Below are 288,358 nucleotides of genomic sequence, written 5' to 3' on the forward strand. Positions count from 1 at the left end.
GGCAGCATTCTACAAGGAGGTATGAGGTAGGTGTTAAGACATGTTTATCCCCACCAATTAATATCCAACTCGATTGTCCAATTTCAATCTGTTAAAAAATATGACAATGTTTGTTGCCCAAAGGCAGGATATGTATCTTATTTTCCTCTGTGCAGCATCATAGCACTTGCTTTTATCCCAGAGCACCCTACCCCCTCCTCCTTCTCCCTGCCTCCTGTAAGCATTCCTGCCCCTCCCCCCTTCAGTCCCTCTGGCCGGTATGGATCTGTGAAATGTTGGCAGGGTGTGCTGCTATGGCATAGAGCCTCAGCAGTAGGCATGGGGATGTGAAAGAGAAAGAGGTGAGGAAGATTATCTCAGAAAGTAGACTGGATACAATTAAATCATTGTGTTTGCCCAATCATGACATGCAGGCTGCATACATTCAGCAGCCATGTTCCACCAACCAACATATGTGTAATGTGGCCAGTGACCTAAAGGCCATTGCTCTTCGTCAGTCAAACTCTGACCCACTCGAGCTAATATGAGTTGTAGTGGCAGTGGATGCCAACAAGTTGTTTGTAATTAACAGATGTTCTGGAAATGCTGTTGCTCTGCTTCTCTTGCAAATGCAGTACCAACAAATTATATAACTCTTTCTTGGATTGTGTGGTTTTAAATGAGTTACGATTTACTGATTAATTAGTAAGAAAGTCTGATCATAGCTCAGGGTAATATACAATAAATGGTACTAATAACCCAGTGCCTCAGACACTTGTAACACACTTCATGCTGGGAGAATGCAGGAAAAGAAAGGAAGATCACTGTAGGCTATAACAATCTCTTTTTATTCTCTACTCCAAACAATCAATTGGAAATGCACAGTCCTCACAGGTACCATTATTATAAAAGGCCAAACATTTATGTCATGTCTCTGCATACATAATAGAAAGGATATATGACATTCTAAATCAGATAGTATACTAATAATGAATGATGTTCCAATAAACCACTCTGTAATATTCATTGGGCGCTCACACAAAGACTGATTTATTCCTTCCACTCATTAATATCATATTTACTGCCCAATATTTTTTGCTCTGCTGTCCAGTTTCACTCTCTGTCTGCGCTCACCCTCCAATTCCAAACCAAAGTCTCCTCTCTGCACTTCCATGTCTCTTCCTATTTCTCTCTCTCTGTTCCCATCCTGAAGTGGTTGCATTTCATTTTTGGTTTCTCGAAAGAACACTTCCTTATGCCTGAGTTACCACTATAGACATTGCAGTGGTTACAGCATTCCAGAAAGCCTAGCTGTGTTTGTGATACCTTGATGGCTTTCTCACACCATCGGAGGATTAAACTGAATTCACATTGATTTGAAAGATGGCCACTTTTTCAGACTGCCTGGGTGATCTCAGTGCTGAGGCCCTCTGCCAGGTCACAGACTGCATCGGGAACTTCCTGGATGTTCCCGCTCAGGTTCACCTCCTTTTTCAGTTCAAAGTCACTCTGCTCCTTGATAGGCATCTCCTCCGGCTTTTCATTACCATTAACACATTCCTCTATCTGTGTGGCAGCAGAGTGTGTGCACTCTCCATTCACAGCTGGAAGTACATCTACTTCTGCCACATCCTTTGTACCAGAAGGGCTCTCTATATCTCCATTTTCCATCTTGCTTTCTTCCTCAGGGCAAGGCAGCTCTTTCACAGAGGCCTCAGCCACCTCTTCGGACTCGGACGTAATTTCGGTGGCAGAGACAGACTCTGAGATGACAATCTCTGGGACAGGTTCTGCTGTTTGTGGCTCAGCCGCTGCTTCAGTGCTGGGGGCTTCTGCTGCAACTGATTCCTCTTCTACAGACTGATATTCAGTGGGCACCTTCTCTGCTGCAGTCTCCAAGACCTCAGCTGATTCCACTTCTGCATTCTCAAGTTCAGTAACCTCAGATGTGGCTACAATTGGTTCCGGCATAACTTGTTCTACTTGTTCCTCTGCTGCAGATTCAATTGCATCAGCCACCTGCTCAGGCTCTGGCAGGAGTACTTGTTCTGGTTCTGGTTCTGGCTCTGGTGATTGTTCAAGATCTGGCTGTGGTGCTTGTTCTGGTTCAGGTTCTGGCTCGGACACTTTCACTGATACTTGATGTGGCTCTGAATCAAGAACTGGCTCTGCAGCTGCCTCAGCCACTGGCTCAGGGTCAGGGACAGCAGCAGGGACCGCTGTCTCCTTCAAATTGGCTTCTGGCTCAGTAACAGTCTCTGGGATGGGCTCTGGCTCTTGGTCCTTGGGTGCTTCCTCTATGCTGACAGGAACAACCTCTGGCTCTGAAACCATGTCTACATCTGAAGCAGATTCTTTTACAAGGAGTTCTTCAGGTGCAGCTTCAGATTCAAGCTCAATGGGCACAGGTACCTCCACTGCTGCTGCTGTAGCCTCTGGGAGCTCTACTGGGGCCTGTTTCTCTCCTGCTGAAGCTGACTCCACTGCTGTTGCAGCTGGTTCCTCTGTTGATATAACAGGTTCCTCTACTGCTGCTGAAGCTGGTTCCTCTACTGCTGCAGCTAGTTTTTGTGCTGCTGGAGCTGGTTCTTCTACTGCTGCAGCTAGTTCTTGTGCAGCAGGAGCTGCCTTTATTTCAGCAGGAGATAGGTCTTCTTCTACAGGAGCTGGTTCTTCTGCTGCAAGAGCTGGTTCTTGTGCTACTGGAGCTGCCTTCTCTTCTGCAAGAGCGGGTTCTTCTGCTACAGGAGCTGGTTCTTGTGCTACTGGAGCTGCCTTCTCTTCTGCAAGAGCGGGTTCTTCTGCTGCAGGAGCTGATTCTTTTACTGCGGGAGTTGTTGGTTCTTCTGCTGCAGGAGCTGGTTCTTCTACTACAGGAGCTGGTTCTTTTACTGCAGGAGTTGGTTCTTCTGCTGCAGGAGCTGGTTCTTCTACTACAGGAGCTGGTTCTTTTACTGCAGGAGTTGGTTCTTCTGCTGCAGGAGCTGGTTCTTCTACTACAGGAGCTGTTTCTTTTACTGCAGGAGTTGGTTCTTTTACTGCAGGAGTTGGTTCTTCTGCTGCAGGAGCTGGTTCTTCTACTGCAGGAGCTGGTTCTTCTACTGCAGGAGCTGGATCTTGCGCTACTGGAGCTGCCTTCTCTTCTGCAAGAGTGGGTTCTTCTACTGCAGGAGTGGGTTCTTCTACTGCAGGAGCTGGTTCTTCTGCTACTGGAGCTGTCTCCTCTGGAGCTGCAGGCGCTGTTTCCTCTGGAGGTGCAGATTTGGGCTCTTCTGGAACTTCTACAGCTTCAGTTACTGCTGCCACAGCTGACCCCACAGCTTCCTCTACCACATTGCTTGCCTCAGTTGTCAACTTAGCTTCTGTGGGCGGGGCTCCGTCCTCCACTTTAGCAGACTCCTCTGCACCACCAGCAGTTGCTGTGGTCTCATCCTTTGTCTCTTTGGGATCGCTCACATCATATCCTTTCCTCTTCCTGCTCAGTTTGCCTCCCATGATGTCTCCTAGGAACAAGTAGATGAAGGTGTATTTTAATATGAGAGATCAAACATTGTTTAGGGGGCTGGCTGGGTTCAAGCATGTTGTGAGGTAACAGTGCTAACCAACACTGTGCCACCCAAGCACTGAGATGATCCTACTGTACTGAGATACTTCTTCTAGGTATTTAACATATATACATTACATGTATTAGGAATGTATTTCCGTCATACTTTCTAAAAAGCAGTTGTGTGACAGTGTTTTGTCAGAAAGGAGCATTGAGAGAAGTCTATTGTCTTGTTGTAATGTTCAATTAGGAATCTGCTCTCAGCCAAACAGTTTGGCTAGAAAACCAATGTAAATGCATGGGAACCTTACACAACTCAACAGAGCCTCTACCCTTTCAGGAATGTAAGGCTCAATAGCAAATGAACCCACAACTCTTAGTTGAACATTATGCTGTAGATGTACAACTATTCCTCTTTCCGCATGACAAGCTACAAACTACATAGTTTAGATATGCAACTCAAAGCCTGCGGTTACATTAACACACAAGATCTGAATTACAGAAATGTATTTTCTGTATGAACTTAAGATCAGTGTAAAGAAAACCTAAATCATAATCAAACTAGTATAAACTGTGAATAGAACGCGTACTAGCTAGTTTTATAGTTCTTTGTGTGAATGTGTCAACACGGTGGCTGTATAGAGGAAGAGTTTTAGATTGCAACAGAATGGAGCTTCCTTTCAGTGACAGAATAGAGAACTGGAAGTCCAACTTTATCTTAGTGATAATGCTTCAGCTGACACTGAATAAATCAACCTGTTTAAAAGTAAGAGAGCCCTTAAACAGATATATATTTCAGGTTATATTTATTTTAAATGCCACAGATAATTGAATTCGCCTATTTCGGTTTGAGAGAAGCTAATCAAAAATTGGCGATTATGTCCAAAATGCTACAAGTAGGACTTTTACCAGCGCAGAAGGTAAGAACAACCTGGGAACTGTCCGTAGTGCTGCAATGGAGCAATCAAGACGGGATGCGCCATATACCATAATGGGATGCAAGCTGCACATCCGTTACACCACTTTACAATAAAGATGAACAGGCCGTGTGTGTGCTTTTGCACCAAGGGAAAACGAATGCTGCTGATGGACCTATACTGCTAACTAATCAGGCAGTATCTTTTTATGTGATCGATTTTTCATTTGCCTATTTTTCGCCGAACCGTCTTGGTGCCTTCGGCCTCAAAATCACACAAAGCAGAAATGCCATATTTTAAGGAGAAAGCCCTGACATTTTTAGATCAAATCATTGCGGAATTTTTTTTTTCGAGCCAATTTCAAGAGTAAATGCGTAAATATATAGTGCACAGAACTTAACACGTCGGAAAGAGAAAGACACGCAGAGGAACGGCAGCATGTGCCGGCCGGTAACAAAGGATGGAGATTCCTCACCAGTAGATACTCACTGACCAAAAGTAATGGGATGGGCTTAATTGCCAGCAGAACACTGATGCTAATCTGCGCTATATGATATAGGATATATACGCCTAGGCTTCTATACAGGAGAATTACACTATACATTGGCCATGAACACTTGAGTGATAAAAGCTGTAGAGGGGTCTCCATCCCCCATTTCAACCCGCCCACCGCTGCTTCTCTCAGCTGCTCTGCCCTTTTTGTTCACGAGCATTTGAAAACGTCGTACTCAGACGAACATGCAAAAGAAAACGAAATCCACCACAATACCGCGTGTTCATACATAATAAGCACCACAACTTCCTCACTTTGTTTTGCGCTTTGCTTTATTCCATTTTCTTTTTTTAAATAGCCAAGACTGAAAAAAACAGCTACCTCAGAAGACGCACTAATTCAAATCCGACCACTTAGAACGGGAAAGAGGGGGAAAAAAGCCTGTCTCCATTATGCCAGTCTTAAAATGTCCTATTGTGCAAATGTGCATAAGAGGAGAAAGGCAAAGAGAGAGAGAGGGAGAGAGAGAGAGAGAGAGAACAATGGGTAAGCGGCTGCTCATGGGCATTTGTCTTTCTTACCCACTTCTTTTCTTTCATTTTACCCACAGAACAGATCCATACACTTGAAACTGAAAAAAATAAGCATTAAAAAACGGAAGCAATGCTCTGCATTAGACCGACCTGTATTTCTCGAGAGTGATCACTTCTTCTTTTCCAGGCTCCGGCTGGATGTGATAATGGAGGTAAACCTTTGGTGTGACAGCTACAGATTCCGCCCCTGCCTCCGAGGTGCAGTCTGGGACTGTAGGAACTGAGGAGTGCCTCCTCACAGTTTTCTAGACATCTGTCGCTATCACAATCCAGCCCACCCCTGCCCCGTCTGCAATCTATACCCTCCCAATCTTTAACCCCTCCTCTCCTGCACACACCCACTTCAGACCGTATTTCTCTGTTGTGTAAATACATCTGCGGACTGAGGGTGATTTTGAGCAGGCTTGCAGTAATTTCACATTGTAAAATGTCCATTTATCCTCTGCTCGTGCTTTGCCAAAGAATGATGCCATAGGATTTCAGCCTCCTCCCCACAGGAGTATTATTACAACAGTTATATTATAAATTCTGCATATGGAATTATGCCAGTAAAGTCATATGTGGCGTGCACACACACACACACACATACATACAGTGATTAATCAAAGACAGCAGTGATTCCTTGATGTTTTGTTCCCTCTGCACATTCATGCTCATCTCTACTTGCATCAATAGAAACCTTGAAAAAGAGCTTACCATGTTTTAATGCATTCTTAGTAGTGTCTAAAGCAAACTGATTTTACTTGGTTATGGTGAAATGAATCTACATGATTGCAAAATATGGTTCATTCCTGAGCTGCAGTAACCATATGATATATGGACATCGATGTGGGCTTCTGAATAACTCATCTAAATCATGCCACATGTATTACAGGAGCAGGCTGTGTAAAGTATTTATATGCAATCCCATGCCTGCTTCAAATGAATGCACGGTTCTGGTTGAGGACCAAAGGTTCACTCTAATGTTGTGAAGTATTTTGATGCATTGCACCTCTTTGCTATTTGTCTTCCATGTGTTATAGACAAGTTGGTCCGGGGTGAGACTTAATGAAATTCAACATCTGGCCCTTCCAGGTGAACATGTTGTCTTCTTCAACAGTTTGACCAGCTTGCTATTGACCCACTGCCAGGTTGAGGCATCTGACTATCAGATAGTGGGTGTGTTAATCAAACAATGAAGACATTTCATCTTTCTCCAACAATACAAACGTCTCATATCTCTTCCAACAGCGGTCCATTTGTTTCCACAGTGAAAGGAAAGGCGAGATTAGCTCTCTCCTTTACAGTTCACACCAACACAGTTCCTTCCGGTGAAACTGGAAGAAAGACATTACCAATCACACAACAATGGGACTAACGATCTGATTACATCACTCAAAACTCAACAACCTGGTATTTAATAAGCAAAACACATTGGAGAGCAGCCAGACAGGTTTTCTTTGATTTTGATTGGAGGGTGGGTGTTCTAGTTTTGGCATAGAGTTGAGGGATTCTTGAGGAGATCTTAATACAATTTAAAGAATAGTGTGTACTTTACTCAGGGGGCATTAAAGCAAGTCAGTACATGAAAATAAATCTAAAATATAGATTTATTTTTCATGAAATTGTATCACTCATGTTGTATTCATGCTAAACCGACAATATTATTGAGGAGACAGCACCCTCTCCTGTTACACGAGTCCACAGCAACTATGGAGAAGTCTTGTTGTGCATCAAGATATCAATGACAATAAACCTTTTAGATGTAAACATGACTATGTTATATGCACATATCTAGTCTTATATCTATATTAGTTGTGATATATCCATTAAGATTGTGTATGACACTCTGTCTATGATAAATTAATAACATTCCTGGTTCATTCAGCATGTCACCACAGAAAATGTGGAATGAGTGTCACAGGAATTGTGAAAAAACAAACCAATGTCTGTTTAGTTTATCTTGCTAGACTTGCTATCTACTTTTTCTGCCACTAAGTTCTAGTTTATATCTGTTATAAGATCCACCTTGTTTGTTTTCCCTGCTTGTAGCAGAGCTGAAGAGTGACAACGAGGCAACAGAGGCTGAATTTCACATGATGCAAAAGCTCTGGAATGCATTCCCAGGAGTACAACCACCACTCCAGCAGACCTCGCTGCTCCACATAGACAGAGCACTCACAGACATATCGAAGGCCTTGGAAAATCCCCCAAAGCTTTCATTAAAATGTCAAAAGCACTGTCTACAAGTCCTGGACCCTTTGGCCTAGACTGACCCAAAGACTGAAGAGGTGGATAAATACAGAAACAGGTGTTGACCAGCCAACAGCTTAACGTGTGCAGGAATGTGCAAACATTGCTGGGCTTGTGTTGGTTGAGGCTTTCATATATTTTATTAATATACAAATGAACTGTCAATAACTTAATTTCAGAAATTTGACTTCAGAATTCACAGCCACTTTCCCAAAGTCATTCAATAGAGCGAATACATGCTTTCAACACAACTCTCAAAACATTTATGAAATGGCCTTAAATGATTGATTTTGAGAACAGTTGTTGAAAGTCAGGCTCTTTAGTTGTTAACTGTGCTGTGGTTCACCAACTGAAAATATCTGCAGTGTCAACAAGAGCAAGGTAATTGTAATACGTGCAATGTTAAAGTATTAATCAAAGTTTTACACCTGCACATCAACCCACATCCACTAGTAATGTTGACCTAATGCCGATTTGGTCTTTCATTGATTAAAAAATAGCTGTTGTTTGTGGATATCGGCATTTAATTCTAAATTATTTGATCTGTCATAATTCAAGATAAATAAATGCCATACAACTGAAATACAATGAAGTTATAGATTGTTATCTAAATATGATGCCAGTTCAAATATGTAAGATATTAGCCATTGGAATAAAAGGGAGGTGTTTTAACTGGTTTGGTTATCATTTCTACACATTCAGTTTCTGAGAAAAATAAATACTACCCTCTACTGGAGACATTATCTCACAACAACAGTATTAATAGTATGACATAATTGTAATGAAAATGCATATACCACAGAGCCTTATTTTGGGATGCTAAAGGTGGATTCAGAATGGATTTAATTTAACATTTTCTGCTTTCTGCTGTTCTTCAGCCCCTCCCCCCAAAAATAATTTGGCAATATTAGCTTTAAAAGTTATTTGTTTTTTTTGTGATGTCATTAAATTAAACTATTATTTCTGACATGGACATGTTATTTATAACTCTAACATGCGACATATGTGCGTAGTTACAGAATGTGGCTGTCGGTAGTTGTTTACGAGTGTTACCTGCTTACATTCAGGTTTATTTGAGGCAAATGAAAGGGAAGTTAGAAACTGTCTCCATTGAGCGAGTGTGAACGAGCGAATTCGAAATACAAGAAATAACTATCGACATCTCTCTATTCTTTGCATTAATATAGATTATTATAATATTTGTTCCATTGAATGGTATATTTGACACTGAACTAGTTAATCTTTATCTCAGTGATAGTGTCCAAATTAGCATAAAATATCACTATGACCCTGAAATGCTGTCTCTTGTGTTATCACACTCCTTCTGATTGAACCAATCTATGAACTGTCGGAAACAATGGATCTCAGGGGCCCCAAGAAAAATGTGCACACATTCACGAAAGTGACGCTCCCCTTGGGGCTTAGCCCCCCTTTCTTTGAATCCTACAAACGCCCCTGCATATTGGCATGTGGCCAGAGTGCTTGACGCTATGAACCCACGTTTGAACCACAAAGAATAGTCAAATCCTTTATTCACATTTCCCTATCATATTTATATAAATCGATGTTTCTATACTTATAGTAATCATCGAGGCGATAAATAACGACACTTCACTGCTACTTTAGAAACGTCAGTTTGATGTGGAGAGGCGCGCACCCACCCCGGCGCGGCGGAGCAGTCGTTGAATGCAACGTACCCTTGGCTACTTGGATGAGGGCGGTGCTAGTGGTGGCGCCCAAGCAGCAGCAGGGCCTTGCCTTTGTGGTTATAGAAAGAGAAGATGGCTCCCGTTCTGGAGAAACAGCTCCCGGGCGCAGCCGGGGCAGGCGACAACAACAACGAAGAGGAAGAAGGACACAACCTATGGCAAGTTGTGTTATAGTTGTTAACGACTCCGTGTCTGCCGGGGCCTTCTTAGAGAAACACGCGCGTTGCGGTTCTGCTTTGTCACTGACGGCTGCTCCCAATCAAACACTGGCCCGGCTAGCAGTGACATTAGCACCGACATTAGTCAGTGAGCTGACGGTGCTGCTCCTAGCTGCTCAGCTCCTTCTCATTACGTAGCTACATGGACGAGCCAAGACTGTCACGTTCCCTCGTGTGAGGAATGGTTTTCAGATCCACGGGAGGTTCTCAGGGAGCCTTTCATAGTAGCCGGGACTTTGACACGTTCACGTCCAGACAACACCTCAATACTAGCTTCTTAATGCAGGATGACACAAGCTAACAGGAACCTCAACAAGCTAACGTTATAACGCCACGAACAACGTGATGCACAAACGTAACAACTGTTGTCTTTTAGGGCTCGTAATGTCACTGTCGTGAGGCTCGAGCTGCTCAGGTTTCACGTTTGCACAACGCTCGCTACCGTTTTTATCGGTCAGTGGAAATGACTTATCATTTCCTGATTGTGTTGTGGTGGACACATCCCGGGGCTGTAGCTGACTGAGTAATCATCCTGTAGTTACGTCACGTAGCGTTAGCTGACCAACCGACGTTACCGTTTTGAGACCTCGAGCTGTCATTGTGTCACTTGAATGTCAGTGTAACGGTCATCTCTGTTGTGCTCAATATCTGCCTTGTTGTTTTCTTGTAGGACCTCGATACTGAGTGAAGTTTCAACAACATCGAGTTCAAAGTTGCCATCAGGAAAAAATATCCTGCTATTTGGTAAGTCTAACTTATTGCCTGTGTGAAAGTCTATGCTTTTGCAGTGTTTGCAGTGTATTTTTAGTGGTCAACCCTGAAGGGTGGGGAGGCCTTGCAAATTGCACAACAACACCCATCTAACAAAAGCTAATGATTGCAAATTAAAACAGCCTGCACTTTCAGATATGTTTTTTTCCCCACACTCCTGAAAGGAAGACATTATAAGCACAAAATACAGAGCGGTCTTCTTGTGTGACGGTGTACTTATTTGGGTTTGGCATTGCACAAATGTGAGAAATACTGCTGTTGACCAAAAATATTTGTGGGACTCTTGAGGGTAATGAGAACACGAGGCAGTCCCTTTGCATTCGAGGTGGAACGTTTGTAACTTCAAGATACAGTTGTGTGTAAGCAGGAATACGGAGTGATGATTTCTTAGTACATCGTATACATTATCATTGTCGAATGTCTATAATTATATATTGAACACGACTGTTACTAATTATAATGAATAACTTAATATGTAAGCTGATGAATAAAATATCATACAGGTGAGGATGGATCAGGAAAAACCGCTCTCATGGCTAAACTTCAAGGAGCGGATCAGAACAAGAGAGGCAGAGGACTGGAGTATCTGTACTTAAATGTCCATGATGAAGACCGAGACGGTGAGTTTACCTACTGTAGCTTTACTTCTGGTTGTTTTACAAAATAACAGTAGTATAGAGCAATGATAAGATTGCTTGTATTAAACTAGTATTTTTTTTTCTTCCTTTTTTGAAGACCTTACTCGCTGCAATGTGTGGATCCTGGATGGAGACCTATACCACAAAGGCCTACTTAAATTTGCTGTTTCAGCTCAGTCCCTAGCTGACTGTCTAGCTGTGTTTGTTGCGGATATGTCACGGCCGTGGACCATTATGGAGTCACTGCAGAAGTGGGCCAGTGTGCTACGTGACCACCTGGACAAGCTAAAGATCTCTCCAGAGGACATGAGAGAAATGGAGCAGAAGAGTAAGTAATGTTTGACTTCGTCTACTCGTATGTGACTTGTATCCTGGATGTTCTCAAAACGTAACATCAAAAAGGCTTTTATTAAAAAATGTAGCTTAGATTGTTGCAGAGGGTTTTTCTGCTGGATCTAGGTGGACATTCAAAACCATGTGCCAACTTCTAGAAGTCTGGGTTAAATCCTCCACTTTAGAATATATCAATTCTTATCATGAAGGTATTGTTTCCTGGTGGAGTAGTTGGCCAGTGTAAAAATCCACATGGATTTAATAAGACTGAAGATTGAATTTGATTGAAGTGTTCAAATGTTATGACTGGCTGTGAATCTCTTCCAAACAGGTCTTTCATTTTTTAAACCAGTCAGTTTGTTAAGATTTACATAATTTGATTATTTGTTATGGGGTAGTCATCTTTTGTCTCAACATGCAAAAAAAAAGAAAGTATACATATTGTTGAATTAAATGTCCAGATAGAGGGTTTAAAGGACACTGCACTGCCTGAATCAAAGTCTTAAATAATAAGAGCCACTATCCTTGCTGACTGGCTACAAGGGGAAAAAAGAGACATTGGTAGCTGCGTAGCATGGAAGGCAAGTACTGTATAACATTGCACATTATCATGGATGTTTCTAGGTCATCATCAGAGGGGCCCATGATCCTCAGCTGTGTGTTCCTGGCTGGAGGCGAGTTCTGCAGATCAATGTGTGTGTGTGATGCACTTAATTTTAGAACTGGTTATCTCTCGCTTATGAACAGTTATTTTGTGTTTGTGAAAATGCTTTTGGAGGTTGCAAGTTGGTTCAGCCGGCAGGGTTTTACAAAATTGATTTTATCTGCCACCAAATGTTGCTTGCTGCTGTTGCTCTTACAAGTCTGAAATGACTTATTAACGAATGTCAAACTGTTTAATGATTTCAGATGAGTTTGACAGAACAGGTCAAAACATTGTTTGACAAGTTGTAACAAGTCTGCTGGCAAGCGTGAAAAGGGAAGCTAGTCGCCAAGTGATGACTAAAGCACGTTGTTAATTACAAACTAAAGTGTTATAATGACTTTGATTGGGGCCATATTTTCAACTTGCTTTACTGAGTTGTTTAGGTTAAAGTGGCCTTTTAGTTAGGCATAGTTGACATTGATTATAACATGTAGTTGTAAGGACCTTTATACATTACAACTTGCTCTCTCTGGCCTTTTTGACATGGTCAGATTTCCAGTTCAGCTGAAGCACATCATCAACATAAAGTATATTCCAGCATGTCAGTTGTGATGTCAGCAGCAGTATGGTGAGCCCTAGTCGGATTACATATTTGTAGTTATGAGTGTGGTGTGAGTGAGACAGTCTGACTGACAGACTGGCAGTGTGTGCTCTTGTCCAGGGAGTCTTGCAGGCATCTTGAATCATGGTTCCCTCCCCTCCAACTGCAGCGTCAGAGAAAACTGAGTGGTTCTGAATTCAGTCAGTGGGCCGGACCTTCTGACTCCTGTTATGCTTTAACTGAAGTCGTCTCGAGTTGAATTACAGGTTCAAGCTACTGCTGCCCTTGAAATGAAAAATAATTCTGTGGTAGAGACAAGATGGGGCCTTTTTCTTTCACCCAAAGTAAAGGTGTAAAGGCAAACATTGAGGGTATTTTGTTTTCAGTCTAGGTTTGTTTCACTTTTTTTTAAATAACGAAAACAAGTAAGAATGACAGCTGTAAAAATGTTTTAGTCAATAGCCAACACCGTTAACTAGGAAACAGAGGCTTGTCTTACAGTGAGTTACTTTTAGTTGACACCTTTTTTATTCAACTAAATAGCTTTGAGTTCACTGACATATTTTAAGAAATGGATTTACCTATTGGATCTCAATAATGAATGCTTGTCAGTACTTGAAGAACATTGTTTAACTTAGTGAAGGCTTAGCAATCCTCGATTATGTGTGCCGATGTGTTTTGACCCCACCTTATTTGTGGACAGACTTTGTCCTAAAGACCTATTTGTCTCTTTCACTTTGTTTTGTTCTTTTGCTAGTAGCTTAGTTTCTTTTCTTTTGTCCGTTTTCATTCAATAAATCTCCTGCCATGTCTCTTCATTTGAGAAAGGATTAGATGAAAGTATGACATTTTCAGCCTTCATTTTAATCTTTGTCAAACTATGTTTAGTTGTTCTCTGTATTTACACTTCAACTGGAAAATTACAAACTTTGGTTGGTGTCAAATCGGCATGGTATCGGCATTTGTGCTATGCACTGGATTTGTGTAATCCAGGAGGGTTCCCCTTCAGAGTGCTTGTAACACCAGTCCTCTCCCCATATACTAAATCCCATGTTTGGAAGTAAAGGAGGTGGCTCAAAACAGCAAGTCAATCTGGCTTTGTGTCCCGTCCCCAACTACATTTCTGAAGCTCCTGAGGAAGTAGGCCAAAGCATCACATATATATATATATATATATATATATATATATATATATATATATATATATATAGCCCCCCTCCCCTACAGACCACCTCCATACATACAGCTCTGCAATTGTATGGACAGCTGGGACAGGCTGAGCATAACAATTAACATTATTCTAACAAACCAAGTGTATAGTTCTGCATCAGACTGTTAAAGCAAAGGCTCTGAATGGTATGTCACTTTAGATAGATAAATGTATACTTTATTAATCCCCAAGGGGAAATTTGCCAATGGTCCCACCAAAGATGATGTGCACCTTTTACATGTTGGGGCTACAGAAATACATTGAAACTACAATAACCTTTTCAGATTGTCTGAATTCCTATCGTTTGCTCCCTTTGTCTCTCCACTAGTGGTGAAAGCGTTCCAAGAGTACACCGAACCGGAGGATGCAACCCCATCCTCCCCACAGAGACGTGCCCAAACGGCAGGGGAAGATGAGGCTGTTGTGCTACCACTCGGGGACAACACACTCACACACAACCTGGGCATTCCAGTGCTCATAGTTTGCACAAAGGTAAATGACTCTTACAGCCCAAAATGTCTTATGTGAAGCCGTAAACTCTATCTAGAGACAACTAATGTTTTGGTGTCACAGTTGCACATTCTTATTTTATTATGTTTTAACAAAGTTTTTCAGAGGTACTTATATCAAACGGAGGACATTTGCTGGTTCTCTGGATAATACTACAAACATACATCCTTCAAATCCAAATACTTATGGCAGTTGTCATAAAGCATTACATTGGTGGCCCATGCTGACTACTTGATCACTACTTCCTCCTAAATCACACAGCCTCCTCAATACATTTTTTAGAATGGATACTTATAGTACCATCTATTTTCGCCTAATGAGCCACGGTGTCCAACTTCATAACATTAAGACAAAATCTAAAATGGCTAAATAAAAATTGGTTTAAATAAGGTAACACTATGCGGTGAAGTTCCTCTGATGGGAAATGTAAATGCATACACTTGATATTTGTAAATCTTATTTTTTTCTTTTCTTTCTTATGTAATTTACATTTGTGACCAATTTGAGATCAATTCACTTCATCGTTATCTGGAACCTTTTTTTCGGACCACCTGAAGACATGACATAACTTCTTTAAACTGCCCTTGCACCACCCAGGCTCTGCTTTTCTTGCTTTTGCACTAGGGGTGGTATACTGGTTTCACCATGACCTGAGTCACGTTCCTCCACAACATGGATTTCTGATTATTCTTTATTGCTGAGATCCAGGCAACTCAAAACGGCAGCAACAACAGTTGCTACTAGGCTACTGACTGAATTAATCTATACCTAATTTGCATTCTTATTTGGAGCCAATAAACATATAGGTTTTTAAAAATATTTTTTACTTTCCTTAAGTTCCTTACACTACAAATGAGGTAAACATTTATAGATTCATGTTTTGAGTAGCATATCCTTTTAAAATGTTGTAATGCCAAAAAAATCTACAATATGTTAAAATGTAATCGAGTAAAATGTATTTTTGGTGAGAAGTTTGAATTAAAAAAAAAAATAGATTAAGATATTGGAGAGGGAATTATACCCTGTTTAACTTCTAAGCAGCTTATAATAAACCATCAAAACTACTAATGACAACATTTATTTTATCAATATTAATACAATATTGTATGACCTAATTATTTTAAAGTTGTGTTTTCTTGCAAACATACTGTAGATGTCTAACAAAGTAAAAGGATAACACTTAGAACCTTTTAATGGTTTACACTTCTGAGTGGTTGAAATTATTTTTGGGATGGTGGCAAAACAAATTGTCTGGAGCCTTTTGTATCCCAACTGCCAAAACAAAACAACAAAAACGATCTATATCTGGAAATATGGATTAGTAATGATCAGCAATTGGTATCGGCGGTGGTATTTGCTCTCTTTAAAAAAAATTTAAAAAATCTTGATCTGATCCGAACTCTAAGATGCACCCGTAACAGAAATCCTCCTTTAATGCCATCCTCACTGCTGGTGGGTTCTTTATTTGCCTCCTTAATACAAAGCGGTCATTCTACTTGTTAACCTTCCAGGGAAAGACCAGTGCTGAAAAACACATGCTAACTGTGACAAGAAAATGGTGAATGTGCCTTTTTTATCAGTAGTGCCTCTGTCTAGCCCGTGTACGAGAAAGAAAGTGGCACAAAAGGTTATTGTTCGAGACCTTTTATTTGCTGCTTAAAACTATTCAAACTTCTGTCTTCTTTTGAACATCATCTTCTGTCGTGTCTAATCATGGAAGCTTCACTGGGACAGAAATCACTGTATTTCAGTGCCGTCATCGCCACATCTGTGTCGCTCTCAGCCAGTGTGGTATCACAAAGAGAAGACACCGTCATTATATAATTGGCTGATGTGGAGAGCGGTAACCTTGTTCATGTTTTTAAATGTCATTAAAATATGCATCTTATTCCCTCTCAATCTCCTATCCTTCAGTGTGACGCAGTCAGCGTACTAGAGAAGGAGCACGACTACAGAGAAGAGCACTTTGATTTCATCCAGTCCCACATTCGGCAATTTTGCTTACAGTGTATCCTTTTTATATATAATTGTTTTGTTATTCTCTCACAATGGTCATTATATTTATAACATTGACGGATGTTTTTTTTAGAAACTGACTGTTTGATCAATTATCATGAATGAATTAATTCATCAATCAATCCATCATCTGTGTGATTACCCCAACAATTGTTGCCTTAACTGAATTAAACAGATGGAGCTGGCCTGATCTACACTTCAGTCAAAGAGGAGAAGAACATGGATCTGCTTTACAAATATTTAGTGCATAAGATGTATGAGTTCCAGTTCACCACACCTGCCTTAGTGGTGGAAAAGGATGCGGTGTTCATGTAAGTGAAGATAGCGATGCACTAGTTTTATTTAGTTCATCGCAATTCTGTTTTTGTTTTTTTCCGGTCTGTCATAATTGTAACATTTAGGTAGTTTGTTGCCAACTGCCATTTTTTTTCCTGTATTTGTTGTGAATCATATACCATAAATCGGTTTTCTTCCAAGGAACTACAAAGTCTAATCATTTCATCATTGCTTTTTCTTTCCTTTCAGTCCTTCTGGATGGGATAATGAAAAGAAAATTGGGATTTTGCATGAAAACTTATCAACAGTCAGAGCCGAGGATCCATTTGAAGATTTTATCACGAAGCCTCCAGTACGAAAGGTAATGGCAATGCAATGTACGGAGGAAATGTGAACTTTAGATGGCGACATTACAACCCAAAGAGCCACATGCATAACTGCATGCTTTCTACTTTTGTGCTTCTTCACAGCTGGTTCATGAAAAAGAGATAAACGCAGAGGATGAGCAGGTATTCCTGATGAAACAACAGGTAAACGTCAGATGTTGATTTTGAAGTCAAGATAAAAAGAAATCTTAAACTGGATAACATGATATGGACATTTGTCAATGGTACGAGTGTTAATGGTAGGATGAGAAGATCCAGTTGTATGGAGGATGTTTTATCCGCATCAAAAATATATCTTTTAAATACCAAAGTATTTGCCTGACATTTTGTGAACGGCTAGAACCAGTCCCTTGTAATATTTAAGTGGCATCTTGAACTGGCATTTTCACTAATAAACACATTTCTATACTGTACTTGTGTTCTGGTGAACATCTGAAACTTCCACATGACAAGTAATGATGCCTTCACTTCCTATTTTGTAAACAAATAAACCAGGAAGGCAAATGAAAAGAGAAACAGTCAACTGAGGCTTCAGCTTTGCAAATTCGAGAATTGTTTGTTTTGTTTTTTCCAAATTCCTTATCTGCACTGACTGCCCCTCCTTTTTATATCTATATCTAAATACAAGTCTGTACAGAAGGTGTAGTTTTCTAAAATAAGGTGTGTGTGTGTGTAATATAGGTTCAAGGTTAATTTATTGCCATTGTACAGCAGGGTTGCACAATGTAATGCTGTTGTCACAAGAAAAGCCCAAAACGAAACACAACGCCTTCCAGTTGTGCATTTTTATATTTTGCATCACAAATTTAAACGGATACAACACAAACACTGGTGAATTAGTTTTCCAGAAATGCAAAATCAGTCAATTTTTGTTGGAATCAAAGTGTTTGAATTTAGCCATTTACTGTGTGACTCTTTTGTTTCTCCCCAGTCTTTGTTATCAAAGCAGCCGGCCACACCAACAAGAGGAGCAACAGTAAGTGTCTTAACATTCCTCTATGTGGGTTATTGTTAATGGATGGATTTATTCGATTGTTTTTGCACAGAATACTTTCTTCTCCTGGCTGGACTAGCCAGGCTGTTTGTTTGACCTGGTTTCTGTGTTGCAGGAGTCTCCAGGACGGACAGCCTCAGGTTCTCCCAGGCCTGCGGGTCGCACCGGCCAACCCAACGTGACCAGCGGCTCACCAATGGCTGCTGTCAAAAAGCCTGACCCAAACATGAAAGGTAGGAGCTCCAGACACTCTGTTTTTCAATAGTTCAATAGTTATACACATACAAGTATGTTTGCCCCTCCCCCTGCTCCTTCTCGAAGTGTCCTCCTTCCTCCCCTCATGCACTAAGACCTTGGTGCATGTTTGGCTGCGGCCCTGAGAGGAAAGAGTGAGCGACAGAAAGACAAAATAGCCGACAGAACTTAAACAATAATAAGATAAATTCTGTTATTGTCCCATTTTTGATCAGACTGCTTTCAGAGTTTAGCAATACAGCTACATTTAGAAGAACACTGATTAATTTCCACCTCAATTCCCCCTTTGGTCATTATCATGACCATTTAAAGTATTTACAATTTAGTAACGCATAAATACGTATTACCCAAAATGGTTTACTTAAGCACCTCATCATTCGGTAATGTTTAAAGCATTAGCTGTTTTACCAAGAAGTAAGCCACTCTGTGTTGTAGCAAGCTAGTGAACGTCAACATGGTATTTAACACTCTGGAGATTAATCATCCGACCTCCATCTCTGTGGTACATAATAATCCTCCGGAACCAAGAGTGATCTAATTGATTCTTTTACCAAGTGACAATTAAAGAAGTATTGTATTATTTATTCTTTATTACACATCTAGATAGAAAGCTGTAGTAATGACCATACGTATTATTACACAGAAATCACTTTCGTATTCCTCCCCATCATCTATGGGAGGAAAACAGTCGGGCATTGGATCCAGTGTTGCTGCAGGATATTGGGAAACACTCTGTTATGGACGTTTCTAATCGGCTCTTCATTGTGACGTTGTATTACGGCACTGTGGTGTTTCAGTGTCTTGAGATTCTTTGGACCGTAAAAGTCTGGTGTTGGTCTTCCAAAATCTATATGACGCAACATGCTTACAGAAGGTTTCATCTTTGAACAATTTAATGTAGAACGAGTTGGAAAAATAGATTTAAACAGCAGAACGATGTCTAAAATGTTTTGCATCTTTGGCACACTCCTCAAACACAAACACGGCTCTGGTTGTCGGTTCACGAACCATTTCTTCAGTCTGGTGGTACACAATTATTACTGCACTGAAGATCAGTGTCAGTTAACAACTAATTTGAATACTCTGATATTCATATTAAACATTTTCCAGAGTATTTGATATCTTATAAAGAGATAGAAAATGTTCTAAACCATTTATACTATCTGTATTTAAGTGTTTCTTTTATTTAAATTGACACCTTACATTACATTTGAATGTCCAGTTCAACAAAAGGATTACAACCTGCATTGGACAGTTACCAAAGTATGTAGATTTAATCTCTTTCCATGTTTTATCACCGTGCTATTTTGCTGTCTTTTAGAGTGACTGTACTAAAAACTGTACACAATGTGGATCTATCTTTACAAGAAAACCTACATATACATATTCCCCCTTTTTGCTAAGTTATCTCTGCTGTGAGCTAATTTAGCGTAGCAATGGAAGAGAGCACTTGGCAATTGTCTGGTCCTTCATACATCATTTCTAAACTGCACCAGATGAGGCCCAACTCTTCACTCTGGGGTAGCCAATGTCTGCAATACTTTAACATTATAAGTGAAAGATATTTCTGAAGGCAAACCTAGGATAAGTGTTATGAGCTGAAAAGAGAAACCTAAATAAGCCTCTCTTCTAGCCGCATCTGCAGCATTATCTGTTGAAATGGTATTGAACGCTTCAGTGTGAGAATCACATTTTAAACCTGGACAGTTTTAGGGAGCAGTATGGCTTCTAGCAAGTCGGCCACGAGACGGTGGTGAGTAATGGGCTTGCCAGATGTCAAAAAGCCTCTGTTTTTCCACAGGGCACCACCATCGTGCACTACACCACCAGCGTAGTGAGAATCTGAGCTTAAAAGTGAGTTTACAGGCTTCCCGTAGGACACAAGTTCTGCAGCTTGAGCAGAAAAGTGTGGTGCCAACTTACCGCTGCACAGTGTCGTATAATGAAACTACAGCAAACCCCAACCAACCCTTCTCCCGTGTCTTTTAGCGGGAGTGTGTCTGAGGTCGGGTCTCAGCGTCCAGAAGAAAACCCAATTATGCGGCTCACCCTCGGCTGGAGTAGGAAAAAGGATTAAGGGTTGTACAATTTACAGTAAAGTTAGGCAAATCTAACAAGGTGATACCGCAGCCAGTGCTGCGCTGAAAGGTTAGCAGTTATCTGTGTGTGCAAGATATTTGCAACTGCATGAGGAACCATGAGTCTAAGTTCACCATGAATCATGGAAGAGAAGAATAGTTTGGGATCCACTATCTATCTAAACCCTTCAGTTTCATTCCAATATGTGGGTGTGAGTGGTGTCCGTCTCATTTATAATGTGCGTATCGCATGCACAAGCTTTTCATAATCAGAATTTGACTCGCCCTCTGTGCTGAGATGTGTTTGCATTGGGTGGTCCCTCACTTTGGTCCGCCCCGCCGCCTGCCACTCCTTTTGCCGGGTCCTCCCACCAGTCCTGTTTTTATTCCACGGAGCTTGTGGGCAGTCCCTTCTCCAATGCTTTGCCACATTGGTGGCACACAAAGGTACATCCCAAGTCTCGTAATTGTCGTTTCCTCGCTTGAACTGGAAGTTGTTATGGGCCGACACATTGACAGCCGTCCAAAGCTCTTATTCTGCTCTGAGAAACGCGTTCCACCGGTAGAAATCGATCCCGCACATATAAGCAGAACACAGTATAACTACACATACTGTGTATAAATATTCAAGGCAGTTTGTTTAACAGGTAACAGCCCACAGAGAAATCTTCTCCACTCTCACAGTGATGGTAACTGTTTCTTTATTATTAGAAGTAGTAGTTTAACACCATTAAATCAACTGAAAACATTATACCATCATTTTTAATCAATATTTTAGCGAGTTTTATTAGAATATTTGCTAAAAACTGTCCGGACCAGAATTAGCTGTTAAAGCCGACTAACAGCTGTGATCGGCAGTCGCTGTCATCAAAAAACAGACGTCGTGCTTCACGTGACGCTTACGACGTCTCATTTCTCTTAAAACATATTTCCTCGTTTCTTCTCCTCGCGTGGGTCTCTGGTTCGTGTGTCAAAGTCTCTGCGCCTCAGTTTTCCTCTACCGCCCCCATCATCTCTTTTCTCGCTTTTGTCCTCACGCCTTCTTTCTCTCCATGTTTTGGGTTAACGTGTTTTTCTTCCTCGGACTCCGTGCCACCATACATTGTCAGCTGGGAATCCTCGAGTTAGCGCTGACGAGGATTACTCTTTGCTTGTGCTTTACGCTTGAACAGCTCTTCAGCGTGTTCAACATGTTGCATTATGGTGTCGAGGTCTGCTGTCTTCCATCTTATGCTGCCACTTCAAGGTTAATTTTATTCAGGAAATGTTCTTTTAGATGCACTTCATACTTCCCATTATGTCTCATCAGCCCACTGTGCTGGTCGCAGGCTGTTGTGAGTCTTGCCAGGAAGGCAGTGCGTGTCTCGTCCGGTCCCTGTTGCAATGACGTCATGATACTGGTTGACAGTCAGGTTGAAATCTCAGTCAAACATAGTTGCAATTTTGTGATGGTCAAGTTTGAGTATTTTGCTCATCAGGCGGCGTATCTCTGTCATGCTTGGCCTTAATTCTCCAACAAAAGAGAGAAGGGTTTTTCTCGCCATGGGCAGAAAGCCAGCATGGGAACCTCATGTCCTGCTACCTCCACCATAGGCGTTATCTCAACTTGGTATGTCCTGGCTGGGTCCCAATTCGTGCTTTGCTTTCCATGTGAGGAGACGGTTCTAGAAACTCAATGTATAAGTATGGTGCGTGATGGCTGTTATTATATAAATCAACCTACTAAGAACTGCTCTTTATATTGTTATATTTGACTTGAATGTTTACCGTGAATGGTGGTTTCCTTAATGCAGACTTTATTTTAAACTCCATGTTTCTCCTGCAGCGGGGGCTGCCAATGAAGGAGTGCTGGCTAACTTCTTCAACAGCCTGTTGAGTAAAAAGACTGGAGCCCCGGGGAGCCCGGGGAGCCCAGGAAGCGGAGCAGTAGGAGCTGGAGTCCAAGGGTCTGCCAAGAAAACAGGTACAATCTCTCATTACAGTGCTCTCAGCTGTGATATCAGGGAACAGCCTCACTATGTATAGATCTGTGCTGGCCACCACCTTGGCCGTAGCCATTATTTCATGGTGCCTGTCAATTCTCGTGAACGCAATATTATAATATCAAATTTGGCACAAGCGTCCAGCTGGAGGCTTGAATCTCAAACCATGGCATGACCCTACAAATGTAACGGTTCCTTTTTGTAATTATTGCTATCCACAGTTGGTGTAGCACCTCGTAAGGCTCTGGTCTAACAACATTCCTTTGACATTTCCCCTTGATATTAGTCGAATTTTTATTATTGAATGTATGCGACACCTGATTCAACAGCTACAGAATTTAATTACGGAAGTGCTGTGTGTGTGCGTTAAAAACAATGTCTGCCATTTGTACATTGTGGTCACATGCCACGTTGTGAATTTAATTAAAAGTAAATATATAGGTTGTTATGATTATTGTTATGCTCATCTGGCAGATCATCAAATACAGCGGCATAACAACACAATGAACAGTTGATGCAGCTGGAGACAATTACAAAGCATCTTTGATGCAGCTGTGTCAAATTGATATGACGTCGCTTCAAAATGACGACTGAGGGGCTAAGACCTGGAAAGGTGGAAAGGAACTGAGGATCTACAAACTGCGTGATAAGAAAGGCCTCTGGACTCAAAGGATGAACTGATTAGATAGTGGAGGTCAACGGTCAAGGCCACTGAGACTTTATTGTATTAAATCGGTAATAAAGCATTACTGTTGGCTTTAGCATCCTTAGTATTTAGATCCATCTCAGAGCTTCATGCACACAAGTGGAGAGTTAGAAACGGGGCTACTGTCATCCGAAGAAACTTGTGACAGGCCTGTATGCACCAACACTATACAACTAATGTCTCACTCCATGTCGCATCCCTTTACTCTCTTGCTCAACTAATTCATTTGGCCTGAGTAACCGCAGCTGTTTTGTATGTCAACCGCTCTTATTTTCAGCTACAGCATATGTTTTTTGTTGTTTTTTTAACTTTGTTATATCAGGTAAATATAACAAAGTCAAATACTGTTTGTTTTGTGAAGTGACTGAATGTAACCAGTGAGACATTGAGGGGGAAACATTGCATAACTCACCTTTCCGTCTGGGACCACTTCCTCTCCCAGTGCTGAGCACTGTTAGGATGTATTTGATACCCAGCTGAAAGGATCATGCATGAGTATATGTTCCTTATGTCTCCCGATTAATTTTGCATGAGTGTTAACTGGCAGCGAGCCGCCAAACTCCAACACGGGACCTCCTCCGCATCAATCCCCACCCATCTGCTTGCTGGCCGTAGAACAACAGTTTAAAGAATACACACAGAGGCTACAGGAGATTACTTTTGGACTTTGTCTCCTGTTTTTCCCTAAGGGCAGAAGCCGGGTTTGACTGATGTCCAGGCGGAGTTGGACCGGATGACTCGCAAACAAGACTCCATGGTTTCAACGAACAACACACCAGCGCCGACCGAGAATGAAGCGTGAAGGCAACAAAAACAGCTGCATCGTCCACTGCGTTAATACTCTGGAAATATTCATGTACATGTGAGCATAAAACATTGACCAAATTCCCAATGTCTATATCAGTCAGCGCACACAGTGGTTTCACCAAAATGAGTTTCAGATGTTTTGGTCTTCTGATGAAATGGGAGGAGACAGACGGATAACCGAGATGGAGGCGTTAATGAGATGATATGTGCTGACGGCTTGGCTTTACTTCTGTCCTCTCTTCCGCTGTAAATGTTATTCTGTGAGGGATGTCAGTTTACAAAAATGAGTGCACACAACCGGCAGGAGACGCCCTCTCCTCATGGGCTAAAGAGTGGAAATATGTTGGTCATGTGGCCACTGGTTCAGATTATCTCACTGAAGGAATTTGGTTGTGATTGGAAATGTATTTAACTTTTACATATATTCATTGATAAAAGTAATTGAAATACTTGCAAACATATGTAGTATGTGGGGAAAAAAAGAAATTGTTGGATATGATACTGATGTATTTATACAAAGCTCCTATTTTATTTTGTGCACCATTTATCGGGTTAAGGAAGCGTTCATCTGCATCACATAAAATGCCACTGACGTCATGACACTAATACGACTAGTCCGAATCGCTGATAGCATATCATTTGCCCTATTCATCTCGAATGATTCTGTAAATATAAATACAAAAAAAAAAAAATATTCAGGTTAACTTTGATTTTGTATAAAATGCAATTCTGTCCAAATTCTTAAGTAGCTTGTTTGACTAAATGAGACTGGTTGGGATTTGATGGGCTTAAAGGTTGCAAAGGAACCTTTCGCTACAGGTGTGTATATTTGGGGATGGGGGTTGGGCAGCATCTTTCCTACTATAACTCCTAAGTGCCTCGCACAGTTAGCGGTTTGTGTCATAGTGGAGGTGCTCGTCTACACGAGGAAATGCACTGTAGCACCATCAGCTAAAAGGTTTTTGTCCCATTTCTTGTCATCCAAATAATTTATTTTGTTTTATTTACATTTGTGTTAATGTACAACAAGCCTGTGGTCTGTTCAGATTTCTGTGGCCTAGTTGATAGTATTCAGTAGAGCGATAGATTGAATGCCTCCATACAAACTGTAAAGACTGCTGATTTTAAGAAGAAACCACATGATGGATTTATTTGGATCCCCCCCAGAAGATCCCTTACTTTGGTTTAGAGCTCTGGCTTTCCAGTCAAAGGACACGCGATACTTTTTGCTGTGGTTTGAACAAAATGAGATATTGTTTCCGTCAGTGGTTGACGGCACTGTCCTTCTTTTTTGGGGGGTTTTCACGTGTTTTATTCACACTGTAATTCGCATGTCTGTTAAAACATTCCCAGTTTCTACATGAAGTAGCTGTATAAACACACGTCTGTATCGTGCATTCTCTTTCAGTGCCCAGTTCACATGACAACCTTTGCCTTCAACGTACAGCTAACAGTCACACGGAGCACCCTGCCTTCACAGGAATGCTCCATATTCATGTGTGTGTCCTTAAGGGGTTGCTTAATTGTGTTCTGTAGTTTTTCTCCTTTAAAATGAAACATTATACTGTACCATATCAAATAATCTATTATGTTATGGTTTCATGTCACCATAATCTAACCCAAATGATCCAAGTGTACATTATCAATAGCTCTGTATACAAGGCCCTACTTAATCTTATGGAAAGTCACAGGATGAATGGCAAGTGTGAAGAGGGCAGACATTTGCTATTCAAACAATGGCAAAAAAGGAAAACTGGAGTGAATTGGGACGTGGAACCAAAGATCCTTATTGGTCACTATTTTCTGCTTTGATATTTATCCATAAGATTAACCAGTGGTCATGTTGTGTCCCGCCCTTGCATTTCCAGTTCAGACCTGCCCCTGAACTCTTGTTTTGAGTAACACCCTCTAAAAATGGTAGAAATGCCGTACTCCACTCATATCGGGAAAGGAAAACAAATACCATAACTCTAAACCGGTCTGTCTACAAATGTAATTAGGGTTTCACTTTAAATTGGCTCTGTAAGGGAATAACCACCAGACCATGTCGGTGTACAGTTCACTTGACGCACAATTTGATTTGTGATCAAACTGATGCTACACATCTGCTCTGGATTTACTTGGATTGAAGCTGTTCTTGTTTTTATTTTTCCTTTTTAGTTCACTTTTTATTTTGTGCGTGGGTGAGTGGGTGCGCCTGAGAGTCTGTTGCCCGAGCGGATGAAGCACAATTTAATGACAGCCAGGAGCAGTACCGCCACATGTTGAAATAAGCACTTTTCCTTGGACACTTGTATCAATTCCCTGTTGCTAAAGTTTAAGATACAGAATGCATATTTTTCTTTTTGCCTTGCCTTTTTAAAACATTTAGTAATGAACCTAGAATGACACCTTTTGCTATGAAGACGTCGTTAAATAAACCAAATAAATGTCTCTTCATTTTCAGGTTTTACCTTTTGTGCCCATTTGTGTTTACATCTGAATTAGGCATGTTTTGTTTTGTCAAATAAGGCTTTGCCCATAGACGCTAATTTTGAAATGCCACCCTGCCCTGACTGACCACACTGATATTGCATATCATTATATATCATACTTCATGTGACATGTCCACACTTGTTAAATTGTTACATGAAGTGCTCTCATGCTGCTTGGTTTCAAAGTTGCACTCGCTCTTTGTGACGGTTGGATGTTGCTCCAAATATTGAATAATGAACAGTTGTTGTAACTTTTGTACTCAAACGTCAGTTGAAAGCAACTGCCGCCTCACATCCTAACTGAATTGCCTTCGACCACTATTGACAGTCTACATCTATACGAGACTCTGGGCTTCTGCTTCCAGTCCTTTTTGTATTCCGGATAGCAAGACATTGTAAGCACATGGCTGGCTGCATTTCTGTGTCCTGAATTAATTCAGAAGTTTGATTGTATGACTTTTAACACAATTCTGTAGCCTTTAAGCTGCCATGTGGATTCTCGCTTCTTACGCCGACAAAGATAAGGAACATGTTTATCAGACCCCTGGCTTCAATAAAACCAAGAATCCAAACTTTGGTTGTCTTTCACATTTTTGTGTCTTTCTATACAATGTTCATTGATTTGATTGACTTATTGACTTTTAATTAGTCCACAATTTGTATTGATAATAATTTCGTAGTTTAATAAATGTGCTAAAAGACCGTTTTGATGGAATTGCATTGCTCGACAACAGCTTGGGTTTATGTTTACAACTGTGACATGGTCTCCAGTCAGAAGAGTCCCTTCTGTACGCATCAAATATTATGAAAGATGAAATTACTACAGTCCCAATTGATGCCACCAGAATTGCTTTATTTCACATTCTTTCTGATTGATGTCCTACAAATTCAACTGAACTTTGCATTCTTGTTTAATGACCTTTTATCCATCCTAAGACTCCAAAGTCTCCTGGTTTAAGCCTTAACAATTTACAACACTGCACATGTAGTACTTTATTCTTTGTCGTTGCCCAGCAGGGCCACTTAAAGATCTGGACACTGATGCACCACTTTATATAAGGGTCATTTAATGGTTGTTTGGATGCATCTCTTCAGCCCTCTGCGATCAACGAGGCAACCTAATACCGCTAACTACCACAAGAGGGCAGTGAGGTAGAGGGATTCGCAGTTCATTAAATTTCAAGAAAGTTAGACCTACATCTGAATTCTGAAAGTTTACTTGACCTGACATCTGCTAAAGAAAAGAAATCCAGAATGTGTTATTGTCGCACTGTATCTCTCGAGATATTTTGATATGTAATCTTTAGTTGTTAGAGTGACAGTAGGCTTTTGAAGATGACACAGCTCAACACGTTTAAGATCATTAAATAAAGTCCATACTGAACATAAATAAAGCCACCGGGCCTGGCTGGAGGCTCGGTGGTTCCGGCTGGATTCGTTTCGCAGGCTGTTTGGGAAGACTTAAAACGGTGCACAGCCGAACACAAGAATGTGCCGTTTTCCAGAGGGGCGGAGACAAGCTCGCCCCGCATCCACACAGCGAGCAAAGCGGCGCACGGGCACAAGCCTCGCCGTGGGCTGCCGTCGACAACCAGCCGCAGTTTACAATAGGAAACAATACGGTGCTCTCGGTTCTTCTGGGCCACAATGATTGGGTGTTTTTTCAGATGCGGAGAGGAGTCGCACCGCCGGGCGGGCATTGTTTCCGTGCTGCTGAACTAAGCAGAACCGTGCGCGGCCAAAGTGACGCTGGGATTCGAACAAGTGACCCCGGCTAACAGAGTTGGAAGCGCGGCTGTTTTTTTTTCTTTAGAGAGAGACGCAGGAGGAAACGACGCAGGGTTACATAAAACACGGATCCCAGCCTGCTATTTAAAGAGCACCCCGTCGGGTGGCCATGAAGAGTGGACCGCCTGCTTTTCTTCCCTCCGTCCGCGTCCAGGCTGCACGGGACAACGTGTGCTTTCTGAAGCGTAACCTGCGCCCGTGAGGCGGGTTTGCGCATCGTAACGTTGTCCAGCGTCTCCCGACGACGACGACCATCATCATGAGGACCACCGAGGAGGCAGAGGGCTTTGACGGCGAGGCCTCCAACACCTCCATGATCTCCGGGGCCAGCAGTCCGTACCAGCCCACCACCGAGCCCGTCCTCTCCAGGAACGTGTTGGGGGCGATACGGTGCGACACGGAGTACCTGAAGTCGTACTTTGGGATTTTAAAGATGGTTGAAGTGGTAAGTCTGAGCACATCACTGCAACGTACACAGATGGTAGCTACAGCTAAAGTAAAACTCAACTATGACGCACCGCTGGTGGATCACATCCACCGAGCAGCCGCTAACATATGGACCACAGGACTGCGGGGAAAGTGCTTTTCTTCTCTAAAGCAATATACTTTTCTCAGTTGACTGCTGTCTATCTCTGAAGTAGGAAGTCCCACAATGTTCATTCAGATAGATGTGGCTCCACAGGTCCTGGTTTACTCTGCGCCACATCCCCTGTGGTGGCGAGTCAGGTTCCATAAACGGTGTGCCGGCCACCTCCATGGCACGAAGAGGTACCGGGGGAGGTAGCTGGGACCACAACTGTCAATTTAGAAAAATGCTTGGCTCGGCACTAATTCATTTGTCAGGATGTAGTAGTGGTGGTGGTGGTGGTGGTGGGGGGGGGGGGGGGGGGGGAGATTCACACACTGTCACTGTTATGTCTAATCAATACGTCTTAACCAGATGTCTGAACTGGGACAGAGGAAACCAGCAAAGTGAGATGAGGGCTCCCCAAAAAGCTCTGGCAAGTCACCAGAGGAGGAAATGTCTATCGAGCCAGAGCCTTTCCTTCTCTTCTGGTGCCAAACCACACAGGCCTGCAAGCTCACACTTGTGATGCAGTGTGTCCACAACAGGAAAAACCAGGGAGTTGAGGAAGCTAGCAATTACCTCTAACAATGTTTGTGGACAGCCAAGCAAACTGGGAGCCCAAACTGCAGAGTTCGGCCTTCACTTTTTTTTTTTTAAAAGAAAATTTGAAGAAAAATGCTTGTGACTGACTTGAGTGTCCCACTTTTCTAACAGCAGTGCACACAGTCGTCCTGTGCAGTTGCGCACACACCTGTGATGTTTACCGTGTGTTCATGGGTAGGAAGCCATCTGTCGTCAGTGTGGGAGCAGTTTGGAGCAAGCGGTGACAAAGAAGAATATTCATATTCACAGTCTTCATCAAACACTGTCTTTGACTTGTCTGCTGAATGACGGCAGAGAATTTATTTTTTCTGTATTTCTTCCACATCCCCAAAGCGTTGGCTAAATGCAGTACAATCTCAAATTGGTAACGCAAGTTCATTGAGGTTCTGCCTAAGATTACAAGCTGACTAGACATTTGATGCTTTTTGTTTCACAACCTGATACAAACAGAATGTAAATGCTGCAGCAAAAACAGCACAGGAAGGTAGAGTGCCATGCAAATATTGCAACTCTTCTAATTTTAAAGCAACGATGAACCAACGAGTGCATAGCCGTCTCCCTTTTTGTTTCTGGAGGATCTGACCAATGGTTCATGTAAATGTGCAGTCAAATCTTCCAGCTATAGCACAGCTGAGGTAAATACATTTGTATTTAAGCATTATCTTAGAAAGGTACAAACAGAAGGAACTATCTACTTGACTGGTTTGTTCAGAGCTGATACTGACTTTCCAGTTTCGAGCTAATCAAATCTCCTCCCCGCCAAGGACGGGACCGCTGAAAGTCATCCAAGTCGACATGCTGTACCGAAGAGGAGGCCTTTGAGGCTCGCTGCCAAGCGTTAATGGCTTCACTGGCTCTCCATTTTTATTGCGCTCTCCTCATTGTTTTGCTCCGTCCCGGCTGAGCATGTGCGATGATCTTTTAGAACTGATCGATGGCGATGCAAAGCCGGCTGCATGTGAGGTGCTTGTACGAATGCGGGGCCGCTTCTGCTTAATCTGGAAACCCGGCGAGGGAGATTTGGTGCCTGTTATTCACATCACTGCGTTAACGGAAAGTTGCTCCGTGGCTAAAAGGGCAGTATGTGTTGTTAATAGATAATCTTTGTACGGCAATGAGTTCCGTCGAGTAATGATTAGCATAGATACACAATTGACTGGTACAGTACATGCTGCATTGTGCCGCACACTTCTTAAAAGATCAAAATATGTTTTTGCACACATGGAGTTTTGCTGTATGAAATACAGGTTGAGATGTCCAGTTTTGCTAATCATCACTCGAGAGTTGGTGTGCCCTCAATACCTCACGTTCATACTTTCATAAGACTTTGCCCAGGAAACTTTTACTGACCCATCGATACTGAGAAGTTCTCAACGCACAGACTCAGGTGCTACTCGATTCCTTGGATGAATATACTGATCAGAAACCGCCCCCAGTAGGATGTAACCTGAGCGAGGTGTGTCCATCTTTGTTTCTACTGTGACTGGGTCAACAAAGACCAACTGATATTCAGCTTATGCCCCTCTACACTGACGGGAATCTGATACCCCACAGAACACCAATGAACCCCTCTTTGTTTCCCAACAAGCCGTATGTCTCCATGATGAATAGCAGTTCACTCATGATGGTATGTGAACCCACGCTTTCCTATTCTAACAAGTGGTAATTAAATATTTTGTTAAGGTGTTTTTTTTTTCAGTCTGTGGATGTTTTGTAATGAAGTTACCAGATGCTCCCAAATGTCAGCGAGCACTTCCTGAGAAAAGATGCCATATGCTCTTTCTGGTCGAAACATTACTTACTCGGGTCTTGTTGGGAGACATGAAGACAACAAGGACATTGTGCAACGAGGGAGACGTGCCGTACGCACAGCAACACACATTCACCTTATTCCCTGGGGCAAATGGAACCTGCATTGTGGCTACTTTTTCCATCCCATACATGATTGTGAGCGGCTGCTGAAGCATATTCAACAATTGTGGGTCTTTTTTATTTTTATTTTTGTGCACAAGGGCCCACAGCACTTGGAGTGCGGCATATAACGTTGAGTAGACTTTGCAGCGAGGCCTCTTTTCTCCTTCGTTCATTGTCCGTCCAGAACAGATGGTGTATAAGCACCACTTTTAAAGGCAGCTAATAATGTGCATAATCCCAAAGATAAGGATTTGTGTGTGTGGGGGGGGGGGAAAGAGAGAACGAGTTGATGAACAGGCTGTGTAGGGGTGATGGATGACATAAAATCAGTACTTATGAGATTATCCAGTAGGGCTTTGGATCCCCTCCCTGCCTGCTCGCCTGTGGCCACCTGACACCTGCCACCTGCTGCACAGGGACCGGGGAAAATGCTTTCTTCAAGAGACATGACATCACCCCGAGGCCCATGCAGCCCTTCACTTCCGTTTGGGTGTAACCCTTTTGGTTGCGTTAGTCACAGATGGACTGCTATCCAACGACACGCTCTAATGTGCCTTCAGCAGCTGCACAAAAGGAAACGTTTGCCTTAGTGACCGGCTGGACAGTGGATCGGCCTTCTCTTGTCTTTGTCGTAGTATGTCGCTCGTTCTGTGAAAGCTGGACATGTTCTGTACATCTTTTAGGTGTTTCCTGTGAGGGGATGTCTCGGCAGTAGATTTGGAAGATTCACAAACGGAAGGGTCAGAAAGCCTAGACTCTACTCATTAATCTGGATAAACAGGCTTGACTATTGGGCTGCTGAGAGGAGGGGTCTTCTGCTAATGAGACTGTTTGTTTGCTCAATGTATTTGTCAAGCGATGCAACCAGCTGTGGTGGATTCAACATCGAAAAACAATCTATATTGGGTTTCACAAACATTCCCAATTTTCAATTTTGAAGATTGATGGACATCTTGGAGCTAGATTAGGGCCCTAATAAACAGGTTTCAAAGTTCTATACACAAGCACTTCTGAGAAAAGGCTGTAGAATTGGTTAAATTCAATTACTTCCCAAAGTGTGGTTCCAAAGATAACTTGTGTCTTAAATAGGCGCACCGAAAACTGGAGAAATATAAATGAGTACATAACCATTCCCCTGAAGTCAGTTTTTCAGTTCTCAATAATGAACTTTGAGATTTGTGACCAGACCCGTCTCTATGGCACAAATCATCGCCTATTTCAAAACTATACAAACAGTCGGTGGCGTCTCTCATTTCATCTTCATATCAATAAATGTTCAGGATGGAGCTCTGCTTGGAGACCATATAGGCCAGTTATACATGTGTCCATCTACTATTGTCAAGTCATTTGTTATGGTGGCAAGACATTTTTAAAGATTTAAAAATGAATTTGAGATGAGGCTTATGTTGGAGTCTCCAGAGGCTCCATGTATGTTAGCATTACAAAACGCAGCGTAATGTCATGTATTAATGGGATTTATGGAATGTCTAATAATGTCGATAGCTTTGGCGTTAAACAGTAAATGCATGGCTATGACACATACAGCAGCCATGTGATCATCTCTAATGTTCTTCCTTCTCTACAGCAAACCACAGAGCCAAGCCGTACAATCCACATGCTCATGACTGATGAAATGGATAAAAAGAAATGCAGATCATAGAGGCGGCATCATTACTTTGTAGTCATCAAAGCAACCGTGAGATGAAGCCGCACTTCAGTCAACTCAGCCTTTTAGTGAAGAGAGGGGAAATAAACACAGATAAGACACAGGGCAAGCCTTAGTGGACATACCTGCTCTTTTCGGCACAAGTACAGGATTTATTTGATAAGGAGTAAAAAAAAGAATTCAGCAAAATATTGTGCCAATTAAAAAAGCTTAAACTGTTGCCGTGGACAATCAACCCTCAACTCATACCCTTCATTATACATTATATTGCATCAACATTATTATACAACATGTCAAACATGCCCCTCTCTGGTAGACCAAGCAGATCTGGTCTGAACTGGTTTGAATTTGGCTGCTTCGGGTTGGTAATATGTTGCAGTGGCATTCTCCTGGTTCTGTTATGTCTCTGAGTCAATCGGTAATCTGTGTGTGGTTTTGTCGGAGGCTAGATGGCAAGAGGAACACCTCAATAGCAGAATTCTTCCCATACTGCGGTTTGTTGATGGATGTTGGCTGGAGGGAGGCCTCTTCTCGGGCTGCCAGGAGTGAGACATTAGAAATGGGCTCACGAACTCTGGTCTATTCATAGGACAATCCCTGCATCATCTGGAAAGACACTCACTGAAAGGTGCAGGAATGGCGACGGTACCCCTTCACCTTCTAGAGCAGTATAACCATGAATATTATCTATTGAAGAAAATATAACACAAGAAATGTGTATGACTGGACAGATTCCAGCCATACAAATCCAACGTATGGTGTCATTGTGAGAGGGTTTATGGCTTCGACTGATATTTAACATGCACATAAACAGTCTACTCAACATGCTCTTCTCCTGTTATTCTTCACTTTAGGTCCTATCGCTCATCGGATTCATCTGCATAGAGACGATCATGATGTGTTCTCCCTGTGGAGGAGTGTACTTCTTTGAGTTTGTCAGCTGCAGCGCTGTCGTGGTAACGGGGGTGCTCCTCCTCATCTTCAGCCTCAACCTGCACACCAAGGTGCCCCACGTCAACTGGAGCCTCACGGTAGGCACACGCAGACCCAATGTGTAGGACCAGACTCATAATATATGGCTTACTCAGTTTATTACAAACACTTCTTAATGAAGGATGGGACAAAAGTCTGAGACCGATGGGCCGACGGTAACCACGTTCTGTGTATGCACGGCCTGCGTGAGAGGTTCCCTCCCCAGAATGCATAGAACCGTAATAGGATGGCGGAAGTATGTTCCACATTCCCATGCTAGGTTATATGTTGTTGCAACAGTTTTGAGGTTGATACACCGATTCAATTCTAAATGTAATTATTTATTTTTTATGATGATTTGAGAAACCACTCCTTAATACCACAATAAGACACCAAGACCTTGAGGAACCCCATCGACCAATCCATGCTGTGCTCAGAAACGCCCTTATTGTCCATGTACCCACAGCCATACGTCCTCCGAAGGCCGTAGGTCTGAACTTACTGGTTGAAAAGTTCCATACTGTTAAATAACATGACAGAGATATGTTACTGATTACGTTGCAGATTCACCTTTGACATACAAAATGTAACTGTTAAAATATGATGCGTTATTATTCATTACCCTGTCCAGCATCATGTTAGCAATATTTCTGACGGCTATCCGCTCTTGCTCTTTGGCTCCAGGGAAGTCCAACATGACACTACACAATAGTTGATTGTAACGTTGTCCCGTAAGCGCGCTACAAACACTGTACGCTGTAAACGGCATCCAGTAGCAAGAGGGAACTGCAGTGAATGAGCTGCTCGCTGTGGGCGACATGCTGGCTCAGTTATGGTTACCCCCAACCCTGAGGCTCCGCCTCCGCTGCTGTTTATTCAAAGTTTATTAATATTGTACACCTTGCGTGTCCAAATTGTAACAAAGTAGACAAAACACTCCTTGAGTTACCAGCAATACATCCGTATTATGCCACAAAAAATCCTAAGAAATGTCATAACATCGTACCTTTTTTTTGCATTCTTTCTGTATATATTCCTTTTTCAGTTATTGTGGAGTCTTTACTGTTTATTAGTTTTGTTTGCTTATTTATAATACTTGTTTTGAACCTTTTTACTATGTCTCTTGTCTGCACTATGCTGCTATAATCCTGTAAATGTCCCCGCTGCGGGACTAATAAAGGATTCTTATCTTACCTCTTATCACAAGCTCATTCTACCAGCAAAACTGTAAAACAATGCTGAGTATGGAGCTGGTTGGAAGTGCCTCCAGGGTATGCATTGACGGCTGTAGGTAAATGAGCTGGTGGGTGTTCTCCAGCAGATACTGGTAGCCCGTCAGTATTTGCCTACACACACTCGTTTGTGTGTACAGAGGAGTGGGGGAATAAATGTCTTCAACTGTATAACCAGAGGCCACACAGTGTACATACCGTAGTAAAGGAGGGGGTGCCTTTGGCTCATAATATTGGTGGCATGACAACAAATGAAACCTTTTTACAGTCTCGCAGGGGCAATCCTTATAATCTTGGTTCTTTTTCTTAAAAGTTCTGTTCTGTTTCTCCTGAGGCTCAACGGCATTTTTCAAGTTAATTAATTTTCCCCTCCGGTTATTAATTGTCAAGAAATGTGCAATTTGTCAACATGTATCATTTGTGTGCAGAAGTACGTTTGGTTGTCTGTTGCCATGAGACTAAGTGGAGGTTATTCTTCAAGTTAATTAAACTTCGACTCGTGGGCTGCGGTTTGGCTCATTGTTATTGCTGGAAACATGTGGTTGTGCAAGTCCTTCATATTTCGTAAAATAAGAAGGTATTTCTATAATTGCATATATTTGGACAACAGCTAATTCTGTGTTTCACTTTTTGGTGGGCGAACTGTCGCAAAGACCGACTTCCAGTTTGATTTCCCAGTCTGAGCCCTGACTCCAAACTGTTGTAATTAGCAAGCACATGACGCGAGGCTCCACTCCAGTTGGAGGCGGTACCCCACGCTGTTTGTGTCTATCAAGTTCAAAGCTGCTCCAGTCACATTCGGCCTCTGAGAATTCCACCGTTGGAAAGCTTTTCAGAGTGTGAACCAAATGTTAACCCCTCTGCTGCCTTTCCCCCGTTTCCTAAACCGAGGACCGACGCTGCCATTCCTCCTCTGTGAAGCGAGCTGTTTTATAATGCGGTCGAGGGAGGGGTTTATCGTACAATTGTGTGCAATGTGATCCCATCTCCTCCAATTCGCCCTCTGTGATGACTTTGGCAGCACGGAGGGGGAAAAGCAGGTCCTGACCGCCTCGCCCTCCCCTGCACAAGGACACAAATGCCACTCTGTGACTTTTTAGTTTTTAAGTTTAGTTCTCGTGAATAAAACTAGCTTTGCTCAACCGGCTAGAGACATAAGGGCACACTACTCGCTGCATTGTTTTCCAAATAACTGTCGGCCACGCTGAGGGGTTGTGGGACAGAAATGGGCCGACCCTAAGGACACACAGAGGGAAGAACATTCACAGCCTAAAGGGGAGAGAGGAATACTGTTGATGTTCTCTGATTAAAAGGAGAGCATCGGTTTATAAATAAACAGTATCTCATCACAGTTGATGCATGAATGAATGACTGGACCTGCCACAGCCTTACACACTAGCAGTGTAACACAACGCTGCTGTCTTTATCTCTTTATGTTCCAAAAATATCTTGTTTTGTCTGAAGTTTTTCAATGTCGTCAAGGGCTAATCAGAGATCCCTTTTTTTTATAGGTTATTTCTAAACAGATTTACCGGTGTTTGTTTTCATTATTCAAATGATGTATTTGTATTACATTGACATACCCACGACACACACACATCATTGTCAAAAACATCCCTCTCCGACAGATACTGGTCAATGTTGCAAGCAAAGATACCCGTTTGGTTTCCACATAATAAAGTAACGGTATGTTGTCTGTACGTATGTGTATGTTAATCCTTTCTCGGACGGTCCCGCGCTATTCTGCCAGTAACGCGTCGACATCTCTCTGCTGAATCAGCACACACAGCTGGGGTTTGTGGTTATTATTAGCCATAGTCATGAATCTCTCATCAGTTCAGACCATCGGGCACTTTGCTCATGTTGTATTTACTTTGTGGAATCCAATAAAAGCTTTCTTGGTTTTCACAGCTGAAGTTTGCCACCCAAGCAGACAAAAGGCATGAAATACTTCGCCACTATCTTTATTTGTCTTTCAAAAAGAATCGGGCAGACATGTAAAAGCCGGAGAGACGTTTTGTTTTTGCATGAAGCTTTGTGGGACTGTTGAGAGAATAGATGTCATAATTAGTCTTCTGCTGCATCCTCCAGGGTTTCCATAGTCGCAGTCCAATGACTATTTCTAGCTTCCATCTTGTGTGCGCAACAGAAACCTAGAACCACATGCATTTATATGAAAAATTAATCCCTGAACAAGCACCCCCCTTTTTTCTTCTTTTTGCAAAAACCCGATAGACAAGCGAAAAACAAAAATGATTGCTGCCTTCTGGTGACAGTCCCGATCCTGGTCTCTTCTGTAAGACCACTTGTTGGAGTTTACTCTCAAAAAGACCACATGGTTGATGCAGATTAGTGTTTACAGAGGCACAAATGGAGTCAACATGTAGTTTAGTTTCCTGCTGTGACGGGGATGCTGTCTTGTTACAAAATGAGCAACTGTTGACCCAGATAAAGTCCTGGGGCTTTGTGCTTTGAGACGATGTAGACACAGTTGGTCACAATTGACAGGATTCAACTGGATTGTCCAACTGCTTGCTATAAGTATTAGATCTCCCCCTGTTAGTTAGTTAGTTATATATATATATATATATATATATATATATATATATATATATATATATATATATATATATATATATATATATATATATATATATATATATATATATATATATAAAAAAAATTGTTTTCTTCTTTTAATTAACTGACTGGATCTTGAGTGAAAATGGAATCTGAACAAAGCACAGAAAAGCCTTTCTAGAAAAGGACACCGGAATGTTAAACAGCATTTCCTGTCTAACCAGTTGGGGCGAGATATATGGGAGTGTGTGTTTGTATTGTGAGCAGTGTTTGTAGTGTGTGTGGTGGCCGGGGTTATGATTGAGTTGCACATTGCCTGCCAGTTAACAGGAGGTGTTATAGTTCCATATTAATGCGTGCCTGATTAAATTGCACAATCAGCTGTTCTACTGCCCCGCTGAGTTGTCTGTTGTGCCTGTTTCAGACGTTCAGCGCTGTGTCATACGAGAAACCACGTCGGTCATGATCACTATCATGCATTTGATCACGAGGCCCCCCCCCCTCCTCTAAGGGCCTGTACTGCTGAGAACAAGAGAGTAACACATCAAGGGCTAGAATCTCTTTCATTCCCCTTCTCATGTGTAAAAAAAAGGTGGCATGGAGTGAGTTGTGTGTAATATGAGGTGCTCGGTGGCTTTTAAGTATATGCTGTTGGCTTTTTTTGCCCTGCTGTCGTTTTAAAGTAGAAAGTCTAGCAGGACGTCCTGCCTGGACGTGGCCTCAGCCTTGTTGCTGAGACAAATACAGGCATTTTGTAATTCATTTCAGATTTCTTTCTTTTTTACACTTTCTTTTTGTCTTTTCACCACAAAACACACATACAGAAATTAAAAATAACAGCAAAAGAAAAAAGGGGTCTGGTTTGCTCTGTCCTCAAAGCACGATACATCCTGAGAAACATTCTAGTGTTATCGTTGACGCGTAAACATTGTCCATTTCTCCCACTTCTCACGACATTGCTCCTCTTGAGCTCTTATTCTGTGAGTTAACACTTCCATATCATGTATATCAGTCACAATTTTCAACCATCCATCTTGTGATGGTGGTTCTATTGTGTGCCGTCTCTTCGTAACAGCCTTTTTACTAGCTGCTAGCAGAATTTTCAGCAGTTACCGGTCTTCCCCTAACACGGTCTCTGATGCCATATTACAAAAGTATAGAAACATACAGGACGTAGGTGTGTCATAGCCCAGAATGTTGACATTAACCATATGGACATTTCCCCAAAACTGTACATAGACAAAATATATGTGAATGGTCTACATTTACTCCCACACATGTCTTCCGACATGGTTAAACAATGGACATTTGCTTGTAATTTGGCGAGTATTTAAGAATCCAATTATATTTTTCCAACAATGTTGGCGCAGATATTGGATTGTTAAATCCTCCAAATATTCGACCAATCATCCTCTGTAATATTCACGCCAAGTTCTTGTTCCCATTTCAGTTTCCTAATTTTTCCATCAAATTTTGATATAAAGTTGATATGTTTCTATATTTCTTTGTGTTGTAAGCTCCTATCATTCTAATTATCCCATGTTTTCCCAAGTTAATTGTGTGCTTTATTTCTGTCAAAGTCCCGTAATTGTAGGTATCTGCAGTGGTCCTGGTTCTTTAGTGAATGTTTATCTTTCAGCTCTTGGAAACTCACGACATTACCATGTTTACTAACTGTACATATTGCTGTTACTATTGAATTTCCCTTCCTTCTACATAACGTTCGAGGTTTTTCCATTTTGCTTCATAATCAGTCGATTACTGGTCTAATTTGAGCTGCATGGAAATATGCCCTACAGTTTGGTAATGCTTTATTTTCCCCAATCTGTAGTGTTTCATATTTGACTCTTGGCCTTTGGCCATTCCATATAAACCTTGAAATGATTTTATCCCAGGCTCTGAACAGAGTTCATAAATACTCAAACACTTTCATTCATGTGATTTGGGGTAAAATAAAACAACACAAACTATTCAAATGATTTAAAAACCGGAGGCCACTGTTATAATATTGTTGCGAGTGCTTTAGATACGTTGACTTCGTTTAATAATAATTGTTATGTCAAGCCTACCTTATGAATATATATACTTTACGTCTACTAAAGTTTAATTTGTGAATTTAAATATGTCATACTTTGTGTGGTGCTGGGGTTTGAACCGTAAGACATTTTTGGTTTTGACCAAAAGATTTTCAGCTGTTAAAAAAAAAAAAAGAAGAAATTTAGAAAAAGAAATACTAAAACTAGCATCACATGTTCTCTTTTTTTGATCAGATAGTTCCTTATTTATTCCACAACGTAAGGCATGTACTAGTACTGATAATGTAATCTGGTCTGTGTCTCCCTGTAGGACCTGGTCAACACGGCCGCCAGCACCTTCTTTTTCTTCTTGGCGTCTCTCGTGTTGGCCTGCATCAACCACAACACTGGAGCTGAAATAGCAGCAGTGGTGAGTGCTCAGAACCGTCCTCTTTTGCCGAGATGTACAGAAACAAAACATGGCAGACACCTTTACACACCGTATCATCATGAAGTTTCCTATCGAGACATATAATATGCATTGAAAAGTGTCAGCAAAGATCTCATTTAGGTTCCCGACTCTTTCACTTGTGTGTTTGTGGCCGAGCAGAATTGAGGAACTGTTCCTGGTTCTGTTTTGTTCTGAGCAGATCATTGAATTATCTGCCTGCTGCCGCCCGGTAGCTTACAGTTGCTATCTGATCCGAGTCACATGCTCCCTGCTTACCGAGCAGATGGCATGTGCTGCCAAAGCAAACCTGAATGCGCATTTCTTTAGCACCAGACCATTTGTGTGCTTGAGTGTGTGTGTGGTTTTAGTAAGCATGATTAAAGTAATTTGTCCCTATGTCTATTCATGCAATTTGAAACGCGCAAACTTTTAAGCATAATCGTATCACTCCCTACATATTTCTGTAAATCAAGTTTGCAGAGGATCTGTGTGGCCATGCAAGCATTTAGTCCTTTGTTTTCACAGACATCGTTATTCTACTTCCTGTTTCCACTTGTTTGCAGATCTTTGGCTTCCTGGTGACAGGTGTGTACGGTATAAACACCTTCCTGGCGGTGCGGAGGTGGCGCCGTGGCAACGGGTGTCAGGGGGCGCCGCAGACCAGCGAGTACATGCGAGCGCGCACAGCATCTCGTGGCGAAATGGAGGCGAGACCGGAGCTTGCGTGAGTGCTGGCAGACAATGGGACTAAATGAAAGTATTCCATTCACGTCTCGAGTGGAAGGGCCGTCTCAAGCTCACCACATGCTTGTGACTTCTCCCGATATCACCTCAGCTGTGCTTTCTGCCCGCCCAGCCACTGTCCACGCCACAGTTGATTGAGCTCTGAGGCTTTGTTTATCAGGCACCCTGTCTTCAGTGGCGCATAAAGACTCTGAAGTGAAGAGCTCCAGACCGAATTGAAGGTATTCTCTGTAACACTTTTCATCCACATATCTTTCTAAGTCGGTATGAACTTCCACGAAGAGCCAAAAGAAAAAAAGGCTGACTTCAACTGTGCACTAACTAGGTGTTGACTTCTCGGAAGGTTTTTGTGTTTCACTGTGAAAGAAGTCGCGTTAAAGAAGGTCAGTTTGCTTATTTCACGCCGCTGGCTGGGAAGCCTGTGGTAATAAATGTGACCGTGGGTCCAGGAAACCACTGGACCAGAAACCTACAGTTAACCAGCAGCACAACAGAAGCACCATAACTTTACGGTTCTTTATTAGATACTGACATCAGCCTTTGGTTTGACCTGTGAGCAAAGCTGTAGATATTCTAATCTCAAGATTACACACGCTGATGATGTTTGTTTCTCCTCCGTCTTGACTAACTTTACAAATGCCTTTCCCATGTGACCTTTAGCTGCTCTCCTGCGAGCAGTTATACAGTAACAGTACAAGGTCATTCTAAACTGCAATAAAGACAGACGGCACAACAAAGGTTCAACATTTTTGAAATGAGTGAAAAGGATCGACTTCTTTGCAACACAAATTCATCCACTGGATTTGACACAATTATGAGACAAATTAAAAGTACCTCTTTCTATCTATTTTGTTCCCCTATATGTGTGTTAACTATCCCAAAAATATTCACGCTAGCATTCTTAACATTTTTATTTCAAGGTGTGTGTTTCGGGCAACACTGTGAGCCAGTAATGAGGAAGTCATTGGTAGCTTGTTACTTTTGCACATATCCACAGTTTCAGCTAACAGATATGTTGACGGTGCATCAGTGAGATTAATTTAGAAATCAGTAGGTGACCTGAGACCAATGCCCTTAGCCTAAAAGACTGTTTCTCAGGTATTGACACGCTCCTTTCGTCTTTGAAACTTTAAAAAAAGATTTGAAATGAAATCACAGGGTGCCTCGAACTGAACGCTGTATTTCTTAATGCCTTGCTAATTATTAGACATGATATGACTATCATAGAGAATGAAAATTACTGTAACTGATTCTTTCATTAAGTGAAAATTAATTTAAAAAGGAAGAGTAAATTGAAGGTAGAGATGGTGGGATGAAAATGCGGTACTTTTAGCATTATTGTCACGGCTTTTATTAAAATGTGTGCATATGTATCTACAGTATATTATCACACTTCATGTATTATAAAATTACTATCATTCCACATTGCAGCTGTTATAAAGCTCATACATGCAGAGCGTGAAACAGATTTTAAATGTCTTCCTATTCGGCTAGTGTACCTGACGAACTGGGAAAAATGCTTTATCTATTTTACGAAGAAGGAAGAAATTTAAACAGAATTGTTGTCTGATATCATTTGAATGCATTGAATGTACACTACAGTTACACGTGTGCGTTTTCTTTAAGACTTATATGTAACCAGGCCGGGTTGAGTTTGTGCTGGGTCTAAATCGACTCAATGGCGCCACCTCCTGGCCGCCATCTAAAATGTATTCCTTGTGACTTTAGAGGACTGTTACAGTACAGCCAGATAAGTGCAGTAGTGTGTGTGTGTGTGTGTGTGTGTGTGTACAAGAGTAGGACCAGAATTGTGTTTGACTGTGGATTTAAATGAAAATAAAAACCATATGGCTTCTTAAACGGCCTCAGAAGTTTCCACATTATATAGAAAGTTTAATTAATCCAGCTTTTCTCATGTTTTTAGTTACTTGTCTCATGTACAACTTCCATTTGTCCTGGTATGGTGACCAAACTACTTTTTATGAAGAGAGAATAACATATATTGTGGTTTTTTTCTTGCATGGATGGATTTGTGTCTGAGTGACGTAAAAATATGCACACTTTGCAGGACAATCATGCAAGTGCATTATGCTATTTGATATAAATTGACCATCGTATCAGTCAAAAACTATCAAGCTGTAGTCCTGTGTATATACAAGTGTTTGCTGCAGTGTGTTATGGTCTATTTCTATTAATAGGGAAGAGAATAAATGCTTTCCATTAGTTGGAGACGTTCTTCATTCCGTGTGCTTTGATTACAACGGCACATCTTGAAGAGCATGCAGCCGTACTAAGCTGTATTCTTGCATTCACAACATTTACAAAAGGATTCACCTCAGTGTATAGTGACAATATTAAATAAAGTAATTTGGACATTATTGAAAGTAGCTTTATTTATTTTTCATAAAATGACAAAACAGTAAAGAAAGAAAAAGAACTTCATATTTCACCAACAATAGTTCAGCAAGGGACCTCCTTTATAACATGGTGCTTTGTTCATCTTTTTTTTTGGTATGTGATTTCACGGCAAAAGGGTACGGTAGAGTTTTGTAGCCGTCGGTAAAATCTCAGATAAACTGAAGGATTTTAGTCTGAAGGATTCTGCCTGGACACCATTCAAACAAAAAAAAATCCCCAGAAGTAAAACAAACTCCCATAAAAGGCAAACCTTGAAAGTATTTCCTTAACTATTAATATGCCAATTGCTCTCAACAGTTGAAATTCCACATGGAAGTTAAAGGCCACAGATTCATCCACTTTTAATTCACAGAGCTGTTGGAGCACTCGTGCATCGCATAAACAGTCGCTGTGGCTAGTGCCGGTAATTCTTCAGTAGTGGCTGCAGAAGAACTGAAGACTCAAAGAAAAAAACAAAGAAAGATTCACATATCGGATATCGAGCATTTAACAGTATAATAATGCATTAAGTATCTACAATGCATTGTTATTTTCACACACACACACACACATCGGTTGAGAAGCACATACAGAGAACAAACTGAAACAAAAGAGCAGAGTCACTCAAACTCTGGGTTAGTTGAACAGATTTTAAAATGGCATTTCTGTCACTTGGATTCATGGCGACGCCCAAACATGGGTCACTCGGTCATATTAAAAACTGTAACGATCCAGAAAAAATGTCGTGGGAAAGCAATTAAAGGAATTCTGCTGTACCAAAAGTCAAATGTATAGGAAGGTAGGTTAATATCACCCTCAAGCTATAACACATGCACTCTTGTAGAGTTTAGAGGTTGTAACCAGCCAACCTGTTTGTCTATGTACTGTACATAGTTTTCTTATTGTACTAAAAATGTATAAATGGTGATGATGCCCCACTTACATGCTTCATTATTGTCACACCTAAACATGTATTCAATAATTACATTAATGTAGTGTTGTAGTTTAATTTGTCTGTAAATATGGTCACAGTACGTGCACAAAAGTCAATATTAATCATTATTTCAGGTTTAGACATATGCTCCCATGTATCATACAAGAAAAGAACCCAATGTCATGAGAACAATCAATTTCCCAGCTTTATGATCATTAAAGTATGAGGATGGCAGTTCTTTTTTCTAAGACTTTTTTTTTTTTTGCATCGTTTTATAAACTACTTGTAATGACCAGTAACGTATAAAGACCAACATATTTGACACATCATCTTAGAATTGTCTCGAATGGATGCTCAACAGAAAAATTCAAAGAGGAAAGTAAGAAAATAAAGGTCAGAATTCCCCAACTACCAATAAATGCACATCATTATTAGAACAAACCAACCAGCAATGTGACCTTGTGGTGATTTCTGCACACAGTATCAAAGTAACCTTGAGACACAATGATGCTAACTTAGAACAATTCTCCTGCAAAGTTTCATTTGACATGATCTTGTCAGCTGGTGGATCTCCTAGTGGTGGTGGTCCGCGGTCTCAGTCCGAATCATCAGAGTTTGAAAACTCATCTAAAAAATGAAACGAGTAAAACTGGTTAGTCTACTGCTTTTTGTGCAAAGAAATGACTAAAATGTCACAGTATATAATACGCCAGAAGATGGTTTACAAAGTCAAACTATAGTATGCCTTAAAATGTCCTAGGATGTGTTAAAGTCAAATGTAAAAATATAATATGCCATAAAGAAGGTTGTAGGATAGTATGTCATGAATCTCATAAAACAGTTTAAAATGTCATTGTGCCATTAAAAAGTAATCATTTAAAATATTATATTATGTCATAGTCATTGATAGAGCCATAGTATAGCAGTCATACACATGTCATATATAGTATGCCAAAAGGTAGTGCTTTGTCACAAAGAATATCACAGTATAGTACGTCATAATAATGTCATAAAAAGGTCATAACCTTGGTGTCCTGATGGCTCCTCATTTGACTCTCCTCCTTGTTTTAGGAAAGTGGCTAGCTCATTGAAAATTAGGTAAAAATCTAAAGCAAAAACGATGGTGGCAATGAACCCAAATATCTGCACAAAAAAAAGAAGAAATCAGGAAAGATGAGAAACTACCATTTAAAACAAGAACGATGAGTCCAGGAAGGCCACTTTCTGTTGTGTTCTTAATACACAAATATGATGAGATGAGTGCAAAAGTCGACTTTACCCCGGCAGCCTTAGAGGAACTGTCCACATATTTGGACACTGAAATGATTGAGATGATGAAGAAGATAATGGAGGCAGACACACATCTCATGAAATCCTTTGAGAGAAAAGCAAGAAACACTATGATGAAGAGGAACACTAACTCCATACCACTTTACAATGTTTCTTCCTTCAGCACTGAAAGACAGGTTTACAATCGACTTTAAAGTTTTAAATTGTATCTGAAAATTGCTCTCACCATCAGAGGCCAGAGGAAGCCTTTAAACCTCTCGTTGAATTTGGTGGAGTAAGCGAACAACAAGAAGAGAGCGGCTAGGAACTCCAGCAGAGGGACGGTCACAAAGGCTGCTGCTGTGGACGCCGCGAAGCACACAAAGGACACAAAGGACAGCGCCTAGAGACGGATAGAGAGAAAGACATGGGACATGTACAGTATGGGGAAGAAACAGTAGCACTATACAAGTCCATTTACCATAGTTTAGTATATTGAAAAATGGCATAGTATGTCCAAATAGTCAACAGTATGTAAAACAAATATTTTAAAAGTCCTCTAGTACAGTGTGTCAAAAAAAAGTCAAGAAATTAAATAGTATATAGTATGTCGAAAAAAGGCGCAATAAAGTCAAACTATAAAAGGTAAAAAGGTCATAACAATACGAATTAAAGAAACGTATGAAAGTTATAATATAGCATGTTGATAAAGGTCTTAGATATACCGTAGTATATAGCATGTCAAAGTCATAGTATGGTGTGTAGAAAACAAAAGCCATAGTATGTTGAAAAAAGTCATGGTTTAGATCAATGAAGAGTTGGAGCCTTAAACAAAAGCTTAACTGAAACCTGTTTCTTTTTGAGATCTAAGACAATTAAGAGCTTTTGAAGACGGCACATTTAAGTCCCTCCTGTCTTGAATTTATAATTATCCAAGTGAGCTGTTGGAAGCCAAAGGCACATTTATAAATACAATGAATCTTCTCCCTCTGAGAGGATGTAAAACTGTCCCAAAGCTCACTTCCTGTAAGGAGATACAGCTTTTCAAAGACAATGTTTTTTCGGAGCGACTTGTTCAGTGTGACACTGAATCCCTCTCGTTCCCTCTCACGCAAACATGCGCGTGCAAACAAACTCGTTATAATAAAAGAGTACGATCAAAAGTGCTCTGCGTTCGCAACAAGTAGTTAGGATGCGAGTAAATTAGCCTGCCCTGTGTTTGACGCTCTCCATTAGAAGTGCTGGACAGATTATATCAGTGCAAATGAAAGCAAGTCCAAACACTGTAATCTCAGACAGGCCCGGCCATCTTGTCTTTGTCATAGTCAGTCATCCCACACTGGCCTGAGGTCAGCATCTCCCCCTGACTGAACCCAGGCTGCTGCAGCTGCTCTTACTTAAAACTGTTGCTCCTCAGCAGCATCCTGTCAGGGATCGATACGATTTCTACAGGTTGATGACACCGTAAACCCGCATTTAATTTAAATTAAACGATTGAGTGGTCATTACTTATACATTCATGATTTGTAAAACAACTGTGTCATTACTAAATCTATTTAGTTGTTTGCACTAATCAGCTGAAATATTGAGTGCAACGATCATGCTTGGACTAAAGAAAATAAATAATTCTAGTGAACTGATGATACTAATGTGGACTTAAATATGTCTACTACATCCATTTAAGGTTATAAGTTGACCCGACTTGACCTGTTTAGTTTCTTTCATGGGTAAACACTGAAATGGTTTGAGGCAACAAGTTTCCATGCGCATTTTAAGTAAAGTCAACGAGGTCGGGCTGAGAGTGTAGAGGCCTTTCTTTGAGTTCCTCAGTAGATGCTCGGGCATGTTTGCTTATGGAGAATAGGGTCTGGGATGACTATGATGCACTATAAAAACAGAGCAGCTGGCATAGTCTCTACATTTTCTTGTGCTGTACATAATCTGGCAAAAAGAAATCTCACATCATATCAGAAAGGAACATGTCTGGTAAGTGCCACTGCATTAAGGCTGCGACTAACACTTCTTGTTTAGTTCCAATCATGTTTGAGGTTATAATGAATTGATGGTTTGGTCAATGAAAATAGTGAAAATAGTGAAAAAAGTTTTAAAAAAATGTCCATCACAACTTCCCCGGGGGCCCACGGTTACATTTGAAAATCTCTTGTTTTATCCAAAAGCCAAATATATAATATGTATAATAAAATATAAACATTCATTATAATTGCAGTTTTACTTGATAATAATTCCAAAATTGTTGTCGGTGATTACATTTTTCCGTCAAATGACTGATCGTGGAGTCGTTTGTTTTGCAAACTCTATCAAAATGAACTGTACTATAACAAACTGTACTATGAAGTGGGGTTCGGACGGGGGAGAGCGAGCCGTCAAAGCATTGCCCTTAGAAGGCATGCGATGAGTCGACTGAGTCTTGAAGGCAGTGACACTCGCTGTGAGTGCATCTGGGGACTTTTAAACTCACAAAAACATCATAAATCCTGAGGCCACAAACACATTAGGCGGCACACTGAGCTCATGATTCTGACAGTCCAATCAGTTTACACCACCTAGGCAGGAGGCACACGTTGCACACAGTTACCGCACCATGCACCCTTTATTAACAGCTTGTTTGCATTTTGGAAACATTTCAAACGCTACATTAAGTTTACACCCTGTGATTTCACATTCCTTATTGGGCCTGTTGCCGGCTGGGACTGAGAATCCTAATGAGAAATACACAGTTCTCTGACTGACACACTGTGTATAATAATGCATGCTCAGCAGGATCTGTGTCTGACTAATACTCCCAAGAATGGAAGAACTACGGGCTGTGTTCACTTTACTCACATCTAAGAGTTGGGTTCATTAAATGTGAGCTCATATAACACTACCTGTAAGCTGTTAACTGTATCAGAAACACAATACAGCTATGACACTATATTCCAGGACACGCAGTACAGCGCGGAGGTTGCAGTTCAAAATACAGTACCATACAATACAGTAGAATACCAGGGATGGTGAACAGGCCACGGTTAACCTTGTGAAACAAAGCTACAACCAAATGAATCCCAAAGTACTACTGTTCCACACCAATGAACAATAACAATAAACATGAGTTCAGTCAAAAAAGCAACATGTAAAAAGTAGTTCCAATTCGGGTTGTATGACAACACAGTGTGAGAATCGTCAACCGTCAGCAATTTCCCCCATACTGTTTTACTGTGTATCCTTTTAATATCTCTGCTTGTGTTACATCATTTGTACAATGTTGCAAACCTAGAACAAAGACTGTTTTATGGCATATTGGGCTTTTTATTTTTACTTTATGAGTAAGTCCCTTTCTTGGTCAGGTATTTCATTTGCTGGATTCGCCAAAATTTAAAGCTATTCTGGTTATAAGTTTGTCACTGTTTGTACATCACAGACATCAATACATAGATACGTTTTCTTTCCATTCTGTGTATCTTCCAGAGTAACAGGGACACTGTGTCTGTAAATAAAGGCTGCTGTTGAGTTTTTAAAATGCAATTTCTCAATAATGTGAGCGCTTCTAAACTAAATTCCGTTCCCCTCCATTGTATTAAGAAACAGATCTCAAAACATGCATACATAAAAACAAAATGAGCAAGGCCACATATAACGAGAGGTCAATGAAACACGTGTTTTTCAGAGTTTGGTATTCAAATTGACCCTTCATGTCTGAGATAAAAGTTCAACTAAACAAAACCTGTGCCACCTCACACGCTTACCACACACACACACACACACACACACACACACACACACACACACACACACACACACACACACACACACACACACACACACACACACACACACACACACACACAGCAGCACACACTGCTGCTGCTGCCTACTGTCAGAGAGGCCAATTGGCTTTTTAGTTATGCAGAAGCATTTTAGCCTTGGGGGGAAGATCACGGTCACATTGTTGAGTAGCAGTCAAGAGGCTGTATTGTGTGTGTGTGTGTGTGTGTGTGTGTGTGTGTGTGTGTGTGTGTGTGTGTGTGTAGGATGACTGCTCTCTCACATGACACTGATTTAAGGGTGCATGCAATAGTTAGTGCAGTGAGACCCTTCCTGTGAGAAATGCCTGACGCTGGTCATCTTCCCATCACCACTAACACCATCACACACAGTCAGTCCCCCCACTTGAAAAGTGAATAAAGAAAGTAACTACTCTATGAACTATTACCAAAAGCTGTTTTGAAATAGCTAAAACACTGAGTGTTTAGCTTGAACACTGTCTCTGTGCAATGGACACGATGGTCAGAGTGTCTATAACCCACTAGAAATGTTCGTTCCCAGTTTGAGGCGTTTACCTCATTGTTGATCTTCACGGCGCATGGAAACCCCGTGAAGGACACTGACTGACCCATATTCAAAATTACAGTGAAATTACAGTTATTTACAAACGTGCGTTAAAGCAACACATCGCTGCAGCTGCCATGACGCTTTGAAAACCGCACATGCAAGTATAAATCCAAAACGTCGCGCGCTTTGGGGCTTTTTTTTGTGCGTATTTGGCGAAACGTGGCGCAGTAAGAGTTCCATTTGTTTCCGAAGTGATCGCTCGGGTCATTTCTTACCACTTCAGCAATAAGCAGTATTCCTTTCCTCGAGGAGGCGAACTCTTTGCTCGGGAGAACAGAGAGGAGGACATTCTGGCGCGGCCGATTCGAGTTGGGAGCCTCGATGTCCCCCATGGTTGGAAAAAAAAAAGATCGAAACTCTCCTGCAACTCAAAAAGTAGTCCGGACAACAATGCAACGTAACGGATTCAAGGCAAACACAACGCGAACAAAGATGTGCGGAGGCGTCGGGCTTCTTTCTCGTTGGTGGAAACGGAAACAATGACAGCGCGGAAACGCAGCGCGAGCTTCCAAAAAAGTGCAACATCTGCTTTCTCCAGATGTGAAACGCGATGACCCCCTCCCCCCCCCCCCCCCCCCCCCCCCCCCCGAGCTGCATATGCAACACAATCCCGAGCCACTCATTGGAAACATTCAACTCATGGTGTCACAAGGTAAATGAACAATGTTTATTGATATTTGTTGTTTACATTAAATGTGTCAATTAAAAAAAAAAAAACATCTAAAAACATCTTTCAGAAACAAGTTGCATTATCAATTCGAATTACGACGACTGGAATCATAAGAGGCCGAAGACTGGTACACGCTTGAAGTCGAAGGGAAACAAATTGAGAAGAAGCTTTACTCAAACAAGTCATTGGTTGTCTTGAGCTTCGCTTCTGGGCTTGTTGAATGTGATGTTCTTGAAAAGCATGAAGCAGTCCACACACAGCAGCCCAGCTGACATGAAAGCAACTATCTGCAAATAAAGAACATATTTAAAGATAAATAGACAAATGCATAACACGTTGTATGTACACTCAACAACAATGTGTGTGTGAGACATGGATATTGTTTGGTTTCAACACAAATTTACATGCAAAATCAAAGCTTAGATCATTTTTTATTGACTGCTTTTAGGGGGAAAATACAATCCACATATCAAATCTAGGCCACGAGACTAAGATTGCAATTATAGATTAAAGAAATATGTCTCACCCCTCCAACCAGTGTGCCTGTGACAGTGTATGTAGTCATCGCCAGCACGCTCAAGACAATAAAGTAGACTGCTGCAAACGCAGAGTTAAAAACATCCTGAAGAGAAGAACAAGTACTGTAGAAATGCAACATGTACAATCGTCTGAAACGTGGATGTGCCGTTCAACAACATCACCCACAACGAGAGGCCAAAAGAAGAAGGTCAGTCTTTTGTTGAGTTTGAACGCGTACAGCAGCAGCAGGAGTGAAGTGATCACAAACTCCAACACTGTGGCTGTGACGTACTTTGGCCTCGATGCTACAGCGAAACACACAAATGCCACGAGCAGAGTCGCCTGAAGCCAAAAGAAGAGACACCAGAAATACTTAGGAATGTAATACTTGGGAACATTACATTCTAAAACCTCATACATTTAAATATTAACACATTATTGAACTGTTGAGCGTCGAGCAGAGATCAACACATCAGTTCACTCGTTGCCTTCCTTCATACCAAACAGGAACTGAGTCCCGGCTGATGTTGCCACATCACACATTTTAAACCAGTCTCTCTTTCAGCCTCTTTAAAGTCTCGGTATGTCAATGTGGGTCACTACTAGCAACAATCTAGTTCTAATAACACGGCTAACTAACGTTTAAAGCTAATTGGTGGTGCTACTTTGTTATTGCCTTGTGTGTCTGTTCCCCTTTTAATGTGCACAGGACACATCTTAGCTCTGTTAGTACTTCTGTTGGAAACTAACAAATGTTCAATCTTTTGGAGGTGTGCAAAACGTCTCACCATCTCTGCTACTTTCAGGATCCCCCTCTTGGATTTGATGAAAGCCGTATTCACCTCTAGGGTTGTTATTCTATTTTCATCCTCCATGTTACGCTTTCTTTTGCAAAAGACAGCTCACTGTTTCCTGAAACAAGCAATTTCCTTTTAGCTGTAGGAAATGACTGTGTGAAGGAATATGCGCAATAATTTCACACCAGCAGCTACTTGGCACATCTACTGAAAAAAAAGCTAAACAAGACCTCCATAACTAATTATGTGCTCTGACTTTCAAAGGACACACAGGGCCATTGAATAATCTCCACCAGGAGTAATATTAATAGTTATCAGTCAAACTGAACAGAGTCATGATATTAAAAATATTTTTTTTATTTTGGCAGTGTGCATGAAAAAAGGATACAAAACTAATCTAATAGCCCAACATAGTATAATTCATTAAATTAGGTATGATCAAAATAAATACATTTCCCTCTATTAAATGAGTCCTGACTTAAACCAGAGGCTCGTGATGCAGTTTTTTTTCTTCCAAACAGGTAAATCTTGTGTCATTAAAATCACAAATGTAAAAGCTATTTGCATAATGAATATAATGTTGTTATGTCAACATTATTCCCTTAATTTGACCAAGTCTATTTTAGATGACCCATCTTTATACATGTTTTCACGGTTGCTTGTTGTTCTGCAGGAAGGCACATCTTTAGGTTTCGGTTCCTCATCGTCTCAGTGAGGCCAGTCACACTTCCAGGGCTCAGACTTGGGCCCTTTGAGACACTTTCCTAACTTCTCACAGCCCTCAGGGGCCCAATTCTGTAACAGAGAGCGACCATCACGTTAGAACAACATTATGATGTTACCAAAGATATTTGTTATAGAAAGTAAAACTGTTCTTGGGTTATCAGAAGGCCACAGTTTACTGTCCTGTGCCCTTAATGCTTCTTTTCAAAGTCTTTTCTTCTGGCTTAGCAATAGCATGTATCTCGTGTTATTAAACAAGTTACTACCCCACTTTGTTTAAGATGTATCACAAGACAAAGTTTATATTGGAAACATAATGTTGGTGTTTTTCGTGTTTTAACAACGTTATGCATTTAGCAGAATTGAATAATAAAACAATCAGTGTGGAGATATTACATATTGTTCTTAGTATAAACTTTAGTCAGAAAAACATCTTCGAGCAGTAACATTTTAGTTCAGTTGGATATGTGGATAATGCTTAAGTAAAAATATATAATTAAAAAAAGTCAAAATACATCACTTCACCACTAGGGGGCAGTGTGATGCCACAAATGAATCCACAGCAGTGGAGCCCCCACTGTGGCGCTTCTGCTTGACAAAGCGTGTTCAATTGAGCTCCTTTAAATAATCCTATATTAGATTTTTTTTGTTCCTCCCCACAAATGACACAAAACACAATCGAGGAAAAAAGGACCAGATTCGGGTGACAACATATGATTCTGCCAAACATAATGCACATTTTGGAGCAAGTTAGTAACAACGATGAACCAATGCTTAAAATAGCCAAATCTGTTAAAGTGGTTCATTAATATTCTGCAGACTCCAAGCAGACTGAAAACAGATAGCAACTTAGAAAAGATTTATTTTCAGAGACTGTTATTGATTATCAGTTATTAATAAAAGGCTTCATCAATTTGTATTATGTATTAATTAATCTGATGGTTAATTAATGTGATTGAGTGAACAGAGAATTAAGGTGGATGTCCCCAAAGAAGCTGAAAACTGAACTGGCTTCGGTCCACTGCCTCGGGATCAATTGGGAAAATAGTTCATGTGACACACGCAACTTTTCATGCAAGCCTCTTTTCATGACATAATTATTCATTTTTACAGTTTAGAGAATAAAGTGCATTATGAAGTGAGGTACATCTCACCATCACAGCCCGGTCACACATGTTGAGCTGGGGAACACCCGGCACCAGAGTCTTCTTATGCTGCTCCACAACTGGAGAGATCCTGCTCAGCACATCCTGGTACTCCTTAGTCAGAACACTGCAGGCACACAATGCACTCAGTCGGGCTACAACTAACACAGAGTTCCATCACCCATTGTTTGACAATTCATTTTCATTTTCGGTTAAATCAAAATAAAAAAAGGTGAAAAAAAGAACCCAAGAACCCAAAGATCTTCAAATTAAACTGATACATGACAAAGACGGGCAGAACACCCTCACATATAAGAATGAAGTAACCAACGGAGGTTTGGCATTTAAGAAAATTATTAATTGGTAATTAAGAATTATTTTTAAACGGTTGATTATTTTTGTCAATCAATTAATCCACCAATTTTTAGATCAGAATTCAAAGTTTTCAATAAACAAGTGAAGCAATGGCTTTACCATCAACAAAGATGACACTAAGTCAATATGCACACATGCGCGCGCACATACACACACACACACACATCCTCACATCTGTCTTTATTCTCACTCCGTTCCAATTGTTTCAGTTGTTTTGTAGTATATTTGTAAGTATAGTAGTAAATGCCCTGTGCACATGTATCCAGTCTAAGCTTCGCTCATTATATCAGAGAGGGGACATGATGTAGCTTTCAACAACAAAAACAGAAACAGAGACACTCACACACACACACACACACACACACATGCTGTCCACTCAGGCACCCTTTGGGAAAGTGCACTCAGCAGGCTGAACTATGTAACCTCTTTCCCATCCCATCTCTCAATTACTGCAGTTGGACACCAGTCAGCCCGAGCACCTCTGTGCATTATTATATTCAGTGTGTAAAACACAGGGGCCCCGGAGGCTTTCAAGGGAACACTGCTCTCAATAGGACCTGTAGGGTTAATGGGCTACGTGTGCTTGTGTGTGTGTGTGTGTGTGTGTGTTGGGGGAGTGGGTGTCTGGTGGCGTGACACACAGATAGACAAATATCAGCAGTGCAATTACACCCCTGATACACTCGCCGGCAGCACCTGTGCCAGCCTTCCGTCCTCCCTCCACTGCAAACCCAGCCGTCTGATTGGCCCCTGGGGAACATGTGCATGTGTGTGAGGTGAAGTGTCAATTAGAGTAATAACCCCAGGCCCTGTCCAGCTCACACCTACCCTCCCTCTTAGATCTCCCACAGGGCAGCAAGGCTTCCTCCATCAGCCAGCACCTGCTCCTTTCCTTGATACTCGCAGTCTTTACTTTCCCCTACAATTACTCGACTGGTAGTGCACTGGCTGCAATTAGTCTTTCTCCTGGTGCGCCTTTTTCGTCATGAGCTAACTATCTACGCATTGTCACCCCGGCTGGATTACTCCCCTCGGTTACAAATCAGACATTCAGATAAAATTGCTTCAGCTATCTAGAAATCCCAAATTCTGCTTTCGCCCGATCTCGATCAGCAAGAAGGATATTTCATTCCCCTCCTATCTCTGCCCGCTACTGATTGCTGCGATTCATTTTGTGATAAGTGACGAAACAACTTAATAGAAGTAAATGTAGGGGAGATTTATCAGACTGCTATAAGAATTCAATTCCCCACACAAGTCTGGAAGCGAAGATTGCCATGCACTGAGAAACTTGCACGAGACATTACTTTTTATTTTGTTTCGTCTAGGCACTCAAAATATCACACTGCAGACCTCTAAATCAAAAACTATTAATATCATTTGTGTGTGCCCCCGCTGAAAACAAATAACAAAAAGCCCACCATCAGCTACGCTCATTATCATGATTATAACCCTTAGCTTACTGGTGTAGAGACAAAAATCTGGAATAATAAGCAGGCTCTATGCAAATGGAGTCTTTTGATTTATAATGTATGGCACCCACGGGGGATGGGGGCATTGCTCAGGTGTGTCACCACACTGATTACTGATTCATAACACTATTGCTGGAACACACACACACACACACACACACACACACACACACACACCCTGGCAGAAGGTGGGGGAATTGAGGAGACAATCAAATACATCTGTCCTGCCTACCCCGCCCCTCCACCACCTTCTCCACCCCGGTGGAAATTGAGCACTTCAGTAAGGACTATTGATTGGGGACACAAGAGCTTGGTGGCAGGCAGCAGATGAGGCCAGACTGTGCACGGCTGCCTGCAGTGTTGGAGCCGGGACCACACTCTGGATGGCCGAGGCTCTGGGGACGTGAGCTGAGGTAGGTGGTGTGAAAGAAGGATGTGTTAACCTCAGGGCTCGAGGTCACAGATATGGAGGGCAAAGTGGAAGGCAGCAAAAAGGCTTTGAACGAATCCAGTGGGGTTCCAAACTCGCTGAGCTGCCTGGTTGCAGACCTGGCTGGGTTTGTGCTTCATCCTGAAATGATGGGGCATCCACGCAGGACCTCCAACTCCAATCAAATGTGTTTTTGTTCGTACATCCTCTCCTGGATTGCATAATTATGATCTACTGATTTCACGGTTGACTGTCCTGGTTCTAGTGTGCTCTTTGCTATATCACATCCTGCGACAGTAGTGAAGGTATGTGCTCAGACAGGCCCTACATCATCTTAAGTGGCTCTTTAGGTGGAGACAGAGATTAATGACGGCCAGGCAGCCAGTCCAGCTGGGGGACCGAGGAGCACACGGACAAAACGCACACATACACATGTGTACACACAAACACACACTTAACTAGGATGGAGGAGAACGGTCCCAGTGGATGCAGAGGGACAGCAGCTGACTGGTGAGAAGTGAGGTGAGGTGCACAGCAGTAGGTAGAGAGAGAGAGAGAGAGAGGAGTAACAAGGGAAAAGGTAAGACAAAGGTTTGGAGGAAGGGGAAACGTATAGTGCTGATTAGAAGGAAGAAGAACAGTGAAGAGGTCATGCAGCTGGGTTGGGGGTGACCTTGAAGACAAACGCTACTGTGGAGGTGAAAAATGAGTGGGCACTTTTGGTTTGTGTGTGTGCACATCTAGCCCAACACATGGCTGCGTACTGATTGCTTTTTGCTTCTTTCGTTTAATTTTTTTATTTTTCCAAGTGAATAGTAGGGCTAAAAAGGTGAGCAATTGAAAAAAAAAAAAAAACGACATTAATGTTTTATCATCCAATCTCACTACAGAGCTGAAAGAAGTTGGAGCAGGAGGCAGAGATGAGGCCGGAGCAGAATGCGAGAGGCAGAGCTGCAGAAGGCAGAACAGAAAGGTCAATCGACGAGGTTTTGTGGCAGGAGGGAGCCAAAGTGAACCCTGAGCACGGGAGAATATCCTCTCATCAAAGCGCTTTTGAGATTATCTTCATGCATTAGTCATGATGTCATCTTCCGTCATATTTTCTAAAAGAACTCATCAATATTCTGCACTGACGGTACGCAGTAAAAGACGATGCTCTTCCATCTTTGCAGCCTTATTTAGTAACGGTCTGAGTTCAGCCTCGTCCGTCTTGTGTTCCTGGCGTCACTCTCTCTCTTTCGGTGATTCTTAACTCTCCTTTGAGTGAAGACAGAGACACACACAACTCTATTAAACAGCACTCGCTCTCAATTTAGACCTGGACAATTTATTTTACAATTTTAACCTGCAGCGGTGCACCGGAGTGTCGAGGGCCAGATAGTGATCTTTAAGGAGCTGTTTGCAATCACAAAGAGAGAGGGTGTAATCAGGTGTGCTCTGGCTGAGCGGATCAATCCGAACGCCTTCTTTCTCATGCCACTGAGCATTGATCTCATACACATTCAGCGCTATCAAAAGGAAAACTGCGTTCCTATTCTCAGGCCTCTCCAGTAGTTTTTCCAGCACCTCTTCATTTGCTCCTGCGTGGTTGACTCCCGTCTCCCCCCCAGCTCTCAATTGTTTTGCCTCCCCTCTCCTACTGGAAATAAGCTGGAAGCAGGCTTGGCGTTTTCAGGGAACCAACCTGATGGGGTACTTCTCCCCAGGATCCCGCCCCAGGTGGAAAATGATTGGCTGCAGTGTGTGCTCTTTCTGGTCGTGAGTAGTCACACCCGGGACCTCTTGACCTGGACAGAAGTCGATGCCCTGTAAGACACAAAAAGAGAAAAAAACGATTGCACAATACAGATGTGTACAATATTTGTATATTTGACATGATGTAACTCAAGCAGAGTATGAATCAGGTTAGTGACTGATAATACAGTATACTATAAAATAATCACATCATGAATAAGAGTGCAACCCTCCATATAGGAAAGAGCAGAGCAGCCCTGTTATGGCTCAGAAGCTCAGGCTTTCTCTTCATAATATTTGAAGCCAGTCCTACAGGTAAGTGTTACCTAGTAAACAAGTAAAACCGAAGAAATACAAATAAAACATCCTTTACATGCCATTTTCTTATCAATTCTGGATATTATTTTGCCCTCTGTAATGAATTACTTTTCTTTAACTTCCTCCCTTGTTTTTGCCATGGTGTGTGTCGAAAATGTGTCTGTGTATCTATTCTTGATTCTTTGAATTTGTTATCTTGTGAAATAAGAAATCTCTAAAAAGTCAGCAAAAGAGAATTTAGGCGTGCTGCCTGCTGCTCTGAGCTCAATGCTTAATCTCATTGTGGTATGGTCCATATGCATGTCTTCCAATCTGTTGTGTTATTTATGCAAATATGATTGATAAATGTAAATGGCTTGTACTTGTATAGCGCTGCACTTGTCTTCCAGTCGCTCAAAGCACTCCACGTCATCATTCACCCATTCACCCGCTGTTGGCAGGGGCTACTATGCAAGGTACCACCTGCCCATCAGTACTCTAGCTGACATCCACACACTGCGGGAACAGTGTGTTTTGCCCAAGGACACATCAACATGGACTAGCGAAGCCAGGGATCAAACCGCCGATCCTCTGGCTGAAGGACGACCCTACCACTGACCCACAGTCGGTACAAAAGGGAAGGGGTACAAGTAAGTGGCAAAATAGAGGACTTCTCTTCCTTCTGCCCCCCTCCCCCTTCATCTCTCCAAATATTCGCTCCAGCTCCCCTGACTCCATTCTCGTGGCAGTGATCATAGCCAGATTGAGTCACACTCACTCCTCCAGAACCCCCTGGAGATATGGCCCCTTCTTCAACACACACACACACACACACACACACACACACACACACACACACACACACACACACACACACACACACACACACACACACACACACACACACACACACACACACACACACACACACACACACACACACACACACACACACACACACACACACACACACACGTTTTGATGAGCACAACTAATATTGAGAAAGCATTCATCTGTAAGACACTGTTGCTGCCCCCCTCTGAGATCGCTCAACAGAGCACCTCAAAAATACATAAAGAAGAGAGAGACAGAGAGAAAGTGAAAAGGATAGATGCCCCCCCCCCCTGCCCTGCACAGCCTCCTCTGATTCAAACATGTCCTGTCTTTTGAAGCCAGAAGCTTAGAAATGTAGAAAAGAATGAAATAAATCCCAGAAGAGCAGCCAGAAAAGCCTGCTGTGCTGGTCTCTCTGTCTCTTATACATAAGACATAACAGCAAGGATTCCATATCTCCTCTGACATTAATGCCATGGATACAACTCGGCTGCTTTCAAACCGGAGCAGAGCAGTCGCTATGACAAGATAAGGTGCAGGAGCATCCGGCGGTAGCAGGATGGATCTTGGAAAAGTAAGTATTTTATGTCTTTTTGGTCAAAAAGGGAAACATTTAGATTTGAAAGAATAATCACTTTACAGAGCTTGTGGCTGATTATTCAAAACCATATATGCTGTAAATATATCGACTTTCTACTTCATGAATTTGACTACATGTAAAAAAAAAAATGCAGTTTATCTATGGATGCTCTGCAAACTTCATCCCTTTTTGCCATAGTCAGTGAATCTGTGCTCTTTAGCAGGTAATGTCATGAGTTATCTCGAGTCAAGGGCAGGACTGCACAGTCTATCTCGTGCCAATTCCTGCAACACAATTACTGCATAATTTGATGACAAAACAAGTGTTTGACAAACAGGGGTCTGGGAAGAAAAGTGTTTTTTCATTCATCCAACAAGGTTAAAAAAAGCGATCCCTTCTGACATAAAGCTCCCATTGTATCGGAGGTTACTGAGCAATCCAGATACAAAAGAGCCACAGTCACGACAAACTGTATTTTGCAATATTAACATCACAACACCGCCTCAAACGGAGTTTGATGAGGGCAATTTAGGTCTGTGAAATTTCTCATTTTCCTCATGGCTGAGCTGAACACAGCCAGGACGGAGCGATATGTCTTTCGACTATTAACCTGTAATTTTGTTCTTCTTCACAGACACACATCTTCCGTTGTTTATTTTCTTACCGTGGGCCAGTGGGGAATATATATATATTTTAAAGCATTACCAAAGCTGAAGAATAAGCAGGAAATATATTACTTTTATTCCAGTAAAAAGAGGATTGTGTATTTATTTATGTTGCAAGACAGATCACATTGAAGGCTATAAAGGAGTTTTAAGGGTCTACTTGAGATCATTTTTTAAATAATCAATAATCACTGCAAGTGAAGGCCTAAATAGGGACCTTGAAACATACTGTCCTTCTGAAGCTAATTTTCCAAATATGTCATGCGTAGTCTGCCCGTGTGAAACAGCTCAAGTCAGTTTGTTTACATCTCTCATGTTTATAAAATGTACTATGGGTTACATGAGAGGGAGAGTTTAAGGATTCAACCATAATGGCACCAAGCATATTGGGAATTTAACTTTCCCTCGAAGGAGCTCAACAGTCACTCCATAAAACACACACAGACATCTATGGACAACTGAACATTCATGAACATCCTTTCTCTCTCTCTCATATACAAACACACACAGACACACACACAGACACACACACACATATACACACACACACACACACACACACACACACACACAGACAAATCGATAGGCAACTCACAGGCAATCAGACGCCATTATTTGTGAAGTTCCACTTCAGTTCACATGAGTTGATAAAGGAGGCTGCTATTGATTCAGCGGCCCTGAAGGAGAGAGCAATTTAAGCGACCGATGGGGCATAAAACAAACTGGAAAACAGGAAAAGCAGAGCCATGATGGGAGGACAGGAGGACATGGTTATCTGGACAGAGGAGAGGAACAAGGACCACACTATCCTGCTTCTCAAGTGTCAGATTTCCCCATCTCTCCTGATGCATTTACTCAGCATCGAGTTGCTGTAATTATGGCCGAGATATACTGCTGGCATCTGCCTTTCCTTCTTGCTTTTGAGCTCCGTGGTGCCAAGAGAACAAGTCTACAGCAGGGAATGTCGCTATGTAAACGGAGAGGAAGAAAATCTCCATGGAGTCAGAACAAACAAGTCAACCGGTTGATGAATGATGTAAGTTCGCCGATGTGGGGGGTTCTTCATTAATATTCATTACGCTCTGATGTACACAGCAGTCAACTGATGAGCCATTTTCACGATAACACCAACAGTGTTTGTGTGTTGGAGTAAGATTAGGAGAGACAAAGAGGGAGGATGTAGCAGCGCAAATCAAGAACTGAGGGAACAGAGTCGGGGACAGAGTTGCTGTGTTACAGGGGAGTCTTACGTGGTTAAACTCTTCCCATGAGTTGCTCCAGGTCCAGTAGTGTGCCTTGTGTTGTCCAAGTCTCACAGCCATCAGCTCATTCCCACGGTAATAGAAGATCGGCCTGTTGAGGGTGAAGAGAGCTCTTTTTAAAAAACGTTTTCTCTTGGCACGCTTTTTAACCATCCAGTAACATGGACTTTTCAACTGCCTAAAAAAAGTCATTGACAATGGTTTAATATCATCTGCAGGCTTTAATGCTAACTATGTTCACCATCTTAGTGTTAGCATACAAGGACTTGTAATTAGCGTTACGCTCAAAGTATAGCTGAGGGCGATGGGAATGTCATCAGTTAGACAGGTATTGTGTCTTTTGACCTGATCACGAGAGGAACATTCATAACTGGCAGGGATGTGATCATGAACATAACAAAATGAAGAGGATCTGGGCCTCAAAGTAAAGGCCACGAACACCAAAAATCGAAAAGCAACAGCTAGTGTGCGAGTACTCACCTGCTTTGGAGTCCGTGTGAGCGGTTGAGCAGGACTGGTGTCAAGTCCAGTCCATCCAGGGCTCTGTCATCAGGAGGTTTGATGCCGGCCAGAGCCAGACTGGTGGTGAACAGGTCCATCACATTAGCCAACTGGTAGTTCACCTGGAAAAGGACAAAGGAATTGAAATCCACAATCACAATCTGGACTATGATAAGCAATTTCACACAGGATTGGGAAAAAGTGAAGAACTTTGAAGGAATGAGGACTAGCATATACTAGCGTATGTCCTAAAAAAGGACTAAAACATAAATTGGTCCTCATTGGTCCTTGGTTGTTTGCCAATAATGACATTCTCACAAATGAAGAAATAACTGTAAAAGCATGCTCTTTTATGCTGCATTTGCCTCGGGACGGCAAACAAGGCAACAATGCATAGTCATGATATGATGTTTGTATGAATACTTCTGTGTACACATGTAGGAGGTGCATTTCTTCAGTCTCCTCTCTAATCTCTGCTTGCAGGTTTATTATAGAGCCTCCAAAATGCCTCTCGTTCTAAATTAGGTTTTTTTTGGGGGGGGGGGGGGAGGAGGAGGAGCGGAGAGAAAGTAGGGAGAGGACGAGGCCCGGGCAAGCAGACGGCTGGAGCAAGCTGCTGTTTTATCTCCTTCTACCAGTCCCAGTGAAAAGCTTTATTTTATTTATAAACTTTGAACTATTTTCAGATAAAATGACATTTTTTCGTTGTCATTCTTGATCTTCCCATCCATTCTCTCCTGAGCGAGCCTTAGAGGGAGACGCTCACAATCAGATAGCGCTATCAGGCCTCTGCAGCTGCACCGCCATGTGCCGCTGTGCTCCTATCGGCAGCCAGCACGCACATAGACAGACACACACTCACACAAGCTCCTTAGCACTGAAATGAATTCTCCTTTCTTCTGTATCCACAGAACCAGCCACAGAAAAGGATTTGCAATGCATTCCATGATCTATCTGCACATCCAGACACTCACCCTCTCTCTCTTTCTCTCTCTCTCACACACACACAACAGATTTAGTCCTTCACTTGATTTTTTTAAAGCCCCCCTCACACAGACACACACAAACCATTAAAAGAAGACAGGACAAAAGGACACAAGAAGCGGCAAAACTGACATTTACTTAGTAATAACTTGCACAACCAAAAAAGCTAAACTTTCAGACTCAGACTGCTCTGACAGGAATTTATCTACAGAGTTGGCATCTTTTATTTCTATCCTTTATTGGCCCTGCGCCCTTTTGCAGTCCATGCTGAACTTCACTCTTTCTTCACCCTTTGTTCTTTTCTTTTTCCTTTTGACTGACTCATCCCTCTCTATTAATGTCACATTATTTTTCTTACATTTCTCTCTGAGTTGTGAGTGGTGATGTTGGTTATCTGAGGAGGCAGTGCTTCTCTCCCTGTCGGCAGCCTGATAAAACACAACAAAAGGGATTGTGACCCTCGACAACGTTGTGGGACCGACACCCCGCCCGCCTCCCAATCTTTATTCCTCCATCGTCCTGCCCCCCCCCCCCCCCCCCCCCCCCCCCCCTCCCGGCACCGGGAGAATGCTGAATCTGCAGCTGCTCCAGACCGGCCATGCTCCTTCATTCCAGTACACCTCCAGCTATCCTCCTAAACATGAGGGAATGAAAACGCTTTTCTGCACAAGTCAGTTCCATTAATGAGTTTCTTCCCTCAGATGCATTCACAGATCAACGGCTTTTTGTCTGTAAGACAAAAGTGGTCTTTCTACCACAAACTCCCCCAACAACATGTCTTCTCATCTCAATACTGTAAAGATAAATGTGTTCTCAGTCGCCACGATAAACCTGCTGAAATCGCCCCGAGCAAAGGCGCGCGTGACGGTTTGTTGTCTGCAGCATTTTGCTCAAAGAGCTTATGGACTTTTCAATGCACAGATCGACAGAGATTTCAGAAGACTACAAAAACAAGAGGGGGCATCCCCGTGCATGGCCTGTCCTCCGTTCCAGAGGGATGAGTCCAGAGCTGTTGAGTCCAGTAGCTCCAACAAAGCAGCGTTGTCATCACAACCCCGGAGAGCTTCAGGGAGGATCTATTGACCCTCGTTCTCACAACCAAGCCACAGCTAATCCAAAATATATACAAGATCATACAGTATATGTATATGAACGCGTGTGGTATGACACACAAATGACAGAGACTTGATCTGCACACTTGCTCACACAGACACACTGGTCAATTATAAAGTGGCACAGGTACAGCAAAGCCCTGCGAACACAGCAACATTCCTGGCAATGTGGTAGTGCCAGCATCTTTAGCACTCTTCCTTTTCTCTTTTCTACACCAGCCACCTCTTTTACTTCTTCCTTGCTTCCTTCCCTGTACCCCCCCCCCCCCCCTCCTTTATCCTGAGCGCCTGGCATATTCAGATACTGAAGTCCTCATTACGGCTCAATCCAACCTCAGCAAACACACAAACAGATTAGCCGCTTAAGACGCTCCCAATCCCCCTCTCCCTCGCTACTCTGCTGTGCTATCAGGCCCCAGCACACCCCTGTGAGATGAGCCAGGGGCAAGGCTTACTGCAGACTGCAGCCTCCGCTCGCTCCTCCACCAAATCCCTCTGCGTCACAGCCCCGTGTCACAGCTGCCCCTAATACAATTAAAAGTCATTTGCAGAACGCACAGGCTTAGAGGATCGCGGTGTGGGTGGGGGGGGGTACATTTGGTGGGGGATGGGGGTGGGGGGCAGCGGAAAAAGTGCCCACACACAATCACAGTTTATCTTTACAGTTTCTGGGGTTCAATCCCTCGATAGAAGCGCAGCGCCACAAGGTCAGTGTGTGTGTGTGTGTGTGTGTGTGTGTGTGTGTGTGTGTGTGTTTGTGTGTCAAAGTGGTGAACAATACACAATTTAAACAAAAAGCAACAATCATTCAAAAGAGGATTAGTGAAATTACTTTCTCTTTACTCTCAACCCTGTTTTGCAGTCCTGCACATCCCCTGCAGCTTCACAGAGAACATATCAGCTCCTGGTACCTGTTGATAGGCAGAACATTAAGGAGCTTGGGGAAAAACTCGGCTTGGGATCCAGGGTCTAGTCTAGTCTGTAGAGAAGATGGTAGAGGATTAAGTGAATGATCGTCTTGGATTTTCTTGTGGAGGCTTTATTTGGTAAAAGCTTTAAATCAGAGGGGTATTCTCACCGTGCCTCCTTTGATGTGTCCAGGCCACCAGGCAATGGCTGGCTCCCTCATGCCCCCTTCAAAGGTGGTCTCCTTCCCGCAGAGGAATGGCCCATTGCTCCCGCCTGAGGAATCAGATGCACAAAAATTCAAATTACACACAGTACAGAAAATGTGTCTTGGACCAAAATGCACTAACTCAGATTCACAAAAAGAAATCTGTGAGTGTGTGTGTGTAGTTGAGTTTAGCGCCCACCTTCGTTTGGACAGGATATCAGAGCAGCTCCGTTGTCCGAGGTGAAGAAGACAAAGGTGTTATTTTTGATGCCCTGACTCTGCAGCAACGACAGGATCTGACCGACGCTGTAGTCGAGCTCCATCACTGCATCACCATATCTACACAACACAGACAACCACAGCTTTTATTATTCCCCACGTGAAATAGATTAAGTTACATCCTTATACAGCTGCTGGACAACAATAAAGCCAGCAAGGTAGGATATAATGTACCGGCCTCGTTGGCTCCTCCCTAGGAAGCGTTTGGAGGCATAGACGGGGGCGTGAGTGGCGTCCGCGGCCCAGTAGAGGAAAAAAGGACGCTGGGCCTCAGTCTGACGGACTATGAAGTCAAGACCTTCCTGTAGAGGTGGGAGGGGTGAGAGAGTGTTACAACACTGGCAGTGCAGATGTCAAATGACTTACCGGAGCTTGATTCACAGGACTGCAGTCCAGCGGTCCAAAGCGAGTAAACGCTTTCTCGTTTTCCTACTACACACAAATTCTACGTTTTGCCTTTTTTTAATTTCCCAAACAATCAGTCACATTAACAACAACGCCACTGAAACCAGTCTGGTTCCATAAAACATGCTAATATGAGCTCTACTTGACCGATCTTGCTCTTGTGATGGCAGAGTACACTTTTAAAGCTTTTGATCCTTTCAGGAACTGAACGGGAGGGGCTGACGTAGGCAGCAGAGATAATCAAGACGAGTCTGTGCAAACGTCAACAATCCACTTGTGCTGGTGAAAAGCACCGGAATGATCAAAGGCCCAAATCAGGCTTTAATTGCGCTTTTGATTTGTTAAATAGATGATTTATGTTTTGGTGCTTTTATGTTTTGGTGAGCCCAAGACAATTTTCCACCTTGGTGAACAATAAAATGTCATTATATTTAATTCTATTCTATTAATTGCTTTACAATGTAAACTGTAAAACACAATCGGGTGTACCTGGCATGCTCCACTGAAAGGGTTGTATCACCTGAGATAAAAGTGAGCCTTCACTTACCAGCAAGTACATCTGTGTGAGGTTGGACTCTCCAGTCTTCTTGTCAATCTCAAACTCCTCATAGTATCTGGAAAACAAGGTGGTTGACATGATTTATTAAATAAGCCTTTATTATGAGTTATCTATCATCCCATCTGAATACCTGCTGACCCCACACCATTCAATTTCTCCTCTGCTTATTCAACCGCATGAAATGATTGTATTGTCGAGGCTTTCAGTCTCCCTCTACTACTGCAAACTATATCATTAAGACAGTGGAGGAAAATGTCCCTCTTGCGGACTGTGTTTACAGCAGATTTGGTAAAAGATATATTCGGGAAGTCTCAGCAGAGCTGAGCAGAGGGAACTGTTATGAGGTGTTGCTGAAGCGTGGCGCGGCGAGCAGGGAAGCAGTGACAGGCATCTCTCTTTCTTACGCCTCACTTCCTCCAGGTGTCCTCGCGCACAGACAACGCAACCTGCCGTCTCTTGAGGGCATAAGTGTGTCTGTGTGTGTGTGTGTGCCTGTCCAGGGCCCAGGTAAGCAGCGCTGATTAAACCCACGGCTAAGCGAAAAACACGCCCGGCTGCCAGTTCCAATGACCCTGAATACACATATGGCTGTTTTGGGGAAAACAAATGGGCGGAAAATGGAATACACAAGCACAGCTGGTACAGAGAAGGAAGAGGAGGGGAGACACTCAACTCATCCAGAGGAGCAGCCAGCCAAACTATTCCACTGAGTCACCAGGGAAAGAAGATTGTTATAGATTTTCAGGCTCTGTTTCTGTCTGCTGTTATGTATATCTGAGTGCTTGTGTGTGAAACTACCTGCCAATCATCTCAGAGTTGTTGTAGACAGGGATGTTGGGTCTGGTGCTGCTGTTGTAAGGGCCAAAGTGGCAGTCCGGAGCACCAAACCATTCATCAAACCCCTTCTCCAGAGGCAAGTACTGAGGTCTGTGGCCCAGATGCCTGCAGTGACAAACAAAGTGCACTCACACATTGTAAGATCAATGTGACTTAAGGATCATTCTGCAGGTATAAATTCAGACCATTAATCCAAATCAAATGTACTTGTGCTACTACACACCAACATACATACATACATAAAGCACAACATACTTATATTACTATGTGATTGTTGTTCCTGCTTATAGGCTCTCATTGGTTTCCCTTCACTTCAGTGCAGTACGTAAACAAACTTTTGAAGAGCATTGAAGCTTTGAGACGGGTTGGTAATCTAACACCGCAAAACTGTGCGTTTGGTCGGGTGGTAATATTGTGAAGGGCGTTTGAAGTACGGAACCATAGACATATGTGGTGCATGCAGAGCAAAAGCAAAAGGCGGATAACATTGTGTGTGATCAATTATCGCAAACAAACTTCATACCACACAAAAAGGATTGCATATCAACAAGAGGAAAAATACATAAAAAATCTGATATAAAATCAGTGTATCCTGTGAAAGAATGACCATCAGTAATGTTACGTATACATGATTTGAAATTAATTGACTAAAATATGCAAATATGATTTTCTATTTGTTTTCAAATTGTTGTAAAATGTAATTCACAGGCACCATCACCTGTTGTCCTCAACATAACCTCTGAACCAAAGATGGCAGAAAGATAATCGAGCTCACCATTTTCCAACTATCTTGCTGACATAGCCCTTTTTCTTCAGCATCTGGGGTATCAAAATCTCATCCTTAGAGATTCCTCCCACTATCTCCTGTGGTGTGTATGCTACAGGAAATATCAACATATTTAGTGTACAAGACTTTCCATGACTTTATTGCACATTGTGTTTCAGAAAGCCTGCAAGAAATCATTTGCAGCTGGATAATTTGCCCAGTAAGGATGTATTGAGAGTGTACCGTTTCTGGCGTGGGCATTCGTGGTGTAGAAACCGTTTCTGACAGGCAGCCTCCCGGTGAGAAGTGCAGCTCTGGCTGTTGTTAAAATGATCGAAATTAATATATTATTATAATATATTATAATTACATTACAACTGTCTGGCAATCAAATAGACTTGTGCTTTATTCTTTGCACCAATGTCTCACAAATTAATTTTGTCCAACAAGTGGAGAACTTTGGTTGAATACTTAAATCAAATATAACATTTGTAATTTATTGTCATAGTAATACACATATGGATTTTACTGACATGCATCAGAGTTTTGATATGTACAGAATACAATTGTAAGAAGTAGGTTTCTGTAACTACCTAGACCAAAACCCTTTTATTTATCAACTTCTATGAATGGCTGTGATTCAACTCAGTTATGTACACTAATCACTGTTCAATATTTCAACTCTTGACTACCTGGCAATTCGAAAGTTTATCCACAAGATTTTCATAACTTCTCATGAACTAAATGCACACAAACTCTATTCTGAATCCGTGGCATTTTACATCGAGACCTACAGTGAAGCATGGAAAAAAAGCAAGCTAGTGTTTGAAAGTTTCACACAACAGTAACAATAAATATAAATTATAAAGTGTGGTGCTGAGTCGGGTCAATTGTGTGAAGTTTATACTTTCATCAATTAGGGGTTATTCCAACATTTCATCGTTGTGACAATAAGAAAACACGTAGAGATAGAAGGCTGTGATGAGAGACTGAAGTTAGTCTGAAATCTTGCGAAACGTGAACTACCGGTTATAGTTCTGTACTCACATGGGGAACAGAGTGGGTTTGCAGTGTAGAAATTTGGGAACAACATGCCCTGAGCAGCCATGGCATCCAGGTTGGGGGTCTCTTTAGAAGGCTGGCCAAACACCCCCAAGTCCCCCCAACCCATCTGAGGAGCAGAGGGGAAGAATTGAGAGTTTATACATAAAACACACAGAAACATTGTGCAAGCTGCAATGTTTAATGACATGTATAGTGACAGAGGGTACTCCTCATAACCAACAGATAAAGAAGGACAGAGAAACGTGTTTTTACTGTCAAATTGATTCACTGCTCAAACTAAACTGTGCTGTTGATGTGATGAACTAAAGTCACCAGGACACATACTAAACAGGAAATAACTTACGTCATCCATGAGCATGATGATAATGTTTGGAGATGAACCATTTGATGCAATTTCTGTCACGGAGCAACATATTATTGCATAAAAGAGAGTCAGAGTTACAGTAGACATCAGTCGCATTGCTGTGATGTAGCTTGCTCAAGTCATATGAGCGTCGACTTCGAGGAAGTAGTTTGTTGCCTTCATGCGGGTCATCAGCGCAAAGCTTACGCATACACAGCAGAACAATTGTTTTGGTTTGTTTTTGCTTGAAATGTACGTATTACATTATTTTAGCGTAATGTTTTGTTATTCATTTGACTTATAAATGTGTGTTATAGCGTAATTAATTATGTGTTCAACTGTGACTAAGTAACTGCAACAGTGTTCTTTGATAGCTGGTGGATTCAGGGACTTCTTCTAAATGTTGTACGTACGACATAGCATCGGTCGGATAGAATATAGAAATGCATCATATATATGAACAAAATACTTTTGGTCAATATAAGTACACCACAATTCAAATATTTTGCATGAATAACACATGGGTTGAAAAACACGTGCGTAATGAAATCGTGAATCGTCTCAGTTGCCACTCTTACTAACGGCTTCTGAATGCAGCGTGTCACGTGACAGCGTCTGACAGCTCAGAGGAGGAACACCAACATGGCGGTGTGCATAGCAGTGATCGCAAAGGAGGTAATGATTGCTGTCGTTAAATGTCCTAGGTTTATCGGTGGCCTAGATTTTAATGGTTAACATTGTTTTCCCTTTTCTTATAATCGCCTCTCAGCAAATGTCTGCGTTCTCTGTTTGCCCGAAGGTCCGTGAGGTTGAAACACTTCAACAGCTAGCGTCAGAGAGCTAACAACATTAGCATACCGAGCTGCTGTTATACTGTGCTGCAACTGTGTCGACATGTTGTGCGAGTGGTGAACATGTGATGCTTTTAAAGGGCTCATCCACTGTGTGTCCTGTCCCAGAACTACCCGCTGTACATCCGCAGTGTGCCCACTCAAAATGAGCTGAAGTTTCACTACACCGTGCACACCTCCCTGGATGTGGTGGAGGAGAAGATCTCAGCAGTGGGCAAATCTCTGGGAGACCAGCGAGAGCTGTACCTGGGTCTGCTCTACCCCACTGAAGACTACAAAGTGTATCCATGTTTATTTAAGAGAAATACTGCAAGCGCCTGATTTATCTTTTAATTAGATCATGCATCTTTGACAGGATTTAAACTGATTTACGGTGTATTATCTTTATTGCATCTGAAGAACTTAAATATACACCTCTACTGATCAAGAAATATTCTGAAATCCCTAGATATATTACACATGTCGACTATTGTATTTATATCCTATTATTGTTGTAGAATGGTTTATGTCTGGGTGTAGAGTATAATTATTCATAGTACTATAAAAAGTAAAATGGTATCTCCGCACATACTGTAAATAGTCTCTTGCGGGGAAACCGATTATCCTTGACTGGTGAACTAGATATGGGTATGTAACCAACTCCAAGGTGAAGTTTGTCATCGTTGTGGACTCGTCAAACACATCATTGCGGGACAATGAAATTAGAAGTGTAAGTTAAGCCTACGATTGATCTTGTTGCATCTGTAATCACCAAATACAGCCCTGCAGGCAATTCTCTCAGCCACATTTTTATTGTTCAACATCTACAAACGTTCAGTCAGGATGTTGATCTAGTTATACAGCATAGGTGCAAGTGCTGAATTAAACCTAGTCGCCTTTTGCCTCAGCATACATTTTATCAACCAGCAAAAGTGCTTTCTCCCACAATGAGTTTCACTGTAATGATCTGAAGGCTAAATGTAATTTTTTTTTACAGAAAACCACAGTATTGTCAATGATTCTTGCACAGAGAGCTTTGACAAGTCCAGAATCTTTACCACATTTTGTACATGCACATACATGACCCCACAGCTGGTGACGTGCTCTTTTTGTGAAGAGTTTTTAGCTAGTTTGCTTTTTTTCCCCAGATGTTCAGAAAATTACACAACTCTTTTACCGATGTAATGTGCAACCCATTCCACAGTCCCGGGAACACCATTCAGTCGAAGTGAGTTTTTATTTACTTGATATTCAAAACGATTTTAATTTTCCTAATCTAGCAGTGTTTAAATTGTTGACAAATCCTATTCTCCAGGGCCTTCGATGGCATCGTATCTGGAATGATGGTGCAAACTGGCTGACTTCTCTTCCGCCCCATCGTCTGAGCCTCCACTGTATAGAACCCCCACCCCTATTGTTTTGTTTACACGTGGCCTTGATTAAATGCATAAGTAATAAAGCATAATTGTTGCTGTACAATGGATCATTTTTTATTTATTCACTTACATAGCAAAGAACTTATAAGTTATACATGGAGGATTTAGACAATACATTGCAGGCAGCAACACAATACATTCGCATCAGTTTGTAAAAACAGTAAGAGATGCAACTGCATAACAATTTGAGGATTGTCCCATGCATTCACAGCAACATAAGCTTATAATGCAAGGCCTCTGGCCTTAGTCTTCATCCTCTTGAAGCAACTTAGAAAGTCATCTCTTCTGTCCATTCTGCTCAACTCAGTATAATGCCTGAAAACTTCTTTAAAATAATCAGTTCCATTCGCCCACATTAGCATGTATGCTGTGGGTAGTGCTAGCGCTGATGAGGGTAGTGCTGTCCACTCGCCCCCGCCTCCTCCGACGGTGGGGTGATGAGAAGAAGACACGGGTAACGTTTAGGCATCTGTTCCTGGTAGTCCATGTGTCCCCACTGTCTCTTCCCCACTGAGGGGCCTCCGTAGTAAGGGTGGGGCGTTTGGTGTTGTGGCCTGATCGTCTGGTACCGGAACCTACCTCGAGAGCTGTTCTGGTATCGAGGTGGACGGTAACCACGGCCTCTGCCTCTGGTGTGGCCGCCTCTGTGTCCTCCCCTGTCTGTGGTGCTGATACCTGGCATGTTGGTCCTTTTGGGCATTACCTGCAAGCCAAAGAACACTTTTTTGGGTGTACAATTTAGGAAGAATGATCAGTTTTTGTTGAATAGCAAACATGGCATTCATTTAACGATAATCTGGATGCAGAGAAAGACGAGTTTAAATTTATTAAAATCTAAGAGACAAGCTTAAAGCAAAGACAATTTTAACTTGACTGATACTGTGACTGGCTCGCTTTAAAAAGGGGAACATTAGTGAAAATTATGTGAGGCCCAAACGTCAGGACCTTTTGAGTGAGGTTACAGTAGATAGGACCAACTATCATGGTGCGAGGAAGTGTTCAAATGTAGTTTGTAAACAGTATGAGCATAAACTGAGCGCTACCAATCAAAGTCTATACTTAAAAAAAATAAACTCTCCAATCCATATCAAAACACACGTCCATACCTGCCAGCCATCCATCGTAAACTTAAGTGTCAGTACTACTGTAGGCTGTGTGGAACCTCTCGTATTTGACTGATAGTTGCGAGTAGTCAACTAGTTTGAGGGTTTTCATGTAGTGAACCACTCCTCACCTTAAGGACTCTTCCTCTGAACAAGGTCTCGTGCAGACCAATAGCACTCTGCACAGAGTCTTGATCGGAGAACTCAATGTAAGCAAAGCTGTAAAAGGGGAAGAATTATTTTTTTAAACAGTGATGTCGAGTCGTATTTTATGGTCAAACAGTGTCAAGTAGAGAGAAAAAAGAACGCATAAACTGTATGCACGAGCTGCACTCACCCCTTGGGATGGCCGGAGAACCTGTCACACAGGATGGTAACTCTGTTGACAGGACCACAGCCGTTGAAATGGATCTCCAGCTCATCCGCAGTAGCTCCATAGTCTACCTGGGATTTGTTCAGTGTGTCAGATCAGGAATGTGGAGAAACCAACAAACAAAAACAAAAAAGTGCTCAGTATAAGGAAAAGACAAATGCTTACATTTCCCACATAGACGGATCTGTTGTCTGCATCCATCCTCTCTTCAGGAGTCATATTGTAGAAAGGGCCTGTGGAGGAAACAAAACAAACTGTATACACAGTTGTTGTGCATGCAATAGGAAGTAAATACTGCCTACACAGTGGCTCACTTCAGGTGACAAAGGATTATTTCACAAACATATCTCTGGTCTCGTCTTTGTTAACACATATGTCAGAGTGTCTTATTCCACCTCTGTTCTAAAGAGGAACCAAAAGCGAGGAAGCTGAAAGGGACGAGGAGACGCACACAGGCATAAAATAGCTACAGGCAGCAAGGAGGAGCCTTCTGGTTCTCACTGCTTCATCTCAGTGGGCAGTAATGAGGCACATGTGAACACGTTTGTGACCACAGTGAAGTGTCCCAGGTGTTAGCCAGATGGTGAAGGATGCAGCTACCTCACCTGCCTGGAGGCTGCGATGCTACACACACACACACACACGGCTAAAAATACACTGTTGAGGCTTCCCAAATGCATAATCAGCATTTAGCTGTACATCAATGTGACACTGTAACAAACCAGGAGGCGGATAAACGCACGTGCAGTCTCACCAAGCCGAGGGCTGCTGGTCAGTAGTTGCATGTCTACTGCATCAAACCTCTCCTCTTCCCTCATTCTCTCCGTCTCTTCTTCCATCTCCAGCTCCTGAACTCTGGCCTTGATGGCCGCCAGCTCCTGAGAGACACACACACACAAGGAAATCTGAACATTGACGTCACTGTGGCTTATACCGAGAACTGACACTGAAAACCAGACTGGACACAAGTTCAAAAGGAATAATTAAAAAGTGCCGAAACAGAATAGATAAAAGATGCTTCCACACAGGGCATACTCTGATTTGGGAATAAACAATTATATAATGCGGCCTTTAGTGACAAGATCAACGCAATTTAACACGCAAGACATTTTTGTATCATCAAAACCAAAAAGGGACCATGTTTCAGAGGAGCGGTGTTCCCTCAAAAAGATGTGGAGCATTACAGTTGTTCTGGTGGCCCAACATCTTATGCATTGTAGACTTTCCTCTTTTTATTTGTCAACCAAGAGGGTATAGATTGTGAAAAAGATAGAGCAGTATTGTATTTTTATTTTCTAGTTTACAATTAAACTTTTTTTTTTGTTTAAGTTAGATATGAGAAAATTAGGTGACCAGATGGCATGGACAGCATTTCCATAGACAAATTACTATTTACAATGTAAATATCTACATATCTAATGAAAGCACCAAATGGAATAATTCTGGCTTGAGGTTTCAGGACTACACGGGAACGAGGGTTTCACCGGCACTCGTTTCAGCGTTCAACTCTTCAACCAGGTCACGCGGTGCACCGGATTGTCTAGAGGGTGCCGGCATGCTGTGCGGTTACGGGCTGTGGCTCACTGAGGGTCGTTCTTTGTGCACACCACGTTCATCAGTGAAATAGCGACCACCTCATAGCATAGCCTGGGCTTTGCGCCGGCTTGGCCAACGTCACAGTGCTCGCTCCTTTTTCTTTTTTTTTTTCCATTTTCTCCTCCGCCCTACTATAATGTTACGCGCGCGCAGACAAACAAACGTGACGGCACCCTTTTCATTCACGTTAAACGATCATACCCACCGGGTCCTCGGCGTAATGCTGCCCGATGGATTCGCCCTCCAGGTAGCCGTACTCCAGATGATTTTCCGCCATGCTCACTGCTCAAACATGGCATCTGCAAAGCGGACTGCAGCTTGCCAAAACCGCCACACAAAAAAAAGATCTCACACAGGAAGGAAACGATTTGATGGACGACGCGACACCTGACAGCATATGAGGTAAGCTAATAGATATCACCTGTGAATGAGACCCATGACGCGCTGGATTGATTGACAGCGGCACGCACGTGAGGAAGAGGCTGGATGATGTCTTCCTCCCATTGGCGCATCAACACGGGGCCATCCCCCCTCTCTGCTCCTTGGTGCCCCCCCCCCCCCCCCACACACACACACACACACCACCACCACCACCCACGATGTACAGCTGGTGAAATGGCAACTAATAAAATCCTGAGATCTACATTCGTTTACAGTAAATGTTATCATTCTTCAAAAATAAAACGGAATATCTTGGTAGTGTTTGACAGAGATAATATGGGTGTTGTGGTGATCATTGAGTGTCATTTAAAAAATGGTAAAAAGTCCAATTTGAAGCCAGAAGAATCAGGAAACAAGTAAAGGCTACTTTTCCACTGAGCAAGGTTTATTGACCCATCCATTTCCCCCAGTTTTAGGGTTGGAATAATTATTTTCTGTCTGACAACATCTCATATATTCAATAGTTCATTGAGGCTATGTGATGCATGTGTTACTGCGTGAATTACCACTCACAACACAACAGTTGTATGTCTGCACCATTATATTAAGTGGAAATATTCTAAACATGTTCGACAAATTCAGTCTTACATGTTTGGCATCATTGGAAACTTTGTGATCTCCACTAGAATTTAAAACATCAGTCTGTGGTATGAATACAGTTCTGATCCTGTAATGACTGATTTACCGGGAAGGTTAAAGAACCTGGCCAGAATGTTTAATGGACTTGGTTGGAAGTGTATGGGACTGTTGGAATATATATATATATATATATATATATATATATATATATATATATATATAGTCAGTATGTTATTAAGATCTGCTGCTATCATATTTCTAATGAGGGAAATTTACATAATACCTTTGAATGAGTATTGATTCTATAACAATGGATAATTTCCTGTTCTGGGGATGTAGTCTCAGAATAAGACTGCACTTAAAGAAGAAAGGCAACAAGAGTGATGAATACTTCATTTCATGTTTTAATTACACAGTTACATTGTTCAACACAGACAATAACCTGAATTAGAATGTTTTACAGCTTCACACATCCAACAGAGCGAACAGTTAAAGAGCGGTATTAGCAACAGGGAGGAAAGCATGCAAGAAATAAATACAAATCAGAATTAAATTCTTCTGGCACAGTTAACTTCATCTAAAAACGGCAACAGGACCTTCTTGAAGAGGGAAATAAATCAAAAGGAGAAAGATCTTCAAAGCGCCAAACCTTCCTACAGAAACATGTTTTTCTGTAATAATGTATTGCACAATACAGTATAGAATGCTTCCCTACACATAAAAAAAAAAACATAAACCTTTTTTTCAATTTATGTAAAGGTAAAAACAGGACCATCCTGAGCCATGGCTTTGGGGAAAACAAGTGCTGTATCCACTGTTTGCCACTTTAGCTTTCTAATGTAGCTATTCATCAGTGCCTGTTTCACAGGAAGGACGTGTCACCATCACATTGGATGAGCATTGAAATTTCATTGGTAGAGTTACTGGTTGGGGTAGGGAGAGACAAATGCCAACCTGCTAATATTTGCCTTTTTTCTAAACATGCGTCTTGCCCATATCATGTACATAGTCAAACCAACAGAAAAGTGGCTGATGTAAATTGTTCGGAGACCCCTTGGATGATATTCACAACACCAGAGCCCTTATGCGTTTGCCACCTATGATATCTTCACAGAGAAAAGTATATGACACCTCGGCACAAATATCATTCGACTTAATGAAGCTTGCACCCGGCGTAACAGAACATGGTCTTTTGTGTCCTGTCCAATGAAATCAGGAGGGAGAATTTCAGTGAGAGACAATTGGATCTGTCCTGTACAGACTGCAGCCTCATGTCCAACACACAATCGACCACGTTGCCGGGACGTATCACAAAAAACGTAACGAAAGTGAAATCTGAAGAGAAAGTTGTAGCTTTTGGTTGTATTTTGGTCATTTATAAGCAGTCTGCTGGGTTTGGCTTTGTTATAGTTTATCTGAGGGCTTACTTGCAGACAAGGAGACACACGCAAAGCATTAAAGAGTTGAATGGAACTGTCATCATGATGTTGTTTTGATGTGGATAGTGTGCGCAAACGTGGTCATTTGCTGCACAAAAGCTGTTGCTACATATTGTGAATCGATCTGCCACTATAGTCTGTCTGGGATGTTTCATTAAAGCTCTGAAAGTTTCAAGTATTTTGTACAGAGACAAGAAGAAAAAGGTATGATTTTTAATTTTTCTTTTTTTCTTTTTTTTTTACAAAAGCGCACACACCACCAGTCACACGCACACGCACACACACACCATGCATTCATTTTTTTTCGTTTTTTGTAACCTCTGCAAGGCTTTGTAACTGTAAGAACAGGCAATCAGTAGGCTTTTCTAACGAAGATGCTTCTATTATTTTTACAGAAGCAGTATTCATTATGTAGACAACAAGCGCTTTGATTGCTTGAATAAAAATTCTACACATTTGAAACTCAGCGAGTTCATTACACATGCTCTTCATTCTTGTGCCCTGATTGTGTGTATTTCAGACACTTTGGTTAACTGGTGTAGTGGAGCTCTAACCTTATTATTTCTGGTCTGTCAATACACACTGTGTCAAAGCCTATTATGGCAATAGAGTACTTTGGTCTGTGCTTTTATTGGTTTTGGACAACAAATGACATGTCATGGTTGATTCTGTGTTCAATTTGGTAGTATGCAAGCTCGACTGTACAGTACGTGTACCTACTACTAAATTCCGGCAGTATCAGTTTGGTTAGTGGGATGTGATCATAACAGCTGAGGCCTGGTGAGAATAGATACTTTTCTACATCATGAGTAATGGCAATTCCTTTCAACAATTTAGTTTTTCTAATTTTCAGACAGATTCATAAGATCACGTTTGATTGTGCGCCACCATGTCTGCTCTCAGCCCAGCTTTTCAAAGTCCAGGTCAACCTCTCCTGGTGGTTAGCTGTATGGTCACAGGAGGTAGCTAGTGTGAACAATGGTCTGGGGTAGTAGTGGAGGAGATGGACATCAGGGGGAACAGAGGAAATGACAGAAAAAGGCTGAGGTCAACACCGTGTCACAATGATCATAACAAACATTCCACAATGTTACACACAGAGGCAGGGCTACCTCGTAGCTTATCTCATTCGAATTATGTGTCTCAGATAGTCCAAATAAAAGGATTCACTTCATCATGAACATGTTTCCAAGTTTGGTCCAAGTGGGTATGAGGCCAACTTTGTAGAGTTTACAATAATCAAACACAAATTGGTGTGAGCATGGCTGCTACTGGCCCTCTGTTGCTTTAAGTAAAAGCCTGGGGACTGTTTAGTATTCATGTGTTTAGCAGAGGCGAGCGTACTGCTGGAGCATGTGACACTACTCTCTTGGCCTGGGAATTGATATTTAGCTCATGCTCAACCTGCATCTTTACAAATAAACAGTAATCTGTTAAAAAAAAAAGCAACAGTGGCAGAAACAGAACACTTGACATGATATATCAAGTTTGACAATTATTGAATGTGTTGTGAATGAGCTAAATTTGAAACTGAGACACGACAAACTTTGAATATATTTGGGATTTTCTTTGTCAATACACACTGTTGAGTCCCCTCCTGCAGGATATAAACAGATCTGGGGTGAATGAAGCACATGACACAACTTTGAGTCCCAGTTGCACCATTGCATACAAATTAGGAAGATTAAAGTGAAACATAAAAATATTTTCTTGGTGTAATACAATGTGTATTTTTAAATATCGTAAATTAAGACCTAATTAATTAATTAATTAATTAATCAATTCAGAAGTCCCATAGTGTCTATCCACCTTTGATCTGTTTTCATCCATTTTCAGCTATGCATTGTATGAAGCCACTTTACCTCTGTTACCAACAGTCCCCTCCGCTCAGGGTCACATGACACTTTGATTTCAGTACAAATTTAAATTGATTAAGTTGTGTGAGAGAAATAAAAAGGTTGAGAAATAAAAGGTACTGTGAAAAAATCATAATCTGGACATTAAACTTTAAAGGTTTCTGTTATTTGGCAAACACATTTTTGGACCTCTTTAAATACTATGTACATTCACATTAAGTTACTGATGTTACTTTAAATATATTTATATGTATCTATATTATATGACACCCTATGGGCAGTTGCTGAGGTTCCATTCAGTAGCTGAATTCTCTTCATATTGCACCTCCGTCCTCTCACTGTCTTACAATGCGAGCAATACAAAATATTCTACAAGAGGGGTTTCATCTCATTAATATAGATACAACAAATCAAACAATAAGTACAATGCTGGGCTTCCTCTCATAAGCGAGTGTCCTCCTTGGTCTGACCTCACTGCACAGCCCAAACTTATAGGAGGAAAATTAAAGGAAACAAAAGCAAAAGAAAGTCCATCGTTCTGGATATACACAAGGGCAGCACATGTGGACATCAGCGACAAGAGACATTATTGAAATTTGAAAGAAGAACAATATCTACAAGCAGGTTCCGAACCCTTCCCACGAGACTGCTCCACGGCTCTGTCCGAAGGGGCAGACTTGAGTCAAGTCGTTGGGGAAGAGCACTAGAAGGGAGGTGTGGGGTGAGGGGAGGTAGAAAGAGAGAGGAGAACCAAGTCTACACCGCCCTTCACAAGGCTCTTTTTTTTTATCTGTTTGTCATGCTTTGGAAAAAGAGGGAGTGAATGTAAAGGTAACACCAATTCCTCAAAATGTCCCCTTGTTGTGGAGCTTAACAAAAAAAGAAGAAAAAAAAGACTTACAAACAATCTTCTCATACGCCATAGTATGCAATGCCTTCTTGGACAATGTTTTCAAGCTTGTTTTGAGGTTTTTGGCAGCTCTTTTGCCATTTATGTATCATCATCTCCATTTTCCTTTCTTCTTTTTTCCTCACTGTCCTCTCTGGTACCATTCACAAAACAAACAAAAAATCACACTGTGGCAGGGTTTCCATCCATTTCATGAAGTCCTTCTTGTAGGCAAGTTCACAGCATGTTCCTTATTCACTAGTCTAGGCCATCACTGAGGAATCGCTGTAGTTTTGTCCAGACTACAGGAGGCAGCTGCAGATCAAAGCAGCTCACAGGTTTTCTTTAAATGTCTGACTACCTCTGGGTCCCTTTCTGGCAGCTTCTCTGCAGCCTGGACCTCTCAGGGTTGGCTTATCTGCTGAGGAGGTGATGTTGCTTTGCGTTTGGTTATACGATGAGCGCTTCTCCTTATCGCTTACTTACTCACTTTGGCAGTGTAATACAAAGGTTTGGATCATGTTATTTTTTTGGGTTCACAATGGTGCAGAGAGGTGAGTCCGGTGTAGATTTTCTTGGCTCGCTAGCAAGGTAGTTAGCAGTTTAAAATTAATTCATTTTCATATCATTATTATCGTTATTATCATCATCCGCATCATCACCACTACTATTCTTTAATTAGAATATTTGGACTTTTCTTTATTTTCCCTTAAAGCCAGAAAGAAACATTTAATAAATACTAAGCTGTGTTTCTGAGGAATTAATCGCATCACAGGTTTTTCCCTTTCCCTCATCCTTTTGAAAAAAGTATATTTTGTCCTTGCCTGTCTCCGTTAGGACACCGTAAATTAATTGCAACATCAGTGAACTGTTTGCACAGGTAGTGCACATCTAAGGGCTGAGTACTGCACTCGCATTGGTGCTAAATTAAAGGGAAATCCAATACAAGTGCTATTCAGCCTAGTCATCCCCCATCACTGTTGCCTACCACAGCCCTTATCTTGTGTCCTCATGCAGACAGTATTTAACGTGCCGTCATTACTGAGGACACATCTTAGCCACATCTTCAAGTCAAAGCTCATGTTTCCAGCAAAACACATGTGATATGTTTCTGTGACTGAACACAGAGATAGGAGACACGTGTCATGCTTACCACTACACTGAGCCCCAGGCAGGAATCTTTGTATTTGTGGCTGTGGTTGTAAAGGAGACAAAGACAGAAAAAGTATTTTTTGGGGGGAGGGTGACCAGTTGAGTCAGTCTATAATCAGGTAGTGAGAAGATTTTCAGAAGAGCTTAGGATAAGAGGGAAATAAGGACTGAAATAGGGGAGGAGGAAAGGGAGCAGTGTGCAATGAAGATTCCTCAGTTTGGTTTTGTGTGGAGTGTGGGCACCGTCGCATCAGTATGCAGGGAAGGGACAAAGGCCCGTCGTCAACGAGAGGTGGCCTCCAGTAGGGCGGGGGTAGCTGGAGTTGTGGAGCGAGAGGCACTGCTGGAACTGCTCTCCTTGGGGCTGGCAGAGACACTTCGACTGCCGCTGCCAGCCCCTCCCGCAATACTGCTCTGGCCTGCCAAGGACAAGGCACCTGGAGGAGTGCTCTCTGAGTGGGTGGGGGGCGCACTGGAGGGGGTGCCTAGAGGGACGCTGCTGCCCCCTGGCATCCCCTGCAGGCCTTGACCACAGACATGGTGGTGCTTCTCCCAGTCTTTGTGTTGGCAGAAGGAGCCGCAGTAGCGAGCCGTGTTGCAGCCGCTGCACGTCTCACTGGCTTTCCTCCCGCAGTTCCAGCAGCTCTGTTGAGACAGTGGGGAGAGAGTGGGTTGATAAAAATAAGTCTCTTTTTTGAAAGTTTTCTCTTTCTTACATACATATATGTTTTAACCTAACAAGTATTTTTTCATAGACTTTTAAAATCTTAGCCTGATCACTATTGTGTACTCTTTGCACAATGACTTGATTTGAAGGATTTCAGTCCTGGTCCAAGGCCACTGGTTTGTGTTACCAGCAGGTGGTGGTCGACTGCTCAGTAATGACCTCAGCCTGGCACTCTGCTCCAACCATCTGGATCCGTCTGCTTTTATTTACACAGACAACTGCACAGCTTCTACTAATAATGATGGCAACATGACCAACATGATCCAGCTGTATGGATTACACATTACAGCATAACTTGGAGGATAAGGGGAACGAAGCAGCATTGAAGAGTGAGCGACAGAGTGAGGTATTAAAGAACAAGTGAGAGGAGAATTAAGCACAATGTCTGTGATACTCACTTCACTGGAGTCCTCCTGCTGGTTGATGACCGTCAGTGCCTCCTCAGAGGCTTGCCTCTTGGCCTCGGCCAGCGCCCTTTCCATTTTAGAGCGTTCGGCTGAAATCATCTCATGGGCTTTCCTCTCAGCGTCGGACACTGCCTTCTGCAGCTCTGACATTGCCTGTCGCTTAACCTCATTCACTGCCTCCTCTGAGAAAGAGAGAGAGAGAGAGAGAGAGAGAGAGGTGTTAGTGCTTGCGACCATCGTCCCGTCCTGCCTGCTTTGACATCCTTTGAGGCTCTTTAAGCTGCCATCTTGTTGTATCTCAGTCAACAGATGTACATCATACAAGATTTAAAACTTTCTGCTAGAAAAGGGAAACAGCCCAACTTCAATAATTAATCCAAACACGTCTGGCCACAATAATTTCCAGTGCTGACAACAACAGATGTCTCCAAAGTTTTGTCTCTAACTTGGTTGTTCAAACGACATCCTGGGATTCTCTGTTTGCCTGATTGTCATCTTGTCATAAGAATTATTTTAATAGAATTTGTAAGACAGATTTCACAGTGAAGAGAGAATAATTTCCCCACCGGTCGCCATCCGTATCCCCTCTGCAGGGCTTCCTACGATGTAGATCGTATCATGGGGCCTTTTGTTCTTCCAGCAGAAGCACAACGTGTATGTGTGAGGAGGCTGTGTTTTTACAACAGACAGGTGCGTAGACTCTTTTCCAGATGGCAGTCAAAAAATAGAAACTTCCCCGCAGTCTCCTCTCAGTAAGAGGCAGAAGTGATTACATTTTGCCATCTTTCATTATTGGCCTCACGGTGCACAACATATGTACAGTGCATGCTTTCTTGTTGCTTTGTACACCTGAGATGCAGGTTTACAAATACACACCATCTATGAATACAATGCTAATGTGGTATTTTGTGATAAGTACAATATGAATTCCTCTAAAATTCCAATGTTGTCTGCAATCAGAGACAGCGACATTTTTAAAGAAAATTACTTTTTACCCTCCTGCTCCACCAACCTCCACAGTTGATGCATTAAGACACACATGCCACACATACAAATAGCTATCCAGGTGTGTTAGACCAACCAAGTAGGAGGTGAGACTGACACCGTTCTCTCTACTGCTCCCTATTTCCTCCAGTCAATGTTTGTTTGAGTGGGAACTCATAAATAACTGTCACTCTTCCTTGCCGCTCCACTTTTTTCAAACTACTGTGCAAAAAGATAGGCAGCAGTGGGAGCCTTATCCAACACGTTGCTCTGTATATGTGCATGGCTGCTTGTGCATGTATGTCTGAGTGCGTGTGTGCATGTCTGAGCTTGATTCCTATGCTAAAAAGTTAATGTTCTGTCAATCCTGTCAACATACAGTCACACTCAGACACATGTCTCAATGGTTTCCTTCATTCCATCATTCCCTCTCTACCTTTATCCATCATTTCATTTCTGCTCCTTTTTCTTCTTATACCCCTCCTCCTCTTTCTTCTCTTCGTTGCAAAACACTATCTGCATTATCCCGAGCTTCTCAATTATCTGGCCTAATGCATGCACAACTAAGATTAGTTTGCAAATTTAATTAATCCTTATCAAGGAGACTGCATAGCAGATGCTGGGGCAATTAGCACTTAATGGAAAACACGGGGACAGCAATATTAACGTTTTAATTCCACAGGGATTTGGCAAGTCCCTGAGACGTGTTATTTCTGCCTGCTTTTTCACACTTCAGATCTTATTTTTCAAAGGCACTACAGTCTCTCAACCTGAGCCAGACCAGAGAATACGTGTCTGGTTTTAATTAAAAGCAAGAGGTGCAGAAGCTACATCAGGCAGACTACCTGGCTGCTGAGATAGAGGTGACACATGCTCTCTCTCACACACACACACACACACACACACACACACACACCCCAGTGAGATGCTGGGAGGGAGAGATGTTACTCACCCTGCCTGTTTTGGAGGTGCTTTAGTGCTGGGGAGAGCGGGATGCTTGTAGTACCTGCATGAAAAACAACTGCAATTAAAAGAGCTTTTCTCCTCGGGAAAATGCAGCACAGTATTTTGCCGACAGCAGCAACCAGCATATTTCCTCCGCAGGGTAATGGAGTATGACTGCAACATAATAGTGCTGGGACTGGGGAGCAACAAGGGCTGAGCCAGATGACTCCTGGGATGGGCTCGATCTAACATGCAGTGTACAAGAAGGCCCAAGCAATGCAACACTCCCGCCTGCTTCCCTTTGGCCTCAAACTGGGCCAAAAATAATAACCATGGTCACGATTATTTTGTCTCTATATCTAAATGTCTGTATTTGATTTGCTTCAGTAATACTTTACTATACTGTGCATGAGGCTAGAAAACAAACACAATACAGAAGTATAACAACAGACTTGTCTGTGTTTCTCAGGTCAATAGAGACCAGTTAAGATCTAATCTGTGGTGGGTTGCCACGGCCTGCGTGGGGCCAGATGACTGCATTTTCCCTGCAGCTGTAACTGCAGTGGCCTTTCATAGTGGTGACAGATGGAGGGCATTTAGCCCTAATGACACAGAGGGCCTCCAAGCCTCTGCCCTGATGGACCTACGGCTGTAAGGCCTCTGCTCTGTCTGTCTCTGTGGCCAGGGTGAGGGCCATGAAGACTGATGACGGTGACTGTGTGTGTTTTGTTAGTCTGTGTGAGGTCAATCATCAAGACAATAGAGAGAAGGGGATGCTTGGCCCTTACCAGCTTTCCTCCAGATTTCTTCTGGCAGGTATCCTGAGGGAGGCCTGTGTAAGAAGTCTCTGTGGATCTCTGAAACACACAAGCAGGCACACATTCAGTCTCAATTACACACACACACACACGTACACACACACACGCACACACACGCAAACACACACACACGCACACACACGCAAACACACACGCACGTCTTTCCAATTCTAATTTTGGAACCAATACACACTATACTTGTGGCATTATCAGTAAATAAGCTCTTATCAACTTTTTTTACTTTTTATATTCTAATTTCTGGGAAGGAATGAGAATACGGGAGCTAGACGTGAATACAAATCTTAATTATAAATGAGGTGCTGGCAGCATAAGGGTGCAATCAGTTAGTTAAAGATCCAGGATGTTGCAACCAGATTTGTATTGCCACACAGTATGAGATTACATGTGTCCATTTGCAGAAGAATGTGATAATCTAAGTGACTTTTTGTGTCTAAATTGATGAATTAAAACATTTCCAGCATGTTTAAATAAGCCCTACCTTGTTGTGAGTGTTTTGTTTTACCAAGCATACCCTGTGTGTGTTTGTCTACCTGTCTGTCTGCCTGTCTGCCTTTCAGCAGCCGAGGAAGTTCCTATGGGCAGTGACTCGCTGCTGCTAGCTGTGTTGGAGGAGGAGTTGTGGTGAGGAGTAGGAGGAGGAAGAGGAGGAGGAAGGCAGTGCTGTCCGTTGCTCCCACCTTTTTTCATCTCCTCCACGTCGCTGTAGCGGCGAATCCAGTGATTCATCTCTTCCCGGTCAGCCTCCTGGCAGCGGCGCAGCACCGTCAGAGAGCGGCGCGTCTTCTCCACCATATCCATGATGCAGTTCAGGAGCTGCATCGGGGACAGGATTGAGTCGAGTTACAACCGGGACTTAGTGTTCAATCAACAGGAGAAATTCAACAGTGCTCCACTTGGTTGAAAATGTAAATCCTTACGACCCAAACACATGGCCATGACAGGTCCCGACAAAACTAATATAAATTAAACTTGATCATCTCCACAAAACAGTAGTAGAGTTTTTTTAATGTATTTTTTTAAACCAACTAAAATTGATAAATCCATATCATAAAAAAAAAACAGACATGCCTGTTTGTACGCGACTCTGTGTTTCCGTCACAGCCTGTTCTGTTCATGGATTGTGTGCTTGTCAGTTAATTTCAATGTCTAAGAGCATTACAGCAGCGATAATGTAACAGCTGGGCTGCTGATGAAAATGTTGAGCCAATTCCTTCCACCCTTCTGCTCCGTTCCCTGCCAACTCAACAGATTTCCACTCTTTTCTCGCCCCCACCCCCTAAACAGTGTCACTTTTTTTCCACGGTGTCCTGTGTTTCCAGAGCCGACCCGGTCTGCTAAATGGGTTTAGCATGGTTGACATTCAATCCATATCATTATTCTCATTCATCTTTCCCCTCTCTCTGTCTCTGCCCTCTTTCCTCTGTCTCTCCACCCCCTCCCTCCCCTCTGAGTTAGCTATATTTATTTCACTGAAGTGTTTCTAATTTGGCAGGAGTCCAGGCCGGGCCGGTTCTCTCCATGACTGCAGCTCTTGTCTCAGCTGCTCTCCCCAGCTGGAGCTGCGCTCTGCTGGGTCCTGAGCTCCATCTGGGGCCCTGTTTTGGTGTGTGCGTGTCTGTCTGTGCGTGTCTGTGTGTCTAGTCAATGTGATTTTGTTGGGTGCTAGGAAGCCAGGTAGGTGTCTGTTTGTTGTTAATTCCGCACACTGATAAAGGCATCTTATGGTCAGATGTCCGTCAACGGCACACTCTGATGGGGTGGAGGTTTTTCTGTCTGTCAACAGTTCCAGTTCCATTAAAATGTACTTGAATAAACTGCTTTGTTTACCACTGCTCCATGATGTTTATGAATAAAACAAAGAGGTGGTCAGCATTACACTCAGCCCCCCTGCTGATACGTACATTATCTAGATGCTTCCATTCCTCTGCCCACTCTCGATCTGTAAGACGATGGTCAATCACCTCCTCTTGGCGTGCTCCATGTACCGCTAAAAGACAAACACATGGGTGAGATTCTGCACATACATACAATTCTGTATTACTGCCTTCAAGCAGAAAAACACTCCCGTGCTTGGTGGATACTTAACTAGCTATGTCCACGTTCAACCAATACTATATCCAGTCCATACTAATAAATAATATTAATACTGAAAATGTTTATATTTTCTGCCCATATTTGTGTTGGGGCGGAGTTCATTAATATCTTGTGGTGGGTGCGATGGACTTTTTCCTCTTCTCTTATCCTCTACTTTGTTATTGTTTTATTGTATTTTACTAATCACCAAGTTAGTTATCAAAGTTACATTTTAAAATAAAAATCAAAGCCTGTCATGTGCATATGCTATTAGCTCATATCTAATCAGTAAGACAATTTGGCTAAGACCTTTTTGGGAAAGCAGAAGGAAGACATATATGGTTGCCACAGTTGTTGTAGCATATAGGTATGGATGTGGTCTTTATATAGACGCACTGTGATAAGGATTATCACACTGGACTGACAACTGGCCTTTGTTCTCTACAGACAGCCCACTTACATATACACCAGTGCATAGGCTGATCAGACGACTGAGGACCGTAGATCTATGGATTTATCTGACTGTGTGAATGCAGTCGTCCTACCTGTCTGCCGGAGTCTGTCCCGGGCGTCGCGGTGTTCATTGTGTCTGTAACCGTCTCTGTATTGGTGCGCCAGGGCCATGTCTTCTAAGCGATAGTGTTGGGGTCCCACTTGGGGGTTGGGTGGGTGGGGCAGGCCGTTGGGAGGGTGTGTGGGAAGGCCGTTGGGAGGGTGTGTGGGGAGGCCATTGGGTGGCGGGTGAGCAGAAAGACCCGTGCTGGGGCTGAAGCGTTGACTGGGGCTGATGGTGCACGGCCTCTTGGCCATGTGCTCCGGGTGCAACCCATCTCTCTCTGAGCTGTCTTTGGTCCTGTAGAGGAGGACAGAGGAGTTGGTTAAAACGTTATTGAAATGTTACAACACTCAGTAATAATATGTAGTATATGGCATCATGACTTACCATGATACTATTTAATTTTGCAATTATAATGAGCAATTTGTAGGAGCTTGTACGACTCTGGTATATTTGAGAAAATGAAGTCAGGGAGTAGATAATGTCAGCCCTAGGCAGTTATTACAATACAGTATCAGAAAGTAGACCCCGAGCAAACTGCTACGTTAACAAATACATGAAACATCCAGAATTTAAAAGAATGGAATTAAAGTTGTACTATTTAATCACAGACTAAGGCCTGCAGCGCAGTGGGATGTTATGTGGTGTATTATGATCAACAACAATAACAGATCTTTGTTGTAAAATCCAGTGTTTATTTGCAAATATGCAATGCCCCTGCACAGGCAGACTGCATCTCCTGAGCTCTGTTTACCACATGTACCACGATTCTACAAATGTCAAACCAAGAATCCATTCAGCTGCTTCACATGAACTCTGGACCACTTAAAACGTGTGTTGATGCTAGCATGACTACCCTCATTAGTAAAAAAAAAATTCTCACCTCAGTTTTTTTTAGAAACAGATTTTTGACACCATATTAAAGTCTGAAGAGAAAGAAATAACTTTTTTGCTGGCTACTTGACCACAATGAGTAATGTGAAAACTGTGCGATGGCTTTGCCGGTCTAAATGTGCAATGCCAGTGTATGACATAGTTCGGGAAAACATACCCAAGCAAAGACTAGAATGCCCAAAATATTGCCCTGAGTAAAAATACGTCAAAGATTTTACTTTGCTATAAACTGTCAGCACAATTTATTTTCAAAGATTACAGCATTTACACTATACCTGTTTGAGGAATGTCTAGCAAGGAACACAAACTTGTTTTTTAAATATCTCCCACATGGTGTATGCAAACACACACACACACACACACAGGCACGCGCGTATCCCTGCTGAGAGCTCCCTGTTGTTCAGTTACAGTAAGGCAGTGCTCCTCCAAAGCTTTTGCACAGCTGTACGCCATGTGTATCAAACAAAGCCAAGTCCAAAAGTACACCCTGCGTCTCAAACTCTTAATCTGAATATCCCTCAGCTGACTCTTAGATTGCAAGAATTTTTCCCTCCCACCCTGCTCTCGGGCTTAAAGGGCAATGTGGGCTGTTTGACAGATGTTTGGTGGAACTCATTTGTGTCTGTGTACTTTTAGTGAGCATGTGTGTGTGTGTGTGTGTGTGTGTGTGAGAGAGAGGCTGTTTTTTCAAGCCATCTGGACAGTTTAAATGGGAGTGTTGATATTAATCTGTTTAGCTGGATGGCAATAGCCAGGCATTCCGATGCAAATCACTCTTTTATCATCTCGGGGATCAAAGGCGAATAAATGCAACGCTGCCCCATGTAGATGCCGTATTTACGTGTTTGTGTGTGTGTGTGTGTCTGTGCTTGGTTATCTATGTGTATATGTGTGTATGTCTGCTGTACACATCCCTAGTATCTGACAACTCAGAGGAAAAGCTGACACGATGTAGGCCCTGCCCTCGCCTGCACCGTCCTCCCCCTCCTCCACGAGCCTCTCCTGCTGTGTATAAGCCACAGGTCAGGAGGCGGAGGTGTGCGGATTACAGTGGGATTGTAAAGCTCCAACCCCTAGTCCCATCTAAACCACCACCGCTCACCTCCCCACACCCCACTCCGGATGTGCTCAGTGTTACGGTCAGCACATCACCATCTGGACACATCCCTGACATATGGACAGCTGCTGGGAGCCCGCAGGTCAGGCAGCCGCAGAGAGAGAGAGAGAGAGAGAGAGAGAGAGAGAGAGAGAGAAAAGGGAAATGCCAGCTAAAAATGTGGGACAATTGCAAGCCATAGCTCACTGTTGATCTTTCTATCTGTCTTAGTTGTGCTGAGAACATTTACTGTACTTAACTCCCTCTTCTCTTTCTTTTTCTACAGTGCATTTATCTCACCCCTCCATGTCAGAGAGCTGGCAGAGCCAGCCTGGCATTGGTTTTGTCCAGACTTCCGCCTCCTGCACGGAGGATTTATAGCCTCCCCTTGTCCCTTGGCATTCTGAAATATCCTGAATATCATCTACAACAGTGTGTGTGTGTGTGTGTTTTTCCTTATGTTATTTGGAGTTGTGCTACCTGTCAGGGGTCCTTCTCTTGCCGTGCTCATTCATCTCCAGCATGATCTCAGAGGAGTCGAGGGGCGAACTAGCATTGGCGTCCAGGAGGAGCTGCTCGTGTTGGGCCAGATACTGAGCTGGAGTCTGCTTGGCCAGCCTGGCACAATGGAGCAACTCTCTCTGCAGCAGGGGCAGGTTTGCCTTCAATGGTAAAGAGAGGGAAGACAGACATGACTGGATTAGGAATTAAATAAACTGTTGCAGGAAGGTAATAGATTTATTGAGCTGATGTAAATGTGGAGGGTGTTAAGTGGACAAGAAGTGAGCTAGAGGCTCAATAACAGATAGATGGGTGAGAGTGAAATAATGCCAGATTAGGGCAAGAATAAAAAGAAAGTAATAGATGAAGAGACAGGATGAGATAAGACAAGGCCTCTAACACCTTCCTCTGTCATGTCTCTCTCTCTCCCTCTCTCTCTCTCTCTCTCTGAGTGAGCCAATGTGTATATTGAGTGTGTGTGTGTGTGTGTGTGTGTGTGTGTGTGTGTATGTGTGTGAGTGTCCGTGCTGTCAAATCGCTCTCTCAGACCTGTCCGGTTGATATAAAAGAGCCATTGCTGCAATGTCCCAGATGTGGAGTATCATTGCTTGCCAGTAGTTCACACACACAACACTTTTTAACGGACATTCACAAGCACATCCAACCATTGTCTACATAGTACTACAAGCACAGTTAACACAGTATCACACACCCACAGGTTTCCCTGTGCGCCTCTCAGTGAACCCTTTCTGCTTGGAGGCAGACTAGGTAAGGTATACATGCAGTGTCTACACATACACACACAAACACACACACACACAGTCCTGAACACTGGCCGTGTGGACAGCAGCGATGAGCTTTGAGCGTGTCCATTGAAGACATCAGCCTTGATTTATCTTACATAACATCTGTGCACAAGTATTTACCTTCAGGAAGGGAATGACGAACGGCCTCAGAGGGAAGTTGGTGGCCTCGTGAAGTTTGGAGTGAAACTCTTCGATGGTGAGAGTGGAGTTCTGCCCAAGACAACAGGGAGTGAGACAAAGAGTTGCTAAGAGACACACTTTTACGTTTTATCTTGTTTGTATCTTGTATCATTTTGTTGTGCGCAATGTACTTTTCTTTTTTACTTTCGGGACTTTAAGGGCATCGTACTTTCTGATTGTTGTACAAGAACAATTAACAATATGTGCAATTATCATCAGGTATAATACACAGACACAAAGTTAAATAAAGTCTGGAGGAATGATTGGATATAGAGTAGTGCTGTTGGAAAGATTCAACATGTCTATAATCACAACTTACCACCAGCCCCAGCACAAGGCTGCGTACTCTCTCCCCAATCTCAGGCGATATGTCGTTGCCAAACTGCTGCAGCGTGGTCAGGAAGCGCTTCAGTTTGCAGAGTTGCCGGGCACCACACGCTGGTGGGAGCTGCTGGTTGGAAAGCGAGGCCGTCGACGACATTGCCGGCCCATTACTGAAGCCGTTGGGCGTGGACGGAGCACCGTTCAGCGATGTAGGAGAGTGGCTGCTCCCATTTAGCACTGCAGATAAACAGACAGAAGGAAGAGACAACGTGAATTGGGTCAGTAGTTTTAGAGAGACCGGGGGGGGGGATGTGGGCAGAAGCACTTATTTATTACAGATCTGGGGGCGTGAGGTGGGCAGAAGCACTTATTTATTACAGATCTGGGGGCGTGAGGTGGGCAGAAGCACTTATTTATTACAGATCTGGGGGCGTGAGGTGGGCAGAAGCACTTATTTCTTGATGATAGAGAAGTGTGTGGTTAAGATAAAATATAAGTAAGCCACACAATAGACTCTAATTCAACACCATGCCATGCAGCATATGATGCACATCGTGACTTCAGTGGTGCACATTTCTGCCAGTTTGGCTGAGCGCTGTCAGTGTGTGTGTGTGAGCTTCAGCTGTCTCACAAGTGGTACCATCTGACACCCCCCCCCCCCCGTCCCCCCCAGTCTCCCCCTGTATCAGTCTATTTCACCCTCCTCACCCTCTCCCCCTCACTCACTCACTAGAACACAACTATAAGAGGAACTTGTTAAAGAGGGGCCAAAAATAGTCCTGTGGCCTGTGTTACTTTTATTCCAATAGCAGGTGTGTAGCTAAATCGGTCCCTACACATGTCCACCAGCTGATAGTAGATTTGCAGCTTTAAGGTTCAGAATAGAATCAGCATTCATACACATATATAATCACTCGTGTATTCCTTGCAATGCCGGCACAAACAAACTCACAAATAGCTCGCAAACACACGTTTGAACTTTTCCCTGTTTTCATATTTTCATATTGGAGCCAGATGAAAATGCATGCAGAGTACATTGAATTGTGATTTACATGTCAGAAAATAAAGTTATTTTACCTTTTCCCACTTTCAGTCTCGTCAGTGTGTCATTTGAAAAAATATATACATTTATGTACATTATATCTGTGTTTGAATACCTAATGATTACAAAATGTAACATCATTTTTTTCTTAGATTAAACAAATAGTGTGGCCTGTGTATGAAATGTTGAGTTAAAGGATTGTTTTTCATTATAGCGGCATATGCAGGCACTTACACTCAGCAAGGCATCCAAACTATAATTAAATAACCGCTGCAGTAACTTTATCTTTTCAAAATGTATCCAGGACTCTTCAGTTAGCCATTGTGTACTGTAACACTACACTTTGTACACACTCTTGAAAACAATGTACAGTTGAGTTGTTCAGTAGTTCCTGTGGTTCCTCTGAGGCGTGCTTGCTGCTCTTGCTTGCTGTGGGTCGAGGGCCTGAACACATATGGACTAACCCATGTGATCCCAACAGGCAGCACTTTTGTTCTGGTTTTAGAGAGAGGTGCAAGCAGAGAGCTACACTGCTGACCGCCCGCCACAACAGGTGAAACAACATGGCCTGTCATTGCTATATAGGGAAGAAAGTAGTCTACACACTGCTACGCCGCCCAACCAGCTGGTAAACAACGCGGACACGAATGCACACACAATGCCACAGCCGCACTCGCACATGCGCTCACACTTGTCCCACTAGCAAGGGCATTCTGCACCCTAAAAGACAAACACACACACACACACACACAAATAGATGCTTGCAACACATATTTGAGATTTCTCTCCCTTTACACAAGCATATGAAGTGTCCGTGACAGTTGAGCTCTGAGGGACAAGTGTCTGTGTATTCCATTGTAGATGCCTTGAAGTTGCAGAAGCTTATTTAGTTGTGTATTGTATAACAGACTGATCGGTAAGTCCTTTTATTTTAACATGTAGAAGGTCTTAACGACATGCTGACACATCGTTAGTGAAATCAAGCTGTAAGATAAACTACATATTACTACTAATTTTGGGGCAGGTGGCAGTAGATAGTTACAAATTTACAAAAAAAGTATGATAAGCTAGTATTAGATGCATCTTAACCTCTCGGCCACTGGTTGCCCTAATTTATTGTAAAGTTTTGATTTGGAGGCCAAATGGTATTTGACCTATAAATTACAAAATATATGACTACATGTCCATGTCAGGTCTGTAGGGAATTTGCAATGAACCCAGCTCACATATCTATGGCTGTCTTCTCCAGTGCTTACTGTGAAATGAAGAGGCTGTTCAGTACGCCGAGCAGCTCACTGTTTCTCTCACACCTGCCTGGTTAACTGCTTGCTGACATGATGCCTCACAAAAGGATCAACTTCCAGTCAAAGAAAACATAAATCTCACAGCATGTAAACTGTGGGTCTTGTACAGCTAATTAGTTTCGGGTTAAGATTTTGGACTAAAGGAATAGAAAGGGTCCTTACTTGATTTACTCGTAGCCGGGGTGAATGAAGCATTGCGATTGGTTGCTTGGCTGACAGCCGGGGGTGGAGGAGGCATGGTGGGTGGGGTGGACCTGGGCTGGGTTTTCACATCCGCAGGTGAATCTGGCATTGTTCCAACCTTCTGCACTCTGCTACCTGTGATTTGAAAGAAGAAGAAGAACACAAGACAGTCATCAAGATGGAGCCCCAGAATGAAAGATCATCATACTTTCAGAGTGGAGACAGCTGGTTAAGGAGGAGACCACTGACATTTTCACCTGGGAACCATCGATTGTTTCCTGAAACCATAAGAGACCAAACAAATCAATGCAGGGAGTGGAAATGAATCCAAACTTGTATTGTCTCTCTCTTGTTGGAGATTCATGGGCCTGGGAGATATACAGTAACACCTGCTCACTCGCTCAGCTGCTACTGACTGAGAGCCTCCCCTCCCCCATCTCTTCCCTCTCTCTCTCTTTCTCTGACATCCCAATCAGTGCCCCTGCACTGTAACCTCCAACCTCAGACACACACACATATATTCACATGCACACACTCCTCACTCCTCTCCGCCTGTCCCCTCTTGTCCCCTAGTTCAGACAGCCGGCTTGACAGCCAGTGACAAGTGCAGCTGGATCTGCTGCTGTCCATCACTGGACTTTTAGCAGAGCTCCGTCCTGCTACCAGAAGCCTCGCTGTCCTCTGCCAGCCACCCTGCCAGCACCAAACAAGGCAAGGCCAGGCTGTGGAGGGTGAAGGGAATGGATGGTACGGCAAATGACATGAGAAGAAAACATGAGACGCGGTGGATGTTCCACACGTGTGTGAGGACTGTTGCTTTACGCTCTGTATTTGTGGCAAAGGGCCTTCACCAAAAAAGCTGTCATGCTACACAACTGCATACGCATATTTATATATATGTAGTGAATAAATAATCAGCAGGTCTGTTTTTTAATGCTTTATCTGTGGAGTGTTGACTGTCTTTTTATCTATGCGTCCGTCTGTCACTGCAGCTGCTGGAACCATATCTTTCTGTAATGTAAACCTGAGCTAAGAGGTGTGATGCCTTGTGAGAAGATAGTTTTAGAGTATGTGTACATGTGTGCAACCGGCAGGGGATGCACTAAATGTGCACTGTACAGTGAAAAACTATTGAATCAATATGCAGCACAGTTTATGTCTTAGAACATAAATGTGTGTATTTGCACTATTACTACAAACCACCAATAAGTTTAGTGAACACGTGCATTCATAATAAAAGAGTGAAGACAGGAGACCCTTTTCAGGGTTCAAAGCAGATGCAAACCGCATTGTAGACTTTATTGATTCTCAATAATTCTCTTTTTTTCCTAATGTATTATAGGATTAAAGATATAACTGGGTCTGTTCTCTCAAACGTGGAACCCAAACAAAAGCCAATCAAAAGCCTTATTTCACATTTCACATCCTTCTGAGGATAGAGTAGAGTTCCCTGCTAGGGTGGCCCTGTCATGAGACACAGGGAAAGAGGTTATTATAGGCAGTGATTACTCCTTGTTATGCTACTAATAACAAAAACAATACCAAATCAAACAGCCAAAGGCCTTTCATACATCTGAACAATGTTACACAACCTCTTTTACAGCTGCAAATGTATTGTAGTCACCAACTAACATGTTAAATCACTTTCAAATAATGTGTTTTGTCATTTCACTCCTCATGAGACAACTGTGAACCCAGTGTTTTCCTCCACAAGACTCCTGCCTCAGTTGGCCTCAGTCCTTGGTGTTAGCCTATTTCTGAGAGCTCATGGAGACGCGTTCAACAGCTGGTGTCTGTATTTAAAGAGTGCCACTCTGGAGTGTGCTGTACGAGGGCCATTGACACAGTGATCCTCAAGAACACGAGGGGCACTCGGCTGTTTCCCCCATGCCAGACGCACTGAACATAAACACACAAGGTTGTAGATAGAGGCAGATGGGGAGGGCTGGTATAAATAGATGCAGCCATTCTCTTCTAAAGAACCCTAAACACACAAACAGGCTATCTCTGCTGCCAATTTGGTTGGCTGCTTCCTGTAGCAAGGCGGCCATATGTTTCAGTAAACATCCTCTTTGATCAAATGTACGGTTCCACTGTATGCAGTGTGCGTTGAAGGACTTACATGTAGTATATATCTGACACAAAAAAAAATCACTATATGTATTATAATAACCAATCCTACTCCTGGACTGTACCCACATTGAGAACTCTGAAGTTGCACTCAAATGAACAAGAGCTCGGAGGAGAGGAGAGGAGAGGAGAGGAGAGGAGAGGAGAGGAGAGGAGAGGAGAGGAGAGGAGAGGAGAGGAATAAGGGGGCCGTCCTGTCTGTCTGTCGGCTCCCACTGTGGGATTATAGACAGCTGTTTAATCTGACCAGCTACAGGCACAGGGCACACACATATACGCATCATGCTCTGGATTCCACTTTTAATATATTAGGAAGTCTGCTAGGTCTGCAACCCCATCTGTGGCCATCTGTGCTCCCATTGTGCTGTGTCCTGAAGGACGAAACATTCAAACCCAGAGAAGTAGAAAAGGAGAGAGAGAGAGAGAGAGAGAGAGAGAGAGAGAGAGAGAGAGAGAGAGAGAGAGAGAGAGAGAGAGAGAGAGAGAGCGAGATGGCACACCAAGTAAAACAGACCTGTGGTTAAAGTTCCAGGTCTGGACCATGCTCATGCTGCTGTCTGCAAGCTGCTCTATTTCCCCCCCACAGGTTTTTATCTGGCTCTCTGAGAGGAGCCACTTTGGGATCAATACAGCTGAGAATAGATCTGCTCAGGATACAGATACCATCTGTCCCAAACAATCAGTATTGAATATAAGGCTCAAAATAAAACAATAGGATACAGTTATTACCTCCCTTTTGGCCGCTGTCTGTCTCTGTTTCTCCGACTTTCTGAACAGCTGTATGTCTGTACGTTTGACGTTATTAGGGCTTAAATATTGCACAATATTGTCTTCTACGCTCCCCTTGTGCCATGATGAAACAATTCACAATTCACTGCGAGACTCACACAACCACAGATCCTGTACTGTACTACTGCACACATGCAGCACAGTGGTTTGTCTAACTTTCTAAAGCTCTTTTGGGGTCTCATTATAGATTCATGGACATATGCCTCCATTAAACCCCTCAAGGGCATACACAAATAAGTACCATCGTGTCATGACAAGCCATTAGAAGGCTGCTCAGATACATTTTGCTATCATTTCACATTGGCATATGTCCTTTTTTTTCACTGTATGCATATCTGCGTGTATGTCCAAATGAGCTTTTGCTTTCACTGGAAATACAGCTGCAACTTATTAGCTTTAGCTAACCACTGCACAACAGTCCCCTTAAATCCCTCCTGTCTATTCAATCTCTCGTACTCCACAGAGACTCTCACCAGTGACCACATTGCCCTAAAACTCTCCCTCTGTCTCTCGCTCCTTACATCCCTCCCTCCCTCCTTCCCTCCCACTGTAATTCCCCATGTCTCCAGGAATGCTGTTGTTTTTAATTTCTCCCAGCTGCTCTGGCTGGCTGCCCGGCCGCCTGCCTTCCCACATCTGTTCCCCATCAGGCCGCTGAGGAGTCCACACAAACAGAGCCTGAGCCCCTGGCCCCCAGCCTCCCACCAGGCCTTCGTATCAAAACATGGGGATTGTAGCCCAGTGCCATAGACCTAAGACTTGGGGATACAGGACCTACAGAACCCTCCATTCGTACCAGTCCAAAAGCCAATCAAAAGAAAAAGAACTGCTGGCATCAGTAGCATACACCCAATAAGTCATCGTCCTCTAACCTAGAGCAATCTACATTTAAAAAAAATAATATTTTTTCTTACATATGCCTTGTTATGTGTGAAGTCGGAACTATGTCACAGGTAGGATGGGAGTGTGTGTGTGTGTGTGTGTGTGTGTGTGTGTATTTGCGTGTCAGCACACAGGCTGCTTCTGCAGACAGATCCCAGACTCCACTTCATCTTGAGCTGATTTAGAGTTCAGAGGCTTTAAAGCCTTCACTAATGACAGGGTGGGAGACAGGCCTGCAGTGCCTGTACACACACACACACACACACACACACACACACACACAAATAGATACACAGATGTATGCACACATGCACACAGGTTTGCTGAATGCATATGCTCACGCTGTGGACACAAACACATATTTCACCCTATGTTACTTGAGAATCCCTGTGATAGTACACATGCAGTGCCGGCTGAACAAACATGTTGAACAAAAAAACAAACTGGATGAGGGGGGTGGTTCTCCTTAATAAGCACTGACAAAAGCTCTCCTGTCTTTGATCAGATCACCATGAGCAAGTCATTGACAAGTCACCAGTTTTTCCAAGTCAAATGCTTCATCATTTACTTTAAAATGTCTAAACTGGCCAGAAAAAAAAGGATAACTTGAGGTTAGGCAGGGAGTGAGAATGGATTAAAGACAATCTATCCAGGGCTAAGGGTAGAGGACTTGTACGTCTGTCTCTCTGAGCTGCAGGGATCCTGTCATACAGTGCTTATATCTGTGAAAGCTGTTATTGATGTAATTGTATTGAAGTTCTCGCAACCATCTGTTCTCCTTTGGGAGGGCCTGGCTCCTCTCGTCGGCAGTGAAGTGGTTATGTGCAGCATATCACTGCTGCCGACGTGCTTGCAGAGAAAAAACTTCCTTTTCAGATTTTCCCAACGGCTGCTAATAAAATCCAGATGCTAGACTGGAGCTGTTTCTGCCTCGCTCCCTCGTCTCTCCGTTCCTCCTTCTCTCCTCCCTCTCCATCTTCTGCCCTTCAACATCTCCCCCCCCCCCCCCCCACTCCCATCCTCCTCCCCCTTTTCCTTCTACATTGCTAATCATTTATTTTGCTCTTTTCATCTACCTCTCCTCTTTTCTCTCCCTCCATCCTCCCCCTATGATCCATCCATCCTCGCCTTTCTCCAGCCACTAACCAAGAGCCATTCCTAAATAAAGGAAAGTATTTGTGACATTCAGCCGAGGCCGCCGAGCCAAGAACAACTCCCCGGCTAGCCAGACACATCTGGAGTGTGTTAGGACTGCACTGGGCGCTGGTACCAGCACTGGCTATCCCACCACACATACACACAGAAAGTGGTCACAAAGACTGGACCCTAGGACTCAAATACACGGCATACATTTTCACAGTGACTAGCTTGTTGTTTTCATCTCACGTTAACAACTGTAATTCTTGTTGCTCGCCAGACAGCCCAGCAGCTGTATGCACGAGTTCTCAGTTGTACTTGTGACTATGTTGTTTACTCTTCCTCGGCAGCAAAAGAGGAATACACAGTTTAAATGCAGAATTGTGCAAGTGCATGACTACTTTTATTTATTGTGTATATTCTTTGTTCTGTGTATGCATATCAACTACTTTGGAGCTCATGCATGTGCATTGTGCTTCTGCTTGTATCTCTGAGTGTGTGTGTGTGTGTGTGTGTGTGTGTGCATGTTGCTCCAGGGTCTCTGTGTGAGAGGAGTTGAACACCTGAACATCAATAACTGTCATGTGGGCCACCTGGGACCCCACAGCCAGCTTGCACCATGGGCACACAGCCATCACCAGCACAGCTGCCACAGAGCGAGAGAGATATGGGGGAGGAAGTGGGAGACAAGGAGGGGACACACACACACACACACTCGCACTATATGAGGAGGTGACTGTGCATGTACATCTGGGAATGGGTCAGAGAGACAGAAAAGAAGACAGACACGAACAGAGAGAAGGACTTACATGTAGGCTCTGCTCTGAATGATAACTCCCCATTGTTCCCTCTCATCTACTTCTTTCTTTCTTTTCCTCATCCTGTCAGCCATGTGCTTAATTTTGCCAGCTGACAGCTTAGCCTCAGGCTGCCATGTTTCGATATCAGATCAGAATTTCTTTCGTCATTCCGCTTTTATATGAGATGCGTTAGTGGGCTCCATCAGACATAACATAATTCATTGTAATATTCAGTACGCTGTTGATGTATAGGTATGAAATAGAGCTCTGCACGAGTCTAAAACTTTGCATGATCGGAGATTGGTGTTTCATCCATTACTGACTATCCGCTCACTATGTAACACTTTGACTATACTTTGCCTGTTTCCTTCTTCCCACTGAGCATTGCATATCTACCTGCAACACATGGCATGCAGGGGCCCAGATGATTTTCACAGTAAGAGAGAGAAAGATTATTTTTTTAATGAATTACATTTGAAAATAACCATAAACACATGTATAATGAATAGCAATAAAAGAGTAAAACACATTTGAAAACTGCCTCTGTCATCTGCTGTCGGAGGATGTTTACAATAAGTGCACTTACATAAATGAGCTCCCCGATCCAAACACCTGCAGCCTCACCCAGCACCACTTAGCTCATCAGGCTTTTAATTACACTGTTAATTGCATACAGGCAGCATGAAGGGCAGCCTGGGAATAGGGCAAGGGGGGTCTCCTGAGGACCCAGCCTGACAAGTCTGACAAACAAAGAGGAGGTTTTCTACCAACAGCAGCGACAACAGAGCGACTCTGGAGGCCGAGAGGAGAAGCAAAACAGGAGACAAGAGCTTCAAGTGCCTCATCAGCAGTGCTGTGACCACGAGTGATATCACTTCCTGCTCTGATCAGTTTGACATGGAGACTGTGAGCTGAGAAGTGAGAGAAGCTGGGGGTCGCACAAACATAGAGGAGGAGGAGGAATTGAGAAGAGCGGAGCCATGTAAAAAAAAGTTACACGTACATCTTGTGAGCTGCTACTTTACATCTGGATTAGATCATATTGGTCACAGGGGGAGGGGGGAGCCGGGTGGGTTTGGAGTGGGGTGGTTGAAAAGAGCAAGCGTGGGAATGTCCCCCTGTTCAGTTTAGGGCATGTGGGCTTATTGTATTTGTGGGAGTCTCCTCAGAGTGACCTGTCTGTCGTAGAGCTCTGCGATAACACAAACATCCTCTTGACTGTGTGCAATCTGGACACACACTTACATGCAAACAGGACCACAAGGCAGCTGATGTGAGAAAAGCAACACAGGCATGGGAAACTCAGTATTTTTAGAGGTTTTCACCTCTTAATATTTGGCATTTATTCCTCATCCTTATCAAATGTCTCTATTGATCTGTTAGTATATCAGTCTCACTGGCTGTCTGTCTCCCCCTCACAGCAGATGTCCTCCCTCCATTTCTTCCAGGAGCAGTGTTTGAGGAGGTGTATCCAGGAAACGGTGGCCGGAGCTCACTTCCTGTGTGACAGGTGTGCGATGGAGGCCTGACAGCTGCTGTCCTGCTCTCTCTTTCCCTCTCTGTATTCCTCTCTCCTGTTTCTCCCTCTTTCCAACCAGCTGCAGCAGAGAGCAGCTCTGTTTGTTCTTACGTCACCGCTGCTGCCTGCTGATTTATGGAGCACAAAAGACTTAGATTTGACCCTGGCAACACACCACGGCAACTGCAGCATCTCTGTCCTTCCTACCCATAAACCCAAACCCCCTGTGTGTGTGTGTGTGTGTGTGTGTGTGTGTGTTAAACGGAATGCCTATTTTCTCCACAAGTCTCAATAGCTCATGTGCTTTGTGCACCATTAAAAACCTGACACTGAGCTGCCACTTACAGCTAAGATAGGAACACAAACAGCAGATTAGTCATTCTCCTGCTTGATGTCATGTATTTCAATTCATTCAGTGTTAAATGTCTGCTCTGTCACTATGGAGCTGTCAGCACTGACAACACTGTCTTGAACTGCTCCCAAGTCTGCCAGCGCTCTCATACCTCTTCATTTGGCCTGCAGGCATGGTAACAATAGCTCCTGACATTAGCCAGGCATGGGTAGGGTGTTCTGTATTATCCTGCAGGACCCCATAGGTTTCACACATACACACACACATTGACACACACAAACCGGTGGGAAACAGAATGTGGCGGAGGAGGATGGGCGGGGCGGGGCGGGGCGGGGGGCGGGGGGGGGGGGGGGGGGGGGGGGGTGGAGGCATTCATGTGACAGGTTAGAGAGAAGCTTGACAGTTTCTCCATTTAGCCTACAGCCAGCTCATGCTGGAAGCTGCTGAAATAAATACCAGCTACTCCTCTGGGACGCGAGTCGACTACGGGACGCCGCCACAAAAACAGAGCGAGCGGTGGAAGTAGGAGAGTGACTGCAGTGCCAATAACATGCTGATTATGTAAGCTAATTGGCAAATTAGAATGACCCGCTGTCATGTCATGGTCAAAGTAAGTGGACAGCAAACAGTGGTACTATAAAGGAACTGTCCCTTTATGGATCATAAGGAGTTTGAGAAATTATACTAGAATATGTATGAACAGTTTAATTAATTCCCAAATTGTGCATTGGCATTGCCACTAAGTATAAGGTCAATTAGTGGCAGTTCTATAATTTTGACCAAATCAAGTAGACCTGCATATAATCGTGGTCAGATCTTCCAAGACTACTGTTCGATAACATGATGTTGTTTTAATGATATATGTGTTTGTGAGAGGAGTTTGTGTAATGACAGGGACTAAATTATTACTACTCTTAAATTATAACTCACAGAGGTCAGACACATTACTAATGGGAGGATTTTTTTAGACACTTGAAAGACAGTGTGGAAACTATCAAACACAACCCTGACACCCTGCAGAGGCTCCTTTAAATGCCAGGCGAAGACTCGCTCCTCTGTGACCACTACTCTTTGACACATCAAGTAAATCTCTGACCTTCCTCTCTCTGCACTTCAAATACCTCTGAGATGCTAAAATGTCCATTTCCTAGAGAAATTACTAAGCACTTCACACTGGCAATACTTTTATCTGTGTGTGTGTGTGTGTGTGTGTTTTGTATGTCGAGAGAGACAGGGAGGCAGAGGAAGGAAGGCTGGAGCCGAGATTAAGGTCTGTACAACTAACTGGTAACACAACGGCATTCTGTTGCTCAGCCTCCCATTTGAAGAGAGACGGAACCATCTGTGTGCCACAGGATCTGTTTCCAGGAGATAACGGCTTTTTATAATTTCACAAATACTGTACACGGAGACAGAGACATGCCTTCCTTCCCAATCTCTGCATGCATGCTCCTGTGTTAGAGCATTTCCTCAGTCGTCCAGAGAGGCCTTAATAACTTCAGTCTGTGTTCCTTTGTGCTTGTTTGGTCCACGCCTGTGATGAAGGCCTTGGTGTGGGGCAAAGGGAAAGGGAGGGATTCATTATATCAGGTAGCGGTGGCGATATGAACTTCCTATTTTCTCTGTTGGCCTGTCCATTTGGTTTGATTAAAACTGAGACCAGCGCTACTGTAGATTAGCACAGCTGCTTCCTCTGTCTGACTCTGATTTGAACACACTTCCTACCGTGAGGCAGAGGGGGTGGGAGGTGAGAAGGCACCACTGAGAGAATTGGACAAGGCAGAGAGGAGGGTCAAAAGAAGGTCAGAGGTCAGTGAGGAAGTGAAAGTTGAGGAGGGAGAGCGGGAGGTGCAATAGGCACAAGACAAGGAAGGGAGGAGGAGGAAGTGCCTGTTTTTCCTATAGCTATACCGGCAATTCAGCTATGCTTTACATGTGAATTCATCAATGTTGTGACATTTGTTTCCTTTTGTATTCATGATTGAGCATTGCTGAGCACTGGAAATGTGCCTCTCTTTTGCAAATGCATAATTGAGGGTGCAATTTGTCAGTGCTGTATGTGCTGAACTAATTTTAGTAAAATGAAGTCAATTCAAAAAATAATTTCCATAAATGCTCTGCAATAAATGGTGAGTTTTCATCCTTGAATGCCACAGATAAGGTAGTGAGGATAATTGCTGCATACAGGGAAATGTGGAGAAAAGATGGAGACCATTCCAGTAGATGCAAAACAGAGTAGTGACCATCCTCGCAGAGAATAAACGATGAGCGTGTATTTGTTTGTGTGCTATATATTATTCTTGGGAATCTGAGAGGATATGGGGACATGCCGGGAAGCGAACGGGGAAAAGAGAGGAAGAGTGATATTTCACACACACACACACACACTTAGGGTTTTACTTGTCCTCCACCCTCTGCTCTGCTCTGCTCCCACGCTGTGGCGTCAACAGGTCAGCCATCCAGTGAGTGTGTTTCTTATTCCATCAGATGTTGGGAAGCTGTTCGCTCCTTCGCTCTAGTCTCTGACATTCTCCATCTCCCCAGAGAGGCTGGGCAGCCTTGTCACAGTAATGTCAAACACATGTGGAACAGACCAGGGCAGACCAGAACACACACACACACACACAGGACAGAGGACAGAGCAGGAGGCAGCCAGAACCACACTTTCCAACTGTGTATTAGCATAAACAACAGTAAAACCATAGAGATTCAAAGCCCGGAACATCCCTTCATCACGCCTTAAGTTACTTACTTACCCCCATATTACACATTTACACACATTTACACACTGGTCTCATTAAACTCACTTTAACTGTGAAATAAGTACACTGAGTTTCTGCACCAGGCTGCCATTCATTTGTCATCCTGAACAAACCAAAGAACAATTAACAAAAGTTAAACAACTTTCATAACGAGTCGCTGTCTCCTCCTTAACTACCATCCTAATTCAGTGTACAGTCTTTTTGTGCTCCTATCATGAACACACACACACAATCAAAGGGCGTCAATGGTAAGACTAATATAACCAACAATTATGGCTCCCTCTCTCTCTGCGGTTCTCATCTTTCTGGAGCTATTTGTTCTCTGATACACAAGCTTAACAGAGGATTTTTTATTTTCCCTCTTATTTTCTAAGTATCTTTATCTATTAGAGGCTAAGGTTCCTGGAAGTAAACCTGTGCAACTGCCTACAATCAGCGAATCTTAGAAAAAGATAGTCCCATCGAGTGGTTCTTAAATTGAAGTCACAAATAAATAAAAATGTGGAGTAAAGAAACACAAACAACACTTCGAATTGAGGGATGAAACATATTTGCACATGTCAAAAGGCACAAATATGAGCGGGACAAACCACCTTATTTTGAGGCATCTGGTGCACTCTAAGTGCAATAACACAGTTTTAGAGGCGGAGATTAGGCTCACCACTTAATATAACATGAACAAACAAACATAAAAATAAGTAGGCTGCACTGTACACATTGACACTGTGCAGCTTTGTGTCATTTCCAGATCATAAAAACACCCTGGTGTAAAAGGAGAAGCTGTATAGCAATGGTTTCTAACTTGGGGATCTGTTCGTGATTGACTGAAGAGAAAGAAGAAAATAAATGTTCTGCTTCAAAAAAATGTAAACTACTCTAAACTACTAACGCAGTATCTAATCTGTACGATTAGATACTGCTCCTTGTCAAGGGGTCACCTGATATCAGATACAAAACCATATCTGTTGGTTGACTTTCAGGAGGGCCGTGCATACACAGACCCGTAAACACACACACACACACACACACAAACACACACACACACACACACACACAGGCCAGATGTCTTCGGCTTGTGTCAACCGCTTGGCTTGTCTTGTTTGTGATGGCCCAGGTGTCTGTGTTGTGGTGACCACCTGACTGGCTCGCTGTGGGCTCGCAGCTCCCTCCCACCAGAGGCCATCTGCTCTACTCATTAATGAGGAGACAGCCAGTTTCACCTGCACTGCCCACATTTAGATCCCAATAATTACCACACACGCACACAACGAGCACACGCAATGAGCCCACACACTAACACAGTAAGCACGTAAGCAGCACAAAGATCCTGGAGCATCAAGTCAAGGTACCGAACGAGTCGCGTCACACAGAGATGATGAACAGCACTGACTTTCACCAGCTCCTGATACACTAGTTAACATTTGCACGTGCTAGAAAGGATACAAACATGATTGGGCCTTTGATACCTTGATGGTAAAACACAAGACATGATGTGGCTGAAATAGCAGCAATGAATCATAGAATAATGAAACAGGAAAGAGAAATCCCACCGTGAATAAATGGCAGTGAAGTATGTATCGCTTCTTTTAGTCATTATACATAGCAGACTTTATGCGGACTCTCCACTGGCCTGTGAATTAGCCTGCTGCCGTTTCTTTTAAAGTCCTGTGGTATGTTTCCTTCTGCATATGAAATAGAGGACGTCCCATCAATACACCTGAGGTAGATGGGAACTGAATAAACACTCGGCAGGCTGGGGTCATAATGAATGGCCTGCCTTTTAAGAGAGCTATTTAATGATGAAGTGGGGACATCTGCCTTAGCAGGCGGCTGGCCGAGCCCAGCTGAGCGATGGGGCGGCCAGCGCTGGAAGGAGAGCGCCTGAGACGCTCGCTTGGTGGTGATGGAGGTATAATGTGCGGTCAGGCAGGGTGTCTGCACTGCGGTTTCACCCCTGCAACCTCCCATCTATTGTTCAAGACTATTATCAACTGTTCAATTATTCAGAAGATATTTACCAGGGCCAATTATACAGGGCCGTGTCCTGCAGAGAAAATGGCCTGAGTGTTTTACTGTTGCACTCACAGGCAGAGGAGCGTGCTGCTGAGGCTGTTCAAGTGGGGGTAGAAACCTTTCTCTTCTTGTTTCTTCTCAGGGAGTGTCCCTACTGTCACAAAGGCTCACTATATATTATCCACCTTGATTTCAGCTTTTTCTATCCCCTTGCGGTTGTGTTTATTTTCTTGGGTTGCCGTAGTACTCCTGTTAAACACTTCCTCTACCTCCTCCTTTAATGTCTCCACAAGTTGGTACAGTAATAAAAACACCCTGCACTCTCCATAAAGGATTGCTCTTCTTTTTGTTCACACACAAGTGGACACATGGTGATGCACCACAGTATCATTACAAAAGGTGGGGGTTGTAATCTGAGGCACCATGGAGTTCAGGTCAGAGTAAATGTCTAAGTGTATCCCTTCACACCTATCGCCTCCATTCATATAATTCATAGAGACCAAAGATTTCACTTTGATGTGCAGCACAGACTGATGCGCAAACAACTCATGAACCCTCTTCAGTCTCTCTGTCTCTGTCTCCGCCTCAGCTCTCTCACCACGTTTTGCTCAAGACACAAAAAAGCCAATGAAAGGAGATAAGCGGATATCTTGGTAATGATAATTATGATATAATAACTAATATCAGACTCGCTTTTTTCTTTCCATTCTAGTCTGCTCTTCAGTTTGCATGTCCCGATCTCTATACCTTCCATATTATAAGCAACAATTAAATAATAATAAGAAATGTGCTTTTTCACTCACACAGGATGCAATATGTTCTACTATACTGTATATCTTAAACCTTTTGAAGACACAATATTATGTAAAATGATTAAATTAAAGTAGATGTATTTACAGAAATAAAGGATAAATATAGCAAAAAGGCATTTAAAGTAAATAGATCTATGAACGGTAGCCTGGTTTGTCTTCATCTTGACATTAACACACCGTTCTAACAGCTGCAATCATGTTGACCAAAATGTGAGAGTTTAAACTTGAGATATTTCAGCCGTCTACGCCTTTGAATGTGAAACACTCCTTCCATTGTATCAAATGTTCCTAGTGCATTTAGACCGGGTACACAATTCACACCAATAACAAAATAAATATTTCCATTCAACACAGTTGAGTTTGCAGGTTGTACTTACTTGGTGAAGGTCGAGGTCAAGCTGAGGTATTTGTAGCGGTGATCATCCACATCAGATAGCTTCTAAAACGGGTTTTATATCATCTCAATCCTCATTATTTGGGAAAAATTAGAAAGCCTTGGCTTAGATAGTGCAGGAATAGTTGCTAGATAGTTCAGTTGTTATTCCTTTTTTGTTTGTTTTTTTAAATATTGAGAGGAAAAAGAGACAGAAGCCACAGTCTAACACACACACACAAATGTGTAACTTTCCTTTGGGAGGTCAAACGGGGCTATGACTTTCCAGGTATAAAAAATGATGAGGTATTTCTCTCGCCAAGTCTCTTGGATCCTTAAGCACATTGATGTCTTTGGTTTTGGAGGAACTGTGTGTGTGTGTGTGTTTTAAAGCAAACAGCTTCTTGTGTTGACGGTGGTGAAAAAGAAGAAAAAAAATCACAACTTGTCCCAGTCATGTAAATCCGCTCTCTTGCTCATTTTTAACCACCCCACATAGAAGAAGGAAAAAAATCATAAAAATACAGTTTCAAATGCCAAAACGTGCTTTCTGATCGTTATTGAGCAGCCAAAAGTATAACCGGGTTTCTACTTTGTCCACAAATCCTCGCGTCTCCCGTGTGAAACCGCAAATGATTAAGATGCGGATCCTGTTGTGTGCAGGGTGCGCCTGTTATTCCTCGCGTGACAACTTTAAAGCCCTCTTCTTTAGTTCAGCCACGGTCCGTGGTGTCAGGAGCAAGTCCTTATACATCCGATCAAATTCTGGTCCCTTTTTTCCTGAAAAACAACACCGTTTCTTGACAGCCCGTGAGCGGCAACTCTCCAACCACGCTTCTCTGTGCGGTCCTTCTCCTCCGCCGCCGACGCGCCGATCCTCCGCCGACCTGTCTTCGGATGGTTGTTTGAAAGAGAACCACTTCTCCCGCAGAAAACACGCACAGTCAGCTGAACATCATTGACTGGTTGTTTTTTTTCTCCCCCGTCAATTCACAATTGTGGTGGTTTACAGACTTGTTTTGTCTTCGCTGATGAACGGAGCTCACGAGCTCACTGTACGCAGTAACCGCGGCTCTCTCCTCCTCCTCCTATCTCTGTCCTCGCTGTAGCCTTCTGTCTGCGTTTAAACACCATCTGGAGCTCCTAACCTCTCGCTCTCTCTCTCTCTCTCTCTCTCTCTCTCTCTCTCTCTCTCTCTCTCTCTTTCTCTCTCTCTCTCTCCATCAGAGGCGCGAGCTGGCAGCTATGTACAGGAATCCTTTCTAAATTGAAGCTCATCCAAATTGTAGCCTACAAATATCCCATATTGGAAACACAATTATGCCATTGCAGGCTAATATATTGCAATATATTACAACACGATATGAACGCATATTAATCCGTGATTATGGGTTACACTTGGCTAAAATTGCATTGAAAACATTGACACAATGCATTGAAATAAATATAAATAATATGAATTATGTGCATGTATGACTTCAAGAGGGCAGCCTAAAACTAATTATTTCCGATGCTACCACAGCGGCGAAATCAGAGAGCAAGAGATGAGTGAAAGACAACTGTCTGAGTCCCGCTGTCTGCCCGTGGGTGCCGCTGTTTCCCCATAACAGGACGACAAGGACAACAAGGAGAGCACAGTTGAGTCCACGAGACTGCAGACTTTATTTACTTTAAAAATGCAAGAACAGATTTCAAAGAACTGAACTAAAACTAAATAATATATTTGTCTGCATGTGAACACGAGCCAGTGAATGCATAACTTGTAACGTGTATTGTTGTCTTTGTGTTGTATTGTCATCGTTAGCTGGGTGGATTGATGTGAAGATGGACAGACTAAATATTATTATTATCACTGCCATATTGTTCCTTTTGTATAACTATGTGTGTATGCTTCTTTGTTGCTTTGATAATGAGTAGTTGTCCCACTGTGTATAGCACATATTAATAACTTTAATATTCACATTTTAAATATTGCTGCATGTTTATATCCTATTTAATGGCTATCTCGTCAAGGCTATTGTAAATTAGGCTGCAAATCATAGTTGGATTAATTGATTAATCATAAAACTAAACATATTCGAAAAATACCAAACGTTTCCAGTGGTATACAATGTTATAAAACAGAAGAAAGCAGCAAACTCTCGCACTTCATTCAAGACCTAGACATATATTAGAAAAATAATTCTGTCAATCAACGTATTTATAAATTGACTAATCATTTCAGCTATAAATGACAAATACACTTTTGACTGACTTTGGTGCATTTACAGTAATGTTTATGAATCTAAACAACCAATAAATAAATACACAAATATATCAGATAAGCAGACATAATTACTCAGAGAGAGACTGAGAAAAAGGTACTTCTAGTTCCCATAGTGAGAATCCTCCACCTGTCCACACTTGGTTGTTACTCCCTTTGCCTCACCCACCTGACCTCTCTCTACCTCTGCCGGACACATACACCCACACACACATACACACGGACACACACACAGACACACACGCACACAGCCGTAGAGGGGGACAGAAGACAAAGCTGACACCCTTCTGACCTCTCCTGTGTCTACAGAACAAACAGGACCAGCTTGTAAAGTACACACAGACAGCTGTTCTGCCCCGACTGCAGTCTCACCAGCCTCGCCAGCCCCCAACACAAACGCTGCCTTTATATGGAGCCAGGAGGACTTTTTAAAAACTGCTCCAGCCCTGATTAAATAATGTGAACAAGCAAGCAGGGGGAAGCCCCACAGCTCTTTGATTGCAGTGTAACAAACCCCCCCAGGCCCATGTGAAGGAATAATTTCAGGTAACCTCAGGTCCAGTGGCAGTGTTTTAGTTCACACGACAATATGCCAATTTACTGTAAGTCTGCAGCTGTAAACATGGTTACACACACACACACACACACACACACACACACACACACACACACACACACACACACACAGTGAGACCCACTAGCATTACACCCATAAACAGATGCAAAGGCCATAACAACCTGGGTCTGTGTAGCTGGAAGTACTGTTGTCAAGGAGATGGATGGAGTGTTTATGAAACTCCTATATTTCTCTCTTTCAGAGTTATGGCCTTAGGGGGCTCTGTACACATGCAGCATTGTGTGTGTGTGTGTGTGTGTGTGTGTGTGTGTGTGTGTGTGTGTGTGTGTGTGTGCGCGTGCGTGTGTGTGGGTGTGTGTGTCTCAGGATGTTACTGTAGGTGGCTTATTTGTTTCCCGTGCAGAATACTGAAAAGGGAAGAGGTGTGCGTGTGTGTGTGTGTGTGTGTGTGTGTGTGTGTGTGTGTGTGTGTGTGTGTGTGTGTGTGTGTGGCCTTGAGTGACAGAAAGGTTGGCGATGGGGGTCGCATCCAAAGAAAGGATTCCTGTCTAGGTGACAGCTCCAAGATTGACAGGATGCTATTCTCCTCGGGAACGGCGTCAGTCAACCTGTCAGCCTCCCTGTTCGACAGCCTCTCACTCCTCTTAATTTGGCCTTTTGTTGAGCGGTCACTGGGTTAGCTCTGACACTCCATGTGGCCGGCCTGATAAACTGCACAATGAAACACACGCACGCAAGGTGGGAACTCGCTTCGATGAACCCTCAGCGCCATAAAACTGCGACTGGAAATCCCTTTGATGGCATTTAATGGCGAGAACGGCTTTGTTTCCCCCATTCTTTCGATCCACTATCTCTCTGTCACCTCACAAACACATGCTGTGGACTCTGTTATGTTGACAGCATCTCCTGGATGGTTGAAGAACCAGGTTTGGTCATTGTGCTGGTATGGAAATGACCATTTATCTCCCTCTCTTTCTGTGTGTGTGTGTGTGTGTGTGTGTGTGTGTGTGTGTGTCAGAGTAAAGGCAAGAGAGAAGTTTGCAGCATTTCCTCCACTCACATATTGTAAATCCGTTCCTATAGCGGCAGTCACAGGCTAGTGTGTTGACAGGAGATAAGGCTGAAAGGAATGCTAGACCCATTGTGTTCCTGCGCTCTTCTCTCTTCCCCTATCCTCTCCTCTCTCGTGCACTTTCAACAGACCACACTCTTATGGGGCTGCCATTAAAGTCACCATTGTAGGTTCCAGGCAGCCATGGAGGGAGAGAGATAGAGAGAGAGAGAGAGAGAGAGAGAGAGAGAGAGAGAGAGAGAGAGAGAGAGAGAGAGAGAGAGAGAACATCTCAATTGGTCAAAGCAGAAACAAAAGTTGTAAATGTTAAGCTGATAGAAATTCTGATGAAAAAAAGATTGGGTTTGTGTTGAGAAATCTCCCTTTGAGTCACACAGACTTTCCTCCGTTGATGTGCTTAAGAGGATGTTGTTCTCTCACTTTCTATGTTAATATCCTTAATATTTGCATGTCCTCAAGCTGCTCCATAATGTTATGAAAGAGGATGAGACAGAGAAAGAGAGAGAGAGAGAGAGAGAGAGAGAGAGAGAGAGAGAGAGAGAGAGAGAGAGAGAGAGTCTATCTGCGATAGGCGCAGTGTAACGGATCATTGACCCACCCACTCAAGCACATATGCTGGAATGCTGCTTTTACAAATTGCACCCATAGACCCCCTGACATTTTGTTTGCAATCGAGCAGCAAAGTGTTGGGTTCTTTGAATCATCCAGACATGATGTGAATTTAAAATTTGGATACAATAATGTCCTTTGACATAGCTGAGGGTTGTTTTCTGCCACAAAACAACTCTAATAAGAGCACTATACACAACGCATGACTGTGGCTGTTCTGACCTGTTCTTTTCCTATTCCATGTACTTTTTCAGATAATTCATCCTTTTTTCTTGTTTGCAAATACTGACGTATTGAAAAATGCTGAAATCATATTTCACTTGAATTGAATATATTTTATTAGGATACGGCCATTCATTTCTAAGCCATGCAAAACATTAGATATATAGAAAATAAAGATACTTGCAGATTGATTTTGCCTAAATTCCTACATTGTTCTACTGACTAATCAGGCAATAGGAAGTGAAAAGTGTGAGACACTTTGATTAGATCATGTTTATCTGCAGGGGGACTTCTAGGAGTGTGTGGCCTTTAACTTCTACATGCATACAGGTACAGTAAGTGCATGCATCTGTGTGTTTTCTTTGGCCAGACTGCCAGGTTGAGTTAGAGTGGTGGCCAGGGTCACAGCTGACTGACAGATGTGCAAACTGACAAAAGAGGAAGCGACACCTGATTGTATCAAGTGTTGACTCAAGAACAGGATATGCAGCCAGAGAGAGAGGCGAAACAGGCAGTAAAAAATCTTCAGTATGCAGGTGAATACACCCCCATACACTCACATGAGAAAGTCACTGCTATATATGACTGTGTTTCCCAAGAAACCATATGTGTGAGTATGTGAATATGCGCTTGTGTGAGTGCGTGTTTGTGCGTGTGCAGACAGTTGGTGGTGCTGGCACTGGAGATAGAGAGTAGAGGGGGATGAGGCACTGTATCAAGTTGTGAACATCTGTTCCTCATAGAAACCACAAAGCTGGTGCTGAGGAAACAGAGAGGATAACTTCTCTCTCTCACACACACACACACACACACACAAAAACACACACACACACCTCATCACCACCTTGCCTCTCCTCCCACACAGACCTCTCACTTTTTTCCATTCCTTATCATCAACATATATCTTTTCTCAAATTTTTTAATGATCTCTGCCACATGTATTTGCGTCTATCTGTGGTAGAGATACAGTGAGGCAATCGTTCAGCAATGATTCGGTGAAAAAGTTAAATGTCCGTAAATATTTTCATACAAAATGTGTCTAATTTTTGCAATGTCATTCTGGTTGTGATAACATTGTTTATCGACTTAACAGCTGAGATACGGTGACATAGCAAACTGCAAGACAACCCAACCCACAGAAAAGGGTATGAAAAGGGTCAAGAAGCATAAAAACGTGAGTTCACACAAACCTACATACATCAAAACTTCAAGTTCACAAAATGCATCAGATAAAAAGAAAAATTGTGAGATTGTAAATAAGAGAGTGTGAAGATGAAAAGGACAGTGATATCTAAATCAATTACATCTTAAAATTAATTTTAAGGACGGTTGTGTACTTTATCTCCACTTGTGAGAAAAAACTGTAAAGAATAGCCTATTCATAGCCGATAGAGGATTGGCACAAAATTATAAAGTCTATGATACAGCAGACATGAGCCAAGGCTTTGTTAGGGATTCACTGCACCTTTTCCCTCAAAGTCCCCTGATTTAGTCCTTTCTCCTTTTCTTCCTCTCTCCATCTCTCTCATTGCCTTCCTCCCTCTATATCTGGGCTCGCTGTGAGGGTGTGCTAGTGCTGGGTGGCAGTTCCTTATTGTAGAGTGTCTATATGAGTGTGTGTTTGTGTGTGTATGTGTGTGAGTGTGTGTGTGTGTGTGTGTGTGTGTCTCTGTATGCTGTGCGCGGCTGATAAGACCCAGGGAGAAGAGCCAGCGTGCCGACATATTCTTGCCACCACGGTTATCGCCCGTCGCAGCTGTGCCTGAGCTCTGCGACATCTGCTCCCTCACAGGAAGCCTATGCTGCAGCTCACAACACCTCTCACACACACACAAACACACACAGACACACACACACACGCACAAACACACACATTACTGACTCTTTTACATACAGTGTGAACATATCGGCGGACAAACACACACACACACACACACACACAGTTATATCAGGTTAACTACTTGAGACAAAAAGCTGTGTCTACAGTTCACATTGACACATTTTGATTTCCTCAGTCTATGCATTTGTGTGTGTGTGTGCGAGAGAGAGACGAATGGGCTGGAGCACCGACACCACAGTTCTACTGGGTTTTTATCACAGAATTACAGGGGGATGCTTATGACTAAGCCTAATTATAGAGGTCTTATCGCTACAACGTTCACAAAGCTCATTACTGCCAAGAGACGGCAGGCGCTGCAGGTAATTCACTACGTTGGGTATTAGTCCTTGCTCTGGCTTACAGTTTCTACATATTTATACTCTATAAAATTGGGCCTTTAATGTCTGATTCTTAATGCATCTCTCTTTCCCCGAACCTTTTGCTGAATAAAGTGAAGGTTTTCTTTTTTTACCTAAAGGCACTACTTCAGTGTTTTCAGTGCTTTGAGAATCAATTACGTTTTTTCTTCTCTCTCCTTTTTTCCTGGATGTATTTCATCCAGGAAATACATCTCATCTGTAGGTTTTCTCTCTGTCATTCATTCCCTCTGATGCACCCTCATGACCTGCATGTGTCTAGTATGAAACCATTGAAGCTGAACAGTGAAACTCAAGAATCTAGGTCTGTTCCTTGCAGCTGTATGAGGATGCCCAGAGGAAGACCCCCCCACCCACCCAATGCTCCAAGAACCTTTTTGCCTCTCCAGTGCCACGGGACAAATGTGCTCCACTGGGCTTGTTAACAATAATGACAAGTTTATTTGTGCTTGACAGCTCATGTGAAGAACATAATGCGTGACAATAAGAGGATGCTGTTGAGAAAAATTGCTCGTGGTAACCAACTTGATCCTGATTCATGATTCAATTTGATCTCAAAAGTGAGTTTGTTTTGTAAAAATGTCCAGAATGCAGTAAATGCACTGAGAAACAAAGCTGAGAACATTTAACACATAATCGCTTTGGAGAAGGAAACCAATTTAGATGGTACAATTTGACGTCATTCTAACCTTGAAACCTCTGTTTCAATCTTTAAATAACAGGTCTATAGCAAGATGAAGAAACCTCACATTGCCCTTACAGCATGCAGCGCTAAGTCAACACAAACTGATTATCCGTCAATCACTCCAACTTAATGAGCAGACCTGACAGCTGCGGGACCCTCCATCACCCATCACTGTAACACACTGCCAAAAGATTTCATAAAACAGGTCCTTAAAGATAACAAGCTCTTACCGTCGCTGCATCTGTAGTAGCTTCTGGTTGCCAGGTTAAGATCAAGGCTTCCAGGCTGGAGTCTGTTGGCAGTGTGTTTATCCCTCAGCTCTCTGTGGCTCACCAGTGTGACCGTGGGGACACGTGGACCAAACGCTGGAGCAGAGGAAGACCCCGCTCTCAGGTCGGCCTTCTTCTGGCGCTCCAAATGGACTTTGGCGGACATGTTCGGAGCTTCAAATCGCCACGGCTAAGGTCTCCTCTTTCCAATTCCTTTGCGAGGTGAGGGTCTACAAGGTTAGGTGACGCACTGTCCGTGTGCAGCACAATATCCAAGCAGTGTAGCAAAGGACAATGAACGCAAACCAACTCTATGAGCTTCAAAATGCTACAAGGCTTTCCTGCTTGACCTTCTTCTCCATATGTCATTGAGGCTATGCATTTTGTTCCTCATAACATCCAGCCAGTTTGCCTTTGAGGTCCCTGTAGATCATTGTATGACCCACTGCCATGCAAGGACAAGGACGTAGCTGTTGTCAAAGCTCCACACAGAGAAAAACAAGAAACAGCCAGTGGTTGCTTCCTCTTCCTCCTTTCACCTCTTAATTAAAGACTGTGATCCTTGTTGTACTATTCCTGGATTCTTCTGGTACTTTTTCTTTGCTTCATGGCTGCACACAACTGTGCGTTTTAATATCAATAGCCATCAGTAACAGTCTTTGTCTTCAGCTCCAATTCTCTTTTGCTCTCCAATTCAGATGTAATTGGCACATCTCGTGTGTCCATCTACCTTTCTTTCTTGTTTTCCGCCTATCTGGTGCGTTCTCGGTCTCTCTTCGTTCCCTTCCAGCAGAGTGTGTGTGAGTGTGTGTGGGTATGTCAGTGGCAGGTCAGCTTGTCTCGTGGCTCTGGCTGAGGGGCTGTGCTCTCATCTGAGCCCTCCTCCTGCCCTGTCTGCCACTGCAGCTCAAAGAAGAAGTGTGTGTCAGTATGTTACAGTTTGTGTGTGTTTCTGCATGTTACCCTGGGGAGGCCAGGCAGTACAACTGGCTGCAGTGATAGCAGCAGGAGCAGACAACAGGACCTGGGCCTCCATCTGGGCTTCCGCTGTCAGGAACCAGCTGTGTCTGCGGCCACCAGCCACTCCTTCCCTCCTTGCATCCCCTGTTCTAGGTTAACCCCATTTCCTCTTTCCCAGGATCCTTTGCTTCTGTGCACCTTGCTCCTCAGTGGCTATAATGACACATGTCCATCAATCTGCCCATCTTTAGTTGTTGTGTGTGTGTAACTAGTCTTTCCTAACATCGAAATGACCTAATCTGCCTAATTGACTCCCCTTTGCCAGCATGCGTCTCTGTTTTTTTTAAAATGTTCTTTATTTTGCATTTTTGGTGTGCTATGATGTTCATAGTAAAGTGCAACAGGAAATTCAGCTGAAGTTATCATGGTTAAATTATTTGACACCATTTCTCATCATATGGTCCTAGTTCAACAAACCTGAACTTTACGCGGAAAATGATCTCAGCAATTCCCTGGTTCTCAGGTGCATTGTCCTCATATATCATATATTAAACCGGTTGCACCAAAGTTGTCAGTTTAAAGGGGAATTTTAAATTGTCCTATGATTTCGCAAGACTGGGATTAAAAGAATCTAAATTGTCTGCTGGTATTAATGAAAGTCGAATTTGAATTTGACTTTAAGCCTCAGTTTGGTTCACCAACTAGCTTGATAGATGATTGACTTCCTACACCAGCTGCTTTCGCTATCGGGGATTTTGTGTTTGACAGTAAGCTGGTTGAAGCTTCATAAAAGTGTTATATGCTGATGAGAGCCGGGAGACTCAACCTTTCAGTCAATAGAAACTAGAAATCAAAACAATCAGCTAAAAGAGTCCAAAAGCTACAAAAAACTGCAACGCTGACCATTCATTCTGCCTGGGTTGTACACTATTAGTGCCCAATACTTGAAACTATTAACAAATATGCACAATGTCTTTAATGATAAAAAAGGAGCAACAAATAGCTTTGGGATCAGGAACAATGTAACTAACCAGCAACATGTCAACATTTATTGAAAAACAGTCAAAGCACAGTCACATTGAAACAATGTCCTCATAAGATAAGAATATAATTCCCATTGATAATTTCACCAGAAATTAACAATTTAGTTTTCAAGTTTAGTGTGAATAGTTCTTCCCACCAACTTATGTTTACTTTCTTACTTCTTGCAATCCAGATAAACCAGAAGTTTCCACCTTCAAAGTCGTCCTGTAGAAATAGACAAGAATTAGGGTCTAAGGTAGTTACTTTGATGAAGACAGTTTGACTTTTAAATATGATTTGGTACTTAATTTAATCCCCTCACCACACTACACCATGTGGGTGACAGTCAGAGTAAGTCTGATAGAGAAAAAGCACAGCCGTCCTGGGAAAAGACACATGCTGAAACACTGTTATCTCACATTTAGAATCAAAGATGCCAAAGCAAACTACACAACTACACACTTGGACAGCTGAAAGGGGCTCTCATGTGAAACTCTAGCAACATTGTAGCCATCACCTCCTTGACCTCTGACCCTTCAGAACTCATTAACCCTTCACCCAGATGGAGTGGTCTGTGCGTATGACAGCACTCCCACACGCACACACACACTACCACATCATTTTTGTTGGAGCAAGTAAGTGTGCCGATGAGAGAAGTGAGAGGGGATGTGAGCACAGATGTGCCAATTGCCTGTCCGAAACCAACACACACATGGTCATCAGCAGAGAGGAAGTGAGAGAAACTTATGTTGCTGTCTTTGGGTATGGGGGGAAGTATGGGGGGGTGGGAGAGAGAGAGATATATAGAGAGAGAGAGACAGAGAGAGAGAGAGAGAGAGAGAGATAACTGATTTCAACCACAGTAGCACATAAAATGTAGGTGCTTTAAAAAAAAAAAAGTGTTCATGCATAAGAAATCAACATTTTGTATTAAAGTCAATATAAATCTCAATAATAGTGAAATCAAAGTAAAAATTACATTTCCTACAATATTTGAATTCCCTGAGCAACTGGTTCAATTTTGGCACAAACTCTTTTGGGGTTAAGTAGGAGAGCGCTGCAGCTACAGCTGCAGTCAGCGAAATGAGAATGAAAACATACACTTATTGCAGAACGTGAGCCGCGTGAGAACATAATCAGGTGGTAGGTTTGGGAACAGACGGCAAGATACAGGTGCAAAAGATGGGGTAAACCAGAAAAAGGGAAGAAATGAAGGGCAAACTGACAAGAGGACAGAATATTTTAGCCTCACTTGAACTGAAACTGATTAGATTATTGTGGGTGGAGGGAACCAAATATGAACGGAATGAGCAGAGAGGCGTAGTTGAACTAATCAAAGGGAGCAAAGCAGTAGTAAAAGCAACAGATTTGAGGATGAAGTGATTGAATGCATGTTTAGTCCAATACAAGCAACACATGAACTTGTTTATCGTCAGTCAGTTACCATCATTCTTTTGCTCATATCGGAGATTAAGTTTACATAGATAATGCAGTTACAGGCTGTTACAGATGATCAACCGTCATCCCATATAATCTTAATCTTATCACATTTATTTCAAATTCAAATCCTGCATTGCAAAAAAGGCTGGATGTTTTGCTGCATGTATTTTTTGTGTACCCATACTTTCTCGCCTGATACACAAACGCGAACACACACACACACACACACACAATTTTCCCTGTGTTACCTGTTATAGAAGCCGTTGCTCCTTTGCCCCCCTCCCCTCAGATGTTGGCAGGTATAAAATGAGTTTTTGGGGAGAGAGAGAGAGATAATGATTCCCCCATAATCACCAGAGGCCAGCTCTGGTTCTGGCAGGTGCTATCACAGTAGCGACCCAGTGGTGCCTTCTCCCCTGAGATAAGGTCAGGGGGATGACGGAAGGGAGGAGCCGGGGAGGAGAGGAGAACGGGGCAAAGGGGGGCAAAACGTGTGTTGCAGTCGAGCGGCTAGCCTTGCCTTATCTCCCCCCAGCGGCTGCTGCTACTGGCTCCCGGATGCAGCGGGCCAGAGCAGCCATGTCACAGAGATCCCTCTATCAGCGACACACAGGCACCCCTCGCCAAATACAAACCCAGCAGGAGGACACACCAGGACTTCATTACCTCTTTAAAACTCCAATCAGCATGCAGGAGAGAAGCAAAAATAATCTGCAACTTTGTTGTATCACAAATGCATCAAATCTGTCTTTCTTGCTTTCTAGCCAGGTTATTAATTGTCATACAAGTACACTTTCCTAACACTGATAGAACAAATGTCCTTCCTTTATTAATGCAAACACAAACAGAGTTGTTTCAGCGCGTTGGTCACGGGGAGGAAAAAATTCAACTTTTCACCTTGTACAATGAAAGTCAAGCATGTGAAAGTCAGTGGTTGGGACGGCTGGCGTCTGGTGGCGAGGACCCGCCATATGGTGAAGCGTCTTGACTGCCTGCGAGACACATGGCCTCCACTAAGCGGGCGGACTTTTCAACTCCGCAGCCGGCCTCGTAGCAGTTTGAGCCAGAACATAGTCCAGTGCTGTACAACATTTAAAGATTGTGAAAGGTTTTGCTCCTAATACAGATGAAGTGATTGAACTGTGAAGGTGACTTATTACCATAGTCAAAACCTCACACATGTTTCCCTACTAAATAAACCAACGTATTAATCATCTCAGAAACATTTGGAATTATTATGTTGTACACTAAAGTAAAACTATATGAAGAAAGAACATTATTATGAGAGCTTGATGCTGCAAACTACAATGATGTTGTAGGCCCCAGAACTGACAATTTTAGTAATACTGTTTTGAACTAAAACCTCACTTAACTAGTTTCTTTGTAAGCTTGAACAGCAGGTCATGGGATTCTTCACATAGAATATGGATGTGACAAGAGTTTGAATGTGTCTTTATTTGCCCACAGTGACACAGAATGAATGAGAACACTCTAGTGGCTCTTCCAGAGGGAGTTACTGCAATGAATTTGAATCCACATAAAGAAGAAGAAAAAACACAGTGGCAGCCTCCTTCTATCAGTAGAAACCAGGCAAATAAGTCAGTCGAGGCTTGTTCACCTTCTCTCTGTGGTGTTTTTAGAATACACACCTGTTTGGCACAGACAGCGTCAGAAAAACCTCCAGATCTTAACAGAACTCTATAAGTTAAACCGTCCCCATCTGTCACAGTTGAGCTCCACACAGAGGCACATTGAGCACCTCCTCTCTTATCCTTCATACAGCAGACTTGGCACTCATTCAAGAACTGTCAAAGCACACCTGCTAAATTAAGCCTGCTCTCACACTCACACACATACACACACACACACACACACACACACACACACACACACACACACAGAGAGAGACACACACGCACACACGCACACACACACACACACACACACACACACACACACACACACACACACAGATGTTGATAAATGCTTACAGTGATATTGAACTGATACAAATATATTTGGCATTTTATGGTATGTATGTGTATTTAAAGCCCAACAAATATCCAAGGCTACATCAATTATGTCTTCAAAAGGATATTGGTAAAAAATGATATACACATTTGCTATTTACTTTATTTTTCTTTCAGAAAATATCGTGACAAAGATGAGACTGATGTTGCAAATTCATGAAAAGAAATAATGCTTTAAACTATTACTGTCAATGTGTTTTTAGATGTTTTTCAGGTGTTTTTCGACTGGTTGATTGCAGTAAAGCTTGAACGTATTGTGTTTGGGTTGTGTTTTTCCAGCTTTATGAAGATCCATTTCTTTATTGCCTCTCTGGAAAAAGAAATCTGACGGTTGTTGACAAACTGATTAGATCAGATATTTAATACAAATGCAATAAATTGCATAGAAGCTGATATATTAATATTATAAAGTCATACAGAACAGGCTAAATATCTTTAATATGCCTATGTAAAATATAACCCTATAATCGTATTGCTCTAAACTCCGATCTGTTGATACCCACCGCTCTTGACCACCCTAAACCCAGCCTCTCCCCTCTCTCGTGGCTCTTTGCATGCACAGCCGCTGAGCTGCTCTAAATAGGTGCCACTGTGAATTGGAGACAGATGGAAACGAAGGTTTCCTGCAGAGTGGTTCCCCTGCAGCTGTGCTGTGTACCCGGTGCCAGCGAGTGATGACAGCTCAGCAAGGGGGCACCCGGAGACACATAAGACAGCATCATCTCCGTCGCTCGCACGCCCTCCCTCACACACACACACACACACACACACACACACACACACACACATACACACACACGTAAACACACACAGGCTGTGCAAAGGTACAAAGAGGAGGGGTGTTAGCTCCAATACCAGCCTCCAGGAATGTGAAAGTAGAGATTTAAGTGAGGAGACAAGCGATAGACTGCTATAACACAACACATTTCCACTGCTCTAGCAACCAACCAAACAGACACACTAACACATGACTACATACTTATACATTAAACATTAGCTCACTGCCCAACAGGAAATAATAATTAAATGGGAAATTAAATGAGGTGTACAGTGCTGGTCTCCCATTTTTAGTAGTATTAGTAGTAATAGTTTCCAACAATTATTTAAAACCGCTCATCTCACTCAACAGTTAAAGCAATAGTTAGACATGTGGGGATGTACGCTTATTCTCAAAAATATGCTGTCTTGACCATATATATGAAAGATTTCATAACCACGGTTGTATCTCTCCAGCAGCTGGTTAGCTTAGCTTAGCATAAAGACTAGAAACAGGGAGAAACAGCTAGTCTGGCTCTGTCATCCGTCAGAACTATTTCTTGGCCAGGACTTCATTTACCAATCAAAATATTTTTTTCTTGCCAAGACCTACCAAAAGATTTACATTTTTTTCCAATTCCACAACAGTTTTGTTGCAACTATTAGAACCAAGCTCCTGCCACATAAAAAAAAAAACTGAAACAATTGAAACTCCAATATGACCATTGACAAGATATTTAGGCAGTTTAGTAGAAAACTGACACTATTCAGCATACAAAACAACTGTAAAATGTGGTGGAGTCAACACTCCTTTAGACACTGTGACACCTGAGTGCAGAGGAACCATGTGCTTTGAATGAGGTGTGTGTGTGTGTGTGTGTGTGTGTGTGTGTGTGTGTGTGTGTGTGTGTGTGTGTGTTTGTGTGTCATAGAGCAAAAGAGCGAGCGAGGCCTTCAGAATTTACCTGCAGCTAATTAGCCTTGTCTAGCAGTCTGACATATTGTGTTCAGGGTCATGTATATTTCATGAGCCGAGGATTCCTATAAAGGTCATTGTGGAATTTTCAAATGAAGAGACACCTGCTTTATTCATCACATATAATTGTATGAATTATCAACTCTTTGCCTAAGTTTCCACTCTCTCTGGGGGGAAACACAACAGTGGTTGGTTTGGAGCCATCCACTCTATTGAACACAATAATTCTTAGCAATTACAGTGTATACTGAAAATGATTATTCGTGTAACACTGTTGGAATCATCAGAGTGGTTTTCTTGCAATAATTACTGCCAATGCTGTTATGTTGAATTGTTTTGTGTGTGTGCGAGTGTGTTCACGTGTGTGTCACTTTGTGCTGAGAGGGAGAAACAGGGGGAGAATGAGGTGAGATACAAAAAGTGTCAGGGTGCTCCTGCTCATTAGAGCTGTATTTTACACATAGAAGGGAGTCCAGGGAGTACTTAAGTTTGATCTGCTTTGCATAAACCAATCCAATCTAACCCTGCTTGTAAAGAAAAATCTATTAAATTCTCCTTAATTGGACTGACAGTGCACTCCAAAATAGAACAGCAATCAATATTAAAGATGAAAAATGAAGCCAAAGGCCATCTCACTCCATTGATTTACACTGAGAAGAGGAGGGATCCAGATAGTATTGCCTCATAGGAATATGAGCTATTGAGCTCCATAATGTTGTTATTGTCTCAGTATTGAAATGGATAGACGGGTAGTGAGCATAGGCTGACAGCGCCAATTAAGGTTCACTGATGTGTAAACAGACCTGGGTCAAATAGAATTTGCAAATTCTTTCTAAGCTTTGCTTATTCCTCTTGAGGTTTACGTAGTTGGACAAAATACAGATTCATGTTCATGCGCTCAAATAAAGCCACTGTATTCTATACTCACTGTTGGACAAATTACATGAAAAATGTAAGTTACTTACTTTTACACATACTTTGCAAATGACCTAACAGCATAATTAATTAGTTGTTAATTGTTAAATACTTTTTTACTTGTATGGCTTGTTCATTTATCAACCCAGCTCCCGCAAAGGTGCCTTCAACTTCAGAGTGACTGCAACCACAGCTTACGTGTACATCTTGGGTTTTTGAAGCGTGACGGAATAGAGAACAAGAGATTGTGGTTTTACAAGCAGCCAGCTTACAGTCTGAATCTAAATCACTGATCAACCACAGCTAGCTTAGCCCTGGTGACTATAGGCAGCCCCTCCAGAAGCCTTGACCTCACAGTGAAGCTGCGGGGTTCACACACCATCTGAACAAAAGCTAGGTCATTTCAGACTGGAGGCTTCCAACACACACACAGAAAACAGGTTTGGAGTTAGCGGTCCTCATATTTTGGAGGCACATGTAAGCGCTGGCTTCCAGCAGTAGGTCCTCTTCAATTAAACATAGTGTTCAGGTGTCATCTAATGCTTTTTACTTACTTTCTTTCTCACTGTACTCACCCCCCACTGCTGTACCACAGGACAGCAATGATGCTCATGTCCCCCAAACATTGGCTCCAAAAGCTGGCAGAAAAATAGACAGACAGATGTGTACTAATCAGCAGACAGATGGATTGACCAACCATCAAAAGACAGGCAGATGTGCAGCTAGTTAGACAGTGAGATGAAAGTACACTTTTGGGTTGTGGAGGATGCAAAACATAAAACATAAACATGTCCTGTAATTCCTCAGGGGGTTACACTACATGATGTGTATCACTCTGTATCACTCAATGCAGTATTGCATTGATGCTAAATTCAGGTAATAAGAGTATAATAGTAATGAATAACATAATCTCACCTTGTTTCAACTGCATGCTTGTAAAATGTTGTCTTGTTTGTAAGAAGTTTTCATGTCCAGAAAATAAGCGACTTGGTGGAGCAGACAACTCAAAATGTTCAGTGCAGTATAGTATAAAGTCAAAATATGGAGGACAGGTTTGTCAAAATCATAATCCAAACTCTTGCATTTAATGTTTATTTTGTAACACTCTGCTAACCTAAATCTAAACCCAATCTGATTAAGTAACTTCATGTTACTTTTGAATTGATCAGATTTTGAGAAAATGTACTTGATCCACCCGATATGTGAAGTAATAAGAGCATTGAAACTAAATATTACATGTCAAGGTGTATTCAGACTGAATACAAAGACTATGAAAAGCGTCATGGTCGCATGGTTGTCATTGTCCTATTGGTTGCCAAATTAAGGAGGTGGAGGGTCTATTCTAATTGTCTGAGTTCAGACGGCAAAAGAAAAGGAGAGAGGAAACAACAATGTAAGTTGGTGTGCTGCAGAGTAACGAGAAACTCCTTAGGTTGGAACTGCAACGGACAATCAATGGTAACCTTCGTCCCTGAAGTAATTTGGTTTAGTGTCTTTTTGCGATTATATGTTAACCCAAATGACCTGAAACAGAGAGGATGCTGGGCTGACACTCACTATGTTGGGGCCTGTACAGTGAGGGATAGCTCCAAGGCCAAGAGTTAATTAATTCCCAGAGACTCAACAACAAGTTTCCCAGACTGCTGTAACGTGACCAAAGATGTAAGTAGATTCAGTCAATATAGAGTCATTGTAAAAAAATAAAGACAGACTGTAAAAACACTCAAGAACGAAGGATGGGAGAGGGGGGCATCATGATATTCATGGCCATTAGTGTTCAGAGAGGGAGAGCGTCCTTCAATGTCAACAGTCATACATCCCCACAACCACCACCCACTCCTTCCACCTCTTACTGTCCTCTCCTGCCTGTCAGCTTATCAGGACCCTGGCAGGCACTCTGATCAGGGTTGCTAAGCGCTGCCCGTATGTTTGTTTGCTCCTTATCCCACCTTGTGGCATGGCATGCGGCACATTGTGCCCCAAGCCCCTCAGTGTACCCTGCATGGAGGAGAGAGATAAAACAAACAAAAAACTGCCACGAAGATTGCAGTCAGAGAAGAGGCAGTCATCACTGGAGGAATCTGAGTGCCCTTCCCGGAGGAGAGGAGAGGAGAGGAGAGGAGACTTTTAGACATTTAAATGTCACTCTAAAAAGTTGTTGAGCTACAGTATGTCACTGATATTCTTGTCACAGGTGTGCCAGTTAATTGTCTGAAAGCTTTAACTGACTGATTGGCTGCCAAACCAAGTTCCTTTCGGTTTTAGTTGTATTTGCCTGAAGGTTCGGATGCAGTTAAAAGCTGCTGTGCACAGCTGCCTGGTAAGAAGAGTAAGGTACAGCAGTGGGAGAGAGTATAACTTGTTTAAGGGAATCATCCCTTTGGGGCTTGCACCACATCTGGTGCCTTTTGGCTACGAACACTTTTACAATATGATTTCTCTTAAATTCTTTATTGCCTGATGTTGCAGAGAAATTTACATCTCTAAGTGCTCTAAAACAGTTGTTCTCAAACTGTTGTACATGTAACACTCAGCGCTTAGCAGAGCAGATTGGTTCAATTGTTGCTAACCAATCACCACAGACCAACGTATCCGCCTGAATTCATTTAAGGTCGACAGGTGATGTGTTGCTATGATGACATTTTTGACTGGAGCAGAGAGAGTTACAAGTGAAAGAAGTACAATTATAAAATCAATGTGTTAATCAAGGGGGTCATATAAAATGTATAGCTGTTATTCAGGAGTCCAAACGGGCAAGAGATTCAGAGACGTCGGGGTGATTCTCCCATATAGACCCCAGATCTGTTCTTGGAGGTTAGGTGTAAATGTTTTAGATTACTTGAAGGAGTTAAAGACTCAAAATGTAAAGCGGTGGCTGTCGTAGCTTAACGTTACGGTCGTAGACATAAATGAGGAGAAGAAGATGCATCTTGCAGTAACCGTGGGGGGAAGCAGAACACATCTCCCCCTTGAATAAAATCAAATTACGTTGGATTTCAACGTAATCAGTTCATTTAATAGATTGAGAACAACATCGAAAGTTATCCACTGTTATCATTAGTCCTCGGTTACTGAACACAGCTGACAATGCTTGACATTAGCTCGAAAAACAGCTTGACAACGGCGTTAGTCTCGCCCATCTCGCTGATTGGCTGAAGTACATTTTATTTAACATAACGCTGTTTCATGTCACGATGCCAGATGAATCAGTCGACTAGAATTCGGTGGAGTGGGCGAATGCAAAGCTCTGCCCGAAGGCAAAAACTTGGCACACAATTCTGAAAACTCAACTCATGCATCGGCAAAAAACTCCAGACTGTTAAACTCTAAGCGCAATTCCATTGTTTTAAATGAAATCTTAATGATTGTCACTTTACAATCAAATTGTCAACGTTAAAGGTATGGAAGATAATGTTATTTCTCGCAGAAAACTGAAGTTGTGTTTTCATTTGCTGGTACAGTCAGCTCACCAACTCAATCATCAAAGCTGACTAGTAACATCCAATTGTATTCAATCAGTGCTTTAAACTTGCTCTCTTGCAAATGGTCAGAACAGGTGGCTCGACGCGTTGCAAAAAGAAATTGTATGGAAGTCTATGAGATAATAACGCACCTTCTCACTTAATTTATTACTTCTGTAAACAATGAAAACATGGGTTACTTTTAAGTATTTTTCAATACAGCATGATGTTGATAAAGGATGGTCCTATTTGGAGTAAAATAGACAATAAAGCAGGTAATGCCTTAGAGCGTAGCTACCTCTTGATAGACAGGGATACCATGCCGTTGTCTGATATTGGTATCTGTGTTCGCCTAAAAAATGTCATAGTCAGCATCAAGTTGTACTTCACAAGTCATTTGGTTTGCAAAAAGCCAAGATGGCGAACTTGAGGCTTCAAAACGGCAGTCTACAAACCAATGGGTGACGTCAAGGTGACGACATCCAAGTCTTATAAACAGTCTATGAACTGTACACAGCGGTCTTTATAACTTGTATACGCTGCTTATACCTTCTTGGCCACTCAAGATTAAATCAAAATGCTTGGTTAAACTTTTAAAAGTTAACTTCTTTTGTCTGAACTTTTTCAATTAAATAATAGATGCCCAATTAATTTTAGTTTTGTGAGTATGTGTCTCAGCAAGATGAATGATATTATTGTTAGGAGTATGTTTGTTTATGTGGGTCCTTGAGTTTAGGTAAGACGGAGGTGGTATTGGGATGCTTTGCATTGTCTCTCCTGTCACCATAAAGCAGAGGCAGTGTGATAACTAGAACCTAGGATGAGAACTAGAACCTAGGATGAGAACTAGAACATAGGATGAGAACTAGAACCTAGGATAAGAACTAGAACCTAGGATGAGAACTAGAAGCTAGGATAAGAACTAGAACCTAGGATGAGAACTAGAACATTGGATAAGAACTAGAACCTAGGATGAGAACTAGAAGCTAGGATAAGAACTAGAACCTAGGATGAGAACTAGAACCTAGGATAAGAACTAGAACCTAGGATGAGAACTAGAAGCTAGGATAAGAACTAGAACCTAGGATGAGAACTAGAACATAGGATGAGAACTAGAACCTAGGATAAGAACTAGAACCTAGGATGAGAACTAGAAGCTAGGATAAGAACTAGAACCTAGGATGAGAACTAGAACATCGGATAAGAACTAGAACCTTGGATGAGAACTAGAACCTAGGATGAGAACTAGAACCTTGGATAAGAACTAGAACCTTGGATGAGAACTAGAACCTTGGATGAGAACTAGAACCTAGGATGAGAACTAGAACCTTGGATAAGAACTAGAACCTTGGATGAGAACTAGAACCTCAGCAAAGTTTGGAAACATCCCTTGCAGCAAGTTCTCACACCTAGACGATACAATAAGTGTCTGCTAGTTTCTTTCAAAACAACCCATACGATTATTCCAAAAAGGACACATCTAAGTGATTTCTAATCTGCCACTTTTAAAGTAGAGGTTTGGTTACGTTTACGTTTAGAAACAAATGTTCTCCGCCATTGAGAAGTGCAAACTTCATAGTTTAGGAAATGTGTTAACACATGACCGATGTCATTATTTTTCTGGTGAGGCGAGCCTTCTGCTGTGGTGTCAAGCATACTCACTGAATGTAACTGCTAAGTGCTCCCCTACTTTTTAGTTATTTACTTGGAAAGCAAAGCCGTGTCCAGAACTTTATGTCACAGTGAAGGTCAGAAGCAGAAGCAGGACAAAAAGATATACAGTAAAGAGAAAGGCAGTAAAAAAAAAAAAAGAGCTAGATAGGCATAGCCAAACAGAGCAAGGGAAACAGAAAGAGGAAGAGATGAGAGACAGCACAGTGCCCGGTGGAGGAAGAGGAGGAGGAGGAGTAAATAGTCAGCGGCTCTAATAGGAATATCAAGCCAGTGAAAGGTAAACAGGCTTCTCCAGGCAGATACAAAGGGAATGTGGCGGCTTTGAGAGCGCTGGAGTGCCGGCACGCCACTGTGGCACTGAGATAACGGCTCCAGGCCTGCCTGCATCCCAGAGATAAGGCCGAGCACTGGCATGTGTCGCCCCTGATCCCAATTTCACAGTCAATATTCATCCAGCTCGACAAACAAGCAACATTTAAGATAAAAAATAAATATAGAGTCCTTCTGCTATTACCTCCTGTTTATTAATCTGCACACAGCACCCACTGCCTTTTAAACAGTGGTAAACACCCAGCCCTCCCCACCACACCCCCTCTCTCCCTCCTCCCTTCATCAGATCCCCCCCGGCCCCCCACTCCTCCTCCCGAACCTCTCGTCCTCATCGTTCCCCTGTCTTCCTGCACATCTGGGGATTTGCATGGCTTCACTTATTCTTCTGCAATTGCCGCAGGCGTGTGTCTCTGGGTGTGAGACAGTGTGAGTTGAGCACACCTGTGTATGCATGTGAACATGATATTGTCCCCAGATATCTGTCACATAGAAGCCTGCCTAGATGTGCATGTATGCCCACTCTTTGCTTGCTGAAATAGGTGTTTTTTCGTGAGCGTATATTTTCATGCAATGTTTTTGTACTTGCATGTTAACACATTGAGTCAGGCCCCAGCTGTAAACTGGAATCATCCTCCGTCTCCCTCTTAACGTTCTCCTTCCCTCACCTGGCACCCACACTGACAGAAAAAGTGATTATAACAAGTTATTGACGATAGTGTTCCCTTACCAAATCATACGTTTCTCAACAAAATATTAGCAAAATTGCCAAATTGTTGAATTGGAGAATAGACAAATTAGCTTCTTTTAAAAAAAATCTTCCATCTAAAACTAACGTAAAATACTATCTTAAATGACTTTAAGACTGCTATCATTTTGAAATGCAGGCCTTAAACTGCAGCTGACCGGCCAGCTGGGCTCTGATTACCATCTGAACAATCACAGAGAGGAGTAAACTAAGACCTAAGCAGAGCTACTTGGCCTACAGCTTGTTTTATTTCCTTTGGTGGAGTAAGCACAGAGCACCATCTTCAATTAGCTTTGTTTTGTGACACAGAACCGTGAGTAAAGGCGAGGGAGCGGTGAATAGCACAGGTTCATGTGAGGCACATTACCGCATCCGGTACAAACCTGGACAGTAGTTTTCACAGTTAAAAGCAGCAACATTACATTTAGCCTGTTCCATTATGTGTTGGCAGCTGGACTATAATCATTCTTATCAGTGCTCTTTATTGCTCCCTGACCACCAATCCTCAGCTCCCCTATCGTGCTCGCCATTACACCTGACCTCACAGCTCACTCACTCATCCCCTCCCTTCTCTGTGGCCTTCTCCTGCCCTTCCTTTCTCTCCCTGCTACAGACCTGCCTATGCCTGGCCAGCTGGCCATATCCCTTTAAATCTGGCCTGGGTCGAGCCGCTGTCTCCTGGAGATTACTGCACACTCTCTTAGGCTCCACAGATGGGAGAGACATGCTGCCAGCTGGCAAAGGGAGACCCACTATCCCCACTGGAGACTAGCCAACAGGCCTGGCTCTCTGCTCAAAACTCTGCCCATTCACACTCCTGATCGCTAGCCACTTCCTGCTCTTATATTTCTCTGTCTCCCCCCAGGCTCTCTCCATCCAAGCTTTTTTCCCTACACCACAGTGATGGAGGAAGTAATCAGAGGTATAGCAATACCACCACGTAAACAAGTTAAGTCATTTCTGCATTTCCATTTTACTTGAACGAGACTTTCTGATTATTATAATGTGGGTATAGTTACTATATGCGCATCCCTTCAGATACTGTCACATTGTTCTGTTTGATGTGCAGAGATTACTTCATCCTTGTACAATTATCTCTCTGAAATGTAAGATATATAAAACCAAAACATGGTGATGCTTTAAGTACAGTAAAATAAACGCAAGACTCTGCAGATACACTTGGATAAATATACTTCCCACCGCTGCTCAGGTTCTCACAAAATCTAGCATCTGACTTTTTCTTCCAATCACTTTTTCTTCTCTCTCTTTCCGACACACACTTTTTCGTTCTCTCCCACTAACTGTCTCACACGTGCGCACATACTCACACACATGCAAACATACACTCTTTACCTCTCTTGCTCCCAATTTTAGAGAGCAGTGGAGAGAAAGGTGGGGACTGAGTTTTATTGAAAGGTGTCACATGTGCAGATGTGATAAGGGTGCCAGGTAGAGATAACCAAGCGCCCTTCATCAGTATGTAACAACACACAGGCTGTCCTCTTGAGGTAAAACAGAACACACACACACACATACACCCACACACACTGACATGTATATAATGTACCAGGATAGGACAAGTTCATTATCCCTGTGTGTGGTGGCATGATAAGGCCTAGATCTCCTGAAATAGCTATGCTATTGAGCTAAGACCTTCCACTGCCAAATAGAAAAAAGAGATACCGAGGTAGAATATATATCATTATCCTCTCTGCTCTGTTATCTGTCACCTTCCATTACAGGAGAATGAGGCGCTTTCGTCCCAGAGGTAAACAGCTATCGGGAAATATGTTTTGTGATGTAGTGAGGACACAGTGTTGTACCTCATGCCATAATGATGCTCTTGTCCCTGCTTACATGCACCTGCTGTATGTTCTAAGCCGGCCGGGCTATCCTTTTGCCACTGTTGGCAATTTCCACATGTAGAACAGCTCAGGGGAATGTGTCACGTGCACCAACGCTGGGGACAGCGCTGTCAACACGGCCTTCTCACTGCTGCAGACAGTAATATGATATGAAAATCTATCTTTGGATACACATGATTCTTTCCTTTTCAACCTAAGATTTTGATTGACCTCTTCTCTCTTTACACACACACAGAGTTGTGTTTAGGTCCAGTTTGTTGAAGCCGTATCATACAAGCTTACGTCTAATGTTCAGCATATATGCCCATAGTTTTATTTAGCAGGATGGCCTTAGCTGCCGAAGAGGAAATGTGCAGAAACTTCTGTCCCCAGACTTCTGCTGGACCACCTGCTGAGCACTGGGATGATTACAGTGCGAGATTGCTGTGCCAGATTACTGTGACCCCAAAGACCCCTCCAGATGGACCCACACACACACACACACACACACACACACACACACACACACACACTGCACCGACACACAGACAACACCTGGCACCTCATTTTAGGACACTATCTTGCAACCATAGCTGATTGTGTTGATTACGCACCCATACAGTACATACTTACAAATACTCAGTCATCTGTCATCTGTCGCGGTCCCTCGCCATTTGTGCTTGAGGAAAGGGCAATGCATCGGCATTAGGAAGCGCCCTACAGGAACTAATGCTAGTGTGACTATGGGGGAAATGTGAGCTGTCAGAAGATCATAACATTTTTAAGGCCAACTCTTTATTTGGAGTTACCATGTAAGGTGAGAGTCTCTGAAATGTTTGTAATAATCCCTCATTCCACAGGGGGTCAAACTCTTTGAATACCAAAACCAATGCCGCCAGCCAGATTATATCATCGACGGTTACATCATGTGAGATGAACTCCTGTCAGAAAAAGCAACCAATTTGAAGCATAAAATGGTAATATTTCACCAAAAATACTTTATTCTACATGGCTTACATTTTTGTCACAAATCAACAGTTTGCATTATCCAGATCCCGTAAAAAATATGAAATGCTGGGAATACATTATTGAGTCGCCTATTGAGTTAAATATTGGAATGAAAAAGTAGCAGAGCCATATATAAACTATAAAATATATTTGTTTTCAACTCCTAACAAGTGAGGCTGATGCTCTGAATGCATGTCTTCCTTGTCATTACTACTTCTCCTTGTTTGATAATGCCGCAGTGGCCAGAGTTGTCATGTAGGAAAATCACAGGTGATGCTCATAACGTTATGGCTCTGTTCTATTCAAGTGTCCCAGTAAGCAATGACTTTGTGACAGTGAATGAGCCAGCGTGCACACTATTAACAACCTGTAACTGAAGTAGCTAAAGGGAATTCAGCTATCATTCATTTGGTTATTTACACCAGTGCCGTTCCTACTGTGACATGTCAAAATATCAGCAATTATTTTTGTGAGTACAAAGTTATGACAGCAATTCCAGAAAAAGCTGATAAATCAACATGTGATACTTCGGGATTAATAACTATCTATCTATCTATCTATCTATCTAAAGACAACACATCTTCAGCTCTGTGGCTCTCCTCTTCCACTATATATAGAATGAGCTAATTAACACAGGTGAGACACGGCACCGAGGGGCTCCCATCGGCATGACAATAACAAAACAACCTATCCATGAAAACAAGGTCTACATTCCTTATGTCAAGGGACAATTTTCACAACACGTAAATCATCATGCTGTTCCGAACAAGAATAATGTGAAACCAAGAACCAAACATCCAACCAAAAAAGTCTGTTATTGTCTAGTTGGAGGTGTTTCGCTATTTCTAAAATAGTGTACAGTCGTCATTAAAATGTATCTAAATTTAGAACAACAAAAGATCGAAGCGCAGACATTTCAACCAACTCTTTGCTGCTTGATTGTGCCCATTGGTGCACACAGACGAAGGCCACTAAAAAGCAGAAGATTCACAGAAAGAAAAGATCAGAGCTGATATGTAAAATGAATAGAGGGAGAAGAGGAGAAAAACTGAGGAAGAGGTCTATGTTAACTGACATGACAGTGCATCACTTTGCATCATGTGTGATGGACTGTCATTACGCTTCACATCCAACTGCACATCTCTCTTTACCAGACTGTGAACGTCGCATGGTATCAGTGAAATGGAGGAGTTAACTTGAGGCGCTGTGCGCTTCCCTTCCACTCCATATATGCTGCCCCCCCCCCCCCCACACACACACACACACCTTCCCCCATCTCTCCACCCTCACCCCATACACCACCCCTCTCCTCTACTGCCATGTTTGCAAGAGCGAGGGCTTTGGAGGGTGGCACTCTGATGGCGTGAAGCCAGATGGCAGCCACAAGGCAGGCGACGTGGTGCGGAGCAACGAAGGGTGCACACATACGCACACACCCATACACAATCACTCACTCACACTTTCTCTCCTTAATGAACAGCCATGAATTATTCATCACACACACACGCCTCTTGCAGTGCACATACACAGCTCCTTTCGGCAACAGAAGGCTCTGTGACTTCTCTCTATTTTATTATCATTTCTCTAGGCATTTTCGTTGGTTGTAAAGGAATACCAGGTGGTGCTCGACCCCTCAAACTATCAACTCCTCCTCCTTCCTTCCTCCCTTTCTCCATGTCCCTCGTTCTTCCTCTCCGTCTAAGTCCTTGTCCTCTCAGTCTGTTTTTCAGTTTTTCTTATTGCCTCTTCTTTTCTCTCCTGCACTTGCTTCCCCTCTTTTCAGTTCAGAGAAGGAGAGAGGAGGAAAGCAAACCAGCGAGAGGAATCTTGGAGGACAGTCTTCCAAGAGATCTGAAAACAATACACAGGGGAGAAATGCCTGCAAGGATTCCGCACACTTCCTCTCATCCAGTCACAGCAGCTCCCACATGTCATGAACTGAGTCGATTGTTCAAATAAATTTGGGAAATTTAAGGTTGAAGATTGAGAGGTTAATTGTCCCACAAGCAAGAGGAACCTGATAACTATGCCTAAGCGAGGGACAATCATCTGCACTGTTTATTGTGCACATGGGTTTAGTAAATGTCTGCCACAATGGTTAAAATGAACTACATTCACACTTATCCATATAAAAATTAACTTGGTATTTAGAAACTTTGAACACAAATAATATTGTTTAATCTATCCTCTTCTGAAATGTCCTTGCCTGTGTTACCCTGACAGTATTCTGTATACGTGCACTTTGTATTTGCAGCAAAGTGTTGTATGGTACATTGTGGAAAATGTTTTTCTTACTTCATATGCTGCTTACTTGATTTCAGTCAATGACAACCTCTTAGAACCATATAAGCCAGTAGATTCAACATATCTTGTTTTATTTTGTTTCGCTGTTACATTTAAAGTGTAGATTTACATATCTTGTGCACCTGCAACCCCAGATTTCAACCACACACACACACACACACACACACATTTATTGGGATGATAAAGGTGTTTGGAAGGGGGTGAGAGGTGTAATGTACTGCGTAATACAGGGTGACATGTAATCCTGATTGAATTTTCATCTACTAAAATTGTTAAAACACACAACTGTCCACATTGAAGGACCCAACCACATGTCCTGCACCAAAATGCGTTTTCCATCAAAACCATCTCCAATTTCAAAGCTAGCCTTGTTGTCTTTACTGCTTTATTGCTGCTGTTGTTGTCTGGAATATATTACAGTATGTAACACGGTTATGTTTTGTTTGGCTTCTCCTTTTCCCAACATTGGGGCGGGGGGAGAGGGGGGAGGGTAGTGGGTGTAAAGGGACTCTGACAGATATGACGGATGGATAGATGAAAACTTGCCCTGGCTGTCAAAGAGGTTCAAGGTATAAACGGGAGGTGTGAAGGGGAAGGGGTGGGTTTGGTGGAACAGAGGGAGGAGCAGAGCTCTCTGGGGAGCGAGAGGGATGAGGAAGTATGATAAGGTGTAGATGAAGGATGGAGGAAGAAGTAAAAAGGGAGAGGGGAGAGAAGGACAGGGATATAGAGTGACGGGGAGGAAAGGGACATGGCTGCACTACTATGGTAAAGGTCACCAGCCTCCCCTGTGAGGTTGAGTGGTATTTGAACCTCACTTCTATGGTTACAATGTCTATTCATTGTCATGGTGTGTGTGTGTGTGTGTGTGTCTGTGTGTGTGTGTGTGTGTAAAGCACAAAGGGCTTGTTTCCAGGACTGTGTTCACTATTAACACTAGGGGTAGATAGTGAGTAAACGAGAAAAGTTGGGAATTACGCAAGCGGAAATAATTAAGGACAGAATGACAATGATCACATGCTGACAGGTAAGAGTGAAAAGGTCAAAGTATTCACCTGAATGAACTAAAGAAAGCCCACTCTCCAAAGTCAGGAAACATCTCTGCAGTCCCTTCATACTCTGGACCCAACCGGTTGCAACTTCCCCTCTCTGGTAAGCGCTGCAGAACGCTGTTAATTAGTTTAAATACTCATGAACATAATCACTACAAACATAAATACAATAGAGATTATGGCTGCCATTGGCCACAAATGTGAAGCCTCTATCCAGTGCTATTGGCAACCTAAACTCAGGGACCAGAGCAAGTGGAGCACCAACCTCGCAGAGTAAACATTTTTGGTTATCTCTAACCACGGAGCTCTAAACTAATCTGATCTTGTTTTTTAACTCTTGATTTCCTGGTTATCTTGTCATGCATTCCATTAATTTATGTTTCAAGAGATTGTGCTTGCTTGCATCAAACTTTGAATAATTAATTTTATGATATTTTCAGAGAGAGAACACAGAGAACAAGTTGGTTTTACTCGTCTCTGGTGGCTTTTTCATGCAAACTTATCTGGCATGCAGTGACAGATACAAGCACATGCTTTTTCCCAGCAAGAGGAGGGTAGTGTATAGTCTATTGTAATAAAAAGTGTCAAGTAATATTAGTCTCTGGACGTGGCTTAAAATACAGTACGTGTGTTGTATATAAAACATGAGACCAACTATCAAATTGTCTTTCTTTATATTTGAGAGACAGGAAAGCCTTTGTTATTTTGGTCTGTGTCTTTATTTTAATCGGGTTCAGATCATGATGCGATAAAACACAGCAATCTTATTCTAAAGGATCTGAACGCATTGTTCTGATCCTTTAAAACCAAGAACATTGTTCTTGGTGAAAGTAAGTGTGACTAATTTTGAGAGACATGAAGACTGCGTGTGTGTGTGCGTGTGTGTGTGTGTGTGTGTGTGTGTGTGTGTGTGTGTGTGCATGCGTGCGTGTGTGAGAATGAGTGTATGTTTATCTGAGACGGAGAGAGCGATAGAGTGCGAAAACAGCAGGAGGCCCGGAGAAGATGTTTAAAGGCCAGTGTGATTGTGATGAAGCAAGACAAGGAGGGAGGGCAGAGGAGGCCGCAGTCATTATCACCTGGGCTTTTGTTCCCTCCCATGAGGCGCCCCTCTGCACACGACTCACCACCAGCACCTCATTTTCTTACCCCGCTAATCAATAGATCTTTTCTCTGATTGGTTACCATTGAGTCCTCAAGAGGAGTAGGCAGCTGTGGAGAAGTTGATGACCTGCTCGTTTCATCAACCAACCTCACATCGATATCCCTCTGCCTCTCTGCCTTTAACCTCACACACTTGTATGAAGAACAAAAAGGAGTTGAGTAGGTGTGTGTGCGTGCGTGAGTGTGTGTGTGTGTGTGTGTGTGTGTGTGTGTGTGTGTGTGTGTGTGTGTGTGTGTGTGTGAGGCAGACAGACCGAGGGGGTAAAACAGAGAAACATGATTTAGATAGTTTCTAAATCTGTTTATCTTTAACTCCTATCTCTTTAGTTGTCTTTTATTAAGTTGTAATCAATGATACCATGTTTTTCTCAATAGTTACAGATCCCATATCACCTCATCCAGGCAATATGAGTCATTACTGTGATCATCGATAATGCAAGTTCATCATGCAGATATGAACACCTCTGATCAAGTGAATAGTTATCAGAAATGGGAAAAACGTGAATGATTAAACAAAAAAAAAGCATTTTCCCAAGGATGTATAGGAATGAAACAAATATGTATATCATTTATGCAAAGAAATTCCAGAAAGTGAGAAACCTTTCATGCATGTATTTATAGTTTGGTTATGTTGTTTCTTCATTGTTGGGTCAAATCCAGCTTTTCATCTAACATCTTGTATAAAACATAAAACATTCGGCTCCATAAAGCCCTAGTTGGAAAGCTTTAAGGGGTGGGGGCCTCCCCCCCCCCCCCCTCTGCGTCTGTCCTAAATGGCTATGTAATTACAGGGCTGCTGTTCGTGGGCTCCTGCTGTGTAGAGATGAGAGCTTGACTGCTTCAATCCTGACCCCTTGATCCCACCTCTCATTCTGTCTTTTTCACTCTCTCTCCCTCGTCTTCTGTCTATCTGACTCTTAATTTCCATCTCTTTCTCTCCCACGGTGTCTCTCTCTCTCTCCCCCACAAATAGAGTGAAACATTCACACTGACCATACGCAGATACATTTCTCTCTGTGCTAAATAGTCTAATGTACGGCCCAGCAGGGAGGTGGGCACACGCAGGCCTGGGCCAGGTTATGTTAATGCAGAGGGTTGTGGGGGGCTTGCAGGTGCAATCTTTAAAGCCTTAACAGTGACATAGAGATAAAGAGAAGAGCACACTGAATCCATTGTTGTCACTGCATGGGGCTCCTCCACCATCTGATTCAATAGCCCTCTCTGTAGGTATCATACAATCATGTAATGAAGAGATCAATTTTAATGCATATATTTGTTATTTCATGCATTCATTTGAAGTCCTATTATAACAATAAATGTGTTTAATTTTGTAATTAAAAACCTAACAAAAACTCAGAGAACACTTTGAGATATTACTTAAAGCTTGTACTCGTTATTTTTTATCTTAGATTTACTTTTGCATCACCAGGACTTTCAAAAAAGACCAATCCACTCTGAAGTTTCAATGTTCAGTGGTTGACAGACAGATGGAAGAACAGATGGATCGAGGGGACAGTCTTGTAGTTTTGTGAGACTAAAGCAGGGGATACTTAATGATCAATTTCCTTTTCTCTCCCAAGCAGCAAATCCTTCCAAGCTCATAACAGAAATATTGCCATAATGTTGTGTTTTTCTCTCCAAAGTTCAGAGGGATTTAAAAGAAACAGCCATTAAAATGCATGTGTGCAGCTTGGTTTCACAGCAGCTGTTGACATAATTACAGAGGGAAAAAAAGTGTGAAATTAATTTCAAATTTAATGTAAATTATAGTGATTGGCAGACCCGCGCTAATCGCCATTCATGTACAAAGAAAATATGCATGCCTTGAGCTTGTGCAAGTGCACGGGGAGCAGTTCAGATAAACAGACCATCAGAAAACGGACCAGATACAGAGGCGCACAAAGATGAATATAAAATGCATGAAAAAACACACAAGCCTTGAGCAACAAAAATGAAGCTCCACGAAACATAGTGTATGACGTAGACGCACTAAAAATACTCACAATGAAATGTTCATTGCAACATGTTCATGTTATTTTAACTTGCAGCCCCATGCATGCTACAGACTCTTTATGCCCTTTCATGTGGCCTTAAATGTGCATATATTTATATATGCACATTATATATATATATATTTAAGATGCCATATGTTACTCAGGTGTCCTTCCTTCCCTATTGTTCCTCTATAATATAAGATGTAACAATACATTGTATAAAAATAAGGACATCTTCAGTATTAATATTAAGTATTTTCATCAACAATTATAACTTCTCCTATATGAACACATATTTTAAATTCTACATTTTCATTCAAGTGATCAATTGTAGATGTTTCACAGGATGAATTAAACAGGTTGACAAATGCATGAATAAAGACCTCAACATTAAAGTGTTTTTATTATTATTATTATTAGTGTATTCACTACTCAGTAATGCTGAATAGTAAAGTGTTCAATTGTTTTCACGATACTATTATTTCATAGCTACTATTTTGTTGCTGTATTGTGGATATTTATGATTGTCACCACCAATTTATTTAGTTTGAGTATTAAATTACTTTTGTTTTTACTAGCTGCACATAACATTTATTTTTGTAGGACAATAGAATTTTTATATGATATATTGAATTAGTTTCTCATTCATCCCCTGAAGGGAGTTTCTTATTTCATAGAGTAAAAGGGACATTGCAGATTTATTACAAATCAATTATATAAAGGTTTCAAATTTAATTTCAGAAGTTGTAAGGTACTGGCTTCTTGTTTCAGCCTGTTTGTGTGTGTGTGTGTGTTTGATTTAAATGACAATATAACATCAAAAACAAATCCAGTTTTATTCTGTGTCTAATAAAAACGTCTAATGAATAAATGTCTTTGAAATATTTTCAAAACATCTGCAGGCACATTTTATGCTAACATCTGCTACGTCTGCAGTGAAAAGCCACCAACACACATAGTCTGCCTTCTTGAGCTGGTCCGACTCATTGCACACATCAAACAAAATCATCCTGTTTAGATGATAATATTAAAAAGCCATTCTCACAACTGTTATGACAACTGTTGATCGTCTTCTGTTGGGAACATATTCATGTGAAACAGTATGGGGGATACTGTCACGTGTTACGTAACAGTCAGAGTAATCAAGGTAATTGCCAAAGGTCATGTTACATACTCTTCTCGTGCTTGCACGGCTATTTCTTAATACAGCAGTTTGGTATTCATTTGAATAACATACATTCTGAATTCAAGTTTTCAAGGCAATGTCATTTGAATCTGGTTTAAATTTAACTTTCAAAGATCCATACTACAGGTCATCGCACATTCGAATATAATCGTGCAGTGAAAACATTTACTTCAGTCAATACATAAATGAGTGAATATGTTTGACATTACGCTAAGACCTACAGTATTTAGCAATATCATCACACATGTGGGATTCAATATGTCAATATGTATCAATATGTGTGGCCCTATGAATGATCCAGACACGGCTTGAGTCAGTCAGTATTGAGGTGCATCCTCCGGCATCAACGTTATGTTAATGTTTAATTATGCACCAGAATGCAATCAATGCATAATCTCTCTCTGCTGGCCATGAGGAATAATGCAAGTTGTAGGCACTTCCACATTGGCTTCACTTTTCCAGACTTGGGGAGGTTGCTGCCTGATTTCACTCCTGTCCTTCAGCCACATCCAGAATCTCGAACAGCTTCTCCTTTTACAGAACTCAGTGTTTGGTCCATAAACACTCGTGCTGAGTGTTTAGCCGTGATCAAGCCAAGTGTGTGCGAGTGTGTCTGTGTTTTCTTACAAAGAAGAAAGGAAGGGGAGAGAAGATGGGGAAAGAAAGTAGGAGGTTGTGGTTTTTTGAGTTGTGACTGTGTATATGCAAACTGAATACTTCATATAGACTAATGCATGCATGTTTGAATGTGCTAGGCAGGGGTTGCTAGGCAGATATTAAATATAATATTCATAACTATTTGTTTTTGTTAGCTTAGAAAAAGCCATTTATAACCACATTGTGAGCGGGTCGTCTGAGACCGAGCCATATTGCACCGCCATGTTTCTACATCAGCTCAGAACGGACTCTGGCTCTAAAGAGAGCCTTTCTTTTTTGATTTGATGTTTCCACTGAGATATTAATCACTTTATATTAAGACTTTGCTGTTGCTGCTCTAGAAATAATATTTAGTTATATCTTAATTATAAATAACTTCTAATTCTGGTCTAAATTGATTTGAATTAAAACATTTTTTTTTTAAACAATTGTTTAGTCATATAGAAAAACTGAGTTTTGATAAGAGTAGCCTGTAGTTGTACTAAAACCCTAAAGATACCTATCCCTACATTGTAGTTCTTCGATACACTTGGAAAGGGAGGGATGAGCGGAGGGGTATTTACCACAAACTGCTAGATGCCACTAAAACTTACAAACTGGTCCTTTAAAAGTATCCCATGCAGGATAAAGACTCATATAAAATAAATACCTCTCAATCATCACTTATGACTCACTACAAGTGTCTTGTTGAGCCAAGGGGGACGAGGGGCCACATTTGTCTTTTCAAAAGTAATAGACGATTCCTGTATTGTATGTAAGTGGAACACACACAACATGTTACAGATCAAAGTCTGTTTACAGGTCTTGAGGATTTCCACTGCCTATGTTCAAAAGTTGTGTACGGTCTTTACATACATTACCTCAAGTGGTGTTACTTGAAGCAGCATCGGTTGGGTCTGAAGACTGTCGTTTGAAAATAACGGTGTGGAGTTGCCAAGAAGTGATCTTACAAGACCTCTGACCTTATGTCTGCTTGGTATGTTCATAACATTTTTTTAAAGACACACATACATATATATATATATCCTATGGCCTGTCACTCTGAATATCTCTCTGGCATCTGGAGTATACCCACCTCCACCCAAATTAAAACAAGGAGGGCAAAAATATTTTTTCCAATTCAGCAGATGTGAGTCATTTTATCTTGTGATTCAAATGAGTTTGGTGTTTTGTGTGAACAGATGTCCGTACCCCGCCTCCTTTATCAGCATTAGCTGATTGGGTTTTAGCATGCAGCTTGCCGTGCCTCTGCCTCACAGGTACTAACACACTAATCTGCCTCTGCACAGCTGTGCAGCACTGTGGAGGAGGGAGGAGGGGAAAAAAGCAAGTGAGCAAGGGCAGAATGGAGAAATGGAGGAAGGCTGGGAGGGATAGAGAAAGAGATGGAGAGGGGAGATGGAGGGAAGGTGGGTGAGACGAAGAGCCAGAGGGCGGCTTGGAGAGAGGATGTTGGTGAGACAAAGAATACTGGAGAAACACAGATGCTGGCGGATGGAAGAGGGCGAATGAGAGGGAAACAAAGGAGAGGTGGAGTGAGAAATTGTAAACAGAAAAATTAATGACAAAAAAACTTTCAGCCAAAAACACTGAGGGCACAAAGTTTGTATGTGAGTGTGTGTGTGAGAGTGTGTGAGAGTGTGTGTGTGTGTGTGTGTGTGTGTGTGTGTGTGTGTGTGCGAGAGTGTGTGTGTGGTGAGGGCAGTGACTTTCAGATAACCCCTGAGCAGCTTCTTGGCCTGTTGCAGTTCACACAGAGATCACCTGCACCACAGCGAGGGTCACACTATAGTGACACACTTTCTCTAATTGTGTGTGTGTGTGTGTGTGTGTGTGTGTGTGTGTGTGTGTGTGTGTGTGTGTGTGTGTGTGTGTGCGTGCGTGTGTGTGCATGCGTGAGTGTGTTGCTTCATCATTGTAATCCATTTTTATTTATTTTTTTGCCCCCCCAGCCATGTTAACTCCATTCTGCACTCCTACCACTGAATGCCCGCGACACCAACTTCAGATCAGGTGATCTGCAAGCCTACAGCTCATCCAGAGCCAACCTGAAGAGGGGCATCCAGAGGGGCAAGCACAGCCACAAGCTAAGGGTTGAGGAGTATGTCTGCAAGGCATCCAGGCCATTACGGACTACAAACTCTCCAACACCACCCAACCGGCGACACCTCCCTTGCCCTCAACACCGGAAAGACTGACGAGATCATTGTGGACTTCAGAAAGACCAAACGCTGCACACACGCCCCCATCCACATCAACGGAACGGAGGTCGAGCGTGTCTCCAGCTTTAGGTTTCTGGGTGTCCACATCTCCGAGGACCTCTCTTGGACCCTCAGCACCTCAACCCAGGTCAAGAAGGCACACCAGCGTCTCTTCTTCCTGAGGAGACTGAAGAAGATCCACATGTCTCCTCAGATCCTGGTGTACTTCTACCGCTGCACCATCGAGAGCATCCTTACTAACTGCATCACAGTTTGGTATGGGAACTGCTCTGATTTGGATCGCAAACCACTGCAGAGGGTGGTTAAAACTGCCCAACACATCACCGGAACTTCACTCCCTGACATTGACTCCATCCACCTCAGGCACTGCATGCGGAGGGCTCGCAGCATCGTCAGGGACCCCACACAGATGCCACAGACTGTTTGCCCTCCTTCCCTCTGGGAGGCGCTACAGGAACCTCCGTTCCAGGCTCAGGAACAGTTTCTTCCCCTCAGCGGTGCACCACGTTGACAGTCCCTATATCCTCCCCACCCCCCATCATCGCCAACCTCTCCCCACACCCTCCCCCAATCACAATTGCACCTTAATGTCTACATATAGACACTTGCACCTTGACAATAAAGTTGAATCTGAATCTGAATCTACTCCTCAGAACTGAGATGTTAGATATCTGTGGGTGTGCATCTGATTGGAGAATCTGTGTGTGTGTGTGTGTGTGTGTGTGTGTGTGTGTGTGTGTGTGTGTGTGTGTGTGTGTGTGTGGGTGGGTGTGTGTGTGTGTGAGTGTGTGTGTGAGTGTGTGTGTATGTGTGTGGGACAATGTGGCATAGACCTCTGGTGCGTTTGTTTACCCAGCCGTCCTACCACAACAACGGGGCTCTTTCTGTCTGCGCACCTGTTCAGCAGCCCTGACATCAGCAGCACTCAGCGCACAAAGACCACCTCTGCACCCCAGAGGGGAGCAGCAGGAGGGAGAATGAATTAGGGCTTTGGGGGGGGAACCGACTGTAGGGAAGGAAAGTGCGACGGTAAGGGAGGTAAGAATGAGTGAGAGGTGGCGTAGGGATGTTGAAAGGCTGGATGTGAGTCATGTGGAGACAGAGAAAGAAAGAAAGAAGGATTGGGGGTGCGGTTGTAAACTAAAATTTGGTTTCATGCTTATAGTGGGTGGTTGTAAAAATGTGAAAGCGATTTAAAGGGGGGGTGGTGACAGCGAGGTAAGGTGGTTGGGTGCCGTGTCCCTTGCGTCATTTCTCCTCCACCCCGGGAGTTGTTCGGGTGCACTCAGCTTGTGAGCTCATTAAAAAGCACCCATTATCCCGACATTTGCACGCATCGCATGCAAAACTAATTTACTTGTAAGAAATTAAAAGTTCATTTTAATTGAGCTCGCGCTGCAGTATGCAAATTAGGAGTACATAATGTACATCGATGCGGAGCAAACAACACACTGAAAATGGACTTAACCCATTCGTAACCATACGGGAAATCCTGAAGTCAATATTATTAACAAATTCCAAACACTACATTGCAATGTACGATAGAGATAATCTGTGTATTTGTTTGTGAGGACACATAAAAACAGGTGTAAAACTCTAGCAGCATTAGTTACATTGGCATAGCCATACACCTACAATCTGCCGTGTTTGCTCGATCATACAAGAATATAGCATAATATAACATATCAGTGTCACCAGCAACATCCAAACAGTGCTTATATTTGTTTAACTAACGTGTATTTCTGAGCCAGAGCTGCTCATTTAAATTTATCTTAAAATTAGAGGTCTGCATCATAGACTTGTGTGTGAGTGTGTGGGTTTATGTGTGCATATTTATGTGTCCAAAGTTTAGTAGGCGTGTTTTCCGCTCAATAAGTCAGCAGAGCAGTGAAGATCCATGCGTATATTGCCCATGTGGAGGTGAGAGGTGAGAGACAAAGATTGGTGGGGTCGAGCAGTAAATAAGATGGAACTGAGCTGTGTGTGTTTGTGTTTCCTCCCAAGAGTGTGCCAGCTCAACCTGAACCCTGTGATCTTCATGACCCTGCCTCCCACCCTGTCAATAACCAATAACACATCAATAAAATGAGAGTCACCTGGAGAGTTCCATTAGAAGAGGGGAGGACTGGTGGATGGGTCACGGTGGGGTGTGTGTAAGCATCTGTGCTTTGCGCACTGGTATGCGGGAGTCTTCAGTGAATGTGAAACACTTCACTTCTTCTACAGTACAGGTCGATGTGAGCATTTGTCTAATTCAAAGCAGAGATCTGAAAATAAATGTTTTTTTATCATAAAGTACTAGCTGCCCCTCTGCATTTCTGTCTGCTGTAGAAAGTTACCTGGATGTGTACATTAGTAAATGTTCAAACTAGTAAAGCTGCAGCAAACAACTGTTTGCTATGTAAAGATATAGTGGAGTAATGGCTACCTGAGCGGAGAAAGAGTCCTGCTCCCTCTCTCTATGCTGTTATCAGAGCTTCTCCTTGCTTTGCTTACATAGTCTGGCCGCTGTGCTTTTAGTGCATTTTTGCGCATGTGAGTGTACGTGCCACTGGCTAGCTCACGGCCTCCCTCCTAGACGGGTCTTATTCGGCGGTTACAGGCAATAATGCCGTCGTGGAAGTGTAGAGCCCACCCTCCAATTCCCACTCAGGTAAACACCGTTAGCTCTTTCAGCACTTTTGCCAGAGTTTGTAGCATGTTTGCTTTTAGCACCGTTAGCTACGAGCCGCCGGCTCAGCCGTCACCCTTGTTAATTGCCGTTAAGAGGCAATCGAAATGCTCCCAATCTCTCATTTAGCACCTTCAATCCTCTCACCTTTACCATTCTAAATAATTTTTAAACACAAATACAAAAACTGTGTAACTTAAAGTCTGTTGAGTCAGCACTGACTCTGCAAAGTGTTTCCTCCATGCTGCCGTGTTTCCCAGTGACGACAGGTGAGTCTGGCACTCACAGAGCATGGCTGGTTGGCACAGAGGGTCGGCATGGAAGGCGGGCGCGTTGTTAGCTGGCGTGTGCAGGCCCTTAATGAGCAAAGTGTTGATTTGGCGCTGATCCTAATAGGATCAAAGCTGTCATTTGGCTCCCCCGATAGCTGACAGGAGGCCAGGCCTGGCACACCACCAAGAAAGACGAGAGAGACAACATCACTTTCACAGGCTACGTAAGTACACATAGTCAAACACAGCCTCTTTTTCTTCTCGCTGCGTCTTGCTCGTTCCCACTTTGCTGCTTTTGATGTCTTCCTTTTCTCCCAGTCCTTCCTTCTCCTTAATAGACACATACATTCACACAAAACATACAAAAGAGCTAATGGAGCTCCAGTGTGTTATGGGAATGTAAGTCAGGAATATAATATCGGTCTGATGCATGTTCATTTATCAAGCCTCAAGGCTGTTATTTCTAGCAAACTGAAGTCTCCCACAGTGAGGGCAATAGGAACTATGTTTATTGAATGTAGATGATATTGTAATGCACTAAGGAGCGTCTCAGCTGGCTTCAGCTCATTGAGAAGAATGATTTATTGTGCAGGAGTAAGTGGGGTTTATTTTGGCTTGGGAGCGCTGCATGCCCTGAGGGCTGGTGATGGATTCACTCACACACATGCATGCATTGTCATTTAGAGATATGCACACACACACACACCCACACACACACACACACACACACACACACAAAACACACACAAAACAACTTAAAGGGAGATGGAGTCACATTGAAATACTGAGAAACGGTATACAGAAGAAAATAAACAGTAACATTCCAAATGTATATATGATGGATTGAGCAAGTGCAAGAGCAAGGAGACAAAGACAAAGAAAAAGATCCTGATTAAAAAAAATACAGTCCCCCCTCCACTCCCAAATTAAAATGCAAATGTTTTTTTTTTTTATCATTATTTGCCTCATCCTCTTCATCCCACATGCCACCCCCACCCTTTCGCCCTGCACCCCCACCACCCATCCCCCTCGTCTCCTCCATCCTTTTGTCTCAAAATTAGTGAAGCAGAGTGCTCGGGCGGCTAATTATGTATTCAAATGAAAGAGGCTCGTTAATGTTGCACTGGGGAGAGGCAAGATGATTGGGAGAGGGTGATGGAATTGAAATGAGTGCTGGGGTGTCGTTCGCTCGCTCACTCGCTCGGGTGGCGGTGGTGGAAGAGGCGGTGGTGCATCTGGAACCAGCCGAGCACATCCCGGCAGATGTCACCTCCCGGGGGGTGATTGGAAGGAAGGGTGGGAGAGAGAGAGAGAGAGAGAGAGAGAGAGAGGGAGGTGGGGTGTGGAAGGAGGTGTGAGGCGGGGGTAAGGAGAGGGGGGAGTTTGGTCAGACAGGAGACGCACACTTTACAATGACAGGATGGGTGGAGACTAGGGAGGGGAAGCGAGAGGCGGGGAGGGAGGAAAGGGTGATGTGAAGGAGGGGGTTGGGACACATGGCTTTCTTTCTGTAGAGGACACACAAAGAAGAGAAGTAGGATGGTTAATTTAGCTCAGCAGAGAAAGAGAGAAGAAAAAAGAGAAATGAGCTAATGAGCATGTTGTTGTTCTCGTTGTCGCTCTATATGGTCGCTTTGCTATGTGACCTCCGCCAGCTCGTGTCTGTGAGGAATCATGTGACGAGGACGACAATGAGGATAATTCTGTCTAATAGACCATACACCTGCACCCAGAAAATTGTTAACCAGGCATGCATCTGTGCATATATCTCAGGGCTTTATCACTGAGTGAAAAGGTGTAAATATTGAACCTCAGGGTACAAAAAAATGACTGTGTATAAACACAGAATCTGCTCTGTGTGTGTTTACTGGAGGTAGATTCAGGGTTGTGTGATGTTGAGGTGAGTAAGCAGCGAGGTACATCAAGTCATGCTGCAGAGGAAAAAGTCCAGGCTGAATGATGCACAGAGGCAGGGAGAGATGAGGTGTTCATACAGCTCCAACCAGCCATCTGCTCTCTGTGTCCTTCATCTGACATACTTCTCACCCATATTGGCCCGTACAGACGCATGCACATGCACAGAGACACACTCGATCTGTACACACTCACACACACACACACACACAGTCCTATCCTGTATTCATGAGGGCTGTCCTGCCAGCTCGGTACCCTGAGGCCCCTGGCCCTGTGGCCTGCAGCTATCATTAGAGAGAGCCTGTACTCTCATTATTGATCCCCTGCCTGATAATGCTATGCATGCTCAGTCCCTAGGGGGCACCACTGGGACCGGTGGCCCCCACCAGACCTGCACCGCTGCTGTAAGGGTGTTCCATCAACGACACATCAGTACACACATGCAAACACACACACACACACACACACACACACACACACACACACACACACACACATGTATATATATATATTAACCAGCCAGCAGAGAGGCATGTGATACGCATGCCTTAACAACGCATGTGTGACTGTGGCATGATGGATATTCTGCAGGTAGTGTTACATTGGAGAGAGACAAAGTAAGTGATAAAAGAGGATTAAAGGTTGCTTATGGGATCTATAAATCATTGAATTGTATGCATGCACGTATAATCTTCTATATCTGTCTGTCTGTATGCATGTCTGTCTGTATCTATCTATTTTCAATTCAATTGAGTTTATTTTATATAGCCCAATATCACAAATTACGAAATCTATCCATCTAATTATCTATCTATCTATCCATCCATCCATCCATCCATCTATCTATCTATCTATCTATCTATCTATCTATCTATCTATCTATCTATCTATCTATCTATCTATCTATCTATCTATATATATATATATATATATATATATATATATATATATATATATATATATATCTATATGTATATAGATATCTATCTGTCTGTCTTTTATGTTTATCTCACTCTCTTTCTGTTTATTTTCTTTTTCCCTCCATCCCCTCTCCAATTTTTTTTTTCTGTGAGTCTCTGACGGAGATTCATGGTGTTTCTAATTTGGCATGCAGACATTAATTCCAGCACAGCTGCTGCCTCTTCCTCCTCCTCCTCCCTCCATCCTCTCCCCCCACCCTCCCTCCAACACCCCCACCCACCCCCTCAACCCCACGTCTCCTCCTCCCTCCCTCTCTCCCTGAAGGCTTCTCTCTAATGTGCAGCTTCAGAGAGGCGCGGCAAATTAACACCATTTGTTCTGCGGAGCATGCCTTCTTCTCAACACTACAAGCATATCTTATGAGGTTTGTCTAAATGTGAGAGGGAGCAGGAAAGAGAAATGTTGCAATGTTGTTTTTTTTCCCTCATTCAAATCCACAGCAGATACAAGCCCAAAACACATTTCAGTGAGACTTTTTTGATTTTGTTTTTACACAAGAGATTGCTAACCTTGCTTCTTTCTTATCTCTTCAGAGTTGTGCCTTCAGCAATAGACAGTTTTTTTACGTCTATTCACCAGCACTGAGAGAGATCAAACTGTGAAAATAGTCTCTGTTACAGCAGCCAACATCTGCCCAACTTCTGAGATATATGTCACCTTAGACAAAATGCTGCGTCCGTACATTTCACCGATTAGCCCACATCAAAACAAATGTTTTATTCAAAGTTGAACCCCCATTGGAAACAAATATCAGTTTTGTCAGAGGAATAGCAGTTGGAATGGTGGACCATATGTGCGAGGTGAGAAAACAGAGCAGTGGAGGTGGAGGAGGACAGGTGGGGGAGGAAGGTGTGGAGAGGAGCATCTGTATACTCCCAGACAGGTTGTTTTGGTATTCTAAGTCTAGGCTGACAGGAATATTGAATATGGCAGACCTGCCTTTGCATACTGCACACAAAGAAACACAGCCACATGCACGGATACACAGCCCTCCAGACGGCCACCTGCCCCCCCTTCCTGCATAGACCCAGCAGGGCTCTCTCTCTGTGGGCACAGCTCCTTTTGAACCATGGGCTAATTCCCTTTTGCACTTCTTGTCCTCCCTCCCTCCCACCCTTTCTTCATGTTCTTTTATTTACTTTTACTTTCTCGCTGCACCCGCTCCCTCCCAACCTCGCTCTCACCCCACATCTCCTCTCCTTTGCTCCCTCCTCCCTCTTGCCTCTGAGATAACAGCATTATTAACTGGCCTCGTTGACCTACACTCCTGATAAACTCATCCCACCAAGGATCCCTGCTTTTCTTTCCCTGCTGCTGCATGAGGATTACTATCTTATGGACCAGAGGAGGCCATAAACATTGAGTGATCGGAATGAAGTCTACCCAGAAAGAGATGGTAGATACAGATACACATAGTTGCAGAGACGGAGAGAAAAATAAAGAAAGTAAGAAAGGAGAGAAAGAAAAGGAAATGTAAAAAAAAATGTTTAGAGTAGCTAATAATTGAAGAATTATATTAGCTGCTAATTAGCTGATGATGTAAAAGCAATTTGATTAGCTGGAGTGGATGTGGACCAGAGAGTCAGCTGTGCCTCAGCTGGGAGAGAGCTGAATGACCTCTTTACCACAGGTGCATGTTTGCGAATTTCAAGCAGTTGTTTGTTTGTAGAGACTGATCAGTCTCTAAAAAACAAACAACTGCTTGAAATTCACAAAAATATATATAAAGTCAAAACATTTCATAGCCTCTTTTACAATGGCAGAGAGGATGCACATTAGAAGAAGAAGGAGAAGAAGAAGAAGAAGAAGAAGAAGAAGAAGAAGAAGAAGAAGAAGAAGAAGAAGAAGAAGAAGAAGAAGAGACAGTGTAAGAATGGATGGATGAAGTGCTTCTGCACTTGGAAAGCTGCTGCCACATCTGCTAGTCCATGATGTCTGCGCGACAGCCATCAGCTGTCATTTTGGACCACAGTCAAGTGGAGCAGAGGTACCGCCTGGCTCCCTGCCTTCTTTTGTACCCACAGCACTGGTTTGTCTTTGAAAATGAGCCTCCAGTCTTTCCTTCAGCACCCCTTTTCTTCTTGCTCTCGACCCTAACTTCCTTAAATGCAGATTCTTTTGGGGGGTTTCAGAAACAAAATGTGTCCATTCCAGGTCCCTGCTGCCAGGATATGGAAGGTCACTACTTGGTCTTAGAGGCAAATCATAAATGTAACTTGGGCGTCTGATGATAAGTAATGGCCTCCAAACCTCTGTCCAAACAACAAGCCAATCCATCACGGAAAACATGCCACTAACAGCCCAACAGGATGCATTACTGTGGAGCATTTAGCCCAATTATCACCACCAAACAAAGAATTTAAGTGTCCCAATGCATTAGGCAGGGTTGTAAATAATGGCATTGTATTTAAGCACTACCATTAGGCTTCACAGACACTCCTCACCCATCTGCCTAATAAAAGTGAGGGAGAGAAAGAGTGCACGAGAAAGAGAGAAATCAAGAGCATGGTAAAAGAAAGATAGGAAGGAATGGCAAGAGGGAATGATCCATCAAAATGCCCACAGATATGGAGGATGGCATGTTTATGTATCCAGGGAAACCGTGCCAATGAAAAGAAAGAAAAAAGCATGTGGTGAGTGACTCTGAGAGAAACAGGAAGGTGAGAAGATGCTCTTGCATGTTGAACTGTTGTTGTGCATTAGACAGCCAGGCAGCAGGGTGATGAAATAAATAAATAAGTGGTCTCTGGTCTGTGCGGCGCGGTGCTGTGCTGTGCCGAGGTGCCTGGTTGCCCATGAATATTCCATGAGGCAGTGAGTGGGGAAGTGTGCTGCCTGGAACATCTGGTCCGGTCCACAGGGACCCTCGTGGCGAGAAAGCTGCAACTTCAGGAAGAAAGGAGGTAAGGCTGGAAGCAGGGAAAAAAATCCAATAAAATGAAGGGAGGAAAAAAAACAGCAGCAATCAGCAAGGTTGCGCATCATATGGTTGATTTGTTTTGCTAATTCGATTTTTAAGACCAGCCAGTACAAAACAAACTGAATGAATGAATGCAGTAAGCAAAATAAATCCTGCTCCACAGCATCAGGGTCATCTTTTTTTCAGCTCCAGCTTTGTGTGTGATCAAACATGTATTTCATACCGCATTTGTATATGAGGGACTTGTTTGCATGGTGATGAATTAGCATTCAAATTAGCAAGGCTCAATATAGTTAGATGTTTATTGTGAAAGAGCTGTTCAGATGTGTGCTGCTTTTATTCAGAAACCACTCCGAATGACTGTATTGCATGTGTGACTATGTTGTTAAGCACTGAGTTGTCCGCCTCTATGTTATATTAGTATGTATGCGAGCGGGGAGTTGACGGGTGAACGTGCAAAGCGGTGATTCAACAGGGTTCGAAGTGAAGAAGAAACCTGTTAGGATGGAAATGTGAAAATGGTTAAGAGCCGAGCGAGGCAAATAGGGACTGTTATGAGTATAATGCACACGGCAGATTGCAAAGCAAAGTGGCACAATGACTGTGGCCTTGGTCATGCATCTGTATTCTTGGAGCGGTCCAAACACTTTGACTAGATAATGAATATGAGAGGCTGTCCTCACCAGAAACATAATTGACGACGACAATTTCTCAAAAAACGTAAATACATTCAGTTACATTGTTCACGTATAATGCATGACAACGATGCTACGGTTAAGAGCAGTGAAATATTGTGTATATGCCAATAAACTATGATTTGAGGTATTGTGGTTAAAGGTCAAGCTGGTCAGGACAGGTCAAATTATGAGACAGAGAAAACTGCATTGGTCGTCTCTTCAAACGGCATAAAGCTATTTACAGTAATTTGTTGTTATGACTCCATTTAAAGTTCCAGGAAAGTCCAAAGACATTCGTTCTCTCTGACTGGAAGTCAGTGTTGCTTTCTGTTGAGCATGAAGAAGTTATTCTCCTTTACCAAGACGTTTGGTGCACCTTTAGACACTATTTTCACCATCAAATTACAGAATTGTTTTTTATTTTAAATGCTTAAAAGTATATTTTCTGAAATGACATGCCAGGGGGGAAGAGCTACTAATTGATTGGTGAACAATACAAAGTGTGTGATTTTATCTAGCAATTCATTAGTCTGGATTATTTTAACAATGAAGGCAATCTTTTCTAAAGCTTATATTTTAGCTTTTATTTTCTTAAACTTAACCAGCGGGAAGATCAGTGATCACTCATGTGAGCTTGTGGAACAGAAATGGGTTGGATTTGGAGGGAACTGACTTTCTGGTCTGAGGAGATATGAACAATCAAGACAATCACACACACTGATACCGACAAGAATGTGTGGACTCACATGCACACAGCCGCTCACACTGTATGCACGTACTGTATGGGTGGTAAAAAAAATAATTGTGCAGCAATTCCAGTCTTTTTGATTAAAAGAGATTACTGTGAGTGGGGAATACATCTTTCAGAGTGGATGAGAATGTTCAGAATGGTATAATGAAGTTCCCTACACTGAAACACCTCAAGGATTTCTGCTTTAGAAAGCTTCTGACATTCCCTTTCAAGAACAAAAATACCAAACCTATTTGCAATACAGTAGTTGCAAGGTTAGTTAGAAAACCCTGCCCAGAGTGTATGTGCGCTGAAAGCCACTATCTCAGAAGCAAGAGATAGCACGGTGAAATTAATTAATTTGTCTGACTCATTGTGCTCCCTCCTGTGACTCTCAGTGAAAGTATAAAAATATGCTTGTTTGTTTTCAGTTCTTGTAAATCGTTGTGCTTGTTTTGTTTTTAATAACTCTTTTGTTACTTTTTGTTTTATCTATAATTAATATAAAGAAGGGAACATCAGACAACAAAATTTCAACACTGTCATTTAAAGTTTATGCATATTTGGTTCTGATTACATTCATTATTTTGTACTGAATGCTGCATGTAGAATATGCATTAAGTGTGTCACCGGTGTGATATCTGCAAGAGTCTCACTGTAAAAACTGACTGATTTGTCACTCTCTTTTCTTGCTTCTCCTTCTTCTTTTTTTGCTTGGCATCTGACATTAAACAGAGCTTGGTATTGTATTTTAATCACTATAAATATTAATAGGAAAGCACTCCACTTTGACACAGAAATGATTTGAACCCTTTACTAAATCAAATTAAGGAAACACAGTATTTTTCCTGTGATACAAGCTGATGAAGTTGTGTTTTGGAATAGTTAGTTGAGGCCTCATACAGCCACTTGGAATAAAAAGAAACACTACAATTAAAATCACTTTTAAGACATATTTCTTAGCTCTGATGAGATTAAATGAGGTATACGTTGTAGCAGCTGGAGCCCGGAGTTGAGAACACTGGTGGATCAGGGTCAGGGTACCTTGTCCTGGATAGTGGATGGAGATCCCCTCATTAGGCAGAGAACACCCTGTGATGATTCACTTTCACCACCGAGCACCTGAGCACTACCGGCCAGGCTCACCCCTAACAACACGGCTGCTGCCAGCCATGCTCTTTCAGAGGGCTTCCGTATCATGGCGGTTGTACAGTACTCACATTAATGTTTGCTGCAACAAGACTATGCTACTCTTGTTGTACAGTATACAAAGAATAACTTGTACTTAAAAGACTATACACCACATTTAACAATAGTATGGCCAGCATTGATTATTAATAATAAAAAGATCATCTGTGATTGCAAAATATTTATTGTGGTATATTTTTTTTCTGGAAATATATCAAATACAACTGAGAAACCGAAGCAGAAGAAATGATAGTGCAGGTTTTATTTCATCAATTTATTTTCTCAGCTGATAAAAAACTTGTGCGATGACTATACTTTCTAAAAAAACTGTCTTCGCTCTGGACATTGTTTAGTCTCTTAAAATGGCCCAAGATCACTTGATATATGCCTTAGAGACGATTTAATATCAAATGAAGAGTTTGCATTATTCTACCACATGAATAGCCATTTAGATAATATACACCTTTTAATGTGGATGATATAAAGGACAATGAGTGTTTCAGATGAGATTTAAAAAAATAGACTTGGCACTGCTGGTGGCAGCTCTTATACTCTGCTGTCTAGACACTTACTACCGTTGCCTTGCATCGATGTCGATGGATGACATGTCTATGAATGAAAAGGAAATTCAGTCAAATATGGAGCTGCTGGTTAACAAATAATCCATAAAACTACTTACAGCAGAATCTTATATAAATTAAATGACAAGTGTCAAATACGATAAAAATATATAATTAGCTGCTAACGCTTTCTCGTATTGCTGGATATGGCAAACCAATTGAAGCGCCATTGAAAGTGCGACGCCAGATGTGACACACTTATCAATACAGTTTTCTAATGTCATGAATGAGGCGCCCATTCCAGCAAAAGTTAATAAGGCTGAAGTAATTGTATGCTGTTATGTGTTGTCTTCCATCAATTACTGTCAAGTGAGGTTTCATAACTGATGTTGACAGTTAATGTCCTGTATAAGGCTCTCCCAAAAGATGTGCACATGACTAATGCAATATACATTGGAAAATTGCTCAGTTCATTTGTAACAAGTGACTAGCAGTGAAAATTGCATTTGTACATGGTGCATACACTTGATAATTGTAAATTATTTTTATAGGCATCATTTGTAACAGGTGAAGTAGATGAACACATTTACAGGTGATGAATTTAAACTAGTTTAGGGGGAGGCAGAGCTGTTTGTAAATTACTTGTTAATGATTCAGTGATACATTTACACCTGATTTATAAAAGGTGAGTAACACTGATCATGTTCGTCTTTAAATAATTTAAACTTGAAGAGGCTTTGTTTACCTCTTCTACTTAGCCAGTGCATGTGACCCATTTCTTGTATATACTACTGTGCAGAAGAGTTAAACAACCATATGCTGCCGCATCTTTTCACCTGCATGAATTATTTACCGGATAACAGTGATTCATAATATAGAAACAAATTACTTATCAATCTAACTAAAGGTTTATAGATGACGTACATTTATGAGATGTTAACATCGCAATTATTATTCATTTACAAACACATGGAAATTATCTTTTAATGATTAGTTTATTATTAACTAAATGCTTACAAATTACTTTTTTAGAGTGGTCTCCAGATTCTTTCGATTAATCTAAATCCAGATAATAGTGATCGAATATTTAGTTTGTATTTGCTTTTATCTCTCTTCATCCGCTGGTTCACAAACACTCATAAAACAGTGTTGTGTCTGTGAGTGAGTGTTCGATCCTCAGAGTAATGGTGACTTAACAGAGCGCTAGTGCATCATCTACTGTAACAACATCAACATGCCCTTACGCTCGCTTTCATATGTACTCCAATATGCATCCATTTTTTTTCCCATGTTGCTGTCAAATTGTAGCTAAGCCCGGTCATGTAAATAGTCACGGTTAATATAAAAGACTGGCTAGTAACTTACAAAGTATTTATCTTACCACTTCAGAAAGCTGCTGCAAGCAACTCTTCTAAGGAATGGAGAGAGCCTAAATATTTCACTTGTGTGATTTATGAATGAGCTCACCTACATGTGCACGCGGTGATTGGTTAGTCCATGTTGGTAAACTTTTCATAAGAAATATATTGACAGGACTGGAAGTACTGTTATTGTATTTACAATGAAGGTGTTTGACTGACTAAAATGTTTCAAGGGATGTCAAAAGAAAAAAAAACAAAGCTGAGTCCACATGTTTTAATAATTTCACTGAAGTCTCATCAGCCTTCAAAGTTAGCCATGGTCCACCATTATGTTACTCAGAGTTTACTCTTGATATTACAATCATGCACATGGTGATCAGGTAGCTTCAATCAATTATGATACTGACTGTGTAGCTTTAGAAACTGAGAAATGGAAAATAAATATTAAAGTGTGTCAATGGCTTGAAAGTGGTTAAAAAAAAGTGCTCTACTTAAAAAAAGGAAATGCTTTTAGTGCCTTAATCTTCTTTAAATGCCTTTAAATGTCTTACAAATACTCGCTGTAGTCTCTTATTTTTCATCTCTTCCTGAGACATTCTTCAGGAGGCAGAAGAATATTTTTTCTGAATCTTTTTGTTGAAGTTTTGTGGCATTGAGCATGGTTATTGTTATTGGTTGATGACAATGTTGGTTATTGCAACTTCTCAAGACTGAGAGAACTTTAGCTAAATATCTCCCGGCATTTAAAATAAATGTTTGCATGTTGTGCAGAAACACAGAAAAGAAAATCACACATATTACAGTTTGTATTATTCTTAGAGAGTGTGGGAGCCACTCATCTGCTCTGCAATGCACAGGACTGATGGGAGTGGAGGAATCTTCGGGTCTAATATGCGCTGATGTATTGTCTGTTTGACCATAATATCTTTGGTGAGAGATCACATTAGCACACCTCATCCATCACACATGGGCACACCACGCCTCATACACACACACACACACACACACACACACACACACACACACACACACACACACACATTCACCTTCACATCCAGAAAAAAAAAAAAGATCTGTCCTTACCCCCTCCTCTACAACAGGGATGGCCTCTCCATCTTCACCTCTACCCTTTTTACACCCACACACAGCAGGGCAGGGAGAACAGCTCTGCTCCCTGCCCCCCATGACTTTGCTAGTGCTTCATAACATGTCTAAACAGCAAGGGGCACTTCAGTGTAGTTGAAAGTATGTAACCTTCAGCTACTCACATCTAGCGTATTAGTGGTGATAGTGAGGGCAAACTGTGAATTTTATAAGAAAGGCTACAAATCCAAATTGAATTGAGTTGAAAAGTGTAAAAAACATTCTCCACTGCTTTCATTGTGGGTGTTAATGTTGAATGTTTAAAGACGCTAAAATCATTCAAACATATCCGTATTGGTGAATAAAGGCATTTACTGGTTAGAGTCAAGTAACTGTGTATACATAAGCAGTATTCATTTTGAGATGCATTCAGAGATTTGCCTTCAACTCGGCCTTGTAGAGGTTTTCTGCTTTGCCGCATTTAGCTTCCAAATAAACGCATATAGTTGGCAATACTGTAATTTAGCTTCAGTAGTGTTAGTTTGCAGGAATATTTACATCGTTATATTGTTCCAGCATTGATAAGGAACATTTACGACGCACAGCCCTACTGTCATTACTAGTTTCAGGCCGACGCAATTATAATTTCCCCGCCCTGCGCCCACATTGTGTAAGTAGCAAATGTTCTTTCGCACATTTGTGCACCCATGGGGGTATTATCAGTTAAGAGACTAAATACAACCCCTAATCCCGTTGTGCCTTACTTTATGGCCAGATAATTTGTCATTTAAATAGTTGGACACCCACCAAATTGCAATGGCTAACACATAAAGATAAACCACGTTGGTTAGCTAGAATGACTCACTGATAAACCCCCAAAAAATGAATGCTAACATAAAGAGTTTACTCAGTAAGTGTTTTCTGAAATTTGCTCTACGTATAAAACGTACTTTCATTTATTGGTTAATCACAAGTACAAATAGACCAATAAGAGCGTTAGTATTAGTAGACAGCTTGTAGCCTAAACTGTGGCTCTACAACAGCAATTCAGCTCATAATCCAAAGCTTTTAATCAAATTGTGACTCTGACATGCAACTGCAAAATACATTTCACAAAAGGAATGTCCTTTATGCAACATATTTAGTTACTTTTATGTTTCTTCCTCAGTTTTATCTATTTATCGCAACATAGTAGGTTGGATAACACATTCAAAAAGGGACAACCGTATTTGATACATATTTCCTCCTTAACCCTAATATACAAACAAAATGAATAAAAAATGTAAACTATGCTTTTCCTATTGAAACATTTGCATCATTTCCAAATAAATGAATGTTATCAGTGTGTGAATGTGTGTCCCCTATGTTTGTGTGTACCGTATGAGCAAATGCACATCATTGTGCAGCGTGTAGTGAAGGAGAGGTACTACAAGATCTAGAGTGTGCACACTAATGTGACTTATGCACAATGTGTATTATACATAGTGTGTGGACATATAGTACTCCCTCTATCAAATCAGCAATTTAGATAGGATGTTGGTCTGTTTTCACAGCAGACGCAAGGAGTAAATTAAAAGCAGTGGCTGACAGAGAACCATATGGTACCACTCTCTGCAAGAGAAAAAAACACAGCAAAGATTAATTGATAATAGCTGGCACTTCTACCTCCTCCAACAGGGATATTACTGCGTGTATGTGTGTGTGAAGGCGCCTGTGTATATGCATGCAGTACATGTGTGTATGCAGGCAGCTTTCAAACAGCATGCTTATATTGAAAGGCCCAGGAGGGGGACCTGTCAGACAAAATGGTTTGTATTGTCTGTTGCATCCACATGCCTACATTTTTAAATTTGCCATCTTGTAAGAGATGCTGAAGACTTAAACAAGCAACACATTACTCATGCATGAGAGCTTTCAGGGCACTGTTGGATTATATTGTTAAATGTGGGTTTCTTTGACTGTGGCTGTTTGTCTTTGTTTGCATTCATCGTACAACTCTGGTGCGTTCTCGCACAGTTGCTGCTGCAGGAGGGAAAATATGACATTAACACAAATACTCAGCATGATTAAAGGGTTTCAACTGGCAGAGTTGTGCAAACGATTCCCCACACTCTAAGAAATTCAGGATCTCAATTGTATCCGGGTGTCTCTTTGTATAGTCCAATGGTCAGTAACCCCTCCAGGTCAGGATTAGCTGGAATTAAATCCTCATGTCAAACGGGTGAAGCATCCTGCAGGAGTGGAAAGGGCTGGAGGGGGAAGTGAGGGCAGAGAGGGCTGTCTTGATATGATAGACGGATGCAAAGAGAAGGAGAGAAAGAAAAAGAGTAGAAAGAGAGAGAAGGAGAAAGACCACTCAGGGGAAATCAGCTCTCTCCACTCATAAACAAATTCATCATCAGCTCTGACAAACCACACGCCGCATAACGATGAGCTTAAGTGCACAGAACAAGAGGAAGGGAGCGTTAGAGTGAGAAAGAGACAAGGGACGAATAGCAGGAAAACAGGAGGTATATATATATATATATATATATATATATATATATATATATATATATATACTAAGCAACCACCATGCATCATACTTAATTGGTTGGTATCATTTCAGCCTGGATGAAGAGTTCAGGTATGTTGTCGTGCAAAATCTTCTGCATAAAATGGTTTCCAGATCATTGATTCAGCTTTGAATGGTGGAAATTTAAATTCCAATTAGTAATCTACTTTACTATACGTATGATGTAAGGTGGAGAGTGATGTGGCTTCAAAGTGATAGGGGTACTCAGATATACTCTGTGATAAGCAATGCCGGTAAATGATGGCAGTCTGACTGTGGTGCAGCAGAGGGGAGGACTTGGACTCATGAGATGGAGAAGCAGAGAGGGTGCCAGGGGCTGGACTGACAGCCCATAATTACGACTCATTTTCAGTCATTAAGGCATGGAGTGTGAGCAGCTCTCACACTCAGGGAAGGGCCCTGATTAATAATGAAGCCCCCCAACCCACCTCCCTCTAATACATGCGCGCACACAGAAATACGAAGACATGCACACACTGACACACAAACTGATAGATGAGTATGTGGGTAACACACACACGCATATGTGCTCTTTTAACTCTAATGACTGGCAATGACAAAGTATGTCACTGTTGCTCCCTCAATTAGATAACTATTAAAATGTATGGATACACATATAGAAGTTTCGAAATGTTCCAACATCCACTGCACAACTTTGTGTTGAAGACTGAGGGAGCTGTCCAGGATAATGGTGGTGCTGAATTTCAACTGAGCACACAGCAGTGCCTCCCTCCCTTGCTCCCCCATCCCACTCGCCTTCTCTTCTCTTCCCCCACCTCCCCTACCCCAGTCTTTACTCCTCCTCCACTCTGTTCTGGCTGGCTGTCAGAGGACCCACAGTCTCCTTTGAACTCCTACACCGGCACCCTGCAACGATCAAACTTCGAGCTGCTCCCCGCCATGAAATATTTACCACACAGAAGGGACATATTCAGTCAGTCTCGGTCGAGAGGCTGGTACAAAGGTGCAACATGAAAGACAGAGAGAATATGAAACGAGGAGAGGAGCATTTTGAAGCTGAAACTCCGTCCTTTCTACCGTGAAACTGCAAAGAAACACGACTACTCAGTTAGCATTTTATTGAGTGATGTAATACTTTGGCAGAGGATAAATAATGCATCTAATTCCCAAAGAGGAGGAGGAAGTCAAACAGATGATACATGAAAGCGTTCTCACTGTCATCCAAACATGTAAGACTCATAGTCTTTCACTTTGCCGGCTTGCATGTTTTCTATTCAAACACAATTCATGCTGTATGCAAAAATACAATACTCACTTAGATTAACAATACACATGTTGCTAATAGTGCTATGAGATTGCTTTGTTGTTGAATTCAATCACCAAACGTAGATGTGAATATTAGATATGAATCTGGATATGGAGACTCCAATCATGTTTCTGTAAAAGTTGTAAATCTGAAATAGAAATGTGAACAGTGACATTTACTTGTCAGTAATGTCAGTACGCTGCAATTCTCAGCTGAATCAAAGCCTGAACAACAACAGAAGATGATGCAGAAGAACGCTGAGTTCAGCAGTGTGAACACCCATCTCTGCCTGTCATTTGCAGGCGCCACCAACTCCCCACCACCACCACACACATACAGTAGACACACACACACACACACACCAACACCAGCAGCACCAGCAGAGAAAGGGCCGGGACAGAGCTGGCTGGTCCCAGCTGGTCCCTGCTAACACATTCCACTGCACCCTAATGACAGCGGGCCCCCCAGCCTCTGTGACCCTGGCCCTAACACCCCTTCATGGGCCCCAAGGGATCCCACAGGGCCAGGAGGGGTGAGGAGTAGGAAGGATGGGGGAGGAGAAGGGGGGAGGAGTGACACAGATGAGGGAGGACACTCCAGGTGGTGGGACAGCTCTGAGGGAATTGGAAGTCATGAATATATTAACTGACAGGAGGGGGAGTAATGAATTCAAATTAAATTATATGTGCTGAGCACCACACGACCATGAGTGAACACGCCGGGGATATTTCAAGGGGGCCGACATAATTACACCTTTCATGAAATTTGATAAAAAGGAAATATGTGTAAGACAATCACAGATGCAAAACACAGCTGCCAAGCGTGTTCTACACTTTTAGAAAGTTGGATACTATAAGAAAGGAAAGTTTTATGGGTTGTGTTTTGTGTTCCCTTTTTTCCGACCGCCCTCTTCCTTGACAGTCTTTCTTTCCTTTAAATTTTACAGTATATAATTTGCTCTTCCTTTAGTAGTAGCAGTTAGATGTTAACTATCACCATTGCAAATAACAATAAGCTCTATCTGTGTCGATGAAATAGTGACCCACAGGGCTGTTGTCCGGGTTGTTTTCTGATCTACATTAATTGGATTTTGGTTGAAGGCCTCTCTCCGGGCCAAATCTCGTAGACGTTGGTTATGTTCCAGGCCAAGGATTTGGTCCTTATGGCTGCTGACCCCCTCAAACCAGGAGGTTAGAGGGAGTCCAGCTGTCTCCCAGGGCTGAAACTGACTGAGGCAGCCATGCAACCCTACCCCCTCCTCCCTCCTGTCCCATCACCCACTTTGTCCCTGAGTCTGTTTTTGCTTCGCCAGGGGCAACTGTCAGCCCAAAATCCCCTCTGCTACGGTTTGGGGCCAGGTGACCAGAGGGCAAACAGCTCTGCAGGATGATTGGTCTACAACAACAATCAGGACAAGCAGCCCCTGAAATTGTCCCTGACTGCAGAGGAGAAGGGGACAGATTGGAGGGGACGCAAAAGGACTGGAACAGAGGCTGAAAGACAGCAAGGGTGAGGTCAAGGGGATGAGGAGTGTTGGTTTGAAGGAGTAGAGGGAGAGAAGTGGGGAGGGCAGTCTCCTACACCACCTGAGGCAAAACGGGGATCGAGAGCCGAGAGGAGAGCTCCCCTTCCTATTGTTCAGCTGATCCTATAAACAATATCCCAATCCCGGTGATCTGCTGAGTATTAGCCTGTCTACGGACCTCCCTGCATATAACAGCAACACAAACCAGCCAAAGTAAACAGGCCAGATGTATATAACCCCTCTTCATTTCCTCAAAACAAGGCCATTAATATTCAGCTTTCAGACCATTTGTTTTCCCCCCGATCTATTTGCGTTTTCTTCATGTCCTGACACCACAGCATTCACTTTCTTTCGTATGTCTTTTACTTTTATTTATTTCATTCGATTCTAAGCAAATTGTCTCATCAGACACAGTGCCAAATGAATAAATCTTGAATCCAGTGGGGAGTGGAATAAATGCAACACTCGTAATTTTCCTCACGGCGAAGGTTTAGATGAGAAATTTGAAATGTAATGGCAGGCAGTTTGTTGTCTGTACGTTAAGGCGCTGTGTTAATTATGGATTCTGGAGAGCAATTAAAAACCACAGTCACACTGGGCTTTGTTTTACGTTTTCTTTTATTTGGGGAGACTGGAAGATGGGTAAAGATATGGCGCGAGGCAGACGAAGATAAACGTAGACTGTGATGACGCAGGGATAACCGGTTATCTCAGCTTTCACACGCCTTCGGCTTTGTCCTTCCCTTTCCTTCCCGCTCTCTCTATCTCTGCCTTTTTATCGCTTTCAGATCTCTGACAAGTAATCTGTTTTCCCCAAGCCCATGTCCTCATGTCCTCTTTCAATATAACATGCTTATTTTGGTATGTTGCATCTAATACCCATATCTCACCATCTCCTCACACCTCCTTTCCATACAGCGTATATTATGTAGCTTTTCGACCCCTTGCCTTCCTCCGTGTCTTCTTCATCTTCTCGTTATCTTGAGGAGCACAGCCGGAGCCCTGCCTCTCACCTGGAAGAATTACACAGATTTGGTCTATTACAGTAAGCAAGGAAAGGAACAACAATTAAGACAGATCTCATGCAATTTATATTAATCTTCATTGTCTACCAATACTTGACAGATAAATATACAAACGCATAGTTAAAGGGGAAGAAGCATATAGCTGGTGTGTGTGTGTGTGTGTGTGTGTGTGTGTGTGTGTGTGTGTGTGTGTGTGTGTGTGTGTGTGTGTGTGTCTGCTCTATGTTGCAGATTTGCAGATTAGGAGGTGCGAGACAGCAGATGGGTATGTCAAAAAAAGCCCCAAGCTCCCAACACCAATCAACAACTGCGGGTTGGGATTGATAGATGTTGATGTGGCAAATTATTTCATTGGTGCAGATGAAAACTGATCATTAGATATTAAAATCACACAAATTTACACAAGTAAACTAAAGTCCTTACAGAAATTGCATTAAGACTTAATTTTCCTCTCATACAATGTTCGAGGGCGAGCAAGATGACTCATAATCAGGCAAAAGATTTGACTCCAGTGAGAATTTCTGTACAATGTTTCATAAAACAACATTTATATATGCTTCAACGAGACAGCTGCTCATCCAACCCCATCTTCCCCTCATAAATAAGTATACGAGCACATCTTGCTGTGTCAGTCCCTTGTCTGTGTGCGAGTGTGACAGATGAACATGGACTAGTGTATGAGCAGAGTGGCTGATGACAATGACAGGACTTGATGAGCAGATACAGCCCGCTGCTGATGCCCTGACCATATGGATGGGTATTGTTGTGCCTCCCCCTCACCACCACAGATGGTGCCCGAAGCAACACAACAAAACAGAACCTAAGCCATTGTTTTACCAGTAGCAATCATAATAAAGGGAAGGAGGGAGAGAGACAGGGAAAATAATTACTTCGCCAGCCAGGAAAAAAATCTGTCCTTCTTCAGAACTGGTGTCCAGAAGGGCAGATTCCTGAGAGAAAGCACCCAGAGTGGTTGTTGGTAATTGACTGATATGGTAATGAGTGCCTAATTATACCCGGTACACGGGCGCAGAGGACCGCCTACACAGTGACTGCCTACACAGTGACTGCCCCATGACCCGCTTTCTGACAAACTGTCACTTCATCTCGCCACATCACTCAAGGGCTTATCAAATATGACCCTGAAATAGACAAGCGCTAATAAACACACAGGCTGAGTTGGACACACACACAAATATGTACAGAACACTTGCAGGTGTGCTACACACACACACACAGACATATGCTTGCACACCCTAACACTTAAGCGCATGTGTGTGTGAATATTATGACTCACTGGCGTCTTTATAAGCAATCAGTCTGTACAGTAATATACCTCAGAGTCATGGCAGTGACTCAGCATTGGATATTATAGAAATCCTTATAATTGTTTCTCCTCAGCCTCAGTGTCTAGAGGATCATAGTATTGTGTGACCAAAAATATAGTCCAGGGCTTATCTTCACATTGTCTGGCTGCACACATTATCATTCTGCTATCGGGGGAGAAAACGCTCTGGTTTGTTCGTATTTTCTTTAAACCAATCACAATTGTCTTGGGCGGCGCTAACCACAGGACGCAGCGGCAGTTGCCTTGCAGAATAGATAAAGCAGACAGCGGAAGGGGAGGAGAATGGCTCTTGAAAAATGGCAGGGTTATATCAGCATCATTTTCAGTTGTGTAACATCGGGCGTGTTTCTTTTTTTTGTGCCTTCATTCCTTTACTAGTGCATCAAAATGTAATAGACATTTCCATGGCCTCTTCACATTCATCCCCAAATCCCTGCTGGGTCGGCTGTAGCGCATGGGGAGAGTGGTCGTCCTGTAACCACACGGTACCTGGTTCAATCTCCGCTCCCCTCATAGTTGCATGTCAAACTGTCCTTGAGCAAGACACTGAACCCACAGTTGTTCCCCAGGTGCTTCTCTGCATTTGACTCATTCCTTAGTTATTAAGGAGCAGTGGTGCATTTCCCCACGAGGATAAATAAAAGTGTACATTTCTTTCTTTAACCCACCGCAAACCCTTCACCCACCCTCACAGGAACTCAAATATTGCTCACGGCTGTACGTGTCCCTTGCACATCTTAACAAACTCTGAATGTTAAAGAAGCAATAATTAAACAATGCAACACAGAAAGAGGGAGAGGGAGAGGGACTAAAAGGGGAAAGATAGAGGTTTAGTCTGGCGGTAAGACCTTCGGTGAAATTAAATATGTTATTAAGGGTTGCCATTTCCCAAAGAATGTCTCAGAGTTACCCATCAGTTCATCCCTGATCTTTTCCAATATTAGACAATGAGCGATGAGGGATGGATGGTCCTCAAGGAGATTTCCAGTGTAGAAGACGGCATCACGCTAATAGAGATTCCTCCCTATATTGGAATAAAAGGGCAGTATTTATTTTCAATCCTAAATATTTCGGACATTGCCTCGACCTAACTTTGAGCATTAATAGAACATGTGACTTAAGAGGTCTGAGATCTGTCACACCTGCCACCAGACTTTCAGACAACCAGGCTTTGGAAAAATTAACCCTGTGCCGAACTGAGCCAAGTACGATGCTTTTGATAGCCCCTTTCCACCCATCCTCTGGGAATTGTATGTCCAGCATATGTCCAACATCGCCCTTATTTTGGTCATGGGAAATTTATCAAGTAATAAGAACTGAACTTGGATTGTGAATATCTGTGATCTCTCACACCAAGATAATATCTCCCAGAACAAGATCTTTAGCTGTTATATTGCTTTGACTCATTATAGTCCTGTTATTGTGCATCTGATGGGGGCAAGGTTTACTGTGCGGATGAATAGTGCAGAATAAAAGTATATAAAATGATACCACCGTCGACTCTCTTGTAATAAATCAAAATATGTACTGCGCATAATCGCAAGCCTATCACACAATAAAACTATCTTTACTCGTGCTTAATGCTAAACTCTTTTGCACAACTTAACTTGAGATCTACTTTTGATAATTATTTTTTATAAAACAAAATGTGTTATAATAGAGCCATGGCAATTTTCTGGCACATCATTCAAATTGCTTGCCATTGTTCACAAGGCATTCATGTAGCCTAAATTCTGATTTTATTTTTGACAGTGATGTGAATGGTATTCAAACCTTCTCAGCAGGGATGCCAAATTAAAAGAGTCTTTGACCAAAAGGTAATTTTTACTCATCAGAGTCCCCAGTCTGGCAATAATGTAGTCGCTGTAAAAAGCTGCTTAAGTTTCAGTCTCCATGAGAAAATATTCCGGGAGGGAAGAACATAAAAATAGAGTAGAATAACTAGCAACACATTCTGTGTATATGAAGGCATACTTGTTTTAATTATTTTCATTTTTCAGACACATAATCAGATTGGAAGAGGGTTGGAAAGCAGAACAAAGTACATTCATTAAATGTCATATACATATTATCATGAAACATACTGTTTCACTATAAAAAACATAATTTAAATGCAAGCAGTATGTAACAATGAGAAGGAAATGGGTATCTGAGGAAAGGAAGCAATTTTATTATGTGTATTTCTTTCTACACATGTTTTCTTTATTGAAATGGTTTGACAGTTTGGAAAATGAGCTTCCTTATTTTATTTCATAGAGATCACTTCCACAGAGCTACAGCCAGCAGCTAGTCATCTTAAATCTTTAAACATAAGGGAATAGGCATATTTCTCAAAATGTTGAACTAATCCTTCAAGGTTACAGACTTTTAACCCAGAAAGGTTCTTTAAATCAATAACTGAAGAACATGTGCATGTTTATAATGTGTATTTGTTTGAAATCCTAACACTCAATTGTCAGTAAATTGAATTATTCTCAGTTCAAAGGAGTTACAATTATGCTGTATATATTTAATTGCAGCAAAAAGCTACCGTAGAGGTTTGATGTTACCAGAGGGAGGAGTTCTTAAAACCGACACAATCGCACACACCACCTTCCCACCTGAGTTACCAATATATTGCCGCAGCACAGTTGTTTTGAATTTGCACACCTCCTTTTTTTAACACTTATCTTTCACCCATTAGGCAGGTTGTTGCAGAATCCTAGTAAATCCTTCTGTCTGAGTGACGTCTCTGTAATCTTCACAAGCTGTCAATTTCCCCTCTCTCTCTGATTGGGAGTGTGAAGGTTAAGTATCAGAAAACGGTCCTTTCCAAATTGGATGAGAACACACCGTAAAGAAAAAAACATTAATGCCTTCCTGCTGTTAAATGTTAAGGTGAAAGAAACACAAATGTCTTAGGAATACAATATGTGAACTTTCATTCAGGTTAGGATAAGGACAAAGATATTATGATTGGGGATAACTTACAAATTGTTAAACATTTGGTAAAACATCATCGTGGGGTTGAGAGACTAATTGCATAAACCATTGACCACAGGATTTATGCATGTGAGCCTTTTTCCAAGCAACATTTTGACTTGTAATAGCTGAAAAGGTGCACATGCTACTGATAACATTAACAAGGTGTACGTTATATTCAGGTGTCCTAGTAAACAATGGCAGTGTGACAGTGTGGCAGTGTGACAGTGTGACAGTGTGACAGTGTGACAGTGTGCACAATGTGTTAAGTTGATGAGTTACACCTGTGCTTTTCATACTGTCACATATCAAAATGTCTTCCCCAAAAATGGCCTTTTGAGGAAAAAGTCAGATTGGCAGAGAATTATGGTAATTGACTGAAATAACTAACATAATTGGATCTCCTTTTTTCTCCATTAATAGGGGACATTAATCCAGGATGTTTTAATTATTTTAACTGTTTAGATTTGGCTATTATTTAAATAATTTAAAAGTAAGAGAATACACACAGTCATGCACCACTCAGACTACTGGGAATACAATTCACATTTCTCTCTCTCTATGTTTACAGTATACTTAGTGATATTGTTTTTGATTATTATTATTATTTTGTAGCTTTCAGAGAGACTGAGAAAGATACAGACACAAATGGACAGAATAAAACGCACAGACAGACAGAAGGACAAGCGCTAGACACGCTGGACGTTTCCTGTCATGTGATCATGTATCAATGTATCATTGGTCAGCATGCTGGGTCAGACTTTTGCAGTATCAGTCCGGAGAGATGGCCCACCCTCCAGATGGCCTCGGTCCAACAGGTGGGCCCGTCGTGGGGGTGGAGCTGAGAGGTCTGACATCTGCCTTCCACAGCTAACCCCTCACACACACACACACACACACACACACACACACACATTGTACACAGTAGCACTGACTAGTTTCCAGCAACACCTTCTCCTCCCTGCTCTACATCTCTGTGGTGAGATCTCGGGCCCCTGGGGCTCAGTCTCCTGTTTCCTCTATCTGATCTCACCCTCATCTCACACATCGCAGCTCGGTGTGTTCTCATTTCCATGGCTAATGCTTCAAACAATGATAACTCATTAGCATGCGTTGTAAGGCTTTGCATTGTCGTGAAGTGACAAAGAATGAATATGGATTCCATTCGTGGGCCTTTTGTTTTTCTTATTTTGTTCATTTACTCATAATCTGAGTTTGTTGTGGCTGTTTGGGCTCTACAGAGCTATATTGTGTGCAACCTTGAACTTGTTATCTTACTGATGATTATTAAATTGGTTATATAAGAGTGATGCTACACAGGAGATGTGAATGACCTAAATAGTATTGGACCAAAGAGGGAGATTGCTCTCTCCTCGGGTGACGCAAAGCAGATATGTCTCTAATTTGTCTCTATTTCTCAATACACATATTTTTCCAGATCTCTGGCATGTCAGTCGGGGACATATTTGGTTGAAAGACAAGGCAAAGAGCATGCTAATTATTCCTGCCATATAGAGAACAGTCTGCTAGAGTATCTTTGTGTTTTGCAAACATGTTTCATAATTGCTTATATGCTAGTGATGATCATCTGCCATACAGAAGGTTTATGCTCGATTAGTCACTGTACTGTAATCGTAATTTAAATACTAAAATAACTATTACAGATATCATAGAAGATATGCATGTGTAAGATATCAGAAGATGCAGTGATCTCTCTCGGAAAGTTCAGGAGAACTTGCTGCTAGAGTTGAATTATTCATCACATGCCATTCTTCTCTACCTTCAATTGATAGGTGTAGGTGAGTCCATATGGCACGTGGGCCTGGATACACACACACACACACACACACACACATACACACACACATACACACAGACAGACAGACAGACGCACACAGACACACACACACACACACACTCACACAAACAACCACAATTGGAACTGTCATCTTGGTACTGTATGCGTGTGTGTGTGTGTGTGTGTGTGTGTGTGTGTGTGTGTGTGTGTGTGTGTGTGTGTGTGTGTGTGTGTGTGTGCGTGTGTGCGTGCATGCGTGTGTGTGTGTGTGTGTGTGTGTGTGTGTGTGTGTGTGTGTGTGTGTGCACATGGTAGAGGTCTTGTTAGTACCACGAGTTTATGGCTAAATTAGTCTACTCTATCCATAACACCTGCTCTTAGACCCTGCACCTCACTAAGCTCATGTCTGTCTATCTGTCTGTTTATTCAGGGTTTAATGTTTCATGCCTTACATTAAATTATGCCAATTGAGTGCATAAAGAAAATATCTGGATTCAACAATTCAGTATCAAAACTGCTCTTCTATCAGAACTGACTGTGTACTTTTACTGCCACCGTCAGGGATATTACTATTATAGCCAAGTACATTTACTCTTTTGAGACACTTAACTTTTTTTGGGTGAAATATTGTACTCATTACTCCACTCTAACTAGTTTCTTTAAACATTCAGGTTTTCTTGATCTTATAAAATAATGCATTGTTCTAGATTCTACTAACCACACCATCAATATATAAAATACTTTGCAACAACAAAAACATGATGAATATCATCCTTACATATTCATGCATCAATAATAATAATAATCTATGAGCACAAAGTCTATGACAGCACTTTGAAAGGGCTCAATCTGGATAACAAGCAATTTTATTTTTAATTTAGTACAATTACTAAGATATATAGATACTAGGATATTCAATATATTAATACTGATCATTCAGCTGCCAATATGTGCATGTGTAAATCATCAAATTACCATACTGTGCATGCTGGCACACTGTCATACTGCCATTGTTTGCTTAAGTCTTCTTAATCTAATTACCGGCAGTAGCACTTGGGCTTTTTTAGCTATTAATTATCATCAAAAATTATCAAAATCGATCTATGTTCTTTATTTCCTTAAAGTCACAATAACAAATATTGTAATGTCCCTATATAAATCAATGTATAAATAATTGTTCTATATCCCTTCCCGGGGAACAATGTACTGTATCTGTAGTCGCACACAGTTCCAGTGCGTCTACAACGTCATGTTTTTATTAAAATACTAAAGCAAACTTACGTTGTAACTATACACATTAGTCCTCTGCTTCACATTCAGCTGGCCTTTTGCCTTGAATCATTAAGCCACTGTATCTCTTTGCTCAGGACTTTAATGTCTCCTCTCTCTCTCATCTCGTTAAGTGAAATGTTTTGCCCGGCCATGTTTATCTCCCCTTGTGCAAAACTGTGAACAAAAGAGGAGCAAGGAAGCGCAAATGGACGAGAATGGACAATGGGCCACAGAAGTAAAAGGTCAAAAGGTCACTTTGGTCGTGACCCCGGTGGTCAGTTTGTAGCGATGTGGTCTGTTCTGCCACCAGCGCAGCAGCTTGTTAGTGCTGGTCAGGTCACCTCTATCTGCCCTCTCATTAGGCCACACACACACACACAGCATGCTGACAAAGTATGCAGAATATGTGGATTATATACAAATGAAACTATATTTAACTGTGTTTCAATGCCAGACAATATGCATTTTTCTCATGTCTTCTTGTTACCTCTACTTTTTTTTCTTTCTTCATGTCCTTGCTATCTTTCCATTTATCTGAACTGACACGGTGTGACCTTCCTCCACTATACAAGCTGGCTCCCAGAGCCTGCAGAGACCCTCACAATATTGCTTTTGAAAAGGGTCCAATAAACAAACAATTACAAGGGAGGAAGACATATCAGGCGGAATTGCTTCACGATGGTGAAGCGTTTAATTTCTGATTTCACAGTCTTTTGGAAGAGGGGACAGTGGGCCAAGCCAAACAGCAGTCACTTTCCCAGAGACACACACACTGCTTCTCTTTCTCTCTCTCACACACACACACACACTTTTATTTCATGCCCTACTGTTTTTTAACGGCCTGTAATTACATCTCATAGCCCTCATGGATCCCATTTTCAATTTAATGTAAAGATGTAATGCATTGCGGCCTGAGGAAAACATCCATCTCTATCTGGGTTTTTACATGCTGCTCATAACTGAATTGCATATTGAATAATTCAATTTGCAGCCATATATAATCACTACATGTTGTGGAAAGTAACCACAGTTTCAATACTCACCTAATGGATTGATTCCGTTATATTGGTGGGCTGGAGTAAGTAGTTTTCCTACTGGCTTGTCTAACCGCAGTGTAGCCATAAAGACCAACATTAAGTTACACACAGATCAATACATACCACTGGAAAGGGTGGTGGGGGAGAATATCTGGAGCAATATCACGATGAAGCCTTTTCCTTAGTGAAAGTTCAATGTAAAAGGATATAAAACATCCTTTAACTGTAAGATGCATTAATGTGTTGCTGCAGTAAGTACACTAGTTTTGAATCTCAGGTTAACTACACAAGGGATTCCTAACCCTAAAGGTCAAGATCTCTCAAAGGTCACAGGTTAATTAACAAGAAGAAGAAGAAGAAAACAAAGTATTCTGTTTTTTCAGTTGTGATATACTGAACATTTGTAGGTCTTTAACAGATATTGTGATAAACAATCTGAGAAGGAAACATCACTTTGATTGAAGACAACATTATATTAGTAGCCAAAATATAAATAAACTGGTATTCAGTGGTGAAAACAATATGTCATAGCCTTCAAGCTACCTAGTAAAAAATAGAAGCTCCATAATGTACAAAGAATCCATTAAAACTACTCATTCAAACTTGAGGAAAAGTAAGGAATATTAGCCGTAAATTGAACCAATGTAAAAATGACTCATTCAAAAGACTGATTCTTTCCAAGTTGTTAAATATTAATGTTTTAATTTGTTACAAGCATTGTAATGGTGTAGCTGGTCCAGGTTCTGCTCTAGCTTACTGCATTGCACTCATATACTGTTCAGTGGTTGGCATGTCGAGTGAAATGATTAAAGGTTGCAGGTAACTACAGCTTTTTTATGCTGCATTAAAAAGTTTTTTTTTTGTCTTCGCTTTATCAGTGTTTGCACAACAACTGTTAAAACATGGTGAATTCAGGGTTAAGAACCCAGTCATGATTTATCTTATTAGTATTAACTTAATGAGTATAGTAAATATAGTATTTATTCAAAAAACATAGCGGCATAAGAGTCCCTCCAAAAGGAAACGCTTACTTTAGTACTTATATGTGCTAATTATCACTTACAGTAAAGAATATTAAGTGTGAGCAACGTATGGACTCATGAGACCCCTCACTTTCTCTCTTGCACCCCACCCTCCTCCTATCTTTGTGTCTGTCTCTGGACAAACACACACACACACACACACACAAGCACACACAAACCGACACGTGCGCTTGCCTGCTCCCATTGTTCCCGTGGTATTGTTCTCGTGGATCGTGCGTATCATTCACCCCCCTGATACGTCTGCCAGCCCTGATCCATTGTCCAGCAGTGTGCCACACAAACAGGCACCAATTAGACAGACCGTCCCTTTCTGTAGTGATGTGATTGTTTTGGCCTGGTCTCCATCGCAGCACCTGTCTCGCACATGTCGGAGTCCTTTGACGTGCCGTAACTTAACTCCTGCTCAAATTACCCAGGGGTAAAAATAGCACGGTCATGTTCAGCTAATGGTTAGTTCAGTTAAGATCTCTTTACTGGACAATTTATTACAGCCAACCACGGGACAGCGCGTATGACACACATGCCATTTTTTATTACCAGGGGCATCATGGGTATTAACATGGAAAAGGCTTATTATTAAAATGTCTATATATATTTCAGTAATCACACTGGACTAATTACTGCTGCTGCTTTTAGATAAGTACGGCCGGTCCTTATGGAGCTCACTTAAATTGATGACATAAGTTGATGATAAAGTGCTGAATCGTGATAGTCATCACAGGTTGTCAATATTGGTTGTTACAAATATATCAGGTTAACGTCAGACAAACAAGTAAATGCTAAAATGTATTTCCATTGTCACACATCAAATATTAACTTCTTTAATAAATGTTGTCTTGTTTAATTTATATTGACGGTGAATTCAAATATCGATTGTGATCTCTGCCCTTGCCGGCTGTAAAGTATTTTGTGGATATGTTTTCTCTGTATGAGAGTCAACAATAAACACGTGAAAGGAAAAAAGGAAGATGGTGAATGGAATGCAATACAAGTCCCCAGCCAGACTCAAACCTGGTACTTGTGTCTGAAACCCCTAACATCAGGGCACCCCATTTCTCTATAGACTTCCACAAATCATTGCGGTTTAGTTCGGCTCATTAGATGTACTTGTAATCCAGTAAAATGTCACTCATGTTGAGGTGCCTTCACTTGTACAGTATTGTGCAAATGTCTCAAGCACTAGAACATTGTTGTAATGCGATTCAGTGGGGAAGTTTAATTCTCTACAGTCTAAATGCTGTTTCAGGTCTTAACTGCTGCCAAAAAATAGATACTGCATTGCTAACTGCACGAATATTGTTTTGGTTTGGGCAAAGTTTAAATGTAAAGAAAAGGAGTATTGGCACAAATATCAGAACCGGCCTCCAAAAACACAAATCAGTCAAACTGCATGTATTGCACTGCTTGCATTTCTGATAAAAACTACTTTGGCTAAGGCAGTTGTCCTGCATATGTATCTCTGTAAAGATGTATTGTTTCTAAAAAAAAAAAGAGGAAGTGAAGAACGAGGATTGGGTAGCAGAGTGCTGCAAGGAGCCAAAAATGTGTATGTGTACACTTGTAACAATCAGAAATACACAACTGCTGATTTAAGTTAGTATAGTATCTCCATCAGTCTGTGAACTCATCCTTAGCTGCTACGAAGAGTCACAGTGCTCAAGAAAAGGCCAAAAATAGCCTTTTTGTTTTGCCTGTCCCCAGCTATCTGATACACATCCACAGATCAAATGTCAACACACCCCGTCATAAAAATACAGTTTCAAACTGTAATAACGTCCATATCCTGACTTTATTGTTACTCATCAAAGTTTGTTTTTTTTATATAGAAAAATTAAATAGAAAAATTAATAATAAACATATTTGTTAAAAAAGGAGACAATGTAGTAACCCAATGGGAAATGCATACTTTAACCATTTCATTACAGTGGATCAAATGCCAGTTTGAGAACATTTCATGCAAATTTAATGCAAATCCAAAATGAATTATAGAAACATGAACATATACAAATTAAGTGTAAAAGAAGTCACAGTGTGTCTGTGAAACAGAAGTCACTGCATATTTCACTCATAATATGATACTAAAACGTTTTTGTAAAATATTAAAGAAACAGTACACAATAAAATCCTTGTTTTCGGTGGTTTCCATATGTCAACATCCACTGATGTGCATGTTGTCTATGTCCGCACGGATGGAGCAAAAGTAAATATTAGCTTGTGTACAAAAAGATACTGTTAATCTGTTCTCAAACTTCATGGTTTAAAAGAACCGCAGCTAATTAACCGTACACCAAAACAGGAATACATTTTAATATTGATCCCATTGTGTCCCTGGTGCATTGTCTGTGTGCACGTGTGTGTGTGTGTGTGTGTGTGTGTGTGTGTGTGTGTGTGTGTGTGTGTGTGTGTGTGTGTGTGTGTGTGTGTGTATGTGTGTGTGTGTGTGTGTGTGTGCGTGAGAGAGAGAGAAAGAGAGAGAGTGTGTGTGTGCAGGCAAGAGTATGATTATGAATATTTTAAGAGCACATTTAACATGGCGAAGCCAGAGCAGCCTCGGTGAGGGATTTGCGCCTACTCTTCAGCTAATGACCCCGGGCGCTTCCAGCAAAGCTTCTTCATATTTTAAAGAAAGTCGATAGAGCTGCAGCCCAGTCAGCAGCATTAAGATTCATACAGACGCCACAGGGACCATGAAAAAATTAATAACACGCGTGTCTAACAATCCTTCCTGCGATTTAGTGGAGCACCCAAGCTCTGTGCCTGAAATGCAAAGTAGTAATGAACACACAGATAAGATACATTCTGAACATGCATCCCCTGCCCCTCCAGTCAATGCACACACACTCTTTACACACACTCTTTACACACACTCTTTCCTTCAACCCCTTCTCAGCCAACACACCCATCACCTCCCCGCACTCCTGACCAGAGGTATCCAAACACACTCTTGTAATCACTCTGCACTCTACAACTTCACTTTTTTCACTTTTCCCTTTTCCTCTTTGTCTCTCATTCTCTTAAAATTGATAAGAAACCACAAATCCAAGGGCTTCTAAATTCCTTAGAAGGCACAAGTGAACAAAAGCTTTTATTCATTTTGCCGGGCTGTAATTAATTTTTCAAGACTTCTAATCTGCAGGTGTGCAGAGGCATTGTCAGGTCCTCTCACTGCAAGGTTAGCCTTTGTCTAGAATCTTTCTCTACGGCTCTTTACTTGTTTACAGTTTAACAGAAGTGTTCACGCTGCACTGCTGGTAGCACTTCATATCGTCCAATAAGTACACAGAAAATATTTACAGTATGTTTATGTATTCCTTTTTCTTTCCAAAATTTACAAGAAAACCTGTTAGCGCCCTTGTAAAAGACCGCACTTGTTCCTCATTATGTCTTCCCCAAAGTGTGGATAAAGGTTCATAAATACACATTTCTATCTTGAGTAAAATCTACATCATATATACCAGTTTATATAATTTATTTTAGTTTAACATTCATTCTACCACACTGAGTACATGCACTACAAGGGCTTTCTCAAATTGCAAAATCCACAGAAATAGTCAGAGTTTCATGGCTGAGGTGTTCCCTTAGAGTCCGGACAACAGTGCAGCGGTAGGCTCTGCTCTCCCTGGGAGGCTAGACAACATATGGCTCCGTCTCCCAGAGAACAACACGCCACCCAAGCAGCCTGGCAGACTCAGTGTGTGTGTGTGTGTGTGTGTGGTGTGCTTGTGCCAGCCTGTAGTTTGTGCATGTTTGCAGATGATGGAACAAGAAAGATGACTGTCAAGTTGTTTTGCATGGCAGAAGAAATAAATTGATGATGTATGGAAAATTATTTTTTTTCCCTTCCATGTCCACAAAAGCTAAACAGAAATGTACAAGGCTTTCAGGGGGATAAGAAACAACCATAGCATGATTTAAACTCTGAGTATCCAAGCCGTGTCATAAACATGCTTGATAGAATGCCTAAATATTTCACTTTACATCTGGCAGAACATTGGCCCGCTTGTTTGAAAGAGACACCATCACCCTTCCGCTGTTCAGAGGCCACATAGTGTTGAGGATGCAGGACAGAGTTAGTGCGTTAAATTAGATGGAAGAGCGGAAGTCCTGATCGCCTGTCTAACAGAAGAGTTTCCATTTTCATGTGTGTGAGTTAAAACGGAAATAGGAGAATCAATAAGGCATAAGTGGAAAGCCATCAAAAAATGCAGCGATCCGAAACTACATCCAGTAGCTCAGGAAGTTGGATATCATTTATTTAGTGAGTTACCTTAAGACTACAGTTAAGTCAACTTTATTCCATCCATTTGACTGTGCCGTCTGCCTCAGTTATTCAGGGAACGTGTAAATTACAACAACAAGTTGCAGGCATCTTCATACAACCTTTATTGATATACAGTGTTTGTCCCCAATGGATTTGTATCAAATATAAAAGGCAGAGCCTCTCTGCAAACAAACCTGTCTGCTCTCTACAGTTAGTATCCCGTGCCAACCCAAATAAAGCAGACCCGCAGCATATAGCCACTTCAAATCCTCTAGTGGAGATATCTCTCTCTAAGGCCATGATGAGAGGCTCGTGTAAGCAGCTCATCAGCAGCCTGTTTGCCCATATGTGCCTCACACCCCACAGTCCCCAGTGGGTCCTGGCTCTGTGCAGTGATACTATCTCATCTGCCAACATGGACCACTTGGGGGAAAAAAACAATCCCTCGTCTGGTCGGCCTATTCTGCCCTCACTGGCATGTGTTATGATCTGCACAAATCTGCAGCCAGACTGTCCACCAAGTCAAGTGCCCAATCATAGGCTGACCATTAGGAACAAAAGAATTACGGGTGAATACGGAATAAGTCATGACGACTGCATATTTTTTTCACAGTAAACACATATGTGCATTGACATAACAACAACAAAAATAAAACACACAATCCAAAATCTTCCAAAGATTCACTTTGTCTGATCATCATATTCACAACAGACATATATCCTCGACTCAGGAGAGGCAGCAGTTTTGTTTCTTCAAATCACCAAGGTGTGAATCCTTAGGGCCAGTATTGATGATGACATATGCTGTGGGAAGCAGACAGACAGGAAAGCAGGGTCCATATCTGCAGTGTGTGTCTGCAGGTCCCGCGCGGCGACGGTTCGCTTATCCCCCTGCCACCGCACATATGTTCGGGAAACGGAACAGTTGGACGTGGCCGAGGGCTAAAATGGGTCAGACCGACACAGATGGAGAAAAAACTCCCACTGGGTCACTGTCAGATGACTAACACCCACAGAAGAATGTGAGAGAATATATATGTGTGTGTGTGTGTGTGTGTGTGTGTGTGTGTGTGTGTGAGTGTGTGCGTGCGTGTGTGTGTGTGTGTGTAAGGGAGAGGGATGTAGTCAAATTTTGACAGATTGCTAACATTTCTCTTGAAACAAGGCTAGAAATAAATACTAACACAACAAGTTTTGAATTCAAATTGGGTCACGCTGTGCTTGAGTAGCTGAGAGCAAACCAGTCTAAATAAATCTAGTGGATGTCAAAAATTCCTGACATCAAATTTCAGCTTTCTGCTTTTATTTTTACTTCCCTCTGCTGCTTTCCTTTCTTTTACTTCAAGTATAAACAGAGTCAAATCAACATGATTCAAAACGTGGGTTACTGTTCATGTTGCCATTTAATACTGCAAATATGATCACAGTAAACATACTGTGAATTAAATATTGTACAAGCTGCTATCAAACTTGGAGAGCATGAGAGTTCCCTGGGAATGTATCAGGAAATCAATTGCAAGAGAACCCAAACAAGTCACTTTACAGGTGGACTAGAGTTGATATTCAGCACCTCAGTGACAAAGGGGAATCATCCAGAACAGTAGATGGTACATTCCGAGACAAAAGATGAAAAGAATATAATGGGGTAATCTCCAGACAAAGCCGTCACAGCTAAATTGCATTCAGGGCACTTCAGGCAAATGTCCTTGGTTGTCAAAAAGTCCATTAGAAATGCAATGTGAGGCAATATTTGCAGAGTTGAAAGGTCACTCGTCCATTCGTTCATTAGAAAAATGGGAGGGAAATTCCTTTCAGTGTAATCCTTGGCTGTGCTTTGATTTGATCTTTCAACACCATTTCTACAAGAGATGGTCCAAAGCTGCCAGAGGAAGAGCACTGAGCCCAAAATGCAGTGCCTTTCTGAATGTTACTGCCACTTTTGCTCACTGTGCTTTTGTTGATTTGATGCTTTAAAAGAAGAAAAAAAAAAAACTCTTAGCTTCCAGTTGTCCATGGTTTGTTTCTCCCCGAGCATCTTTGGAAGCACTTGTGTTTGACATACATCGTGGAGGGAATCTTCACAAAGCATCGTTCATCTTTTATCTCAAAAGAACCATGCCCTCACATGAGGTCACATACTGTAAGTCCCTCCGCGCAGAAGCCACGGTGTCAACCGAGCATTAGTATGTGGGTGGCATGTGCTCTGTGAGGCAGTCATATGTTTACAGTGAATCTCTTGGATGAAAGTCAAGTTTGCAGCTGCAGCCTCGGAATAATTCATCGCTCGGCGTTTTACCCAGGAGGAGCCACAGGTAGTTGATGAAGTGGCAGTGCCAAGACTCCCAACTGGCGAAGACGAAGCGCAGCTGCCAGGAGTCAGCGCGGCCAGATGCCGCTGCTGATGTACCATGTGTTCCAAGCAGGGCAACAGTGTGTTTGTGTGTGAGCTGGGGTGGGAGGGGAGAGAGCGGAGCGCTTGCCAAGAGATTCTCACATTGATGCCAACCTGACACATGCTTGGGTACTCCCCACGGTTTGTGTTACCATCTCAGCCTCTCTCACAGATCTGTGGGGGGTCCCCTCTTTCCCGCTTTCTCTTTTCCTCAGACGCAGTCCTTTGCCAAGATGGGAGTTGGCGCCTGCTCGCGGCCGTCTTGCCCAACAGTGGCTGGATCCTTTCAGGTGCCCGTTGCTGAATGGTGGGTTGGCAGCAGGCCACTGCAAAAGAATGCCAGCTTCTGCTGGATACTAATCATGTTTTTGCCATAACTGTAACCAGAACTCCTTATGGTAGACATGTCGTGTCCTCTCACCCCTGAAAAACAGACATATACGCGATTCACTATATCGTCGTCCTTCCACCATCCACGCTGTCTCCAGTAGCTGCAGATAACTCCTTTCCGCTGATCAGATTCCAGTCCCCATACAATGCAAGGCAAAAATGTGGCCAACTTCCAGGAAACAAATCCAAAAACATGGGTCGTCTGAGCCCTATTTTGTTTCATCGAAGACGACATTCAATCTTTTTTTAGGTTGAATCTTTAGAAAATGCGGCACTGCCATCTGCATCAAAAAAAGACTAAAGACTGTGCAAATGGCTTACAAATAAAAGACGTCTCTGGAAATGACATTGCTGCCGGGGTAGCATAGCATCCCCTTGAATAGCGTTCTCCCCACAAATGGGAAGAGTGGTCTTTGACGATACTATTCCTGAGAGTGGAGGGGAGTTCTCTGAAACAAAGGCTCCAATTTCGTTAGGAACATGCCATCATCGTTTTCAGTGTAGGGGGTTTGGGGAGGGAAGTGAAAACTTTTTGAACGTGTGCCATGTCTGTACCATTCTCTTATCTGAGGCACGCGACTGCCAGCTGGCGGCTGAATGTGCCCACTTGCACTGTGATGATGAAGCCAGCCAAGCTAGTTGGCACACTGAGCGGTAGGACTGGCATGTGATCTAAAGCCAAACACAGCTCTGTGTGTGGTAACTGCATGTATACTGCATTCCCCCTTCCCCTGTCCTCATCTCTGGTGAGCAGCATCTCCACTGGATCTGCAGGTCCTAAAAAATGAAGGACAACAACCACCAAGCTGAGTTAAGAATCACAGGATGGCAGATAACAACAACCACTCATGCTAGTAGATCTGTAATCAATGATAAATGTATCTTAAACGACCTGTCTGTGGCCTGTAATGAAACTAGCAAAGAGTTATAAACTACTAATACCTCCAACATCGAGTATCCTACAAAGTAGTAGTCTAAAAATAAAAAATTAAATGCAGAGATGAGTATTTAAATAATTTCCTTTAAAGTAAAACATCATTAAGGTGACAACACACAATGTTCTTGGACAACATTTTTAAAGTCAGTTGTCACCCATGAGCTGGGTTTGCAGTGTGTACAGAACTCACGATGCAGGAACCATTGAAGCAAATAGTTTCACGCCGGAAGATTAATACTGTTGCACCGTCCTCCACTACAAGACGGTACGCCTTATATTTATGGTAAGGTGAATAATAAAGGATTACGGTAGCTTTTTGTGCGGCGGAGCATGGATATTACTTTAGAAATATTTATGTAGTATTCTCTGTAGAAAGTATATTTTACTGTATGCTGCTGCACGGTCAGTATCGAGGTTGTCTGCCATCTGTCACTGCCAGTTAACGTTACCTAACGTTAAGTAATGTCAAATGTCACATCGACGTTTACGGTTCACAGCATTAGCTTAACGTTAATTCCTGTGACGTCACTGAATACTATAACGTGTTTGACATGAAGAACAACGAACGAATCCGTGATAAAACTGGACGTTGTTTCACTTCATTGTCGTGCGCACAGTTAGACTGAATGTCGTCTCACTGGCGAGAAGGTTACACACAAGCTGCTTTTTCTTTAGTCTGCCACCCTTTCTGCACACCATATTTTAAAGTGATATAATAAGCACAACATTGAAGCCACGTGCAGCGAGTTTGTGTTTAAATAGTGCTGGATGAATGAAAGTGAAGGAAAAGGGATTGTCAACTGATCAAAATAAATATTACGGATAGATCAAACTTTGTGTGCTGCTTGATGAAACTAAGCCTTGATTTCCCCCTTAGCTCACAGATGTCTGATAGCAGTGTGCAGAGGCTGAGGATGGAGCCGTCTTGATGTTCTGACTCCAGAGGGTCTGAAAATCTCAAACATGCTGTCTGGACGTGTTGCTGCTGCCTGCCGCTCCCTGAAGTGGACATTACCTCACTGGAAAGCCACTCTTAACAAAACCTGTAGCCCATCAAAGCCAGGGCGATGGCTACTGGGAACTGTGGCTCAAAGAGGGGCCCATAGATGGACTACAGCGCCATCATCAAGGATACACCAGCAGCCAGTGTTTAAAAGAGCGCCAGCATTTGGAGATAAGCTTGCGATCATCGACAGCAGCGGCGGCCACAGCTACAAGCAGCTGTATAGCAGCAGCCTAAGTCTTGCAGGTAGAATCAGCACCGCCCTCAACTCTGACTTTGGGGGTCTGAAAGGGAAACGAATATCCTTCCTGTGTGCTAATGATGCGTCCTATACAGTGGCACAGTGGGCTGCTTGGATGAGTGGCGGGACGGCAGTGCCACTTTACCAAAAACACCCTGAATCTGAGCTGGAGTACGTCATCTCTGACTCCCAGAGTTCACTGCTAGTGGCAGGGCATCCCTACGCTGAAACGCTTGAGCCACTGGCACAGAGGCTTGGACTGCCATGTCTGACACTGCCCTCCACTTCTAACCTGGACACTTCAGAAGGGACGGACCGCCAAGAGGAGGAGACAGGAGACATCACAGACTGGGCTGATCGGCCAGCTATGCTCATCTACACCAGTGGTACCACAGGGAGACCCAAGGGAGTTCTACATACACACAGAAGCATCCACGCCATGGTAAATGTTGTTTTCTAAACCATACTTACATTGGAGAATTACATTTCAACTCCTTCTTGGTCATAGGCTCGTAATTCTCTCAACTTTTCTTTTCAATGACGCACACAGCCCTGTAATTTCATACACTTTAATGCCGACTAGCGGGTCGTTGCTCTGTGTTAATTAGGATCAACTGGCACGCGCTTTAAGTTTTCGAGGGCGATGGAATTCAGCATTATAATAACACAGTACAAATTAGTCTGCAGTTAAAGAACGTGCCATGAAACTCAAGTGCACTTACTGTACCTTTATCAAGAACAATTTAGGAAATAACTTATGAAGATATTTGTAAATAGTCCCATTGGCTTCTAGTTTGACAGTACATGTGTATCAACAGTGAAAAAGATTGGTTCAAACCTTTGACACAGCAGTGGAACAAGATATGTGTGTTGTGTATGAACCCTTTGTATCTGTTAGGTTATCCTACACCTTTATGGCAGCTAAATGTAAGTAACGCTGTTACAGAAATTGTATTTACCATAGTTTTTATGTAATACTGTAAAATATTATAACAAATCAACATGCTATGTCTGCAGTCGCCAGAATATTTAGGGGCTCTAAACGCCTCCATGTGGGTGTGTACCGGTGCTTTAGGAAGCTCAGACATCAGTAACTTCAGAATTAGCAAACTATTTTATCCCCGCAATTGCTAAATTTACATTATCTTTTTCATGCTGTTCATGTTTGTCTTCTGAGTTTGATTTCGGCCTATTAAAACATGACATTTGATGTTTCATGCGGTGAAGTGACGATCCAGAGCTCCAACAAATGGAGACACGTAAAATATATGCATGTTTCAAATGTTTAGACATCCCCATTTGACTCCCTGATTAGCATCACTCCTCTTTTGTTCCAGTCGAGATGTCTGAATTATCACTAATTTATGCCATTAGAGATCTGAAGATTTTCCTGGATATTTTTTAAATTGACCTACATGTCCAATAGTGTGGAAAATGAAATCCATCTGAAAGAAGGAGTTCCTTGAAAGCAGCTCTGTCAGGTGTATATGAATGAAGACTTAAAGCAAACTTGAAAGGAAAATTCATTTCCTGTGTAACTTCCAAATTTGTGATCTGATCCCAATCTTCCACCATTTTGTCTTTGACAATGTCTATTTTATTTATATATATATATATATATATATATATATATATATATATATATATATATATATATACTAAATGTTCTCTCCCAGTAAATGTAAACATCAATTAATTTGCATCTTCAGAAGCATGTGGTAGAAGTGTTCACTGGTCATAAACAAGGGAAGAGTATACTATATTATCTGCTAACACAAATACAGTGAACAGAACACAATAACCAGGATACCTGTACAATGTAACGCAATTAAATGCATCTCTAATGTAGAAATAATTATTGTCACACAGCCTTGACATAAATTGAACAGCATAAGCTTTTTAGATTAAGCCTACTCACACATTTCTTGTGTTCCTCCATTAATTGATATTCACAGCAACACACATCAACATCTTTACACAGACACAGTTCCCCTGCATACTGCAGAGCAATAGCACAAGTGGATTCAGCAGCACAAGAATGAAGTTCAATCTGTTGCCATGCCCACCATAATCAAATCTAATTGTGCTGACTAAATTAACCTTAATGGAGAGTTAGTGAAGTTTGTTCCATATTTGAATTAAGGATAGAGGTTGCTGTATGTCGTACAAGACCAAATTCTTCTTTAAGAGCTACACGTATAAATAAAATGTACTTTACTAGAAGAAGTTAGACATGTATATCCTTTATTCCTGAGGTAACTAATTTTCTGCATTTACAATTCCAGCCTTGTATGACACTTAAAAGGTGGTATAGCTTCACAAACATGACACATCAAACGGTAGAGAGAACTGAGCCTATTTTGATGTATGTTTGTTAATTTTCTTTTATTCCTGCTAACTGCGAAAAACATACAAAAACATACATGACATCATACTGAGAGAGAGAAGCTATAATGATGGCAACATAAATGATAAACATCATGATTTTAGTGTTCTTTCTGTACAGTTTGCATATCATGAAGGGAGAAATCAGTTGTTGAAGAGATGTATAGCAATGTCTCCACTGTTGCGTTCCTCCATTGAGGTCCAGGGAACGAGGGAGGAACAGTAAAATAAACCCAGCGAAAGAGAGTCAAGGACATCTGACAAATAAACCAAATATGGAATGTATTAACAATTACAAGTGAAAACTACTTTCTAAAAGGAAAGCGGTACCGATTATCAAAAGTAACTAAGTAGGACCTAAATCAAAGACCACAATACAAGACCAACTGATAGGTCTCGCTATACCAACCCCGGCACACACGGCTCAAACGTCGAAAACACCACATCAACACACACACAGCATGCTGCCACCTGGAGTCTCAACATGAGTTATAATGCAGTTAGATTATACTGATCTTGAGTTATTATTATGCTCTCCAACTGCAACCAAATTCACTCGTCGCTGCGGTTGTCAGAAGTAATTCTTGCAGCAGCAGGAAATTACTAATTAAGGTTTGAATAGCAGTTTAGTATGAAACCAGGCACAACAACAACTCGACGGCACCACAAAACAAAAAGACAAATATCTGCAATTGATTGAGGTTGCTGACCCCCCCCCCCCTTTCTTTCCTCCCCTGCTTACCCCCTCAACCTCAGGTCCAGTGTCTGCTTTCAGAGTGGGCGTGGTCCAGAGATGACGTCATCCTGCACACCTTGCCGCTCCACCATGTGCATGGCATTGTGAACAAGCTGCTGTGCCCACTCTGGGTGGGCGCCACCTGCATCATGCTGCCTGATTTCCAGCCTCAGAAGGTCTCAACTGCACTGTGTCTCCCTCTCTTTCTTGTTCTTGAACAAAAGAAGCAGTTGTCTTGGGTGGTGACTATGAGAAGTATTTCAGATGTAGAAGTTCTGTATGGACACGGTGCTGTTAAAAAGACATTCAACTTCATCAAGCTACATCAATCCCTCTTTTTCTATCAGTGTTTCCCTTTCCCTTTCCCCACTTTTCTTCATCCTTTCTCCCCACTTCTTCTCTTCTCTCCTATCAGTCTCTCCTCCTCCTCCTCCTCCTCCTCCTCCTCCTCCTCCTCCTCCCTCTCTGACTGTCAAACTAAGTGTTTGGGGCTTAGTGATGAATTGCCTTGTGTGGCTTTGTATCTGACCAATGCCGATTCACGGCAGGGGCTTAAGCAGCAGATCAATCGATGAGCTGACATTGAGGAATGATGGTGCTTGTTTGCCCCTGAGAAAGGAGGGGAAGATGGGGTAGTAAGCGTGTGTGTGTGTGTGTGTGTGTGTGTGTGTGTGTGGGGCTTTTAAACATATCGTGGGTATAGCTACAGTACACATGTTTTTTAATGTATGTGTGTTTTTGTTTCTATGTCAGGTCCTCTGCAGCTGCGGTAGTGAAGGTAGATGGAAAGGAAAGGTCTTTAAAGGACATATCTGTCAACACGGGTATTGCTTCACTGTTATATCAGTATGCAGCTGTTATCCCTGACCTTGCGTACCAAATCACAAAACCCCTCCTCTCCCCCTCAGAAAAAAGCCTTTATTCTCCTCCTCCTGAAGTAACAGTACATTGATGAAGTGATCGATAGTCTGTCTCTTCTATCCCCTAAGATCTCTGAAGGGTAGCCCAGGCAGCAGAGGCCGGCATTGATTTTGTTCTGATTTTGCACGGAGATAGTGACAAACATTTTCAGTGCAGGAATTGTGATCCAGAATGTCTATTTCAAGTATGCTGCTGCAGACTGACGGGAGCAGATACTCTTACTTTGTTTATTTCATTCCCTACTGGACTGACAACTTCATCACAGCAACTCTTATTTTAACTCTATTTTAACACACAAACATAAAACTCACATACATTATTGAAAGTGGGAGAGATGATGCATCCATTCATTGTGTTCTCTCCCAGATAAAGGCATTTTATTTTATGAGGTGCTACCTACAAACTCACATCTGCCTATTCTATAATTTTTTATATATAAGTAATATTTCATACATTAATGGTTTAGGCAAGAGAAGACTTGGGGGAGCATTTTTGTGTTTTATTTTAAGTGATGACAATATCTTTATGCAGTAGTCCATCTGTCCACCACTTCGGTCCTGACAGAATTATCTCAGCGACTATTGGATGGATGCCCATATTATTTTATACAGCCATTCATGGCCCCCGGAGGATGAAGCCTACTGCTTTTGGTGATCCCTTCACTTCTCCTCTGGTGCCAACAGCAGCACAAAGTTGAAATGTATCCAGTTAAATAGCCTAACAACTATTAGATGTATTGGCACATTAGGTACAGACATTCATGATCCCCAGAGGATAAACCATTTCAACATTCGTGATTTAAAGGAAATGACTGATCAAAAGATGAGTAAATTGAATAAGAAATCTGACCAAGCGTCAATGCCTAGTTTTGATACCTGACAGTTTTCGATACTCAGTGCTTCAGACTCTTTGACGTTCAGCATCCAGTTCTTCGCAAGAATTAGCAAGTGTTTTGGAGTCAATTGTTGAGGCCTGAGTAGACCGTAGAGTTGTTTAGGATGCAGGCCATGGCCCTCTGCTCTCATCACATCCTGTCCCCTAGGTAGAGTTCAACTCTTTGATGGACATAAATTGCCTTGCTCTCCCCTCCAGACTGGACTTGGGGGAAGCGCTCCACTGCACTTGATAGACACCAACCAGAATTGTCAGGGCACACTCGGTTAATAATCCGTCTGCACAAAGTTCTATTCTGTATGTGAACTGGTGACCTGTGAACGCCCCACCATTTTTATATCAACTTGTAATGATCTTGTGAGATCATCTCAGCCATATTTCAGTTATGTTTGTTTATTTGGGGCAGAGGTGGTGAGAGAAGTTAGATAGATAATAGATTAAGGGAGTCTACAACGAGGTGGAAGGAAGGGTTTAGAAATTGCTGGTGTATTAAGAAGGATATGGTGCGACTGTAGGTGAGATGGATGAGGGGAGAGACGGCATCTCTCTGTCTATGAGTATGTGTCTAGGTGTATGAGAGAGAGAGAGAGAGAGGGCGAGGGCGAGAGACTGCAGAGGCAGCGAAGCAGGAAATTACGAAATGGAGAGAGGAGGTAAGTGAATGTGAGATAGGAAGCAAAGGGTGGCGGGAAGAAAGAAAGATGAAGGGAAGCTGTGGGGTCAGAGATGAAGGTATGGAATGAAAAAGAGGCACTTGGGGAATGGAGGTAGAATGAAAGAAGAAGAAGTGAAGATAAGTAGACTGAGAGGGGAGGGAAAGGGGAGACAGTAGGGGAGGAGCGACTGTCTCCCAGGGGGGAGAAGCTGTCGTTCACCTTCACTTAATTCATCGTCTACTGCGACGTGTGTGTGTGTGTGTGTGTGTGTGTGTGTGTGTGTGTGTGTGTGTGTGTGTGTGTGTGTGTGTGTGAGGGGGAGATAGAGTGGGTGGGGCGGGGTGTGTAAAAAAAGCTTTGTCCTTGAACAAGTGAGTTTATATGCTATTTGAACAGTGTTTTTATATGAGCATGGCAGTAGTTCATAATGTATGCTTATGCACATTAAAGCATGCATGTTTAAAGCAGCATGCTTGATGCAGCGGAGGATACGAATGGCTCCTTCTGCAACAGCCAACAATCACATTGGTCAAAAGTAGCTGTGCAGAAAACCTCCTAACTGGCCAACATGCCTTCTCTGCCCTACGGCGGTCGTCTGTTTTCCTCCTCCTGACCTTTACAAATCTACACATCTTTGTTCTTGTCTTTTCTTTATTGTGTTGACAGGTTTATATTGAGGTTACTGTCCGGACCTTACTCTCCCATTTACATCAAATAAAAGAATAAAACGGCACTTTGACATGCGCAAATCGAATGAGTCTGCATGTAATAATTTAGTTTGCATGGCCATGTCCATTAGATACACTTATTTCCTTTTCGCCTTTCCTTATCTCCCTCTGCCTTCCTCCCTGTTCAATTATATGTCGTACTTCTCTCTCTGTGTTCCAGGTGTGGGAGATGCTGTTAAGCTCCAAGGCTCCCCTGGTTAATGTGTTCATGGCCGTGCCAACCATCTACTCTAAGCTGATCCAGTACTATGATCAACACTTCACACAGCCTCACGTCAAGGACTTTGTCAAAGCAGTCTGCAAAGAGAGGATCAGGTACTGGCTGCGGGATCAATGGCAGACAGCTTACTCATGGGTTGATTTATATGTGGATGGATGCATGTATGTGTGTTTATGTGTGTTATGTGGATGGATGTGTGTTTATTTATATATTTATCTAGATATATATATGAAATTAAAGGAAAAAGCCGTAATAAATACATGCAGCAAACTTAAAGTTGCTTCCCGACAAGGCTGAAGATGTCATTGTATTGCTTTATTTATGATCACATGAATCATATGCTATGGCCCTCGCAGTCACCAGATCTAAATAATGAATCGCCTTTAAGAGATTTGGGACCAACGTGGCAGACAGAGCTCTCCATTACCATCACCAGCACCAGCATATTGAATATGGGAATGTCTTTTGGAAGAATGGTGTTCATCCCTCCTGCGGAGGTTCAGAGACTTGAGAGACGAGGAGCAATGAGGGGTCTGAATGTGTGCATACATATTTGACTAGTGACCAACAATTGATTTCAGAGGGTCTTTTATTTCCACCATGATATGTTTTCGATGATGCCCAGGAATAATGTAATAACACATTTAATCTTCTTCTCATTGTGAGATGTTATGCATCATCAATGTTTTCCAAGTGTCCACATTTTCCTAATTTGTTGGCTGTGTAATGACAATATTTTGAACTACTTTTTGGTTTTTCATCAAATTGTGCAGGAGTTTATCGACACAATTCTAACTAACTCATTGACTCTTACAAATCACCCACATCATCTAGGAATGTGTAACAACGCAACAAATAATATGGATGTACAAAAATGGTCTTAAACTTTTAAAGCCATCATTACTTTGAACTCCTGCTAATTTCCAGTCCTGATAGACTTTAAATTAGATTTTAATTCTCTCCCTCTCTCTCTAGGCTAATGGTTTCGGGCTCGGCTGCTCTCCCTCTTCCCACTCTGCAGCGCTGGGAGGAGATTACAGGACACACACTGCTGGAACGCTACGGCATGACAGAGATCGGCATGGCACTGTCCAACCCTCTCAGGGGCTCACGCGTCCCAGGTACACCAGCTTTACGGACTGGATACGCCCACAAATAATCTGTTACTTTATTGCCTGGGTTTACAAATATATGATGCAACCGCAGTAATGACACCTGGTTTGATTCAGCCAACTCTCAAGGTTTATTCTGCACTTTCGACCAAAGAAACCAAGCTGTCGGTGTGACCACACACTTGGTAACTTTTCTTTTGTTTATCACATAGCCCTCAAATATCTCTATAATAATATATTAGAATATTCTACCTCCCTCCCTCCCTTCATGTGTTGTGTTTTGATCGTTGGCAGTTTCCTCTGCTGTGATGTCAGGTAAAACCCCATGATCCCAACGACACCTCCCTCACGCGTACAAAAACAAAGGCAATGTCTGGAAATGAGGTCAGACTGGTGGTGGTTGCTTTCTTCTCACGTCTCGTCCTGTCCTCCCCCCATTCTTTCCCTCCCCACCTTCTCCTTCTCTTGCTGCTCCCCAGCCAACTCTTCCTCTTACAGGTAAAGCTAATTAGCTTGCAAGTGGATTGGCTTAATCCTGTGTCTGCTCTTTTGTTGGGGAATTGTTTTGTTTGTTTGTCAGGTAATGTTAGGCATAAACTGAGCAGGCTTTGTTTGAGTCCTCTCGAGTGATTATTAAGAATGGCTGTGGTTCTATTGATGTTTCCACTGCAGACTTTGTGGAAGATGTGTGTACGTTAGTGTGCGTGTGTGTGTGACTGTATGCAGGCATGAGTGTGTGCCTGTTTGTGTCAGTGTGTTCTTGTCTTGTTTTTAAGTAGGTTAAAATGGATCAATAGCAACCACAGGAAACACTCTCAGAAGAGTAGTGGAGTGGAGTCACCCTCTTGTACACACACTCACTTTTTTTTCTTTCTGCACTCTTATTGACTGCAATTGTATTAATATTTTTCTACTGTATTTAGGGCATTTAATTGGCCCGATTTTATTGTGTAGCCTACAGTTTTGGAGCATTCCAGATTAACAGCAGTGTGGCTTTCTAGGTCATATAGCCCTTGTTGACATGTATATATGTTAGATTAGCTCATCTGTGTTCTTTTCATCTCATAATAATCTCTCACTACTATCCCTTTCATCTTTTGTAATTATTTTTCTTTCAATTTTTCAGCCTTTTTCTTTGTTTTTTTACTGACAAAGACAGCATAGATGGCGTCACACCCAAGTGTTGGTTTCCGTCTGATGTCATCCAGCCAAAGCTTTGTGTCTTTTATTAACTTCTTGGAAGAATAACTGTAACACATTCCTATCTGGACCTATTCCCTTCTCCACTCCACATAGACCTTTTCCCACAGAGCATGCAGCATTTATAACCTGCCTGTACTCTTCAAAATGGCCCTCAATCTTGTTGAATCATCGAGACCCAAATGCTACAAGATTTCTACCGCTCCTGATGTGAGATGAAAAAAAATGATGATAGAGTAGGGCGTAGACAAGAAGAGAGATTCCCTGAAACAAACCCTTAAATTGATTTTCGACACGTAATTGAGGGAGACAAGTCTTATTTTTGTCATTTTGTAGATGGAGGTGATTTTGCTGGACAGGGTGAAGAGCTCAAGCAAAGATTACTCGGTCTACTCATCTTCACCCGATCAGAGGATGAGAGGCAGAGAGATGTATCTTTTGTTTTTTCTTTTTGCTTTGTAATCTCTTATTTACCCAGTTTCCCTTCAGCATTATTTTTACAGTTTCGTCCATCATTCCAATAGCTAATAACCTTCAACTCAACATGTTGTATTTGGAGATTTGGGAATGTAGCGGGATATCAAAGAAATCTGACGGGGCAAAAACACAAATCATCAGATGATTAGATGGGTTTTGACAAAACATGCCAGCCAAACATATTTGGAAAAGGAGACAAATAAAAACTGTAGAATTATTACTAAAATTGAACAATGTCAAGTTAAAGCAGCATTATCCTTGAAAGAACTATAACTCTGAAGGAACTTACTCTTGACATCAATTAGTCCAAACCCGACAGTCTTGATCCCAATGGGGGACTTTTTTATTCAGGTGACCCATATGTGGAGGCATTAAGGGTTGATTTATGCAAGAAAATACATATAATATATATATTTTTTCTTTATGTATAATATGTTTATAGTTATTCTGGATGGCCACACTTTAAGGTCGAAGGGAAAAGCCATCATAAAAAGAGGGCAATCACAATATTGTTTAAATTTCAGATGCCAGTGCACATTTGCAGACAATCTACCCAGGAAAACATGTGTTGTGTTGCACCCAGTTGTTAACATGAAAAGTGACAGAAGTAGTTGTGTACCGAATGGAAAAAAGAGAACGAGAGCGAGAAGTTCAAACCCTGGCTCTTTTCTCACCTCCACGCAGATACCACGGTGTAAAGTGGCCGTGAATGTTGGAATGTCGGTTTCAGAAATGGTTGGACACAGCCCAACCAATGCCATGACAACCAATGCCATGACAACCAATGCCATGACGGAAAGATATGTGAGGAGTCGACCTGTCAAAAATATTGACTTGACATTTTATGGACATGGCTTAAATAACTTTTACTTTTTCGGCTTTGAGCCAAATGAGAGAGTAGTGTTGTTGTTGTTGTTACTACTTATTTAATCTATGGCTACTATTTTGTTTGTTAAAAAAAGGTCATAACCATGTGTAAACTGATAGGCAGGATATTGGTTGGTAAGGAATCAATAACTCTTCTTAATATTTAATATTTAGTGCAATCTTTGTGAGCAAAGCCCACAGTCCATTTTGTTTATTGTTTTGTGATTTTATTTTTTTAAATTTATTTAATGGCTGAATATTAAGAATTTAAGGTGCATCGCTTTTTAAAAGGATGCACTTGCAAAATGATGCTATGATATTATTGTAATAATATCATAAAGTGGAATACAATGTTCTTAAGATTACAATAAAATAATTTATCACAACTATTTATGACCCAATAAACCAGCCAACAAATTGTGACAGGCAAAGGGGGTTTCCAAAGCTATTCGAATGTCCGACCAGCAGTTCTGATGAAGCTGTCTGAATTCTCCTTGATGTCCTCCTGGTCAAGTGCATCCTTCATACCGTCACGAATGAATATAAGATAGCGAAGCCACCTGGAGTTTATGTCTAAATGAACCTTGTTCGCACTGAATATAGCGGTTCAGGATGCACTGATCATTATAACTTGGCTGAATTCAGCTCGTCTAACCTTCTGACTCAAGCTTGTTTGTCATCCTGCTTGTCTTCTGAGAAACTTCTAGTTACTTCTGTGTGCCGGTTGTTTTTTTCTCTGCTGGACTGAGAGCAAGTGATGGTGTGTGATAGACATTGCCAATCATGCCTGGAGTGGATATGATCAATATGAAGTGAGAGAATCACTCTTTAATCAGGACCTGACCTGCTCTTTATTGGGAGAGCAGTGGTCTGTGAAATGTCATAATAGCCTCAAGGCAAGAGAAGACCACTAAGGCCTTACTCGTGTATCCCCATTGCACTCTTTGCTATAATTACTTAACTGAGGAGTTCAAACTCGCGCACACACACACACACACACACACACACAAAGATGGAGGCTGCAGGTGGTGTCAGTACATGTGGGGATTTTCAATTTGTAACACATTTTTTACACATTTCTTAGTGATAGTTTCCCTTAAACATTCCTGCAGCTAACAGTTATGAATAGTTTTACCACTCAGTCCCTATTGTATTTTATAATTTGTCAGCTCAATTATAAAATGTTAAGCAACTGTGCTGCAATAAAAAGCCGTGTGAAATACTCAACGGTAGTTTGGACTGAAGGGCTGAAGTCTACTGTCGAGTCAGAAACTGCACAAGACATAAAATAGTAGAGTATGACTGGCAATGTGGGTGTTGGAGGAGAGTGAAATTGTGAATTATGGGTTGACTTAATGCCATGAATGCTGCAGTTCGGTCTCATTCTGAGAATCTGAGAAGATTTCATGGAGTGTGTTCTGGGTCTGGTATTGGTTTATAAGATTTCACTTATTTGGTGTTTACTTGATGTTGAAGTAAACAGCTGCTGCATCAGACATTGTCCCAGAAATCCCCATTACTGTACAAGTCAACTGACTTGTGGTGACTGAGACAAATGGCGTTCAGTTTAGTGTTTTTACAATCTCAGCAAAGCATTTAATCACCTAGTTATGGCCTGCGGACAGAGGTTAATGCCATCTGAAGGAGAGCACTTCCAGTGTGGTAGAAATCATGCACTGTGTGTCAATCACTCTATTGGTTATAAGTGTTCAACATCGTAAAAGCACCACAAATTATCCCATCTGGCTTTCAATAGTCTACTTTCCCTTTGTACTCATGTGTTTTTTGTGTGTGTGTTTCTGCTTTGTTTGTTGTCAGGGGCCGTAGGATTGCCACTTCCTAGTTTCGAAGTCCGGATCGTCATGAATAACACAACAAACACCAACATTGTGGAGGGAAATCACCGTGAGACTCGGGTAAGAAATTAAGTAACATTTTCTAAGCCGATTCATCTTCAGACAGTGGATTAAAAACAGACAATATGTCATGATGTCTAACTGATTTTGAATTTAAGACTCTATACTTTACTGTAAAAGCCAGTTAATTTATTTCCAATAGAAATACAGTATTTTGCCTTCATAACAAATGTATTGCCTTGCAGATGTTGGCTATTGCATCGAGTGGATAGTGCGCTCAACTCTTTCAAACTGTCTATATCATCTATCTTGGCCTCTCCCTTTACCTCTGAAATGATTGCAGGTACGTCCAGGTCTGGAGGGGAAAGAAGGGGAGCTCATGGTTCGAGGTCCCTCTGTCTTTAAGGAGTACTGGAACAAACCTCAAGAGACCACAGAGTCTTTCACTGATGACGGCTGGTTCAAAACAGGTACCAAACCCTTCAACACTGTGCACGCCTACACACACATTCCCTCGGAGGGAGTGAAGTGTGCCACTAATTGCATCTACATGAGTTGTGCTGTCAGCGGGATTCACACAAGGAGGAAAGATGTCAAAAGATGTTTTAGTCTTTGATACAGACTGCACTTTCAAGGGCTTGATTTTAAACACTTAAAAACCAGGAATCCAGTCCAGTAGACACACACATTGTGTGTGTGTGTGTGTGTGTGTGTGTGTGTGTGTGTGTGTGTGTGTGTGCTTGCGTGAGCACACACAATTTAGGAGACTATGAGGGAGTGATAAATGGACTATGTGTGTTTTGGTGCTGCAGGGCATTTTCCTCCTAAGTGGTTGTGACTGCTCTGGGTCTTGAGAAACCAAGTATTGCTCTCTCTTTCCCTCTCTCCCTTTTAGTGTGTGTGTGTGGCAGCACACAGGGAAGCTGTCATCTCTCTCTCTCTCTCTCTCTCTCCCTGCAGCCCAGAAAGTCTGTCTCTGGCCCCCCGCTTCAAGCCACAAGGAGACAGGCGTTAGGTTTGCGTGATGGGGAGGCTCGGGGAAACAGAAGGGAGGGCAGAAGCAATTGGAGCTTTTGATTGCCGTGTGACAACAGACAATAAAAAAGACCAGAAGCAAAAGAGTGAGGAAAGAGCTGGAACTACGTGTGGGGCTTAGTTAGAGAGAGTCCGCTACAAAAGATGGAAAGTAAGGCCCAAGAGTGAGTGGGGACGGTTAAGGTGAGGATGGAGAGCCGGTGGTCGTAGTGGTGGTGGTGGAGGACGAGAGGTTGTGGGGATGAATAGAAGCCAGGAAGGAGCAAATGATGGAGAGTGATGCTGGGTTAGGCAGTGGCAGAGCAGGGCAGAGTGTGTTTAATTGGCTTTGCAGGCTGGAAGGACAGAGATCCAGAGCACAGCACGCTGCTGTCACACTCCATTACAGCCACTGGCCACATAATGAGAACCGCGCAATCAGCTCCCCACAGACCAGTCCCTCAAGCCACACACACACATACACACACGCGCGCACACCGTGGTTTGCTCAATATGAAGGTATCAAACACATTACTTACCCACCCACCTGCCTGTGTTCCCTGATGCCAACTCAAACACACATACTGTAGATGTGAAATGGGAGGAGTTTATTTGTGTCCATCTAGGGTACCAAAAGTGACAGTTTTGATTATTCTTTGCTTAGACAATGTTTGGTGGTAGCTGAAGCACTTGAGAGAACAACTTCTTTTTAAAATCTTTATAGTTGTAATCATTTAAACTGACAGTTTAGCCCGACTGATGACCATAGCGTTAACCGGGGGTTCTGTGTTTCTTTGTTGTGCAACATTGAGCATATTATTAAAAGAAAACTTTCAAATGTGAATTTACACATCGACTCAAGCCACACCCACAATGCTCATCTTTTGTCACCTTCTCATTAATCTTTCTGTCTCTCACTTTTTCTACATCCTGCATGTCATTGAGGAAAAAGAACAACTTTGAGCATTAGACTGCTTTTCAGGGATCTGAATAAGATGTACCTTTTTGGAGGCAAAATATGTGTCTTCACTTGAATTACAAATAAGACGAAAGACGCAGTAAGATATGCATAACAACTCATTCATCCACTAACAAGGCCAGAGTGAAGTGTTTCAGGAACCTTTCTGCCCTAAATTGTTCCTCCTAAGCTCCTCCTACTCTCAGGCTGCGACGCTCCATCAGTCTGCCAGTCAGGATTTGTTTGCAGCCTGAGAGAATCAACTCGAGCCAAAAAGTGCCATTTATCAAACTAGCTTCTGGCTTGAGTGCAGAACCAACATGCTAGCTTTCAAAAAGATAGTCCCCAAGGTTTGCAGTTATCTGATGGCTCTTTTGATATAATGTATCTATGATCTACGGGACGAACAAAGTTAAGGTACAACAGATGTAATGACCAGTGTTTGTCAGGTATGTTATTTCTAGGCGTAGTATGAATTATTACAAAGATTGTTTGAAGAATATTTTCTATAATATATTGTCATTGGTCATCCAAATACAATTTTCAGACCTTTATTGAATCTCCAATCTTCAGTAAGATAACAGACTAGTTTCTGTTCAACTGTACAGCCAATTTACAGAACATCCACAAAAGAAATCGCAAATTGTGTATGTTTCCACCCACTACTGTTATGCAATCATTCCGAATTAGGCGCATTGAGAAAGAGTTTGTGGTGCATAATCTCTAGTCGGGTACCATTGAGCCATTCAAGAAGACGCGTATCAAGATATGGTACTTAAAAGAGTCGGGGATGGTTCAATTTGAGGAGAGTTACAGCCACTTTATCGCTCCTCACTGTGAAACTGAAGCTTCAGTGGACTTCTAAGTGGCATGATTCATGTACATCATTATTTATTCGCTAAGTCTGTTTCCATTGTACTTTGACACATTTTCTTTTTATCAATGCATCAACTTTTCCACCTCGGCCAAGTAAAAAATATTTGTACACAATATTTCTCTGGCATTTGCACTAAAAACAGGTTGATGGAAATGCACTTACTGTTGAGGAAAGTCATATCCCTCCCAGTTATCCAAAGATGGATTAAATAGAGCACTTGGTCAGCCGGCAGAACTGCATGCCGCTGAAATAAAAACACAAGTGGTTTCAAATCCATCGCAGTTGAAAATGACTTAAAACCCCATTCTGTTTGCACAGTGTGGATGACACAAAGTAGAACATGAAGTCTGAGAAGTAAATACAACTTAGAGGGGAGACTGACAGGCCAATAGGAAGAGGAGACAAAGGGAAAGAGAAGAAAAGTGGAACATAAGAAGTGGGAGAGTTTAGATCGATACGTTCTCGGCTGGCCAGAGGTGTCTCCTCCAGCGCGAGTGGGTGCTGTGTAGCATGACTGGCAGCTCTATAGGCAAGCTGTCACCTTCTCCGGAGGACTCTCACTTTCCACTCGTCTTCATGAACATCTCGGCACACATTCATCCCCTCTCGCCTTTTTAAGCCCTCTTTTTGTGCTCGCCCAGAGCGGCAGACAGGCGAGGGGCTGTTGTTGATGGATTTGATGACCACATGTAAATACTTCAAGTTGGGGGCAACGAAGGTGAGGGGAAAAAAAGCAAGAGATGGACTAAAATCGGTGTTGTAGATGTGGCTTCAGTCGTAACCTTCCAGCCAAGAGAGCCTGGTACTCCATCCGGAATGAATTATGATGTACTGAAATAAACCATGAATATATGTATGAATACATAAATTAATAAGGACTTGTGGGAAGAGAGGTAAGCTGAGGCATTAGCGATTTAGCGGAAGCTGTGTGTGTGTGTGTGTGTGTGTGTGTGTGTGTGTGTGTGTGTGTGTGTGTGTGTGTGTGTGTGTGTGTGTGTGTGTGTGTGTGTGTGTGTGTGTGTGTGTGTGTGTGTGTGTGTGTGTGTGTGTGTGTGTGTGTGTGTGTGTGTGTTAACCCTGCCTTATCTGATGTTTAATTATTAATTTGATTAACTTGGAGAGACTCATGCTCAGAATTTTAAAAAAAGTGAACAAAGGGACTAAAAGGCTGTCATTTCCCCTTAGTTTTAAACTCTAAATGTCTTATTCCCACACAACCTTCTTGTGTGAGCCAACTGAATCATGTATAAGAGCCACAATTGGCAATGAGGGTGTCAAAATATGATTTGTCTGTTGTTGCAACTAAAACCATTTCCACAAGTATTTTAGGATGCACCTGCCAAACTTTTATTGTGAACGTTCTGTGTGTTTCTGCCTTCTTTTACAAATGTTAAAACACGTTTGATGTGTGTGTGTGTGTGTGTGTGTGTGTGTGTGTGTGTGTGTGTGTGTGTGTGTGTGTGTGTGTGTGTGTGTGTGTGTGTGTGTGTGTGTGTGTGTGTGTGTGTGTGTGTGTGTGTGTGTGTGTGTGTGTGTGTGTGTGTGTGTGGCTGAGAGAGATGTAACCCCAGCTGTAAAGGTGAGCTTCAGGTCTGCAGGGTAAATTCTCCACAGACAGACAGACAAACAGAAGTGTGGCTCATATCCTGCAGAGCCATCACTAGTAATTTGTGCATCGCTCTTTTTTCCTCCCAGCTGTGCTCTCCTCTTGCCTGCCTCCTGCCCCTCAGTGTTCCCAATGTCATATTTCACCTCAAGTCATATTGTGTCCTCCTAACTCCAATGTCAGAGCACCAACACCCCACGCTCCCAGCATTATGTTCAAACCAGCCCCCCCGTGTATGCACGCCGGTCGCAGGTACATGCAGGGGAACACTGCTTCATATGAGCCACTAAACTCCAGCAGTGTTTGGCAAACTGGTGAAGCAGCTGCCACTTTGTTGTCTGTATATTTTTTCTGCAGCAAACCTCGGAAAAGACAATTTAGTGGTGGTAAAACTGGTATTTACCCTTTTTCTTGAGTTTTGAAATCTGGTTTGCCGAGTGTTCAGGCTAAGTCATCGGCGGCTGTTTTCTGGAAAGCCATGTGTCTTGGTTAACTATCAGATGTGTGTGATTCAGTGCAGAGAAGGACCATGTAAACGACAGTTAAGTAGTTTGCTTGATGAACATGGCCGATCTGAGACATCCATCCTCAAGTTCAGCTTGTTATCTGCTGGTGGAGAGGCATCCCAGCACGGAATATAATCAGCCACACTATTACAAAGCAATTCAAGCTCCTTTAATGGCATTATATTAAACAAATTAGATCGTTCATCCAAGTGCAAAGTGCTTTCTTGTACGATATTAATTACCAAAAAAAAGAGCTGTGACAAAAGTTAAGGATGATAAATAATGTCAGAGCGCAGATTTCACTGCTTGGCTGTCTGTTATTTATCCTCATTAACTCTTCCATCTCGGCATCGGGGCTTTAATGTGAAACATTACTATTCATATATGCTAAGTGTTTACAGTCACTCTGAGAAGAGGCACAACTCTCATCTAGACCTCTCACATCTCTGTGCAGATAAGGCTCTCCTCTCCTCGGTGATGATGGAGGACACTCAGCTTTAACCCGCGGTGTGAGAGTTCAGGTCTAGCCGAGCGTGGTGAAAGGCTGTGACTCCACTTGTGTCTTCTAGCCGAAGAGAAGCATCTCCTCACTTTAGGCTCTTCAGTGATCCTAGTGCATGTATAAACACATCATGGCTGATAATTAGTATCTGAAAAGGAAAAACACGTGTAATTTGTGGAACTATTCAATGGGTTTTTAACAAGCCTAGGCGTCTGCAGAGATGGTATACAGAGGACTTCAATGCACTTATTAATTGAGCTACAAAGGGTCACTCAGTAGAGTGCAGATCTTAGCCAGGTGTGTCAGCGATGACCACTGCTGTAATATTTTTATGAATAAGACCGACAATTGGTTCACCCTCCGTCAGACGGGTTTTTTACTTACCCGTCTCCCACTACAGATATTAACATATCTGTAACATTACAATCCAAATATGTATATGTTTATTTGGTATAATTTAGTAGCCCATATTTATAAAATTCTTTAACATTTTTACCACCCACTTGAGTGCCTGTAATTAAATGTTTTAGCTACACTCAAAGTTTCTCTCCTTTTTCTAGAACTGTTGCAGTCTGAGTTTGAGCACTACAGTACGCCAAAGCCAGAGTGAGACGATTATATGAATCTGGACATTTGACCAGTGTGCACTTTGAAGCCACATCTCCAGGCTTGAGTGTAGTGTGCACACAAAACACACGCGGTGAGATCAAGGTCAGGCTCAAATCACATAGTTACAAACACTCGTATAACACTTATTTACTTCTGTTACAGCAGAAATATGTTACGGGCTTGAAGGTCCTGAAGAACTAATAGATGACTTCTGTCACCGCCACAAAAAAATGTTTTTGCGCAATTCCAGTTGTCTCTGCCTTTCCCCGACACCTCCAGCGGCGACGCTAGTGGCAAACGGGCTGAAGTGTTTTTGCGATGTTGACCTTTGTCATATGTCACACGCTGCCCTTTTCTTTCTCGCACTTCTTGTCGAGGCAAAGAAACATGTCCAGACTATGTGTGCGTCCGTGTAGTTTTGAATAATCGAGGTCAAGACCTCTGCAATTACTTTTTTGCCAAAGCACATAAGTGCACTCAATCAGAAATCAATCAATGACAGCAATACATTATTTGGGGAAAGCCTGGAAAATACCCCAAAGCTATTTCTGAATTGTGTCAAATCAGAGTTCACATTTTCTGAGGCAACATAAATGGTGCCATCACGGTGGAGCCCCCATGCTGCTTCCCTGCCAGATCTGAGAGTTCGATGAGTGTGTGCTGAGGGAGAAAGGCAAACAGTGTGTTTGATGGGTAAAGAGCCAACAGCCTGGTGCAGCCAGACGGATCTTACCTAAAAGCATGTGGTCATGAGACTAAATATTAAATAGACTTTGCATGATCAACATTTTGTTGAATACATTGTGCGTTTTATTCCAGGTACAGTAAAAGGTTATATTTCTGTTTTCTGCAGTATGGACGCAACATGTTTTATGATGTATTGTTACATCTTTAGAGTTGCCTTTACAACTGGCTCTTCCCCTCTCGCTGCAGACTATTCATATTTCTCCTCTTTCCTCTAGTTTGTTCAATGTAATAGGCTTGGTTTCGCGTCAAGAACGACACCGCTGTCGACTTCTTTGAGCAACCAAAAAGATGTCAGCAGGACTGAAGGCCAATCACTAGAGTTCTGTTAAAAGATGTTAAAATGTCACGCTCCGACAAAATTGGCAATTTTGTGTTACTCTGAAAAACGTCTGTGGCTCGAATTTCAAACACTTCTTTGCGCCATGTTGTTTTTCCTGTTAAGAAAAAATTATAAATGATGACTTCAAATTTAGTGTTGATTTTAATTACGCCGTAACAGGATGATGCTTTCTGCAGAGCGAGTTAATATCATGTTCTTCCTCTCTGAAAGACATGATGGAAGTTTTCTCTGCCCTCCATCCTCCAATTAAAGTCTTGAACTGTTTTTATTTCTTTATTTTTTTCCACACTGTGTGCCTTCACTTTCTTTAATGCCTCAGAATGAGATGAAAGCCCAGTGCAATTAGGCTTCTTATCGTTTTAATTAAGAAAGCCATTCGGCCATATCTGCCTCCGACGCCATAACACATAATGGCAGAGAGTCTCTGATGCCTGAAGTTGTGTGCGTGTGTGTGTGTGTGTGTGTGTGTGTGCGTGTGCGTGTAACACAGTTCCCAACAATCGCTCTCCCGCCCTTCTTTCCTCTTTTATCGGTCTGTGTTCTCCAATCACTATTCCCTCTTGTGCCTCTCTCCAAACATGCTGTTCTTTCCCTCGTTATTTCCTCCTGTTCAAAGAGACAAGGTCAAAGAGTCCTGTATAAGTACTTCAAACTCAATTCAAGTATGTTGTCTTGAGTGTTTCTTTTCAACCCTTTTGTCAAACGTTGCCTCATTAATGCCGTTTCCTTCCCTTACACTTAAACATTTGCAAGCAGATGGACACATTTTATTATTTTCAGATCAAGTATACACACACAGGACACACTAACAGCTTATCAATATGCATGCAAACTGCTATTTTTCCTCATCTATCTGCATTAGATGACACAGAGCTACATAGCTGTAAACACATTATTCCCCCCCCCCCCATCCAAAAGAGGAGGAGAATAGGGGAAACTGTGACTACTGTTTGTGATGTTAACACCCAACCAAGCTTCTCTACTCCCTCCCTCTGCTCCCCCTCCCTTCTCCCTCCCCTCCCCTGTTACCCTGGCCTATCAGTGCGGAGCAGTGGTCTGTGAAGAAATTCCCAATATCTAAATTTACACACTGTATCAATCTTGTTTAATAGACTGGAAAGCTTATAGCCGCCGTTGAAAGCCGGCAGAGAGGGCAGCGGTGATAAATTGTCGGTGTGCAGGCGACAGCCGCCCGTGATGTATAATGAAATATTTATGATTTATCCCAGCTAATAAACTGAAATGAAGTGCGTGATGTATGGGAACAGATGGGCCCTCTATTGATGCTGAAGCGGAGAGGCAAGAGGGGGAAGAAGAGACAGTGAAGATAGGTGGAGAGAAGGAAAGGCGAGATGTGATGAGAGATGCTCCAGAGATAGTGAGAAAAAAATGAAGGGCAAGGATGGAACCAAAAAAAAATATATTTGAAAAGCATAGTTGTGTGTATTTGGCTGACACTGAAAAAGTGGACAACAATGTAACATTGATAGATGCATACGGGGGTTAGACTAGAGACAGAGAAATTAGATTAAGTGATGGAGTGGAGGACAGATGGAAGCTGGCAGTTAAAACAGACACCATCAAAATACAATTATTCTCCTAACATGCTTCATCGTGTTGATTCTAAGTGAGGTGAGGCCAGTCCTTTCAGTTTTTGATTCAATATTTCCGGTGTGGACTTTTCCTGCTGTAGTTTCTGCAAACACGCAAAGCTTAACCTGGTGGAAATGCCCCCAGCAGGGCGTATCCAGGGTTTTGTAAATGAGGGGATGAGTGCAAAGTCTCCTCCGTGCAGCACCAAACCTCATAAGAAATAAAGGAATCGTCCAACATTTTGGGAAATACATTACTTAGGTGAGAAGATGTCATAATGTTTTATTACCAATAGTATTTATAGTACTTTATTGCATTTCATATATTAATTCAATATATATATATATATATATATATATATATATATATATATATAATCAGTATGTCTGAAAAGGCTCTGTAACCAAAACATTATTTCTACAATTCAATAAATGTGCCTATTTTAAGATTTTTTTTATTTGTAGTATAATATTTGTGTAGAAAAATTAGCCTTAAAAGTAAAAAACCCTTGGTGTATATTTGTGTGTAATTGTGGAATATAATTCCTCCTTATCCATTCAGCAGATGAATTGTCCTCAGTTGTATTGCAGCTACAGCCGCAGCCCCTATCCCTGACCTTTTGTTGACCTCTGAGTCCACCCCCTCTATTCACCCCTCCAACCTTAACTACAGTGTCCACTTAACCTCATCACAGCATCACACACACACACACACACTATTCCCTCCTCGGTCCCAGCTGTAGACGTACCACCTGTAATAATCCAAACGGACTCCTTCCTGTACCTGCTTTTCTGCTCTCCACTCTTTTCCTCCTCTGTCCATTTGTCTCCCCCTCTGTCTCTCTCCACTCATCCATACTGACCCATTTCCTCTGCTCGTCATCCCCAGGCCCAGCTGAGCCCCTCATCCCACATACTGTACTCATCCTCCCCCACACCTGTCCCCCAGACACTGTGTGTGTGTGTGTGTGTGTGTGTGTGTGTGTGTGTGTGTGTGTGTGTGTGTGTGTGTGTGTGTGTGTGTGTGTGTGTGTGTGTGTGTGTGTGTGTGTGTGTGTGTGTGTGTGTGTGTGTGTGTGTGTGTGTGTGTGTGTGTGTGTGTGTGTGGAGGTTGATGTGAGGAGATCTTAAAAACACTCATCCATCCTCTGCAGTCTGACCCTTTGGTCTCAATCACACACGCATGCTTACATACGCACATACATCTCTTCAACCAAATGTACTCACCCTATATTCCTTGTGTCTAGTCGTAAAGGTCAGAATGGAAGATAATTAAGTTCAAATGCTATTGTTTCAATCAACTCAGTTTTGCCCGATTTGTGTTTATTTTTAGCAATGCTAGCCGCATGAAATATCTGACAACTATCGGATGGATCAACGTTAAAAATTAATAAATCCCAAACCATTCCCGTAGCGTCACCAGCAGATGGCTTAAACCATTGTCAGCATATTATCATATGACATCAGCATTTAGCTGAAAGCAGCCTGAAGACCCTTAGTTTTGTTTAAAAATGCAAAATAAATCACCATTATAACCTATGACTTCTTTAAAAAAATGTCAATACGTCCTTTTTCTAATTTGTTTCATTCTTAATTCTTTTGCACTGCCTCTCTTTGTATGGTCGTGTCTTCTAGGAGACATCGCTGTCTACAAAGACGGTGTGTTTTGGATCATGGGCCGCAGCAGTGTTGACATCATCAAGAGTGGTGGCTACAAGATCAGTGCACTCGAGGTGGAGCGTCACCTCCTGGCTCATCCAGACATCATAGGTAAAAGAGCTGTAGAGGTTTAGTCTGTTAGTATGATGTTGTTGTTGTTTTTGTTGTTATTTTGGCTCTGTTCCGTTAGGTTAGGTTATGTTACTTTATTTGTACCCGTAGGTAGACTTGGTTTGCAGTAGCGCATTGAATTAAAGTGCCAATGGATTAGAGGGCGTCATCAATGATAGGTCAACACTTAGAGGGCTGGTAGCCCTTTTAGTAGAGTTTTTCAAGATTAAACAGTGGACTTTTATAGACTATTCCCTAAAATGAATAGACTTATTGAGAAAAGGGACTTCAATTCCTCCACTGTCCATCTGATGTGCATGTAAACACCCTCTACTTAAACATAAAAGTCAACTCTCTAAACCCCAGTTATTTTAAAATGTAAATCCTTTTCAAATGTGCTGAAGTGCGGCGTGGCAACGTCCTAATACCTACACACTGCATTGCAAGATGATAGGATGTGAGCAGTTGAAACTTAACAACAACATGTCTGCCTGTGTAATTTCTAACCTTGCAGATGTGGCTGTAATTGGGGCCCCAGATGCCACTTGGGGTCAGAAAGTCACTGCAGTGGTGCAGCTGAAGAATGGGCAGACGCTGACCCTGCCAGAGTTGAAGTCCTGGGCAAGGTACTGTGACTCTCAGCTAGATCATCTCTCTCCAGTAGACACCGCCTGTTGCTTAGCTCTGATTACATGTTGCTGTTATTGTGTGTGTGTAATACATGCATGTCAGTTTCTGTCTACGGTTGTCTTTAGATGGACAACAGCATTGCATGAAACAACACAACCCCTTTATTCATTTGCAGCAAAGAAAATGCAAACTCAGCAAAGCAGCACAAGTTCACATTCCTGGAAGAAGTTGACTGATAAAATTCTCTCTCATAGCATCTTGGTGGTCTCCACACCGTACCACCAGTAGAGACTGTGACCTGAATAACTTGCAACCAATCCACCATCCTGAATTCACAAACACAAAAAGAGCACCATATCCCATAATTACAAAGGATTGCTGGCCCCGTCTTGGTTAAATCTTGTTACGCTGATTTCCGTAGCTCTTTGTCAGTCTTGTGGTAAACAAATGAAGGCTCCCAATGCAGACTCTACAGTTCAGCACACACATCCCCAGCGACCTGCAGTCTGCAGATCAATATGAAGGGTGTGAGAGAAAGAGAGGCCAGAGATGGACTAATGAGGGGAGCTGAAGGAAAGACAGAAAATGAAAAAGAGAGAGATGCGCATGGAGCGAACAAATGGTTGTTACGAAAGGCTTTGTCTTACGTACAAACTGATTTTCTTTTCTGCCCTTTCTAAATGTCAGTAGAGTTTATTTTGTCTAACACAGACAGTTGGTGGTGACATGCAGCCCTTTGCATTGGAGTGACTGAAGGCACAAACACTCCCCATCTTTTCCTTCTCTTCTACTCACCAACTATATAATTTTAGTTTCTTCACTTTCCCACCATCTGTTTTGGTCCATAACAATATCTTTCTGCCACCCACCTCTGACGTGTGTGTGTGTGTGTGTGTTGGGGGGGGGGGGGGGGGGGGGGGGGGGGGGGGGGCAGGCATATAGTGTGGGGTTTTAGATCTTACTGTTGTGGCCTGCTGGTCCAGCATGGTGGCTTACTACTACTGCTTGTGACTCAGGTTAACACACACACACACACACACACACTTTTACACACACGCATGCTGCTGCTGCCATCAGACAGGCAGTGCCAGCACACAGCCCACTGCTGAGGCCAGGGTGCAGGGGAGAGGGAGTGAGAGGGAGATCAAATGAGACATAGACAAGGAGATGGATGCTCACTCTTCAGTGCCCTGGCTTCAGCTGTCAGTCTGAATCTCTATCACACCCTCTGTGCCCCACACTGCCTTGAACACACACGCTCACGCACACACAAACACACAAACACACCCGGGAGAAATTGGTGACACAAGCAAGCCCCATTACAGAGATGTGTATGTATGCACATATACTCGCTCACACTTTACTCACTGAGTCAGAGAGACGGAGACATCTGCTGAAAGGAGTGTTTGATGGCAGAAGTATGAGTCATTATGCTCACTCGCACCACAAGCATGCACACAGGAACACAGGAACACACACACACATACGCACAAACAAACAAACAAACTAGGTTAGAAGATAATAGAAAAGCTCCAGGCTTCAAGACTTGACGTAACAACCGTGCACTCAAAAGCGAAAAAATAAAACACTTTTAATTATCCCAGCCTTCTGTTTTTCTTTTTATTATTTTTTTGTTCCTTTTTTTTTTTCATCTCACAGTGATTATATTGTTTTGTACGAGAAGGGAATTGTCTGTGTCTGGAAGGCGAATTGGGGATATTGGGGAAGAGAGCTGCAGAGTGTATGAAGGACATTTCTTTTCTTATCTCGACTACTCTGCCAAAGGGCGAGTCTTTGTTTTGCAATTGTTTTCTGTTTCTTTTTTGATGTTTTTTCTTTGTTGTTGCATATGCGTGCGTGTGCATGTTCCCATCCATGTGTGCTCATTGATCAGTGTTGTTCTTGTCGTTGTGAATGCTTGTCTGTCGTTATCTTCCTTTCTGCAGTAAACAATCTTCAGTGTCTTAACATCAGTGTTTATTGCAGGGAGCACATGGCCCCCTACACCATCCCCACAGGCCTGCTGCTGGTGGAGGAGGTACCAAGGAATCAGATGGGCAAGGTCAACAAGAAGGAGCTCCTGCAACACTTCTTCCCATGACTGGATCTCTTCCATATGTATGTCAACATAGATGTTCCTGGTGAAAATGTGCAGATGTACGCCACTTCACGGCTGTCCTAAGATCAGACAAGTGTACAGAGGAAATACAGTGTAATGGAAAAAACACCTCATAGAAAATGACTTAACCTCTGAAGTAACTTAATCACAGCTATGAACACTGCTACAAAGGTACATCTATTACATTGATTGCCACTTGTGTTTAGCATTGTTTATCAGTTACTGTGCAAGAGAGGTCTGGAAATCATCCCTTTTGATATGTTATGTATTGAGGCAATATGAAACTCCACGAGAGCACACGAAATGTGTGTCCAAAATGATCTGAAGTGGCATCAAAAATAGATTCAAATTCAAACTAACCAATATCGATGTGACAGACCTATAATATCTGAAACGTTGTAAAGTACTGTTAATTGTTATGCAACCTGAAAGGACCCACTTTTGTAGGGTTTGTAATTGTGGCGTTGACTCTAAGTAGGTTGAGTATGTGTTCACACTGGAGACATGACACAAGTTAGTGTGCTCAAAACAGTTACTATGCAGACTGAATGGACATGTTGTCCCAGAATGGAACGGACAAAGGAAATGCAGATGGTAGTGAGACAGAAAACAAAGTAATAAGCATAAAAGCTTTGGGGAAAAAAAACAACTTTTTGCTATCTTTCTCTCTCTGAAGTTCATGTGACTGTAGCATTATGGGGCAGTTTTGCGATATCTTGTATAGTAACTGCAAAAACATTGTACTATAAAGATATAGTACATACTTTGTACAATGTGTATGTAGTACAGAACTGGGACTAAAATACAATGTTGTTATATTCCTGTTTATGAAATGTCTGCACCCAGAAGAACTGTTCAATCTGCCTTATTCATGTCTGAGACTGATATCAATATGGCAACCTCGAGTATCTGCCGATACTTTTTCCCTAACTAAGATGTTAATAATACATTTGTATGGATGCACTTTGCCTCACCTAGCCATCTAAAAAGCATCATGCTTAAACTGTGAACAAATTATTCCAAACCCCCGAGGGAAGAAATGCACAGCCCATAATTTACTGCTGCCTCTTTTCTTATTTAAACTTTTCCTCACAGCAGCATTGTGGATTAGTCGGCACCATTCAAATATTAAAATTGAAACTTTTGTTTAAAGGACATTGTAAGTGTAGTGTAAAATACTTGATATAACTCAACACTCAATGTGGCCGATACCTCGATGACATTTCTTGACACATAGTTGAGGCTAATCGTATGATCGCTGATCCTATTGGATTATATATATGTTTTGCCTCCTGATATCTGATTCAGGGAATTTTAGAGCGATACGAGTACTGAGCATTGGATCGCAGTGTCCTTTCCATCAACTAGATGTTTAACTGTTCCAATAAAATGACTGATACACAGCGGTACCTGTTTGTGAAGAGTGCTTTCAGCACTTTTATTGGTATATTCTGATGTTATTGGTGAAAATTGTTTGATCAGAGAATACTAATGGAGCGGTGTGACCAGAATCCAAAAGCGTGCTTAATTAAATCGCATTAAACCAAATAAAAGACAATGTGGTGGTAGAACAATAATGAACTGAAATGGGATCGTAGAGAAAACGCTGTTATTGTGAGCGCTGTACACACGCTGGTGCACTCGAATAACGGATCATGTTTTCCTGAATAGTAAAAAAAATAGAAATGAAAACGTGTTTTGGATTTATTTTTGTTTGCTACAGTGTTGTTTTGTGTGTGTGTGTGTGTGTGTGTGTGTGTGTGTGTGTGTGTGTGTGTGTGTGTGTGTGTGTGTGTGTGTGTGTGTGTGTGTGTGTGTGTGTGTGTGTGTGTGTGTGTGTGTGTGTGTGTGTGTGTGTGTGTGTGTGTGTGTGTGTGTGTGTGTGTGTGTGTGTGTGTGCAGCTGCGGTTACACAGGTGTGATGAGAGCCTGAAGGCGGATTCTCTAGCAAGGCACAACACCACAGCTGGATGCCCCGCACTCCATCTGACTAACCCTCTCGCTCCACTCGCTCTTCTCACCTCTCATCCTTTCTCATCACCATTTCTCCAATACTTCACCTCTTCTGTCTTCATCACAAGTCGAAAGAGATTGCAGTAGCACCGGGACCAACTTGACTGTGAAGACTCCTTTTGAATGAGCCCTGGCGCGCTGCCAGAATAGGCAAGAGAGTTTGTGAGGAGACGTAAGAAAAAGGCACAGAGAGGAGCAAACGCATGAAGCAGAACTGTGAGAGAAATTGAAGCCTTAACAAGAGCTGGCTTAAGAAAAAAAGTTGATAGAAGAGAAGTGGATGACAGAAATGAAGATGTAGAAAGAAGAAAGTCAGTGTAGGATTTGGAAATAAAGAAGAAAAGCACTAAAGTATGGTTGAGATAAACAGTCGTGATGAACAGCCAGAGAGCTGGAGATGGAAAGAAACAAGTGCAACCCCCAGCCGATACAACCTCCTGTCCACACAGACACACACACACACACACAACCCGCCCACAGTCACCAGAGACCTGATTAAGAGAGCAGAGCTATCGATCTGTGGGCTGGCAGGCTAGGATGGATGAGCAGGCAGAGCTGCAGGAGCACCAGAGGACAGCTTCAGTGCCCCCAAATCCCCCCCGCCACCCCACCCAACCACCCACGCCAGACCTGGGAGTTGGCCAGGAGGGCTGGGGCTGCCACATCGAGGCTGCTATCAGCAGAGGGTCAAAATGAAAACTGAAGAGTGTAGAACTGGTGTGAAGTAATATATACACTCTACTGTATAGGTGTGTGTGGTTAGGGGTGAAGGGGGGGGGGGGGCACTAAGGACAGGTTCCAGTGCCTCCTGTGTGCACAAAAGGGGGGAAGGGAAGCTGGTGGATATTCCCTGAACTCAAGCTTGATGGAGTACTCGTGCCCTTGAACTACATTCACCTCCCTTTCTCAAACACACACACACACACACACATTCAAACACTCCCGCCCTGGGTTTGCTGGAGCATGGTGAGGGAGGTTGTCTGCAGATGGCTGCTTATTGGGCCCCAGGGTCCTGAGAGGCTGGGTTATGGGGGACACCGGTAAGGTTGTTTATGTGTTCGAGACACTTAGAGAGATTGGGCAGAATGGCAAAGGTTTAAAAATAGTAGCCGGTGTTGTAAAGAGATGACGGGAGAGTTTACACTCATGTTGTTTTGGTGTCTTTTTACTTTGTCACAGTTTCACTTTTAACGTAAGTCTGCCTTCAAGGTAATATGTATTTACTTTTCTAGATTAGCGTAGCTTCCTTTCCGGACGATGGACACATTAAGTTATCACAGGAGCCAGCTGGCATCACAAGCTAACAACAGATTGAAACAGTATTAGATTTCAAAGTGAGAGTTTTTTTTTTTTTTTTTTTATTACATCCAGCACACTGATTGAATGCCAGCTCATTCGATCATTGATTCATTTTCTCTACCCGCTTCTCAGCATCGTATCCCAGCATACACCTGGTGGAAGGCAGAAAAGCTTGACAGCATGCAACTTTGTCACAGGGCGGACGGAGACGTACAGTATGTACAATCAATCAAGTTGTTATTAACAGAACAAAGGACACAAGGACGGGTAAGAACTATCGCTCTAAACAAAAGTTACAATGGGCTTCAGAATGTGAGCAATTATAGAGCAACTGAACACCAGCTGATCCCCAGTGATTTAACCTCCAGTGTGTGTCAGTACGCAATGACATCACGGTTGTGTGTGGTTACAGGTGCAACGGGACCCTTCTGACCACACCCAGCAGTGAGAATGACATTTTAGGGAAATAGGTATTCACTTTCTTACCAAGTGTTGGATGATGAGATTGATATTGATATTCTCATGTAACTCTCAGGAAGAAAGTGAATATGCGTTTCTAAAATGTCATTCTTCTTTTTCTTTTTTTTTACAGTACAGCCCTGAGAAAAACCCTGGTTAGCTGACAGAGAGTTTCAGGTTACTATTCAGTTTATCTTGTAAAGCCCCAAATCACAAATGACTAATTTGCCTCATGCAGAGGGCTTTACAATCTGTACACATATATGTATACACAACACTTCCGAAATGTACTAACGTCGTATTTAAACATCACGGTGAGAGGTCAACACTGTAGTAATATTAGTAATATGTCCCACGTACTCTGAGGATTTGCATTTGGACTTGTGCATACAGTGCGTAGCTTTGAAGCTCATCCTCTGTCATTCTGACTCCACAGAGGTCTCGGCCTGCCCGTCATTCTGCTGTGAACATGAAAGCCATCCATCATATATGATTCTGGAGGAGAAAGAAGTTCCTCCCTCTTCTCTTTGAACACCGACTGCATAATAAACAGGTCAGGCTGAAGTAACGAGCCACAGAAACACAGCGGTCTCTGAATTCGTGGCAGTGCTTACACACTGCTGCTGTGTTGTACATTGCAGTCACAAACAGAAAATCAGGCTTCAATTATACAGTCAAACATTACCATGTGCCCTCTTTTGACAATCACAAAAGGCTTCGGGCCTGCAGCTACTTGATCAACATGACAGGCTTTATGGATGTAAGTGGGTAGAGAGAGGAGTGATGGGAGGATGACAGGCAAGGCTCTTCAGCCCCAGGGACACCCTGAGTATACAGTACACACACATACAAACACACATCACTGAATCCAGAACCCCACCAGGTCTGTGTGGGTGCGTAACCGATGCTTGTAGTGGCAGGTTGTTGTTTACATGGAGCTCATGTTTATTCTAAAGCTACTTACACCTCACTGGCTCAGCCTCGGGCTTCGTTGCTGTGAAACTCCTGCTGACTCGCTCTCTGTTTTCGTATGGCCTTTTTCTCTGTTGACCTTTTTCCCCTTTTCTTTCTCTCTCTCACTCACTCCCTTTTTCTGTCTTTCTTTCCCTGTCTGTCCCTCTGTTAATTATGTTTTTCTCATTTTCCGTGATGTTCCAAAACACGTTTTGGTCTATTGATCTAACTACGTATGGGACCATTCTGCAAAAATGACTTTTGCTTCAGTAAAAGTATGAATGCCGATCTTGTACGGTAATGTATATTTTAATATTGTGGTATTCTTACTTTATGTTAAATGGGACATATTGTGAAAAACTCAACTTGCAGTGCTTGTGCACATACATTTGGAGCGCTTACCAACCCATAAACTGTGAAATAAGATAACTCAGTCACTTTTCACTCACTCATTAAGTTGTTGCAAAGGTAGGCCATATTTATCTCTCAAGCCAATCAGAGCTGACTGGGTTTTTTTCCAGGAGAGGTTCTTAAAGAGACATGCGCTCAAATGGAGCTTTTTTCTTTTGTACATTAACGCGTGTAAACCTGTTTGAGTATAAACCCAAAATACAAGTATGAACTTGGAAATGAGCATGACATGTCATCTCTAAATACTGTATTATCTGTGTCTTTGCACACAATCACAGCTAAAAAACTTTTTGTGAAAAAATACAGAATCAATAGTGAATTATCATGTTCTAGCTCTCATAACTCGGCCCACTCAACAATGGAGAGAGACAAGGTCATGAGAGAATAAATAGCAGGCAGACTAGCTAATGATCTATCATCCTGGACAAGCGGCTGCACCCGAGAGCGGGCTGGCTGACAAGATCATTAATAAAAGCTGCTGGGAGAGTGATCGATCGGCTTGATGGATGATCAGAGCCACAAATACTATAAAACACCTGGATGTCAAGCCTCGTCTCTTTGAATAGAGGGGAGGGGGGGTGGGGGGGGGCAAGGGCCTTAAAAACAATCCAGAGCCCAAAAGGGAGTAGTCAGTGGGGATCAAACCCTGACACTCAACCTCTGTACTGCTCTGGAAAAGGAATTCAGAGGCACATGTATGATTTTGTGCGTAGTTGTGCCGTACATCTCCGTGTTTGATGCAGTCGGTGTGCGTTGTAGTCCACAGAAGCTCAGTGTGAGAGCATCAGTGTAATTTGAGGCAGATCAGCGAGTCAGCAGGTGTCGTGCTGTACAGCCTGCTGCAGCGGTCCACCGTGGTGTAATGGGAGGTATTTATTATTGACTTGCTCCTCTCACACCATTACTGAGCTCTGTGGCGGTAATCTATGTCTCTACTACGTATCTCCACTCCCTCCTTCATCTCTCCTCTTTCTCCCTGCTCTATCGGTAGTATCTGCCAGTGTGTTAAAGTGTCCCTTTTGCCATCTACACACACACACACGCGCGCACATGCCTTACTCAGCAGTTCATCTTGATTCCTAATCTTTTCAGTGTGGGAGAGAATGAGTTCAGAAGGAGTGTAGTCTCCTCGCATGGCTGCGTGTATCAATATCTGCACATTGATTTGGCCGCGCCTCTCCTCCTCTATTCGTCCAGATATAGATTGGTTTTCCCAGCAGGTATCTGTGCCTAGAATCTGACTGATGGGCGGAGAGCGTGAGGGAGGGTGTATTGAACCAGGGTGTCCCAAATGCCACTAGAGTGTGTTAGGCCGCTACGCAAAGGTAAGGAGGGGCGAGGTTACACTGCAAGTCAAACAGACACTGGGAAGAGGAGTGACACTCTTATCAGTTTCTGAAACGATGCAGTGGCAAAGATAAAGGTGTGTAGGGTTCCCGCTATAGTTTTTACTGCCCCATTATTGCTTCTAGAATTGTCGATTAACTGCATAGTCCATAAAATAGTGAAAAATGCCCATCACAATTTCCCAAAGTTAATGCTCATTTCTTTGCATTTCTTGTTTGGTCAAACTTCTGAATATGTTTTATGTGCATAATAACTAAATTAAGTTTGACAATTTAGTTTGATAACTTATTTTAGTAATTAATGGTTGTATTAAAATGTACGTCAACTGATTTTCTTTGGATCGATTAATGATTTATTGTTTCAGCACCAGAGGTGTGTAAACAGGATTTAGATAGGGTTTCCAACCCTTAAATGCAGGGCTGTTTTGACAAACATTCCTCCAGTATGTACCTCAGGCCTTAAGAGACCCAATACTCAAGTAACAGATTTAGCTACAAATGAAATAAAAGTGTCGTTTTTGCCAATAATTAGCTTTTTGTTATTTCTTTTGATGTCACTTGTTGTGTGTATATTTGTGTATATTTACAAATTGCAATATGTTACAGATAACCTATTCACTGTGTCAGTGACTTACCATACACAAATTACTCAGCACAGTAGTCACAAAGAAACTCTTGCATAAATCATTTTTAGAGAAAATGTTTCATGTGCATAATTTTTAAAGTAATTAGTTTGTGGCACAGCAATAATTGGTTAAGGAACTAACTAATTCAGTTCTAACAGTATGTGTTCAACTGTTGTGTTTTCTGTTAATATATGAAAGCATGAACCTAATGGATGAACTCTGTACATTAAATACAAAAGGTCGTGGTCTGATTTAAGATGGCGTGTACGTGTGAGGGTTAAGGAGATGTGTTATGTGTGAATGCATTTCGTCTGTATGTGTCTGTGCTGTTGCCATCAGTGCCTGACCATAAATCAGAGGCCCTCAGGCTGTGGGATTGCCCAGTTCTTGGCTCCATGTGTAATTACAAAGCTGACATTTAAACAGCAGCAACCATATTTCACTCTCGCAAGCGCTGGACGCAGAGTGGTCTACGGATGGAGTAAAAGTTTTCAGCTGCAAAAAAAAGAAAAGAGAGACAGGAAAAAATCAATAAGAGATAGAATGCATTCTAATGCCTTGTTAATGGACCCGCATATTAATTATTCAACGGTGGCCATTTTGTCTGCTCATTAAAGTGGCAGCTGGGAGGATAAATGTTCTGCATTACTCTGCCCTGCTCTGCTCGGGCAGCGTTGTTACCACATGCTCAGTTTGTGCTGCTTATCCTCTCATAACATTGATTCGGATCTGTTGGTTTGACACGCGTCCACATTGTGTCGGTGTCACTCTGCCTGGTGCGCTGCTTCTATAAGAGATGCTATCTCTGTCACATATAGCAGATCTTTTATTGAAAGGTCGAATGCACCATGAAATGTCATCTGTAACGCAATCAAAATTGTTCACCTCAGTCATGTCATGTCAATCATTTTGGGAAATGCGGGAAATCGTTACGCAGGCTCAAGTAAACAAGGCAGGCAAAGGCAAAGAGTGAATATATATATATATATATATATATATATATATATATATATATATATATATATATATAAAATAATAATATTATTAATAATAATAATAATAATAATAGTAATAATAATAGTAATAATATATATAATCTGATAACACCAGCTCTGTGCCATGGCTCAAACCTGTCTCCTAGAAATTTATCATTTTTAAATTAATAATAAATGTAGATTATCAATGTATTTGCCTTGAAGTTAAATTAAGCCAGGAAAGATATGTTTCTATTTCAAATAATGTTTTTCAGTAAATCCTTCATTATTACTACACTGAACAGCATGATCTGTGGTATTCTGTACACCCCACTACTGACATATGCTGATTTAAAAGCTGCTGCAAACAAGATAAATTCTCTCCATGCTTGATTTTGCACGTTTAAATTAAACTTCAGTAAAAGTACAAGGAAATGCAAACAGAGTTTTGCATGATGATTCGCAGCGATTGTGTATTACTATGGTATTGAAAAAGCCATTAATCCAGGAGGGGCAAGTGGTGTTGAGGATGAGTTTGAAGGCTATTGGCAGGGTCGGCCAGTAGTTAGGAGATGTATGTGAGGTGGAGGCTGTGAGACAGGGGAAAATTAAAATTCCTCCTTGGCCTGCTGTCAACCTGCGTCTGCTGACTGCTCAGAGGAGCTGCTGCGTGACGGGATTCCTAATGACACTGCAGCAGAGCCATTGCCACAAATTGCTTTGACTTGATTTATTTCTCCTTTTACACCCCTCCACTCACCACCACCCACCCAGCCACCCACCACAGATCCTCCTTCTTCCTCCCAACATCACCATTCAACCATTCAGTCTCTCTCTCTCTCTCTCTCTGTCTTCAGACACACACACACACACACACACACACACTTAGCACATGGGGTACCATGTCCTCTTCCGCACCACGCCAGTGGCACGGAACATCTGTCTTTCGGTCCCCCTGCCACACAGTGTTAGAGTCAGGGTAGGTCGCTGACTCGACTGGCCAGTCTGTAAAGGCCTGTGGGCAGAGCAGGGCAGGACTGGCTCGCATATGAGGGCGTCCAGGCGGAAATTTGTCCCCAGGTCCATCCTGCTTAGCCTGCCTCATGCCATTTGTATCTGTGTGTGTGTTTTTGTACAGATTTAGCAAGCATAGACATTGATTTTATAGGTCAGGGGGCACTAAGGCATCAAAAACAACCAAAGGCTGCTTATGTGTCCTCTCGCTCCGTCCGTCTTTTGCTGAGCGTCTCCCTGATGCTTGTGTCTTTCTGTTTGACTTTGTGAAATGTGTGTTTGCCACGCACAAACCCTGCGTGTGTGCTTCTCGTTCTCGCAGAAGTGCATAACTAGCAGCGATGCATCCCCGTGCTCAGTCGCTGTTTGGCCAGTTTTAATCTCCTTACATTTAGACTGTTTAAATAGTCTCAGCTCAGTTAAGTTCCTATTTACCTAACCAGAGTGGAATGCTATCAGAGGCAGCAGACAGTAGTGTGCCAGTCACACAGCAGATAGCTCCTTCATGCAGCGACTGCCCAGATAAGGAGGAATGGGGGGGAAAGGACTGTTTAATCAAATAGTGGAGGGAATAGGGAATGAGAGCAAGGAGCGTGGACTAGGTTGTCCCTGCGGTTCCTAAGTTCCTAAATTCTACTTAAAGGCACAGTGAGTAGGCTTTTCCTAAAAGACAATTCATAGATTCATACAAAAATAATCCCTATCAATCCTCACTTGACCATTTAGAAGTTTGTAGTGGTGTTTTTTTCTCTCTTCTTTTTCTTATAATTTTGCTGTGTTTAGGACGTTTCCGGGATTCAACCTTTATGGGAACGTAGCAGCCAGCCGCCAGATCGTATAGAGAAATGGCGGACACCGCGGCGAAAAAAAAAAGGAAATAAAGCACCAAACGCCAAGTGAGCAAAGCTCGTTCCAAAACAAACAAGCACCTGTGGTTGGCTTTTACCTGCTGGCGAGCACCCTAACCCTTTAGTTGAGCCAACTTTGAATGCTGTGTTTAAAAAGTGACAAATCCTACTTATTGTGCCAGGGAAACAAAAGTAAAAGTGTCTTTAGCTTCTGTACTGTGAAGTAAAACCGAATATTTGATCAGTGTACAGTTACAAACTGATTTAAATCAAATTGTTTCTAAGTGGACTCCATGAATGGGTCTCGTAATATTGGTGGAAATTGGTTGGTACGAGCTTACGTAATCATACATCATATTAAGTTTTACAGGAACTTGGATTTTGATATAAATATACAAAGATTTGAATATATTAAATAGGTTAAAAATATATTACCATAGATGCTAAATAAAGAGAGGTTATTTTTGTGAAGTGTTATTTAAATTCTTCTCATTCCTCTCAACAACATTTGAATCAAGTGCCAGGTCAGATATTTCCCCCATACTTCATATAGTTACGTAGTTATTTTTCACTCTGAACATGTCATGTCGAGTATTATCAAGCTTCGTCGTTTGGTTCCATTAGCTGCATGGTTACAGTAATACTTGGCAGTTAGTGGCTATAAATCAGGAGGCTAACACCTCACCTCTATATGTGAGATATATATCGTTTGTGTGGTGCAACCGATTTAAATTGAGTGAAGTGTAAATCTCCACTGAGTAAACCCGTAAGTTATAACGAAGGGGCAGGAGGGTCCTGGTGAGACATGTTGGTTCTACTTTCTCTGTCTTCTTCTTTAATTTCTCCCACTTTTTCTTCCCCCCATCCCTCCATTTCGATTTCTGTATCTGTCTCTCTCTTTCCCTATCCATCTATATTTTTCCATGCCCTTTTCAGGAGGTGGGGCATTTATCATCTTTATACCTGGAGGTTTGAGGGCCACGCATTGGCCTGATAGATGGGCTAGCCACTGATGTGCAGCCACCTCAGGAGACACAAACCAGACAGCTATTTAGTGGCTGAACAAGACACATTGCTTTTCTTTTATTGTTTTCAAACTGCAAAGGTGCGTGTGCGTCTGTGTGTGCATGTGTGTGTTTGGGTGGTTTGAAGGAGGTTTAAGAGGAGGAGGAGGAGGAGGAGGAGGAGGAAAGAAATAGAGGAAGAAATAAAAATAAAAAAACATCATATGCTCCTTGGCTGTCCAGAAAAATGTAGCAACTGTGCACAAGATGGGCCATTATCCATCTTGTGTATCACGATGCTGTTGACAAATCAATGGCTCTGACAGTGATGACTCTGTGTTACAGCAAACATAAAGCACTCAGACAGTCTACTTGCCTGCTATGGAGACTGCAGCAAGGGAGCACTCGGGGCAAGGGTACTCATAGCCAGGAGGGGTGTGTGTGTGTGTGTGTGTGATTGTGTGTGTTTGTGCCTGTGACAGGCAGAGTTTTCATTGAGCGTATATGTGTTTTTTCTGTGCTTGCGTGCAGGTGTGGGTGTGAAAACGTAATGTCGACACAAGAGGCTTGCTCATGAAAGCTTCATATTATTGATCACATTTTATGAATGATACATATTATTGCTCAGGCTAAAGTTGTAATATTAATTATAAATCCCTCTGAGATCCAGACATTGTACCAGTTTCTGGAAGTACGATAGGCAGCGCAGTGCTCTAATTCTTTAACAAAAATCCCTCTTTTCACGAGCAGTCTGCAGAGGCTAAAATGTGAGACTTGACCTGCTCCCACTTAAAGCTGCTCAGCATTAATATCCTGCTAGGAATCTTCAGAAGGGGTTGTAACTCGGCTCAATAAGGAACCACAAACCACAGCTGCCGCCTGTAGCTGGACGTACTACAGAGCTATAATCCGTTCATGCAGACAAAATGTACAGTACATGGGAGTTAACGTGCAACATGTGTGCAGAGACAGGGAGGCGGTGCGCTCCAGTCGGCACGTATATAGATATCATCTTTGTCACAGGATGTAATGAGTTAGCCGAGACTCGCATCGTGAGTCAGAGAAAGGACTCCCGAGTTTGATTGACAGTTAGTCTCAAAGCCCCCTGTGGCAGGTGCCAGGGGAAGGTCACTGGGGCGAGAGCACCGTTACCAATACAGATATAAACGCTTGACTGCTGTTATTGGCATGGGGGCCTCTCATTACTCAGGACACATGAGCCCACTGGTTTCTCACCCAGAGAGCAGAGGAGTTCAGGGATGTTTTCAGGGACAGTTCATATTGATGCGCAGAAAAACTGCCTGTTTTTAATCTGTGTTCTCTGTTCAGATGCAAAGGCTCCAAAGAAACTAAATGGATTACTCAAAACTATTAAATTGTCTCCATTAGATAAAATTAAAACGGTAAAAAAAATAGAATGCTGTGTTCAAAGAAATGCAAAGACAGACAGACAGTACGGCAGAGCCTAAAAGAAGAAATGACAAAGAAAACCACATTGTAGTCATGGTTCATAAATCTCTGTATCATGTATACAAATAGCATCACGGTAAAAATAACACCGCCTTTTATTAGAATAAAATGCCAAAATAGTAGAAAAATGATCAGTGAAAAAAACACCTCAAAGTGTTTTAGATTCATAAAAAAGATTCATAATAAAAATGTAAAATTGCACGATTGACTAAAATTACAACAATAAGTGATGTTATCTTTGTATTTATTTGTCCAGATTTTAAGATGTTTGCCTCCATCATTAAATCATTGAGTCGAATATAATTTGTTTGTGTGGTTCAAAGCACATTGCATTACATTTTTTTACAGAAAACAAATGCAAGGATCGCATATATATATATATATATATATACATATACTAATCCTGTAACTGTTCTACAAATCGAACAAGAAATGCCTCCTCATTTGCGGCTACAATCCTTATTTGGATTTGGAAAAAGACGAAGATTTTATTATCAGAATAAGGATAATTTTTTTTAAGGATCTTGGCATATCATGAAGGATTTTTGAAACACCTTCACAACAGAAGTAAATGTTGATTAACAACCGTATGGGTTTTTGAAAGAAGAAAACTCTAATGAGCTCAAATGTAATACAAAACAGGCGCGAGCGGAGGCTAAGCGACGTCTCTGAATCAACACTGACACTCTTACTGGAAAGACATGCTGCTGTTCAATCATAGTTTTTTAATGTTGTGAGCACCAGGATTTAAAGAGGCTTCAACATTGTTAGGTTGTAGTGGATTTTATATATATTTGCACATGTAGATAAGAGAAGTTTATGTTTTAAATTAATACATAAAGAAAGATATGATAATTAATTTGGGATATTATGAGGAATATTCTGGAGGAATGTATTGTGAAACATAAGAGAGGATCACTGTTTTATTATTCTGTTTTAATGACAAATGTAATGATTAACTATGATGCATGAGAATGAATGAATGTTTTATTGTTTAGACAATAGTTAAAATGGATGCCGATTGAAACCTAATGTGTTGCTTTTATTCGGAAGGCAGGATAATAGGGTTTTATTGTGAAGGGGAACTTCCTGTCCTTGACCGGAAGAGTGAGCTTTGACCTCGCCTGTTTAGTAATTGGCGTAGCGAGTAGAACTGCGGCATCCTTTGAACTGACCAATGGAACTAACCTTTAGGTGTGAATTCATTTGCATGACCATACTAATAGCCGAGCATTTGTTCTGGGGACATGGTTCTACTGGTCTGGAGACTCGAGACAGCCCCGGTCTGTGGCTCCTTGGGAGCTGCACTCCGTCTGTGGAGAGTTCCTCCTTTCTGGCCCCACGATCGTGAACGCTACATGAGTATTATCTTTGCCATTAAATATTGTTAAACTTTAACTCGAATCCTGAATTTCCTGCGGCCACGGGACCCGGAGCTTTGAACACGAATCTTACAACATCTATTGTGATGTTAAGTGAACAGAGAGCGGCAGGGAGACAAAACCCTGCCAGAAGTAAAAGCCCTGTGAGTGTAATTCTCTGATGTTATCCACGCAGAGACAGAGAGAGGACAGGGGGAGCTGGAGGGGTTAAAAGGGAACAACGTCAGCGGCACACAGGCAAGAAGACAAGTGTCGACAGCGACAGGAAAAAGACGGAGGCTGCCCATGTGCCTATGTCTCCTCCACCCGACCCCCCTACACCCCCTCGGCCCCCACCCCCCTCCACCGCAGACAAGCATATGTGGGCTGACAACATGACATTGCCAGTGAAGAGAGCGAGGGACAGAGAGAGAGAGAGAGAGAGAGAGAGAGAAAGGGAACGAGAGGGAGGGAGAGAGAGGACCAGGAGCCCCGGTAGCCCTGACATCTCCAACTCTGACAGCTGATGGAGGCACATTAGGCTCATGCATGCACACAACTGTCAACCACCTCCCACCCCACACCCGTCCCCATCCAGCCCTCACTGCAATTCTGCCCCCCGTCCTAAATGCCACGCATAGGGGCCTTCCTCCACAGTTCTCCACCCCCCAACGGCTTCTCCTCTCTCCATCTCTCCTCCCCCGGCCATGCAAAGAGCAGCACCGACTCCCAAACTCTCCTCCCTTTGCCCTTTTTTTTTTTCGAGAACACATACACAAAAACAATGAGACAAACAGAAACGCACACTTCCACACATATTTCTTCCAGAGAAAGTGAGCATCACAGGCTCAGCACTGGGGGGGGGGAAATGTCATCCGGGTGTGTTTGCATCACACACCGCTTTAACAATTTGTACTGATGCAATGTTTATGCTTCTGCTTAGCCAGCTATGGCCGTATCGATAGCCAAGGTCTAACCACCAAATCAAGATGCAAGTCAGAAGCAACAATGTTGAGACCAGACTACCGAGAGCAAGTACGCGCAAGGCGTCTGCTTATTACCGCTCACAGCAGATATCCATTACCCTAATGTCTGTAATCCCCATGACTCAGGTGCCCTCACAAAGCCCGGACGCCTCCTGTGGGGTTACCTAGACGTACGAACACACGAAGCAGAAGGATTAGCTATTTATGTAACCATAACTTCACCGTGCATCTCTGGTTTCTTATCTCACTGTGAATAATGCGGTCAATTTGTCTTGATGGAAATTATTGTTTATGGTTTGGAGGAGAAAGAAAAAGGAAGATGAAGGAGCAGAAAGCCATTTTGTGCGTGTGTGTGTGTGTGTGTGTGTGTGTGTGTGTGTGTGTGTGTGTGTGTGTGTGTGTGTGTGTGTGTGTGTGTGTGTGTGTGTGTGTGTGTGTGTGTGTGTGTGTGTGTGTGTGTGTGTGTGTGTGTGTGTGTGGGTGTGTGTGTGAGTGTACACACTGAGGCAGACATCCACCCTGGGACAGTATGCCATCGATTGAGCTGCAGGAAGAGGCCTATTATCTCCAGCCATGGTTCAAGCGGGGGAGTCAAGTGTGTCATATGTGTCGGCTCTAATTGGCAACCCACCATGGTGGAGCAGACTGGGGCGAAGGCAGAGCTGCAGTAACCCGACCACCTCCCGCTCTCAGACACTCACCTCTGGAAATGTTGCATTATGCTGTTCGAGGCTTTCGAGTCGCCGTTGTTTTTCTGCACTGGCAAAGACATTACAGATATGTAAATCAGCTAATTGGAAATACACGGTCAGGGACATTGCAGAAAACATTTTGATTAGCTGACTATAATGCGGAGATCATTATCATCATTTTTCTATGGTGTATAGGCGGAGCATGAAGCACAGTCTGAGATATTTTGATTAGCAGCCTGCAATCTGCTACCTCGGTGTTGTCTTGTGAGTCAGTGTTGTTCTTCTTCTTGGTATTGTGCCCTCCATCCTCAGGGTCATTATTTGTTCTGTTCTTCAGAAGGATCTGTTATTATTACACACGTCTCATAAGTTTCCTGTCTCTCCGCTCCAGCTGAACGCTTACCTGATCTAACAGTGCCCTCTGTAGGTGTTTAGAGTCACAGTATTTTGCTGCAAAGAGAAAAACAAAGGGACAGAAAACATACATAGACAGAAGTCAACAGTGGAAACTGACAAGCTCATGCGAAAATAATATCTTATTCCTATGCTGAGACAGGCAAAAATGTATTAATTGTTTTTCTTTGGTTTGTTATTTTCCAAATAAAGAAATGTTTTTTGCTGTGTTCATTTTATGTAACTGAGACAATGGCATAGGTTGAGTAAGACATTTAGTTTCTACGAAGCCTTTAAACATCTGTACAGATGATAAACTGGCCCGTTTTACGGTTTCTCTGCTCGTAAATGCAAACTGTCCCTGAAAAACGCAACATTTACTGAAGGTAGTTTAATATAAAAATGAAATATTATAGGACATCAGTGAATTTTAAAAGCATTAATGCAGAAATTAAACTCAACTTTAATTTTATTGTGTGATATTTATTGTAGAAAATTAGTTTTTCAACAAATGTGCAACGTTTTGCAAAACTGCAACTTTGGCAAACGTGTTGGCAGCCGATCGATGAGTCACATGATGTCAGTTTCTACATTATACATGCCGAAATGATATTAGTGCTTTGCAATGCACCTCAAAGGGTGTTAGAGCTCTGGCCCAATTAGCCGCTTAGAGCCTTGAATACTTTGTTGGCACTGGAACTCACTTCCTGTCGAGGTGGCAAGCAGGAAAACATAACTGTAATAATAAGTAAGTAATCTATAAGTCGAGTTGCATTAGCTGCCTTGTATAGTTGTTTTTTTTCCAATTTATTTTATGACTGAATAAAAATATAAGACTAGCATGATGTATTGAATTTTCAACACAAGATGTGGTTGAATTACCCGCCCAGACAAACATCAAGAGACACACGCGGCAGCATCCACAAAGTGAAGCAACCCTTGAGGACTAAGCGCCGTCAAAAGAATGCTCAATAATATGTAGATCCTAAAGCAGATGAACTTCTGTTTCTTTGACTAAAAATAGTATTTCCAGATGGTTCACGACTGTGTCAGTGATATAGTGTGAAAACCAAGTGCAGGTCTCCTCTGCCCCCCTCTGATCATCAGTAATTGTCTTACTGTTTCCCTGGTGATCCAGACAGCTACGTTGGGTTCCCTATTTCCTGATCAGTGGGGCTTCGAGCCACCTGTATGTTCAGAGGAATATTGTGTGTAGTGATCTGACTTCAGCTTCAAGAGCTCCGCAAGCCTTCTTCCATTATCGCCTCAGTGGGACCCTGCACCGACAAGCCTTTGAAACTCGTGATCTCATTTCCTCTTCTGCTGCATGGGCCTGATGGACCTCACTAATTGACAATGTGGTGCAGTGCACACATTCTGCTTGTGCGCGTCATCTTCCTTCCGATGTAATGAACTTGCACTTTTCTGTAGTTTATGTGTAGTTTGCAATAACCATAAATATGCAATGATATTGTCCAAACTCTCACTAGTTTGATTGGCTCTTCCTGAATGACTTAAACAGCAATATCAGGAAAAAAAGCGAACTGCATTACTAGCAAGTACTCGCTTCTAATACCAACATTTTTTACCTGGGAATGCAGAATCTGTGTATAGAAATGAAAATACAAGTACCTCCAAGTTGTATATAAGTAAGTATTTGAGTTACACGACGTTCTGTTTACACGGACAACTTGCTGCTCCCAAGTGGACAACAATCAATTGAATTGTATTTGATTCAATAATGTAGCGATAAAAAAAAACTCAGCTCAGAATATTTTAATGGTAGTTTCCATCATTGGTACACTTTTAGTTTTAATAAGTTACTTCTCCCGGTGTCATCAATCAACTGATCTTTCAGAGTTAATGTGAGCTGTTATTTCTGCCAGCAGGGGGCAACAGAGCGCTATCTCTGTCAGGGTTTTGGATCGGTTTTCAGTCTTTTAAACTTCAGCATGATCTTTTGATCTGGTTTTACTTATAAGACACACACATGAATCCCTTTTACAGAAACACTGATCTAGACTAACCAATGGGCGTGCCACGTCCTTCCAGCACCACGTGAAATGTGTGCTAGGGCTCTGGCAGGAGAACCTGTTGAGTGTGAAAGAAGAGAAACATCAGGGCGCCAACTGCCTGTGCCTAAAATGACAGAGACAGGTGCAGTAAAATCACCCCTTTATACCAGAACTAACACACACACACACACACACACTCATGGACACACAACACATGGACGCATGCCGACAACCGCTCAGCATGCTCAGCGCAGTCACTATGCCAATGCACTCAATTATTTCACTGCTCTACTTTCTAACATGATCATTTCTAGAGTGTAGCATCAACGGTATTTCATGCATTCATAACTCAGAGAGTTGTATTTGTGTGGTTGATTCCTTGTTTATAACCGCGGTACCTAATGCTCGTCCTCGCTCTTGGTTTTTAACACGAATAGGTGCCACAAGTAAAGGAGTGTCTTCTGTGGTGAGAAGCGATGCCAGTGTGTTTCCAAGTTGTTTACTTTCGAAAGATCCATATCGACCTTTGACCTCAGGGCAGACTTGCTGATAGGGTGCCGAAAGTAGCAATTAGGAGATTGAGATCCTGCAGGTTGTGTTTCCCCCTCTGAGAACATATAACGTAAACTAGCTTTCTCACTCCGTTTCTGGACAACAGCCTTTTCTTGCAGCGAAGTTGGTCGACTAAAACACCTGTTTGACATCATCCATGAGTACCATAGACCTTCATCTTCTGCTTTGACATGAGTGTTTAAAATAGCAGGAGATCAAAGAGTTCCGGCTGAATGTTCTGAATACGTGAGGGCACGACAGCGACCGTACCGGACGGCGACGTTACGACATGAAGGTTGATCCGGACAAGACGTGTTTAAGAAGAAAACAAGTGCTAAGCTTCAGGCTTTAAACGAGACCGTTTGTTGTGGAGTGAGGGCTGTAAACGAAATGTTTCCATTTCTATTCTCCTCTCAGTGTGGCAGCAACAGATGCCAAAAGACTTACATTTAGTAAAGGAGCTGCTCAATTGATTTTTGTGTCAATTTAGTTCCGAGGTTAACATCCTTCGCTGTTTTTCAGTTTGAACAAAAACTGAAAATGGTCAGTCGTCGTAACTCATTAGTATGGACTAATGAAGATAGGAATCTGCTTTCAAATCGTTTAAGTATACATTGTAAAAAACTATTCAATATCAATATAAAGTGATAGAGCTTGTGCTTTCGATGTTTTTTCAAGTTACATTATAATTTTCTGTAAGGCTGAATGAGTCATTTGATTGATTAGTTGATTGACAGAACCTTTTTTCTTTTTTTTTTATCCATTCATTGTTTGATAAGTGAATAGTTTCTTTCCACGAACAAACGCGAAACATAATCTGGTTTCAGCTTCTGTTTGTTCCCGTTCCTGCTCTTCTGTTTTACATCATTGAAAACCAAAAGCCTGTTCATAATTATATATGTTCCACTTTGTACGTGTCCGTGTTTCACATATTTTATTTCTTTCTTTCTTTCTTGTCCCTCTGTAAAGCACAATTGTTCTGTAAAGTGTTAAAGTTGACTTACTTACTTTCAAATGGTGTAGACAGTGTTTCTGTCTACACCACCAGCTGCCCTTATTCTCTCTTCATCTCTCTCTCTCTCTCTCTCTATCTAAATATCTCTCTCTCCCTCAGTCTTTCTTTCTTTTTTTCTCTCATCGGCCTGTGAGTGACAGCACATGTGCTGGGGTACATGGGAGGGCCGCTGCTGAAATTCTAACCCCTTACCCCACGACTGTGATACATACCCCAGCTATGGACAGGGAGGAGCCGTGAGAGACACACGCTGGGAGAGGAAAAGAAGGAGAGAGAGAGAGAGAGAGAGACACAGAGAGGGGATAGAGAGAAGGAAAGAGGGGGGAAGGTTTCAGGGTTGGAGAGTTTGGCCCTTTTTGCCCAGTAGAGTCACTCAGGAGCCCAGTTCTTGGTGGAGGAGCCTCAGATCTGTTCACACTGAGCTTCTGAGTGCAGGTACTGAGGATGGCGGTACGGATGTCGATGGTGGGTGTGCTGGTTACTCTGCTTTGTCAGGTAAGAAAAAAATCTCTTCATAGCTGCTGTTGACTAAAATGAACAAAATATCTTGATTTACGTTGAGCGCTGAAGTACTTTTGTGTTTGTGTTGTGTTTTGTGGACAATAGTATCTCCAGTTGTTGATTTAGTTTAACTTTTGACTCTAGAGAAGAACGTAGAGCACAGGTGTCTGGGCAATAGAGTTAGTGGAGTGCACTCACCACCTTCTGATTGCTATGAAAATGGCCACAACAAGTGATGAACCTATGGATTAGCTAGGCTGCTGTAAAGGTACTCCACTTGCACTTGAGCTGTAGCGTGTAACACTGCCCCCCTCTGCTGACCGGGTTCAGCCTACCCCTGAAGCCCAAATCTGCCCGTCAGAGAGAATAACCTTTAGCTGCCCCACACTTGAAATATACAGTTTATGTTCTTACCTGAGAGATGTTTTTAACAAGACATCAGATTTTAACAAGAACAGATTTCCAGAAACAGAGGCACTAAACTGGCTCTGCAATCAGATCGAAACATGTCATCCTGCGTGGAAAGAGGATGATGTAGTGTTTCGAGAAGGACGAGACTCCAGATGTGTACATAGGGCATCATTAGAGGCCCCTGTCAGCAGATGACAATGTAAACTGACATATTAACCAACAGCACGTCCAACCACCATCAGTCTTTCTCTCTGTTTGGAGAAGTAATGGAGCCCATGTTGGGAGGGTGAGTGAGTGAGTTGGCTCCAGTGATTGGAGAGAGAAGTCTTGCTATGATGTGCTCTATAATTCATTGTAAATGTTGCAGATGCTGTAGAAATGAATAATTCAGACCTTCTCAATCAGGAAAGTGTCTGTCGATTGTCAAAGGTGTTCAGGGCCTGTGTGGTTGAAAGCCTTCATGGTAAATTTGTTCTGCTTTTTCATGTTCATATTGTATGGCTAATTGATTGTGGAGAAAATCTCTCACAATACATGTTGTCTCTTTTGAACATGGGAAAACCAGTTTGTCACAGTGAGGCCTAATGACATTACGCATATATATTTTTGATTTATGACTTTTCATAGAAACATGAATATATAACCGTGTGGGTGACCTGTAAAGCCTGAAGTATGACCTTTCTGGTGCATGATCCCAGCAGTACATCGGCTGGATGCAGATATAGGAGAACTACTTAAGCTCTGTGTGCTGAGGCAGCTATGAGCTTAAATTGCATCTTCAAATGCCAAAGATGTGACAACCCAAGATACCCAAATAACAAAAGGTGTCTTTTTCAATTTGTTTACTGTGTTGTAATTTGTATTAAACAAACAATTTGCCCCAATTTTCTTTTGAGTTTGAAATAGTGGCGGCTTGAAACGTGGCTCTGAAAGGTTCATAGCTGACTCCTTCCCATAAGAAGACAGCGTTAGTGGACTTGTATGGTGTCCCAACACCACGGCAAAAACAAAAGCATTGAAACATCTACAATTCCCATTCCAACCAGTCCTCACTCTACCAATGAATTGCGAGATACACTTTGTCCAGGGAAGCCATTGGAGTCCATTGAAACTGCAGTGACTCCGAAGCTGACCATAGCTGAAAGCCTCCACTAATAAAAAAAGCTGTAAACATTTCAAAGCTACCTTTCAGGACTGTTGTGCAACGTGTGCCCTCATGTTCAAAAGAAATATCAAAAGGGCCCTCTTGTATGCCCCTGTAGAGGATAAAACACAATACAGTGGCCTCTGGTGTGTCCTTCCAGTGGAGAAAACATGATGGATTGGCATCCCTAAATAGAGAAAACGGGATGTAGTGCCACATAGGCCACCCTACATGCTAGAAAACCTTCTCCACGCTGGTGCCCCACTGCATGCAGCTGGTGCCCTTTTTCATTTTTGGTTTCCGCCCCTGCTCCTCAGACAGTGTGAGTCTGCCACTGGTTGGAGTTGGAGAATTCCTTCAATGAGTGAATCTTCATTCATTTTCATTAATAGTGGCCTTTTACAGAATCTTGAGTCGCTATTTTTCTCTGTGTTGAAAGAGGACAGACTGCTTCGTGCTGCAGGTTGGGGGAAATTCAGAAACAAAATAATGTAATTGTTGTCTTATTTCTGGAAACAAATACACCAGACTAATTGTACTTGTACCTGCTGTATCACTGCAAGAAATGCACACAAAATGCACACAGTTTCTTTCTAGGTTTCAGGTGGCCAGAAGTTTTTTCCAATTAATTAAACGATCAACAGCTATCCAATCCAAAGACTTGGATCAGTGTATCCTGATAGCTTTCCGTGGTTCTCTTCTAATTTTCAGTGAGCTGGTGTTGTTTGGAGCCGGCCTGCTCCGTGCGTGTTGTGTTGAGTGAGCAGCAGCCACAGCTGTTCCCAGATGCATACGTGATGCCATTTGTCCCGCTCTGTGATCCCCCCTCATGGAACGAGGAGTGGGCCGTTTCTGAACCGTGAAATCGGGTACAAATCAAGAGTCTGTAGCGCCGGCCAGCTGCCGCTGAGGTCTCACTCGTCGGAAACAATCAGTCAGAGGATTTAGAGTCTGAATCACAGGTCCTGCTGTGTGTGGATACCTGGCGGCTGTTCTACACTGACTAGAGTTTCATCAGATCATTAACAATAGTCAGAACAAGTTCTTTCCTTTTTTGACCTGTCGACTGAGACACGTGGTGACAGTTGTTTAAGAGGTCAGGCACATGAATAAGCATGTTATGACGGGTTTGCCATATGCTGTATCCTCCATGAAAAAAGGAATTAACCCATGTGGAGATGTTAAAAAGTCAGTCGATGTTTAAATCGATAAAGATATTATTTTTTAATTTGTTTTATTAACCTTTGAACCCTCTTTTCCTTTGAAAAGTTTCTTCTCCTTTTTTTTTTTAATGAAATTACTGTATGTTCTTACATTTTCTTATTATACCTACATTGAGGGAAATATTTAAATCCCAGACTTCATAATTTATACAAATGAATTTGGTACCTGTGGATCTCTCAAGATTGCGTTCTGGTTCTGGCATATATATATATATATATATATATATATATATATATATATATATATATATATATATATATACATATATATGTCTTAATGTCTATCTATCTGGGTAAGTTCGTCACTTTATTGGTAGTAAATGTGTGCCTCCATCAATAGGATTCCCCATGCTCTATTTAATAGAGAATATATATAACTATCTTAAATGTAATAGTTGCCAGATAACATTGCTTTCTATTCTATTTGTTTTTGTAACTCCATGATTATTGAGTCCTTATTCTAGTCTTAGTAGTTTATATTATAACCTTGCTCAGCATTCCTAAAACTCAGACATCTGCTATGAGGAGGACTCCATAAATAGAGTGTCTATGCCCATGCCAGGCAGCCATGACTTAGCAAAGATTAGGGGTGTGGGACCAGTACAGTATGTGACTGGTTGAATGTCCAGTAACAGAAGTCACCAGAGGGGCACCTGTGCGACCTCTAGCCCTGTGGCCGAAGGGACCACCAGGCATGTTGCAGGCATTGCTTTTCGGCTGAAGAGTTCTTGAGCTATTTGAACCACTGTTCCACTCAAACATGTCTGGGGAGGAGGCCAATAGAGATCAAAGAGTGATATGTACTCCTCTAGACAGCTACAGTGGATTTTCTCCAAAGGGATGCTTTTACCAATAAATAAATGTTACGAGATGACAGATGAAAATGAGACGACAAGCCTGACAAACTGGTATAGTTTGTTACATTTTAGCCTCAAATAAAAAGGACGGATTAAAAATCAGAGGACACTGGCTATGATACAAAAGGCAATTTAGTGAACATCTCTTGATACAAAGTATTTCAAATAAACCAGAATACTGTTGTGTAATGTGACAATACCCTTTTGTTCTCAGAGAGCTACAATCTAGTCAGTAAACACTCAACCCGAGTGCTTAACGGTTCTTCTGTGAGGGCATATCATCCCCTAACAAGCGGCCCATACTTCTGTGAGGGCGCGAGGTGAAAGGTCAAGCTGTGAAGGTATCTGGGAAAAGCTTCTAAAACAGCTCATCTGTGTGTGGTGACATGGCTCAGCCTGTCAGAAAAGGTCTAATTGGCAACATGACACTTTGGTGTTGTTGCATCCTGGTCTGGTAAAAACATTATAACAGTGGCAGATCTTTGGTGGAGCCAGAATCAAAGTGTCTTTTTTTAGCTCAGGTTGTCGGGTCAGAAGGAAACGCTGACGTGTATGAAAAAGAAGTGTGCAAATTAAGAAAATGTTGTTTGCTAGCTGGTGATTGCAAACTTAATGTCCTTAATGTTTTATAATTTGGAAACGGTATCTAACACGGTATTGTTGTTGTGGTTTCCTTCAGCCTTACTGCAACCGTGAAGGTGGTCACGTCAGCCCATCACACTTCAAAACTTTAACTCCCTTAATTAATGCTTTATTTACCAAATGTTTTTTTTCTTTCTTGCATTCATCAGGATGGTGTCTGGGCTTGTTTCCATTTTCCTGAAACTCTTTATGGTCCATTGACCAGCTGTGTGATGCATAGATACACAACAAATCATCACGTTAAAGTTTTCACAGAATACTAATGATATTTACTCCTTGTCACTGCAGAAATTCACTAGAGAAATTTAAGTCATAAATACAAAACATCTCTCCATTTTTACCTGTACTTTCAGCGTCGGTCCACTTCTTTGGTCTCAAATATCTTTTGGATGAATTCATGTTACATTTGGTACAAATGTTCATAAATCCTACCGACTTTAATGATTCCCTGACTTTTCCCCTATTTCCACCAATAGGTTAACGTTCATGTTTTTTACTGTCGTGACATGTTTTGTCAACAATCGGGTAAATTGCTATTAAATTAGTTCCAGATGCTCATGGTCCCCAGATTATGTATCCTAGTGACTTTGTGGTTCATCTGACTTTTCCTCCAGCGGCACCCTGAGGTTAACGTTTGTAGTTTTGAGTGAAATGTCGTCTATGTATTAGATAGACTGTAATGAAATGTGGTTCACAGACTCCCCGGGATGAATTGTAATCACTTTTCATTTACATTTTTGTGTCCAAAACTTTGGTTTTTGACAAAACTAATGAGTTCCCATCATCCTCAGCTTTAGTCTTGTTTTGTGCTTATTAGCTAATGTTAGCATGCTAACACACTGAACTAAGATGTATCCGAAGTTACAGCCTAAAAGTGCAACTACCATGACTGTGATCTCTTGTTAAATACAAAGTAGCACATTCTGAACTCCTTCAACATCATTTTGTCAAATTAATTTGTACACAATATACTCTTCCATCCCTCCATATACATTGATTCTTCAGCTAACCTTAACACATTCATCCTGAATGTCCTATTTGATGAAGTTGCATTGAAGCTCACTCTGCACCTCGCTGAGTGTGCGTTCTCAAAGACAGAAACAGGTGCTCATGGAGACCAAAGTGGCCGAAAATTTAGCAAACTTAGAAAGCGCTATACGTGGAAATACAACTGTGATGCAGCTGTTATTGATGTTGAGGTTAAACGACAATGCAGAATGTATGCAATGCCATCGGACCTATGAGAGCTCATACATGCAGATGTCTTTTTTCTTTTTTTTAAACTTTTTATTTATAGATTTTTTCAAGTAACAAAGAACGCGACAAAACATTGTAAATGACAAAAAAGAAGATTAAAATAAATAAATAGATAAATGAAGACAATGAAAAACAATAGGGGATCAACAATCGCTCTTTACACTATTCAGGACCATTCTTTTCTGGTCACTTAATCCCTTGAATGCTATCCACTTCTCCCAGCGCTGCTCATGGGTCCCTGATTTTAACCTTAGAAAATGAGTCATTTTTTCCATATTGTGTATTTCCCCAACAATGTCTAGCCACTGTCCTTGGCTTGGGGGGTCACTTTTAATCCAGCTCCTTGTGATGGCCTTTTTAGCTGCCAGTATCAAGATTTGATATAGATAGTTTTCTTTCTTATGAATTAGATCACCAGGTATTAGTCCCAGATAAACAATCCGTGGGTCCCTGGGGATCTTATAGCTTAAGATCTCTTCCAGAGTCTGAATGACTTGGTCCCAGTATGTTTGAAGTTTTGAGCATGACCAAAACATGTGTGAGTGGTTGGCATTCATCTCCCCACACTCTCTCCAGCATGGCTGCTCTTGACCTAATTGTTTATATTTTGTTTATGGTGTAATAAAAAAGCAGATTAAGTTCTTCCAACCAAATTCCCTCGATTTTCTAGAACTAGTGGAAGTCTGTTGCGTTGTACACATGGAATGCCAATCACTACTACACTACTACTTTGATGTTCAGTTCTACTTCCCATTTCAATTTTACATATAGTGTGTTACTTCCGATTCGTTTTTGTAAACTACTGTTCAGTTTGGAGTCCAACTTTGAGGGGGTTTGTTTGTAGGCACCTGTCAACACTTCGATCACTTCATTACCTTCTACTGATATTCCTTTTTTAATTTCTGTATCGTAGAAGTGTCTTAGCTGTAAATATCTGAAGAGGTCCCTGTTTCCTAAGTTAAATTCTCTTTTTTTCAGTTTTTCCCTCTATAAGTGTACATACTGCAGTTATTCCTCTTTCTCTCGAGCCAACAAAAGTACTATCTATCTGTGCAGGTCTAAACCTGGGGGTCATAGAGGACCAGATCAAAAGCTTACTGTCTCCTTCCAATTTGTATTTCTTGACTATCTCCTTCCAGATATCCAATGTTACATCTAAAATGGAATTATCTCCCTTTTGGTCAGTGTAATCTTTTCCTCCTAGTCTGGCCTGGGGTTGAGATTGGCCATGATTTAATTCAATATGTTTTCATCCAGCTTGATAATCCGGGGAGCACCAATAGACAATGTATCTCAATTGGGCCGTGTAATAATATTCTATGAGATTTGGTAATGCTAGGCCTCCGTTCTGCTTGTCAATTTGGAGTGTTTTAAGCTTGACTTTGGCCTTGCTCTTGCCCAGATAAACCGGGATATCTGTTTGTTCCATGCTGTAAATTGAGATTCTGTGATTCTGACTGGAAGTGATAAGATGTCTTAAGTACGGAAGTAGATGGCTATGAGGATGAATTTGTGCGGGTGAAACGCCTTGCTGGAATGTGAGTGTAAACATCTCTGTGAGAGCGGAGATGACGATGGCTACAAGTTAAATTGGTAGGGGTCGAGAATATAGAGGCCAAGATTAGCCTGCCCTCCAGCCTGACTTGGCCAGCAGATGCCGGCCAATGTTGCCATTCCTCCCTGCACTGTTAAGCAGCATGCCAAAGGATCCGGGTATCACATCACCGGCCCCAGAGACAAGACAGAGATCACAGGCCATTCACTAAATACATATGTATCCTCTATCCATTATGTGGCTTATTTCGCCTACTGAAACAGCTCATCCATCAAGATTTTGTTATATTTGAATTTTTTTTTTTACAGACAAAGCTTTTTGGCAATTTATTTCTGCTTCTATGGAGTATGCCTTTGAGCTGTAAAACATATGGGAAGTAGTGCTGAATCCGGTGAATTCCCACAGAGAAGGAGGAAGCAACTTACGGAAATCTATATGTGTGAGTGGGTGTTTTGTTGATGCACATGCATGTACTAAATCAGGCTGTGTGTGTGCGTGAGAAAGCGTGTATATGAGTGTGTCTGTGGAATTCCTACAGCGGAGCAGATCCGTAAGGTGATCCCAAACTCCCAGTCAGGTGCAGAGCTGAGCATAAAGGGGAATTTGTGAGTGTGAGTGGGAATGCGGGTGGGAAAGCATAGGATCTAAATCCATAGTCGGCAGCTGTTTGTGTGTGTGTGTGTGTGTGTGTGTGTGTGTGTGTGTGTGTGTGTGTGTGTGTGTGTGTGTGAGAACATGGTCAAGACAGCAATGTGGTGAATGAGGGCTTGTGAAATGAGTGTGGGTGTTTGTTTCCTGGTCCTGAGAGGAATTTGCACACGTATCAAAGGAAGCTGACAAAGACGTGTATTAGTGAGTGAAACCTGAAGCCGTGGCCCTGCATCTCTTATGCCCTGCACAATCCCATTAATTCCACATTACAGACAGCCTCAGCGCTACAGCTCGCATACAGCCATTCCAGCAGACCATTGGGAATGTTATAGCGCCGAGGGAGACTCTTGACGTGGTTTAAAACAGCTGCAAATGTCTATAATGACCTAATGTCTCTTCCACGGAGAAGAATTGCTGAAATCAAAACATATACTTCATGTCTGAATGCTCCTATGACTTTCTCCTGTGAGTTTCATGCTGTTCTTGTTCCCTTCAGGTGTGGAGCTCTGCAGAACCTCATCACAAAGAAGAGGATGTCCTTTACCCATGGAGGAATCAAGGCAAGGGAGTGGTCAGGGTGAAGAGAGACTGGATCATCCCTCCAATCAGAGTGCTGGAGAATAGCAAGCAGGTTCCTGAAGACCTTGTCCAGGTAAAACATGTTAAAGTTTAGCTTTTCACAGTAGACTTTCGTCAATGAATAACTACTTTGTCATTTTCTGATATAAATGGTTCTTAAAATATTGGTTCACAACTTGTCAAGTCTGTCTAAATTGCCTGCTTCACTTCCTCCAAATGTGCCCCTCCGATTTTGCCTTTAAGTAAGTAATAGGGAATAAAATCCTCATTCTGTGAAAAGATCTATTCAGACGTTTATCTTAAGCTAATACAGATATTTCTCCCAATACAATGAAGATTGTTGTTTGCAGCATGGACATAGCCATTAAACATGCTGTTCAATAAATCCTTAGAATACATATATATAATGAAAGTTATGTGATACAGACACTGAGGAAAATAAGACTGCTTTTCCTTCTAAAGAATACAACCTCATCATGCAAATGCAAAGAGCTGCCGGCTGATGAAACTGGATCCAGTTAAACACAACGCTGTGCCGCCATGCACGGTCGATTGTAATTCTTCATCACAGATGATCACATACAGAAGAGGCCAGTGTGTAAAAGACATGTAAAACGTAATGTTGTGTTGAAGCTGTTGCAGGGGACCAGTTAATGTATAAATCATACCATACGAGGAGAAATATAGTCTCTTTCACATGGCGATGAAAATGCAGCGCAGGCCATATGTGAAAGAAAAGTGAAAAAGAAATGTATAAAATAGAGACTCTTTGCTATTATTAGGTCAGAATATCATTTCCTGCCACAAGTCACAGGCCTCTGTGAGTTTAAGCACGCTTGTCTCAAGGCCCTTAACTGTCAGCATACTCACATCTGGCATTACGACACACGGTTTACAACCCCCCCCCCATGATGATCACCAGCTTCATCTCCTCTCTCCGTCCAGATCAAATCGGACAAAATCTTTACAGGTGAGGTGATCTACAAGTTGGAGGGGCCGGGGGTGGACCAGGATCCCAAGAATCTGTTTGAGATCGATGATATAACGGGAGTAATCAGGAGCAAGCGGCCGCTGGACAGAGAGAGATACAACAGCTTCACGGTGAGAGAGCATTTATGGGAGGAACGTTATTCAATGTGTTTTAGAGAACAATCAAACACAAGTACTTCACACAAGCCACAGTGCAATTAATAAGACCGTACACAACGTGTTTCCAAGCTCAGGTCCATGTTTTTGTGCGAAAGCATATATCAGCGTCTCAGACACTATTATAAACAGGCAGAGGTCAGTTTCTAATGGTCTTTATGGGCATCTTGGGAGAGACTTCAGAGTGTTTCACACCAGATGACTGTGGTGCAACCTGTTATGTTGAACCCAACATCCTACACATTTCTTTACGCTATTTCCAGCATATGTCGAGTGCAGGCACCACAAATACCCACAGTCACCGGGAGAGTTGGATGTTTTCCTAAATGGAAGGCGTGAGACGTGTAGTACTTAACAGTAAGAAACAACAATCTCATGAATGCAGTTTTTATTAGCATTGACTCTTGTCTGTCTGTGTGTGTGTGTGTGTGTGTGTGTGTGTGTGTGTGTGTGTGTGTGTGTGTGTGTGTGTGTGTGTGTGTGTGTGTGTGTGTGTGTGTGTGTGTGCGTGCGTGCGTGCGTGCGTGCGTGCGTGCGTGCGTGCGTGCGTGCGTGCGTGCGTGCGTGCGTGCGTGTGTGTGTGTAGCTGAAAGCCTTTGCACTGTCCCCCAGTGGAGAGAGACTAGAGAACCCTACCATCATAGAGATCGTGGTGCTGGATCAGAACGACAACAGACCCGCCTTCACCCAGAAACAGTTTAGTGGCTCTGTCTCTGAGTTCTCAGTCCCAGGTACATCCATTCATAACACACTGCATCACAAACGTTTTGTTTCCTTATCTTCCTGAACCACGATGTTCCAAAAAGTCATTCAGGTCTTGATCATTTTAGTAGCTTCAAAAGTTCAAGTAGCTTCAAAGGTTTATAAAGTAGCTTAGACTGAAGTATAACTCTTTACCCCACACTTTGTTTCAGTGTGGTATTGAAACTGTATATAAACAGTTTAAAGCTGCGATAATCAATATTTCGCATTATCGATGGTCAGATAATTAACACCTGATTCCTGAACTTCTGAATTTCAGGTTCAGGTGAAATACTCAAATGCACAGTTATCCTTATCTTCAATGCAGATTATGATATCACTAATATAACAACAGCAGATCACAACTAACACCAAAGGATGTGAACCAAGTTCGTAAATTGCTTTCACCTCGATGCACATTGTCTTTCCATTCTCAGAATAGTACGGTTTAAGACTTTTCTACTGTTTTGTAGAGTTTGACATTCTTTCAGTGACACCCTGCAGCCTGAGCTCATGAGTCACATATGGATCATAGCCAACTGATCGTTCCAGCTGACCGAAGCTTTCAATTATTTTTGACAGGCACTTCGGTGATGTCAGTGTCAGCCAACGATGCAGATGACCCAATGACAGAAAACGCTTATCTGAGCTACTCCATCATTGGCCAGGAGAGCATTCCTGCCAACGCTGTTACCAAGACGATGTTTGGTATCAACAACGAGACGGGAGCCATCTACACAAGAGATGTGGGCCTGGACCGAGAGGTACAACTCAGGTTAAGATTCATATTTTTTGCAGATCATTATAGAACGGTTGATTTCACTGACACTCTGCTCTGTCCTAGGTGGTGAAAAGTTTCAGATTAAAACTGCAGATTGCTGATATGGGGGGCATGGGACTAACAAGTGAAGGTGTGGCAATCATACACATTTCTGATATCAACAACCACGCCCCGCAGTTCAGCCCTGCCGTGGTGAGTCTCAGCCAACAACACGTGTGAGGGATATATTCAGTTTAGCCTTCAGTTGGATGTTGAATCTTTTCATCTGCGTTGTGTGTGTGTGTGTGTGTGTGTGTGTGTGTGTGTGTGTGTGTGTCTGTGTGTGTGTGTGTGTGTGTCTGTGTGTCTGTGTGTGTGTGTGTGTGGTCCGTGTAGTACAGCATGGCAGCAGTGGAGAACAGGAAGGACTATGTGATTGGCCGGGTGAATGTGACAGACAGAGATGATCGTGGAGCAGGCAACTGGGAGGCCAAGTACTTCATTTCCAACGACCCTGAAGGCAACTTTGCCATTAGTACGGATCCTGGCAGCAACGAGGGCGTTCTGACAGTGGTGAAGGTACAGTCTGCTGAGGGAACCGTCTGTTCACTGTTAGAGTTTGAGGGAGGGCTTGTGTTCGTTTATGAGTGTCCGTCACACATTTTGCCATGCATCCAAAAGGCCCTCTGACAAATGTAGGTGAGAAAACAAATGATTTCACATCAGCTTTGTTCCTCACCCTGATTTTATGATTCCCTATTTTATATTGTCGTTTTGTTTTCTCCATATTTTTTACTGCAGACATTCAAAATAAGTCTGAAAAACTAAGGGTATTGCTAAGGGGACGGCATCCAATATAAGAATTCACACACATGACACATTGTCAGGTCAAAACTTTGTCGGAAATGCAAACTTTTCATGAGTTAAGAATATTCAATTTAATTCAGTTTATTTTGTAAAGCCCAGAATCACAAATTTCAAAATTTTCCTTTAGAGTTTACAATCTGTACACATACGACATCCCTGTCCCGGGACATCACATCGGATCAGGAAAAACTCCCCGAAAAACAGAAAAACCTTTTCACTGGGAAAAAAGCCTCCAGGAGAGCAACAGATGGACAGAAGCAATAGATGTCATGTGTACAAAATGAACAACGTTACAGAGTTCAATGAATATTAATATGAAAGAAATTATGTATAATGAGTAGTAGTAATAATAAGTAGTAATTTAGGCACAAGCAAGGGAATATCCATGAAAACTGCACTCCCTAAATCAAAATAAATATCTATTCGTCATCCATTTAAATCCGAAATGTTGACTTATATTTGGTTGTAAATGAATGTTATATGTTTGCCTATTCAGCTGACCTGCTATGCACTGATCACAATAGATGGAATTAAATAATTGGAAGTGAACCGATTCAACACTGTCTCTATTTTAGAATTAATTATAGTTTAAAGAGTCTTTCAAGGAACCTTGCTATGAATTTATCAGGAATGTAATATGAATTTAGAGAACTATAATGTGTCACTTTGAATGTAGAATGTTATTCAACCCACCATAAACAGTATGGGGACCTTTGACAAAACACAAATGTGACCATTATCATAACTGGTGTAACCAGGTTTTTTGGGCAAGTTATTTGTCTGCGCTGGCTCAGTCAATGTTTAAAAGTGTCCACAATTAATATGAAATTATTGTTCTTTTGTTTTACATCTGAGTGGCGTATTTTTCTACCCACAGATGTTCTATATGAAAACATATTGACTGATCTCTTCTGAAGCTATAAAATAATCTGAAAATGGGTCGTTTGCCCTTTCAAACTGTGGAGGCCCTCAGATACACTGTAACTAACCATCGCTCTCTAGTGGTTGATCATAAAACTACAAGTTACTCACACATTAATGCTCATTTGACTTTTCCTATGTGCAGGTTGGTAAATAACTGAAATTCCAACCTTTGTTATACATAAACATTTGTCGTTTATTATTTATTATCCAACCACAGTGCAGTGCAACGTTTTCCTTCCACAAACAGCCTCCTCTGTTCTGTTCTGTCACGCAGCCTCTGGATTATGAAGCACAGAATGAGCACGTCCTGGTACTGATGGTGGAAAATGTCAATCGCCTGAGCAACAAGGCTCCCAACCTCCCAGTAAGCAGCGCTACAGTGGTGGTGATGGTCATGAACGAGAACGAAGCTCCCCTTTTCAGGGAGGACCCCATAAAGATTGTGGTCCCTGAGTCTGTGGTTCCTGGGACGTTACTGAAAAGCAATATCGCCTTTGACCCTGATCATTCTGACCTGAGGTACGATGCAGCCACAAAACAAGAGGAGTGTTTTTGTGCTTTTATGAATTTGACTAAAGTCATTTTGCAGTTAATGTGTCTGTAACTGTAACTCTGCTCTCTGTGGCAGGTATGAGATTAGCAGAGATCCCGAGAGGTGGCTGCAGATCAACAGAGACACAGGAGACATTACAGCCAAGAGAACCTTCAACATGCGATCTCCAAATGTTAGAAACAATATCTACAATGCGGTTGTCAAGGTCACAGGTCAGTTTATCCATGAGTTCCACACAAAATAAAAAGTCTCCATTTGATAAGGGACAGTGCACATTAATATAAACATTTCTGTAAATGTGCCAGAGTTAGCCAAGAGGCTATTTTTCATCTGTAGTCCCAAGAGGCAGATGTTATGAAACAAACCTAAAAACACAAGATTACATATACAATGTACAAACAAGCAAAATAAAATAAGGGAGAACTATGGTAAAATGGACAGAATAAAAACATCCATGTCAGAGACCCAAAACATAAAAGCATACAGAGTAAATTAAATATATAACCACAGACAGGTAAACCACAACAAAAGACATACATGCAGGTGGAGTGAATGGTCGACCAGCAAAGTCAAGACATACAGAGACCTAAAAATAAATCATAAAAACAAAATGGACTTTCAGAAAGATAAACAGTCAAAGTCAACAGTTGTGACGAGGCTGAATCGTTTTTGAATGAGCTGTTAAACGGCCTAAATGTGTATTTACGTTCTCCGGTGTAGATGCTGGCGGTGTGTCGACCACCGCCACCGTGGCCATCACCCTGAAGGAGACCAACGACTTCTCCCCCCAGCTCTTCCCTCTGAGCGGCACTGTGTGCAGGGGTGCGAGCCGCAGGGCTTCTGGTCTGGTTGTGACGGCTGTGGATGAAGACCTCCCTCCGCACGCTGCACCCTTCACCTTCGAGATACCTGGGGATCTGTCAATCAACTGGACCGTTAATCAAGTCAACAGTAAGGAAAGAGCATGTGGCGAGGATGGAGGGAGAGGGGTTTGCATGAGTGTCCTAACCTCTCACCACTCTCCTTCCCTCTTCAGATACTCACGCGGTGCTCCAGCCCCTCGTAGAGCTGCAGGCAGGAGAGTATGCGGTTACAGTGTTTGTGTCCGACTCCGGCAGCCCACTCATGAGCGCTTATGCTCAGGTCAACATCACGGTGTGTGTCTGTGACTCCTTTGGAGATTGTAAGTCCGAGGCGGGGGCCGTCCTCGGCTCCAGTGTGGGAATCAGCTTCATCGCTCTCATCATCATCATGGCCAGCATTGCACTCCTACTGTGTAAGTCTCGTCTTGAATCATCCGGTCTTAGAAGTTTTTTATATTGCAAACATACATTTTCAGTTGAAATAAAGGACACGTGAAGATGTGCTTTTTTTGGAGTTCATTTGACAAATAGCGAGGCTTGATGCAATAATGCTACAGAACCTATTTTGGCACTTGAATACCTTGTCTACATCCTATTATAAACGTATAAATAAAAAAAGGACATTTAAATATCAATTTGGATTGACATTTCTCACTATTTTCTGATATTTTAGACTAAACTATAAATCTGCAGATGAATTGATAATGAAAATAATCGTGAGCTGAAGCCCTCTAATAGTTTTACACAATGATTAACAACACTTCATGGTTTCCCTCTGTTTGATCGCAGTGCTGCTCCTCCTGGCTGTGGCGGTTACCACCTGTGGGAGACGCCACCATATCAAGAAAGGATCAGGTCTGCTCGTCGGGGAATCAGAAGATGACATCCGTGACAATGTCTTCAACTATGATGAGCAAGGCGGGGGTGAGGAGGACGAGGTGAGGCTGCACAGGTCGCGGTTCAAGAGGTCTGGACGACCCTGTGGTCCAGTTTATGCACGTTATCATTGTATTCTTGGAGTACATGCACAGTCCATCTGTAGCTTCTTCCTCTCACCTCGCAGAATGCCTTTAGCATTGACCTGCTGTGGAATCCCCTTGATGCACCTTCGACCCCGGGGTCCTACTACCCTCGAGGCAAGCAGCCCCTCAGGAGGGATGCCCCGCATAACCTGCCCTCACCCATCTACCCACGGAGGCCTCCAGCGGATCCCACTGACATCGAAGACTACATCAATGATGTGAGACGCTTCTACTGGGACCCTGTTTTACCTACATATCATTACTTTTTTCTAAAATATCAGACTATTATCTAAAGTTATATACGCGAAAAACGCAAAGTAATCGACAGGCCTGATAGAAAGACAACTCTTTCGCCTGCGTGTGTGCATGTGTGACCGTGCCTTAACCCGAGACAATCAAATCTAGATTTTAAATGCTTTCTGATGAAGTTAATGGTTTTTGGTTTTCGATCTGTGATGATAAGAAACCTTCCTATATATTTCAATTATGATCAGTTTAGAAAGACACTAAATGCTTATTTTTTCCATCGATAGGTCAAACTCTTCTGCCGTATGTGTGCATATACTTAGAGGCGACATCACTAATTTTACTCGTCAAAATCTGTTTTCAGGTTTGGGGAGTACTATGTGCTAGTAACATATGAAGTTGTAATAAACCTTTGTTCCTCTAGAGGAGGCTGTGTGATTGTATCAACTTAAAAAGCGTGTCATCGGTCTTCCTTCAGGGCCTGGAGGCTGCAGACAACGACCCCAATGTGCCCCCATACGACACGGCCCTGATCTATGACTATGAGGGAGAGGGCTCCCTGACAGGCAGCCTCAGCTCCGTGGCTTCAGGCAGCTCCGACGGAGACCAGGACTACGACTACCTCAACGACTGGGGACCACGCTTTCAGAAACTGGCTCACATGTTTGACCCACGTTAAGGCGCACAGCGCGCCACACAAAGAAGACCCGTGTGCCTCACCGCCAGTTAGGGGCACAGATTAGGCCTCAGGTGTTTGTTTTTTTTGCACACATTTGAAAAGATTTTAGTCCAGGACGAGATTTGAAGCGTGCTAAAGAAAAATAAATGCTCTGTGAAACCGTGGGCCTTTTAGTTGATTGTGCCTTAGGGTTAAATTGAGGATAATTTGGACAGAACTGAAATGGCTCGTTGCGAAGTTTTGTGGTAGGCTGAAGAAAAGTAAATGAGAGAGTAAAGCGTGAGTAGACACGACCCGCCACGAGGAAAGAAGCACACCGAGTGTGTGTGTTGAAGTGAATGTCCATGTCTGGTTATGTTTATCCTCATAGAAAAAAAGTCTTTATGTATTTCTTTTTTATATACGTTATTATTTTATAAGGTAAATTTACTTTGATATTTGATTTTGTTTGTTTTTATTTTTCCTCCATTCCAGCATCTGTAAATCGTTTTGGGAAAAAAATATTTCTCAACAAAACAAATTGTACCACAGAATATTTCTGAAATCAAATTGATTGGAGGTGTAGACTCTAAATTGTGTTTTTTTTTTGTATGTGTTTTTTTGAGTTTAGAGTTTACAGGTGTCTACAGAATAAATGTAAATCTTTTATTTAGTGTGTGTACTTTCACATTTTGTTATGTTGCAGCTTTATACAAAAAAAACGTTTGTACTCATTTTTCTTCATCAATCTACACTTAACACTCCATAACAACAAAGCGAAAACAGGAAAGGTTTGCAAATAAATAAATAAAAATAGTGAGAATATCACATTGAGGGGCTACATGGCGGTGTTGTGGCACCGCACAGCGAGGTCCCGGTCTGGCCAGTTCTCCTCATTGTCAGCGTGGGCTTCCTCCCACAGGCCAAAGACTGTAGAAGTAAATTGGATTCTAAATTGCCCGGAGGTGTGAGCGTGAATGGTTGTCTGTCTCTATGTCAGCCCTGCGATAAACTGGCAACCGGTCCAGGGTGAACCCCGCCTTCGCCCAATGTCAGCTGAGCTCAGCTCTTGCGCCCCACGATAAGCTGTTTGGATAATGTAATGGAATATGTCATTAACGTAGTCAGATATTTTGCTATGGCACTTTAAATTTAGCTCAGGTGCCTGATCATATTTGAGATGTTTCTCCAGTTAGATTAGACTCTTACTGTGTTGACTTCAACCGGTTGAACACAATTTGAAAAAGCTCACACCGGTATATATATGTATATATATATATATATATATATATATATATATATATATACACACACACACCGGTAGGTCTCACAGCAGACACTGCATCAGAGCATACAGCAGACACTGCATCAGAGCATAAACCAAGTCAAGTGCTATACGGCCTGTACAGACAGAGCTGGGGAAGGCAACGGAACATGTTCTCCTACATCAAAGGCTCCCAAGAGCCCAATGGCCTCCATAGAAGAAGTTTGTAGTAATCAGAACTCTTCCTCGAGCTGTCCGCCTGGCCAAACTGGGCAATTGGGGGAGAAGGACCTTGATAAGAGCGGTGCCATTATCCCCTGCACCATACCCTCCAAACGGTGAAGCCTGGTGGAGGCAGCATGAAGCTGTTGCAGTGTTTCCAGCAGTGGAGACTCGAGAGATTGGGAAGAGTACGGAAATATCCTCAATGAAAACATGCTGGGCACAATGACCCTAAACACACAGGCGTGTAGGCAGGGGAGGCCTTGACCTGAAAATGGTGTTCCACCAATGATCCACATCCAATCTGACGGAGCTTGAGGGGATCTGCAGAGAATCCCCAGGTCCACGCGTGGAAAGCTCGTCATACCAAAGAAGACTAAAGGCTCAAAGAAATACTGAACACTATATCAATGTGATATTTCAGTGTGTATCTCCAATACATTTGCTAAATAAATCTAAAATCCTGTTTTTGCTTTCTCAGTTACGGGGTATTGAGTGTGGTTTGGGGCATGTTTAAGGCTGCAATAAGACAATATGTGAAATGTTTTGGTGGATGAATGTACTCTGCGGCCATGAAAACTAAATGCGACAATAAAAGAAACACATATTTAAAAAACTTTATTTCAATTTAAATATTTAGCAACACCATCCATTGAGACTTGATAGTCACTTGTGGCAATAAAACAAATAAAACAAATACACAGTCCAAAAGACTTCAATCTATCAACTCAATCTGTATGTCCCATAGTCAGAGGATGACCACGGTGTGTGGAGTAATGTCTGCAGCTTAAAAATCAACATGACCATAATGCAGACCTGAATGTGTTTATGTACCCTAAATGGATGCTCATATATTTGGTGCAACTTTTCAGTGATTTATAAGTGGCTCGCAGTTGCTCTGTGCTGCAGTTACGTTTGCATACAAATTATCTCACGTCATTTTCAGGTATTAGTGCACAGAGCATGTAAATGTTGATTGCACATACAGTTTATTACATAGAGACATCCCGTTTGAACAGACCTGTTTCTAGCGCGTCCATGGCTTGATAATATGGGGGTGCAGCAAACACACTAATGATGGAATTCCTCTCAGAGATGTCATTTTCAAAGTTGCACTGGGTTATTATTTAGGCCTGTTTCAGGTTATCTAAATGAGTGATCTAACTGGTAAAACGAGTGCATTTGCACAAAACATTTGCATGGAAACGTTGCCGATTTCACTTTCAGGCCTATACAAAGCTTCAAAGTGAGGGATCAAAGCACGGTTGTAATAAATGCACACAGCGCCTGATGACCTCCACAAAATGCAGCCGTCAGAGAAAGATTTTGAGACGATCATTTTACGATCAGACCAGCTGTGGATCCCCGTCCTCTTCTCCGTGTTTACGGGGAGGCGGTTGAGGCACGTCTTCTCCCGTGTCTTGCTTGTCCCTCTCGGCCTCCAACCAGCTCTGTGGGAGGATCAACTTCTTGGGCCCGTAGAGGGGGGGGCCCAGCAAGGCTTCAATGTCATCGTAGTTCACCACCTCTCGTTCCAACAGCGCGTTGGCCATCTGGAAAGACGGACCCCCCACCAAGTAGAGATTCATTACAACTGAACACAAAAGCAAAACGGTAGCACAGAAGCGCTGTGCTCAATGATGAAAATAGCCACGTTCTAAATAAACCACACGTTTGATCAAAGAAGGGCGCAATTGACCTGCGTCAGCTTGTCTCTGTTGTCCAGCAGCAGCTTCTCTGTGTGCCTGTAAGCACGCGCTATCAACATCTTGGCCTCCTGAAAGAACAACAGGCGCCGTCAAATCTATATTTAATTATGACGTGAAACAACATTCCCTGTGTCGCAGGGAAGGTGAACAGGGAGACTTCAAGGTCATAACCAAAACTCATTATGTCAACATGCGGGATAACTGAGAGCAGAACAAATAATCCAATATTAGAACCCCACGTGGTCCATCTGCTGCTGCAGGCCCTGGCTGAAGGGACGGCGTCCGACGGCACCTTGCGGCTGTGTGTCTGGGAATGAGACTTGGCCGATGCTGTCACACATGCCGTACTGCTTCACCATGGAGTAGGCCACCCGCGTCACCTTACGCAAGTCATCCTGAGCTCCTGGGGACACAGGGTGAGGATACTTCATTCATTTATTCATAGGAGAGGATTTGGATGTTCAGCAGTTTACTTTTTAGATACTTGGCTGAAATTCATACTCTCACTTAATCATGAGACATGTTTGACTCGGTAGAAAACATATTTGTCAGGGTAATGCACTGAAAAACAACACATTCTTCCTGAGTCTGCCTTTAAGACAAAACATACTATTTATTTTAAAATTCTTGTAGTAGTTTCCTTGTATTATGTTTATCTTCATTTCAGGAATAAAAAATGTAAAACATTAATTTGTTAAGATTAAAGAAATCAGCGGATATACAATAAATGGAGTGTACCTGTTGTAACCTTGTTAAAGGTGATGGCCTCCGCAGCTCTTCCTCCCAGGGCCATGCACATCCGCTCAAACAGCTGCTCCTTGGTGAACAGAAACTGGTTACGAGGTAAGATCTGGGTAAATCCCAGGGAAGCATTAGTGCGCGGGGCAATGGACACCTGAGAAACACACCACACAACCGAAAGATGTCAACAAACGTCCTGCTGCGTCTTTACAAATGACCAGAACCACTCGACTCAGCTGCTACCTTCAAGACTGCCTCTGTGTGCTCGAGAAGCCATCCCACTAAGACATGTCCGGACTCATGGAAGGCGACCACCCTCTGCTCCTCTTTGGACAGGATCTTACTCTTCTTTACACTCCCTGAACACACACACACACACACACGTCAGATTACACCAGAGTGGCATATTCTCTCCCACAATACAGCATTTGCATCGCCGTACCTGCTATTAGTCTCTCCACGGCATACTCAAAGTTAAAGGTGTCGATGGACTTGTGCCCTTCCCTGGCAGCATGCAGGGCGGCTTCGTTACAAATGTTTGCTATATCTGCACCTGCAGACAAAAAGTGATTCGGAAACAGATTTCATGATCACCATATGGAAACGACATATCAGTAGACATCAACAGGTTGTGTTGTGACTTTGTAATATGTTTCACGTTTGTTGATCGAGAGCTTATGTGTATTCATGGACGCAGGCCGTCATTTTGTTATGGCCACAGATGTTCATAGATGTACATGGAGGACAAAACACTACATATACCACTGAAGCCTGGAGAGAGCTCAGCCAGACGCAGAGAGTAGAAATTAGCTGGTTGGGTCAGCTTCAAGATCTTCAGATGTTGCTCAAAGATCTCCTTCCTCTCCTGAGAGACAGCAATACAAATAAAACGACTAGATTTAACTTGACCTCCCACACAATGAGCCATTTGTTTTGCTTCATAATGTATAAAACCGCTTAATAGGATACCAATCATTGGGAAAAGTGCTGCTCCAAAAAAATTAAATGTATATTCTTAAAACAGCAACAACAAAAAAAACAGAGGCTTGAATGCTCAAGACTACCTGCAGAGTGGGCAGGTCTATGAAGATGTGCCTGTCCAGTCTGCCTGGTCTCATGAGAGCATTGTCCAAGATGTCTGCTCTGTTAGTGGAAGCGAGGACGATGACGTGGTCCGTCGTTCCCATTCCTGCAAGAGACGGCGCAAATGTTTCACCATTCAGTGGGAAAGGTCCGCCTCTGATGACGGCAAACTGCTGTGCGATGGTATGTGTCACTCACCATCCATCTCCACCAGCAGCTGGTTGAGGGTCTGCTCCTCTTCAGTGTTGGAGAACCCCGACATGTTGGTGGAGCGCTTCTTCCCCACAGCGTCGATCTCATCGATGTAGACAATGCAGGGTGCTCTGCTTCGAGCCTCTTTGAACAGACTCCTTACCCGAGCAGCACCCAGGCCTACACGGCAATACAACACACGTCATGCGAGGAGTAAATTACCAGAAGGCCGCCATGTAAAGGCTGAGCAATGACAACGGGAATCAAAATCACTATATATTTAGTTATTTTTAACCTAATAATTTGATCTCTCTAGTCTGGTCTTGTGGCAGCGGGGTGTGGTTAGGCTCAGAGCTGCAGTGGGTGGAATATTTGAAATGATAATTACACAAACTAATGACCAAGAAAAGAAAAGTCTGATTTCTTCAATGAAGTACAGAATAGTTCTGGCCTGGAACACCGACATTCAATCTATATCTCAATGTTATCATTAACAACCATATCAAATATCAGCATAATTCCGACGCAAGTATAATAATTGCTGGTGCTGTCTGTACATACCGCCAATGACCTCCACAAACTCAGAGCCAGCCATTGCCAGAAAGGGCACTTGGGCCTCAGTGGCTACAGCCTTAGCCAGCAGCGTCTTCCCACAGCCTGGAGGCCCAAGCAGCAATGAACCCTTTGGGACCTTGGCTCCCAGCTGGAGGTACCGTTCTGGATTCTGACATTACATAACATCAAAGCGATAGACAATGGGGAATTTCAGGTTTTACTCATGCGAGATCTGGATGGTGGTAACAAAGATATTGTGAATCTGGTTTCCTACCTTGAGGTAGTCCACGAATTCCTTTATTTCCATCTTCGCCTCATGCAGGCCCGCCACATCTTTGAAACTCACACCTTTACCGGACTTGCCGTCCACAATGGTGAACTTGGCCATCTTCAGCTGGTTCTGTTAAATCCATTGTAATACACAATTAAAAACACAAATGATATCAGTGAAGCATAATAAAAAAGAACTACTGGTGCACGGGCCAAATTTCATCTGAGGTTTCACTCACAAAAGCACTGAAGCCGCCTTCTCTGCCACCCATGCCTGCTAGTCGGAAGATGTACCAGAGAATAGCCACGCCAATAGCAGCCATCCCCAGAGCATAGACTGCACTGCAAAGAGAGCAGATGAAAAACAGTGGTGGACGAAAGCTTTTACCGAGTATGGACATCACATTCCTTAACATTGCTCATTGAACACCATAAAAGGGATTTATTTTAAAGTGTGCGCTGATAAAGGTCACGTTCTTACTTCCCAAAAAACCCAGTGCGTTTGTAGGACACCTGTATCCGGTCCTTAGCGTCAATATGCAGCTCTTCTTCAGCAGCTCTCAGCTTCTCCTCGAATTTGTCAATGTTGGCAACCTGCATTCTGTACATGAGCGCCAGCCTCTGCGGAGCAGGAAACGTGGCGGGAAATGAGAGAGTTAGTGTGCACGGCTGCTGGAACAGTTCTGATGCTCATTTAGCATTTGCATTCAATCCTGCTCGACATACAGGCCTCCCGAAGATGACCGCTCCAGGATGAAGGTAGATTTCGACAATGTCACTCTCGGGAACGACCTGCACGCGTGACACCTCTCCCTTGGCCAGCATCTCATTGACAAAGTCGTTCCAGGAGATGTTGCCCCCGCTGGTATTGATGGAGTTCAGCAGGCTCATGATGAGCGCTATGATGAAGAGGGTCCGCAGGCGCTCCCGGTACATCTGGTCCTCCTGCTCGCGACGTTTCTTCTCCTCTGAAAGGCGAGGCAGATTGTGAAGGAGGAGAATACAAAGAATAAGAGAGAGAAATTACGATCACAGCCATATTGTCATTAAACAGTTAAGCTATTTATCACTTACCTTCATTTTCCTCTGGAGTTTTGCCCTTTGGTCCACTACCTTTATCTTTCTCTTGCTTGGATTGAGATGTACTGAAGAAGTTTATTGACCCTAACAATCAGAAATACGGTAGTCACATGTAAGCAACATAACATATTTTTAGTAAAAGTACTAGGGATGATAAAACTATGGGTTTACCTAATAGATTCACCAAACCAACCGGGTTCCTCAGCAGGTTGTTTCTGATTAACTCTTTGCTAATTCCCACCATGCCAGGACCCAGGGGTTTGTGGAGGAGACTCTAAAATGGGAATGTTGGGACATCATTTTTTTTTTTTGGTGAGACAAAATATCAGAGAGAACTTGTGAGAGTGGAAGTAAAAACAGTTGGTGAAGATACACCAAGTAGAAGCAGTAAAGCATGATGCAATTTCAAATTAAAAAAGGACTTCGACAGTAGAATAAAAGGTTGAATTACACTTACTAAAAACATCTGAGAAAATATATCCAAAAGGACCTCACAATGAATTTTGAATGGACTGTTAAACGTTTTCTAATGGGTGCCAATGATTGTCACTGTCAGCTTACCCAAAGTCACCTGATGACGCTGACATTTTAAGTTGATGATCTAATTTGAAGCTCATTGAGAGAGTGACCGACTCGACTTGTAAATATATATCACTGATGGAAAATCACTGAGAGTTCTACTTCAAATCCCTCGTAGTGTGTAGTCCAAGGTGAGAGGCCACCGGTAAACGGATCACACTTAACGTTACATGATGGCGTGTTTCCACTTACCTCCACGAGTCCCCGTGGCGGACCTGTGGGTGGTCGCTCTGGTTTCGAGCAGAGCATCTTTCTGACATGATCGCCTCTGAACAGCGCGTGTTTCTCACCGTCGCTGGAGATTCTCTCGTGCGTTGTTGATACGCGAGAGTTTTGCCTCGACAGAGTCCACAATAAACCCGCACTGTATTTTCTACACAGTCCAGTACGATGATGCAGCAACAACGCCGACATGGCGTCTGTTTTTGCAAGAAAACCAAAAAAAAGCTGTGACGTTGTATTACCTGAACAACTGCAATCCCATAGCTGTCAGCTTGTTTACCCCCCGAAGCCGCTGAGAGCTAACTAGCTTCCCTCTGTTATTCAACTGTGCACTCAAAAGATGTCCGCTCGAGATCACGGACCTCCTAGTCTAGCTACATAAACGAGATTTTATCTGTATTGTCTGATTATAAAAGTTGCGACAGACTATGTTTCAACGGTGCTGAATATTGAACAGTGCCGTTTTACACATCTTGTAGGTTTTGTAAACGTCTTTGCCTCGAACTTTGAACTCCAACCTTCTTGTTTTTCTTCAAGGACTTACTCGCTGCGCTGACATTTGCGCAGGGATTATGCAATCATAATGTCAGCGCTGCAATCCGTTGTCTCGCATTACAGTTCATGCAGTTAACAGTAAATAGATGTTAGTGCCTCTAAATGGTGCCCATTTTTTTTTTCAAGCTAACGTTGACTTTGCTCCACACTATGTGGCGCACACTCACTGCGCACTGATATTGGTTCAGTTCATCGTTGCGCGTTATACTCAGCCACTTTGGGCCCAGGGGTCGTCTTGTGCTGAGGGAGTCTAGTTATTGAGCGTTTCAAAAAACGCTTAAATCATTTCAGAGTTCCCATGTAGACACACATTCATGGTTACACTACATATATGTAGTTTAAAGTAACTCTTAATTTGGTTGATTACCTGTCCAAATAATAGCTCGGCAATTTTGAAAACAATATTATTTCACCTCTGCAAAACTGATCAGTTCAGCATATATTCTACGAAACCTCAGTAAAGTATTAAGTACTGAAGTATTTTCACCAAAGTATATTGACACCCCAGTAATCCAGCAGAGTTCGCTAGTAGTTCATTGAGTAGACCTTGGTCCAGTTAAATTGAGCAAAAATGAATACTTATGAACACTTTTGTTGACAGCTCTAAATTCCAACTTGTACAAACCCATCGCATGTTTTGAGAACATGGGACAGTGTTCCATCCAGGACCAACAGTGCTGTTTTTTGTTGCAAATAATCACCACGGTAAGCAATTTTAATGTTGACTTCCTATTTACTCCAGTCAGTGAAAGGCTAAACGAGTCTTTCCTAATTGGTGCTGATTGCTGCGCCTCAGCTCCCTTATCACTGTTGTAAAGTGTAAAATATCAAGGCAGTCGTGGGAAGCGATGTATACGGGTCAGTTTGAGTGACATGTAGCTTAAACCAATACGAGTATACATATTTTCTTTGAGCCAATGGGAGCCTTCGTTTTATCCACTTGCGTTTCATTTCGGTAATGGGTGCGTCAAGTTTGCCCACCAGCACACTCCGCTTTAATGACAACTATGTTTTCTCTCAGCCATAATCTGCGTTTGAGGTCTGACCATAGACTGTAGATAAAATGGGTCAAATCCAAAACATCGAAAACAAATCCTAGAGATTATCAGCATCATAAATATAATAATGTGTAGTGAACAATATATGTGAGTATGCATTGATGAGGAGTGAGTTAATCATTACCGGCATATATTGGTGCCTGAGTTAGCAGCTTTACTAAATTGTCAGTGTACGCGTAACAGTACACATCAACTGTTGCATTTTAAAAGACAGCGGACGAATCTAAATACGCAAATAATGAGTTGGAATAGAAATACCTCAAGATTTCTAGAAATGTTTAAAACGAGTGCACCCAGTGCCTGTACTCCATTTCCTTTTCTTGGTCTCCAACTATATAATGGAGTGTGGTACCTTGCATATGAAACTGTGAACCGGGGTCAGCCATATTGGAGCCGTGCTAGTATGTGTTCTGAAGCGCGAAAAGGGTGCTGAGTGGATCCAAAATGGCGTGTGTTTCATCTTGTGGGGGAAACGGAACCCGCCCACAGCGCCATGGCCAATCAGAACGCTCGTTTCATCAGCAAACCGTTTCCGTCCCCAGCGTCCACAAACTGAAGTCAAAGGCCGCTCGAAAACCGCTCGAATGGGTTGGCGGAGAGGATTAAACCGTGACAAAATATGATCTTTTGATGGTTTACGTTCACCCATGCAAGCCTACCGTTGCACAAATGGAGTGTTAAAGGTTCGTAGTTTGCGGTGACGGTGAAATAGCAACGCTGTAAAAGACTTTCCGTGGATATTTTAGTCTTTTTTCCCGTTGGACTTGTGTTTGTTGGTCTACATGGTTTTAACAAGCTCGCGCTAGCTTCGATTCTGGTGAGCTGCTTTTCGAGCTGCGATGGTGGTCATCGCTACTTTATGCGGATGTCTCCGGTCCAGTCTGTACTGAACCAACGGCGACAAATGGGATCATCAAGCATCGGCCGAAAACATCGCGGCGTAGACTAAACAATAACGATTAAGATATCTACTTTGTGGACATTCAGACGCAGGTAAGTCGCATTTTGATCTGGTCCTACGCAGCTAACGCGGTATCAACAACACAACCCACTCGCTGCCCCCGTGGTTAACTGGTTGATTTGTGTTGCGACAAAGGTCAACTTGCAATATCTTACTTAGGATTGTAAAGCATTTAATGTGTGCTTCGTGCTTATATGTAATTGATTTGTTTTCCTTTACTGGAAATATACACTGTTTTTGTTGTAGTGCTTTGCTCTGGTTCTTGAATGTAGCCTTTCTCTGGTTATGCATAACGCTAGCTGTGTTAAAAATGATTTGATAAACAAAGGGTATTACTATCCTGTATTACACACTGAGCCAACGTATGCTCTTAAGTTGTTTTTGAATACGTTTGATTCAGAAAATAAATAATTCAGTAAAAATAATGGCATATGTGTGATGGGATTGGCGTGTGTGTGTGTGTGGTATTTTAAAATGAAATTGAAATGTTTTGAGTAAGCAGCTAGTGCTGCATACAATAATATCGTACATGTATACCTGCCTAAATGCATACTGACAGATCAACAGATCAGGCTTTTGCATGTGTTTTGGAAGGCGTGTCTTGGAGCCCAGGGGGAATTTAACATTACTTGTAGTATCATAGTGTACGTTTATGCTTAAATGTGTTGCATTTTCTAAGGATTACCACAAATGGGCACTTTTATTATCTAAGACAACAATCATAATTTCATTTCTCAAGGGAGTGCAATAATAACATCCACATGTTTACCTATTGTGGCATGTCACAATAATAGTAGTTATTTGTCAGTTGGGCTAAAGACATCCTAATCTACTTGCTTTTCCAGTTAAGTGTGAACCCACAGCTTCATACATTCTAGTCATGAAGCACTATGTCCTGTCCATTTGATGGTCTGTTTCAGCACTGAAGCAAAATGGATGTGTTTCAAGTCTATCTTTAAGGAAAGCAAATTAATTGGGTTGGCAGAACTACAAACCATGAATAAAATGTGTGTGATTTGTAGGGCTATATAAAGTGCAGTGTTTTGAAATTCCCAAAGGCTATTTGGTTTTTTCAGGAAGTGTCTATAGTTAGTGGACTAACATTGGGTTGTTTGGATGGATAACTCTCACAATTATCTAAGTTAGCACAGGGGAGTGCCTGTGTTTTCTTTGTTAAATAGCATGTAAAGGAGGGGCACAACATGTTGGGATTTGAGATGAGCTGTAGAGGAAATGGAATATGGAGGAGAAGCTCTCTACTTTGGTGCAGTACCAATGCTGAGGAAAACACTGCAGTGCCGCTGGTGGTGTTTTCCACCAAGATACTGAGTGTTTTAGCTTGTAGGGGCGTTCATGTTGACTACACTGCAGAGGCAGTGATGCATAGCTCTGTCTCCCTTGAGCTTGAGTAGGTCCTATTTGTCTGTGCTATAGTTAATGCCTCACATGGTAAGACATGCCTTAATCTGTTACAGTGAATATAGGGACGTGCAGGATTTAAGAAGTACAAGAAAGGTGTTTTTTGCAGAATTCTTAACAAAATGTGATCTCAAATACATTAACAGATATCGATGTAAGAGTCACACACACAGGACACAGTTGCAATCTCATTAAAACAGAAGTTTCTCTCTAACACACGATGTCTAATCGTAATAGTATCACTGCGTATGTCAATCAATTTGATAGTTGTTGTTTTTTGTTCTTTGACATTAAATACTGGCCACATTTCTTTTCACAGGCACATTATTAATCAATCTCAGACATTTGGGCCCACGTGGTGTGTTTTCGTCTCAATCTGAAATGATGAAACGACATGCTGATGTTTACAGTTAATCCAGAACATTTATTCCATCCATCCAATAATAATGAACAGTAGTCTTATTTTTTAGTTGTAAGTCAAAATAGCTAAACGTGTAGATAATTGCCAAGCTACTTGGAACTCCTAAACTGTGCGTCCCATCAGGTTACCATTAGCGATGGCTAGATCTTGCCCCCGTTCCATAAGTACTGCCGGATAATTAAACTATGCCCTCTGCTTGCAACAGGAAATGGAGTTCTTTCTGGGGTCAGAAAGATCATGCGCTGTGATTGTAGCTCGAGGTGACACGTTTTGTGCACTAGAAAGGCAAGCAGCGTTTCTATGTTCCTGCTCCTCTACTGGCTTACAGTGGCTCTTGCATATCGCAACTCTCTTGACTCCATTGATGGTCGTTTCAACCAGATGCAGGAGATCTGCCGACCCGTTTGTACCACACCACGGTTTGTCAACCTCGGGGTTTGCACATCAGCCCATTGTGACGCTGCTGTGAACAAAGTGTTGTGGTAAACTTGCCCGGTTTCTCCTTCTCAATCCCTTTTTTAAAGTTGCCTATGCCATTCTTGGTTAGTCGAATACATATGTTGTGTGACGGTCGAAAAAAGCTGAGTTGAAGATGAACACAACTTAGCCCTTGCATCATGGCAAAAACCCAACGATGATGTAAACGGGACAAGGCGTTCTTGGTTGCTGTGTTTGGGTGTCTCGACAGTAACAGTTGAATAACATTGTGCACAAGTGTTGATTTGTGACAAATTAAGGAACAAATGGCATTCAAACCTAAAAAGCATATTGTCAGGGATCAAAGGGTAAATGGATGGAAATCTGATGCGGAGAGTTGCACAGAAGTTCTTCAGAATAATACCTTTTCAGCAGCGTGGTTTATTATATCCTCTTAAATGAACCGTCAGACTACAAAATGACTTGTAGGTTGTTTGTCTGCCTTTTGTAATTCACGTAATCACTCAAATGTATCAATTATTTAGTCTTTTGGTGAAACCAAATGTATGTTTACCGTTGATGTATCTTTGGTAACATTTTCGTTACACTTGACCAGCAACCAAAAGCTCATTGTTGGCAGCCAGCCTTGCAATTAGGGGTGGGTATCATTATTTTATTGAAATGGATACTCATGATGATTATTGATAGCGATGCTACTGCTGTGATGTTGGTAGGTGTTCAATGTAGTGACTCCCCGTGACGCACAGGTGGTTATTTGACTTGGTCTCTATGTGGACATGGAATATTTTAAACTATATTGAAGCACTTTAATAGTTTAATGTTGTCTCATTGATATTCATTACATATTTAATATTTTCCTACTGAATTGTCTAAATTGTATCCATCCACCACATGATTAGACACTCTTTCTACTGACAAAAGGTGTTTTAATTCTTTCTAAAACATCAGCTCTAAAGTTTGCGACCTGGCAAAATTAGTCAAGTAACATTTTCAAGTGGATTGGTATAACCGATTTAGAGACACTCAACATTTTTTTATTTGTTTTTTGTTTTATGTAAGTAAGAATATGTGTTTACTGAAGATGTTTAGTTTCAGAGTTAATCAAATAATTCTGCGGATATCAGTTCCAGAACATTCATGGTCTTCTTAAAATTGTATATTGTATCACTAAAACTGTCTGACAGAGACATGACATGGCTTTTATTATTTTTTCTGAAAGTGTATGACACTCATGGTTAATCAGTAATTGATGTTAAAAACAAATATTGTCAGCCGTACTCCTCTCCGTGTTATTTGACTTGCGTTGCAAGTATTTCATGTAAACATATCAGCAATCCTTTCATTGATGAGCACATCATTCAGCAAAAAGAGTGATTCTAATCACATTTAACACTTATAGAAGTTTCTAAACATATTTCTCAGTTACGTTTCCAATTATGTGTCGTCTTGTTATTTATTTCTTCCAAAAAAGAGGTCCAAGAAATTGAGTTTTTATAACCAGCTACTTTTTGCTGGTGTGCAGTGTAGTTCCTGCTCACTGTACACACATTGCACTGGGGCTATATTACATCACTTCCTGCAAACTTCACAGAGAACAGTTTGGGCAAAACGGCGTCGGTTGAACAGAATATTCTCCGAAAACACAAAACCGATGCAGCATTGCAGAATGAATATAGAGGGAACACTGCCCTCTACAAATAGTTTTTAATTTGTCCAGTATTGGCACCATGTCTCCCTCTGTCCATAAGATTTCTCCATCCAATGTCTGTAATTATTTGTTCCATTAACCAGCATATTGTTTTAAGTATGCTTTTTGTTCTTGTTGGAGTATCTAAGTCGGAGCTGAACAGATACAGACATTACGTTGTCAAAAAACTGCAGTTTTGTTTATCCATCAGTGGCCAGTAAGGGGAAATTCTCACTTTTTGTATGCTCCCATACCCTGTAATAGGATTTGTTAAATGGCAAAAAGATGCAGAGGTGGCTGACATAGTTTGTATTATATGTAGCAATTTCTTGCCTGAATATTGCTGAGAAACCTTCTTCTGGAGGGCATGTCGAGAGACCGCTAGTTATGCTTTGCTTAAGAGGGAAAAGAAGCCGTTAGCTGTAACTCCAGCACCCACTCTGCTTGCCCTCTGTCCATAAAGGCTCTCCCCTCCCCCCTTTGTGCTGAGTGTGGTCCTTTTAGGTAAACAAACATGGCTACTCCTGATTCTTGCCTCTCTTTGTCTGTCTCTGTCTTTTTCTCTCTCACTCCCTGTTTGAGTTGTGTACATCTTTTATAGCTGCTGTTCTACCAGCACAATCTCTGCGGATACTCAAATGGCATCAGAAGCCTTTTGAAATTCAGCCTAGCCCTTTGCCCCCTTTATCCTCATAGCAAATTGGAACAAAATGGCGGGGCCCAATCCTGCTGTTTCCCTCAGGGACTCCAGAGCCTCATTTTGGGGTTTAGGAGGTCCTGGTGGTTGATGGCGTCTTTAACTCGTTTTAGGTTGCACTTATTTCTGAGCCTTCCGCTGCACCACTCTTGATAATATTTTCTCTTTGAGTCTCTTGCACATCAAAGGGAAATGTGCTCTATTCTGGCATGCTGCTGCTTCTCCAGAAATGTACTTTTTACCGACCAGGCTTTAATCTCTCTGATGGACGCTTGGAAAAAGAATATTTGCTTTTGTTTTTAAGGGTAACTCACTGATGTGCTTACTCACATTTTTAGGTATGCACAACTTTGCACAGATGTAGGCTCCAAAAGTTTGATTTTGTTTTGCAATTCTGGGATAAATACGTAGCAGTTAAGCTAGTTTGCCATGTTGATTTAAAGTATTCAAAATCCAATATATGATGTTTCTTTTGCAAGGTGAGTAAACTTGTGTTTACTTGAAGATTGTAAAGAAAAACACAATGTGTTTGGTAGGGAGTTTGGGTTTGTACAGCTTTGCAATCTGACTAAAATATCTGTCTTTAGGGTACTATTTTATTATGCTTTTAGTTTCACTCTGAACTACAGCAAATGGGGCTGGGTGATATATCGATATTGTAATATGAGACTTGATATCGTCTTAGGTTGTGGATATTGTAATATGGCACAATTGTTCTCTTTTTTTTGCTATTTAAAGGCTGCATTAGTGAAGTGATGTCATTTTCTGAACCTACCATGCTATTCTAACTGTTCATATGTGCCTTTACCGACTCAATCATTATATCCTCATTACTGATTATTTATAAAAAAGTGAACTCAATGGTGAATTTATTGCACTAATTGCTTACTTTGAGTTGTTCTCTTGTACACATCGTGTTTGTAGTTTTATTAGTTCACACACATTGTTCATAGACATGCTACGATTGAAATTCCAGATAGGGGAGTCAAGGGTTTATCATAATGGTAATAGATGTAAGTAATGATCGGTGAAAAGTCTTTGCTATAAAATGCAACATTGCATTTGTGTATCTTTTCCAAACTTGGAGAACCCGAGTAGGTTACGCTATTAGGCAAATAAGTCTGGACAGGCATGAATTGGGGGTGTTGCAAATCTGGAAACAACAGTTGGTGTTTTGATTGAATGCACTGCGTAGCAGGAGGTTGCATGGGTTGATGTATTATCCATACGTGGCATTGGAAATGTTATGAGGTTAGTTGACCAGGTCTGAGAGATGATAGCAGAGATGATAGTGATGAGTCCCTCCAGGCTCGGCTGTTCTGGTCTGTTCAGTCTGCTGCTGAAACAGGGAAAAAGCTTTCTTGGATTCACTTACCGTTTCCGTTTTTCCTCCTCGGGCTCTATTTAAAAAAAAAAATAAAAAAATAAAAAAAATTCCGTTACAATCCAAAGCTACGGTGGCTGACATGTATTTTTATTTATTTTTTAAACCTCATAATAAGCAGTGTTATAAAACAGAACATAGTGCACAAATCACAGCAATATGTCTGAGGGTCAATGTGAGTTGGATCTTCTCTGATGCTATTTTTCTGTTGCTCATCACTTACTGAACCTGTTTTTTATTGCTAAACCCCAAATAGTCCTTTTTCATATGATTTAGTTTTGTCAGTGTTCTAGCATTGCACATGCATTATTGTTAAACACTGTTGATCACACAGTATTGCTGTTACAGAACTGAAACAACATTGTTTTTGTTGAGCAGTCAAATTATCCTTCCCAATTTTTCTCCCCCGTTGCAGTTTCAGCTCCCTTTTTTCGAACATTGCATCTTGACAGAAGAATTGTGTCAAAGTCATGGTAAATGCAATATATGCAACAGCAGTTTTGTGCTCTGTAGAGATGGAACAGCATCCCGTTTCCTGTCCATTACTAACCTTTGTCTCTCTGAGATAAATAAAATATGTCTGCGACTTATTGCCACTTTGAGAAATTGCTTCATGCCGGACTACTGTTGTGCTGGGAGGCAAACAACTTCAGCAGTTTTCTTTAAGCCCTGCTTTGCCCAGCCTTCCTCTTCATGTTGGGCGTAAACTTTAAACTGAGACAGAGGGTAAGGGTGTTAGGACAAAGTGTTGATGCGTGGGGGAGGGTAGAGGTGGTATTGCCTGGCTGAATCTCAATCCCTAAGGCCCTTCAGCAGGGCTGGCCTTTTGATGGGCCAGCTGCAGCCATTCACCCCACCATTTACATTTGAAATGCAACAACAGGAAGGGGGAGGGCAGGGCTGTGGGGAGATGGGCCTCTGCGCCTGTGCGGGTGGGATGTGAATGAAAAGCAAAGGCATACCAAAGAGATGAGGGCCGTCAGTCGGGGCCCATACCCTTGCTCACCAATACATGCAGCCATACTTTGTTTACCCCCCCCCCCCCCCCCCCCCCCCACCCCCCCCCCCAGCATGCTGTGGGGCAGTATACCCAACACAAAGGATCTAAGTACCCTTTTTGTCTGGTACATGCATTTTCCCCACTCAGCTCTTTTCTGTCTTTAGAGCTTGGCTGGTGGCTATAAAGAGGTTGTGATTCATCCCACTGTCCGTTTTAACGGGACTCTACGGTTAGACCTATTGTTGATGCTGCTTTTTGTGCTGAACTGCCTTCATATTTTGTGGGTAATTGCCTTCAAACGGATGATTTACCTGTGCAAATTCTTTATCAAGGCTTATTATAATGCCTCTACGTGTTGAGTGTCAAGTTCTTGTTCCCTGCTCGCTGTAATTTTGCTATTGGCTGGTGGAAGAAGACAGTTTTGTAACTCGTTAGAGGCTTCAGACACAAACTGTAGTTCAGACAAATGAGGCTACTGTGTAATCTTTCTGAGTTTATCCAATTTAGGACTGTTCGAGGATAACTTGGATCACCTCAGAGGTGTGCATGTGACGGTGATTGAGAGGCATTTTGGGGGAATCTGTTAGAACCATGTTCTGACCGGCAGCAGCACTGCATCAAACCCCTTAGCCGTCATTAATTTCAATTAGACCAGTGTTGGCACCTCCAGCTGCAGCGAAATACAGACAGAAAACTTGAGTCTGGCTGAATCTTTGCCACAACCACAATATCATCTAGCAAAGATACTTTGTTGCATATTTTCACTTCCAGTTAGAGTTTGTAACATGTATGGCATAGATCTACTGTTTACCTGTAATCATTAAGATAGAAGACTGAGAACTTTCTAGAGTTGTACAATACAGTCATGTTATTATGCACAACCTTGCAGTGTTTTCTTTTGATGCATCTTTAAACTGTTGGGTTTTTCACCTTAACTGGAATTAATGGCACATTTTTCATCTTTTCACTGGTACCTGAAGCAAAATGCCCACATCAACGAATGTGCATTCCTAAGCAGTTAAGCACCTAAGCTAATATTAGACTAGGCACCAACTAGAAGTTGTTTCCTTTGAGGACATCTCATATTTAGCGCAACCTTTGTTTTGATGTGTGCCGGAGTGACCGTTTGTTCAAGTAGTCACACTACAAGACTGCCAGTGAAATAATATTGAGCATCAGAATAGATAACAACTGGCTCATAGGAGGTCAGGAGCATGAGAGGATCTTTATACGAGGCATGCCGTCCCTCTCACAGCAATGGCACTTTGACAATGATTCTTCCACCACATGAATTACACACTTAAAGGAGGGTCAAATATGTATCACATCGTCTTCTTGGCTTAAGGGAGATCTGTGCTAAGGAGTGTTTATCTCTATTTATATTAACTTTTGCTGTCCACGCTGAAACTAATAGAACGAGGACATGTGAAGACACTCCCATTGAGTCTCCCCTGCATTAGTTTAGCTGCGAGTTTAGCTGTGGTTCTGCCTGCGATAGTTGTCAGGGTTTACTCCAGTGTATTGCAAGCCCGGCGAGTGCTGCAGGCACAACATATTTTTGTAGGCCAACAGGATGTGGTTTGTGCTGGTTCCCTCGTCAAAAAGCCAATGGCATTTTTCCATTAGATTTGGGTAACTGTAGATAATAAGCTGTGGCAAACGCACGTTTATGACACTTCCAGAAAGACAATCTTCACATTTTTAGGACTTTTGAAGCATGAATGCAGTCTGCGAGAAAAAAAGGTAACGTTAGGTCCACGAGTGTACAAGAGAAGGCGAAAATGGCAGAGAAATCAGTGATTCCCCATTTAAGTCTCAGTAAGCCACTTGTTGGGGACCCCCCTTTTTTGTTAAAAGACACATAAAAGCTTAACAGTTTGCTAGGGATATTTGCTGAGCTTATTTTAGGCATCTAACCCAAAATCCATTACAAAACAACAACAACTTGACATTGAGTCGAGGGAACCAGAAGTGCACAAATGCTAAATCATTTCTGGGTTTTGGGACTCATTCCAACTCCTAAAGACCCAATCCAAGCCCTGTCTCTTGCTTGCTAGCCACCTGCTTGCTGCCTTCTGATTGAAATTGAAGGGGGTTTGCTCTGACTCAGGTGCACTTAATGTGAGCTGACCTTTTAAGATGAACCAGCTGTTCTCCTTTTCAGTTTTTATTCTTCACATATTTTAATTAACTGATTACAGTAATCATTGTTTTTTGCTGAGGTTAACAGTTCATTTTTAACATCCCTACTACTCGTTATAGTGGATCAACTCTCCTTTGAATCTATAATATGGCTACATTTCAGTTTCAATTATAGAAAGTGAAACAGTGCTTGTATGTTAATATCTTTTGTTTAATGTTGGCGTCAGCATTAATATAAGACATGTTTTGATTGCGGGTATGCTAACTGTCAACCAAGGCTGAAATTATTGTCTGGGCTGCTGCATTGAGACCCATTTAATCACTATTTAATGCTCACAGACTTCTGACGGCATTCACCTAGAAATGTGTGAACAAAAACATCTGTACTTTGTGATCATCAATTTACTTGATCTTTTGAAAAGACAAAGGCTTGAAGATAATCAGAAGAAATTACATAAGATGCAAAATGATAAACATAAGATGGGGCCAATTTTAGCTCGCCAATTTTCTTCCTTCTACACTGCTGTATCTTAAAGTCAGTTGGGCAACTGGACATTTTGATGGGTACAGTTTCATATTTCGTAGGAAATAGTCAACGGAATAAACAAAAGTAAAAATAATAAGTTCCACCCCTGAATAACTTCTAATATATTATTATCTAGAATGTTCCTCCCAAGTCACAGAAGGTGAAGTAACTAACTCTTTTCTTGGTGCGGGGATAGGAATTAGTGTGTTTAACCAGAGCAGTCAGCAGGGAGTGGAAAATCACATCTTCAGTCATCCTGCACAGGGACTTTCCCTCCTGAATATGTGGCAACTCAAGAGTCCTTCTTAAAGCTACAGGCCAATGTGTGCTTGGCTCTTTATAACGAGGCCTGTGCGTCCACATTGTATCTGTGTGTCCCACATTGTGAAAACACTTCACTGAGTTATTTGTTTTACAGTGAAAGGAAGAAGTCTGAATGAGAAGTGGAAAATAGGAGAACAGGAAACTTAGAAAACGTAGAGGCCATTAAGTTGGCCTAGAGCTACCAATAATCTTTACAGGATTTCACTGTTTGTGTCTCTCAAGGCTTTGAATACTCGCAGATTGTTATTCGTCGACTAACCAGACGCTGATCTTTAAAGTTCTTTTGATACCAGAACCGTCCTCCCTATAAATACACTGGCTTGTTTTTGTGCCCGTGTGCATGTGTGTTTGTGTTGTTGCGTGTGTGTCTGTACCACTCATACTGCCTGCAGTGAAGCTTTTTATAGAAACAGAAGCCAGCAGTGTAATCTCTGGCATGGATGTAGGACAGTCTTTTATTCCTCCTCATTACTTATGCAAAACTAGTTCTCACCCACAATCACTGCATGGCCTGTTTGAATGTACACTGTTCTTAGAAAAGGGAAAGCAGGTAAAGGCTCATGGCAATGGTTTTGCATGTTTTAGCACATGCTACACTGTGTGTGTGTGTGTGTGTGTGTGTGTGTGTGTCTCTCCCTGTGTTTGTCTGTCATCACAAAATGTGGTCCTGGAGACATTTAGTGTAGCAGCAAAGAAGCAGTTTTGCTATGTGTTTATTTTTCTGTCTGTGGACAGATTGTGTGACCTCGATAGCATCGCCACCATGCAAGATGCTTACAAAACTAAACAGATATCTAGTTAAGATGGACATGAAGGTTGAGTTACAATGTTGGTGGTGTCAAAGTAAGGGCGGCTGAAGTATAGGGGGTAGGAGGTGGGGATTGGGCCACTGGCTGTAGTAGCCTTGTGACCAGAGGAAACATGGACCTGAGAGTCAGTGGCCAATAAGTATTACATTCATGGTCTATGGTGTCAGAAAAACCCACCTGGATGGCAAGTAGCAACATTGGTTTCATGAAAACCGCATCAGGAATTGGATGGCTTCCATCACACAAATAGCATCCTTTTTGTAGCCAGCTCTCAAGTCTTGGATATTAGAGCCCCACCATTCATTTGTCTGGGAAAACCAAAGTTAAACAATTGTATCCGATACCAGATCGGCCCACTGTGCACCTTTACCCGGCCCAGCTATTTGACTTGGACCAATATCAGTATCTTTATCGGGTGTTTCTCTTCTTTAAATGTCTGAATCATTTCATTTCAATACCTCATCAAGTGTCCCTCGGTTTGGATCTGCCAATATCGTCTGTTTTTGTGGGCCATGTGGCAACACGTTTGGAGAAAAATGTTCCCTTGCAGAATGGTCCAAAATTGAAATCTATTTAAAGCTACAGCTGTTCTATTATGAATGTTTTTCCTATTTAATAATTTAATAATAAGGAGCTATACTTAGAGTGGTTGATTGATAGAGCAAAGGGACTTGGCTCCACCAACATAAAAAAGAGTAAAGGCCACTGCTCCTCCCTCCTTTCCATTGTCCGGCCAGTCCTGCATACTTTCCTTGCATGTAGCTCTCGCTCTATCTCTATCGCTTCAATTGCAACATATCTATAACAAAATGTCATCACTCTGTGTTTCTTGGACCCATTAGATAGTCTGCAGAACTCTGCCCTGTGGTGCACTGTTATGTTGCTCTCTCACACACTTGGTTTAACTCTCCACTTGTTCTTTCCACCCAACACCTCTGTCCTCTCGCATCTTCTGCTTCCACTTTCTCTCTGCCACATTTGCCTTTCCATCTTAGAGCCCAGCAGTACACTTGCATACTGCATGCTCGTCTCCCCTCTCTCTGACAGTCTCCTCCCCCATCTCCACCTCTATGCAGTCACCCTGGTTCCAGGAAGCTAAGGGTGTTGTACGTAACTGGTTGCCTTGTTTCCTCCTTTGACGAAAATCTGAATCAACTATGCGTACACACCAACATCTTGTGTAAAGTTATGGAGAACATTTGACCTGGCATGCCTTCTCTGTGGTCCCAGATGCAAGCAGTTTTCTCGGCTGGTAGATAATAATCCTTTATCTTAAAGTGTTGACCAAAATGGAGTGCAGATATGATATCTTTTATTTTTTAAATTGGTATCAGTATATGTAATTGTGTGTGTGTAGTAGCAAGAAGCTGGCTACGTATTGCTAACTATAAAGGTAAATTCTGTAATATTTTGAAGTGTGTCCTGTGCATTTTAGATGTCACTCAGTTGTGTGTCTCACCAACAGATATGCCTCCTATTTCTACAGTTGTGCTGCACATCAGTACATGCTTTTTAATGCTGTCTTCATTTAAAAAACAACATGCTTTACCATAGATTCAACTAGGAATCTAATGGGCAGAGAGTAGTATTGCTGGACCAAAACATACATGATTTCTTGTGTATTCATAAGCCAGCCTCACCTGACATAATGCTACCACTGCTGTTCTGATGTGCTTGTGTAAATTAAAATATATACTTGGAGGCATTTGCATTGAATGGCCACTCCAGAGTCCTGTATTGTTTGTTTTTTTGCCCTTGTGTACATGCGGTTGCAGTCATGCTTTCACAGAAGAAAGTGGAGAGTTGTCCCTTGATGATTTAAAAAATGTTTTTTTATCATCTGTGGGGTCAAAGCCCTCTGCAGCAAGCCTTTTTTGTGATTTTCCTTTTTTTTGTTTTAACATGCGTGGGTGTGCTTATGTTTATGGTATATGGCCCTCATTGGCAATTGGTGTTAACAGTAATAGCTCATGTACACTACCTAATGCTGCGTTCACACCGAAATTCACCGAGCTGTGTGAGCCTACGGATGATGTTATGAACCCAAACACGAGGGCATTTGATCTTTTGTGGGATTTCCACAATTATAAATCTTCAATAGTAAATGATAACTGTTTCCACGGAGATAATCCACGCCCCCTCTCCCGCACGCGTATAGTGAATGACGTGAATAAACCACAAATAGTCTGGCGAGTAAACTCACACCAGTAAAGCGTAAATTTGCAACGCTTTTGGTGTAAACGCAGAGTAAGATGGTGTTCTCATGAAACATTGGTTGTCAGTGATGACTTTCGAGGTTTTTTTTGTAAAAGTATGCATCCACAACCACAGACTGCTGTTGCGATTTCCCAACTCTGATGTTTAGACCAATGCTATCCAATGACGCTGAAGGGAGATCTCAGGAGTGTGTGTGTGTGGCTCAAGCCTGTCGAAAGGGAGACGATGGACACTAACTGTCAAGCACAGCAAAATACAAGAAAGGTCTGAAATGGCTCCTTGTCAAGATGAAGGGGGCATCGTGCTGCACAGTTGCTCATGCTGCAAGCTATCGCACTCACACCGTGGATCAATCTTAATGGTAGTGTTGGCTCCATATTGTGAAGAGGCATGTTGATCATTTATGTGATATGCATTGAATATGTTGTAACTATGTTATGATGTTGTTCTGTACAAGTGAAATCTATTGCACTTCTAGCCATCTTGGGAGAGGGATCCCTTCTCTGTTGCTCTCCTTAAGGTTTTCGTGTACCGATGTGAGACACATTTGTCTTGAGGGCTATTCTAAATATATTGAATAGAATGTTGTATTTTGCAGAACACAGAATTTGCATTGATAAAAATCGGAGTTTCACATCTGTATTTGGAACTAGATAGCTGGCTTTGTAGCTGAATACAGGATTTAGTATGTGGAAGGGATGTGTGTCAACTCTAGGTATTTATTAAATGGCTACTTTTTAAACTAGCTTAGAATTGTGTGGGTGAACGGATGGCCGCTGTCATTCAGAAGCTACACAGTCGATGTGTTTAGTGGTGTTGGAGCATGAGCGGGTGTTTGTCGATAATGTACCATGTGCTGCTGCTCCTCCATTTCCAATATTCAAAGAGCTCTGTCTTTCACTGCAACCATAGCAACAGAAAATGACAAATGGCAGAACTGTGAAAATGCTCAGAGTGTGTGTGTGTGTGTGTGTGTGTGTGTGAGGCTGAATGACGAGCTTTCTTGATAGAAAATCAAATCTCAGTATGAGTGATTAGGCTGGATGGCCTTCACATACTGTATAAATGCCATTGTTAAAAACACTGAATTAGAGATTCACTAATTGCAATGTTTTTGGCCATTTCCATTTTTTTAAAGTTTGACTCGCTGATTGGGATTTCTCAATTCCAATTTTCTAAGAACTATAATTGACAGCAAGGCTCCAGGCGAACCTTCTTTCACCCTCGTACCGAGAAGTCATTTCAACTTCCTGAAGTCTTTACCAAAGTTTTTACTTTGTTATTGTCACCTACAGTGGTTATTTACATGAAAACACATGATTTAAAAAATAATGATGGCATTAGCCATTTTAATTATATTTTATTATTTACTAGAGTTGGTGTTAGAGAACATCTCCTTCAAACAACTCTATCTTTTCAAGTTTCTCATCAAAAACAATTTTACATTTAAACATATCATGATAGCATTTAAATTAACCTTCGCTCAATACAATTTTAGAGTCAATGCAACCTTCACTAATGTTGGCTCTGTTAAAAGCACAAATGTGCAAGATAGAGACCCTGTGCTGCTCACGACAAGTACTCTGAGCAGCACTCATGGGAATGAATTACAATATAATAAGTGTATTGTTCCAAATGTTTTAAGGCTGGTCAACCGTCATGGCCTCTCAGCTGAAAACCGGTTGATTTTGATCGGCAGTCGATCTGTTTTTACTAGATTGTACTATTTTTTTCTCTCAGCCCCAGTTGTAATTAGGGGTGTGGGTGTGGGGGGGATTATTTCATCTAAGATGCAGAAAACTAAATAAGTGAAGATTGTAAACTGTGACAACAGGCTGTCCGTTCCTTACCGCTGCTCCTAAACGCAATAGACGTAACACACGTGCGTCTTGTTTACGTCCTAAACTGGGCTAAATACTAGTGGAGTTTTGGCTTCAACAGCCAAATACGGATACAATCCGACCGGCACCCCCTGGCTTAAAAGCTAACGTAGGGAAGTATTTTGCTTACTTTTTTGTGAATCACGAAGGAGATTCACACTTTTTTTGCCTACACGGTCATTGAGAATCCGAGCTTTCGCACCGTGTTGCACACTTTGGAACCGAGATGCATTGTCTCAACGGACAGAGCGATACTCGCACTTAACAACACAGCTAAAGTCATGGAGTCACTAAGGAAAGTGGGTATGATGGCAGTAATGTGATATCTGTTGCCACAGAATCATGTGTCACAGAAACCTCTCACTTTATCACAATGTAAAGTTTCACCACAGAAAGCGTTCTTTTTGTACGAGAGCTGAATGGTCATTGCCTATAACCAATATTTGTTTTAAAAGAAGTCTATAATATAACACGCTGCCTTTATTCAGTAATACATGTCAAATGATTCAGAATATGCTGAATTCTATGTTATACTACGATGATGCTGCTACAGGCCCAATTGAATTTATTCTCCTGTTGGTTCTCTTTGCAATACTGGAACATGTAACCCTACACATCTCTTCTATGTGTTATTAATATTGAACTCATAAAAGATAATAGAAGTAAAGTCATCTGCTATTTTAAAAATGCAGCATATTTGAAATGATTTACTATTTAAAAGAGAAAATTATTACAAAATATAAGATTTAGATGCATCAAGAAGAATCAATTATTTCATAATCGCATTGTAGCCCTCTGAATCGAATCAATCTGTCGAAATTCCCGTCCCCAGTAATAATAATAATAATTAAAAAAAATACAACATTCATGCTTTTTGATTTATACCGTTCTTTTTCCTTTATTTCCCTCATGAATCCCTTTCATGTTAAGCCGGCTGAAATTCCATGAATGTTTCACCTAGTCAGATAGGAAATTGTATTAAGTGGCCTTTTGGTTGAGCTTCTGTCTTGTGAAGCCTTGGATCGATTTAATTGACATTTGATTAATGTTTATAAAGCAGTCTGAACAGCACTGCTGTGAATCACTGTTGTTGTTGTTGTTGTTGCGATCCTTCATTGTTCATTCCAGCAACACTCTAGGTGTTATATACGGAGAAGGTTTAAATGGCACAGGCTATATATTGGGAACACGTGCAAGTTTCAGGTTGAGGCCAGCATTTGAAAAGACCTCTTTTGAATGTGATGAGATTTATTTTTCTCCAGGTCCAGAGAGCTTGTTACCTTGACAACAGCAGAAGATTCATAGAGCGAGTGAGCAGAGCTTTCCACGGCATGGCTGTGCCAAACAAATGAGCGCTGTCGCGAACTGTGTCACGAGTACTGCTGCCTTCTCATTGCAGCCCTCATCCCATCCCTTCTCTGCCTCCATTTATTATCAGGCCTTTATTTAGCTGGTTTGTTGTTCAGCGGGTATCCACCCATCCCAGCCGTCTCACCTTTTTATCTTTGTTATCTAGGCCGTGCTTTTTTCCTAGCTCCCTCTGTCACCCCTGCTCAGCCTCCCCTCTGTATTTACATTATATTACGTCTCATTGCCGTCTTCTATGCTGATGCCTAATCTGGCACTTGTGTGTTTTGGTCTTTAGATCAACCGATTCACATTGAGCTGCCAATGTGCTGTCTGTGTTGGTTGCTCATGCTGGAGATGTGGAGGATCACTGTGCTGTGGTCCCTCCTTGCCGAAGCCAAGCTTTATCAATAATGTAGATGTTTTTGAAGAAGAGTGGTGTAGTGTGCATTTTCTCTCTCCCCCTCATCCCATGCCCCCCTCACCCAGCTGTCTCCCCACACCCTCTAGTGTCAGATATCCCCTCCAGTGTTTGAGCAGATAACTGAATCGAATTAGTGAAGATATTACAATAAGCTCTGCTACCTGATGCTATGACATACTGCAGGCCAAACTCGGGCGCTTGTATTGAGCTGCTGTTGCTTCCTATTGTTTTTTTTGGTTCAGTGCTCAGACTAAATATAAAGGTAGGTTTGTCATCGACATCCTAGCACTAACTATCTCTGAGCTCTCCTGTGACAGCCAACCCCCCAGATACTAGAACTGCACCCTCCGTCAGCCTAACGTGTAGCATAAAGGCATTTTACAGTGGGAGGTTTGTCACAATTATATCTGTATAAATCTGTTGAATAAACTTGATTATATAGTTATGTATTGTTTTCCTTCATTTGGGTATTGTGTCTTTGTGTTAGTCTAATTGTTTCAAAGTCTGTAATCATATTTCAGTCTTGTAACGTTGAATGTTACATTTTTATCTGGGACCACCCTACGTTTTTCTATAGGAACCTTCTACCTTGGCGCCCCTTCTGTGTCGACAGAGATGCCTCATTTAAATCAATAAGCAGTCTGCTGTTTTCCATACAGGGCTAAGTTGGTCCCAACCCAATCCTAGACACATTCTGATCGATATGGCCTAACTTGTTTTTACCACATTGCTATTGATTGGACAGTAAAGGACACAATTTAAAGCTCATGTAACATTATAGAAGTCTATTACTAGGCTGCTTTATTTCATGAATCACAACAGCACTGCATGTTAGTTTTGTCTTGCTGAGATTCTGTGCAAACATTTCTAATCCTTTTCTAACATTTCATGTGCAGAACTGTTCTGCACATGAAATACACAACATTCGGCCAGCTTGTGAATTTTGTTAGAGATTATCTACTGTGCTGCAAAGACTGCCGTGTGAGCGTGAACGACTCCCTGCATGATAAGTACAAGGCCTGTGACATGCTTTATGAAATCACAGAGTGACCTCTGTGATTTCATAAAGCATGTCACAGGCCTTGTTTTGAGTTCCAGGTCTCCTTTCAGCTGGCTCTGATCTGGTCTCTGATAGGACAGCCAGACACAGGACTGACTGGAGAGGTGCTCTATTGCCCTGGGCAGGGGGGGGGGGGCCCTTGTTCGTTTTGTGTTATATGGTCCAGATTTCCCATATATAGTAGCAGCAGTGATACCAGTTTGTTGAAATGGAAGCTCTTCTTGTAATCAGATGCCAAATGACAGAAAAGGAGGACAAAAGAAGCCTGTGTGTCCTGAAGCCAGCATTAGAGCCCCTGTCTCCTCCTTAATCCCACAGTACCCGGGGAATGTCTCCTCCTTTGCCCACACACACACACACACACACACACAAATATGTCATGGGTCACCACTGGCCATGCACATAGAACCGGCAGTCTCGTTCTATTGTTTTAAGCGCACTAAAACGCACTGCTGATATTTCAGCTGTTAGATAACAGGAAGATGTTCAGAAAACATGCAGAGGAATTAAATATGCAGGCATGTTGTCATGGTGATTCAGAAGTAGAAATTTGGTGCAATTATGCATGATAATGTTGAATGTTTGGCCTCAGCTCTGCACAGTGTGGAGGCAGCGCTTTTGACTAGGCTTGGTTAAATGAAGCCTTAGGAGTTTGACAGTTCACCTCTGACCTTTTCCTTTGCGCTCCTCCATAGTCTTGAGTGTATATATTTAATTGTTTAAATAGACTATTTTGTAAATGTATGTGCTGGTTTCTGCACTAGTGCATGTGTATATCTGATGTTTTTGTGTTTGGTTTTGTATTTTGGGGGGAATTTATGCGGATGGTATTAGGGGTGAGCGGTTTCATGGTATATCACAGTATATTTTTTTTTCTCAAGTAAACGCATTCATTCATTGACGCTGAAAAGGACCGCCGGCCAACTGAACAGCTGTTCACTGCTCGTTGTTCACCGCTCTGGCCAACTCGCTCGCAACTGGTCAGCGAGCGGTGAACAGCTGTTTGTGTGGCGCGTCTTCCGTTCGGTCTCTTCCTGTTTTTTTTTTTTTTCTTCACCTACATTCCCCTGGATACTAAGTCCCTCCATGTTCAGCTCGACAAACAATTGCAATTAATCGTTTTCTGATCTACGTCGGATTTTTCAAAACCAAAAAACCTCCAAACAGCAGACACAGCTCCCCGTCTTGGGCACAAGTTGTATTGGTGCATCTCTGGTCTTTCGTTGTTCCTCCTGCATCGCTCTTTTCCGTTGTTTAATGTAGCGACGGAGTTTCTTCTTGTTGTGATAGTGAGCGAGCTGTACCCAGCGTGCCGTTTGGTGGTGCCATTTTATAAATGTACAATTATTAGTGTTACAAATTGTTTGTTTCACAAACTGTTGTGTCGTGGTGTTAAAGAGCGTTAGTTGTGGGTTATTAATTATTGTTATAACCATGACTCTCTCAATACACGTAAGACAAGTAGCTCCGGCCCTCAGTGGTGAGCGGTGAACAATATATTGTGCTGCCTGCCGAAGAGCGACAACAGTTATGGCTATGCACCAGTATGACGGTATATGAAAAATTCATACCGTATGGAAATTTGAAACCGGTATACCGCCCAGCATGGTATTATATCGCAGTGTTACACACTGCAGTAATACTCCACCCAAAAGATGTAACATATCTTAAGATAAAATTGCGGTTCCAAATAAAAAATATAGCTATCTGTTTTGGGAACAGCAGTCTGCCCCAGAATGGTCTGCAAACCCTGCATTGCTCCCCGTAGCTGTGTCTACGGTGTATAATGTAACATGTAAAGTGTCTTTGAGTATCTTGAAAAGTGCTATATAAATTAAATGGATTATTATTATTATTATTATTATTAATGTATTTGCTTTGTGATTCTTTTCAGCGTTAGTAGCCATGATGTTGTTTTGAGTTGTGTGCGTGTGTATTGCCGAGCAACCTGAATCTCGGCAATACAAAAAAAAAATAATTCTCACACAGTTACTGTTTTATAAAGTTATTTCCCCTATTTTTCACCACAGCCAAAATGGGAATCGTATTACATTTCTAATAATGTACACCTTTTTTTTTTTTTTTTTTAAACACAAAGCAGACCTAACATTTTACAACTTGGACACATCGAGAGCGTGTTTCACCTTTTCTTTCCCTCATCAAAACAAGACAACGAAAGTGATCTTTTGAGGGCTGACTATAGCAACGCTGCAGCAGCAATGCTATCCGTGTGGACAACGCATATGTACAAGCTGCAGCAGTCCAGCGGCTAAAGCTGCACTGCTCGCGCAGGCTGTGTTGCTGTAAACTGTTAGCATGGACGCCAAAGCAAAGAAAAAGCATGAAAAGCAAAAGGTTCCACACCAAAACAGAATGGCGGAAGCCTGTATGGAACATAGATGGTATACACTGTGTGAGAGTAACCTAGTTCTTCAGGTATGGTATCTACCTTGCCCACGAGTGTGCTGAAACCAAAACCTGTGTGTTTATCATCTTAAATCCCGAATTTCAAAATCCATGTTGTGGCAGAAGGTGACACCCGTGATCACTATACTGCCCACAACAACAACACTGGTGTATGTTGGTTCTTGTGGAGCATTCAGATTCTTGTCTGGTGGAGCTCAGTCAAAGATAAGAAAGCAACTGTAACGACTTTGAGCCAATTGCCTTCATACATCGGCACTTGTTTTTGACTTTTGAAGTGTATTTTATGATGCCTTGGTGTCTAGACTTGGGGTTAGACAATTGTGGAATGTATTCATTCAATCGCACACTACAGCCGCGGCCGTTTCAGACACACCTGACGGAAGTCTGTGCTCTACTGAGTGCACCTTTCTAGTTATCTGTTACTTATTCATTCTCTTTCAAAGTCTCAAACCAGAGTGGGTGATTGTTGGCACAGTGGGAAGACTACCAAAGTCAGTCGACGGATAAGTTTGATCTTAAGTGTGTTGTGAATAGGATACCATTTACCGACCGTCATCGGCTTTTTGTAAAAAATCTGAAATCTGGAAATACTTTGGCTACATTGCAGACAGTGTTTCAAAGCCACTCAGACTAGGGAGCAACACGTCAAACAAGGCAAAGCACCTTTCAGACAGACACCCTGAACTTTTCAAAGAGTTCAAAGAATGACAGGTAATCAAATGTGATTATAAACATGATGCACACCTTAAGCTCACCCACATACAGCCTAACACGAGTAGTCTTAGCCTAGTTTAACGACAAGCCTATATGATCATGAGGTCACAATGCACACGTGTACTAAATGAAACACAATTGATGCAAAATGGCTACATGCTGGTGGAGCTTGAGAGTGGATCTCTTTTTTTTTTTTTTTGTAAAGGAAAAATAATTATTCCATGAATTAAGATAAAATATGAACTTTACAATTGCTCACACTTATGAAAGGAACTATGTAGTCATCTGGTCAGATACGGACAAAAGGCCTACATAGCCGTGTATAATCAATGCTGTGATGCCACCATGAAGTTTTCATTAATTTCTTGCTGTAGGATAATACTAATATTAATGCCATTTGTTATGTGTTGAAAAAGCTGGGCAGGAACAAGCTGGTAAAAAGGGAACCATACAGATGTTTTATTTATTACTATTATAGATAAATATGCCAGTATTGTATCGAATTCTGGTATCGGGTATCGTGATATTTATGTCAGGTATCGTATCGAAGTTATAATTTTGGTATCATGACAACCCTAGTTGTGAAGTGTGTTCAGCGAGCTAATGTTATTGTTGTCTGACTGGAGTCTGGTACCTTTTTTTGAAAAGATCATATTTATTTCATGTTTTGTAGGTCAATAAATTGCAATACTTCTAGAAATTCCTGTTTATTTGAATTCATTGTATTAATTACCGTCGCATAACACCACACCAGAGAGAGGATCGGAAAGTAGCTTATCAATTCAAATATGCATTGCATGCAAACAGTGGCATAGCAGTTTGATTAATTGAATCTAATATATAGGCATGGAAAAAGCATCCTGTAGAAACTTAGTTTTACTACAAATTCTTGGGAAAATGTACGCGTCAGGTTATGCTTGAGATTAGGTTCATATGATTTATTGTATGACCTGGCCGGAAAGCACTAGTGTGTCTCCTGGAAGGTATTCCTACTGTTGCACTTAGTTACATGAACAGTGATGAAAGATGTTCTGTTAAGAATGTAAAAAGAGCGCTTCAGGGAGATGTCCAAACCCCGGCTCCCGCCAAATGTTGTTTCATATAGTTGCAGAAATGGTTGAGCACAGAACCCGATTTCAGATGTTGGGACTTTGGTAAACACTTACATTTTAACTGGGAAAATTGTGATGTATATCCAGGCTTTTAGTAATGTTATCTTTGGCACACAGTTTGTGTGGGCAGAGGAATGTGTCTTATATAGGTTGTATTTTTGTTCCCATGAAGACGAGTACTTTCTGAAGTGTGTTGTATAGTTTAAGGTTATGTAAAATTAAACTAAATGTCATGTACTGTCAGTTTTGTTGAAATGTTTGAATGCAGTTGTCAACTATTAGCAGCTGTTGAAAGGCTTTGAAATTGTTACTGAATTAAACAATAGATGATCAATTTTCTTGCTCAAAACAGCTCCTTTTATTTCACTTCTAGATGGTGGTTGTCAATGTTGATATGTATATTTCATGATTTGCTTTCTGGCATATCTGTATGTTCAGCAACTTTAAAGACTAACCTTGGTCGAAGGTTCTGGATTTGCTTTCAGAGTTATATTTGTTGGTGTTGCCATGCGTTTTGTACTTCACAGTTCTTGTTTAAAAGTGTATTACTTGACAGTTTTTGTCGTTGATTATCGAGGGGGATTGTCTCTATTCTGTATCCAAAACTCTGCTGGGAGGTTAGTGTTCTGCTTCCCGTCTGGATTATTACAATCCTTCAATCCTGTGCTTCCCGCTGGGAAAGCCCCACAATTTCCACTCCAGTGCAAAGACAAATACACAACAGTCATCCTCCTTACCACTTAGGCTATCCCATTGAGGGCTGGCCTTAATCCTGTCCCGAATACCCACCTGCCACCCTGTCTGTACTATCAGCCTTTGTTTCCTATCCTGTAAAACCCTCGATTCAGGTCCTATTTGATATTATCCTGTCGCAGAGATAGAAATGCACTAACAAATATGAAATAATAATAATAATTTTCAGGGGGAAAATGCATATCTGAAGCACTTGTAAATACACTCAATACACACACTTGTATTCTGGAATAAAACTGTTACTTACATTAAAGCTGTAGGAAACTCAAACAGTGGAACTTTTTGCTGAATGTGTTAGTTGCAATTATGGCCATGCTGTCACATCCCAAAAGTCTTTTTATTATTTCTTTGATTTTGAGAATGGTGACTTGGTGCATTTTACACAAGTTTTCAAAAATGAACTGAGAATTAGTTGTATTAGTGTGGTTATACCTGTAGCTTTTAGAATCTGTTCAATACCAATCAGTGTGTTGCCTTCTCTTATGTGTTTACATGTATTTGCCAAGTACCACAAACTCCAGAGTCTTTATTAGTGTGTGAGATCAATATGTGAGTTCAATATATGGTTCAGGACAAATACAGGTTTATGATGCATCATAACCACATTTGAGCACATGGACTGGATGCAGAGCTGGGTTGTTTTTAAAGTTGCGGAAATGTCTCTGTTCTATAAGAACACACTGACAGTGACGCACAGAATAATATGGAGTTGGTTTAATTTCAGTTCAAAAGTCTTAATCTTTTTCCTTTCCGTCTCTCATCTCCTCTGATGGTCTAAGAGGAGATGGCAGAGCTTATGTGCGGAGCTGAGATGGCACTCTGCTAGCTTGTTGTTCTCACTATATCAATATTAGCTGCGCTGTTGTCAACGATGTTGCATGCAGGCTGAAATTCACCCATCGTGGCGTTTTGTCGGGAGATGCTGGGACTTAAACAAGTTAAAGGGGAGTAGAGGTAGGAAATGTAACTAACGAGCTAGAGTATGCTAGCGGCGAGGCTATTTATGCAGTGTCGGTGCCCTGCCTGAGAGCTTCTATGTGAAAACCATATTTTTGTAGATTGCAGCAGACTTGTTGTGCACTGCAGAAGGATTTATGTTTTGGTTTTGTAATGTATATGTATTGACGTGGTTCACACACATACTGCTTTAGAAATATTGCTTTTTGTATTATAGACTAATGTAATCTGATTCTGTAAAGCACTTTCTAAACCAAAAAGGAGTTCATATTTCTCTGATGCTTGTATTAATTCTTGAAAAAGTAGCCATGTGCGGTATCATGCGATACAGATGCATCGGGAATCGTTGAGGGGTGAATTGTAATTAAATCCTTAGACCAGTGAAGATCCACAGCTCTACTTATTTTGGATAAAGACCAGGGTTGGTGTGTCCAATGTTGGGTCGAATAAAATAAAAAGGGGACCATATGCATGTCAGTGCCCCTGTGTCCTGTTATTCCATATGCCTTTCTCAGCTTGCCAGGGAACTGGGCATTAACTGATCCTGGGAGGAGAAACATGACCCTCTGCATCGACTCCAATCCTCGTTCATCGTAAGGAATGTGAAACTGCTTGTGCTGTCCTATTAACTAATGTTCTGTTGGTTTTCATCTTGTTTTTCAGGATTCTGTGGACTCAGACGACAGGTGTTTTTCTCGTTGGATTTTAGCCCACTGACATTCTTCCACAGCCATGGAATCGGTAAGTTTACAAATTATATCTTTTTGAAATTATATAACCATCCGTTGATCAGGACACTTTCAGTAAAGCACTTGTTTCTTAAAAAGATGTTTTGGGCTTTGCGGTTCGTGCTGGCATACATATATACTTATGTAATTATACACTTATAAGTACATTGTGGTGTGTGTTCGTGTGTGTGGATATTCTTGTGAACCTAGCAACTGGAGAACTTTAATCTTTTTATCATCCTTTTGATGATCATCCTATTTGATTACATTTTCAATCATACATCATTTTACCTTGTTTGCAATATTGTCTCCTTTAAGTACCTGTGTACTGGGTTTATTTAAATTTGATTTTTTTAAAGACTTTCTGTGCTTGAGTGTATATGTATGTGCCTACATACTACAAGCTTGAGGTTCTACCCTTTATGTCATGCAGGAGTTGTGTGCATGAGCTGCTTGTACCAACAGGCAGGGTGAAAGCACAGCAGCAATGAACTCTAGCCACTGGAATGCATGTATTAAGAATGGGTCTTAGTGCATGCATAACCTCTGCTTTCCTGTCCCGTTGTGTGTGTGTGTGTGTGAGACAGACAGTGAAAAGTAGGTCACAGTAGTAGCGCAGAATAGGGTTTAATTCCGTGAATAAACATCCAAACTATTTCCTGTTTCTCTGGAAATATGAGTAAAAATATAACCATTTTTATGGGTAAAAATGGTAAAATAACTAGTTATGTTCTAGGTATGAACCAAAATAGATGATATACAAAATATACAGTAGGTATCACTTCAGAAATACATAAATGCCCTTTGAGTGATTGTGATTCAAGGTGGCTAATATAGCCAGCTATCATCTAAATCTAAATAACACAAAAGGTTATTTTAGAATAACTTACCAATATAATAAATTACCATTTTTGTACACATCATGCAGCCCCAACTGGACAACTTAACACCTAGTAACTACAGCCAACACAGTTAGCGCTGATGTACATGTGGTGAGAAAAGGTGCAAATGTAAAGATTGGTCTAATTATAATAAGAATCACTACAGTCTCATTCCAATACAATTTACAAATGATAGGAAAATCAAGTTATTTACATTGAGCTTTAAACAACAGCTGCAGCGCTGGCTCACCCCCCTCTTCTTAAGCACTAATTCATCTCCCTCTGTCTCCTCCCACCCACCACTATTGAGTCTGTGAGCCTGTGGCTGTGCACCAGAAAGAGCTGCTACTGTTTACCTCTCCGAGCTGCCTATATCTGCTTACTGTCAGTGGAAACTAAGGAAACTGATCACAAAGCTTATTATGGTGCCAGGAGGGTAGTACATGCTCTGTGCGTGTTCCTATGGGGACTTGACACACACACACACACACACACACACACACACACACACACACACACACACACACACACACACACACACACACACACACACACACCCTCTGCCACTCTCCTCCTCCCTCTCATCACATGGTTTCCAGGCAAGCAGCTAAGTAAATCAGAATCAGTCTTTTATTTTTAACCGCTTTAAATCCTCCACCTGGCCTCCATGGTTAGTAATCACTTGTCCTTTTCTTCGCTCCGTTTGTTTGTCTTTCACAATGTGAAATGCCTATTTGCCACTTCCTCTCAGCGTCATTATGCTCATGGCTCATAACTGTCAGCATGCTCCCTATCTGGGTTTCATGTGGGTTTGACAATGCTCTGCTTTGGTATGAACGTATGAGTGTAGAGCTTATATAATGCACTCATGTCGTAGACGTTAGTGGTGATTACTGATTAGAGGCACTTTTGACTCATGCACTCCTCGATGCTCTACCGCAGAGACGTTTGAATGAGATTGTAGAGCAGGAGCTCTTGCGTAATAAGCATTATGTTTTCATAAAATGACTGAATAGAGAGGCCCTACCACACTAAGAGAGTGTCTGCACTCAAATGTGCCAACCCTATTTATTATCTGAATTATTATAAATAGTATTTAAGTATAGTTTAGCAGTGGCATGTGTGGATCTACAGTTATGCACTCAGGCCTTGTTTGAACAATAATCACTTTTATATATGCATGTTACAAATGTCCTCTCGATGCTTTAGCGAGCTGCCAGCAGTGCTAATATCATCCTGACCGTTATCTTTCAGCAGAGGAGCTAGGAGAAGGGAGGTGTCCGTGAGTTCGATTTGGTGCAGATGAAAGACTGAAATTGTAATCACACTGTCTCCCTCACAGCTCCCCTTCTATCTCCTCCTCTTCCTCCAAAGCGAGGCTTGTTCCTGTGGGGATTAGTGCGTGTGTGTGTGTTTGTGTGTGTGTGTGTGCGTGTGCAGCAGCTCTGAAGAGGGAAGTGGGCCCTGCCAGTCACATTACATAACTCGGCCTGGCTAGTGCGGCTCGGCCTGGCCCGGCTGGAGAGACGACTATAGAGGCTTTGTTTTCCCAGCCTTCCCTTCTTCCTCCCCTCTAATGCTCCTCCTCCTCCCCCTCAGGCAGGCTGCACACTGATGCCGTATAGAAGGAGTCTGTTTGCAGGGAACAGGCGAGGCACTGTGGCATGGAGTGCAGAGAAATAGGCTAATAGCAAACTGAATGGCAGCGAGCTCACATCTTAGGCAGAGGAATTTGAGGTCTGCCATAGGTTGTACAGTTTCAGGGAGATGGAAAGCAAGGGTATGCAGTACTAAGTAGAACCATGCATTACTGGCTGCCCAGGAGCTACACAGCAGCACGTCCAGTGGTGAAACCGAAGGATAGAATTTGAGCTTTTCACCATCAACGTTGCAATATGTTCATGCTATAATAGTAATTTCGTGAGATGTCTGCAAATTAACTAAAACACGACTTGCTACAAGCATTTAAAAAAAATCAAAACAAAAGGAAGTAGTTCACATTTTCCATGACTAATCCAGTGTTTCCCATTAATTACCTACAGACTAGCTAGCCCCACCCCAATTTAATAATGAACAATATGTATTTTTACACGTTTCACTGTTCTAAACAGGACAATGGCACAAAAACACAGAAGTAGGTAATGCACACAAACCATCTCCCAACCAGCCAACGTAAGAAATATGACAGACATCCAATACACCTCGAATGAACTAGGGCTGGACTACAATTGGGGAAGGGGTGGGGGGGGGAACAGACCAAAAAAAGTTCTGCAATATATATTCAATATAAAAAAAATACAGGAATAATCATCTTAAATTCTGTATATTTTCCAACTTAAATTTTACGCGAAGAATGAAATTATGATGGTAATGGTAAATGCACTTTTCTAGTCTCTGCCTTTCAAAGTGCTGTAAAACTACATGTCATTCACCCATTCATACCCCGATGGATGAGGCTACCATGCAAGGTGCGGAATCGAACTACCAATCTTCTGGATAAACAATGTAGTGCTCATGTAAACAAATTAATCAGACACATTGGTTGTAAAAATGTTGATGACCCGGCCAAAGAAAGTCACACCCACAAAGCATGGTTAAAGAGATGGGCTCCGAGGGTGCGCTCTGGGTACGTTGGCTTGGAAGGGCCCGAGGCGAAGGCAAAGGCTTTCAACTTGACGGTACTCCTCGCTGGGCCTCGGGCTTCGGACTTGACGCTAGCTTCACCCCCTCTCCCTGTGGGGAGGGGCTCTTGGTGCTACTGTCAACCCGGGCAGGCTGTTCTCAGTGTGAGGGTTTGTGGGAGGGAATTTCTTTGACCTTGTCATCAACATTCATACAACCAATATGTCTATGATTACATTGTTTACTAGATCACAACATTGTTTATCTAGCCTCATCTGGCTAGACTGACTCAGTGCGGGTCGTCTGAAGATTGGCTGTTTGACCCCCGGCCCTGCTAGTCCATGTCTGGGCACCTTGCATGGTAGCAGCCCCTTTAGTGTATTAGTGGGGGCGAATGGGTGGCAACATGATAGAGAATTCAGAGTTAATTTTAGGAGCATTGGAGGTCTGTCATATTTCTCAAGGCTGACGGGATGAGTATTACCTAATTCCGTGTTTTTCTCCCAGTCCTGTGCAGTTCGACCACACATACACACACTTCCCAACCTGGCAGTCTGCCATTGTTAGGGTGGAAGTGGGAGCCCAGTGTGCTCTGTGTAATGGAGGTTGAGACCAGTTAGCACTCTGAGTGAGTAGAAGTAACTCGTAGGCGTGAGAGAGGAAAAGAAAAATAGCAGCTTTATGTACAACATCTTGCAGCATTGAGTCCAAGGCTTGTTCTTTATTTCTGCATTTTCCCTCTGAGGATTTAGGGGTTTTGCTGCTGACAAAGTACTTGTGTAGTGAAATGATAAATAAGGAAACTAACTAAGCACAGTGGCAGCATATAAGCAATAGCAATGTTTCCATTTACCACATTCAGTAAATAATATTATATAGCAAGCCTATATGATAATAGTTGAGGCTTTTTGTCTCTTGGATTGCTGGCCTCAAATTAAGTTCTGTGTGTGTGGACATGTATGCAGTTCATACTTTTTACTCTTTAGTGTGTTAGGGTTATTTATTTTCTGTGTCAAGGAACGCATTCAAGGAATGTCTATGGATCATGATAATCATCTCTTTTTGCGAAACCTTTTGGCAATGTTTACAAGGAGAAAGAATGGCCAACAAGTCTGTATTGCTTTATTTGGCCTCCTGCTATCTAAGTACAAACTAAAGCTGCAAGAGTCTGCAACAAATGAGTCATGAGTTTTGAAAGAGGGCGGAGCTACATTGATCACATCAATTGAACAAGCACTCTCTGCTGAATACTAAACAAATGCAGTTGAATATTGTAATTTCTCTGCGCAGGATGTTGGCCTGTTTCCATCAAGATTTTTCTTCCTGCTCTTCTTGGGAGGTCATGGTTGCTTCCCAGGCACTGTTTTCCACAAGCTTAAGTACATGTTAATACATGCACGTTCCATCAGGATCTGTACCTGATGGTTATACCGATTTAGACTGGCTGCTGCTTTATAATGTTGGTGGTCTATGAATTGCCATGTCTTCTACAATCTACTTATTCCGTCATCGACTCTAACCATGTATTTTCTTTAGCCGGTTTCATGTCAGTCCTCCCTGTTGAGTCATATCTGTTCCCTTCTTTATATGTAATTCTAATTCATCTTAAACATCACTTCTATATATGTACAGCAGCTTAACTTTGCTTCTTTTTTCAGTTTGGCTCACTCATATGATTGATTTATCTCAATAAGAATCTTGTCACGGCCCTCTAGTTTTTCGGTGGCTTTAATAGGTAATAAAATACAGATTGTGTGTTATTATTTAGATTGTATTCATAGATATGGATTGTATTAATAATAGATGTTCATTATTGTTGCAGTTATTTGGTATACGCCATACACTACTAGCCTGCCTATGTGACCTATTTAGTAGGTTTTTTTCCTCATTTCATATTGTTTAAAAAAATTGTACATTAGTACTGCACTGAAATTAATGTAATTTCCAACAATATAAAGTTTATTCTACTTTTGTAGTGAGCGACTTAAATGTAACTTCATCCAAATGTGTCCAATGTTAAAATGGAGACATTCAAGGACTTTGTGTCTCTAGTTTGCATTTGTATACTATCTTGGCTTCATCTCTGTATTTTGAGATGGGCTTGAGTGTGCTTTCAGTGTGTCAGCCATGAGCCAAGTTCCCATCAAAGAGTAGCTGCTACACCAAAGACTGTGTTTAGATGTGACAGCTAATTTTAGAGCTGCTAGGCCCTTGTCCAAGGTGGGGGAGGATAAGATAACATTGAAGGAGCCCTCCCTCCTTACAGTTATGTTTTGTTTGTTCATCCAGTAACCCTCATGCAGCTGAAGCCAACAGCCGTCCTACAGCCCTTTTTGGATGTTTTGCACTCGGCTTATTCAAATGTTGGGAGTATTTGTTTGTATGTGCAAATACGAAGCTCACTCGTGTTTAGGATGCGCTCAGTGGTTGAGAATGTCACAAGCAAAGACGCGTACAGATCTGTGAACATAGTTTACTAGAATAGATAGTTATTCATACCATTGCTATTTGTTATGTCATGCAAAGCATATAATCAAAATAGTTACTAAAAGTATAGTAGCATCTTTAGTTAAAGTTCTATATTTCTTGTACCTTTTGGTGTCTCATGGCTCCTTCTCTGTCTTGCTAATGCCCCTATCCACCCATGATCAAAACTAAAGGCAGTGGAAAAATATAACAAAGGGACACAAACTGCCCTATATAGTCTTATGTCTACACGGGAGTGTGTAAGAGCTCAGCCTGGATTAACAGCTAGTCTGAATTAGTAAACTTAACCATATGTTTGACGGTGTCGAACATCTACAGGAAGCTCTAATCTTAAACTGTAAGAGTGCAATGCTACTCAATAGGCCTCTTTTTCTAGGAAGGCAGTCAAAACCATGCAAAGGGTTGTTAAAGACTGAATGATACAGCTCGTGATTGCTCCACTACAGTTTCTAGCCGTAATGGCAGCGATAATGGACTGATTTGTTTATGTCAGAAAGGCATCTGGTTTCAGGAAATTCCTCAATGGGCGTGGATATGTCATTCATTCATTCATTCAGTTGTTTATTTTCTGCCAGGGATCTGAATCACATCAATTTGAAGGCACGCACATACAGAGACACAGTTACGCACTCATTCAGCTTGCACAACACATCAAACTTATCCAATGGGCCATGTTGCAAAGCTGTCCCTGTCTTGCATGACTCTCCTGTCCCTCTCATAGCCACAGAGCGATGACCTTGGTTTCAAGTAGCCGTACTCTGTTAGAAAGCCAACACCTCTCCGGGGATGGGCTGACCTTGTTGTCTGACATACTGTAAGTCTGTACGCCCCTCTCTCTCTCTGTGTGTGTGTGTGTGTGTGTGTGTGACTCACTCACTCACTCACTCAACATCGGCGGCCGCTGTGTTAACTTCACCATTGCAAATCCAGTACAGTCTACTCTATAGAGGCCGGTATCTTTGTTGTGGTGTTGCAATACAAAAGGCAGAATAACGTTACGGGTTCGGCAGGTTTGGGCCTCTCCCTACCCAGGTGTTCCTTCATCAGACAACCGCTCCTCTCAGTGACAACATAGTCTTTTATTCGGGGTGTGTGTGTAGCAGCGCACACAGTTGTCCCCTCCCTTTATTCTCTTGCCTTTTTGATTCCCTGCAGCTGTCCAGTTATGCACAATGCATTGATCTGTCATGGCATGTATATCCATTTCATTGAGGGGCGATAACTGAAATAGTGCTATCAAACTCGTATTGTATCCTCTTTATTCTGTATTTTTGGTTTGTTTTAGTATCACAGGTGTAGGTCAAATTAGTGGGGACAGGTATTGATTTAACAATGTAGTAGATGGTGTGTTTTTTTTCTTTCTAGCTTTCACTATATTGTAGTTGCATAAAGCAGTAGGGAAAGCAATGTTTACATGCACCCTCCAATATGATTTATAATCAGAAACAATGTAATAAGAGGCAATGAATTTTACAGTTATTGCAAATGTTATGTAAATTCAAAGATTAGGGATGCCTAATCTTTGAATTTACTGTTTTACACAAAGGGACCCAGAGACCTCAGTAGAAGTGTTAAGGAAATTGTCCCCCAGTCCAGTCCTCATTGACTTCCATAAAGGCTTTTCCTGTCGGTTTTTAGCTGGTGTGAAAAATACAAATCCAAACCAGTACCACAACATTTGATCTCCTTCATGTTGCCATCCTCTGATCGGCAGTAAATTGTGCAGGCCTGTCATAACTAGTTAGTTAATTAATGAACAGACGTACTATTATGTTAATCACGTTGTCCTTTTGCTTATACTAAAGCAATACAAGCTGGATTTAGCACTGACAGTCCACTCAGTTTGCTGATGTCGGCTTTTTAAAAATTTGCCACAACATGCTGCTGGTTCAGCCGGTTTGCATAAAATGGGTGTACGCTTGTACATCAGGGTGTAAACCATTAACTGACTCATGTAAACACTATTCTGAGGCTATTCAGAATTTCTGTCAACAGTAAGCTTTGTTTTGTAAAACAATATTTTAGTTCATGTAAATCTAGATATTGAAAAATTATTGTTGTGACCCCCTTTCCTTTTGAAATTGTCCAGTTTCCATGAAGGAAAATAGTTGCTTGTGCGCATAGTTTGTTCAGTAGGATTGTAGTGAAATACTAAAGACGTTCTGAAATGTTCCCGGCAATGTATTAGCCAGGTCTTTGGCCTAGGGCATGAGTATCTTGTTGAGGGCCATCTGGAAATCCTTTCCCTCTCCATATATGAAAAAAAAGCATTGCAAAATGACTTTGACCTGTCAGCATTGTGGTTTTTGATGTGTGCAGTCCAGTTGTGTGTATGTGTTGATGCTTTGCGTCAGGCTGCAGTCTGTGTAAAAGCTGGACTGGGGCCAGCAGCCAGCCAGGAGGACAGACGAAGAAGCAGATCGGTTTGGACTTAACCCTTCCCACGCCATTTTGTCCTTCTGGTCCTCTTCTTCCAACCTGCACGTCTCTCTGCAGAGTAGAAGGAAGGGGGTGGAGTGGGAGTCTGTGTGTTTTGGGGGATGGGCGGTAAATGTAATGCTACCAGTACCGATCAGAGAAAGCAGGAAGGACAGAAACCAGAGAGTGAGAGAGACTTTGCCTTTGCAGACTTTGTCACAGACCCCTTGTGTGTTAAACTGTGCTGGCACATGGTTCCCTTCTCCATGCTGAAACCCACGGCCTCCTCTGTTTCTCTGCTGTTTCTCCTCAGCTATTTTCCCTCTCAGGTTCACTCTGCTGTCTGCTCTCTCGTCCAAACCAGCACTTTGCTTGTTTGTCTCAGGAATCTCTTGCCTTTTCTGGGATAGAGTCACCACACCCTGTGAGATCCACTGGCTGTCTGCCGACTGTTGTAGCCACTCATCCTCCTAATTTCTTGCTCTGGCTGTCTTTCAATGGTAGAGATATTACCTGCAAATGCATAATTGCTATTGGTTCAATTGTGATGCCATTTTGCCACAGACAGAATCCCATCAGTATATACCTAAATTCCTTTAAAAACAAAAACATTAGTGTGCAGTAGTATTTGGGTGACTATGCAGCTCTGCATGCCCTGGTCAATCTGTCTACAAGCATGCTCAATTGTGGGCTTGCAAGTTGTATTACCATATGCAGCATTTGCCACAGTAACTCTCCCCCGAGATGCATGCAACATTACTGCTTTTGAAAAAACACTAATACTGTTAAAATTGCAGACAAAAAACAGTTTTGATTGAAATGCACAAACGGCAATACTTTCCAAGTGCTGTTTAATTATAACTAAACAAGCACTAAAGATTTTGAACTCTGTCGGGTAATCTTCACTAGGCTAAACGTCTATATGCTTTGTTCAGTGTTACATGACATTACGGGAGTTAATATATACTTCTATGTGTCTGTCAGTGGTTTGTGGACATTACCTGATGCCAAATGCGAGTATGGACTGA

General features: G+C 42.1%; 13 protein-coding genes across 21 annotated transcripts in view; 6 read left to right on the forward strand and 7 right to left on the reverse strand.

Moving 5' to 3' along the window:
• Positions 1 to 806: 806 nt before the first annotated feature.
• Positions 807 to 5,900, reverse strand: si:dkey-56m19.5 (fibrous sheath CABYR-binding protein). Its single transcript, XM_034529452.1, has 2 exons — positions 5,617 to 5,900; positions 807 to 3,482 (listed from the first exon to the last, which is right to left on the reverse strand). Exon 2 carries the CDS (start codon positions 3,472 to 3,474, stop codon positions 1,375 to 1,377), a length of 2,100 nt encoding a protein of 699 aa, XP_034385343.1. The 5' UTR covers positions 3,475 to 3,482; positions 5,617 to 5,900; the 3' UTR covers positions 807 to 1,374.
• Positions 5,901 to 9,422: 3,522 nt separating this feature from the next.
• dync1li2 (dynein, cytoplasmic 1, light intermediate chain 2) lies at positions 9,423 to 26,940 on the forward strand. Of its 2 annotated transcripts, none has more exons than XM_034557716.1 (13): positions 9,423 to 9,625; positions 10,356 to 10,429; positions 10,960 to 11,076; positions 11,192 to 11,422; positions 14,213 to 14,376; positions 16,309 to 16,402; positions 16,586 to 16,721; positions 16,936 to 17,047; positions 17,157 to 17,216; positions 18,004 to 18,048; positions 18,182 to 18,299; positions 22,225 to 22,362; positions 23,777 to 26,940. In XM_034557716.1, exons 1-13 carry the CDS (start codon positions 9,540 to 9,542, stop codon positions 23,887 to 23,889), a joined length of 1,488 nt encoding a protein of 495 aa, XP_034413607.1. In that variant the 5' UTR covers positions 9,423 to 9,539; the 3' UTR covers positions 23,890 to 26,940. The 2 variants fall into 2 exon arrangements, with proteins under 2 accessions (XP_034413607.1, XP_034413615.1); XM_034557724.1 differs by having other exon boundaries at positions 9,465 to 9,625; positions 23,782 to 26,940.
• An 894-nt stretch (positions 26,941 to 27,834) lies between these two features.
• Positions 27,835 to 42,761, forward strand: cmtm4 (CKLF-like MARVEL transmembrane domain containing 4). The gene is made up of 4 exons (XM_034562755.1): positions 27,835 to 28,601; positions 33,762 to 33,938; positions 40,038 to 40,136; positions 40,721 to 42,761. The coding sequence occupies exons 1-4, from the start codon at positions 28,416 to 28,418 to the stop codon at positions 40,883 to 40,885; spliced, it is 627 nt and encodes a 208-aa protein (XP_034418646.1). The 5' UTR covers positions 27,835 to 28,415; the 3' UTR covers positions 40,886 to 42,761.
• A 513-nt stretch (positions 42,762 to 43,274) lies between these two features.
• cmtm3 (CKLF-like MARVEL transmembrane domain containing 3) lies at positions 43,275 to 50,415 on the reverse strand. Its single transcript, XM_034562771.1, has 5 exons — positions 50,109 to 50,415; positions 45,749 to 45,904; positions 45,512 to 45,607; positions 45,258 to 45,375; positions 43,275 to 44,859 (listed from the first exon to the last, which is right to left on the reverse strand). The coding sequence occupies exons 1-5, from the start codon at positions 50,223 to 50,225 to the stop codon at positions 44,828 to 44,830; spliced, it is 519 nt and encodes a 172-aa protein (XP_034418662.1). The 5' UTR covers positions 50,226 to 50,415; the 3' UTR covers positions 43,275 to 44,827.
• Positions 50,416 to 50,546: 131 nt separating this feature from the next.
• On the reverse strand, positions 50,547 to 52,030 carry LOC117725931 (chemokine-like factor). Its single transcript, XM_034525822.1, has 4 exons — positions 51,871 to 52,030; positions 51,269 to 51,424; positions 51,090 to 51,185; positions 50,547 to 50,850 (listed from the first exon to the last, which is right to left on the reverse strand). The coding sequence occupies exons 1-4, from the start codon at positions 51,955 to 51,957 to the stop codon at positions 50,746 to 50,748; spliced, it is 444 nt and encodes a 147-aa protein (XP_034381713.1). The 5' UTR covers positions 51,958 to 52,030; the 3' UTR covers positions 50,547 to 50,745.
• A 185-nt stretch (positions 52,031 to 52,215) lies between these two features.
• galns (galactosamine (N-acetyl)-6-sulfatase) lies at positions 52,216 to 69,505 on the reverse strand. Its single transcript, XM_034525808.1, has 14 exons — positions 69,362 to 69,505; positions 69,001 to 69,124; positions 68,197 to 68,271; positions 67,963 to 68,065; positions 67,149 to 67,292; positions 66,339 to 66,405; positions 65,561 to 65,688; positions 65,307 to 65,446; positions 65,072 to 65,175; positions 61,877 to 62,019; positions 61,385 to 61,487; positions 57,709 to 57,830; positions 53,757 to 53,874; positions 52,216 to 52,674 (listed from the first exon to the last, which is right to left on the reverse strand). Exons 1-14 carry the CDS (start codon positions 69,476 to 69,478, stop codon positions 52,588 to 52,590), a joined length of 1,575 nt encoding a protein of 524 aa, XP_034381699.1. The 5' UTR covers positions 69,479 to 69,505; the 3' UTR covers positions 52,216 to 52,587.
• A 453-nt stretch (positions 69,506 to 69,958) lies between these two features.
• trappc2l (trafficking protein particle complex 2-like) lies at positions 69,959 to 71,667 on the forward strand. The gene is made up of 5 exons (XM_034525837.1): positions 69,959 to 70,036; positions 70,321 to 70,493; positions 70,834 to 70,921; positions 71,340 to 71,419; positions 71,507 to 71,667. Exons 1-5 carry the CDS (start codon positions 70,004 to 70,006, stop codon positions 71,550 to 71,552), a joined length of 420 nt encoding a protein of 139 aa, XP_034381728.1. The 5' UTR covers positions 69,959 to 70,003; the 3' UTR covers positions 71,553 to 71,667.
• A 116-nt stretch (positions 71,668 to 71,783) lies between these two features.
• pabpn1l (PABPN1 like, cytoplasmic) lies at positions 71,784 to 75,152 on the reverse strand. 2 transcript variants are annotated; one of them, XM_034528122.1, is made up of 6 exons: positions 74,905 to 75,152; positions 73,858 to 73,981; positions 73,269 to 73,336; positions 73,068 to 73,174; positions 72,862 to 72,949; positions 71,784 to 72,330 (listed from the first exon to the last, which is right to left on the reverse strand). In XM_034528122.1, exons 1-6 carry the CDS (start codon positions 74,974 to 74,976, stop codon positions 72,007 to 72,009), a joined length of 783 nt encoding a protein of 260 aa, XP_034384013.1. In that variant the 5' UTR covers positions 74,977 to 75,152; the 3' UTR covers positions 71,784 to 72,006. The 2 variants fall into 2 exon arrangements, with proteins under 2 accessions (XP_034384013.1, XP_034384005.1); XM_034528114.1 differs by having other exon boundaries at positions 73,846 to 73,981.
• A 948-nt stretch (positions 75,153 to 76,100) lies between these two features.
• Positions 76,101 to 116,439, reverse strand: cbfa2t3 (CBFA2/RUNX1 partner transcriptional co-repressor 3). 5 transcript variants are annotated; one of them, XM_034558438.1, is made up of 12 exons: positions 115,400 to 116,439; positions 93,896 to 94,051; positions 91,383 to 91,624; positions 91,004 to 91,093; positions 90,057 to 90,238; positions 87,576 to 87,883; positions 86,859 to 86,944; positions 85,488 to 85,770; positions 84,907 to 84,975; positions 84,126 to 84,179; positions 82,181 to 82,371; positions 76,101 to 81,709 (listed from the first exon to the last, which is right to left on the reverse strand). In XM_034558438.1, exons 1-12 carry the CDS (start codon positions 115,602 to 115,604, stop codon positions 81,338 to 81,340), a joined length of 2,238 nt encoding a protein of 745 aa, XP_034414329.1. In that variant the 5' UTR covers positions 115,605 to 116,439; the 3' UTR covers positions 76,101 to 81,337. The 5 variants fall into 5 exon arrangements, with proteins under 5 accessions (XP_034414329.1, XP_034414337.1, XP_034414310.1 ...); XM_034558446.1 differs by lacking the exon at positions 115,400 to 116,439 and adding an exon at positions 113,694 to 114,810 and having other exon boundaries at positions 85,635 to 85,770; XM_034558419.1 differs by lacking the exon at positions 115,400 to 116,439 and adding an exon at positions 113,694 to 114,810.
• Positions 116,440 to 181,596: 65,157 nt separating this feature from the next.
• Positions 181,597 to 209,605, forward strand: acsf3 (acyl-CoA synthetase family member 3). Of its 2 annotated transcripts, XM_034529442.1 has the most exons (11): positions 181,600 to 181,650; positions 182,245 to 182,616; positions 182,707 to 183,053; positions 185,753 to 185,908; positions 189,092 to 189,246; positions 190,127 to 190,272; positions 194,626 to 194,723; positions 195,007 to 195,133; positions 205,050 to 205,184; positions 205,699 to 205,810; positions 207,801 to 209,578. In XM_034529442.1, exons 2-11 carry the CDS (start codon positions 182,331 to 182,333, stop codon positions 207,913 to 207,915), a joined length of 1,677 nt encoding a protein of 558 aa, XP_034385333.1. In that variant the 5' UTR covers positions 181,600 to 181,650; positions 182,245 to 182,330; the 3' UTR covers positions 207,916 to 209,578. The 2 variants fall into 2 exon arrangements, with proteins under 2 accessions (XP_034385332.1, XP_034385333.1); XM_034529441.1 differs by having other exon boundaries at positions 181,597 to 181,650; positions 182,245 to 183,053; positions 207,801 to 209,605.
• Positions 209,606 to 227,809: 18,204 nt separating this feature from the next.
• cdh15 (cadherin 15, type 1, M-cadherin (myotubule)) lies at positions 227,810 to 243,986 on the forward strand. Its single transcript, XM_034528425.1, has 14 exons — positions 227,810 to 227,860; positions 236,103 to 236,258; positions 237,131 to 237,286; positions 237,918 to 238,062; positions 238,655 to 238,836; positions 238,917 to 239,045; positions 239,229 to 239,411; positions 240,898 to 241,142; positions 241,252 to 241,388; positions 241,897 to 242,127; positions 242,213 to 242,452; positions 242,829 to 242,977; positions 243,103 to 243,279; positions 243,786 to 243,986. The coding sequence occupies exons 1-14, from the start codon at positions 227,810 to 227,812 to the stop codon at positions 243,984 to 243,986; spliced, it is 2,382 nt and encodes a 793-aa protein (XP_034384316.1).
• A 2,068-nt stretch (positions 243,987 to 246,054) lies between these two features.
• Positions 246,055 to 252,456, reverse strand: spg7 (SPG7 matrix AAA peptidase subunit, paraplegin). 2 transcript variants are annotated; one of them, XM_034528826.1, is made up of 17 exons: positions 252,125 to 252,456; positions 251,253 to 251,355; positions 251,076 to 251,165; positions 250,728 to 250,969; positions 250,483 to 250,622; positions 250,241 to 250,343; positions 250,006 to 250,131; positions 249,738 to 249,900; positions 249,183 to 249,356; positions 248,966 to 249,090; positions 248,664 to 248,766; positions 248,344 to 248,454; positions 248,145 to 248,260; positions 247,899 to 248,055; positions 247,400 to 247,563; positions 247,151 to 247,228; positions 246,055 to 247,004 (listed from the first exon to the last, which is right to left on the reverse strand). In XM_034528826.1, the coding sequence occupies exons 2-17, from the start codon at positions 251,323 to 251,325 to the stop codon at positions 246,798 to 246,800; spliced, it is 2,172 nt and encodes a 723-aa protein (XP_034384717.1). In that variant the 5' UTR covers positions 251,326 to 251,355; positions 252,125 to 252,456; the 3' UTR covers positions 246,055 to 246,797. The 2 variants fall into 2 exon arrangements, with proteins under 2 accessions (XP_034384717.1, XP_034384708.1); XM_034528817.1 differs by having other exon boundaries at positions 251,853 to 252,455.
• Positions 252,457 to 254,041: 1,585 nt separating this feature from the next.
• The window catches only part of ankrd11 (ankyrin repeat domain 11), a 94,563-nt gene continuing 60,246 nt past the window's right edge, over positions 254,042 to 288,358 (forward strand). The window contains 2 exon segments of the mRNA XM_034529323.1: positions 254,042 to 254,488; positions 278,858 to 278,935. The gene's annotated coding sequence lies outside the window, so the exon portion shown is untranslated.

This window comes from Cyclopterus lumpus, chromosome 3 (assembly GCF_009769545.1).
Source record: "Cyclopterus lumpus isolate fCycLum1 chromosome 3, fCycLum1.pri, whole genome shotgun sequence".
Taxonomy (NCBI): Eukaryota; Metazoa; Chordata; class Actinopteri; order Perciformes; family Cyclopteridae; genus Cyclopterus; species Cyclopterus lumpus.

What these genes read in the sequence shown, in the direction of transcription:
- si:dkey-56m19.5 (XM_034529452.1), bottom strand. Translation starts at nt 3,474, where the DNA reads ATGGGAGGCAAACTGAGCAGGAAGAGGAAAGGATATGATGTGAGCGAT.
- dync1li2 (XM_034557716.1), top strand. Translation starts at nt 9,540, where the DNA reads ATGGCTCCCGTTCTGGAGAAACAGCTCCCGGGCGCAGCCGGGGCAGGC. An exon ending in GAAGAAGGACACAACCTATG is followed by an intron (nt 9,626 to 10,355) that starts GCAAGTTGTGTT and finishes GTTTTCTTGTAG; the next exon opens with GACCTCGATACTGAGTGAAG. An exon ending in CGAAGCCTCCAGTACGAAAG is followed by an intron (nt 17,048 to 17,156) that starts GTAATGGCAATG and finishes GCTTCTTCACAG; the next exon opens with CTGGTTCATGAAAAAGAGAT.
- cmtm4 (XM_034562755.1), top strand. Translation starts at nt 28,416, where the DNA reads ATGAGGACCACCGAGGAGGCAGAGGGCTTTGACGGCGAGGCCTCCAAC. An exon ending in ACGTCAACTGGAGCCTCACG is followed by an intron (nt 33,939 to 40,037) that starts GTAGGCACACGC and finishes GTCTCCCTGTAG; the next exon opens with GACCTGGTCAACACGGCCGC. An exon ending in GAGCTGAAATAGCAGCAGTG is followed by an intron (nt 40,137 to 40,720) that starts GTGAGTGCTCAG and finishes ACTTGTTTGCAG; the next exon opens with ATCTTTGGCTTCCTGGTGAC.
- cmtm3 (XM_034562771.1), bottom strand. Translation starts at nt 50,225, where the DNA reads ATGGGGGACATCGAGGCTCCCAACTCGAATCGGCCGCGCCAGAATGTC. An exon ending in TACTGCTTATTGCTGAAGTG is followed by an intron (nt 45,905 to 50,108) that starts GTAAGAAATGAC and finishes ATCCGTCTCTAG; the next exon opens with GCGCTGTCCTTTGTGTCCTT. An exon ending in GGAGCCATCAGGACACCAAG is followed by an intron (nt 44,860 to 45,257) that starts GTTATGACCTTT and finishes TTCATTTTTTAG; the next exon opens with ATGAGTTTTCAAACTCTGAT.
- LOC117725931 (XM_034525822.1), bottom strand. Translation starts at nt 51,957, where the DNA reads ATGGAGGATGAAAATAGAATAACAACCCTAGAGGTGAATACGGCTTTC. An exon ending in TCCTGAAAGTAGCAGAGATG is followed by an intron (nt 51,425 to 51,870) that starts GTGAGACGTTTT and finishes TTTTGGCTTCAG; the next exon opens with GCGACTCTGCTCGTGGCATT. An exon ending in CAGGCACACTGGTTGGAGGG is followed by an intron (nt 50,851 to 51,089) that starts GTGAGACATATT and finishes CTTTATTTGCAG; the next exon opens with ATAGTTGCTTTCATGTCAGC.
- galns (XM_034525808.1), bottom strand. Translation starts at nt 69,478, where the DNA reads ATGCGACTGATGTCTACTGTAACTCTGACTCTCTTTTATGCAATAATA. An exon ending in GATATCCTGTCCAAACGAAG is followed by an intron (nt 65,176 to 65,306) that starts GTGGGCGCTAAA and finishes CTGATTCCTCAG; the next exon opens with GCGGGAGCAATGGGCCATTC. An exon ending in GACACATCAAAGGAGGCACG is followed by an intron (nt 62,020 to 65,071) that starts GTGAGAATACCC and finishes GTCCTTTTCCAG; the next exon opens with GTGAACTACCAGTTGGCTAA.
- trappc2l (XM_034525837.1), top strand. Translation starts at nt 70,004, where the DNA reads ATGGCGGTGTGCATAGCAGTGATCGCAAAGGAG. An exon ending in TAGCAGTGATCGCAAAGGAG is followed by an intron (nt 70,037 to 70,320) that starts GTAATGATTGCT and finishes GTCCTGTCCCAG; the next exon opens with AACTACCCGCTGTACATCCG. An exon ending in GGGAACACCATTCAGTCGAA is followed by an intron (nt 71,420 to 71,506) that starts GTGAGTTTTTAT and finishes CCTATTCTCCAG; the next exon opens with GGCCTTCGATGGCATCGTAT.
- pabpn1l (XM_034528114.1), bottom strand. Translation starts at nt 74,976, where the DNA reads ATGGCGGAAAATCATCTGGAGTACGGCTACCTGGAGGGCGAATCCATC. An exon ending in AGCATTACGCCGAGGACCCG is followed by an intron (nt 73,982 to 74,904) that starts GTGGGTATGATC and finishes TGTGTCTCTCAG; the next exon opens with GAGCTGGCGGCCATCAAGGC. An exon ending in TCGGCTTGGTGAGACTGCAC is followed by an intron (nt 73,337 to 73,845) that starts GTGCGTTTATCC and finishes TTTCCTCCACAG; the next exon opens with GCCCTTTCTACAATATGACT.
- cbfa2t3 (XM_034558419.1), bottom strand. Translation starts at nt 114,006, where the DNA reads ATGTCGCAGAGCTCAGGCACAGCTGCGACGGGCGATAACCGTGGTGGC. An exon ending in GCCTTGTGCTGGGGCTGGTG is followed by an intron (nt 91,094 to 91,382) that starts GTAAGTTGTGAT and finishes TGTCTTGGGCAG; the next exon opens with AACTCCACTCTCACCATCGA. An exon ending in GGACAGACTCCGGCAGACAG is followed by an intron (nt 86,945 to 87,575) that starts GTAGGACGACTG and finishes TTTGTCTTTTAG; the next exon opens with CGGTACATGGAGCACGCCAA.
- acsf3 (XM_034529441.1), top strand. Translation starts at nt 182,331, where the DNA reads ATGCTGTCTGGACGTGTTGCTGCTGCCTGCCGCTCCCTGAAGTGGACA. An exon ending in CTGATTTCCAGCCTCAGAAG is followed by an intron (nt 185,909 to 189,091) that starts GTCTCAACTGCA and finishes TCTGTGTTCCAG; the next exon opens with GTGTGGGAGATGCTGTTAAG. An exon ending in GAAATCACCGTGAGACTCGG is followed by an intron (nt 194,724 to 195,006) that starts GTAAGAAATTAA and finishes AAATGATTGCAG; the next exon opens with GTACGTCCAGGTCTGGAGGG.
- cdh15 (XM_034528425.1), top strand. Translation starts at nt 227,810, where the DNA reads ATGGCGGTACGGATGTCGATGGTGGGTGTGCTGGTTACTCTGCTTTGT. An exon ending in AGAGATACAACAGCTTCACG is followed by an intron (nt 237,287 to 237,917) that starts GTGAGAGAGCAT and finishes GTGTGTGTGTAG; the next exon opens with CTGAAAGCCTTTGCACTGTC. An exon ending in ATGTGGGCCTGGACCGAGAG is followed by an intron (nt 238,837 to 238,916) that starts GTACAACTCAGG and finishes GCTCTGTCCTAG; the next exon opens with GTGGTGAAAAGTTTCAGATT.
- spg7 (XM_034528817.1), bottom strand. Translation starts at nt 252,074, where the DNA reads ATGTCGGCGTTGTTGCTGCATCATCGTACTGGACTGTGTAGAAAATAC. An exon ending in AAGGCGGCTTCAGTGCTTTT is followed by an intron (nt 250,132 to 250,240) that starts GTGAGTGAAACC and finishes TGGATTTAACAG; the next exon opens with AACCAGCTGAAGATGGCCAA. An exon ending in CTTTAACAAGGTTACAACAG is followed by an intron (nt 247,564 to 247,898) that starts GTACACTCCATT and finishes CTGTGTCCCCAG; the next exon opens with GAGCTCAGGATGACTTGCGT.